Source organism: Manis javanica, chromosome 2 (genome assembly GCF_040802235.1).
Source record: "Manis javanica isolate MJ-LG chromosome 2, MJ_LKY, whole genome shotgun sequence".
Lineage (NCBI taxonomy): Eukaryota > Metazoa > Chordata > Mammalia > Pholidota > Manidae > Manis > Manis javanica.
Window position 1 is genome coordinate 69,830,123 of NC_133157.1, and position 267,718 is coordinate 70,097,840.

Sequence of the window (267,718 nt, forward strand, 5' to 3'; positions counted from 1 at the left end):
AATGCACCAATCAAAAGACACAGAGTAATAGAATGGATAAAAAAGCAAGACCCATCTATATGCTGCTTACAAGAGACTCACCTCAAACCCAAAGACATGCACAGATTAAAAGTCAAGGGATGGAAAAACATATTGCAGGTAAACAACAGAGAGAAGAAAGCAGGGGTTGCAGTACTAACATCAGACAAAATAGACTTCAAAACAAAGAAAGTAACAAGAGATAAAGAAGGACATTACATAATGATAAAGGGCTCAGTCCAACAAGAGGATATAACCATTCTAAATATATATGCACCCAACACAGGAGCACCAGCATATGTGAAACAAATACTAACAGAACTAAAAAGGGAATTAGACTTCAATGCATTCATTTTAGGAGACTTCAACACGCCACTCACCCCAAAGGATAGATCCACCGGGCCGAAAATAAGTAAAGACACACAGGCATTGAACAACACACTAGAACAGATGGACCTAACAGACATCTATAGAACTCTACATCCAAAAGCAACAGGATATACATTCTTCTCAAGTGCACATGGAACATTCTCCAGAATAGACCACATACTAGCTCAAAAAAAGAGCCTCAGTAAATTCCAAAATATTGAAATTCTACCAACCAGTTTTTCAGATCACAAAGGTCTAAAACTAGAAATAAATTCTACAAAGAAAACAAAAAGGCTCACAAACACATGGAGGCTTAACAACATGCTTCTAAATAATCAATGGATCAATGAACAAATCAAAATAGAGATCAAGGAATATATAGAAACAAATGACAACAACAACACTAAGCCCCAACTTCTGTGGGACGCAGCGAAAGCAGTCTTAAGAGGAAAGTATATAGTGATCCAGGCACACTTGAAGAAGGAAGAACAATCCCAAATGAATAGTCTAACATCACAATTATCGAAACTGGAAAAAGAAGAACAAATGAGGCCTAAAGTCAGCAGAAGGAGGGGCATAATAAAGATCAGAGAAGAAATAAACAAAATTGAGAAGAATAAAACTATAGCAAAAATCAACGAAACCAAGAGCTGGTTCTTTGAGAAAATAAACAAAATAGATAAGCCCCTAGCCAAACTTATTAAGAGAAAAAGAGAATCAACACAAATCAACAGAATCAGAAATGAGAATGGAAAAATCACAACAGACTCCACAGAAATACAAAGAATTATTAAAAACTACTATGAAAACCTATATGCCAACAAGCTGGAAAACCTAGAAGAAATGGACAACTTCCTAGAAAAATACAACCTCCCAAGACTGACCAAGGAAGAAACACAAAAGTTAAACAAACCAATTACGAGCAAAGAAATTGAAACGGTAATCAAAAAACTACCCATGAACAAAACCCCAGGGCCGGACGGATTTACCTTGGAATTTTATCAGACACACAGAGAGGACATAATACCCATTCTCCTTAATGTGTTTCAAAAAATAGAAGAGGAGGAAATTCTCCCAAACTCATTCTATGAAGCCAACATCACCCTAATACCAAAACCAGGCAAAGACCCCACCAAAAAAAGAAAATTACAGACCAATATCCCTGATGAATGTAGATGCAAAAATACTCAATAAAATCTTAGCAAACAGAATTCAACAGTATATCAAAAGGATCATACACCATGACCAAGTGGGGTTCATCCCAGGGATGCAAGGATGGTACAACATTCGAAAATTCATCAACATCATCCACCACATCAACAAAAAGAAAGACAAAAACCACATGATCATCTCCATAGATGCTGAAAAAGCATTTGACAAAATTCAACATCCATTCATGATAAAAACTCTCAGCAAAATGGGAATAGAGGGCAAGTGCCTCAATATAATAAAGGCCATATATCATAAACCCACAGCCAACATTATACTGAACAGCGAGAAGCTGAAAACATTTCCTCTCTGAGATCAGGAACTAGACAGGGATGCCCACTCTCCCCACTGTTATTTAACATAGTACTAGAGGTCCTAGCCATGGCAATCAGACAAAACAAAGAAATACAAGGAATCCAGATTGGTAAAGAAGAAGTTAAACTGTCACTATTTGCAGATGATATGATATTGTACATAAAAAACCCTAAAGACTCCACTCCAAAACTACTAGAACTGATATCGGAATATAGCAAAGTTGCAGGATACAAAATTAACACACAGAAATCTGTAGCTTTCCTATACACTAACAATGAACCAATAGAAAGAGAAATCAGGAAAACAATTCCATTCACCATTGCATCAAAAAGAATAAAACACCTAGGAATAAACCTAACCAAAGGAGTGAAAGACCTATACCCTGAAAACTACAAGTCACTCTTAAGAGAAATTAAAGGGGACACTAACAAATGGAAACTCATCCCATGCTCATGGCTAGGAAGAATTAATATCATCAAAATGGCCATCCTGCCCAAAGCAATATACAGATTTGATGCAATCCCTCTCAAATTACCAGCAACATTCTTCAATGAACTGGAGCAAATAATTCAAAAATTCATATGGAAACACCAAAGACCCCGAATAGCCAAAGCAATCCTGAGAAAGAAGAATAAAGTAGGGGGGATCTCACTCCCACTTCAAGCTCTACTACAAAGCCATAGTAATCAAGACAATTTGGTAGAGGCACAAGAACAGAGCCACAGACCAGTGGAACAGATTAGAGACTCCAGAAATTAACCCAAACATATATGGTCAATTAATATTTGATAAAGGAGCTTGGACATACAATAGCGAAATGATAGTCTCTTCAACAGATGGTGCTGGCAAAACTGGACAGCTACATGTAGGAGAATGAAACTGGACCATTGTCTAACCCCATACACAAAAGTAAATTCAAAATGGATCAAAGACCTGAATGTAAGTCATGAAACCATAAAACTCTTAGAAAAAAACATAGGCAAAAACCTTTTAGACATAAACATGAGTGACCTCCTCTTGAACATATCTCCCCGGGCAAGGAAAACAACAGCAAAAATGAACAAGTGGGACTATATTAAGCTGAAAAGCTTCTGTACAGCAAAAGACACCATCAATAGAACAAAAAGGAACCCTACAGTATGGGAGAATATATTTGTAAATGACAGATCCGATAAAGGCTTGATATCCAAAATATATAAAGAGCTCTCATGCCTCAACAAACAGAAAACAAATAATCCAATTAAAAAATGGGCAGAGGAACTGAACAGACAGTTCTCCAAAAAAGAAATACAGATGGCCAACAGACACATGAAAAGACGCTCCACATCGCTAATCGTCAGAGAAATGCAAATTAAAACTGCAATGAGGTATCACCTCACACCAGTAAGGATGGCTACCATCCAAAAGACAGACAACAACAAATGTTGGCGAGGTTGTGGAGAAAGGGGAACCCTCCTACACTGCTGGTGGGAATGTAAATTAGTTCAACCATTGTGGAAAGCAGTATGGAGGTGCATCAAAATGCTCAAAACAGACCTACCATTTGACCTAGGAATTCCACTCCTAGGAATTTACCCTAATAATGCAGCAATCAAGTTTGAGAAAGACAGATGCACCCCTATGTTTATCGCAGCACTATTTACAATAGCCAAGAATTGGAAGCAACCTAAATGTCCATCGGTAGATGAATGGATAAAGAAGATGTGGTACATATACACAATGGAATTTACTCAGCCATAAGAAGAGGGAAAATCCTACCATTTGCAGCAACATGGATGGAGCTGGAGGGTATTATGCTCAGTGAAATAAACCAAGCAGAGAAAGAGAAATACCAAATGATTTCACTCATCTGTGGAGTATAAGAACAAAGGAAAAACTGAAGGAACAAAACAGCAGCGGAATTACAGAACCCAAGAATGGACTAACAGGTACCAAAGGGAAAGGGACTGGGGAGGATGGGTGCGTAGGGAGGGATAAGGGGCGGGAAGAAGAAAGGGGGTATTATGATTAGCATGTATAGTTGGGGGAGGGAGAAAGGGGAGGGCTGTACAACACAGAGAAGACAAGTAGTGTTTCTACAACATTTTGCTATGCTGATGGACAGTGACTGTAAAGTGGTTTATAGGGGGGACCTGGTATAGGGGAGAGCCTAGTAAACATAATATTCTTCATGTAAGTGTAGATTAAAGATTAAAAAAAAAAAAAGAGCAGACCCTTTGTGGAAAGGAGATACTCAACAGAGACAGGCTGTGAAGGAAACAGCAACTGAAGAGCCTGCCAGGAGACCCCACTGTGAATAGCTAACCATTTTGGCGCCCTTGGACTGATAAAAAAAAGTCTATTTAGTATGCAGCTTTAGGTTCTTCTTTCCCTTCGTGATTCTGCCACAGACATATCCTTCAAAATGATTCCATCTACTGCTACTATTTTAGTCTAGGCACTCTCTTCTTTCCTGAGGTTACTGCTACTGAATTCTACCTGAGCTTCCAGCACAGGAAATCAATCATTTTAATCTCTTAATACTTTCCATGCCTTCTGCTTTACCCTCAGGGTCAAGTTCAAGTTCTGTAGTGTGGTGGCATAAATCCCTTTCTGATTTTCCTGCTTATTTTTCCTGCCTCAGGCCTTGTCACCCTCTCCCTCATGGAGGATGTCCCAGCCATAGTAAGTTCCTAGAAGGACTTTGTTGCTCTTTCTTCTCTGGCCTCGGGCTCTTCTCTCTGCTGTGAAATTCTCTTTCCTCTTCCCAATATGACTCCCTGTAAACTTTTCCCTGAATAGCATGTATTCATCCTTCAGATTTCAGAGAAGATTTCACTTCCCCTGGGAGCACTTCCTTGGTCCCTCTCTGCAAGTCTATGTTCCTCTTTATGTTCCCATAGCACCTTGTGATCACACTATAGTAGGATTTATCACATCTTCTTGTAATTTCCTGTTTACTTGTCTGTCTGTGTTTTCCACCAGTCTTTAAACTTTTCAGGTAAAGAGTCTTGGTTCATCGTTTTAACTTCTTTCCCAAGAACAATTTCAGATATTTGACACTCAGCAAAACCCAGTCTTTCTTACCCTTCTGTGAAAGGAATAAATGGCTTTTCAGTGCCATCCACAAAATAGCTTTCTCAATAAAGACAGCTAAGATACTCAGGCAGTAGTATCTCATTTCAAAGAATTATCCCTCTTGGTTCTTTTTTTATTAATGGAAACTTTATCCTGGGGCCCTAAAATTTGGTTGTTATCTCCTGGGACATCCTAGTCCTATATCCTGTTTTATTTCATTCATCAAATTTACACTTTGGCCAAATTTTCCTATCCATGGCCTGTGATCATTGAATTTGGAATTAAAAACCTCTAAGTAGGTGGAAGGGAAGAAGAGAGTATGGGACTCATATTGATCATTTCTTTGGAAATTTCTGGTGAAAAAGGAGTAATTCTCAGGATCTCCTGGATAAAAATTGTTTAGATGTTGTGGTCAGCAACTTTTCTCAAATTTACTGCTTCCTCCTTCACCTCTTCTCAAACCCCCAAGCTGAACTTTCCTTTCAGCACTCTCCCCTGTGCCCCACTCAATCACAGAGGTTTCCTATGGAGAAAATGTGTTCCTTGGTACAAAAGAGGTAGGAACTCCTACTCTAAATGTGTTTCTTGTATTTTTTTGTTTTGGTCTAGTTTCTCCACTTTCCAGTTAAAAAGGAAACTACATTAGAACCATATTGTAGTGGCTACAATATGGCTATGTGTCATGGCTATGATCAGAACAAAATAAAGCAAGAGGATTGCTTCAGGAACTCCTGTTAATGCTGCAGTTATTCAACCAACTATTTATTGAGCCATGCTATCAGTCAGGCACTGTGTTAGGCACTGCTTGTTCAGAGATGTAGAGGACCTGGGCTCTTCCTCAAAGAAGCCTACACTATAAGCTTCACAATTATTGTAAACAATTATTGCTTAACTGCAATATTCTCTACCTACATTCTTAAATATTTTGCATCTTTAAAATTGGTTTATTTTTCTTTATTAGGAAATGTCTGTTAACTCAGTGGATTCTAAAATGGTTCACTAGTTTTCTAATCCAAGATGGTGGACTGAGCATTTGTGTTTACTAGTTGTGCTTTCCCACACCTCCCTGAAAGAAGTGTAGATGTACAAAATGATATAAACCTATACAGCAAAGGGAAAGGAAGGAGACATTATAAGTAGATAAGAGATTCAAAAAAATTTTAGAAAATGAAAGGTGAATAGAATACGTGAATTTGGAAAACCAACAGCATGAGCAAGACAAACCAAGAAAAACAAACTGATTCTTGTGAATAATTTGAGAAATACAGAAATGAACTAAAAAGTAATCACAACCAACAATTTTATTTAGAATACTTAGAGACAACTGGGGAATCACTAAATCTATAAAATAAGAGCGGGAGGCAGTGAAAAAAGCTGGACTTCATGACCAAAGGGACATGTGTTCATGTGTGTGTGTGTGTGTATATGTACATGTTTGAGTATATGTTAGTAAGAACCAGGAAAATATTCATAAAGGAAATGCTGGGCTGAGGTTACTGGTCAAGTAGAGGTACTGCTCTCCAAGTGGAGAGGCAAGGGGCATTTTAGGCAAAAGAAGCAACATGAACAAGACACAAAGTGAAGCCCAGGGAACTACAGGTAACTGCAGAGATTGCAGAGCTGAAGTGTACGTAGGAAAGGTCAGCCTGGAGGTAAGCAGGAGCTAGCTCAAAAACGGCTCCAGATGTTTGAAGCCATGATAAAGTGTGGGCATTTTATTCTGTTGGTAATGGGAAACATGAGCACTTGATTTTCTGGAGTTGATTAATTGAGGAAGGGATTCATATGATCAAATGTGCTTCAGGTTGATTGCTCTGAGAGCTGTTTGGTAGATGGTTTCCAAGGGTTAAGCTCTGAGGCAGAAGGAATAGCCAAGTAAGGAGATGGCTTGAGCTAAGATGGTGACCCTGCTACAAGAGTCAGATTTACAAATGTTACTAAAGTGGTAGAATTGTTTGGGCTTAGTGAGCCTTGAGGCAGCATTCATCTAGACAGAGAGTAAAAACGAGGAGCAGATTTCAGAGGAACATAAAGAGCCCCTTTTTAGCTCTGTGAATGCTCAGAAATGGCAGCTGGTGTTGCCTAATTGCAAAGTTTGGTTTCGCTAGTTAGAGACAGTTATTGGATTCCAAGAGTATAAACACAGGCCTTCTTTACTCTGGCCTACTCTTTGAAAAATGACACCAAGGGGTAAGGTTCAAAGGGTGTTCTTTGAAAAAGGACCTAAAAAAACCTAAGTGTAAGTTTCTTTATACGTCTTTCTTTACCCCCTCTGCCTCTTTTCAATATTTTGCCTGGTTTGTCCCATTGCAGACATAATCCATGATCATGGTACCAGTTAAAACAAAACAAAAATACAGAGAGCAGAGAATGAAACCCTGATGTACTTTTCCCAGAGACAACCATTACTAATAGTTTGGTCTGCAGTCTTCCAGATTTTTTCAGAGTATATTCTTTTGTTTGACCACGCATTGCATTTTATGGGATCTCACTACAATACTCCTTTTTAATTAGAAAAGTTTCAGATATACAGACAATTAGAGAAAAAACACAACACCTATATACCCAGCACTTAGATGTAAGAGATATCAACATGCTGCCAAATCTCCTTTTATGTAAATAAATTTTCAGTTATAGCCAAACCACCCATTTGCTATCACTTCTCTCTCTTTCACTTTCTTCCCTCTCCTTTTCTGTATCCCAGAGGTTTGTATTATCCTGAAGTTGGTGTGAATCAGTCTTATGCATTTTTGTTTTTAAAGTATTTTCTACATGTGTATCTATTCACAAAAAATATGTGGTAGTTTCTATTATTTACCTTAAATGTTTATATTCATGATGTCATGTTGTATGTACCTTTGCTTTCTTTAAATGTGACATTACATTTTTGAGATGTATCATGTTTCATGTAGATTGTTTACTTTTTTATCCATTTATGGTACTACAATCCCACTTTTCTTAATATTATCAACAGTGCTATAAAGTATATCCTTGAACTTTGGTCCTTGTATAAATATGACTTTCATAAAAGTGGGACTGTGGGAGTCACCCATACTCACCTTCACTGCAGATTGACACATGGCTTTCCAAAGAGGTGATACCATAAGCAATTTGTACACTTTCCTGATTCTTCTCATTCCTTGTTAGCACTTGCTTTTTTCAGATTTAAAATTTTTGTCAATTATGTTGGTTATGAAATGATACCTGTGATGGTTAATTTTATGAGTCAACTTGAGTGGGCCATAGGGTGCCCAGATATTTGGTTAAGCATTATTCTCTGTGTGTCTGTGAAGGTGTTTCTGGATGAGATTAACATTTGAATTGGTAGACTGAGTAAACTGCCGCTCCCAGTGGGGGCTGGCCTCCTCCAACCCATTGAATAAAATGGAAAGGAAGGTTTAGGGAGAATTCTCTCCCTCTGAGTGGGGACATGGATCTTCTCTTTCCTTTATAGTAGGACTTGTACTGGAACTTACATCTTGGCTCTCCTGGCTCTCAGACTCTCTGCCTTGGACTGGAACTACATCATCAGTTCTTCTGGGTGTCCAGCTTGCTGGCTGCAGAGCTTGGGACTTTACGGCCCGCACAACTGCATAAGCCAATTCCTTATAATATATCTCCATCTCTATCATCTCTATATATCTGTACCTCCTATTGGTTCTGTTTCTCTGGACAACCCAGACCAATACATAATCTCCTTACTGTCTAAATAGGCATTTCACTTAGAACAGTTTTCTTTTTTAGAGGTTTATTAACTATTTGAATTTTCTCTCTTATGAATTTTCTTTTCATATACTTTTCTCACTTTGTATGTTATATACAGTTACAGCCCATCTAACTGTTCTCTCTCTCAAATACTTCATGTTAGGGGCATCCTGTCCACCTTCATTTGCCTATATTCAGAATTTTCAGTATCATATCTGTTGGAATATAAATTGAAGAAAATGATGGCTAATTCAGAGTAATGAAGGGTGATGTAGATAGATTGGCATTGTGTCCTTTTCTAAATAGACCTCTATTATTTTAGACTAAGAGGAGGTAGAGTGAATGTGCAACCTCAAATCCACCACCCACGACTGGCCTCATAGTACATGATGACATTGGCATGCTGTGCCCGCGTTTCTACCTACCACAATGACCCAGAATGAAGAATAAAAAGGGACACTATTGCTGAGCCCCATGTATGGACCTTGGAAGAGAACATACCTCACTTCAAACCATTAAGGAAGGAGCTAATAGTTTCCCAAAGTGGCTGGTCTTGTTCTCCTTTGTATGCTTTACAATGATCCTAAATAATTCTCAGAAAGAACCTCATTCATTTCATCTCCCTTTAATTAGGATTTCTATTTCTGTAACATTTTAGTTGTATTTATATCAAATATTTACTCATCAGACCTTCTGCCTTTTCTGTTTTTTGTTTTTTTTTCCCCTGTTTTCATTAGGCTCTATCCATGCTTTGTGTTCCACATAGGTGTTCCTTAGAAACAAAGCATTTTTGAGATGGCAGGATTGGAGCAAGCAAAAGAGAACAGGAAGAGGGTTTCCTCCAGTACAGACAGTTAAAGAACATAGATACAGAAATGTGTTGAGTGACCTTTATGTAATGGGGTGCTTGAGTCACTAAGTGCTCCAGTGTGAGTACCATCCTGCCTGATCCCTTGGTTCAGGAACTGCTCTGACGATATCAGAGATGCAAAGCAAATATCTGAGTATTGCTGCAGAGACTGCTCCTGTTCTTGCAGTCTCAATCAATCCAGATTAAGTTAATAATCCAATTTCTTTCTTTTTTTTCATTTTTTTTTATTAAGGTGTCATTGATACACAATCACATGAGCAACATTGTGCTTACTAGATTCCCCCCTTAATCAAGTCCCCACCACATACCCCATTACAGTCACTGTTCATTAGCATAGTAAGATGCTGTAGAGTCACTACTTGTCTTCTCTGTGCTATACTTCCATCCCGTGCCCCCCCTACATTATGTGTGCTAATCATAGTGCCCTTTAATCCCCTTATCCCTCCCTTCTCAGCCACCCTCCCCAGTTCCTTTCCCTTTGGTAACTGTTAGTCCATTCTTGGGTTCTGTGAGTCTGCTGCTGTTTTGTTCCTCAGTTTTTGCTTTGTTGTTATACTCCACAGATGAGTGAAATCATTTGGTACTTGTCTTTCTCTGCCTGGCATATTTCACTGAGCATAATCCCCTCTAGCTTCATCCATGTTGTGGCAAATGGTAGGATTTGTTTTCTTCTTATGGCTGAATAATATTCCATTGTGTATGTGTACCACATCTTCTTTACCCATTCATCTACTGATGGACTCTTAGGTTGCTTCCATTTCTCGGCTATTGTAAATAGCGCTGTGATAAACAAGGGGTACTTATGTCTTTTTGAATCTGGGCTCCTGCATCTCAGGGTAAATTCCTAGGAGTGGAATTCCTGGGTCAAATGGTATATCTACTTTTAGTATTTTAAGGAACCTCCATACTGCTTTCCACAGTGGTTGAACTACATTCCCCTGTCTCCATATCCTCACCAGCATTTGTTGTTGTTTGTCTTTTGAATCTTGGCCATCCTAACTGGTGTGAGCTGATATCTCATTGTGGCTTTAATTTGTATTTCTCTTATGATTAGTGATGTGGACCATCTTTTCATGTGCCTGTTGGCCATCTGAATTTCTTCTTTGGAGAAGTGTCTGTTCAGATCCTCTGCCAGTTTTAGTTGGATTATTTGCTTTTTGGTTATTAAGGCGCAAGAGCTCTTTACATACTTTTTATGTCAACCCCTTACCTGATATGTCATTTATGAATATATTCTCCCATACCACAGGATGACCTTTTGTTCTACTGATAGTATCCTTTGCTTTTTAGTTTGATATAGTCCCACTTGCTCATTTTTGCTCCTTGCCCAGGGAGATATGTCATGAAAAAGTTGCTCATGTTTATATTCAAGAGAGTTTTGCCTATGTTTTCTTTGAAGAGTTAAATGGTTTCATGACTTACATTCAGGTCTTTGATCCATTTTGAGTTTACTTTTGTGTATGGAGTTAGACAGTAACCCAGCCTCATTCTCTTATATGTAGCTGTCCAGTTTTGCCAACACCAGCTGTTGAAGAGGCTGTCATTTCCCCATTGTATATCCATGGCTCCTCTGTTGTATATTAATTGACCATATATGCTTGGGTTAATATCTGGACTCTCTATTCTGTTCCATTGGTCTATGGGTCTGTTCTTGTGCCAGTACCAAATTGTCTTGATTACTGTGGCTTTGTAGTAGAGCTTGAAGTTGGGGAGCATAATCCCCTCTGCTTTATTCTTCCTTCTCAGGATTGCTTTGGCTATTCAGGGTCTTTTGTGGTTCCATATGAATTTTAGGACTATTTGTTCCAGTTTGTTGAAGAATGCTGTCAGTATTTTGATAGGGATTCCATTGAATCTGCAGATTGCTTTAGGTAAGATGGCCCTTTTGACAATATTAATTCTTCCTATCCATGAGCATGAAACGTGTTTCTATTTATTGGTATCTTCTTTAATTTCTCTCATTAATGTCTTATAGTTTTCAGGGTATAGGTCTTTCACTTCCTTGGTTAGGTTTATTCCTAGGCATTTTATTCTTTTTGATGCAATTGTGAATGGAATTGTTTTCCTTATTTCTCTTTCTGCTAGTTCATCTTTAGTGTATAGGAATGCAACAGATTTCTGCATATTAATTTTATATCCTGCCACTTTGCAGAATTCAGATATTAGTTCTAGTAGTTTGGAGTGGATTCTTTAGAGTTTTTTATGTACAATATCAATATCATGTAATCTGCAAACAGTGACTGTTTAACTTCTTCCTTACCAATCTGGATGCCTTTTATTTCTTTGTGTTGTCTGATTGCCATGGCTAGGACCTCCAGAACTATGTTGAATAAAAGTGGGGAGAGTGGGCATCCTTGTCTTGTTTCCAATCTTAAAGGGAAAACTTTCAGTTTTTCACTGTTAAGTATGATATTGGCTGTGGGTTTGTTATATATGGCATTTATTACGTTGAGATACTTTCCCTCTATACACATTTTGTTGAGAGATTTTATCTTGAATGGATTTTGAATTTTATCAAATGCTTTTTCAGCATCTATGGAGATGATCATGTGATTTTTGTCCTTTTTATTGATATAGTGGATGATGATGGATTTTGGAATGTTGTACCATCCTTGCATCCTGGGATGAAACCCACTTGATCATGATGGATGATCTCTTTGATGTATTTTTCAATTCAGTTTGTTAAAATTTTGTTGAGTATTTTTGCGTCTATGTTCATCAGGGACATTGGTCTGTAGTTTTCTTTTTTTGTGCTGTCTCTGCCAGGTTTTGATATTAGTGTGATGCTGGCTTTATAGAATATGTTTGGAAGTATTCCCTCCTCTTTTATATTTTTGGAAACTTTAAGGAGAATGGGTATTATGTCTTCTTTAAATGTCTGATAAAATTCAGCGGTGAATCCATCTGGTCCAGGAATTTTGTTTTTGGGTAGTTTTTTGATTTCCCATTCAATTTCATTGCTGGTAATTGGTCTGTTCAGATTTGTTTCTTCCTGGGTCAGTCTTGGAAGGTTGTATTTTTCTAGAAAGTTGCCCATTCCTTCTAGGTTATCCAGTTTGTTAGCATACAATTTTTTGTAGTATTTTCTAATAATTCTTTGTATTTCTGTGGTGTTGTCCATAGTGGTTTTTCCTTTCTCATTTGTGATTCTGTTTATGTGTATAGATTCTCTGTTTTTCTTGTTAAGCCTCTAGGGTTTATCTATTTTGTTTATTATCTCAAAGAACCAGCTCTTAGTTTCATTAAATTTTTCTATTGTTTTATTCTTTTCAATTTTATTTATTTCTTCTCTGATCTTTATTATGTCCCTCCTTCTACTGATTTTGGGCCTCATTTGTTCTTATTATTCCAGTTTCAATCATTTTTTATGGAAATGAATTTAGACTGTTCATTTGGAATTGTTCTTCCTTCTTTAAATAGGCCTGGATTGCTATATACTTTCCTTTTAGAATTGCCTTCGCTATGTCCCACAGAAATTGGGGCATTGTGCTGTTGTTTGCATTTGTCTCCATATATTGCTTGACCTCTGTTTTAATTTGGTCATTGATCCATTGATATTTAGGTGCATGTTGTTAAGCCTCCATGTGTTTGTGAGCCTTTTTGTTTTCTTTGTACATTTTATTTCTAGTTTCATACTTTTGTGATCTGAGAAGTTGGTTGGTACAATTTCAATCTTTTTCAATTTGCTGAGGCTCTTTTTGAGGCCTAGTTTGTGGTCTATTCTGGAAAATGTTCTATGTGCACTTGAGAAGAATGTGTATCTTGCTGCTTCTGGGTTAATAATCCAATTTCAAAGAATGTCTTCTTTTATAAAAGGCATTTAATATTACTCTTACCTCAATAATCAGAATCAGTTTTGAAATTCAACTGGAAACTTTACCCAGTCACAGTGAGATTGTAAAAGACCCCCTGCTAACCATAGGAAGCCTGGAGTCATAGGGGGTGCCATGTTAATTTAGTCTGGATAACGTTATTTCCTGGTCACTTTCTATACCTATCTTTTCTTTGCAATAGGGGTCATGAGAAGGATGATGCATTCCAAAGGTGGATCTTTAAATGTCAACTCCTCTGAAAGTCATTCTCTGACCACTTATCCCTTCTATAGTCCCTACATTTTCCCCACATCTCCTTGTGTGTATATTTATAAAAGAGGAGATTTATTATAAGAATTGACTCACACAATTATGGAGGCTAAGAAGTGCCCCCATCTGTCTGCAAGCTAGAGAACCAGGAAAATTGGTGGTATAATTCAGCTGGAGTCTGAAGGCCTGAGAACCAGAGCAGCCGATGTCTGTGGACAGGAGAAGATGAATGGCAAGCTAAGAACAAATTTTCCCTTTCTCCACCTTTGTTCTACTGAGGCTCTCACCAGGTTAGATAATGCCCACTTGTACCAATGAGGGCAGTTATCTCTACTCAGTCTACTATTCAGTGCTCATCTCTTCCAGAAACACCCTCAGAGGACACACAGACATAATGTTTTACCAGCCCTCTGGGAATCTATTACCCCAGTCTAGTTGATGCACAAAATTAACTATCACATTCTTCACTTTCCATTGTTGGAAAAACTCATTCATTGTAACTGTCCACCATAAAGCTTACACTCCTAGGAAGTCAGCACCAGTGCTGACTTATCTCACTGACCTGGCATAGTGTCCCCATGTACCTGTGGGATGATTTTAGTGGCTAGAGTTGGGTGTGGTGAGAGGAATTGCTACCAACTGTCATGAAGCTCTTATACTTCGTTTAACAAGACTTTCCTCCCAGACCCCACCCAGACTGTCCTTTCATCCCATCCTACTTAATAGGACATAAATAATAAGATACTTGTACAATGAGTTTGCATATATTATCTCCTTTGTATTACTATTTCACAATAGTACATGAGGTTTAAAAACTTAGTACCATGGTTTTAAATTTACAGATCTCCAGAATGAGAATTAGGAAAACTGACAACATTCTGAACTTCCCAGAAGGTAACTGCTAGGGGGATTTTTGTGGGCAGTCTGAGAGAAGTATATGCCTAGATGGTTTGGCTTTCATTGACCCATTCTTGCTCAGAAGGCAATGCTAACTGAAACAAAAGAGCTTCATGCCAGAAGGATGTGGGGTGACAGCAGCCTTCAGGGTGGCCTTGTGTTCTTGTCCTGGTCTCTCTGTCTGACTCCTGCATTGGTCATCTTTTTAGTTCACAATCCAAGTCTTGTAACATATTTTTTCTCTAGAGTGGAAATGACAGAGCTGTAAAGCATTTGTTTCTGATTGTGTCAGTGCGCCTGGCCAGGGAGCTGGGGTGATTCAAATTGGATTCACACATATCTTCCCATCAGCTAACCAAGTGTTGGGAAGGACAGGAAGAACTTGCTAGGGCAAGGTACCCAGGAAAGTGTTCTTGGTGGTAGAGTGTGTGGAAGCAAAGCAGGTTTGCTTTGAGCCTAAAGAGATGGCACCATTTGAGTAGGAGCCCTGTGGCAGAATCTTCACTGAGATCTAACAGCAAGCTGTATGAAATCACTTCTAGAAAGTAGCTCAGGTGCAAAAACAAGTCCAATTTCATAGGACAAGAACTGGGTGAGCATGGTGAGTAAGCTCCAACAACTGTAGTGATTGGCCAAGAGGGTAAAAATACACTTGAACCCTGAGGAGCCCTGTGTCTTGGGTAATCTGTGTCATAATTTTTCCTCTCCTCTCCCTCTTTCTCCTCTATTTTTCACTCCCTTCCCTCTCTCTCTGTTTCCTGTCTTGGCTTCTTTCTCTATACCCTCTTCTTTCTCTTCTTCCTCTTCCCTCCTCTATCTGATCTTCCCTTCCTCCTCTCCTTCAAATGCTGAGTGCTCCTTTGCATCAATCAACAAACACGTACAGAACTCCCACTTGTCCCATTTACTGTGCTAACAGCTGGGGTGTCAAGATGAATCAGTTCTATTTCCTGCCCAGCACCAAGGGTCGGTGTGCTGGACTTTGTCCACCTCTCCCTGTACCCCCAACTTCTATCTCCTGGAACATGTTCTACTCACCAGTCTTTGTATTCTTATTTTGTAATATGGCATTTTTCAGTCTTTTCAAAATGATGTTCAGAAAAATTTATTTTTCATTGACCTGTAGCATGTAATCTAAGGATCAATAATATGTCTTACTGTGTAACCATCATTTCAAGTCAAGTACTGGACTCCAACTGCTCCTTTTCCAGTAACACCTCTGCCCCTTGCTCCTTCTCTTAGCAAATCTGGAGCCACCACTGTTTCTGCTCTCAGGCAGCTCACTACCCAGGGGAGGCATGTTTAGATTAATTGCTTCAAAATTCTTTAATCACTGTGGGAGTTGATATGAAAGGCTGGCACAACTGATTCAGAAACTCCTACTTAGCAGACTGTTGTGCTGGGGACCACGGGATGGGTGGAGCAAAGCAACAAGAAGCCAAAAACTCTCCGGGCACTCACTGTGATTGTAGAAAAGAAAGAAGGGTCCATCAGCACAGCTACTGGCCAAGACACTGTGTGATGCCTCCATTTCTAGTTACATCAAAAACAGTTCGGCCTATAAATAAATACTGCTTCAGTTTCTCTAGGAGCCTGACTGAGGTCAGCTAACCTTTAGGCAAAGAGCTTGACTCTTCTTGCTAAAGGTTTTGGCAAACCCTTTTCAACTTGATGCAAGGGATTAGGTTAACTCTTGCAAAACCGGTTCACCAGGAACAATGAGTACGGTGGATTTTTTTAGCATCTGGCATATTGTGTCTGAGCAGCTATAAATATAATTACAAGCTGGAATTTCAAGGGAGGAGAGTATTGGCTTGCTGGAAAACAAACTAACTGAGTTATAGACCTTCCCCCAGCCAGCATGCTGTGTTTTCATCTTCACTTCTTCTGAAATTTTTTTCCTTTTCAAGGACTTTGACCATGTCATTTTCTCTTTACCGCTAATAATTTCTCTCCTGTTGTGTGTGCATGTGTGTTCTGCTCTCCTTACAGGGGGGCAGAGAATCCCATGTAAGTATGTCTATGTTATTAAATATACAGTTTACTTATTAACCACTCCAGTGATGAAAGCAGTGTGTTATCCCCCTTTGGCAGGTGGTGAATCTCACAGCCAAGAGAAGCTTTCTTTCAAAGAGGAAGTGGGTTGGGTCTGAACAACTCTGCACTGAGACAGTGAAGCTTTTAGTTCTAGATGTTGGCCATGAGGCAGGCAGAGGGTGTGGCCACCGCAGACGCTGCCATGGGGCAGTGTTTCCTATGGTGTGTTCCCAGGAATTAGCAACAGGAGGGATGCTACAAAAGCGTTTATTGAAGTAAGGATTTCCAACAAGGGAGCTTTCTTAAAGTATTAAATATGCTGATGTGCCTTGGGCATGGTCAAGGATGAGTTGTAACACATGTCATTTTTCATACTTATCGTTAAGGCCACATCATCCTCAGCCTTTCTCTAAGCCTAGCATTCTGAGAAACACACTTCAGTGGGGCCTGAGGGCCTTGGGAAAGAACAGAATAAGTGAAGTGTCCCAGAATAGAGAATTCTCGTCATAGTTCCTGTTGATGTTGGTCGGTGGATAATTTTCCACTTTCCACCCCTGGGATAGATCTTGGGAGAGTAGACCTGAGTTGGGTACTGCTGTCTAAGGATCTAAGGCTTCTGGAATTTCCCAGTTCCTTTTCACTTCTTTGTTCTACCTTGTTCGCTTTGAAAAATCAACATAATCCACTTGATTACATAGCTATGCCTTTCTCCAGAAGGAACGACTATAATCATTTGCATATTCAGGCATTATTTGTAATCTGCTCATCTGCCTTTTTTAAAGTTCAGATTAAAGTTTGGTAACCCAAGCAGATACTCAAACTGATCCTTTTACCACCCTCCTTTCTTCTCTACAGGCTGCTTTCTTTGGTTTCTCCTAACTCTGTGACTGCCCTTGAATTTACAACGTTGTCTTCCAGTTCCCAGTGTCACCTGCTTGGTCTCTGTTGTCCGGGGCTCTGCTTTGGAAGCCGCACTTTCATTTCTGTCTGTCACTGGGCTCAGCTCTGGCTGGCCTCAGGATCACCCAGCCTCCATGCCAGTCCCATTGACTCTACTCTGTCCTTTGTCTTGAGGGTAGGATCCAAAAACCTCACTTCTACATTACAGTGATCTCCGCTTCTGTCCAGTTGATCCTGATGCCCATCCAGGATTGAGAAACCTGCTCTAGCTTCTAGGCACATAGTCCTTGTCCTTGTTGCTGGAGCCCCTCCTGGGTCATGGTTCCATTTCTCCTACTTCTGCCTTCAGATGCAATAGAAACAGATGTATCTGTAAAGTTTCTACTGTGTCTTAGGTGTTTGAAATTTTTTATTTCATTGAATCTTCACAACACTCTTATGGAGATATATAAGAGCAGGGGTTCAAACTCAGACTTGTCCCAGGCTACTTTAAAAAGTGTGGCCCCTGGACCAGCCAAATCAGCGTGACCTGCATGCATCTTGTTGAAATGTTTGTTTGGGTGGCATCTCAGACCTTCTGAATCCATTTCTTTGGGGTGGGCTCCAGAAATCTGTAGTTTATCAAGTCCCCTGTGTAATTCTGATGCACCCTAAAGTTTAAGAAGCATCAACCTAGAATACTATGTATTTTGTCACTGTATTTTCTGGTCTATTTTTCCTTATTTCTTTGCTTGGAAATTTGTCACTATCAGCAACCTACTATCAGCTCACTGGGCAGCCTCACTCATATCTTTCTCAACCAGCAGTTTTTTTTACACACACCCTTCTCGTTTCCTTAACAACATTCATTGTGACTGACCGAGCGAGCACGGGGATCCAACCTAGCTACGTGTTTTGCACCATCTGACCTTGCACTGTTTACTTCTGGTAAATCCCTGCTGGTGGTCTACTTTAAGCTTAAACTTTCAGATACAGAAATGCAAACATCTAGTGGCCTTGGAAAGTTTCACTTAACATTAAACTATATCTCTTCAAAGTGAAGCGAGGATGGGGAGATTTTTGAACATGGATCTCCTGATAACATGGCACCTCTTTAAAACTATAATCTTATTCAGGATTGGATGATATGCAAGCCAAACCAGAAATTTCAGGGTGGCAAGCATCTCTTGCTGATTCTGCCCCTTTATATACATGCAGAAAATCAGGGTTGCTGAGCAATAGTCTGATTACTCTGTACAACAATATGATCCTAACTTCAAAAGAATTTTTGTTATTTAGACTACATTTAAAGAATGGATTTATTTCAATATCTTTAGCCTCATAAATAATGCATAATAATTGGTGAGGTATTAGCATTTTGGAGTTCAAAATACATAAAGTTTCCTTGGTTGACTGATGCATCATTGTCAAATAGAAGAAAGGAAACTAGGAGGCTTACAAGGAGAACTTAACTTAGAGGTCTTCAGTTATTGGTTTTTTCCAGTTACAGTTAGCTTCCCAGATTGTTTCTTCAATGTCAACCTTCACAAGAATATTCCATGAATAAATATTAGGGTATATCCCTGGCTGTCTGTAACGGTCACATTATTCTGCCCAATGGTTGGCTCATGGGGGTGAATCCTAACTGGGACTGCGATATCCTAACTGGCATATTGAGATGCATTGGATCATTTATGCCTTTTATTCTCCTTTCTAAATGGGCTCCCACTGATTAGACCTACTAGCTTTGAGTATTCTTGGGTCTGCTGAATTACTGAAAGAGTTACAGTTTCACCATAGTGACCTTGCAATAAGTACCAGTGCAGCTCAGTTTCAAATTCTGCTCATATTTCAAATATATTCTTGATATATTTTGCTTAGCAGTCTATTTGCCTTCTCATCTCCACTCTTGCCTGAGTGACAGCAAAGAACTGTATTAATAAACTCAGTAATGGGGACTGACTCAAAAGTGCAGTTATTTTTATTAGTAAACTATTTTGGGGGAGAACAGACCACATTTTATGTTCTTATGCTCCAGAGTGGTGTAAATAAGTCTGAATCTTTTTTCACCTCAGGTTTAAGAGAATGTTTTGGGGATGATTGGCAGAAGACAGAATTAGCAAACCAGTACTATCGATTTTCATGGTGAATAACTTTAGAAGGAAATGATGGTATCTTATAGTTTAATAACGAACATACAAGAATTTGGAAAAGTTGGCAAACTCTAAGAAGAACACATTTAAAAAACTGCTATGATTTAATGTTCTGGCTATACATCTGGGTTTATGTTCTTTTTTTTCTAAATGTTTAGAACTAAATTTAAAGCACAGTTGATCTTGGCTTGGCTAGGCAGCCTGTATTTTAACTGGGGATTTAATTAATATCCAAGGGCTAATTGACTTCTGACAGTGGGACCCAAATAGCATCCGGAAGTCTTCCAAGAGGTTGACTAGTTTATTTTAATCCCTCTTTCCTCCTTCTTCTTGGCCCTTGCTCTCTCTATTTGTATGCTAACTTGCTTTATTTCTAATATTCTGGAATTGCTACCTTAATATATAGGGGGAAAATTAAATTTAATAAAACACTTGATTTTAAAAATCTTGAGTATTTCATGTTAGATTTTTGGGAGGGAAATAATTTTAATTTATTTCCATTTTAATATCTCCATGGTTTAGTGACTAAGTGTAAGTTATTCAGTACCCTTTTTCAGTATTCAACCCATTAAATCCATGCTAAACTTCATAAGTATTGAGTCAGTGTTCTACAATTTCTCATTCATAATTTCTCCATAGAGCCCAAACATAAATGTCTTCATTGTTATTACAAACAGACAAAATAACAACAAAATAATTTTACCTGCTTACTTCTAGGATGCTATGTTAAGCTTTGCACGGATTTTATTTATTAGACATGTTCTAATAATAGTTGTTATTTAAGAGCAGATAAAATAACTTCACTACTTTAAGTAACCTCTTTGGCTCTGTCTCTTGCCATATGACCCTTCATTCACAGTCCCAATAACAAAGTATGCACCAGAATTCCAACTGAGTTGATTGTTTGCCTACTCAAAATCCCCTGTGGGAAATCTTATAGAAAGTTTTTGTTTCAGAAGTAAGTGCCAGGAAAATTTTGCTTCCCCCAAGCAAGAGCATGTTTTCTCTTGGACAGTGAGAACCATGTAATTGAACATATTTTCCTTTGTGTTTGGCTGCCAGGAAGCTCAGAGCCAAACTTGTAGCCTTACTTTTGTGGCTATATAAGATACTAACTATGGCCCACATATCTGGGCTCTTTCTTCCTCCTTGATACTGATCTTCAATCCTGACTTTAGTTTACATAGTATGTTATTATAAAAAAATATAGATGTATGTATCAGCTGTCTGCAATTATAATGGAATAAAATAGGCTTGTAGCTTATAGCCTGTAAACCAATAACTCAATTGTTTGAAAAACAATGCTTTTTCTTTTTTTGCAGGGATATAACATTGTGAGTGGTCTTTAGATTCTTGATCCAACCTGCAGAAACCTATTTCATTTCAGTATACATTTCATGTGCATTTACCATGTGCCAGCCAACTTTACAAGTGGTAACATGGCTCAGTCTCTTAAAGGAGGCTTGAAGAGGAGACACAAGTAAAAATAATGCAAGACAAAATGAAATAGGTATTAAGTATCAGCAATCCAAATTTGATGTAGAGGTTTAAGGGAAGGAACAATTCATTTTTCAAGGGCTTCAAAGATAAAGAGATTTTTCAAAGGCAAAAATTTGAGGGCAGGACATTCCAAGCTAAGGAGGCTACATGAAGGAAGCGTAATGTTGCTAATTTTCCATGAGAAGTGACAAAATGATACTGCTGCAGAGCATTATTAATAAGTAATAGATTATCATTAATATTGCTCCTTGAAGAAGGCAGGTTTCTGCAAAGGTGGGTAGCATTTTTAAAAGGGACTTCTGGGAATTTCACTATACTAGTACTCATCACATGAATTTCAATGTAAACATTGTAGTTTTCATTTTTCTTGATGGAGGTGTATCATTAGGATTTTTCCAATGCCAATCAGTCATGACTGGGGCTATTTCTGAATTGACAGTCATCATGAAGAGAGGAAGCAAAAGAGGAAAAGAGAAGAAAATACAAGAAAAGGGTAGGAGAAAAATGGTAGCAAGGATTAAGTGTATTTTCCTAAGGCATGGAAGTCCTTAAGATAAAGAGTTTCTCTGTATTAGGACTGACAGAAATAGAAAAGGATGACATGGACAGGGCATATGTCAACTTCTTAGGAAAGATGTCAGTGGAGATGTTACTGGGTCATTTTGGTCTGCTCTCAGGTGGGAACACGGTGATGATTTGACAGTTTGATACAATTAAACCATAAGCATAATGATTTGTGTTGTGTAGGGATGAGGAGGCGGGTGTAGAGTGGTTGGGGGGTAGGTGGGTGGTAGAAGGAAGTCTTACATACCCTGGGGCGGCCTGTCGGTGTTGGATTCCCACTGACCATGCCACCGCCCTGAACTGTTTGACTTTGGGAGCTAATTTAGCGCACCAGGAAGGACTGCTTGAGTAGAACCAGAAGGAAGTTTCATAAACAGCAATTGCAGTGATTCCTACTGGCTGTGTGCTTTTGGAAACAATTTACACAAGGGCTGATTTCCACATGCACTAATGTATACAGTTTAACTGGCGTTTTATATGGAAACTTTAATAAACTGTTCCAATTGGTACTCAATTTGCATAGATTAGAGAGTTCCACAGGCCCATATATTAGGTCTTGGGGGTTTGGGGTCATTTAATGGAGATGTCAGTTGATAAATAACTAATTTTATTAAATTCTGCCAAAGTTTTCATGATTAAACATTCTTCCCCCTCTATTTTTTAGCGTCCCAAGTTATTTATTTAAGTAATAATTGTACTAGCAAAATCTTAGAGACAACTTAAATGCCCATCAATAAGGAACTAATTATACGTCTGTTGATAAAATAAAACCTGTGACTTTAAAACAATAAGGCATGTAATGATAAGGCAGCTGTCTACGATGTACATTTACGTTCAAAAAGAGGATGCAGAACAATGTGTAAAGTATGCTAACATTGGTGTTTTAAAAAGAAAGGGAGTCTTGTGTAATATATACATATCATTGTAAATGCATAGTGTTCCTCTGGAAGGCAGTAAAAGAAACTGACAGTGTGGCTCTGGGAAGGAAATATTAGGGATCAGGAGTAGGAAGCAGAATTAACTTTTCCTCTGTTTTCATTTCAAACTAGATAGTCTTGAGTTGCTTTTACTCACTCTTGTCTAGTGACTTGAACTAACTTTCCATCTCTTTCCAAGACTCAAGACCAAGGGAAACCCGTGTCAACATCAGGCAGGAGATCTTCGATTTCCTAGTCGTGTTCTGTGTGGATGTTTCCTAGATTCCCCCACAATCTGGGTCAGGGCAGCCTCTGGGCTTGGTATGAAGATTTTAAAAAGGTTCTTCTTCAGAAAGATGAATGAGAAAAACCTCCTTCTATGTGGAAGTAGCATAGGGAGCAGAGTGCGGTGGATGTCAGTCACCGCTTATGCCTGGGTGTATCTAACTATCCTTAGTTAGGTTCTGTTGTACAGTCTCTATTTGTGGTGGACCTTAAGTGGGTCAGCTTGCTGGGAGAGTGTGAGTTCCAGCCCCTTCACTTGGTACCTCACAAACTGAAATCTCAAGTGCTAGGTAGACGATTGCATCTGCCCTACTCTTCCACCTGCCCCCACAGTTTTCAGGGTGACCGGAGTCCAAGGGACTAACTGGAAGTCAATGTGGCAACTGATATGAGTGCTGCAGAGGAGTATCTATGAAGGCTTTCAGAGAGTGAAAAGGAAGAAACTCATTCTCCATGGTGGTGGTTGCATTAAGTGGAGTAGTTTAGATTCTCAACTGGGGTCCTCCAAGGGAACTTTGGCAAAGTATGGAGACATTTTTGATTGTCTCTTCTGGGGCTGGCAGTGCTACTGGCATCTGGGGATAGAGGCCAGGGCTGCTGCTGAGCATTCCATGATGTATGAGACAATCTGCCCCAAAAAGAATTACCTAGCCCAAAATATCAGTAGTACTTCACTGAAAAACCTGGTCACATGCTGTGGTAACAAATAATTTTTAAAAATGTCAAGGGTTTAACCCAACACATAATTATTTCTCCTTCATGCTCCAGTTGGAGTTGAGCAGGACAGCCTGGCTTCTCCCAGTGCCATCAGGGAGTCTGGCTGACGGAAGATTCATTTCCATGTGGGCTTCTGCCACCACTCTCACAGGGAAAGGGAACTTGGTGACTGCATAGAAGATTTTAAAGCTTCTGCCCAGAATTGGCACCTGTCCTTTCCAGTCACGTTCCAGTGGCCATAATCTATCATATGATCATACCTAAATTCAAAGCAGGTGGGAGGTGCATTTTTATCTTACACCCAGGAGGTGGAGAGAGTGAGAATACGTGTGAAGCATCCTCATGACTATCACACTGATGGTAGTCATGGTTCCCGCGGTGGTTGGAGGATTTAAGGAAGGCTTCTGTTCTTGTTACCTATTGCTGCATAACAAACCACCCTGAACTTAGGGGCTGAGGACAAAGCAATAACCATCTCATTTGCTCTTGAAGCTGAAATTTGAATAGGGCTGCCTGGGAACAACTAATCTCTACACCGTGTGGTGTCAGCTGGGGTAGCTCAAAACTTGGGGCCCAGAATCATCTGAAAGCTTGATCACTCGCATGTCCGGCAGTTGATGCTGGCTATAGAATGAGACCTCAGCTGTGACCGTCAGCTGGACCACCTGCACGTGGCTCCAACCTGTAGCTGTTTGGCTTCTTCCCAACATGGTGGCCGGGTTCCAAGGCAGAAGGAGATGCTGCCAGTTTCTTAAAGCCTGAATCTGGAAACTGGCACAGTGTCCCTTCTGCCATATTCTATTCATCAAGGAGTTATAAAGTTAAGGGGAGGAGACATAGACCATGTTTCAATAGGAGGAAGGTTAAAGAATCTGGGGGCCATGTTTTAAGACTGCTTTCCAGGTTGGTGATAGTATTGAAGAAACGGCAAGATTTCTGTAGGTGGAATTTGGGGGAGGAACATTGTGGACAAAATAAACAGCACGAGCCAAGGCGCATCACTAATTCATCTACATTTTCTAGCTAGTCCTGCCTCATAGTTACTCTGCTGACATAAACTTTGTAACAATGTTTTAATCCAACTACTAAATACATTGTGTTTCATGAATGTGTACTCTACTCTCCTTTATTCTGATCTAATTGTCTAAAATGATACATGATTCATTCTAATGCAACCAAAGGAAATTACTAAAAAATAAAAAAGTACTGCTACCAAATTTTTCTGCTTAATGTTTGTTTCTATAATGTAGTTTGGTTTACCTTAGTTTTGGGGTTCAGTATACTAGTGGCAATTACTCTGCTTTGGATTCATTTTACTTTGGACTTCATGGTTCAGTTTAGACTTCAAGGCAGGGTGGACTTGACCTGAAGCACTTTCTTCAGGAATCAGGTACATTAGGGGTTAAAGAGTAGCATAATGAGCCATCCTTTTTCTGACTTTGAGAAGGGAATTCCACCAGTATCCACGTGTGTTCCTATTTATCCTGAGTCCATCCCGACAGCACTGGTGGTGGGGCACAAAACCATAGAATTTTAGAGTTGAGAGCATCTTTCACGGTCCTCTAAGCTGCACGTCCTCATTTTGCATATGAGGAAAATGAGGATGGAAGAAGCAAAGTTGAAACTCCAGGAGGAAGGGCAGCTGGGACAAGTGGGGGAGACCCATTGGTGAGCTACAGGGAATCGAGTGCTTCCCCCTAATTTCGTGCCGAGGGGGAAACAGCTTCTTGGCTTCTGCTGCTCTTGCTTCTTTTGTGACTTCGTCCCAGCCCTTGGCTGCATCTACTCCATGTCCCCAGGCCTGACCATTCCATCTGGCTCTGGATTATGCTCTGACAGCTGCCTTTCCCCTCACCGTTTGTTCTCACTCTTTTAAATCCAAAGGGGAGTTGCCCCACTGATGACATTTGAATTCAGCTCATGAAAAATTCTGTAACAAGTGTACTTGATGGTTTGATCTCTGGCTTCTCCCACCCATTTGCCCTTTATACCCTGAGAGCCATAAGCTTTATTTCCTTGGAGCAGATTGCAGTTTCAATGGAAAGGAAATAATGGTGTATGTTCAAGCTGAGCTCTGTTCTAAGAAGGACCAAGCAAAACTTAATCCTGGGCTACTGTGGAAACTCAGGCAGTGGAAATCTCTCCTCAACCACAGTGTTGGTGCTTATGATGCTGGAAGATCTCTGAACCACCATTTACTAGCTTTGTGCTCTGGGCAAGATGCTTAGACTCTGTAGATTCAGTTCCCCCCTTATATAAATGGAACACTAATAAGTGCCTGCCTGAAAAAGTTGTTCAGTCCTTCTGGCATTCACCTTCTTATTTGTTAGTGGGTCCTGCGGGGTCAAAGTCTTGTAGTTTATAATCCAGGGAAGAAGATGGCCATGAATCACTAACCACAAGTACAGCTGACCCTTGAACAATGCAGGGGTTATGGATGCTGACTCCTTTCACAGTCAGAAATGCACATATTACTTTGGACTTCCCCCAAACCTAACTATGAGTAGCTCACTGTTGACTGGAAGCCTTACTGATAACATAAACAGTCAATTAATACATATTTTGTATGTTATATGTATTATATAAGGTATTCTTACAATAAAGTGAACTAGAGAAAAGAAAATGGTTTTCAAATTGTCCCATATCACCCAAATATTTTCCAATATCCTTATTGAAACAATCTGCATATAAGTGAATCTGCACATGGTGTTCCATGTTCCAAGGATCAACTGTGAATATAAAATTATAAATCCATAAATCCATAAGCCCTAAGTCTATAAATCAGGACTTCCTGGACAAACTGGGATATCTGTACCTTCCCTAGCTGCCCCAGCCACCCCAGCCTTCCCATTATAAAGAAGGTTGGGCAAGACTTCCCTGGGGAAGGGAAGATGGACTGAGATGTACAAATTAATTACTAGGCAAAAGGGGTGAGACGGAGCAACTTGGGCCAAGAGAGCAGGCGGCATGTGCAAAACTTTGAGGTCAGAGAAGCATGGAGCCTGCAATGGACTGAAGATGTCCAGTGCGGCAGAAAACCCAAGGGCTGAGGCTTTAAGTAGAGCAGCCAGTCACTTGCCTGCTTCATAGGTGTTACGAATGTGTGCTTGATCTTGGGCTAGTTTTAACTGTGAGACTTGCAAGACCAGATATGCATTAAAAAAATCAGTCTGTCTGCATAGTAGAATGGATGAGAGTTGACTAGTAGTTCTCAGTTGCTGCCTTTCAAGTGCAGCTTTCAAACAATGTCAAAGCCTGAGCCCCACCCAGAAAGATCTGCTTCAGTTGGTTTAGAGTGGAGCCCAGCAGATAATAACATATGCTGGCATTGAGATTCACCCTAGAAGGGGCTTTAGTGGAGGTGGGGAAGAGAAATTGAAAAGCTACTCTGGGTCTAGAGCAATGGCTTTCAAACTGTACAGAACTTCCTTTCCCCTGAAGGGCTTGTTAAAATGCAGATTTCTAGGCCCCCTTGATTCAGTAGGTCTGGAGTGGGACCTGAGGATTTGCATTTCTGACAAGTTCCCTGGAGATGCTAATCTTGCTAGTTTGGATACCACCCTTGGAAAATCACTGATCTAGAAAAATGCTATCAGATTTGCTAAATAAAATGAACAGAATTTGGTTATCGATTGTCTGTGCGGCTAAGTGTAAAGGAGGATTCAAAGATCCTGCAGTTTTCTGAATTTTGCAATGGTATGTATGGGTGTTCCCATTCATTGATATTTAGGGAACAGGCAACCAGAGAGGAACATGAAGTCAGTGTGGTGCATGTAGTTGAGGGTGTCTTTGAAACAACTGAGTGAATATATCAAGTAGGGATGTATATATGGAACTTGGAAGGAAAGGTGACTTGGGCATGAATTCAGGGGTCCTTGTATATATAGATGGTCATAGAAGCCAAAGACTTATCAGTGGAGTCACTCGGTTCTCCCGCTTTCTTTGCTCTTACCCTGTTCCAACGCTTTGGCTTCTCTTTTTCTTGGTCTTTCCAAAGTGCCATAATCCTTCCAACCTCAGTGCCTTCTTACCTGCTACTCTTTGTATTTGGGAGAATACTTCCTCCCCCACAACCGTAATTTAGCTGTTTTGCTCCATTGGATTCCACCCTTGGGCTTGGTCATGTGTGGCATTAGCAAGCAGGTGCCTTTGTTTCCATCTGCAGCACAAATCGGAGTGTTATTATTTGCTAAATGGCCATCTCTCCTACTAGATTTGAAGAGAGCACCATCGCATCCCGAACTCAGTATCTTACCCTTGAGAAAACCCGCTGAGACAGTTGTTAAGTGTCCAGCAGATCAGTTACAGAGATGGTAGTTGTTTAAACGGTGTCTCTGTAAGGCAGCCGCTGGTGTCATTCGGTAATAAGATTTAAGTTTTGTTGGGCTCTGGGCGTGTGAACCTGCAACTGCGCCATCTGGCGGAGAGAAATGATACAACAACTATGGTCACACGGACTATGCTCAGTGTGACTTAATGTTCCGCTGGGAGAAAAGACTCATTTCTTACACTTAAGACATAAAAGTAAAATCTGTTTGAAGAAAGATAGACCCTTTTTGAGAAGCTTAATTGGAAAAATTGGGTATTTATTGAAAATAGTGTTGCGTTTTTAAAGAAGAGAGTCACTGTTATTAAGAGAGTTTTATTGAAAGGACACATGTGGAAATAAGGAAGTTAGTGATCTCCACCCAAAGACAGCATCACAGAAAAACAGGAACAGGCTTTTAGCGGGGCTGCTCAGGCTGATTTGCATTTTGGAGCTGACTGGCTAGTGAGGATATTGCTCATTGCTCATCGCTAGCCAGCTGTCTTGTAACCCCTTAGTGACAGGCCCAAGCCTGTTACTTTGTATGCAGTTGCTCCCCCATGTGGGCCTTCCTCCTGAAGAGGCCTGGTGTTACTGACACTGTGATGGCAAGCGCTCACAATATGACGGACTGCGGCTATGAGTGGACTCACAGGTTTTCCCTGTTTCTAACTTCTGTCATAGTGGGGAAGAAATATGGCCTTTCAGTTCTGCAATAGGAAACTAATGTGACTATATCCCACACTTTATGAAATTGATTTCACAATGTGCATTTCTCCTCTGCTTCTAAATCAACCACTCTTGCAGCTACCAGTAGACTTATCGAAGGTCGTGAAGCCAAACGGGTGGATTCTGGTTGGTCACTTCCCTGGATATGGTGTCCCTATTGGATAGAGCTTTGGTATCTGGCTACTTCTCAGACTACCACTCAGCCTACATATTGTTTGTTCAAAGGTCTGATGCCCTCTTATTCCATTCAGATATGGCTACTGTTGGGGAGGGGGGCATAATCCAGAATGTGATCACTGTATCAGTTAAAGTGGCTTTGATTCAAAAGGGCTTAAATTATAAGGGAACTTTCTTATAAACCAGAAAGTCTACCATTAGAATGGCCTTCGTATGAAGGTTGATCCAGGGATTCAGTGATGTCAAAACCCTGTTTATTTTTTCCTCTTTGCTATCCACAATGTTGGCTTCATCCTAAGGTTGTCTTCCCTTATTGGTATAGCTTTTTTATCAGTCAGGATAAACTAAATTCTGTTAAGGTAATGTTATGGGCTGAAAGCTTGTGTCCCCACAAATGCATATGTTGAAACCATAATCCCTAATGTGATGGTATTAGGAGTAGAGTCTTTGGAAAGTGACTAGATTTAAATGAGATCATGAGAGTAGGGCCCCATGATGGGGTCTGTGCCCTTATAAGAAGAGGAAGAGACACCAGAGCTTCTATCTCATGAGGAAACAGTGAGAAGGTTGTTGCCAGACATCACATCTGTGTGTACTTGATCTTGTACTTAAGAGAGTTTTATTTTATTAAACCTCCAGAAGTATGAGAAAATAAATATGTGTTGTTTAAAGCACCCAGTCTATGACATCTTGTTCTGGCGGCCTGAGCTGACTAGTACAGAAATGGTATCAGAAAGTATGGTACAAATATCTAAAAATGTGGGAATGGCTTTGAAACTGAGTAATGGGGATACAAAGAAGAGTTTTGAGATATTAGAAAGGCTGAGATCACCATGAAGGGACTGTTAAAGGTAATTCTGGTGAGAAGTCAGGAAGAAAGGGTGAGAGCTGTAGAGAAAGCTCCCATTTTCTTAGAGAATACATAAATGGTTGTGAACAGAATGTTGGTAGAAATATGGATGGTAAAGGTCATTCTGATGAAGTCTCCAAAAGAAACGAAGAACATATTCACTGGGCAATAGAGAAAGGCCATCCTTGTCAAGTGGCACAGAACTTGACTCATGTTCACATTGTAGTGTTTTGCAGAAGGTGTAATTTGTGAGTAATGAAATTGGCTATTTAACTGAGGAGGTCTCTAAGCAAAATGTTGAAGGAACAGATTGGTTACTCCTTTGTTTATAGTAAAATGCAAGAAGAGATAAATGAGTTGTAGAAGGAATTGTTAACAAAAAGGAACCAGAGTTTAAAGATTCATAAAATTCTCAGTGTATCTATATTGCAGAAAGTACCAAGGGTGTGGTGGAACAATTGTTTGATAAGAGATTAGTATGGCATAAACCACAGGCATAATCAACCACCACAGAAGAAATACTGCTACTTTGAACTAAAGGGGATGACTGTCACATTTCCTAGATCAGACAGGACTGGACCATAATACTATTTGGCGGTGAAAGTCTGCTATTCTTCAAGACAAGGGGAAATAACCTCAAAGGCAATGCGGAGATCATTAGGGTCGCCTGCCTCCACAGTTCTTCTCTTCCTTCCAGGCATTATTTTTCTCTTCTCACATTATTCCTTTGAGGTTCTTCCCAGGATCTTCTGGTGAGGGTGGGATTGTCTGGTGCCACACAATTTTTGAGTCGCAGGCGTCAGGGCTCAGCCCTGTGGAGTCACTGCCCCCTACTGATGCTTTCCCTTCTGACTCCTCCCTGGAGGCCTCTTTCCTTCTCTTTGTCTAAGGACCCATCAGGTTTCCCTCCACGTCCTCTTTGATGGGCTCTAAGATACTGACAATTCATAATGAAGGCCAATGCTCATAATTGCCTCTTTGTTGAGCCCCATCATCCAGAAGCTGGGTGATAGTTTTTCCAGAGTCTAAAATATGGAGATAGTGTTCCCAGGGACAGTGTCATTGTTTTTTGGCACTTAGAAGACCAGTTAAAGAGTGGATACAGGAGTTCTCAGGGATCTCTTAAGTGGAGATGTCTAATAGGATCAGGGAGCAGATATGTGTTGCATTTCATTACTCATGCAGGTGTTTATTTATTTTGCCTACTAAATATGGTGACTTGTTTATTTTAATGCAAAATAAAGATCCTGGGAATAGCCTCAGAGGAACCATGGTTGATGCTGCTCCCAGCTGCAGAAAAAGAAAGGAAGAGGATAACTGAGTGAGCAGCGGTCAGAGCTCCCTCTCCATGTGGACCATAGTATGCAGGGAATGGGTAGATGGGCGGAGCATGAACACCTTAGTGTCATTAGTATATTGTAATGCAAAATTAGTTTATTTAATACAATATAGTATAATTGCACTGTAATGCAATTTGTTAAGTATTTTTAAGAAAATCTCATGTCACATCATTCTATTTGGATATGCATCTCTAAAAACATGGAAATTTTCTTACATAACCAAAATATCACTATTATCCATGATTAAACAATAAATCCTTGGAATCATTCAACAAACATATTTTAATGAAAGATGTTAATGGAAAATGTGGTGGGAGCTCAGAGCTTCCCTAATATCTGATCAGTCTTATTACCTTTCCTTCCTTTACCTTTTCCTCATCCCATTCTTTCCCCTTCCGTCTCCCATTTTCTGGTTATTTGCCCTCATAATGTACCGGTGACACTGGGGTTCTGTGCTGGAGGTGAGGTGCATGAAATCATTCTTGTTTGTATGCCATGGTGATTCATGATGAAGCAAGCTAGAGATCCTACAGCAACTGAATTTTGTGAGAGAGAAAACAGATATAAAAGCCTTGTTACCTATCCAAGTTGACACAATGCCTGACCCTAAAATAAAGGCCTCCTTTATTGAAAGTACCTGGTACCATACCTTCTGACAAGCAGCAGGTCCTCTTCTAAGAAGAAAGTTATCAAAGGCATATAGTGTAAATCTACACCAAGGCACATCCGATAAGGAATTGTGTGCACTGTCTCCTCTGGAAACCCAGTACACCGTGTATTTAACAGAGCTGCTTTGCACAGCTTAAAGTAGTTAAGAGTTGTATATCAGAAGGCTCCTTCCTGGAATTCAAATGTTAAAGGCTTTCATTCCACCTTGAAGAAAATGCATGAGGAATGTTGGAGAAATGACAGTTCGACAAACAGAGAAAAGAGAACAAAACAAAAAATTGCTGGAGTCTCTAGAGGGAAGGAGTGTGTGAAATGCTTGATTCTCTGTGGCTTCTAAGCATGAACCATGAAATCTCATGTTCCTACTTCATTTTGTGACAGTGTGGAAGGCACATCAGCCTCCAGGAACTCTGGTAAATATTTGAAGATTTGAGTTCCACAAATTGAAATACAGCCTGCTGAGGGCTTTGCTGCTAATGTCACAGAGCTGTGGCAACTATCTTGAAACTGCCATGTGGGAGATTTCTCAGATGACGAGATGTGGAATTTCTAATAAGAAAAGTTTATTAGAAAAGACGTTAATGCTGCCTCTTTAGAAAAAAGCACATTTCACATCTGCAATGGACCACAGTTCTAGCTGTGGAGTTTTCTTCCTGCACAGAGAGGAAAGGGTGGTGACCCAAGTGGTGTTTACGAGGCAGGAGATGTGTCCTTGCCAAGCAGGTCAGCGGGCGTGGGGGCCACATACCTCAGAGTGGTGCACAGTGGCCCAGATTTACTCAGCTCTGTGGACTTGCAGTGCTCGGTGACAGATTTCAGCTTTTGGAAAAGGGAAGAGGCACCTTGAGGACACCTGACATCTACCCTTTGTTAGATTGAGATCGGAGAACGGGAGAAGCCATTTGCAGCAACTGAGACGGGGTGATTCTGACAAACCCCACGTCAGCCCCAGGAAATGGCTGCATTTTCCAAGCTTCTCACCACATGGCCCTGAGTATGAGTAAAAGTTAGTGCTTACCTGGGGCAGATAAAGGGTTGGAAATTATACCTCTCACAAGGCGCTGGCCCAGATATGGGGAGCCGTTGGGCCGTGGATGTTATTAGGAGCTGTGTTGTGTGTGCTCTGTTTGGGTTGCCTAATGGAGAATAATAACAATAATAACAGTATTAGTAGTAAATTCCAGAGATGTCAGTGTCGACCCTCGGTTTTCTGAGAACAGAGGTGGGGGTTTATATCTTAGCAGAACACACATTTTACACGGAAATTAGAAACAAAATAAAAGAAAACAAAATAAGCCTCAGCCACGGAATTTTGCTTCTCTACTCTCTCTTCGTTCCCTCCTTTACTTCTGTAGCTTGTCCATCAGAAATGGAGACAGAGCCTATCCTCTGGCTCTGCTCCGGGCATCTTCCAGGTGTCCGAAGACAAGTGAACGTGCTCTTTGTCTGCTAGACCATCTGCTCTGGGTCTCAGGCCTCCTCGCCCACCAGTCTCTGCAGTCCAAAAGGGACAGCATAGAGATTTATTTTCCCAGTGACATGAATCATTTCCTTTCCTTCTTCTTCCAACTTGGAAGGCAGATTTATTATGGTCAGTTTTTATTACAAACAAGTGTTTTTTTCCTCCAATACTAGCATAATAATGTAACAGAGCATTGTGAGGTATTTATTGTTCTCTGCTTCATGACGTTTGTTATCTATCATTACTCATATCTCTTTCCATTCCCAGAGGTTGCTGAAGAATGTAGCAAATACAGTGGACACAGAACCCTGATAATAAAGTCACTGAATTCCTCAAGGCCGGTGGCCTGGGTTTAAGTCATGAGATTGCTAATCCTTGCTGCCTGACTGTTAGAAAGGCCAGGCTGGTCTCATAGTCTTTATCAGTGAACCATATTGAAGGGGGGACCAGGAGAGACGAAGATGATGTCCTTTGGGAGAAAGCAGAAATTGAGAGAAAGCATCATACTGTGGAAATTATTCTTCCCCACTCTTCTTCCCTTGGGGGAGGAGAGGACCTTTGGCCTTGTTCCTCTCCTTTTCCTGAACATTTGGCGATGTCAGAGCCACGGTTTCCTCCTCTCCACTTGATCAGCTGCTGACAGTGATCTCTGTCTTGAAGTTGCATCCTTATGGACCAACAGAGTGTTTGCTACTCATTGGGTATGGAGAAAGTGGTAGGAGAGACATGACTTAACTAGGAGAGGGAATACCATAGTCACCTGCATTTCCCACCATTTCATTTACAGAGGTATTTGTATTTCCCTCCATTAGGTGGATGCCACAGAAGATGAATAAGGCAAAAGCCTTCTTGCAGATACCTCCCATGGGTGTGTGGATCCCATTTTCAAAAGGTGTGTAGGTTGAATTTCCCAAAGAAAGTGCTGGGGAGATGAGTACAAGGGGGCCAAGCTGATGCAGGATTTTCAACACCAGAGCATAAGAAGGCCCAGGGGACCCTCCAGTGAGGCAGTGAGTATGCATCCAGTACTTGGACACCTGCCATGCAGAGGAGACTGGTGGGCCTGCCACGTTGGTGGTGGAGAAGCACTAGGAAGAGGTGTCAGAATTACCACCAGCAGCTCGTGGCTTCTCAAACAAGTCTGTGTTGCTCCCTCCCTCTTATCTTACTTGACATTTTGAGGGTTAGGCACAGGTTGAGAATTAGAGAGGAGAAAGGGAGAAGGCAGTCATGAGAAAGCAGACCATGCCTTCAGTGGCATACCAGACAGAGGTCATACCTGCTCATGAGACTAAGTTTACATTTTCAGGAATGCTGCCAATTGCTCACTGGTAGTTTGAGTCAGCCATGGTGGGAGTAGTGGTAGAATCCAGTACTGGAAACCAGCAAATGCTACAAATTAGGGCCTTTTGATTTTCTCTCCCCAGCAGAGCTGGCTTACTAGCATACTCCTCCCCCTCTGTGCACCAAGCAGGTGCCCTTGGGGGACAGCAAGAACCTGAGGTGGTAGCTTGTCTGTTTTAATGACCAAGGGGAAATTGAAAAATTTTAACACTAGAATGAAATGTAACTGGGGAATCCTGCTCCCTAGCAAGAAAAGAGTTCAGTGAAACAAAATTGTGCTAGTTATTAGAAAAACAAAAATACCATTTTATATTTTTACCGCAATAGATTACTATGCCATCTGTAGGGGAGGAAAAATAATTTCTTCTCTATTCTTCTGAGCTCTAGCTAAAACTCCAGTGATAAAATATGAATTAACAACAGAAAAACAAGGTTTATTAACATGTATAAAACCTCATGTATACAGGGGAGGTACCCAGGGAAAAGTGAGTAACTCCCCGAGGTGGTTTCAAATTCAGGCTTAAATAGTATCTTAACAGAGAAATGATGAGTGGGGATACAGGCCTCTTAGGAGAGAGTAAATGATTTTTAGGAAAGACGAATGGTTCCTTAGATGGGAGGTATAGTATTTTGTGATAAACTTCGCGGGTGTGACTACTTATCTCCTCCTTTGTTATAAAAATCAATCTCCCTGTGGGTGAAACTCCTGGGGAGGAGATTTATGACAATTGATTTCTTTTTGGAAGTTCTGTCTTTAGGCAGATAAGGGCAATTCAGAGAAAGCCTCTCCCTGCGTTTGCTGTTTTCCAAGTACCTGCAGCTCAAAATAATGGTATACCAAAGTGGCATATTTTGGGGTGGTATGTCTGGTATGTCCTGAATTCCTCTAGTCATATATTGTATTGGCATATTCTTCTGTCCTTCCCTTCCATTATGGATTGAACTGTGTCTCCCTGTCAAAAGACATGATGTAGTCCTAAACCCCCACTATCTCAGAATATGACCTTATTTGGAAATACAATCTTTATAGAGGTAATAAAGTTAAAATGAGCCTTTTAGCCCTAATCCAATAAGACTGGTGTTTTATAAAAAGGGGACATTTGGAAACAAAGACTGACATTCACAGAGGGAAGATTATGTGAAGACATACGGGGAGAAGATGTATGTGTGACTAGAATGATACATGTACAAGCCAAGGAACCAAGGATGACTGGCAACCACCAGAAGCTCAAAGAAACATGGAAGGAGTTTCCCTGAGAACCATCAGAGAAAGTGTGGTCCTGCCAATACCTTTATTTTGGACTTTTAACCTCCAGAACTGTGAGTCAATACATTTCTATAGTTTTAAGCCAGTGTTTGGTATTTGTTATAGCAGTCTGAGGAAACTAATACAGTCTCTAAAATCCAATGCAATAATAACTATTATTTATTGGTTATTTACCATGTATGTATCATGTGTCAATACATTGCTTTATTTCTATGGCCTGAACTAGCCCCTGTAGAAGCTCTGCAAGGATGAGAAAATTGAAGCTTCCATTGGTCATTGCAAAAGAGCATTCCAGAAGTTCCCAGGGAAGGAGGAGCCTTAGACTTCTCAGAATCAGCAACAGGGATTGTTCAAGAGATTCTCAGGGCAGACAGCAAGGAGCTGAAGTACTTGTTCCTTGGCAGGGTGTTATTGTCATTCCATACAGTCCCATCCATTGCTCCAAAAACTGGAAATGCATTTTGTGGCCTAAGAGACATGGCAATAGACTCAGAAATGACCATGAGCAACCAAACAAATAGTATATTCTCAAACAATTTGACATTAATTCAAGGTACTGTAACTCTTAAGCATGAGGTGCTCCAGGGAAGCAACTGGCTTAGAGAGTTGGCTGGCTATTCCTGCTACTCTGGGCCAAATGCTTTGGGCTGACTGATTTAGCAAGAGTAAAATACCAGGAGCATAGAGGAGAGCCAAGTGGAGACGGGAAGTGTTCTAAAATGCCAATCTGAGAGGTTGTGCAATGGTAATGAGGCTGCGAGGGAAGTCAGCTGGAGAGAGGTGGGCTTTGGATGAGCACATCGTCACCGTGATTCTGGAGCCAGGAGGATTACTCAGGATCCCCACAAATACGGGGTCAGCTGCTTTTAAACTGCTGCACCAGCTTATTTTCCAGCTTTGACTTAAGTCTTGAAGCTCTAAAGCTCATGCCTTAGAGCCCAAGATAAAAATTGAGAGTTTCAATCCAGTAACAACTAATGTGGTAACTTTGGGGGTCAGAACATCTTAGATGAAGTGAGTTTTAGTGGCTGTCAAGAGATAGTGGCAACAGATAGGATGTTCTGTCTTGTAGACTGTCTTCTAGAATGAGGATGACACTGGCACCCTGAAAATGGCAGAGCTTTTTCTCAAAATTCAATTTGGGTCCTTATGTGGGGGGAAAGAGGCTCCAGGTGATTGTTGTGTTTTCCTGGGCTGAACTCTGGCTCATGCATAGATCTCACATTTTAGACACATGGAAAGTCTTTATTTACTAAGTGTCTCTTTGTGCCAGGCTTAATGCCAGCTGCTGTGAACACACAAATGAAAATGTGCTTCTTGCTGTCAGTAAAAGTTAAGTAAAAGTCTTGTTGAGAGACAGATACTAAAACAATAGTAATGTGATGTAAAAACTACTACTGGAGGGTTTGCACACGGTGATTGGGAAGCTTAGCTTTAGAAGAGACCAACTGCCTAGTGATGGGAGGTGGCCTGTCAAGGAAGGCTCCACGGAGGAAGTGTGATCATAGGATTGGGGCCCATGTAATAGGTCAGCAGGCACCAGATTACAAGGGCTTTCATGTGCCAGGCTTAAGGGAGCCATTTAAGTCTTTTAAGCTGTATGGTGACGTGATTAAATTGTCCTTTAAGAAAATCTCTATGACAGCAGTGTGGAGGCTGAAGTGACAAAAATATACACTGTGGTTCAGTTTGTTCTACATAGCAATTTTACCTTTAACTGTGTACACACCTTATTGACTAAATTCAAGCAAAAAAACACACACTTAGAAACCATGTGTTGTGTGCCTGCACCTAGCTTTGTCACTGATTCAGTGTATGTCTGTGCTCCAATATTACAGTTGTATAGTTTTATTTATGGGAATGGTTAAGACTTATAGGCTGTGTGTCCAAATGTATAATCTCATGATTATCACCACACAGCAGGCTCTCTCTTTTAAATGAGCTTTTTTTCCCACTGTATCTTTGGTTTTACAAAATATATGAATACATTTGATAATAGATCTCTTGAAACATGTTTCTGTGGTGTGAAGTATTTATCTAGCAAAGTCAAAAATTACCTGGTAAGTTACCCTACAGGAATCCTATTGTTCTCAAGCCACTGCAAGAGTTTATTTTTTCCTAGTTTTTTTAGAAAAAAAATACAATGATTTTATTCTCCTCCATTTAAATATTCACTAAAAACCCCATACATTCTTAGTAACACATTTTATTAGAACTTATTTTCTCATTTTCTCTGTGTTCTACAAACTTGGATTCTCAAACTTCAGTACGTACCAACCCCACCTGCCGGGCTTGCGGGCCAGAGTGCTGGGTCCTGACTCCAGAGTGGCTGACTCAGCTGGTCCAGAGTGAAGCCAGAGAATTTATATTTCTGACAAGTTCCCAGGTGATCTTGCTGCTGGTGCTCCCACACACTGAGCTCTGAAGTAATACTGGCTATTTCTTACTGAGCACTTTCTGAGTTCCAACTGTGTTCTGAATTGCTTACCTGTATTAGCTTCTTGAATCCTCATGGGGGCCCTAGAATGCAGACATTTTTAGTATCACATGCATGGGGGGGCAGAATATGTCACTGCAAAACATGCCTCCTGGGCATAAGTATTATTTTGAGAACTAGCAGGCACAAGAGAAGCTCTGAAGACTGTGTAGAAGTCACCCTTTTGAAAGGGAAATTGACAGTTATAAAGAAACTTCATTGGTGAGTATGCTTCCCTCTCTGTGCCAGCGAGAGAAGGATGCCTCCAAGTCAGAAGAGAACGTCATTGGGGGGGGGGAAGGCAGGAGACCTAAATCCGTAGAAACTTACCCTTGTTTACCATGCTTTTCCCAGCAACCTCCCCATAACTGGCCTCCCACTTCTCTTTCTTTTGTCTTTAGCTGAAGATGGTATTTATGTTATAGTTCTAAGCCTCTTTGGAGAGTTACTTATTTATCTGCAGGTATCTCCATGTATAAATGAGGTATACATGTTAATAAACTTCTGTTTGTTTTCCTCTTACTAATCCACCTTTTATAGTGAGAACTCAGAAGGGCAGAGGAAAATAATTTTTCCTCCTCTGCAACATATTACAAATGAAGAGGCTTGGAAAGTAAAGTAATTCAACTCTAGGTCACTCAGCCAAGTGATGGGCTAGGATTAAACCCAGAATTATATACACTAGTGAACTGCTATAATTTTCCTGTTGGCGAATTCCTATCTTCCAAGAGTGCCACCAGTCCAGAAACTTTGGAGCCCCGAGATCTTTCTTTGGAGTGTTTTGTGACTAACAAGGCCTTGTTCTGATAGGAATGTTATTTGTGAAAACATTCATATTTTTAGATAGAAATGTGTTTCATCTCTAATGAACATTTCTGACTATCATCAAATTGCCAAACCTGCTGACTCATAACAAAAGCAAAGAACATCTACTATTTAGTTTATAGCTTGTAGTTTTTGGGAGATGGTAGGAGGAAAAATAGATTGACACCCACTGTAGGTCATTTTCATTTCATTTTATTCAATGGCATTTACAGTATTGTGTATGGAGGTGGTCTTGAGAGTTTTGTTGGTATTACTTTTTCAATAGTACAGAAGGCTCTGCTAAATATTTAAGGCATCTTGAGGAACGAGAGTATGATTCTGATACAGGGGAACTTAGTTATGTGAATCATTTTGTTTCAAGTTCTTTGGCCTTTGAGCATCTAAAATGGACACGTATTTTATTGGCTTATTAACTTATGGCTGGAATCACTGAAGGCCCAAGCTACAACTTCATGCCTGATACATACCAAAGATTTTTTTACTGCTTATTTTTCTGGCTTTTGCCTGTTCTCATCTCTCTACCCAGCACCATGTATATGTAATGTCCAGAAAACTGTCTGTCTGTCTCACAGACTGCATTTGTCATGGATATGTTAGATCAGAAAAATGTCTGCTCTGAAGCTAAGTATCAAACACCTCCTTTGACCACAGCCATGCCATGTTTGGTTTTAAAGCTGTCTTCTCAGAATAGAGTGGGAAAAACTGTCATATCACTCGGTGGTAAAGTTTCCTGTAATTATAATATCATTTTCAAGGAGAAACTACTGATGACCAATATGCTTTTAATTTTAATGCCTATTTGTTGCAATTGAAGACATTCCAAATATACACAATTCTTCTGCTGATAAGCTCTCTTTGTAATCTTGAAGCTAACTGCAAAAAGGAACTGCAGATTGAAACAAACTGTGACATTTAGCTTAAACATGAGCCACGCTGAACCAAGAATATACTCATATGCCCCTGAAAGTTTACAAGATGTATTAAAAATTAATACTGTGAAACTGTTTGCAAACAATTCAGACAACAAAAAAATTCTCTGTACCACGTGCCAAAAATAAAATGGCATTTAATCATAGCACAGATTTAGAAAGGCGAGTCATTTGTCACCATATCACAAAGAATCTAAACAATTAGGTGGTGTATTACTTACCTATTGCTGAACAACAAGTTACCCCTTAATTTAGCAGCTTGAAACAACAATCATTTATTATCTCCTAGTTTCTGTGGGTCAGGTATCCAGGAGCAGCTTTCCTGGGTGATTTGGTCTCAGGGTCTCTATGTGAGTTCATTAAAGCTGCTGTAACAAAAAGCCACAGAAGGAGGGGCTTAAACAACAGAAGTGTGTTTTCTCACAGTTCTGGGGGCTTACAGTCCAAGGACACTGCTGAGCATTCTTTGATGGAAAGAGCAGCCTCCCCCATAACAAAGGATTATTCTGCCAAAATATATCACTCCTGCTGAGGTTCAGACATGTTGGTCTTGAAGAGGTTAAGGAGATCGCCACTTTGCTTGCCAAGTCACTGTGACTTGGAAGAATAACAGAATTCGTTTTATAGCTATCAGGACTGGCAGACCTGGGTTTTTTTTTCTAGCTCTAATTTTAATGTTATTTTATAGTATGAAATGTGGGATATAATGGCTTTATTAGGATATGTGATGGTTTCTTCACCAAGTTTTTGTTCCTCAAAGCATTAGTAATATCAATCTCCCTTAACTTAGTCTTGTTGTCCCCTAAGTATCTTCTGGATGGATAGTGAAAATGTTCTTGCCTGTTTTAGCAAACTTATGAATCCTGAAGCTGTGTCTAACATTGAGAAACTGTGTCTTCTTGGATTTCCTTGGCTTACTGGTTAAGATGAAGGACTTCCTGGTGAAAGAGTTACATTTGGTTCAATGGGATAAATATGAATATAGTATAGGTGAGGATGGTAGGTCTTGCAGGTCAGGGATGGGTTGCTGAACCTGAGAAACATTAGAGTACTGAAAGAGGGTATGTCTTCTTTGTGTATATGTCAGTGGACTAATGTAGTAGATGGGGTTAATGAGGGTCTCAGGAGTTGGGAGAGACTGGTGACACTTTATTAATGAGGAGAGGGAAATAGAATGACAGCTGAGAGAATGGATGGTGAGAAAAGGTATGCTGGGGAATGTGCTCCTGAACTAGCTCTTTTGAATATAATCTTCTGGGACTTTGTATTTAAGACTGGCTACCTTAACATTTCAGGAAGGGAAAGAGGATGGATAACTCCGGCATGAGTTATTATACTGTGAGTTTTCAGTGAACCTACATATTAACCTAAAACTATTGAACCAGAGCAAAACTGTAACATTTGTATTCCCTGAACAGGACTGCTATTTCTGTTGACTACTGTCCTTGTGTAATGACAGGGGACTATGTCTCCCCTTGCCCCCATAATGTTAATTAGTGGACAAGTTGAAGTACAGGGATGCATGGAATTCTGTGTCTGGGTGACATCATAATTTTGATCAATTTAACAGCCTGGCAGTGGCCTTGAAGAGATGCTTAACTTTTGGAAATCATTTCTTTATTGCAACCAAAGCTATTAAGTTTAAAGGTCCATAAAGATGAGATAAACAGTCATAAAGCCCTTTTGAAATTCATATATAGTGTGCTAAATGAATTTCATATCTGTCAGTTAAACATGGGGAAGTTGAAGCAATGTCCATACACTGGCAAAAATCGAATCATTGCTTAATGGGGGACAAAAATTTGGAAAAGAACAGTGGATGAAAAGTTACTCATACATGATTTCTGGGTAATTTTTGCAGGGCTGTCAAGGGAATAACTTGACCTTAGTGTACTGCAGTAGAAGACAGTTCTATATCTGGACCCATCCTTAAAATTAATTTTAGAGCTCACTTTTTCTAGTGGACGCTTTAGCTACTGGACACTTCTATCATATCATTTTTTTATAGTGGACCCTTTAATCTGTAGATTGACAGTCCTTGAAAGATCATTTTAGAATAATTCTGTTCCTGAATACCAGTGAAAGAAGTGCAACTGAAATATTAAAACAAATTTAGCCAATGTTTTAAATACACAATCTAATCTTAATCCTAGCTAATAGTATATGCCAGGCATTATACAAGTTTACATAAAATAGCATGGGCTACTAGTTTAAATCTCCTGATAAACTAGAAGTATTATTGTTACCCTCATTTTACAGGTGAAGAAAACTGAGGAACAAAGAAGTTACATAATTGATTCAAAACCACGTGTTGAGCAGTGTTGTTGGAATTTGTGTCCAGGCAATTTAATTTCACAGCCTACACTTAACCATTACACTGCTTCCCTTTTCTTTTTTTCTTTTGTTTGTTTGTTTGTGTGTGTGGTGCATATGAGAAGGTAGTTTAGAAGGCATTATGGTAGGTTAGATCTTAATAACCCAGATAATAAATTTGTCTAGAATACAAACAAGCTGTGTGGTCTTGGAAAAATCACATAACTTGTATCAGTAGAACAAGGAACTATACTGAGTGATTTCTAAAATGTCTTTTCTATTCCAACATGGTGATTCCAAAATAATATATAGATTTTTTTAAAACCGTGTCCTTTCATCCTTTATAGATACTTCCCAAATTTGCAGAATAATTTTCCAGTCCTTCTTTGATCCCATTTGTTGATGCTTAGATGAAATCAGAAACTTCATAGCAAAAAGGGAGGATCTTAGTTAAGTCATTCCTTGTTCATAAAAAGGATGTTTTGCCAGCATAGAAAATTTACAGAATTTTAAAACAGAAATTTAGGACAGAATTTAGAAAGGGCAATAGCTGTGATCTAATCCAGCCCTCTCACATTACAGATGAGGAAGCTGAAATCCAGAGAGGTTCAGGGACACGTCCAAATTCATAAAGCTGATTCATTGTAGAGCTGGGCTATGACGATCTGGATTCAGATACCAGGTGCTCCCAATGAATCACAGCCACTTCTGCTTTCATCTCCCCAAGTCATAAAACCACTAGACTGTTTTAATCTGGGTGGTTTAGTGGAACAAAAAGATCTGGGTTTGAAACTCAGCTCAACTGCCTACTAGATGTGAAATGGAGAAGTTAAAGTGAAAATGGATTATGTGTGTATATTCATATATATATATTCATATATAATGTTCAGGATTTACATATAATATTCAGGATCATCAGACTGAACCTCAGAGCCTAGTACTGACATACAATGGTGTTGTGTTAGTACTAAGTGTTATTTCTACAATTGCTGAGTAAGAACATATGGACAACCTAATTTGTAATTGAGGGCAAATGATGTAATGGGGCTGGTCTGCTGCAAGTTTCACAGTCATTTGAATAGAGTCAAGGGATGTGAGAACCAAGCCATGAAAAGGGCACAGGAGGGTGGGTAAACCAGATTCCGAAAAACTCGCCCTTTTCTCCTCCGGAGTCAGTACAACGTTCACAATAAAGAGGATGGCCCCACTTAACAAACGCCACTATCATCTGCCACCTTAAATTAGTGTTGGTGAATTGAACATCATTGGCATTGTAGATCTGTTTACTTTGAGTTTGTAGGGTTGTTTATTCTTGTTATTGTATAAGTGCAATAATCATAAATATGTATCTCATTTTGTATTACATATTTAAATAACAGCATTATAATATGCAAAATTAAATAAAAAATTAGAGGATTTTTTTCTTCAAGAACTATTCATACACTTTCTTCTTGGCATGAAAAATGATTGGTAGTCCAGTATGAGGACTGCTTTTAATTGTCAGAAATTTTCTTAGACTCAGGCCTAGGAAGCTACATGTTTCAAATATGTTATTTGAGACAACACTGAATGGTAAAAGACCTCTGTGAATTCAGTAATATTTCAAAATAATTCCATTCACCACACAGGCATTTACATGCATTTTAAAAAATGGTAGTGCAGGAAAATAATTACATGCAATGCTATTCAAATGCAGTGTAATTTGTAAGAACAAAAAAGAGTAGAAACAAGTCAAACGTCTGCTGATAAGGACTGTGTGAACTCATGATATTATATTCATATGATGGGTCTCACTACACAGCTGAGAGACAGAAGGAGAATTATTTCTGTACACTGCCAGGAGTAATCTCCAGGATAGATTGCTAAGTAAAAAGCAAGACAGAAAACATGAATAGTAAACTACCGATTATCTAAGAACTGTATGTGTATGTGTGTGCATATACATGCAAACATGTGTACATAAATAAATATATATATATACACACACATGATGGTTAATGTTATGTCAGCTTGGCAAGGCTATGGGATCCAGCTATTTGGTTAAACATGGTCTAGATATTGCTGTGCAAGTATTCCTTAGAAGTGATTAACTTTAAAGTCAGCAGACTTTGAGTAAAACCGATTACCTCCACAGCATGGGTGGCCCTAGTCTCATCAGGCAAAGGCCTTAAGAAGGAATTTTGCCTCAAGACTACAACATCAACCTTTGTCTACAAATCTGTGACTTGCCAGCCTCTGCAACTGCATGGGCTGATTCCTTAAAATCCACTCCCACCCACCTCTGTGTGTGTGTGTGTGTGTGTGTGTGTGTGTGTGTGTGTGTGTGTGTATGCATACAGATAAAGAGTATGAAGACAAGGACAGAAGCAAGACTTCTCTGGGTTTAGCTTTTTAGTGCATTTGATTTTGGAACCAAATTAATGTTTTTTTATAATTATTAAAAAAGGCAAAATAAAAAGGAACGATTTCTAAAAAGAAAGTAAAAATAAACATATTAACCTAATTGTGAATTGATTTGGAGGCAAAAACTACACAAAATAAATTATTTCAAGTGAATTTAAAAGAGTAATTTGACTCTACATCACTACTGAGATATAAAAAAAGGGATAAGAACGGAAACAATTATAGTTTTCAACAATTACATCATTAATATTAATAATTTTGATATTATTTTAGCAGTACACTTTCATGAGTTAACAATCATGTTTTGCTTTACCATGAATTGTGGATGCACAGATATTAGAATGAAGAATAAATGTAATTGCATTAATATCCCTAGGAACAAAAATTTTCAGAATAAGCAAAACGAGATAAAAATATAAAATTAAAGAAATAAGGAAAAACCTTATTGTCATGAATTAGGATTTGGAACAGCACTATAAACTCATAACGCTTTTCCTCTTAAAAATAATTTTCTGGTTCAATCCCCAGAAAAGACCTCACAGTAATTGCCAAGCCAATAACAGTAGCAGTCGCTCCCCTAGGGGCCCAGGTGGTACTGTCTAAACATTATTCCCCCTGAAAGGAAAGAGGGTTCCTTGGAGAACTGACTGATTTCAGATACAGGGCACAACACATTCAAAAGCTGCCTAGGACATTGATCATACTGGAAAGCAGGGAAGCTATCAAAGACTGTAGGAGGTGTATCATAGGAACTCAGGAGCTACTGAAAAGGGGAGCCCATCATCCAGAGATATAATAATTTGAACATCAATAAAAATAACAATTCTTAATCACAATTCATTGATGTTTATAGTAGCACTGTTAAAAATAATTAAATAGCCTATTTAAATAGGCTATTTAAATTAGAAATAGCCTAAATATTCAATAAAGAGCAATATATATTACCATATAAGAATGCCATTTAAGCCTGTTGGAGAAAAAATAGTTTATGATTTAGGAAAATGTTTAAAATACATTATTAAGTAAAAAAAGCTATAAACTATCAATATATTTCAAGATGCTAAAAATACTATATATATAAATATGCAGATAAAACTGGATAAATACATAGTAAAATATGAATAGTCACTATATCTGTGTGGCAGGATCACAAGTGATTTTATCTTCTCTTAATTTCCCAGTTTTCTATTCTTAGTGTGTGTACTTTTATATTTTTTTTTTAAATATTGAACTAAAAAATTCAAAAATTTTAAGATATGATAGTATATGAATGGAAAGATGCATTATTTTCCAGACAATACGTATCTCTCATTTTCAGAGATCTCATACCCTGGGTAGGAAACCACTGGTTTAGTTTAGCTTTTTTCATTTTGAAGGTGAGCAAAGAAGATCCCCTAAGATGAGATGACTTGCCCAAGAGAAAATGGGACCAACAAAGAAAAGGGAAAAGTCAAAAATAGAAAATGGTGTAGTTTTAAAACTACATTTGTATTGTTTTTGAAAGTTACCTAGATTTTGCATCTGTGTGCTTATCTCTTAAGCTTAGAGAAAAATGGCCCAATTTGGTATAAGTGAATTTATCATAGACTGATGAATAAGTGACTAAAAAGATTGATCTCCAAGAATCTCAAGATCTGGTCAGTGTAGACTTAAAGTGATTATGTTGCACCTCAAGAGGTATTTTTGATATGTTGGTGTAACTAGCTGGCAATTCACCATTTTAGAGGAATTTGGCCTTGAGGGAGATCCTTCTCCGAAGTTCTCTGCATGGTTCCCAAGGAAACTCAAACCATCCATCAGCAATCCTGTTTCCGTCAAGGAAAGCGCTCTGGCACGAGAGGGAGTGTGCAAGTGTTTACCTCAGGCATATTAAACTCATTTTCAGCTGATTCAAAGTATAAAGCAAAAGTATTTGCAGGGGCAATAGAATATAATTGGCCACCATTTTAGGGCACAAAGAAGAGAAACACCCAATGGAGAATAGGAAGGAAACCTCAATAAGAAAATTATCTCATTGGGCTTGGATCTCCAAATGCATTGTATTTAAAAAAAAAAAAAAGAAGCAATCTGAAACATGTTAGTCTTAAAAAGAATTGAACATGAAAATTAGATATAGAATTAGTAAAATGCGTGCAAATCAGAGACTTGTCACACCTCGATTCTGTGATGTGCCGACGGGCCCTTTTGCCAGACTGAGGAAAGCCAAACGGGGCTGTCTCCGGTTTCCCGCTCCTGCTCTGCCTTTGACTCCGGAGAGCGGCACAGAGGGCTTTTTTCTGCCCTAACTCTGTGTCTGTTTTCTCACCTTCTCAGACTTGAGTTCTGCTCTAATTTTCTTTGGATGTTGGCTGAACTGAGGGTGCAAGGGAGAACAAAAATAAAGGTCTCACAAAAACCAAACTAGTGGTCTCCAGGGGCTGGGGAGTAGGCTTTAGGTGGGGGGTAGGCCCTCCTTTTGGATAGTGGCGGTGGTTGCAGAACATTGTGAGTGTACAAAATGCTACTGAATTTTTCACTTCAAAGTGGTTAAAATGGTGTATTTTATTTTATATGAGTTTTACCACCACCACAACAAAAAATAAAGGCCTTTAAATGTCTCCCTTTGGGGAGAAGGATCTGAGGGAAAATGGGGAGGTGCTGGCATCATGGAAGCCAAAGGGAGATGGAGAGACGGTGAGGGACTAAAGAGACAGAATCAGTGGGCCCTCTGGCTCAGATCTGCGTTCTGATTTTTTTTGGTTAAATCACTTTTAGTTCTTAGCAGTACAGCTTCAAATTCAGTTGACCCAAGGTTTATACTGAAGTCATAAGCAGATAGTCTTATAGTCTCATATAGCTTTTTTTCTTAGTAGTATATTTTGTTTAATCTTATAATTTTTTTTTATTTTGTGTAAATGTCTTTAGGTGGGGTATGCTTTCTCCAATCTTGTATGTCCCTCATGGGTCCCTATTATTTTAAATTATTCCTGTTTCATTAATTTATGATATATGCCTGGTCTATGAAAGCATTTGTGTTTGCAACTCCTGATTTTTAGGGAATTTATACATGCAAAGCAGAAGGCTAGGTTTAGTTTCCTCCAAATGAGCTCTTGCTTCAAGGAGTCTTCTTAGGATGAAGATGCAATATAATAGCTTAGTGCAATAAAGGCAGGATAAGTGCCCAAAGGGTAATACAAATTAAGTGTTTTGAGAACAAAGACAAATGCAAAGATCATGTAATATCTGATTCTCTTCCACTTCTTCTCATTGCATTGAGATTTTATTGCAGTGAAAGCAGTTAAAGATGACAAATGCTATTTGTTAAGATGCTGGGAAGAAATGCCATCAAATCCATAACTAAAAGTCATCAGGGCATAACATTTTATTGTAACACTTAGTTGGGGCATGAGGTGTGTGTTTGCATTCTTACTGAAAACAACTTTGGCAAAATGAAAAAAAAGAGGAAAATATATATGCTTGTATTCTCAGCAATTTAACAGCAATGCTCTCAGGAAATAAAGCTACTATTTATTGAGTCCTCCTGTGTGCCTTACATGTTATTAATAATTCTCACAACAATCTGGCAAGTTCATGTGATCAGAGAGAAGAACTTTGACATTAGAGAGGGGAGGTATTGCATATTCCCAAGTCCTCAGTTCCAAAATGTGGATATCGCTCTTGGCTTTCCTGAATCACAATTCTTTCAGAATTACTTGTGTATATCCTCATGTTTCATTAGAGACAAAATTCCCAACTATTAGAATTTTAGTTTTATTTTTGTTTTGATAACTATTTTAATAAACAAGCAAGTCAAAATCACAGAGAAAGACTCCAAAAAAGATGAGTGGAGAACAGGATCCGGCTAAGCTGGGCGGTCAGCTAAGATCACTCACTGTCTAAGGTTTATTCCAGCACATTGGCTTCCTAGAACTGCCCAAAGTATGCTTATTTGTCATTTATTCATATTCTGCTGGAGTGCACATAAGTTTGTATGGCTTTATGTATACAAATAAATCCAAAGTTTATAAAATGCTTGAATCTTTGGGCTCAGGAGTTCCCCTTCTTGGAAATTATCCTAAGAAAAATAATCATAAGATAGCCACAAAGAATTATGTGAATGTTGAGAAAAGTTTTAGTCACAACAATGAAAACTTGGAAGATGCCAGCTATTAGTTTTTGTCTCTGAGCTCCATAGTCACCCTTCTTTGCCTTGCTTTGTGTTACTGTAACTGAGCCCTATAAACATTCCTTTTGCAACCTGGTGAGATACTCAGTTCCATTAATAGAGGGCACTGCAGTGCAGTAGTTGCAAGAAAACACTTCTAAGTTCCAGTCCTCCATATATAGGCTGTGAGGGTCCAGCAACTTTAAGATAGAGTTTGAGCTGCACCCTCAGGCCATGTCCCCTTATCAGCAACCATTTCAGAGCAACTTCTTCCCCTCTGTAGCCCACCAGCAATGGGGGGCCAACTCTGGACAACAGCAAAGGGAGATCACTCCTGCAGACCAGCTCCCATCCACCCACATATACTAACAGTGAGTCCTTTGACCAGTCCAGCCTGTGCCCTCAGTTAAGTTTCTTGTCTCCTGCAGGCTGTTTGTGGTAGATACTCCCTCTTTGAAGAGGTTTGACCCTCAGTCTTGGGACCACAAAGGCTTTTTTCTCATCTTTAATTCCTTTATTATCTCTCTTCCTCAGTGTCAGATAGTCCTGCTTTTAAAATTTGTGGTATCTGGATCCTCTTTTACCTCTTTTAGTAGTTCATTATTAGGATTAAATTTTCCCTTTTCAAATAACTGTTGGGGTTTCTGTATCCCGATGGGGCCATGGCTGACAGAGAAGTTAAAAATTCAACAATGAAGGATTAGTTAAATACATGAGGATGCCCCCATATAATGTAATATTATCATTTGATTATTAATTTTTTGCTTGATGACATCACCCAGACCCTGGTTTGAAAGGGTCTTTTTCGCCTTATCATTGATGGCTTATACTTGTCGTAACACCCATTCGCTAGTATCACTGGACCTGGAAGTACCAAGTGGTGCCTCAGTATTTTAGACATGTTCTTCCTTGCTCCTAGTGTACAGCAATCCTAGATTTTCAAGGAAATTGTGATCTATGTCTTCTACCAATACATTAACTTCTTTCTTTGCTTGTTGGTCCACTGGCTTGTGGAACCTAAAGTAACGACTTGATAATTACAGCTTCAAGTTTAGTGGGAACATTAAGGTGTTCCTTGGTAGAATATCACCCTATATAGGGGCCAATCCTGTATCTACCCCTTAGATATGTATCTTGGACCAATACATTCTAGCTATTGGAGAGAAAAACATGTATCAGCTCATTAGCTTTGTGTCTATATCCCATCCTGGAGGACAATGCCCAGCTCCACAAGTTTTTGTTCCTAAGATGCTGCCTTAACTAAGTCCTTAACAGGGTATTTCAACATTCTAGTTGCTTCTGGGCTATAGGGTCAATGGTAAGACCAGTGACTTTCACAATAATGAGCAATTACTGCACTTCCTTTGTGGTAAAGTGAAATGGTAACTTGGTTTTAGGCAGTACTGGACAGGACACCATATTTATGAATCCAGTATTCTGTAACAGTGGGTACCCCTGGAGGATGGTGCTGTCAGAAGCACTGCAGGAAGAGAAGGAAAATGCATATCCAGAGTCTGTTTTGATTCTGGTAAGGACAAATTGCTATCTGCTCTAAGATAGATGGTTCTTATATAACTAGTATGCTACCAGTTGGCTTGGCTAGTTTTCCTGAGGAATGATACTGTATCAAGAGCTTGACATCAGACTCTGCTGCTGGCCCTCAGGCCATGTCTTGGCTTTCCTGAAGCTGACAGCATGTAGGTAGCTAGATTATCTTTTGTGAGATGGAACCCATATTGTTGGACCATGCACACTAAAAGGACACTGTTTATAGACTTGTTGCTTAGGCTCTGAGGTTCCTGAACAGGAGGACTAGCTAAGAGTCACAGGATAGGATAGATGTCCTGTGCCTGTGGTCATTCAGTTTTTTCTGTAGTGGATGCTCTTGGTGGGCATTAATGTGAGATCTTCTTTGTGTTCATTCCCATAGGTTCATCCATATGTCTGTTTTCCAAACTTCCTTTTCTCTGATCTTCACATCTTTTTTCTTCCAAGTTCCTGTCCAAATGGTCAAGGCATTCACTACTGCTTAAAAGCAAGTGTGTATTTGAGGATCAGGTCTTTTCTTCCATGTGAAGTGGACAACCAAGTGTATTGCTTATAGTTTTGCCCACTTGGAAGATTTCCCTTCACATTTCTTCTTTAAGGCCACCCTAGGTGGGGATGTAATGCAACAGTGGTCTATTTCTGGCTGGAGCCAATAAATTATACCAGCCCAATTGTGAACCAAGCCTGAGATGCTTCCTCCACCACTGGTTGTTTGTAGATAGCAGATGGTGCCACTGCCCACACTCGTCACTCACCTGCGGTGTATCTGACAACACCCATGTGTGGCTCAAGTGCATCTACCTTAAAGGAACAATTTGGTGAGGCATGAGATGATTGGACAGTGGTGAGGATGACCTGGAGAGGAAGTGATTAATCCTGGGGACAGGTGGGATCGAGTGAATGTTGGCAAGAGACACATAACATGGGAGTAGGTCATGAGTTCGATATTGGAAATGATGACCATTGAGTTCTTCTAGGGCATCTAAATACAGATGTTGTGGTGAAATAAAACATGTGCAAATTCTTTGACATTCCTTCCATTAAGAGATGGCGTCTTCATCTCCTGTCCTAGAATCAGGATGGGCCTTTGTGATGGTCTTGAAAAACAGAATGTGGCTGAACTGATTCTATGTGAGATACAAACTAATTTAGAAAAGCCATGCTAGTTGCTTCGGAGACACTTTTCTGGGAGTAGTCAGTGCCCTTCAACAGAAGCTAACCAGGAACACTTGTAGTTAAATAATTCGGATTGATTACTTGTAGCAAGGGAGGATGCTCATCATGGGAAACCATGGTGTGTTTCAGTGGGAAGGTGTTAGAAAGATCCTATTACTGGATTTAGGCTTTGGTTGGGTAATTTGGGGAAGGTTTAAAAAATTAGAGATTTGGTCTAGATCAGATGCTGTCAGGAAGTGGGGGTAATTTTATGGTTGGATATTTTGTGGGTGTCAGAGTGCCCTTATTTTTGCCTGTGTTTATACAGAATTATGAAGGGACCTTGTTTATTTCATGTCATCATGGTCTCAGAGGAACCTTTTCTGAGGCTTGTGTTCTAGATTATGTCCAAAAGGAGAATAACATGGTCAGCTGTGAATCACAGGTTAATTCTAAATATGACATTTTTCTGAACGTCAGTTTCTTTGCAGAGCTTTCAGCTTCTGTAAGAAGTCTGGCTGAGGCTACCACATAGAATGACCACATACATACATACATACAGAGAGATGGCCCAGAATAATTCTCCACTTATTCAAGTTTACAAGCCTGGATGATGGACATTTGAATGAAGAAGACTTTGAGATAATCTCAGCCCTGGCCATTGTCTGACCACAGCTGCTTGGGAGCCCTGCAAGCAGTGAGAACTGCCTAACTGGGCCCAGTCCACCTCCAGATTCATGAGTGAAATAAATAATTGTCATCAATTTGAGTCACTGTTTTGGGGTGGTATGTTGTGCAGTAATAGATAACTGTTACAGATATCTAGTAGGCAGTAAGCTGTATAGGTGTGGGGCTCAGGAGAGATATCTGGCCTGAGGACATAGATTAGGACATCCTTGAGCAAGTAGAAAGCACTTGAAGTCGTTGAAATGGATGAAGGCACCAGGAGATAGTGTACACAAAGAAAGGAAAAGGAAACTCCAATGACACCTTCAGTGACAACACGGAATGGATCAAGAAGAAACAAGCGCTTGCAAGGAGAATGAAAAGGAGTGGAGCAGGTTATCAGATGATATCCAAGAGAGATGATGTCAAGAATGAGAGTATGTGAACAAGGACATTTTCCACAGAGTCCAACACGATGGAGGGAGGTCAGGTAAAACAAAGGCTGACAAGTATTCTTTGGATTTAATAGCAATGAGCTCACCCTGTTGGCAGAAGTAGTTTGAGGAAAACTGGGGACTAGGCAGTGATGGGGACAGAAAGCCAGACTGCAGAGTTTGGGAGGGAAGAGAGGATGAGAAGGAGGGTACCAACACTCATGCTGTTTTATTACATCACTTTGCCCTTCTCTGTTCTATTTGTCTGTGTATAATTCTTTTTCTACAGTTCAGTAATCCAGAAAACAATCACATCGTGTCTTAACCCCTACAATTCCAAAATGGTCTGAATAGATCATATCCTGTTATATTTAGTGTTATACTTTAACCTGAACATTCCAGTTATAAATGTATGTGTGTGTGTGTCTGTCATTAGAATCACTTAATTAAATATCTTATTGTTTATTTCTCTTGCAATTAAAATAGTTTACTTAAAATAGTACCCAGTGTTCAGTGTTCATTGGTACCTTATAATTACTTCAGAAAAACAAACTCAGTTTAAAAGTTATAAACTCTTGAGGCATTTCTGCTGGAGGAGGAGCTTACTTTTGCCAGAAAAGTCTGGGGGAAAGTATTCTAGTCATAGTCTGCTAATTCATTGTCCTGGCTGTCAAAGCTCCCATTCCAGTTCACTCTCCTGTGAGGCGGGTGTGGGACTATGCTTATCTAAGTGAGGGTCAAGGCCTCCTTGGCGACAGTGAATTGAGTTGCTAGGGGGTTGTGGAGAGAAATTCTTTTCAGTGTGCATTTTAAAATGCCTGTTGCACTCCTGGGCTACACTGACTGTAGCATCTTTTCACAAATCCTATAATTATATTGAAATATCACCATAGAGTATATTGTACTTAAAAACATTCTTTTGTTCGATGTAAAAGTTTAAGAGATGCTACTATTAAAAATTGTTTTTGGCATTTCTTCACATTTTAGGATGCCAGAAATCTCTAAAATGGAAAATTCCTGGGTATTTCTCAGCATCTGTGAAGCCCTCTGTGGTACGAATTGTGGGGTGTGGAGGATGATCCCAAGTGCTCAGAGGGGTGTGGAAAGGTAGAAATGAAGTGCTAATATATGAGCATGTTTTTGCACTTAGCACTATTCTGGGGGCTTCACATTCTACAATTACTCATGTGTAATTACGTGGAATGAGGCCTGAGAACACAGTGCTGGGGGAAATGGTCTGAGCTGTCATCAGAAGGGAAACTATAGCACATGGGACATAAAAACAGCTGGCAATGGGGTTTTTGAGTAAGGGTTGAAGGGAAAAGATCTTGGCAAATTTATTCTGCACAAATACCTGTGCCATCCTCATTTATGTGGTCTTTGTGAGTTTTTCTCTGGGCTCATCTGGTTCCCAGATGTATTCCAATGCCTTTTAGCCTCAAAGAAGGCACATAGGAGGCACATATGAATTGTAGCTGTGTGGTAAAATAGAAGCCAAACTTCAGAGGGTTTCCAGTGTGTGTGTATGCACGTGTGCACACACTTTTGTCGACTGTACCGCCAGCTTAAATTGGATTTTCAACTGGGAAGATTTCACATGCTGCTTTTCTTTCACATTCTTCTACTGTGGCCCAAGTGAATGTATTTTTAGAAATGAAAAGTAGAGCATGTTCCAAAAGTTTTTTTCTTCTGCCATCAGGGATAACAAGACTGTTATTTATAGAAATTTCAGGTCCCCAAATACCTTAGCAATTTTAGTGGGGTAAACAAAAAAAATATTAAACAGTAGATGATTAGACCATGTGTTATTTTACAAAGAACTTTATTTCTCTTGTCTTTGGAAAAAATAGGCCCTTTTTTCTCAACTGTGATTAGAACTAACTCTTTTCTAAGATTAATTTAAAAGGAATAATCTTGCCTAAGCAGCAAGAATATGGACAGCAGAATTGACCTTGTCTCTTGGCCTTGATGATCCAAAGAAAAATACACACAGCAATCAGACTCTCTGAATTTGTTGATTTTTATTGTAACAGAAATATAGTAGAAATACATAGCAATAATTAGAAAAATGTCTAGTATTTACTGGGCAACTACTGTATGCAGATTCTTTGCATTAAAATAGTCCTGAATGATATATTTTATGATCACTCTTTGTTCCAATGGAGTCTCAAAAATTTTAGGTAATTATTCCAAGGACCCTGAGTTGGTTAGTGGCAGAGCTGGAAGTTTGAACCTAGGTTTAGCTGGCTCTGAAGCTTATATTCTTTCCACTCAGACTGCCCCTCAAAGTCATGTTCATTGCTGGAAATGACACTGAGCTGTTGTATTCCTAGGAAGGCAGCTATGTTTTTTACTCAGTGTTTATTATTCAGTTCTGTCCATTCAAAACTAGTCAAAGAACCATTTCCTGAGCTTCTGCTTTCTTCCAGGTATGGTGATAAATAATGTAGAATCTAGAGATCAAAGATACAGTATTCCTGCCCTCATGGAACCTGCAGGCTAGTGGGGAAAGCCTTAAAGAGTATTGATTATAATGCAGAATGTTAGGTGCTATAGGAAAGGTAACAACAATCTACTATGGAGCCTAGGAAAGGCCAAAGGCTCTGGGTGCATGTGGTGTGTGGGGGAGGGTATTGGTCTCAGGAGGAGTAAGGTAAAGGACATTCCACAAGGGAACAGCATGTGCAAACTCAAGGGACTGAGAGCACATGGCTTATATGAGAAACTGAAAATTGTTTGGTTTAACCTGAAAATAATGGTCATGGAAGGCAGAGAGATGAGAAATGAGAATAAATGGCCTTGAGAGTGATAGAATCAGAAATTCTACCTTTATAATGACCATAAACTTTCAAAATTGTTTTGATTCAAGATACTTTTCTGCCGCTTTTGGTCATCTCTCTTTTGAAGATGCACCGCAGTAGTTATAGTATTTTCCCTAAAAGGAAGTGCAATTAGTATACAAATATATGGGAAAAAATAGTCTTATTGTTAACAAAAATAAGGAAGAAATTAATCCAACCAAAGAATAAAATTAATGAAAATATCTGATATCAGTAAGCGCAAGATGAGATAAACACATTTGTGTTTTGTTGATTGGTCTATAAATTGGTTCAGTGTTTTTGTAAAGCTATGCACAATACATAGCAAGATATTTTAAATGTTTATGCCCTTTGATTCAATAGCACTAGTTTTGAAACCCTGTAATAGTGAAATTACTATGAATATTTATTGCAAGTTTCTTCAGTGGTGAATCATTAGCATTAGCCTAAGTAACTATGGTATATCATTTTGATGCTGCTTAATGTGCCATGAAAAATTATGTTTTCAAATAACATTTAAAATGTATTTAATACAATTCTAGCTGAAAAAGTAGTATACTCAAATACATATATAGATATCCCCTCCCCCCACATTCCCTTACACCCTGTGAAACTATACATCAAAAAAAGAAACTGGGAAGAAATCCACAGAATGTTAATGGTGCTGTTTGCATTTGAATAGTAGGACTATGGACAATTTTTCTTTCTACTTTTATGCATTTTCAGCATTTTCTTTAATGACTTTTTAACTTTTACAAAAAAATTACAAAATGCTTTTGTTAATGAACAATAAAAAGATGTATTACAGAGTCCAACTTTTTTTTAAGTTTTCTAATGGCTGGTAAACAATTCTCAGATATAGTCTGGGGTAATTCTTCTTAATAATTCCTAGTTTTAGCCAACTTTCTTTTGGGATAGCTTTGCTGAGCTCAAATGGGATTCCACCTCCTCACCCCCAACCCCAAGCTACTTGCCTTTTTGACTTTCTGGAAGGACAGAATTCATAAAAAAAATTATAATCTACAGTCTACAAATGATGATGCACTACAAAGTGTATTAAACTTAATTTTGTGAATTTTGTCTCCAAGGATGCAATGCCCCACAGATAGTCTTACATCAAATACATTCATTTTCTCATAGTTGCTATTTCTTTAGAAATTAAGTTGTTGGGGGAAGTTGGGATTGTAATCTGGTGGCTAAGAAAGCATCAGCCATCCACACACTCTGCCTATTTAAAAAGCACCAAATCAGAACACACATATCCCTGTGAAGAATGAACAACTGCAAAAGACATCAGTGAAGCCTATGGAAACAAGCATAAGATGCAAGAAAACATAACCTTTCTGAAACAGGAGCACAAAACCACTAACAGCGAACAACCAAGATGAAAAGATGTGAGCTTTGGGGCTGGCGTCATGTGTTTTTCTGTCCCAGATCTTCCCTGTGTTTTTAATTCCTTCACGAATACAGAGTCAAGCAATGCTCTGTGATAGAACCAAAAGCTCTGTGATGCAATGGTTTGTAGTAACATAACCCTCGAGCAGTGCTCCTCAACCAGGGATAGTTTGTCTCCTGGGGGACATTTGGTTGTCACAACTAGGGGGCTCACACAATGACACCTAGTACATAGAGGCCAGGGATGTTGCTAAATATCCTATAATCCAGAGGCCAGCATCTGACAAAAGAGGATTATGTGGCCAACATGCCAATAGGGCCAGGACTGAAAAACTCTGCTTTAAAGAAAGCCTTCTATTGAATGTCTTTCTTTTTCTTTTTCAGTCAACTAGTAGAGAAGAAATATGGGGAAGACAAGTAAAACCATAGCACTCCTCCATGGTGATTGGAGTCTCTTAGTCCTGGATGAGTTCAGACATTTGGTGCTCACCAGTGTCGGCCAATTGGTTTGTTTTCTAAAGTTCAGGGATTTCACAGGGGCGTATTATTTAAATGCCTATTGTTTTCTCTTTTCAAAAGCCTGTTTTAGCTGCCTAGTATGGAGATGTCTGACACAGAGATCTCCTTGTCCTGAGTGCCGGACCCCTTTCACTCACCCAGCCCTTCCCTGAGCAGCGCATACTCCACCCTGACGAACCCACAAGTATGAGTCTTTCCCACGGTTCTGTCCTGCCTCTGTCCCCAGCTGACAGGTTTTCATCAGGCTTTGTGTACTTTGAATGTACTGGCTCCCAATAGTTTCCTAGCTAGACCTTATTCCTCTGGGTTGTTCACTTTGTAAAATTAATCTCTGTAGTATAGGGCATCTAACTTGGAATCATTCTTCTAGTGTTGGTATAGAAGTCTGAATTCCTGCAGTAGTAGAAGGCTTATTTCCCAAAGATCTCCAAGAAAGCTTCATGGATATCCCACTGTAGGAAACACTGCTTCCTATCCAATGTCCAAGAGGTTCAGATACATATCTTGAAAATTTGCCTAGATAAGTAATTTTCTAAAGAATCCTAGAAAGTTATTGGCAAAAATCTCTTTTATGCAAAGCTGTTCAGGCCACGATCTTGGATGTAGAGGATTTTGCATAAGTATTTTCATAACTGGAAAATTACAAGAGTGAGAATTTCAGTAATAAGGTATCCCTGGAGATATTTTGTAAAATATAGTCTAGAGCAGGAATGGCTTCTTAGTAAATTTTGAAATGGAATCTGAGGGAAATTTTTTGAATTGCTGTAATTTTCATAGTTTTTTCCTGAAGTAGTGTAGTTGATCACGTCCCCTTTTCTAGAGACTTTATCTGGGTTTCAGCTTGAATGTAACTTCTCAGAAAGTCCCTTGCAGGTATCCTGTGTAAAACGTATATCTTATTTCCTCCCCCATCACCTGCCCCTATTGTCCCAATCCCCTCTATCCTATTACTCTTTCTATCTAAAAGGATCTTATTTATTTCCTTATACATTAATTATCTATCATTCCCCATAAACTCTGATGTTTGCTTTCATTCCATGAGTAACCAAAGCCCCGGAGGTCGGGAGTTACTTTTGAATCCTTCTTTTCTTCACTCTTTCCTACAACTCTTCTGCTTCATTGGCCAGTCTTGACTGCTCTAATTCCGAATATGTCTTGAACTTGTCTGTCTTTTTCAGTGCTCACTGCTGTCACTGTAGTCCAAGGCCACCATCAATGCTCACGGCACTGCAGGAGCCCCCTGCCTGTTGTCCCACTTTGCTGTATCCTCTCAGTAACCCATGTGCGCAGAGTTGCTGAAAAGAGTTAATAAAAAAACAGACTGTGTTGTTCCCTGTCTTGCTGGGACAGAGCCTGGCGTGTGTGGGTTCTCAATAGTGTTGGTTGAGTGAATTAATGAATAGACAAATAAATGAGTGGAGAGATTGAAATGACAGACAATCTCCCTCTGTGCTACCTTAGAGAAGGAGCTTGTAACACTTGGTTAAGGTCACAGAGCTACTGTATGTTAGATAAAACCCTTTTTATCTAAGAATGGCCAAGGGTTTATTTATAGAAAACATACTGCCGTATCTCCTCATTCCTTCTTACTCCCAACAGATTAATAGAATTTTATTTTACTTTATCACACATTTTTCATCTTGATTGGAAATTTAATACCTATTTACTATAAAAATTGTTAAATTACTGAAGAACATAAAGAAATTAAGGTGTAATCCATAACCCCACCATCATGTAACTTTTAGTTCCATCTTAATTCTTTTCTTCCTCATTGTTATTATTTCCTACCAGAAGTATGCATTTATTTTTTATAATCAGAAAACATACAGAGTTATATTGTTCTGTAAAGAATTTTATTCTCGGGGAAAAAAAACTGATGGTTGATATTTTAATGTAATTTATTGTAATATTTGGTGGGTTTGTTTGCAATTTGTATGATGTGAATTTCCATAATGTGTGGAAAGATGTCTTAGAGAAAGCTAACTGTAAGTTTAAGAAAGTAGACTTTATAACTTTAAACATGGTTCACACAATTAATAAATGTAAGATATCTGGCATATTCTAATCCTTTGAATTTTTATAGTGACTGTCTTTAAGAAGTGCAAATGTTCAGTTTTAGAAGGCTAAGTAGTTCGTAGAAAAGTCCTTTGAGAAAGGGAAAATAAGCTTTACAATATTTTTATTGTGCAATGATAGCAGTAGTGTAACTCCACATATATCTATCTTTATAAGCCACATTAATATCTGATATTTTCCCAAGGATTTTCTCTGCAGAAGTTGTTTTTGGATGTATGTGTAAAGCCTTGAAGTAATTTATAAATTTCCTCACTGGTCTCCATATATGTTGGCAGAGTTACTCATGTGAAATAAATGTTTGAAATTTAATTACTATAACATCTGTTATTAAGCACTCTAACCTAATACAGAGGTATAAATTTAAAAATTTGCACACCAAAGTTATCTTTTCTTAATTAAATAAAAAGGACTATATTTATTTTAAAATTACATTCACTATGCAAGCTGGCCTCAGATGAAATTTAGTTTTACATAGTCTACATTTTTAAATGGCTACTGTTTTTTCATTGTTGATCTCTCTTAATTCTTTAGGGGCTATCTATCCGTCTATTCCAACAACTCAAATTAATTGCAATTTTCATCAAAATAATTTGAAGTAGATGAAAACACCAATTTAATAGGCCATTCACAAAAACATATACATATATATATACATAGTACCCCCAAAATTTATTTCTGATGTTTTCAATCTAAAATTAAAAATAAGTAAATAAATCAAATACTTAACATAGTGCCTGGCACAGAAAAAGCATTTGATACATAATGTACAGCCACATCTTTGTGACTGTCATTTTTATGGGTGTGTATTCATATTACTGAGGGTTAATGAGATGCCTGCATTACATGTGATGATATTATAGTTAGGGTGACTGGATGTCATAGGTTGCCCAGGAGAATCATGGTTTACATCCATTGTCCCAGCGTCCTCTCCAACTTAACATTTTAGCACTGTCAAAGAATCCTGGTCTGAATGATCAGCTGTATGGTCCCTGACGAGCAGTGCAAAGGTGATGGCGAGGAGGAGGAGCAGCCACCACTCATTCTGATTTGGGCTTCCTTCCTCCAGGCCTAGTGAGTAGGTGAGTGGCCTGAATGACAGGAAGCTTTCCAAATGTGAGAAGAGGTATTTAAAGTTAATATACTCATCCAGTGCCTAGAGTCTCTTATTCATAAATTAGTAAGAATTTCAAGATGGCAGTAGCAGAACATCAAATCAAGCCTGGGACCCTTGTATTCCTTCTGTTGCACCTATGCAGTCAACCCTGCTTGGATCTTTTCATCTATTAGTCACCCTCATTTTCCTTCCAACCAACAAGTATGGACAGCTTTTTATATATGAAGCAGTATACTTGGTATTGAAATTTAAAAATATGCTTCTTTTAGATTCTAATATCCATCCTTTTAGTTTGTACTGATTAAGACTCCCAAGAGATGGATGAAATAACACACAAACTGTGGCCATATTTTTGTCTCCTTCAGGTCAAACACTCAGCTGTAATTTCCTATATGTCAGTCTTAAATTGCCAAACTCTCCTCTATGTTCTTATGATCTTTGTACTAACTAGGAAATCCCAGCTGTTCCTATCTCCCTGGATCTCTTACCATCCCACACTTTGCCTGTTCCATTACTACAGACAAATTTATTCATGACCAGGTAACAGATCATGCTAATAAAGGTGTTAGTTGAAACAGGTTTAAGGCAGGAATCTAAACTCAGATGTCTCCAGGGACTGGGCAGGTAATGTACCAAATAGTAAAACTACCAAGTAGGGATTGACCTATGACTGCAGAGAAAAGAGCTGCCTAATTAGGCACAGAGAATTATTGTCATGTAAGAATGTGGTCACATTGTTATCAAATCTTTTCAGTGAAAAATTAGAAATCAAAAAAGTTATATGAAATGTTCTTTTTCTGTTTCAATTAATTTCATTGTTAAAAAGACTCAATGTAAGCAGAGAGAAATAACTACAGCTTGAAGTTAACCCAAGAGGTATCCATTTCTAATTTTTGTTCTTGGTCAGATTTATTAAGATGTAATTCACATGTCATAAATTTATTCTTTTAAGTGTATAATTCTATGAGTTTTGACAAATATGTATGTATAATAACCACCACAGGCAAGATATAAAATAGTTTCATTATCCCAAAAAATTCCCTCATGCTTCTTTGTGGTCAATTCGTCCAGCTCCTGACAACCGCTGATATATTTTCTGTCCCTATAGCTTTGCCTTTTCCAGAATGCTGTAAATGGAATCTTACAGTATGTAGTGTTTGGAGATGGGCTTCTTCATTTAGCATAAAGCATCTGAGATTTATCCATGTTTTTGTGGGTATTTGGGTTGTTTGTATCTGATGTTCAAAGAAATGTCTTCCTTCCTTCCTCCCTCCTTTCCTTCCTCTCTCCCTTCTTTCCTACTTTTCTTCTTCCTTTTCTCCATCCTTTTTTCTTTCCCTCTCTCTTTTTGGATATCAATTGTACAAAAGTCAATTAGTTTTGATATTTGTTTCATAACACACTTTCATTATTGGCCATGCATGGCTTTTGTCTTAACATGTTCATTGAATAAAATTGATACATAATAAACTGAACAGACTCAGTTGTACAACGTGAAAACTTTAATAGATGAAAAGTATCACTATATTTTCTAGAATTTCATGTAAATTAAATAACATAGCATATGCTCTTTTCTGTCTAGCTTCTTTCACTCAGCATAATTATTTTGAGATTCATGTATGTTGTGTGTATCAATAGTTCATTCCTTATCATAAATGGCATTTGGTTGTGTGGATGCATCACAGTTTATCTATTCATTTGTTGATTCTTCCAGTTCAGATTACTGTAAGTTTTGGATTGTTCCCAGTTTAGGCTGCTAGAAAAATTCATGTAAAAGTCTTTATAGGGACATATGCTTTCATTTCTCTCAGGTAAATATTTTAGAGTGGAATAACTAGGTCATATGGTAATTGTGTTTAACATTTTAATAATTTGTCAAACTGTTTTCCAAAGTATGTACCATTTTACATTCATAACAGCAGCATATGAAAGTTCTATTTCTACTCCATCATCTCCTACACTTGGCGTAGGCAGTCTTTTTAATGTTAGCAATTTCAGTAAGTGGGTAGTGATATTTCACTGTGGTCTTAATTGCATTTCCTTAATGATGAATGATGCTGAGTATCTTTTCTTGGGCTTATTTGCCATCATTATCTTCTTTGGTGAAGTATCTGTTTAAATTTTTTACACATTTTTAATTAGGTTGTTTGTTTCTTATTAGCTTTTGAGAGTTGCTATGTATACTTTATTACATATTCTGATTATGAGTCCTTTTTCAGATATATGATTTGCAAATATTTTCTCCCAGTCTGTGATTGTCTTTTCATTGCCTTAATAGGGTCTTTAAAGAGCAGACGTTCTTAATTTTAATGAAGTCCAATTTATCAATTTTTTTCTTTTATGGATTGAACATTTGGTGTTATGTCTGAAAACAATCTCTGCCTAATTCAGTCTTCTGTGCTTTTTTCTAAACATTTTTATAATTTTAGGTTTTACACTGGGTCTACAGTCTATTTTGAATTAATTTTGGTTTATGATATAAGATGCAGATTAAAGCTCATTTTTTTAATGTATGTATGCCCAGTTATTCCAATATCATTTATTGAAAAGATTATTACGATTATTATTTCTCCACTAAATTGTCTTTGTACCTTTGTGAAAATCCTTTGACTATATATATATATATTATATATATATATATATATATAATATATAATATTTCATGAATAGTTTCCCTCTTCATGGAATTACATGAACATTTTTCTGGTCTTTCTGATCCAGTGATTCATTTGTCTCTTTGGATGCCAATACCACATTGTCTTGATTACTGTAACTTTCTAGTAATCTTGAGGTTAGGTTGTATAAATCCTCCAGCTATTTTCTTCTTTTACAAAGTTATTTCTCTAGTTCTAAGTTATTTACATTTATATATAAATTTTTGGAATCCAGTTGTCAACTTTTATTGTTCTGTAACATGGTTTATAAATATTCCTTAATTTTTATATCACATAATTTATGTATTTATATATTTTTCAATGTTTTATTATTTTTATCCTAATAAGAAGAGTACTGATGATATGAATAGAATTTGCCTCCTCACAAGCATGTGTAAGAGTTTCTTGTGTATACCCTTAGTAGTAAATTTGCTGAGTCAAAAGTTTAACAAAAATTCATTTTGCAGGATATTAATAGGTTGTTTTCATAGTGGTTGAGCCATATGTAAGCCTATAAGCCATATACAAGAGATCTTATTTATCCCAATTCTCCAACATTTGGTATTGTCAGACTTACTCATTTTGTCAAATGGGTAAAAACTGGTACCTGGTTGGAGGAGGAGGACAGACCATTGATTGGCTCATGAGCTGGAACCCCACAGTCAGAGGCTCCTTCCCTTTCCCCACAACCTCCACTTTGCTGGCACCAGATGTGATCCCAAAGACACAGCCTTAAGAAAGTAATATGGTGTTGGGAACTTCTGGATGGTATATGTGACTGAAGCCTTTTAAGGCCTCTGTATAAACTTTTAAGATTCTGTCGGGTGTGGAGAGCTACTCAGCTCTTGTAGCCGCCCAAGACAAGCCCTGTAAGTTCCCTTGCTTATTCAAACCGCCACCTACCAACCTGGAGGGACCTGCCTCTTTTCTCCGTCTCTTACCGATCTCCCTGTACCAGGGCCAGTTCACATTTTACCTGGGGAAGCTCCTGAGGTTTTGGACCAACATGCCTCTTCCTCTGCGGGGCTTGACTGTGTTTCTTACCTGAGGTTGGACTTTTCTTCCTATGCCTTTTGGCTGTGTGTTTCCCTCTTCATGAAATTACTGAACATGAAATTACTGTTCATGTTTCTGTTCAATTTTCTTTTAATTGGCCACTTTATATCTTCATGTATGAAGTATTCGTTCAAATATTTTGCCATTTTTTTTCCTTTTGGTATATTTTTCTTGTTGATAGGTAGATGTTCTGTATTTTTTATACTCTTATAAAGTGCTGTGTGAGTTTTAAATATCTTCTATTTTAGTTTCTTTGAAACATCTTTTGATGAATAGAAACTTTTATTTTACTCTAGTTGAACTCATCTATATTTTCTTTCATGGTATCTGTCTTATTTTGTTTAGTATCATTTTTATAATTTTCTCAATATAAGGTTTGCAGAACATCTTTTGTTAATTTATTCATGTTTATTGTAGTTTTTGTCAGAATAGTATTTATAGTTATTTTATTATTTATATTTAAGTTAATATTACCAAGGGGGAGGAGTTGGGGCAAGTAGGGGGAAGGGAGGGGAATAAAAGGGCACAATAATTCACAATCACAATATAAGTTGGTAACAGGAACGGTACAGCATGGAGAATATAGTCAGTGATTCTGCAACATCTTTCTATGTTGATAGATAAGAACTGCACTAGTGCAGGTGAGGATTTAATAATATGGATAACTGTTGAATCACTGTGTTGTACATTTGAAACCAATACTTCTATTTAAAAATTAATTAAATTACATATTGTTCTCACTCTAGATCATAGGTCCAATGATTTGCAGTGAAACTTCTTAATCTCTTTATAAACTCCCAAATTAAAGAACCACTCTGGGCATCTTTAAATATAGGTAATTACATCAGCTATATCCTATCTTACTGTTAGTGTGAGCATCTAGTGTCCATTTAGGGACAACTGAGGTGAACATCAGCTTACACAGTTTTTTTTCAGCCATAATTCTGAGTGTGCTACACACCACTTTGGCTAAAATCTATGTACTAGTTTTTATATTCTTGAAGGGTCAGATCTATGCACAGTTCCTTCTGTAAAGGCAAGAGCTACTCTGGTGTAAATGTGCCACCAGGCTCTATTTCAAAACACTGCTTCCTCTTGCCAAGGTCAGTGGCTATCGCCGAAGTAACCAGAGAACGCCAGTGTCCTCGCTCTGAAAGAGGCAGCCTCGTTTGCAACATTAAATTTCAGCACTTTTTGTCCCTTCCTTTCTTTTCAATGATGGACATCTTTTTAGTTTGTCATTTTCAAGCATAGATTACTACTTCCATGAGAAGTTTGGATAAGAGAAAAATTTTTAAGTTTTTCCTGGAAAATAGCCATTTTCTCTAATAGTAAGTTTTATTTTCACAGAAGTTGAGAAAATGAATACAATGGCTCCAGGTTTTCCCACGTTGGAGTTTGATTGCTAAGTTAAAGGCTGTATAGCTTTGCTGCTTAAACCCGAATTCCTGGTGGAGTATCTTCTTTATTTACTCTTTTAATGTACCAAGTATACTTGGTGGTCAGTATTTCTCACCTTTCTCAGGGTGCACTCACTCACACTGCCCTCAGTATTTGTAATTACAGTAAAGCCCTAGTAGGGAGGCATTTAAAATAAGGCAGGCAAGCATGTACAGAGTGGGGTGATGCCAGATTTGTTTTGAATAGGACTTACATGATCAGTTTAATCTTATTTCAAATGTGAGCCCCAAATACAAACCTTTTGACCTGAGTACTCCATCCCTAAATGGCAAACTAAACATTCATGAAAATTTAATGGCAAGGAAATTAGTACCTTCTTATGTTTCAGACTGTGAAATGGCACCAGGGAGCCCTTTCAGTGACAGGCAGAAGTGTGTGGATGTGCTGGACCAAACCTGAAACATTTGTCCTTCCAACCTGTCATCCTTCTCCACATTAGCCGGCAGCTGAGACCTTCTGACAGGACTCCCCCAGGATGCCTCCCAAGAAAGGTATTTCAGAATAAAGGCCTGGCTGTAGAATACTCTACCTTTTTTAGAGATTGGGTACTTTGAAAAGTTTTTTTCTAATATTTGTTCTCTCTTTGGGACTTCCCCCTGTCTCATTTTTCTGTGGTTGCAGTCCCTTTGTTTTTGATTAATTGGGAAGGGTTCAATATTTCATCAACTTCTTTTCTTTAATGGACATATGATTTCAGTAACTATCAAGTGCTAGAACTTACCTTTCTTTAAATTCAGGGAAGACAATGGGGGAAGGTGAAATAAACTGAGATTCCAGTGTAGCAACTCACACTCAGGGGTCGGCCCATGGCTGTGACCCCGTGTCAGACTGGTGTGTGGGATAGCTTTGTGAAGGAGACCTGTTCAGCTTCAGTTTGTGAATGGAGTACAGTCTACATTAAAAAAAGTTGCAAATGAAAGGAAAGTGAATTAAGGCAGAGAAAACAAAGAAAATAGACATGAAACCCTCCTGGGGATATTTATGTGAAGGCATGAACAAGTGATGAAACATAGTTTGGGTTGCTGTGTGTGACTTGTCCCAGGGGTGCATTTTCAGTGTCATGGAGATAACACGTGGTATGTTCAGCTGTCATCCTGGGATGCTTACACAGCTTACATTTGGACCTGTTTTCAGCCTCATTTCAGTATCCCAAAGAGAAACTGGTAGAATATTCAAATAGGGAAAACTTGGACAAGTATGTTTGCTTTTCAGAATAGAACCTCTAGTCCAGATGGCCTTAGTATCCATCATTCCTTTAGCTGATTAATTTAATCTTAGGGTGGAAAGTGGAGACAGAGACCTCACGTAAAGATCGTCTCTTAAAACCATCCAGCCTCAAGCCTATGTCTTGAGAATCTGACCAGTACCCTATGTGATATACTCAGTCATTCTCTTGATTTCCACCATCTGCACAGTCTTAGGAATATCATTATCAAAGAAGGTCATTGCTTTCAGAGGACAAAAACAAAATAAGCACTTGTTTTGAGGCTCTATGTACCTTTCCAAAGAAGCCATTGGAAATGGCATAATGCTGCATTTTAGCTTTTAACAGGGGGAGGTTGGTTTTACGTTGATAAAGGCAGGGCTCAAATCCTATACAAGATGTTCAATTTCAGCACCTTTAGGATATCCCATCCTGGGATCCTTAAGCTCTTTAGGCTATTTTGGTAGTTAATGTTTTCAGGCTCTTTTTCCATCTTCAACAATTCTTACAAAAACTTGCAACAAAGCTGCTCAGGCTATTTTATATGCCAACCAACTCATTAAACAAGTAAGATAGGAACTGATTATTCTTGCTATTTATTAATGTCCTTATGTATCATTTATTAACCATTTGCCTTCACAACAGACATTTTAAAGTTTACTTTATTTTGATTATGAACGGAGTACATATTATTGCAGAAAATGTGTAAATTTTAGAAAATATGCTAAATAATGACACCAAAAAACTCCACAGGGTTCCACCACAAGTTCACCATTGACATTCAGGTATCCTCTTCCAGCCTTTTGCCATGAAAGTTATATTTGGTTCCTGTTTAATAAAATGGGTACAAATGAATGCATAATGGATGTATATTTTAGGCAATATTTGGGCTTTGTAAGGAAGGAAAAGAACAACAGCACTGCTTATTTTCGTTATATAACATCATAGTATCCTAATAATAGTTTCCATTATTTAGTGCTTATTACATGGCAGACTCTGTATATTATGTAGCGATGAGTTACCATGATGGTGAGAAGTGAAGCAGTGACAAGTGATATCTTACTCTGCTGGCCACTCCTTTCAACAAGATATGAAGGGACCTGTCAGGTCAACTGGCAGGTGCACTGCTCAGCATGTTGAACTTCACCAGAGAGGGTAAAGGAAAAACTGTGTTTAGGAGTAGTCCATGAAGAGATGAAGGAAAGCAGATTTATCTGCCTGGCTCTCTCTTGTTTCCTGTGTCCTCTCTATGGAGAGGTAACAACACACACTTTGGAATTATGCTCTCTAGTCCCTTCAACAGGGCATGGCTATAAGATGCCATATCCCACACTCTGTGGTGTGTGATACTCCATCCAAGTCTGGAAATGGCAGAGACCCTACGCCTCTGGACTGGCAAGTGGTGAACCCTGCTGTGTACTTGGTACTTCAAGGCACATGACTGGCTGGGGCTGGGATGCTCTTGGAGCTGTAGGAAGGAAGGAAGCATTGGAGGGAAACGAATGATGTACGTGAGTTTTTCTGTCTGATGAAGAAAGGAAGGACTTCAAAAATATATGGAATGTAGAAATACTAGTACTTGGTGTGATTAAATGCAGGAAGATAAGGGAAAAGAAGGTGTCAAAACTGACTCCCAAGTTTCTGTCTTTGTCAACCGAGTAAAAGGAAATTCTAATAAATAAAAGACTGCAGGAAAAAAAAAGGTTTGGCTGGGGAATGGCTTGATATTCTACATGACATTTTCTGGAGCTTACAGGAGAGGTGGGTGTTAGTGACAGAGATTTTGGCATCATCTAGGAGTGGAAGTTACTAGAATCGTGTGGCTTCCTGGGAAGAGTATATAGAATGGCAAGAGAAGCGGGCCAGTAATGGCACCCTGGACAACTTCCACATTTAGTGGTAAGTGGAGGAGGGCAAGCCCAAGGGGGAAACAGGAAGGATGGGTCGAGGGGTAAGAGGAGATCCTGGAGAGAAGAGAGTCACAGAAGTTAAGGGATAGGGAATTTCCAAAAGAAAAAGGGCTGATAGTCAGCTAAGAACATCAGTATATTGCAAAGAAATCCTTTGCAATGCAGACTAGCCATTTGTAAAAAATAATTCTGGGCTGTAATTTAAAATGTAATCATGCTGAGGTCTCTTTCTCTCTCTTCTCTCTCTCATCATTGTTTGAAATAGATTGACAAAGTGTTAACTGGAAAAGCCCTTAGAAATTTTCCCTCAATGCATCGAGAGATTCTGTCATTTATAGATAGAAACTGCTTATTGGTAAAGTAGCATTCCTAAATGGCTTAAATGATGTGAGAGCCATTTGTAAACTCTGAAATGAAATACAAAGGGAAGGTGGCGATCACTGCCATGTTTCTATACTATGCTTGGCCATCTGATTTGTTTTTTAACAATGTAAAGATAAACCTCAGTCCTGCTCGTATAAATTCGGTAGTGTTTCCAACAAGAGGTAAATAATATATAGACATGTGTTGGGATTATGAATTATCATAGAAATTCATTCCGTTCATGTATTAATTTAGTCACTAGCTCATTCAACAGACAATTCATTTTATTCTTTTTATGTGCTCTGGAAAAAACACAATGTGACAGGGTCCTTCTTCTCAAAGAATATATAGATTAATATGTTTGGGGCAGTACCTCACAATTACCAAAACCCAGAATCAAAATGTTGCTCTACAAGGTAGAGAGGGCCTTTAAAAATTAGGCATATTAATGCATTTCTCTCTAATTTGGCCTGGGGTTTCAGGATTTCTCTGAGGTGAACAGCACCTCTTAGGTTTGAAATGCCCATCAGTGATATCTAAGGGATGATGTTCCTCTGGCTGATAAAACATTGACACTGTTTTATTTCTATTTTTTTCATTCTACTTTAAAAAACAGCCTTATTGAGGTATACTGCACACATTTAAAATGTACAATTTAACAAGTTTTGACAAATAAATATATGCAATAAGTGACTACTACAATCAAGACTTTCACTGCTCCCAAATGTTCCATGTACCCCTTTGGCATAAATCCATACATTCCATCCCCAACCCCATATACTCCACCCCTGGAGCCAAGCAACCCCTAATTTGCTTTTTTGTCATATATTAGTTTGCATTTTCTAGAATTTCATGTAAATGGAAACCTACAGTAAGTACTTTTTCGTGTCTGGGTTCTTATATTTAGCATAATACTTTTGAGTTTCATCCCCATTATTAGATATGTCAGTAGTTGGTTTCTTTTTCTTGCTGTGTAATAGTCCATTGGATGGGTATACCAGTTTGTTTTTTCATTCACCCATTGATAAACATTTTAATTGTTTCCAATTTGGGGCTACTGTGAACGAAGCTACTGTGAACACTTGAGTAAGTCTGTGTGTGAATAAATAGATTGGAATTGCTGGGTTGTATAGCAAGTGTGTGACTAATGATATAAGAATGCTGCCAAATTACTTTCTCAAGTGGCTGTATAATTTTATCTTTTCACCAACAGTATATGAACGTTCTATTGATCCATGTTGTCAGAAAAGGTTGATTATGCAAGTAAAGCTTTTAAATTTTAGGCTTTTGAGAAAGTATGTTGTAGTACTTCATTATGGTGTTAATTTGCATTTCCCTAATGACTAATGATGTTTAGCATGCTTCTATGCTATTTTCTTTCTTTTGTACCATCTCATCTTTGATCTTTGTTGTCTTTTTTTACCTTCTTTTAGATTAAGTGTTCTGATTCCGTTCTATTCCCACTATGGTATATTAGCTGTATCTTTCGTTGTCATTCTATTTTAGTGGGTTTACAATATACGGCTTTAACATTACAGTCTACCTTCAAATGGTGGTACACCATGTCGCACATACCTGAAGAACCTCACTACAGTATAATTTAATTTCCCCCTCCTGTATTTTGTGTTATTGTTTTTGTACATTTTACTTCGACATGTATTATAAACTCCAGAATCTATCATTATTTTTGCTTTAAGTATTCAATAACCTATAAAAAGAAAATTTGAAATATAAGAACAAATTATTTCATATTTTCCCATTTATTTACCATTTCCAGTGCTTTTTTCCTTCTGTATTTCAGATGCAGATTTCCATGTGGTATCATTTTTCTTCTGTCTGAATAATTGCCTTCTGCCTGAGTAGTTCTCATAGTACAGGTCTGTTGGCAATCAGTTCTCTCAAATTTTGTATGTCTGAAAGAGTCCCTACCTTACTTTTTAAAAGATAATTTTTTAATGGAAATAGAATTTTAGGTTGATAGCTGCTTTTTTCTTTTGGTGCTTTAAAGATTTATCTCAGAGTTTCTAATGAGAAGTCTATGATTGTTCTTATCTTTGTCACTTTTGCATGGCTGCTTTTAAGATGTTCTCATTACTACTGTTCATTTTAACAATTTGTTCACTTTGCATCTTGGTAAAATTTTATGCATCGCTTTTTCTCTTTAGAATTTGCTGAGCTTTTCCAGATCTTTGGTTTAAAGTTGCTATCAAATTTAGAACATTTTTGGTCATTGTTTCTTCCCTTCTTTCTTAATCCTCATTTTGGGACTCCAATAATAAATATTATTAGTATATAATATAATTTGTGAAAGACTCTTTAATAAATCATCCCACAGGGCAGAGATGCTCTTTGCATTTTTAAAATCTTATTTGCCATCTATGTTTCATTTTGCATAAAATCTATGCCTTCATGTTTGGCATCTTTTCTTCATCAATGTCCAATTCACTGTTTATCCCATCCGGTGTATTTTCCATTTCAAAAATTCTATTTTCATCTCTAGAGTTTGATTTGTATTCTAAAATTTTTATTTTTCTTATCATGTTCTTAAAGATATATGCTATATTTATAATAGCTGTTTCTATGGTTATTGTCTGCTAATTCTGACATCAGCGGCACTCTGGATCTGTTTCTATCGATTCATTTGATTGCTGTCTGAGTTGGGAGACATTATCTTTCCAACTTCTGTGTTTACTGGGTAGTTATTTTATTCACTGTTAAAAATGGTGAATTTTACATTTTGTGGTCCTGGATTTTTCTGTATTTTTTCAAATGTTGTTGGATTATTTTGGGGATGCAGTTAAGTTACTGCAAATTAGCTGGATGCTTTTGAGACTTGCTTTTAAACTGTCCAGGTGATTTCAGGGCACGATTAACTTGGTGGAGGCAATAATTTTCTGAAGACGGTAACCAGTGCTCCATGAATCAGGAGGTCTCTCCTCTCTCTCACGGGTAGGGAGACCTGAACTATTCCTGGTTCTTGTGAGCTCTGAAATTATCCTGTCCACTCCTTTCTGACCTTCTTTCCCTAGCCTTGGTAGTTAACACATATTGGCACACCTCAAAACTCAGCCAAAGTTTGAATGGATTTTTTTGTTGATCTCCAGACCACTTTGTCTGTGCTGTTTTCTTTCTGGTGTTTCATCGCACAAATTCTAGCTGCTTTGACTCCCTGAAAGCAGAACAATGTCACCGTAACTCAGTGAGACCACGGACCTCTGGGTTTCCCCCTTCGTGTGTGGCAGCCTGGAAGCCCTCCTCAGCCAAAATGGTCAGGAGGTGTCAAGGCTCATCTCATATGCTCCCCTTCTTTCAGGGGCCGCTGTCTTGAGCTGTCTGTTGATCAGTTTCTGAAAGGAGGTATTTCATACATTTTGCCTGGCTTTCTAGTTGCTTAAGCTAAGAGGGTTAAAGCATTCCTAGTTATTTCACTGTAAATGAAAGTAAAAATCCCAATACTGTGTTTATAGAGTGCTTTAGCTTAATTCTTCACAGATATTCCCTTTAGGTATTAAAATTTTTAGTTGATATAAGCAGTTGAATGAGAAAATCTTCAAAACATATTTTTCTACTTTGAGATAGTTCTCACAGGCCTGGTTTTTAACCAATGGTATAAAGTTTTAGTGTCTGAGTTCACATGCCAATATTCATAAATATCAGGTACATTCATCTGGCATGTTATAAGGGGGAAATGGGGATGAAATTCCACTCTTGCCTGCTGTTTTCATGGATCTTGGAGGGACCTGAAGAAGGGCCGTGAAGTCTGTAACTCTTTATTAAGCAAAACATGAAGAGGATCCAAACTCAAATTTTCTCAGACAATGAAAAATATTCCTCTGAAGAAGCTGAATCTCTAAGGCTTTCCCTCCCGTGGCACATTCTATAGCTGCTTCAATTTGACAATTTACCCCTAATACTAATCTAAATATCTAGTATTAGTAAGTGAGAATCTACCCTCTTCTGGTTATAATATGGGGAAAAGTCAGTTCCCATTAGTGCAGAGATTCCTATTTACCAGCAGTATTATTAAACTGTCCTCATGATCCCTTGTGTTTGAAGAAGCTGTGCCTTTAATTTTAATTAATTTAAGACAATATTTACTGATTATTGACTACAACAAAAAGTATAATAGATACTCCTTGACTTCAAGAAACTCATTACCTATTTGGGGAGATGAAACAAAGACACAGAAAATATTCAAAAGCAGTATAAAACCATAATGAGAAAGATGTTTGGATGCAGGATATGAATGTCAGTTGAATTGTAGTGGTAATATATACTATGTACTTTTCCTCATTTCCAACTTTTAATCTTCTTTTATGGCTCTCTACTGAACATTCTTCAATTTATCCAATCATCCCTAAGCTGCGGAGCTGAAACATTCAGCCAGATATGAATTTGATCAGTTCTGACAATGTCTGGATGATTATCTCAAAGTTCTGGCTGCCACAGCTCTGCTCGTGCATCCCAGCCTGCACTTGGCTCTTATCGCCACACCAGACCATTATTACCTGGCAGTGGGAGTCCTGGGACGAATGCTGGAGTCTCACAGACAGGTTTGAATCCTTGCTTCATTTTTTGCAGGTTTTAGATCATGAGTGGGTATATTAGTGAAGGGCGGTTTGGTTGAAAAAGGCATATTGCAGCTGAGCTCGTCTAACCTAAAGGACAGCAGGAGGTGATTCATGGGACCCAAAGGCCACAGTGAAGTTGCGTTGCATGCTCAGCTGGAACCAGAGGGTGAAGCACTGCAGCAAACCCAGGAAATCCTCTCTGCCTGCTGACTCTGCCAGTCTTCAGCATTCTTCTTTCTGGCTTTGTATGGTTTTCTCTCTTTTACAGTGGACATAACAGATAGGGTTGAGGCTATGAGTGCCCAAAACTTTCCTTTTCTCAGCTACATGGGTGAATACATGTGTGTACATTTATGTTAGAGTACAGTTCACAGAAAATATTGGAGAGGTGGTGGAAAAGGTCCCATAAAAGCAAAGTAACTGGGATAATAAAATGATGACTATTCACTAGAACTAATCATTTCCTTTCTTTCAGTCCAACTTGCTTATATATAGGAGGCCCTCCACAAATAGTAACTCTCTTCTCTCTTACACCTTTTCCAGCCATCTTTCACTCTCTGTTCTAGACAGCTTTCTGCTAACAGTATATAATAGGTGTTGCTTACAAATAGGAATATGTCTTGATAAAATAACTTACATTTTCATAATTATCAAGGCAAGGATTCATATATTCCTCCTGAGCTAAGTAGATGAGGTGGAAAATAACAGGCATTGAGTGATTTTGAGGATTCTTCACCCAAGAAGGTTTTTTGCTGTGTAGATACAGAGGCTGCCCATAGGGTGGGCTCCTGGGGCAGTGCCCATGGATGTGTTTCAAAGGCTCTCAGGAGAATGCATTGACCAAGTCAAGAAACTATAATGTGAGGGTTCCTTCAGAGCTAAAGGGATGGTTCTGAAGATCTCACAAACTTTCTCCTGCCATAGTCACAGAGAGGCTGCAACAATGCATGGTGGCCACCCAGTGTGAGCAAAGATGCTGAATGTTTTGCCCTTCTAATACTCATTCTACTCTTCAAAGCTATGTGAAAATCAGAAGCCACATAGTGAGTGGAGAAGGAGCCATAAGCCAGGAGAAATGATCAGAGGTGTGCCTCCACTTCCTTCCCCACTTAGCTTTCCATGAGGTCTTGGCATGAGTGAGGAGCGGGGAGAAGCTTTGAATAAGATGTGAGACTATGGTTTTAATTTAGACTGGACTGGATATTTTGATACCTTAATAGCCAAAAAATGAGTATGAACTATCAAAGCAAGCTGGTTCATATAAGTGTAAATGACCAGAAAACTGTAGAATATTCCTGAGATATTATCCAGTGCTAGACATGAGAAATCCATTGGGCTCTGATTTGAAGGTAGCATTTGTTTATCCTTTAAATTAATGATCTACATTTATTGACATGATCTACAGTTATAGTTAGGAGGGCACATAGTAGATCTTGATATAAGTATCTAGTTCTTTCTCTTAAGAGAATTAACTGAATCTTTAAGCAAGACAGCTAAGGAATTTCTTATAGAGTGCCATGGTTCATCCACCATTCTGTGCGCTCTGTATTGCTTCTGGTCTGATCTTAGCTGGGATTGCTATTTGTGATTCCTCCTTAATTATCCATGACCGAGAGTTCACAATCTTTGCTTTCTAGCTCCAAGAATGACTTCATGATGCTACAAGTCTTTTTCTACTCCTGAAGGTTAATGGTCTGTCTTATTTCTCATCTGTTCTTTCTCCTTGAAGGGGAGAGTTGTCTGCACACTGCGTAGATTGAAAAGGCCTTCCTACGTCCTTAATGTCAATACTGTCTTCTGCTTAAAGTCGAAACTGAAAATGGGTCCCTCATTTATGCAGCACCATGACATTTTCTGAGTAATAAATAATTAAACAGCCTTCCCACTGATTGTAGTTGGTTTTGTTTTGTTTTGTCACTCCATGGCTAATATTGTGTGCAAGTTCAATTTGCAGCTAGCCCAAGCCTTCACATATGGTGATTCTGTGAAATGGAATTCTCTACTTCAAACATATTTCTTCTTTATTGAACTTGCTGAATTACATTCAGGTCAATTATCCAGTTCTTAAACATCTGGTTTGGAGAAGCAATGACCAATAAACTAGCATCTATTCTCCCAATTCTGTCTACCTTAAATATATATTTTTGACTCAAAGAAGTAAAGTTTTCTTGCACTTCTACTTTTCTCCAATTCCCTGACACAGTTTTTCAGAGTTCCAGAGTTTCTCTGACTCCACACAGACGATTTTGTATATAAATACATATTGGCAATACTAACTTTCCACTGAATACTTAAACAATAAATGTATCCTTGTTTTTAATAACTTCATGGCAAAGCTTCTCTTATAAAAACATCTCCTGAACCCTGCTGGAGATGCTTGCAAGTTCTAGTCAAAATTGTAAAGTAGCCCAGATTTATGTTTTCAGGTGGTTTTTCCAAATTAAAACCACACCATTGTGATCTAGGATCCAGTACTCTAAAGCTATCTGTCTTTACTTTTCATTTTGGCTTGCTTTCCTGCAGAGATCTGGGTAGGAAACATCAATACATTATTTTTACACTAGAATGTAAATTATTGGTAGTTAAAAGGGTGCTTTCCAGTTTTCAGCCATGGCTCATAATTTTTCAGCCCTTGCACAATTCCTGGAGTATCATTCCATTAAGTTTCCTCATTCATCAGAAAGCTGAGATGGTTTTACACTGCTGCCATGTGATGTTTAGACTCCCTAGTCTGGTACGACATGGTCTGCTGCCATTTGAACTCAGTCCTACTTCCAGTTCATATCTAATCTGATCTACTCTCCATTCCCTGTATACCCAGCACATTTTCCAATTTCTTTATTTTATTGAAATAATCACCTTAAGCTCTTCTCAATCTCTGCTTATCCTCATTCCATCTGTCCTTCAAGGCTCCATTGATTACCACCTCCTCTGGGATGCTCTCCTGGATTTCCTCCGTAAGATATTTCTTCCTCTTTGTATTTCCTGTAGCATTAAGTATGCGTCATTTACATCACTTACACATCATTTCCAAGTGCTTTGAAGTAGAGATGTTATTTGGTTTCTTATCTGGCTAGTGACCACTGTTTCCAAATCAAATACTGACACACATGGATATGTTTTTTTCCAATTTGTGAGTTTCTTTATATATATTTTAAACAAACTTATGAAATAAATTTATATTTTGTTAGGTTGTGAGCTTGAAAAAGTCCAGGACGTGATGAGGTGGTTGTGGTCAATTGGTTAGTGCTAAACTCACTGATGGTTTGTGTCTGCTGGCTAACACACTACTGCCTTAGAAAAAATCTACATATGGGACCAGATTATAATGCAAATGTTGCTTGGAGAGCCTGTGATCACAGCCAAGATGGTTTGATAGATTTGAGGGATATTTCAGCCAAGTCTGATGGAAACAGAAAAAACACTGGAATGGCTTGGCTTCTTCAGAATCTGGATATCTTTAATTGGATAATATTAAATAAACACTAACATCAGTTCTTCAGCATCCCATTTTTTATGCCTATTTTTCTGAACACTTCCTTCCTTTTGACACCATTGTTTTTCAAATGTACCAATACTATCATTTTGGTTACTTATTCTGCTCTGGGAGACATTCTGTCTCTTTAGGAAGGCTTTACATGTGTCAGATCCATCTCTTATGTTTTGATGTTTAATAGCACTCAGAAGTTTTGTGTTGTTTTTTAATGATGAGAGAAAGTGGGCTCACTAAATAAATTATATGCTCAATAATTTGTTGCCTTTTTATATAAATAAAAATAAAATATTCTGCAACAGTGTGTTACTGCTAGCAAAATATTTTTAATCAGGATGTATTCTTATTTTCAGATTTTCCAGAAATTTCAGGATGTATCATTTTATCACTAATTACACTGGAAGATTTGGAGAAACAGGGACATGGCTAACTTTTAATGTCATATATCCCCAACTGTCACAAGAACAGTTAAGACTTAGTAAATATTCATTGAGCGAACGGTTGTCTGTATGAACAGGCAGACTGGTAATGAGTGAACCCAGGTTTTATAAGACACCTCCCAAGCCCTGCTTTCATGTGCGTATAAGAAGAGGACACTAGTCTGGAGCCTCACTGGGTGCTCTTAGGTCCTGCTTGCAAGAGATGTTAGAAAAGGAGGTTGGCATCTGCTTCTATTTTTCTTCTGGGGTTATGTGGGATCTGAGGCTGAATTTAAGAAAGTAGGTCTATTTTTAGACTTGGTGACTTATTCAGATAGGTTGCTGTACAAAATGGTGCAAAGATAATTCACAGGTAGAATGTCACATCCAGGGTGTTTTGACACTGCATGCAAGTGGCCTGGGATGGGATGTCTGAAGGCATCTGTAAACTGAAATAAAGCACACTAAGCTCTTCTTTGGAATCCACAAGTCTGTCAGCTGGTGACTCAGGCTGTGGGTCAGGGGGACTGGTGTTATGTCTGGCACCATGATGCCACCTTAGTTTATGAAATGGAGATTAACCTAACTAACAAACCAGTAGTTTGCTTCATTAAAAGAAATCTGTTTTGTTTTTTGTTCTCCTCTAAATTTCTCTTCTGTGTCTAGATGTAGGTGAGGGTGCCACATGCTTGTGAGCTCTCAGCCCCGACTCCTAGGCGGGAAACCTCTCCCGCTCCTGAGGGAGTGACATCCGCTTTCTCTCTGAGGAGCAGTGATCTGCATAACGATGTCTGGAAGTGGGAAACACAGCCAGTGGTTCCCTGCCACGGTTCTTTTCTATTCCTCTGTGGTTGCACCTCCTCTGATGGATTATGTGAGGGGCAGAGCTGCCAGACTGTATGGATGCTGTTGTGAGAATGTGGGGAATTAAAATATCAGAAATTTCAGGAGGAAAGACTTAAAATGGCTACATTAAAAAGTGCTTTGATATAGAGGGATTTGAGAGATGCAGTTAAGGAAAATGTAGGATCTTCTCTAAGGAAATTAGGGAAGGGCCCTGAGGAAGCTACCCCTGCTCTGGTCAGGTAAGTCTCTACTCCCTCCATGACCTGTGCGTCCTTCTTCCATATGACTTTGCTCGTGATCTTTCTTCCTCTTGGAAGACTTTCCTATACTAATCCAAAGGCCCCAAGACTTGAGAAAATGTGAAAAGTCTGAGACGGGAAGGAAGTTACTGTGTAATGTCCCTATTGTTCATTGATGGATTGGCCTGTGCATTCATTCACTCACTCATTCATCATGCCACAGATATTTACTGAGAGCTTACTATTTGCCAAACACTAAGGACAAATAGTTGAAGATAATCAGTAAAGGTCCTGTATTCCTGCAGTTTATTTGCTTGTGGGGAAAATATACAGTGGGTCAATTAACAACTAGATAACATAATGTCAGGTGGTGACCATATTATGAAGCAAACTAAAGCAGGGCAGAACTAGGGAACGGTGGCAGCTTGTGGTTCCTCCACCTGTCTGGCTGCTGGTGCATCCTTAGTGAGGCGGAGTGGCAAAGGGAACTTGCAGTGTTGACTTTCAGTTCGGGCAGCTTTCTGCCCACATCTCACCCTTACCCTCTCCCTCCAGCTCCTAAGAGCTGACCCCTAGGTTGTGCAGGGCCAGCCAGCTTCCTTCCTCTTGGTTGCCACCTCACTACATTCCTTTGCCTGGATAAACTAGAAACCTCTTCTCTGTTTTCTCACTTTCACAATGTTACAGAAATTTCTTCTCTGCTGATGTTCCTTCTTCCCTTCTGTCTTGTGGGTTTATACTTTCTAAAACCCCTTCACTTCCATGTGTAGTTGGATTTCGGGAAATACTGCAGACAAACACATATATACCACCTGTCATGTTAAAATGGATCTATGCACTTAATCTATCTCAAATTGAGATAACAGAGTTATTACTCAATTTCCTAAATTTTTAATTCTTGCAGTTCTTTAATTGTTTATCAGTAACATGGTCAGGTACAAACACCTATTGTTATAAATTTCACCTCCACCCCCCGACCCCCCAACCCCCACCCCGTTTTCCCCAATGGGGCGGTCATTACTTTCTACTAATTCTATTTCTTTTTAGACATGCAATGTAACTTTCAGAGTTGTCCACATGCAGCCTTCAACAATTTGTCAATTACAGGTTAGGTTTTCTTACCTGGTAACAGTTTCTGCAGAGGTTCTGTTTACCGGTTAATTGTGATCTTTTTATTGTGATCTCTGTAGCTGCTGTCTGTCTCTCCAATTTGAGGGTCAACTCTTTGCCCTGTGATTTCAATTCTCTGTTATCTCTATGAAGAGTTGTTGATTTTCAGTTTGTTTGGCTTCTTTCTTGTTGTTAGGTTGGGAGTGACAATTTGAATGGATTACAAATTGCATTGTTACAGAGCTCGAAAAAATTTATGTATGAAAGAATGGTAATAGCCTTACACTGAGTAAAATTTGTGATGTAAAAGAAAACTACATATACTTATCTCTTGAAATGTTGAAAAGAAAACAGTACCTTTTATTCTTTATCATATCATTTTGTGTAAGTATTAAATATATTCCTGCTTATCTTTTATGTTCTGTTTTGTAGCCTTAAGAAGTATTTTAAACATATCTGGTGTATAAGATAAGAGTGAATGCCCCACATGGTGTGATGATGCATTTTATATAAAACTGTGCATATATTTAAAAATTAAAAATAGGAAAAAGCTCTTACATCAAAAGACCCAGTTTAAGTCTACCTCTTTCACGCAGCTTCCTCTCATCATTTCAGCTCCCTAGGATGTCTCCTCTTTCTCAGCTCCTTTCCTTGACATTAAATACTAGGATACTGAATTATATTTCACCTTACACCAATGGTTTTCTTTGTTCATGTCTTATCTTCTAGCTAGATGGAGACCTCCTGGAATAAAAGGAAAATATCTTATTCATTTTATGGCTGTCCAGATTTCATTAGATTAATACAGATTTGAGTGCCTTCTATATGCTAGATACCGCCACATATGTTATACTTATTTAATTATCACAACACTCCTAAGAGATTATTTGTTTTCATGATTTGTTGAAATGGAAGCTGGTGCTCAGAGAGGTTAAAGAGTTGCACGTGGTCACACTTTTTGAGGTGGCAGAGCTGGATTTTGAATGCAGGTCTGTCTGATTCTAAGAATAAAGCAGTGCTTCTTCAGCTAAGCTGTACTGCCCTACTTTGTGCTTTGTTCCCATAGACATTAAGTATATTCTTGTTGATTGAGTGGATTAATGGATGAATTATCTGGACCTCCTTTCACTACTTATTCTTCTCTTTGTAAAATGAGGATCATGTCAGGAACCTGACCTAAGAATCAAGTAGTCCACTGAGGTCTCTTAATTTTGCAGCCAAGAGAAAGTAGAGTAAATTAAAATCCTCTCTCATCACTTCTCTTTAAAATTCTAAGATGTTCCAGAAACATTTTCCTGAGCTCTGTTACAAGGTTGAACATTTTAGTCACTACTGAAGAAAGCATTATTAACATTTTATGAGTTAGGTCTTCCTAACATTGTGGGAATAAAGTGTTGTTCGCTAAATTTTAGCTGCTGTATTCCTATTTCTTCACAATATTTTATAATCCAGATCTTCTTCATAGGGACGCAGGGGTATGTTTATAACCACAAGGTCAAGCAAAGAAGAGTTTACATGAGACCATAGGAGACAAATAAGGAGTAACCTATGACTTTTTGTGACTTTCCCTTAAATTTTCCCCTTACTTTTTATCTCCTTAAGTCTTATTGTTAAACATAAAAACAAAACATAACTTTACCTTTTTAAACATAATATACATCTACTATAATAATTTGGAAAAGAGAAAAAAAGTCTAAAGAAGAAGAAAATAACTTACAAATCTCATCATCCTTACAAAGTTATCCAGAAATAACATTTTGGCATATTTCATCTCAGTGTCCCCTACTCTTTTATTTTTTATAAGGCATTTATTTCAGATATCTTACTATATAACATACAGATTTTTCATAATTTTTGTATGATATGTATCATAAACATTTCTGAATGTCATTAAAATATTTATAAGCACTATTTCTATTTAATGGATACATAGTTAATTGATGTAACCATTCTCTTAAAATTGGTAGTCCATGTGGGATTACTTGGAGATGATTGGATGTGAAGCAAACAAAAAATGACGGGAGACAGCCAGAGCTCTTAATTCATGTTTTTCCCCATGTGACTAGAAAAAAACCAACTCAACTTAGAGACTTCTAGAACATTTGGCATGAATAGATGTCTCATTTAATCAAGATGGAATACAGATACTGAGTTTATTTTTCTATTTGAAACAAAACAGACAAAATACATGAAACAACAGTTTCAAGATATTGTATTTCAGACAATAAAGGATAGTGACCTCCAAGAGATGGAAAACAAATGAGGTGAATTCCACAATTGTCCCAGCTGACCATCTAGGGTCTTCACGCCACGGTTCAGGTAGGGGGGATGTAGACAGAGACGAATAAGTATTCTGACTTGAGGAGACAGAGCTAAAAGTCTGGGTAGACTAAGGCAGGTAGAATTTGCAAGGAGACTCCCTGAGGAGAAAAAGCTAAATAGAGAGAGTCAGGAGATCTGCAGAGCGTAGCTACTGATACTTCAGTTGAATAATGACCAGTGAGTGCATGTGTCTGGGAGAGAGTCATCCAGTAGGATTAGCAGGAACAATCCCTAGAGCTCACACAGATCTGGGAAGAGTTCCTCTTTCCACCAGCAGGAGTATAAAGCCTCATAGTTCATGGGACTCCAGGTAGACTACTTAGGAGAGTTTTGCCTCAGCAGTAGGAAAAAAAATTAGTCCTAGACTAAATGTGTCTCTGATCACACCTAACAATGCTTAAAAGTGAGAATGTAAAGAATAAAACTGATCCCAGGTAATGTAAATGCATACCAGAACAAAACTGAAGAACATATACATATGTATATGAATATAAAAATACCCAGCACTCATAAGGAAAAATTCATAATGCCTATCATACAATCAAATATTACTGTGAATACCCAGAAGCATGAAAATACCCATAACTAGAAGAAAAGTCAATTAAATATAAGTGGTCCATAATGTCACAGAAGATATAATTAGTAGACAAACAGTTTTTAATACTGCATTACACATATTCAAGAGACTAATGGAAAATTTGGTAGGGACATAAGAGATTTAAAAGACAAAATGAACTTCAACAGTTTAAAAAATACGTCTGAAATGAAGCATACGCTGTATGGGAGTAACATCAGATTAAATATTGCAAAAGAAAAGAATCTTGAAAACATGTGTGACAATAGCACAAAGTCTAGAGGGGAAGAAATGAAAACATATTGGTGCAGTTTTATGAGTGAAATGGTATAATACCACTTCAAGGTAGACTATGACTTAGTTATACTACTTTACCCTAAACCAACCACTTAACATAGTGCCAGAAAAAGTTACAGATAATAAGCCATAAAAGGTGATACAATAGAGTCATTGGAAAAATTGGTTCAGCCAAAAGAAGGCTGAAAAAGAGGAAAGCAGATAAAAAGAAGAGATGGGACAAACAAAATTTAAACAGCAAGAAGCTAGTATTCAACCCAACCATGTAGAGAAACACATTAAATGTGAATGGAATAAATATCAAATTAAAAGTTAGAAATTGTCAGATTATATTTGAAAAATCAGGATCCGGCTACATGTTGCTTATAACAAATTCACTTTTGGTATAAAGATATAAATAGGTTAAAGGTAAAAGGATAGAAAAAGACATACTATATTAAACTAATCGGAAGAAAGCTGGAGTGGCTATATTAATATTGAAGAAGTTTGATTTCAGAGCAAAGAATATAATCAGGAATAAAGAATATCATTTTGTAATGCTAGAGGTAAATTTATCAGAAGGAAATAACAAATTTAAACATTTATACACTAATAACAGAACTTCAAAATATGTAAAGCAAATACTGTTAGAAATTCAAGGAAAAATGATCAAATCCACTACTATAGTCAGATTTCAGCACCTTTTTTACAATAATTGATAGAACAACCAAAAAAACAAAAACTAGTAAGCAATAGAAGACTTCCACAACACTATCAACCATCTTTAACTAATTGGCATTTATTTAATTCCATCTAAGAACAGCAGAATACACATTCTCTTCAAGTACACATAGAACATTTAGAAAGATGACACCAATTCTCAATAAATTGAAAGGACTCAAATTATATAAAGTATATTCTCTAACTACAATGGAATTAAATTAGAAATCAAAAGCAAAAGATATCTGGAAAATCCCAAAGTATTTGGAAACTGACTCTCACATTTCTAAATAACTCATGCGCCAAATAAGAAATCGAAAGAAAAATTAGAAAGTGTTTTGAACTGAATTTTAATAAAGCACACAACTTTCAAAATTTTGAGATGCAGCTAGAACAATATTGAGAGGAAAATTTATAGTATTATACACCTATATTAGAAGAAAAGAAAGGTGATCTCAGTTTCTACCCTAGGAAACTAAAAAAGAAGAGTAAATAAAATCCAAAATAAGCAGAAGAGAGGAGGCAGTAAAGGCCAGAACTGAAATCATTAGAAAACAGAAAAACAATAGAGAAAATTGCACTAAAACTTGTTCTTTCATAAGATCAATAAACTTGACAAATTACTGGCCAGACTGACAAGGAATTTATCAAGAGAAAATAATTTTAAGATAAATGAGGCAGGTGACATCACTATAAATTCTAAAGGTACTAAAACAATAATAACAAGGCATTATGAACAACTCATGACAATACATTTGACAACTTAGATAAGTTATACAAATTACTTTCATGACAACCTACTAAAGCATACTCAAGAAGAAATAGATAGCCTTAGTAGCCTTACATATACTAAAGAAATTGAATTTATAGTTATGAACTGTCCCAAAAGGAATATGTCAAGATCTAATTCTTTCCCTGGATAATTCTACCAAATAATTTGTTTAGAAAGTAGTTCTGATTCTGCACAAGCTTTTCTAGAAAAATGAAGAGAAAAGAATATTTCCCAACTTTCTCTAAGATCAGCATTACTTTAATACCAAAATCAGGTAAAGATATTTCAAGAAAATAAAACCATAGACCAATGTATAAAACAACAATCAGAAACTGACACTTAAAAAATATCATTTACAACATTAGGAAAAAAATCACAAAGCACTTAAAAACAAATCTGACAAAGTCATATAGTCCTGAACACCGAAAACTGCAAAATATTGCAGAAATAAATTAAAGAGGGCCTAAATAAATGGCTATACTCATGTGTGGATTGGAAGATTCAATATTGTTAAAATATCAGTTCTCTCCAAATTTCTTTAGAGATTCAACACAGTTCCAATCAATATCTCAGTAGGCTTTAAAATCTTTTTACTTAAATGGACAAGCTGATCCTAAACTTTATATGGAAATGCAAAGGACCTAGGAAAAGCTAAACATCTTTGAAAAGGAAGAACAAAGTTGGAAGATATACACTTGCCTTCAAGGCTCATTATGAAGCTACAGTAAGCAAGGCGCAGTGAGATCGACATAGCGATAGACAATCAAAGACAATTTCTAATTTCTAGGTCATGAGAAACTTAGGCTATGGTTTCTAAAAGAAAGTGGCAGATACTTATTAGCTTTCTCTGCATCTTCAGGATGGCTTTTCGTAGTGTTTTCCAAAACATGATTTACAGAACAGTAGCATTAATATCACCTGGAAACTTTTTAGAAAAGCCAATTATTGGTACTCCAGACCTTCTAATACAGAATCTTTGTGGGTGAGGCCAGGGATCAGTGTTTTCCAAGCTTAAGCTCTCTGGGTCATTCTGATGCACCTTAAAGTTTAAGAGGCAGTGGCTAGGCATTGTCCTGCTAGAAATCCTCCAGGATTTGGGTGACAGGCAAGAGGTTTGGAGACAATAGCATAGTTCAGTGTTACAGAATGAAGAAGAAAACTGATGTTCTTTGACCATGGAATCCATTCAAATATACTCTAAGTGCTGCAAGGCTGAGATGATGAATAAAAAATAAGCTCATCTCATTTCTAGCCATCAGTCTATTGATGGTAATTGAACTTCAAGGTGAGCAAATAGCTTTACTAAGCACAGGAAATTGATAAAATGTTTGGAACTAACTTACTGTAAGTAGATGGTTGAGAAGAATCGGAGTCTGTGAGGAGAAATCCAAGATTCTGGAATATTTCCTTAAGTCTTTTAAAATTCTCTCCTTCTCTTTCTTTCTTTTCTTTCTCTCTCTCTCTCTCTCTCTCTCTCTCTCTCTCTCTCTCTCTCTCTCACACACACACACACACACACACACACACAAATATATATATATGCATATGCACACATGCATTCACAGTAAGGTTTCATGATACGTGAGCAGGATGTGGAACTGACCAGTTTGATGAATGTCTGAGTGGTAAGATCACTTTGAAGAGCCAGAGCTGAAAGCTTATTCTAGCTAAGTATAATCTAGGAATTTGTTTTTTAGGGAATAATTGATTACAGTAGGGAGACTGAATAGCTTCTGATGCTACCATCAGAATTTCAGTCCTACCTTCAAGTGTTTGAAAAAATAACTATATTGTATTAGGGCACTGGGTCTAATGTAGTCTGGTCCTACTTTTTGGAATTCGGATGTGGCTTGTCCCAGTAACCAAAGTCATTCCCTCTAATGGAAAGGAAAGGAAGAGATAATGGGGAAAAATATGATGAGCATCTAAACCTGTTGCTCCTTTAAAGATGTCAAAATTTTGTGTGCAGGTATGTGTTAAAGCATTTGAACAGCCCTTGTAGATTATTATTATAACATTTGCTGTGTGTTAGGCACTATGTTATATATATTGCATGCATTTATTATTACATTTATTCTCAAAGAAACCCTGTGTGATGATTATTGCTCCTTCCTTTCACTAGGTATAGAGAATTTACATAAATTATCCAAAGGTATAAAATGGCATAAAATAGTGGTAGAGCCAAAACTCAAATATGTGTCTGTCTGACTCAAAAACTCAAGGTCTTTCTATTGAGCCAGGTGCCAACTTGAAAGCTCTGAACTGTCTTTTCCGGTCCCATTACATGAATGAAGTAGTGTTAGGGACCCAGAATCACAGAAGCTCTTCCTTCTTATTTCTCAGTGCTAGGCTAGTAAATGAACTTTGTTCTTAGTGGCTGTGGTCTCGAAGGAATTGGGATTACTCTAAAGGAAATGAAGTGAAGGGTGCATTTATTTATATCGCTCAGTCTTCTGCCCATTTCCAGAAATATTTGAAGAAATTTAACAAAAGGCCAATCTCAAACTCCCTAATGAACATGATCTCATGCTCTCTCGTCAACTCTGGTAGATCTTTTGCTTGTATTTCTTTGATGGAACTTATCAAATTATATCTATTGTTTCCAGTATTTGCGTGATTCCATCTAGGTAATTTTGAAGGTGGGCTCTGTATTAGGGTTCTCCAAAGAAACAGAACAATAGGCTATTTATATCTCTATTGCCACCTTTCTAAATCTATCATCTGTCTATGGAGAGATTTATTCTGAGGATTTTTATTTATTTATTTATCACTTCATAGTTATTACATATTTTAAATTTCTTGTTTTAAAAATAAATTATCTTATTACTTATTATAAGGAATTATACATATATTTTTTCAGCCCTTTAGTACATAGATTAACAAATATACCACATTCTATGGGAACTATTTTAATAAAATTTCAAACCATATACAAATTACTTACAGGTTTATTCTTATTTAATACTACAAGTTGAGTGTGTAGGGAAAAAACCTTGGAATGAGTGGATGGGAGGTCAGAGTACTTACAAACCGATGAGGATACCTAGAACTCAGAATGCTTTCCCATTAACTGATGATGATGTTAATTAATATCCCTAGTTAGGTAGCAAATCTTACGAAGGATGATATTTTCCAAACAGCGAAAGAGAAGGAAAAGGAATGATTCATTTGAGTTAATGAGTTTTCTTTCCTCTTTTTTTCAGAAACTAATGAACTAAATCATTTCATCCTTCTTGGCGCTATTACTATTTTGTCAGGAAGACAGGTCTTCCAAATTTCAGGAAACTATAAATTCAAGTTTTAAACCGTCTCCAGTTCTTTTTCTCAGCCTCTGTCTTCTGTCATAATCCTCCTCACTGCTCAGTCTTGAGAACTCTACCTTGCCCTACATTGCCTCTTGTTCTTTAGCAGACACTCGTTAACATTTGCTAATATATGCTAATGGAAGTAATTAGCATCTTCTATGGGAGCAGAAGCAGTTGCTGAGAAGGAAGGGTAAAGACTACAGAGTTCAGCCAGCCTTGGTTCATGCTTCTTTTATGCTCTAGGAACAATCGTCTGCTTTCAGTTGTTCCACAATTCTTTAGTGTTTTTGTTTGTTTCATATTTATTTATCCATGAATTCTGACAAAAACATTCTTCTTCATAACTTGGAAAATTGCAGAAATGCTTTGGGGGACAGAAAGATTTCTATTCTAAGTAATCTAAGGATATAAGCATAGCTGCCAAGGGTTTTTGATTTTCATTATTATTTTCATCTGGTTGTTATTTTGGTATCCTATTACTATAAAAGATTTTAGGCCTAAAAACTCACACAAGAGAATGTATTTTCATTTCAGCACACTTATTTACAGTAGTTGCCCTTTATGCTGATAATTGCAGTGGGAGAGCACACACTCTGAATATATATTACGACAGCATGATTAAATAAGAAATGTCTCTCCCCCACAATAAATGGAAAGAAAAAGCAAGACTCATCACTCAGCTTTTTGTAGCCACAGAGAGCTCCAAATGCCTTTGTGAATAGCTATTTATTTACTGAATATGTATAGTTAAAAAAAAAAAAGCCAGTGCTCCAAACCACATAGAATAAGAGCTGTTTTGTTCTTTCTGTAGACCAGTGGTGTCATGAAATATCTAATTGCAGTTCCTCAAATGCTTTGGCATATAATTCCCTGTTTGAAAAACTAGGCTTCAGCATTACATTTGCTCTTCCAGCTCAGGGGGACAGGATTTGGGAACATAGTTGCTATTCACTTCACTTAGCCTGTGTTTAATTTTAATTTCACCTACAGTATAAACAGAAGGAAAAAAATGCAGAAAGAATTGGTGTTCATCCTCTTCCCCTTATTTTGTGTATAAAGAAGATTTATTTTCATTGTAAAAGGTTAGAAGGGGGATCTTTATGTTGGGTAGATCCTCTTTTTTTTCTCTGTTCTTCTCAGGGTTGCCATTCTCTCTGTGGGATCTTGCACTAAAATGTGTTTTTACACACAGAATTCATCATGCTGTTCCATTTGGCAATTGCAATAATTTTTATAGATATATATTTTAATAAAGCAGACATCAGCAACTATTTATTCTGTGTATCTTAAGGGCCCCAGAGCCTCAAAAAATAAATATAATCTAGAAAGAACAACACTGGAGGATGACAGCTACTTACAGCAATTTTATTTCTTGCATATTTCTCCCCTTTTGGGTGGGAGTCTTACCAAAAGCTAGAATTATTATTTTTGTAATTCTGTAACTATAGCAATTAAAACAAATATTTATTATCACCAAGATATTATAATGTTTGAAAATGTGACCAGCCTTTTGGCATTTATTATATAAATGTCTATTAGGGTAATTTTGAATGTATGTGCCCCATGGTTGGTTTTCTCAGTGGTCTTAAGAAAGATAAGAAAGATGTTGACACATGCAGAAAGAATATCAGCCTAGATTTGTCAAAGTAAATGCTTTTCCCATATACCTTGATGACACTTAAGTGTAATGATCTCATTCTGTTTTTCCACTCCTGAGGATTTTTTAAATGTCTTACAGTTTACAGGTATCAAGTTATTTGGTTGATGTAAGAACTAAATAATTCTCCTTATTCAATGACTTCCAAAATATCAGGCTTAACTCCATCACTTGAAGGATTTGGGACTATTATAAACACATGGCATAAATACATCTTTTTGTCCTTACCTAAAAATAGCAAAAAAGGAGCTGCTAAACTGAATCAGATTTAATGTCTTGGGTAGATACTATTCTCAAGAGTGAGAAAAACACTCACTGGTCCAAACTCAATAAGTGGACACAGAGACGAAGGGAACAGTAGAGCAAGGCTTTAATGATCATCTTGCAAGATCAGGTGTCTGGTGGGCAGGCACACCTGAGGCCATTGGCACCAAGTAATTTACTTCCTAGTACGTGAGTCCGTCCCCTGGTTCCTTATTGGCTGAGTATACAGGGTTCACATTCTTTCCTGGACGTCACCTAAGCCAATTATATCCACATTGGGCCTTCTCTTACAATTGTGTTAATTTCATTGGTAGGTTTAAAAAAACTCAAAGAAGTATAGCCAGGCCCTTACCAATTTTCTCCACACCCCCACTCTCAGCCTGAGCAGCTTCCTGGCATATTTTCCACTATGTGGCCCTTTGTTAATACCTTACTTTTAAAATGTTTAAACCTCCTAGTGGGAATAAATGACATTTAGGTTTTTTGCTTTTTCTAACAGTTCCCCCTTTTCTTATTTAAGAATTTCTGATTTTATTCCCAGTAATGTATTTCAACTCACTCTTGATCCTTTTTTGAATTTCTCTAATAAATTTTTACTCTCTTCTTCATAATCAAATTTACCTTCTAATAACAGAAGATTATTTTGGGTGTATGTCATAGGTATTTGTTTAGGGCTGCCTCTGTAAGTCTCTGAGTCAGGCCTCTTACACAAGGGATTATACAGCATCTTATAGCAGTTACAACTTCTGCAACTATAATAAGAGATGTTAAAACAGAGGCAACCGTACTTTTCCATTTTCCAAACCACCCTTCTAACTAGTTTGTAAAAGGGTCATTGATGCCAGAGTTTGCAGCTAATTCATTAGCTAAAGCGGTGAGTCCTTATAGGGCTTTAGTAATAGTACCCATCAGGGGCAGTATTATTTGGGATAAAAGTACAACATTTTCCTCTTGACATAGACAGATTCCTCCTTTTTTTCCTGCTAACATCACATCTAATGCTATCCTATTTTTCCTGGTCATCCTGCTGGTAGCATCTAATTGGCTAACTACTCCTTGAAGAGCATGCCTGGCATAGTTAATAATAAACCTTTGTTGATGATAGTAAATATAACTGACCCAATTTACATTTTTGTTGATGGTGGACCACCAAAATAGTGCTGATTTAAACCCTACAGCTATTTGGTTTCTAGCTTTTAAATTCATTAAGGACTCCCCTAGGGACTCCTATTGAGTCAATGTATACATTCAAATCAAAGGATCCTTTTAATGATCTGGGATTTCTATGAAAAATTTCTTTTTCATTGGGTGTGAAGAGAAATGCCAGGGTAAATGGAATAGCCAATTGTACTAAAGCACAAGTCCCAGTCCAGCTGGATGGCAATGAGTTGTGCAGGTTTTTCTTTTCACAGTAATACCGAGCATCAGCTCAGGGGATGTGTAATTTTGAGAAATTGCCCTCTTTAGATACATTTAGGATGTGGGCACAAGTCAGTAAGTTCCCCGTGGGAGTTGTGAAACCTTCCCTTTGCCTAGAGAGGCATGAGGAGTGATTCATTTTCCCTATGGAAAAAGTGGGGATTGCCCTCAGGTCTGACTTCTTTAGTGCAGGAAAGAGTACAGACAAGCTTTTTGCAAGTCTCATTTCCCCAAGCGTCCTTGTCCTGACATAAGGCCAATGTGCAGCTCATCCCAATGGTATCTGTGTCCCAGCTGAGAGGGAACAGGACCACCTGTGCCTGTGGCCTTCCAGGAACACATGCGTAACTATTACTTTTGTTCAAAGCTAGTATTGAAAATTTGACCCATTTTACCTGGGCATTGGTATCTCCATAACCTGTCTCGATTTCAAGAGTCTTTTACAGATCCTTTACCTCTATTCCAGTAACTAGTTTAGGGTCATTACAGGGAAGCTCTGGCTCATTATCTCCCTCAGGATTGGGGGTGGTCACTATGGGTAAAGTCTTGTCTTGATTAAATTAAGACCAAACCTTCCCACGGGATCTACTCCAGTAACATCTGCACCAAGTCCGTAAACATGAGGAGCAATCACAGGGTCTGAGTCTAAGTCTTGAGGATTATGTATATAGTTTCTAAGAGTGGGTTACACTGTCTGTCCTGGCAATTATTAGGAGGAATACCTTTAGCTAATTGGAGCTTTCCTTTTGAAGGTTTTCCTGCTGCATGAGGGGCTGTCCACTCTTGAAACTGGATAGTCCACTAAACACTGCTCCTCCCTAGACATGGGGGCCCATTTGCCTTTTTTATTCCATTAACATTTGTCCATTCAGGACAGAGATACTAAGTATCTCTAGAAAGCTGTCTTTGGTCATTTAGGTCACCACAAGAGAGAACCTGACAAGCATTAAACCTAATGGTTTGGGGGCTTGATGTTTCAGTAATATTGATTACCAGTTTAACAGGATAACCAGGAGTTCCTTCCCATTCTAGGGCTCCCTGTGACTTGTCTGTGAAATACAGAGTTAGAAGGATAAAAGTTAACATTTTGAGGTCCTCTTTAGTTTTAGCCTGAAGGATTGGTTAGCCACCTGGGACACCTGCCAATTCTGTTTTGTCCCCAGATCCCTCAGTCAGTTTTTTACTCTTGTGTAATGAGTCCAACCCTTTTCAGCCGTCCTCACTGCAGTCTCTGTGTTCAGGAGCACTTGGGAGGGGCCTTCCCAGCTGGGCTGGAGTCGATCTTCTTTCCAGGATTTTACTAACACCAGGTCCCCAGGCTGGAAGCAGTGAGTGAAGAACTCAAGTGGGGGAGTCTGGGTGAGGAGTTCTTTCAGCCCGAGAGAAGATAAGGTAGAAGACACAGCCAGTACATATTCCCTTAGAAATTGATTTTTTTGTTTCCATAGTGGGCAAGTCTGTTGCCTTTCCTAGCTGTGGCAGCCCATGTAATAATTCATAAGGAGAAAGTCCTAAATCCCTTTGGGGAGCAGTTCTAATCCTTAAGAGTACTACAGGAAGACATTTACTCCAAGGCAACTTGGTTTCTAGCATTAAATTGGTTAAATGCTTCTTAAGAGTCTGATTCATTTTTTCTACCTTTCCAGAGGATGGTGGATGCCAAGGAGTATGGAAATGCCACTGTACCTGGAGTACCATCATTATTCCCTGTAGTATTTTTGAAGTAAAATGACTCCCGTTATCTGAATCAACATTTTCTATTAACCCAAACCTAGGAATTACTTGCTCTAAAAGTACCTTTATCACTGATCCTGCCATTGCAGTTGTTGATGGGTGGGCCTCCACCCATCCAGTGAGATGGTCAACAATCACTAATAAATATTTAAGCGTTCCCACTTTTGGCATCTCAGTAAAATCAATCTGAATACTTTGGAATGGTCTTATTCCTGGGGGGTCTCCCTCCAGGTACTGGCTTTTTCATACACTTCTTAATTCTTTGGCACATTATGCAACTCCTACAAATCTGTTCAGCAATGGTGTAAATACTAGTACACTCATACACTCATAAACCTTTAGCAAAGCATCACACATTGCCTGGGCACCCCAGTGGCTCCCTCTGTGTAACACATTCATCAGCTCTCTCATAATAGGTTGACTGATCATTTCTCTCCCATCTGGTAAATGGTAAAGTCCACCACCCTTTCTCATTTCGAGATGCCCCCACCTTCTTAGCTTCTTAATTTCCTTTTTTAAAAGAAAACTTTGGGATAAAGGAAACTTTACAGATATTAGGAGTGAGATTTAAAAGTCTAACTTCATCTTCAGATGCAGCCTCTTTAGTGGATGCATTAGCAATTCTATTACCTGTTGCTTCATAAGAATTTCCTTTCTGTTGACCGTTCACATGCATTATAGATATTTCAGCTAGAAATAAAAGATTTTCCACAACCTCCTTGATTAATTCCCCATGAACTATTTTCTTTCCTTTACTGTTTATGAGGCCCCTTTCTGTCTACATTTTTCCAAAGGTATGGACTACTCTGAGTCTGATATTCTTTGAGGTCTATGTAACTATGGCTCAATTCTGATTGGCCTTCAGCCTTCCCTGCACATAGGAAGCTGGTCAAATTGAGACAGGTGTCTGTGGTTAAGATGAGGTCATCTTTTTCAAGTAAAATTGTTTCATATTTTAAATTTTGAGAAACTATTAGCTAGTGCCAGCCCACTGATTAAGTATGGCCCAAACCTGGTGAGGAGTACTGACCATGAGGGTTCCTCCAAAAGTTAATTTCCTGCTCTTTTTGACCAGCAAGGCTGTGGCTGTATGGCCTGAATGCATTCAGTCCATCCTTGACAGACAGGGTCCAATAGTTTAGACATAAAGGCCACCGGTTGTTTCTTTCCTCCCCAAGCTTGGGTCAAAACCCCTACAGCGGAACTTTGTTCAATAGTAACAAACTAGTGAAATGGCTTCTCTAAAGATGAGAGTGCCAGGACTGGGGTGGTGACTAAGGATTGATTTCAATTCCTCTAGAATTTGCAGTTCCCCTGGGGTCCATTGGTGAGGGTCTGGCTCTCCCTCTAACAATTTGAAATACAAGCTTCTAGCCTCTCTTTTAACAAACACTTTTTGAGCTTCTCTCAGTAATTTCTCTATAGGTTTCTCATTCCATCTGTCTAAATTCTGTAATTTCTTAGCAATATCTGGCCAACTTTTGCTTACAAAATTGACTTTTAAAAGACCCTTTCCTACCTGAACTTCTGGGTCAAGTCCTGAATACTTTCTCATCTGGTCCCTGAGTCTCTGTGAAAATGCAGTTGGGGTCCCTTCCTTTTCCTGTTGGACTTCAAATGCCTTAGTAACATTTTGAGATCTTGGGCCCGATTCCATAATTCCCTTTATAATTAGCCCTGAAGATCCTGCATTTTTGTTCTGTCCCCTAGATTATTATTATCCCATCTTGGATCTACATTTGGGAACTTTTGTTCCACTGGCTGGACACCCTGGCCCGGTGGGTGTTCTTGTTCCCAAATGACATAGCAGCTCTCCTGATCATCCCCCTCTCCTCACCAGGTAGATGGACATCAACTCAATCTGAGTATATATATTAGGTCCCAGGCATTTATCTAGTTGGTCCACTAGGTCAAGGGGATCTTCTAGCAACGCTTAAAATTTCTCACCTCTGTACCAGTGAGGGGAGCATTAACAAAGCCAATTTCCCCTTGTCCTAGTGGGACCTCTCTCAGTGGAAACATCTTGGGGTTTCTGGTAGACTCCTTAGAAGGAAGGGGGAAACTCTCTAAGTCCTTCTTACATTGTTCTAATTCCTTTCTAAGGTTAGAATAGGGGTTGTAGAAGGTCTAATAGGGGCTAAAGGTTCCTGGTTCTCAGATGAACCTGAGTCTTTTACTTGATCTTCCTGGCTTTGTTCCCCTGGAGTCCTAGCCTGTGGACTATAAGGAGGAGAGAAAAAAGAAATCGGGTCCCAATGTTAAATAGATATGAGTGGGGTGGAAAAAGGAAAAGGCCAGAAAAGTCCACTAAAAAGACCCAGAGTTAATTAATTAAAGCTCAAAAAGGCAGGAGCAAAAGATGGTAGCGTGAGAAATGAGGCAGAGGCTTCCTCCTAAAACTGCATATAATACAAAAATATAATTAATACAACTAATCCTGAGAGAGCAACAGGAAAGAGGACTGCACCAGACTGCATACACCCAGAGAAAAGAGCAGACCTCATGGAAGAGGGTAATGTACCACAGATGTGGCCCAGACCCAAGCCCTTCCCCCACCCCAGCTCACTAGCGGGAGGAGGAGAAATGGAGCAGGGAGGGAGTGGAAGCTTGGGACTGCTGAATACCTAGCTCCAGAGATCTGCTCTGGGAGGACAAACCTACATTTCATGGTGCTTTCGTGATACTCTGGTGATTACAGGGTTGGAAAGCAAAGACAGGTGGAATTCCTGGAGAGACTGAGATTCTAGTCACTTGTGGAAAGCAGGGATTCATATCTGTCTGCTCTGGGACAAAAGCTTATACCTGTGTGCTCAGCCTACTGGTTCAGGCAGTGGAGACAGGCATAGAAGCCGGAGAGCAGGAAACAGCTCTTTCCTCCCCTCAGGCACGAATCCCACTTCCCTGTGACCCCTGCCATTGCTTCAGGGGCTGAGCAGCTGCAGAGAGTAGAGCTTATGGACACTAGAGGGTGCTATACACAAATATGAAAGGCCAAAGGAACCTGGTACAGAGTAAAATTATATAACCCCTGAGAAAGATGACATGGACCTCATGACTCTTCCTGAAAGGGAGTTCAAAATAAAAATCATTAACATGCTAATGGAGGTATGGAAAGATTCAAGAACTCAGGAATGAATTCCAGTTGGAGATCCAATCGTTGAAGAGTACAATGGAGGGTATTAAAAGAAGATTGAATATGGTGGAGGAGATGATAAATGAAATAGAAACTAGAGAAGAGGAATAAAAAGAAGCTGAGGCACAGAGAGAAAAAAGGATCTCTAAGAATGAAAGACTATGGAGAGAACTGTGTGACCAAATCCAAACAGAACAATATTTGCATTATAGGGGTACCAGAAGGAGAAGAGAGAGAGAAAGGGATAGAAAGTGTCTTTGTCGAGGTAATTGCTGAAAACTTCCCCAGTCTGGGGAAGGAGACAGTCTCTCAGGCCATGGAGGTGCACAGATCTCCCAACACAATGGACCCAATGAAGACAACACCAAGACATATAGTAATTAAAGTGGCAAAGATCAAGGATAAAGATAGACTATTAAAAGAAGCCAGAGACAGAAATAAGATCACATACAAAGGAAAGCCCATCAGGCTAACATCAGACTTCTCAGCAGAAACCTTACAGGCCAGAAGGGAGTGGCATGATGTATTTAATGCAATGAAGCAGAAGGGCCTTGAACCAAGATTACTTTATCTGGCAAGATTATCATTTAAATGTGAAGGAGGGTTTAAACAATTTCCAGATAAGCAAAAGCTGAGAGAATTTACCTCCCACAAACCATCTCTGCAGTCTATTGTGGAGGGACTGCTATAGATGGAAGTGTTCCTAAGGTTTAATTGCTGTCACCAGAGGTAATAAAACTACAGTAAAGAAAGTAATACAGCTTATTACTAAGTAAATTCAAAATTAAATTAACTATCCCCAAAGTCAATCAAGGGATAGACAAAGAGTACAGAATATGATACCTAATATATAAAGAATGGAGGAGGAAGAAAAGGTGGAGAAAAAGAAAAGAACCCTTAGATTGTGTTTGTAATAGCATATTAAGTGAGTTAAGTTAGACTCTTAGATAGTAAGGAAGTTAATCTTGAACCTTTGGTAACCACGAATCTAAAGTCTGCAATGGCAATAAGTACTTACCTGTTGATAATCACCTTAATGTAAATGGACTGAATGCACCAATCAAAAGACATAGAGTCACTGAATGGATTAAAAAACAAGAGCCATCTATATGCTGCCTACAAGAGACACACTTTAAACCCAAAGACATAGACAGACTAAAAGTGAAGGAATGGAAAAAGATATTTCATGCAACCAATAGAAAAAAGCAGGAGGTGTAGTCCTTGTATCACACAAAATAGACATCTAAACAAAGAAAGCCACAAGAGGCAAAGAAGGACATTACATAGTGATAAAGGGGTCAATCCAAAAAGAAGATATAACCATTATAAATATCTATGCTCCCAACACAGGAGCACCTACATACGTGAAACAAATACTAACTGAATTAAAAGGGGAGATAGAATGCAATGCATTCATTCTAGGAGACTTCAACACTCTACTCACTCTGAATGACAGATTAACAAGGCAGAAAATAAGTAAGGCCACAGAGGCACTGAACAACACATTAGAATGGATGGACTCTAGCATTAGAGTTCTGTAGATGGACCTAACAGACATCTACAGAACTCTACACTCAAAAGCAGCAGAATACACATTCTTCTCAAGTGCACATGGGACATTTTCAAGAATAGGTCATATGCTAGGTCACAAAAAAAGCCTCAGTAAATTCAAAAAGACTGAAACAAAGGTATGAAACTAGAAATAAACTAAACAAAGAAAAAGAAAAATCCCACAAACACGTGGAGGCTTCACAACATGCTCCTAAATAACCAATGGATGAATGACCAAATAAAAACAGAGATCAAGCAATATATGGAGACAAATGACAACAATAATTCAACACTGAAAAATCTGTGGGTGGCAGCCAAGGCCATGCTAAGAGGAAAGTACATTGCAATACAGGCCTACCTCAAGAAACAAGAACAATCCCATATAAGCAGTCTAAACTCACAGTTAATGAAACTAGAAAAAGAAGAACAAATGAGGCCCAGAGTCAGTAGAAGGATGGACATAATAAACATTACAGCAGAGAAAATAAAATTGACAAGAATAAAACAATAGAAAGAATCAATGAAAGCAGAAGCTGGTTCTTTGAGAAAATAAACAAAATAGATAAGCCCCTAGCCAGACTTATCAAGAAAAAAAGAGTCTACACGCATAAATAGAATCAGAAATGAGAAAGGAAAAATAACTAAAGACATCACAGAAAAACAAAGAATTACTAGAGAATACTATGAAAAATTCTATGCTAACAAACTGGATAACCTAGAAGAAATGGACAGCTTTCTAGAAAAATACAACCTTCCAAGGCTGACCAAGGAAGAAACAGAAAATCTGAACAGATCAATTACCAGCAACAAAATTGAACTGGTAATCAAAAAATTACCTAAGAACAAAATGCCTGGACCAGAATTGGCTTCTCCACTGAATTTTATCAAACATTTAGTGAAGACCTAATACCCATCCTCCTTAAAGTTTTTCAAAGAGTAGAAGAAGAGGGAATACTTACAAACTCATTCTATGAGGCCAGCATTACTCTGATACCAAAACCAGGCACAGACACTACAAAAAAAGAAAATTACAGACCAATATCCTTGATGAACATAGATACAAAAACACTCAACAAAATATTAGCGAACTGAATTCAAAAATAAATCAAAAAGATCACCCATCATGATCAAGTAGCATTTATTCCAGTGATGCAAGGATGGTACAACATTCAAAAATCCATCATCATCCACCACATCAACAAAAAGAAGGACAAAACCACATGATCATCTCCATAGATGCTGAAAAAGCATTTGACAAAACTCAACATTGATTCATGATAAAAAATATCAATAAAATGGGTATAGAGGGCAAGTACCTCAACATAATAAGGGCCATATATGACAAACCCACAGCCAACATCATACTTAACAGTGAGAAGGTGAAAGCTTTTCCTTTAAGATCAGGAACAAGACAAGGATGCCCACTTTCCCCACTTCTATTCAACATAGTACTGGAGGTCCTAGCCATGGCAATCAGAAAATACAAAGAAATAAAAGGCATACAGATTGGCAAGGAAGAAGTTAAACTGTCCCTGTTTGCAGATGACATGATATTGTACATAAAAAATCCTAAAGAATCCACTCCCAAACTACTAGATCTAATATCTGAATTCAACAAATTTGCAGGATACAAAATTAATACACAGAAATCTGTGGCATTCCTATATACTAACAATGAACTAGCAGAAAAATAAATCAGAAAAACAATTGCATTCACAATTGCATCAAAAAGAATGAAATACCTAGGAATAATCCTAACCAAGGAAGTGAAAGACCCATACTCTGAATACTACAAGACCCTCATGAGAGAAATTAAAGAAGATACCAATAAATGGAAACACATCCCGTGCTCATGCATAGGAAGAATTAGTATTGTCAAAATGGCCATCCTGCCTAAAGCAATCTATAAATTCAATGCAATTCCTATCAAAATACCAACAGCATTCTTCAACAAACTAGAGAAAATCGTCCTAAAATTCATATGGAACCACAAAAGACCTCAAATAGCCAAAGCAATCCTGAGAAGGAAGAATAAAGCAGGAGGAATTACGCTCCCCAACTTGAAGCTCTACTACAAAGCCACAGTAATCAAGACAATTTGGTACGGGCACAAGAACAGACCCATAGACCAATGGAACAGACTAGAGAGCCCTGATATAAACTCAACCATATATGGTCAATTAATATATGATAAAGGAGCTATGGACATACAATGGGGAAATGACAGCCTCTTCAACAGCTGGTGTTGGTAAAACTGGACAGCTATATGCAAGAGAATGAAGCTGGATTATTGTTTAACCCCATACACAAAAGTAAACTCAAAATAGATTAAAGACTTGAATGTAAGCCATGAAACCATAAAACTCTTAGAAGACAACATAGGCAAACATCTCCTGAATATAAGCATGAGCAACTTCTTCCTGAACCCATCTCCTCGAGAAAAGGAAACAAAAGCAAAAATGAACTCATGGGACTACATCAAACTAAAAAGCTTTTGTATTGCAAAAGACATCATCAACAAAACAAAAAGGCATCCTACAGTATGGGAGAATATATTTGTAAATGACATATCCAACAAGGTGTTAACATCCAAAATATATAAAGAACTTACACACCTCAACACCTGAAAAGCAAATAACCCGATTAACAAATGGGCAGAGGATATGAAGAGACAGTTCTCCAAAGAAGAAATTCAGTTGTCCAACAGACACATTGGCCACATTACTAATCATCAGGGAAATGCAAATTAAAACCACAATGAGATATCACCTCACACCAGTAAGGATGGCCAGCATTGAAAAGACTAAGAACAACAAATGCTGGCGAGGATGCGGAGAAAGGGGAACCCTCCTACACTGCTGGTGGGAATGTAAGCTAGTTCAAGCATTGTGGAAGGCAATGTGGAGGTTCCTCAAAAAACTAAAAATAGGAATACTATTTGACCTGGGAATCCCACTCCTTGGAATATACCCAAAGAATACAATTTCTCAGATTCAAAAAGACATATGCACCCCTATGTTTATCACAGCACTCTTTACAATAGCCAAGATATGGAAGCAACCTAAGTGTTCATCAGTAGATGAATGGATAAAGAAGATGAGGTACGTATGCACAATGGAATACTATTTGGCCATAAGAAAGAAACAAATCCTACCATTTGCAACAACATGGATGGAGCTGGAGGACATTATGCTCAGTGAAATAAGTCAGGTGGAGAAAGACAAATGCCAAATGATTTCCTTCATTTGTGGAGTATAACAATGAAGCAAAACTGAAGGAACAATATGGTAGCAGACTCAGAGACTGCAAGAATGAACTAGTGGTTACCAAAGGGGAGGGGTGTGGTAGGGTGGGTGGGGAGGGAGGGAGAAGGGGACTGAGGGGTATTATGTTTAGTACACATGGTGTGGGGGATTGCAGGGAGAACAGTGTATCACAGAGAAGAGACATAGTGGATCTCTGGCAACTTGCTGTACTGATGGACAGTGACTGCATTGGGGTATGGGTGGGGACTTGATAATATGGGTAAATGTAGTAACCACATTGTTTTTTCATGTGAAACCTTCATAAGAGTATATCAGTCATACCTTAATACAAAATTAAAAAAAAAAAGACAGGAGCAACTTGGCTTGGAATGTTTGTATATTCTCCAGATAAAGGAGGGTACCTCAGCATAGTCTATGTTTTTATTATGTTAATCATACAGGTGCAGCTTCACAGCTTTTTTTTTTTTTTTTTACTTAACCTGTATGCTGTTTTTTATTTCTGCCTCCGGCCCCAATGAAGTAGTCTGCAACCCAGGCAATCAATTCAGCATGCAGGCCCAGCCGTAAACAACATAGCAAAAGGCAGGAAGGATTCCATCCCAAAGATTGCATTTTAATACCCAGGAAGTCAGGAAGCAAGACTCTCAACTTACTCATTATCAAACAGACAATAACTCTGCCCACCTTGGAGGAAGGGCACACAGTCCTTACATGCTCACAAACCAGGAAGCTGCTATCCTGGGAGGGGTCCAAAGCAGTACATTTCTTGTGTTAAGCTAATTTTGCATTACTACCTAGGGGACTGATAGTAAATTTAATGTCTCATCAAAGATACTTAAGATGACCTAACAAGTCTACACCCCCAGCCCCCGGCCAGACTCCTAAAGAATCCTTAAAAAGGGGAACACCCAACCCCTGGGGCACTCCTCTCTCGAAGGCTGCCCTCACCCTCAAAGTCCACAACCTTTTAACTTCAAACTTTCTTTCTCCAACCTCCCAGGGCGCCCCTCCCTGCCGAGGCGGCCTTCACTTTCTCTCTCCCTGAATAACTCTAAACAAAACTTTCACTCCGCCTCACAACTGTGTCTCCTCCCCTCAACTCTCCCCTGTGACAGGGATTACTAGGACTGAGGAAAATACACAACACTCCCCCAACACCCGGACTTGTCCTGGGAAGTCTCTTGTAGTTTCTCCTCCTTAGCGTAACCTTCTCTGGTGTTGAGGGGAAATATGGGAAGCACCCTTGGTAACCCATAGAGGGTGTAGTCCCTTTCCTTAGGTGAACTGGAGGCTTTATTACTCTCAAAAATAACTTAAACCTGGCAAAGGCAGTTTTCATCTGATCCAACTTTAATCCAGATAAAACAGCAAAATTTGATTATCTTCTGTTTGTCCTTAACCCTGGTACAGGAGGTGTACCCCCAGTACTTAACCTTCACCCCAGCAGGCTATCTGGGAGAATTTCAAGGAAGCTCATCTGGTCCCCTTTTCCTGTTTCCCTAGGCCTAGAATTTATATTTCCCATCTTTCAAGAGCTCCCTGTGTCTGAGTTCCCTGTGTGCCCAGGCCCCTGTAATGGAGGATTCTTTCACATATCCAGAGATTCACCTCGTCCATCTCCGGCCATTTCCCTTGTGGGAGAACGGAACCACAGATCCGGACTTCACACCTGCTTCATATCTAGGACACATCTCAGCCACACACACTCGACTTCTGAAAAATGCCCAAGCACCAAGGCAGTGCTTACAGCCCAATTTTCCTACCTTGGCACAAGTTTACCTGGTTGCCATGGTGCCTGTGTTTTCTCCCCTGTGTTGGTCACGCTGTCTCCTCACAACAGTCTCAGGTCTCCCCTCGGCTTCCCTGCTAAGGTGAAACACCCAGACAGAGTGGGCTGCCTAAAGCCAGGCAGGTGTGTCTTCCCACTCTGTTTGGGCCCCCACCTCCCACAGGCAAGAGGATCCCGGATAATCCCCCAAATTGTGAGAAACACACTCACTGGTCCAAACTCACTAAGTGAACATGGAGACAAAGAGAACCACAGAGTGAGACTTTAATGACGGTCTTATAAGATCGGGTATCTGGTGGGCAGGCACAGCTGAGGCCGTTGGTGCCAAGTAATTTATTCCCTGTACACAAGTTCCTCCCCTGGTTCCTCATTGGCTGAGCATACAGGGTTCACATTCTTTTCTGAACGTTGCCTAAGCCAATTATATCCACATTGGGCCTTCTCTTACATTTGTCTTAATTTCATTGGTAGGTTTAAAAAAACTAAAACAGGTATAGCCAGGCCCTTACCAATCCCCCCACTACCTCCACTCTCAGCCTCTGCAGCTTCCTGGCATATTTTCCCACCCTTTGTTAATACCTTACTGTTAAAAGTTTAAACCTCCTAGTGGGAATAAATCACATTTAAGTTTTATGCTTATTCTAACATCGAGGAAGAAAAATCACATGCCGTCACTTTTGTTGTTTCGCAGACAGTGGTTTCTGTTCCCTGTTTCACAACCTCCAGTAATAGTGTCGTCGTAAGTGAATGAAAGCAGAACATTGGGCATTCTCTACACAGGAGATGATACCTCAATATGATTTGTTTACTTGATCTAGCATCCAAGTGACTCACTGTTGGGAAATTATTCTTTATGCCTAACTTTACTCATTCCTTTTGAAATTGGACTGGTTTATATTCTGTTTGGATTTTAGAAAAGCATAGTATCTAAATGTTATTCTTGGCTGTAGGTTATATATAGCTATAAATAAATAAATAATAACACATAAACAAACATAATAAATAATAAACATATATATATATAATTTTTTTCCATATTGTAATCTGCATCACCATCATCATTATCATTGACATAGTCAAAAACTAGTAGTTTGAGCAACTACTGGATAACATTAGACCTAGAATTTTCAGAGCATAAAATTTATATAGGGCCTATTCATAAGGAATGCTACATGTAAGAAATGTTTTAAAAATCACAGCATATTTTTTATAGTTTCATTTATTTGTCTTCTCTTTCCTTTTCTCTTTTCCTGAGGAGAGAAGTTCCATATTTTTGTTAAAGAGCTCATAATTCTCCTTATAGAACAAGGCACATTTTACTTTGGAATACACTATCTTGAGAAAAAATGATACCATAATTTTGTTCCCACTTTCTGACTTCTTAACCTTTAAATTCTTGTTAAAGACATGTATTGGCAGGAGAAATAGTTGACTATGGTCTAGTTTTGTTAACTTGAGATGTTCCTAAAATATAGAATACTATTAATATGTGATTACTCTAAAATACTCTAAAAATACTCTATATTTAGAGTTCATAATATTTATTTACATAAACATAAATGTACAAATATATTTATTTGTAACATGTAGCAAAGATAGAATGCAATATTTCTGTTTTATATATATTATATTTACTTACCCCATCCTTTAGTCCCATACATTTGAGCTGCTATCCAGTGGATACTGTATAAAAGTAAGGTGTATATTAGTAAGTGGTCCAGTATGCGAGGGGACATTGTTAACATTTCCTCACACACAAAAATAGCCCTGCAAAGAAACAAACCAAAAACTTGATAAACATAAGTTTTTGCTCTAAACCAAATAAACTAGAAAAGATAGTCATACCTAATCTTGGATCTCATTGGATCTCATTATTATGAAGTCATTCTTGATAATATAGCAAGACTTCTTAAAGACAGTGGTATTTTCTTCTATAGTCTACAAACTCCCACCCCAGAGCATTTTGCTCTGTACACCCTGTTGAGTCTATAATAAATGCTAATAGAATAAATAAACTTTCAGTTTCCAGTGTAATAACTTGGTGCTATGTACATCCTTTCAAGAGCTAAATGTGGGTCAGAGGAACAGGCAATACTACTGAACTCTTCCAGCCACTTGGCCATTCTGATCCCGAAGAACCATAAGCTACTTTCTGTGCTATAGATTAAAAAGGCAAGTCTGAAACAGCATCTATTTCTCTGAACTATTCCAGTGCCTCTAAAATGTGACATTTTGCTGTTGTTTCCTCTTTACTGTTTTTAATTACTGGGTCTATTTGCATGAAATGAGGATCTGTGTTGCCTAGGAGTTCATCTGCTCCTATTGCACATTCCTCTCTTAAATAAGCATATTTCATGCAGTTTTGCTTGCTGCCTACAACATTTTGATGGGACCTACCCCTCCTCTTCTTTCACTGTCCTCCCGTCACTCCCCAGGAGAGAGGTTATTTTTGAAGTACATGATCAATAGACTTTGGGAAGCTGCCAAAGCAGGAGGGGGTCATTTGATTGGGAATAAGTTACTAGGGGTTGCTGAGAGAAGGGATGGCAACAGGCCATGCCAACAATTGTCTGAGAAGGAAAAGACAGTCTGTAGCCCCCATTTAAGTGTCCTGAGTTATTCTTTTGCACAGGCTTTTGTCTTGGAAGGGTTTCTTAGCTTGTTCCATTAGCATTGCTTTGAGTTGCAGGCGGTACAGACCAGCATTGACAGTTATTTTTCAGGCCAAGTAATCCATTAAAAGAAAGCTTGTTTTGAGGCTCTTGATGGAGTCTTAAATCTCCTGGTCATAGTGCAGCTGTTAGGTCTTGATGCTAATGATGCCTTTGCTTCGGGTTTGAGTCAAGAACAAACCAAATATTATCACAATAACTGTAAGAACGACTGCTCCATGGCTCCTCAGGAATGCTGTTGAGCAAAGAAGGCACCTATTACATCGCTTAGAAACCATCTCTCCTTTTTTCAGTTTTTAATTTGCAACCACAGGGAAGTCTTCTGTTATGATTTTCAGGTTTTAGTTAGTGGTTGTTTATGACTATCTTTCCTGTCCCTGAGAAGCTGATCCATGACTCCAGTGCTGATTTTCTATTCCTGGTCATCAGAGGAAATTGATTTGTTGTTCATCTCCTTGGCTTAGGACACTTTCTTCCACTGCTTTTATTTAATGTATGAACATTCCTGAAGATTTGCTTATATTTTTGTTTAGTATTTTTTTCCATTTCACTTAATTAACTTTAATCATGTCTAGTGAGATGATTATTACAAATCAGCATAATATTTTGTGTGAATTTTTGCTTTGGCTCTGCGTGTTGCAGATTAGGCTCTATGTCAGCCCTTGCTATTTGTCCTCAGCCCTTTTGATATTATACACACCGATCAGACTCTGCTCCAAGACTAATCTGATATCATTAAAATGCCTTCATAGGGAATTCTTCTTTGACTGAAGAAGCTTTGTGTTGGCATTAATTACAAATAAAAGACCATGACCTTTTGTTGAATGTAGATATCTTCTTAGAAGTGTCTGCCTTCACTATTGGGAACTCTCACTAGTCACATAAAGATCTTTGTCCTGTGCTGATCCAGTTATGAACCAGTGACAGAAGGCATATGTCCACTCCAAACAAAAGAACACTTATTTTCACATTCCGTGGCTGACGTTGAGTGATAACATTTTTGCATATCCTAAAAATTTTTATGCAGATGCTGTTTAAAGGCAAAAAGTGCTTTTACAATAATTTTCTTTGTGAATGGAGTTTAAACTCTTGGCATCTATAGTCTTTTAAATATGCCTTTTAAGTTCTGACTGATAACCTTTGAGAGCACTTATGAGCAGAAACAAAACCATAGATTGTTTCTTCTGTTCATAGCAACATTGTTTGTCATCACTTTTTTGGACTCATGTCCATCCACCTTAAGTAAAAAATATGATAAAATTAATACTGTGTGAGCAAGCTGCTAGACTGTGGTTTTAAAGAAATAGTCTACTCTAGTCTTTACCATGCAGAGTTGCAGGGTGTTGTTTCTGGCTGACTGACCTGTGATGAATGGATGGTCCTTGATAAGGGGAAAATCTGCCAATTAATCTATTTTCCCATAGTACTGTACCCTTAAAATTTTATAAAATCTTTACATGTCTTTATAAAAATGGAGAAAAACTAAGAACAAGATGCTGCCAAGTGTGGGGTGAGGAATAAACAGAAGATATGTTCTTTGTCTTGGAAAGAACTATAAAATCACCTGTCTCCACATTGTCAAGATAAGTCATATATTGGAAAACTGTTGGCTATTTTCATATAATACCATAGAAATGATTGAAATAGGAAATTTCAGCCTATAAGCATGTTTCTGAAAGGTTTTTTGGCCCTGAGTAGTTGGTTAGAATGAAATATTCTCTATTTTAATAAGTGCATTTGATTATAATACCCAAATTGTACATGTGAATTTGCTTTACTAACAATTTACTTCAGTTTATCATAGAATGAAATGTCCCAAAAAAACCCCCAAGTTTTCTTATTGTGATACAGAATTTATTTTGGTTGCAGTTGTTCTGAATGGAGCTGGCAGTCTTCTAATTGATATGTTTTGCACATCCTTGAAGGCATTGAGGCAGAGAGGTCTTTGCACAACACTGTACAAGATGCTTTAGCTTTATATCTTTAATCAACAATGTTCATTTTTGACAAGTTTACTGAAAAATGTTATTTTTGACTGTACAAAAAACTTTGTGATGAAAATAATAACAGCAAAAACCAGTTAGTAACAATTGTACCATCATTAAAGAATTGCTATATTTTTTCTTTGTTAAACAGTACAGATTCAAGTGGAGGAAAAAGAAGATGACACTGGGGAAAGTTCAAGTAAGTGGAATGGACCCACTTGAAATATGTTTCCTGTGGAATAATGGTGAATTTAGGGGATTCATCCTCTTATCTTGTGGGATTCTGCAAGTAAGCACAGGAGCGTGTGTGGATGACTTTTGATGGTCTCACAAAAAGAGATCAAGTCCAGCAAATATAATCCACTCTCAGTTCCATTCAGCAGGCAGACTCACATTCTACCCAACTTAGAAGTTACTCAGTATCAAGTGGATGATAGTTCAGAAAAACTGGCTTTTTAATTTCTCTACTGTTTTCTGTTAAAGTCTGTCCTAAAAGCTTTTCTCTAAGGCTGAAACTATTACAATAAAACAGATTGGCCATTTTGACTGAACTGATCATGTGGTTCAATTTAAAATGAGTAAACATGTTCTCTTGTACTGAATTTCTGGGTATTTTGGCCAGATTGCTTTGTTGTTTTTACTTGGTGTGGGTTCAGATCAAGAGCCCTTTCTGGGTATGCAGACTACTCAATATGCTGGAATAAAAGAGTGATCACTATAGAGTAAAAGATTTGGATTTACCAAAACTGACAGAAAGAGTAGCATCTCAGAGAGTTTACTTAGACCATTCATTAAAACCATCAATTCAATAATCTGGGCACAGCATGGCAGCCAGTGAATGTTCACGGTGCCAGTGTACTCACTAATTCAGTGCATTCTCTGTGAAAATAGCCCGGAGTCTCACAGAGATCCTGGACCTCATAGCTTGAATACTGGGGAGGAAAAATAAATTTCCTTCTACCCTTCTGAGTTCTTAGCTGAGACCCATGGAATATAAAAAAGTTTAACAAGAGAAAAACAAAGACAAGTTAATTAACACATATACTGTGTTACACATGGCAGATACCCAGAAAAATTGAGCAACTCTCTTAGGTAACTTAGAATTTAGACTTAAATTCCATCTTAATAGGGAAAAGGGAGGAGGATGTAGGCCTCTTATGCAGAGAATATATGATTTTAGAGAAAATGAATGGGCCCTCAAAAAAATAGATGGGATAGTTTGTGACAAAGTTTTTCCGATGTATGGACTTCTAGGCTCTTCCCTTGTGGAAAGAGTCAGTCTTCCCTGGGGATGAAACTCTTGGAGAGGGCATTTATGATAACTGAGTTCTTCTGGAGAATCTGTCTTTAGGCAGATAAGGGCAATTCAGAGAAAGCCTCTCCCTGCATTTTCAGTTTTTCATGTGCCTACAGCTCAGAACAATCAATATACCAAAGAGGCACATTTTGGGGTGGTATATTCTGAACTCTTACAGTTATATTTTGAGGTAGCATATTCTGTGCCCTTTAATACTGTATTGAGCTTAGGCTCTTCCAAAAGGTAACATTGTATGTAAATCTTCATTTAGTAAGCAACTGTAAAATGTTTATTTTTTTAAAGAATTTGAATATTTGGAAACTAGTTAAAGCACTAAAGACTGTCTTTTTGTTCCCAGGTGGTAAAAGATACATCTAATGATATACTTTCATCCATGGTAAAACTCTGCAAGTTTAATAATTTAGTCCTCATACAAAATATACTAAAATGCAGAGTACTAAGAGACAGCTTGAGTTCTTGAGTTATTTATGGGTGAAATTGTCTCTCCATCCCTCTCCAGGTGTTGTCCTTTCTATAATTAGTGACTAATAATGGCTGGTAAATTTTCAGAATGCCAGAATGGAGTTCAAATAACACTCGGTGTTTGCCACAATATTTAACAACTGGCAACTCTTGGTTTTAATGACAGTGTATAGTTTTTAAAACCTAGTTAGAAAAGTAATCCCCCTTATTCTCTTTGCTAGCCAAACTTTAATAATAGGTAATATTTAGATCTTAGATTTGAAATATTAATACAAATGATTTGATAAATAATGTTAGAGGATAATTCTTTAAAAAAAGGTAAAGTGGAGAGGCGGAGCCAGGATGGCGGCGTGAATAGAGCAGTGGAAATCTCCTCCCAAAAACACATAGAGCTATGAAAATATAACAAAGAAAAATCTTCCTAAAATAGAGACCACAGGACACAGGACAACATCCAGACCACATCCACACCTGCAAGAACCCAGCGCCTTGCGAAGGGGGTAAGATACAAGCCCCAGCCGGGCGGGACCCGAGCACCCCTCCCCCCAGCTCCCGGCAGGTGGAAAGAAACTGGAGCGGTTTTTTTTTTGGCGAGCGCTTTTTGGAAGCCTTAAAGGGATGGGCCCCTGTTGCTAGGGAGGCAGGGTGGCGGAACCGGTGAGCAGGTGCCTGGGACTGGCGCCTGAGGACAAAGAATATCCCGTGTTTTTCCCTGCGGGACGGGCAGGCGGGTGCCTGAGACCGGTGCCTGAGGACGGAGGAAATCGCGCGTTTTTCCCCCTTTTTTTTTTCTCTTTTTGGCGAGCGCTTTTTGGAAACCTTAAAGGACAGGGACCCCGGTGCTAGGGAGGCAGGGTGGCGGGACTGGTGAGCGGGTGCCTGGGACCGGCGCCTGAGGACAAAGAATATCCCATGTTTTTCCCTGCGGGACCGGTGGGCGGGTGCCTGAGACCGGCACCTGAGGACAGAGGAAATTGCGTGTTTTTCCCCCCTTTTATTTTTCTCTTTTTTGCGAGTGCTTTTTGGAAGCCTAAAAGGGACAGGGACCCCGGTGCTAGGGAGGCAGGGTGGCGGGACTGGTGAGCGGGTGCCTGGGACCGGCACCTGAGGACAAAGAGTATCCCGTGTTTTTCCCTGTGGGACCGGTGGGCGGGTGCCTGAGACCGGCACCTGAGGACGGAGGAAATCACGCGTTTTTCCCCTTTTTTTCTCTCTTTTTGGTGAGTGCTTTTTGGAAGCCTTAAAGGGACAGGGACCCCGGTGCTAGGGAGGCAGGGCGGTGGGACTGGTGAGCGGGTGCCTGGGACCAGCGCCTGAGGACAAAGAATATCGAGCGTTCTTTCCCTGCGGGACCGGTGGGTGGGTGCTTTTTGGAAGCCTTGAAAGGACAGGGACCCTGGTGCCAGGGAGACAGGGCAGCAGGACCAGTGAGCGGGTGCCTGGGACTGGCACCTGAGGACAAAAAAAAAAAAATCACGTGTTTTTTCCTTTTTTTTTCTTTCTGTTCCCTCTCTCATTGTTGCTGTTGTTGTTTTGGTTTGGAGAGTGCTTTTTGGAAGTCTTAAAGGGGCAGGACAGGTCACTTAGACCAGAGGCAGGGAATCTGGGGATCTCCGGGCACTCTAACCCCCTGGGCAGCAGGGAGGACAGAGGCCCCTTATGGAGATAAATAGCCTCCCGGCCGCTCCCCTACAAGGGGCTCCACCATTTTGGAGGAACAGCCCCAGCCAGGCCACGCCCACAGCAACAGCGGAGATAAACCCCATAGCAACTGGGCAGGAAGCAGAAGCCCTGTCTGCGCAGAGCTGCCCAGCACAAGCCACTAGAGGTTGCTATTCTCCCAGGAGAAGGCCACAAACTAACAAGAAGGGAAGCTCTTCCAGCGGTCACTTGTACCAGCTCTGCAAACTATCTCTATCACCATGAAAAGGCAAAACTACAGGCAGACAAAGATCACAGAGACAACACCTGAGAGGGAGACAGACCTAACTAGTCCTCCTGAAAAAGAATTCAAAATAAAAATCATGAACATGCTGACAGAGATGCAGAGAAAAATGCAAGAGCAGTGGGATGAGATGCAGAGAAAAATGCAAGAGCAGTGGGATGAAGTCCGGAAGGAGATCACAGATGTCAGGAAGGAGATCACAGAAGTGAAACAATCCCTGGAAGGATTTATAAGCAGAATGGATAAGATGCAAGAGGCCATTGAAGGAATAGAAGCCAGAGAACAGGAACATATAGAAGCTGACATAGAGAGAGATAAAAGGATCTCCAGGAATGAAACAACACTAAGAGAAATATGTGACCAAGCCAAAAGGAATAATATTTATATTATAGGGATACCAGAAGAAGAAGAAAGAGGAAAAGGGATAGAAAGTCTGTTTGAAGAAATAATTGCTGAAAACTTCCCCAAACTGGGGGAGGAAATAATCGAACAGACCATGGAATTACACAGAACTCCCAACAGAAAGGATCCAAGGAGGACAACACCAAGACACATAGTAATTAAAATGGCAAGGATCAAGGACAAGGAAAGAGTTTTAAAGGCAGCTAGAGAGAAAAAGGTCACCTATAAAGGAAAACCCATCAGGCTAACATCAGACTTCTCGACAGAAACCCTACAGGCCAGAAGAGAATGACATGATATACTTAATGCAATGAAACAGAAGGGCCTTGAACCAAGGATACTGTATCCAGCACGACTATCATTTAAATATGATGGCGGGATTAAACAATTCCCAGACAAGCAAAAGCTGAGGGAATTTGCTTCCCACAAACCACCTCTACAGGGCATCCTACAGGGACTGCTCTAGATGGGAGCACCCCTAAAACGAGCACAGAACAAAACACACAACATATGAAGAATGGAGGAGGAGGAATAAGAAGGGAGAGAAGAAAAGAATCTCCAGACAGTGTATATAACAGCTCAACAAGCAAGCTAAGTTAGGCAGTAAGATACTAAAGAAGCTAACCTTGAACCTTTGGTAACCACGAATCTAAAGCCTGAAATGGCAGTAAGTACATATCTCTCAATAGTCACCCTAAATGTAAATGGACTTAATGCACCAATCAAAAGACACAGAGTAATAGAATGGATAAAAAAGCAAGACCCATCTATATGCTGCTTACAAGAAACTCACCTCAAACCCAAAGACAAGCACAGTCTAAAAGTCAAGGGATGGAAAAACATATTTCAGGCAAACAACAGTGAGAAGAAAGCAGGGGTTGCAGTACTAATATCAGACAAAATAGACTTCAAAACAAAGAAAGTAACAAGAGATAAAGAAGGATACTACATAATGATAAAGGGCTCAGTCCAACAAGAGGATATAACCATTCTAAATATATATGCACCCAATACAGGAGCACCAGCATATGTGAAGCAAATACTAACAGAACTAAAGAGGGAAATAGACTGCAATGCATTCATTGTAGGAGACTTCAACACACCACTCACCCCAAAGGATAGATCCACGGGGCAGAAAATAAGTAAAGACACACAGGCACTGAACAACACACTAGAACAGATGGACCTAATAGACATCTATAGAACTCTACATCCAAAAGCAACAGGATACACATTCTTCTCAAGTGCACATGGAACATTCTCCAGAATAGACCACATACTAGCTCACAAAAAGAGCCTCAGTAAATTCCAAAATATTGAAATTCTACCAACAAATTTTTCAGACCACAAAGGTATGAAAGTAGAAATAAATACTACAAAGAAAACAAAAAGGCTCACAAACACATGGAGGCTTAACAACATGCTACTAAATAATCAATGGATCAATGAACAAATCAAAATAGAGATCAAGGAATATATAGAAACAAATGAAAACAACAACACTAAGCCCCAACTTCTGTGGGATGCAGCGAAAGCAGTCTTAAGAGGAAAGTATATAGCAATCCAGGCACACTTGAAGAAGGAAGAACAATCCCAAATGAATAGTCTAACATCACAATTATTAAAACTGGAAAAAGAAGAACAAATGAGGCCTAAAGTCAGCAGAAGGAGGGACATAATAAAGATCAGAGAAGAAATAAACAAAATTGAGAAGAATAAAACAATAGCAAAAATCAACGAAACCAAGAGCTGGTTCTTCGAGAAAATAAACAAAATAGATAAGCCTCTAGCCCAACTTATTAAGAGAAAAAGAGAGTCAACACAAATCAACATAATCAGAAATGAGAATGGAAAAATCACGACAGACTCCACAGAAATACAAAGAATTATTAAAGACTACTATGAAAACCTATATGCCAACAAGCTGGAAAACCTGGAAGAAATGGACAACTTCCTAGAAAAACACAACCTCCCAAGACTGACCAAGGAAGAAACACAAAAGTTAAACAAACCAATTACAAGCAAAGAAATTGAAACAGTAATCAAAAAACTACCCAAGAACAAAACCCTGGGGCAGGACGGATTTACCTCGGAATTTTATCAGACACACAGAGAAGACATAATACCCATTCTCCTTAAAGTGTTCCACAAAATAGAAGAAGAGGGAATACTCCCAAACTCATTCTATGAAGCCAACATCACCCTAATACCAAAACCAGGCAAAGACCCCACCAAAAAAGAAAATTACAGACCAATATCCCTGATGAATGTAGATGCAAAAATACTCAATAAAATATTAGCAAACAGAATTCAACAGTATATCAAAAGGATCATACACCATGACCAAGTGGGGTTCATCCCAGGGATGCAAGGATGGTACAATATTCGAAAATCCATCAACATCATCCACCACATCAACAAACAGAAAGACAAAAACCACATGATCATCTCCATAGATGCTGAAAAAGCATTTGACAAAATTCACCATCCATTCATGATAAAAACTCTCAGCAAAATGGGAATAGAGGGCAAGTACCTCAACATAATAAAGGCCATATATGATAAACCCACAGCCAGCATTATACTAAACAGCGAGAAGCTGAAAGCATTTTCTCTGAGATCGGGAACCAGACAGGGATGCCCACTCTCCCCACTGTTATTTAAAATAGTACTGGAGGTCCTAGCCACGGCAATCAGACAGAACAAAGAAATACAAGGAATCCAGATTGGTAAAGAAGAAGTTAAACTGTCACTATTTGCAGATGATATGATACTGTACATAAAAAACCCTAAAGACTCCATTCCAAAACTACTAGAACTGATATCAGAATACAGCAAAGTTGCAGGATACAAAATTAACACACAGAAATCTGTAGCTTTCCTATACACTAACAACGAATCAATAGAAAGAGAAATCAGGAAAACAAGTCCATTCACCATTGCATCAATAAGAATAAAATACCTAGGAATAAACCTAACCAAAGAAGTGAAAGACTTACACTCCGAAAACTACAAGTCACTCTTAAGAGAAATTAAAGGGGACACTAATAAATGGAAACTCATCCCATGCTCATGGCTAGGAAGAATTAATATCGTCAAAATGGCCATCCTGTCCAAAGCAATATACAGATTTGATGCAATCCCTCTCAAATTACCAGCAACATTCTTCAATGAATTGGAACAAATAATTCAAAAATTCATATGGAAACACCAAAGACCCCGAATAGCCAAAGCAATCCTGAAAAAGAAGAATAAAGTAGGGGGGATCTCACTCCCCAACTTCAAGCTCTACTACAAAGCCATAGTAATCAAGACAATTTGGTACTGGCACAAGAACAGAGCCACAGACCAGTGGAACAGATTAGAGACTCCAGAAATTAACCCAAACATATATGGTCAATTAATATTTGATAAAGGAGCCATGGACATACAATGGCAAAATGACAGTCTCTTCAACAGATGGTGCTGGCAAAACTGGACAGCTACATGTAGGAGAATGAAACTGGACCATTGTCTAACCCCATATACAAAGGTAAACTCATAATGGATCAAAGACCTGAATGTAAGTCATGAAACCATTAAACTCTTGGAAAAAAACATAGGCAAAAACCTCTTAGACATAAACATGAGTGACCTCTTCTTGAACATATCTCCCCGGGCAAGAAAAACAACAGCAAAAATGAGCAAGTGGGACTATATTAAGCTGAAAAGCTTCTGTACAGCAAAAGACACCATCAATAGAACAAAAAGGAACCCTGCAGTATGGGAGAATATATTTGAAAATGACAGATCCTATAAAGGCTTGATGTCCAGAATATATAAAGAGCTCACACGCCTCAACAAACAAAAAACAAATAACCCAATTAAAAAATGGGCAGAGGAACTGAACAGTTCTCCAAAAAAGAAATACAGATGGCCAAGAGACACAAGAAAAGATGCTCCACATCGCTAATTATCAGAGAAATGCAAATTAAAACTACAATGAGGTATCACCTCACACCAGTAAGGATAGCTGCCATCCAAAAGACAAACAACAACAAATGTTGGCGAGGCTGTGGAGAAAGGGGAACCCTCCTACACTGCTGGTGGGAATGTAAATTAGTTCAACCATTGTGGAAAGCAGTATGGAGGTTCATCAAAATGCTCAAAACAGACCTACCATTTGACCCAGGAATTCCACTCCTAGGAATTTACCCTAAGAACGCAGCAATCAAGTTTGAGAAAGACAGATGCACCCCTATGTTTATTGCAGCACTATTTACAATAGCCAAGAATTGGAAGCAACCTAAATGTCCATCGGTAGATGAATGGATAAAGAAGAGGTGGTACATATACACAATGGAATACAACTCAGCCATAAGAAGTGGAAAAATCCAACCATTTGAAGCAACATGGATGGAGCTGGAGAGTATTATGCTCAGTGAAATAAGCCAAGTAGAGAAAGAGAAACACCAAATGATTTCACTCATCTGAGGAGTATAGGAACAAAGGAAAAACTGAAGGAACAAAACAGCAGCAGAATTACAGAACCCAAAAATGGACTAACAGGTACCAAAGGGAAAGGAACTGGGGAGGATGGGTGGGCAGGGAGGGATAGGGTGGGGAAGAAGAAGGGGGGTATTAAGATTAGCATGCATGGGGGGGAGGGAGAAAGGGGAGGGTGGGCTGCACAACACAGAGAGGACAAGTAGGGACTCTACAACATTTTGCTAAGCTGATGGACAGTAACCGTAATGTGATTGTTAGGGGGGACCTGATATAGGGGAGAGCATAGTAAACATAGTATTCTTCATGTAAGTGTAGATTAAAAATTAAAAAAAAAATAAAAATAAAAAGCAGTTACTGTGTGCCGACCTCCAATGAGTTCTGCACAGTGGTATAGAGGGCATGTCAAAGTGTGGGCAAAGGGTCTGTTTGTTTCTATGTAGAAGATCAAGGCCTAGCTTGGATACCCAGAAAATGAACTAAGATACGATATGAGGAGGAGCTTCTGGCATCAGCACTCTCTGGAGGACTCGTGCCAGGGGATGATCATCAAAAAGCCTCCACAGGGATCCGGGCGATGCTGCGGTTGTGGCTGCATCCAACCCACCGTCTCCTGGACTTGCCATTGGAATGAGGAGGGAGATGTCTAGGCTGGCATGTGCATACAGTGAGACAACGAATTTGACCGGATCTGTACTGTTGGAACTCAACCAGGAGTTGGGAGGGGTGCAAGTTGTAGCACTCCAAAATCTTATGACTATAGACTATCTAGGGTTAAAAGAACATATGGGATGTGAACAGATCCCAGAAGTGGGCTGCTTTAATTTGTCTGATGGTTCAAGTACAGTTGGACAATATCCATCATATCATAGATAAATTTTCACAAATGCCTAGGGTGCCTAAATGGTTTTCTTGGCTTCACTGGAGATGGATGGTAATTATAGATTTGCTTTGTTTATGTCACCGTATCCCTATTATGTAAATATGTGTGTACAAATTAGTTAGTAGTTTAAAACCTATACATACTTAAGGTACTCTACAAGAAGATATGTCAAAGAAATAATCAATCCTCCCATCTTTCCTTCATATGCTACATCTATAGCTTTTCTTCTTCCTTCCTAATTACAACACTTAAATAGAATTCGTGCCTCATATCGAAATTACTGAGTATCATAATTCCTCCAGGTGGTAAAGATACCTCGAGACAAGTGCTGGGCATAGAAGCCACAGGGCATAAATCTGCAAAGAAAGTAAAAAGCTAACCTTTGCAAACAATATGGCGTCTCTCTCACTTACCAACTTTACATTTCCCTGTATGGCCCCGGAAGATGATTGGTTAGCCAGAGACGTGTAAGATTCCCCAAGGGGGGAACAACCTAAGACAGGCACAGTCGCAGGGGGCCCATCAGGTGAGAATTTGGGGATCAACAGAGGTGAGGCTCAGAACCTCATCCCCCCTGTTTTGAGAGAAATCTTCTGCATCCGTGGATGTCTTGCTGCCCTTGTCTAGCCTGGATTAATACTTAGTCCATAGGCACACACCTGATCATCTGATCATCTACATTTGCCCTCTTACAGCACTAAACTATGTTTTCTACCTTTATCTTGCATCTACCTACCACTTCAGCATTTTATTAAAAATAAAAATAATAATAATAATAGGAGAAATGTGGGATCAACATATAAATCAAGTACAAAAATCAAACGAATATTCATATTTGACCTGATTGTTTATAAGTCATAATGCATGATCAAAACCGAAAGTTTCTGTGATGAATGCCCTTGTACTGTTCACCATGTAAGAATTTATTCACTATGTAAGAATTTGTTCACCATGTAAGAACTTGTTCGTTATGCTTCAGAAGATTGGAGACTGACGAGAATTAGGCTTGAGATGGATTAATGATTGTACATTGAGCGTTGACCCCCCTATACTGAATTTTATTGTTGTTAACAACCATTTGATCAATAAATATGAGATGCCCTCTTAAAAAAAAAACAAAAAAAACCAGAGAGGAGCAAAGAAATCTTGAAAATACAGCAGTATTCAAGAAGGAAAAAAAAAAAAGGTAAAGTGATGACATACATATATGGAAAAAATTAACATATTTAACTAATTAATGAGGACTCTGGTGAGGTGTTATAACCAGCTCAAAAGAAAAACCAAAGAACAGATATGTTTGTAGGTCAGGAATATTGAAGTGATTGTGCCAATGGAGGCATAATTGTTTTGGGCTTTTTTTTGGTTTGTTTCATTTTTTTGATAGGGAAAGATCATCTCTCCATAGATAAGAGTTCATGTACATGTCTACAGTGAAGAATTATTTTGTATTGCTATTCAGTTACCTGTAACTTACAGAGTAAAATTAGCTCCCATAGAATTAGAACCAGACAACATAGAAGGGTGTGTGGCAGGCATTTCATAGTACTCCATTGAAGTACAAATTTTTCCCTCCAGTAGCTTCTATTTAAGAGGATAATGATAAGTATAAGTAATATTTTGTTTTATAATAGTTGATTCTAAATACCAGAAGAAGTTAAGAAACAACAGAAATGAAATTGAAATGGACCTGTATGTTATAAACTGTGAAGGAAGGAACTGAATTTTCCCTCCACTCTGTACCTGGAATCTTCCTAAGAAGTCATGGACACATGGATCATTAATTGTTAGTTGATGAATAAAATAATAATGTCATTTCCCTCAGTTTTACATTAAATTTCTAAGTTATCCATTTCTTTTCATAAGAATAGAATGCTTAAACAAATGTATTAACAAATTCATAAGAATAGAATGCTTAAACAAATGTATTAACAAATTAAACAAATGCTTAAACAAATTAGTTTCATTTAAGAAAGGAAAGAAATATTTGGAATCATCAATGAGGATAATCTGAATTAGGAGGAATCTCAAGGGCTGATTTAATTTCATCAACATTATTCTTGTTTGTAACATTTCCTTGTCATTCTGGTCCTTTGTTCTAAGATAGAATAGCAGTAAACACATAGTCGTTAATCACTCAACCCTTGTATGTTTGGTCAGGAACTTCTAAACGTGGTCTTAGAAGTCATGTTATGATATTAAACTCCAAGCCATTTAATTTCCCAAGTAAACAAAGACTGGAATTCTAAGGGTTATTACAATCTGAGGATGAGCCACAAAAGAAATGGCAGGCTCTGAAATACATATGGCATAGTGCATCTTGTCATGGTGTGGAGAATTGCTGGATTGTAGTCTCATATGTGTGACAATGGTAATTAAAAAGTAAGACTACACTTGGTAGGGGGAGGGGGCGCTTTCTGCTGTTGCTCACTGAAGCATTCACTGCTGTATTTAGATGAAGAAGGGGAGGAAGATAAACTACCTCGAAGGGAAAGCATGAGACCAAAGAGGAAACGGACCAGAGACGTTATCAATGAGGATGATCCAGAACCTGAACCAGAGGATGAAGAAACAAGGAAAGCCAGAGAAAAAGAGAGAAGGAGGAGGATGCGGAGAGGAGCGTGAGTTAGTTCTGATCTGTAAACTGAAATTGTGACTCGTTTAAAAGCGCCTGATGCTGGAAGATCACTCCCTTTAAGCACTCTTTGGCCTTAAGATTGGTAATTAAAACTCCTTTTAGAAGGACAGGCTTAATGAAATGCTGCCATTTTACTCCACTTAGTTAAATGGTCTTAATATTAAAACAGAATTTAGAAATGAATATATATTTAGAGTGGACTAAGAGAAATTCCCTGATGAGAAATACAAATTGAGATAGGTCATTAACATATCATCGTTAATTTAAATATTTTAAAATTACCCCATTAAGTGCATACATTGTTATCAAAGTTAAGTGGAAAACCCTAACATTAAGCCCAAATCACTCAATCTTACAGAGCAGAAGTTGGCAAACTATGGTTAATTCCAGCCCAAGAGCTAAGAATGGTTCTTATGATTTTAAAGGGTTACTTATAAAAAAAAACAAAGACAGATATGTGACTGAGCTGTATGTAGCACACAAAGCCTAAAATATTAACTATCTATCCCTTAAAAAGTAAAAAAGTATATTGGCGACTATTACAGAGGATTGGAGTGGTCATTTCCTTTTTAATACAGCCCTTCATCTTTTGGTTCCAAGAGACCAACATTTTACTGAGCTCTGACTTTGTGTAGAATAATACGTTAAATGCTGTTTAGGGAAAATCCAAGCAAATACTTTTCAAGTCTTTGCTTTCTGGAAATATGCAATGGCAGATGGATAGGAAAAGTGTGCGTGTAAAAAACATCGAATAATAGAAAACCTAGACTGCTTGGAAAGGGTTGAGAGCAGCTACTCTGCCATTCCCACAGAGTAGGGCCATGGGAATCACCATGTGGTGATGAGACATCCTTCAAAACACAACGCCTAAGACTTTTAATGATGAGAAATGTCCTCCTGAGGTGACACATTCCAGTATTCAATAACTAGCTATATTTTCCTCCTCATCAATAATTATAATTAAATACAAGTGTATGAAAATTTTGTCAGGTAAAGAAGCTCCACTTTAACTCATGAAGGTTCCCTTTAAAATAAAATAAACTTTTTGTTCTTTTGTTCTTTATTGTTTTACCTTTTGACTCTGGCATTTTTTATCTCTATCTTCAAGTATCTTTATGCTTTGTTCCTTTCAAAAACAAAATAAAACACACTTTTAAGTTCTATGTCTTCTTGAGATTGCTATTACCATTGATATGAGTACTATTTCCTGTTAGCAGAACTTAGGCTTTCTGACGGTGTCATCAATACATGTGTGCATGGTACAGCTAGTGTTCCAAAATTTGCTTTTCCTCCCTACTTGTGCTTCAGGGAAGTCCCTTTGAAAAGGTGAGTTGGGTGGGAATTCCTCTGCTCTCCTGGCCTGCTTAAGGATTTCATGTCAACTACTAGGAACAGGATCGTCAGAATCAGCTGGGTCTTTGTCCCTGAATCTTGTCCCTGTCACAGTGTCTGTCCTTAGCTAGTCCCACTTTCATCCAGATTTTGAGAAGCCCACCAGCACCCCTCTCTCTCTACCTCCCCATTCCTCCACAGAGCCAAACTTAGCTAAAATGAAATTTGTCTTCATAGGTTTTGCAAATTATATTATTACCATATAATAAATGCCATATAAAAATTGCCATAATTTGTTCAAATAATCTAGATAGTATCATAAATTATTTGTGATGATTGATAGATCTGATCTTTAGGGTCCATTTCTCTTGTTCATTTAGAAGATGAGTATTTTTTTTTTGAGAAAAATGTATTAGCAAATATATTTTGAGAAAGATTAGGCCAATCAGAGCACATTTATTTAGGTTAATTAATTCATGGTCTTTTTACATTAAAATGTTCATTTGAAATGCCTTAGGGAATTTCCTTTGCCCTGACAAACATTTGAAATCAACTAAAACCAAGGTTGTAATGCTAACTATCTTTGGAGGCAGTTAAAAAACACTGCCTTGTTAGATATTTTGAAGTGTTTCTAATAATATTACAGGCTTTTCCTGACCCAGTTTTAAGTGCATAAGAAATATGTTCATAGCAGTGAGAAATTCAGCACATTATGCCTCCTTTTTCCTAACAACTGTTGTTTAAATAAATCAAACTGAAGATAGAAAGCCATTCTTGCACAGATTAGCCCTAAATTTTAGAAGCATGAAGCATGCCTATGCTATATACTTTTCATATGATTAGCTCTTTCTTTGAGTGGTTCCTAGAAAAGCAGCTTCCCTGTAATGCTGGTGAAAGTAATATTTTAATTACCTGCATATTTGAAGATAACCTTTCTGACAAGAACTATACCTTGTGGCACAGCGTGATCCTCCTGGAACAATCAACAGTTAACACCAAAGACTTAAAAAATACAGAGTCTGGGATCCTTTAGTGTAGGAATAAATGTCTTTCTATGCCATACTAATCTCAGAAGACATTGTTACATTTTAGTGTTTTTGAGCACTGGATTCATGATGATAACTGCCATCTAGAAACGTTTTGTACATAAACATTTACTCAGTAAATATTTATCCAGTGCTACTTTTGTGGAAGATAATTTGCTAATTTGTTTGAAAGATGTAGATATGAATATGCAATTCACTGCCTTCTCTAGAAGTTCATAATATAGTAAAAGAGAGGCCACTTGGAGGCCACTTAAACTATTATGAAATAAGACAATATAAATATACTAGAGCAGAAGTACAAAGTGGTTTGGAGTCTTAGAGGAGAGAAAACTATTCTCATATGAATAGTCAGAAAAATAGGTTATGGAAGACACTTCATGATTTTTGAAGGAATCATAAAATTTAGATAGGGTAAATATATAAAGTATCTGGGCTTAAGATACCAGGAACACATGTAATTAAAGTTAGGAAGCCTTCCTTTAAGTGCTTTCCAGAAATTGGCATGTAGAGAAATAAGCTTTAGTTACATGGTAAATGCACATATTGAAGAGGTCATTCCTTTATTCTTTGATGATACTGGATTAAATGAGATACCACTTCATATATGAATATATATTTCCTAACAGAAATTCAGTAATATAAAGCTTTAAGATATATATAAATATATGTGAGTCATTTTGGAAGGATGACAAGTTATAAAGCAATTGAATTATTAATCTTAAATCTTTTTTGTTATTGTTTTCTAATTGAATTCATTCTTGATAGTTTTTTGATGTACTTTTTTTTCTTTTTGTAGTTTCCATAAAGATTTCAGTAAAACAATTATTTACATAATTTAGATTTGGTCTACATCTATACAAAACAATTTTGAGGAATTTTTAGTAAAACAATAATTTTTACTAAAACACAGTCTTCTCTCTCCTAAGACAAACCAACTCACATGTAATTGCTAATCTAATTGGCAAATTTAAAAAAGCAAACAAGCCATGAATATAGATGAGTTAAAAAAATTCTCAGTTATTTAATGTGATTGTATAGCATATTGGAATTCATGTAATAAACATCAAATAATAGGAACAGAAACAACCTAATGACAATCAAAATTCTATGCTAGTAGGACATACTTCTATAGTTTCTTGAATCAGTATTACTATTCTAAGCAAAATATCTGAATTGGTCAAAAAAACCAAACTTATCTGGAGGTTAATATGAGTTTTTTTTTTCCAGTGTCACGACATGATTAAAAACTATGGATTGGTGTGAAAGAAAGGAAATTGCAAAGTCATTTTGTTGTGTAGGCTGTAAAACTGAGGCTACATCCTCCTGCTTCTCAGCTGGAACTTTCAAAAACAGCTTTTGCCATAATCCTACTGTGTGGAGTCATGAGTTTAGTAACAACATGTTTCTGACTATCACTGAGTCTTTGTCAGTCAGGGTGTTTAGTTAGCAGAAACTTCAACAGTTAATTGAACAGAGAGCATTTGATAAGAGAACTGTTCAGCAGGTATAAAGAATTGCTAACTAGATGGAAGAGAGCATGAAGGTATCAGGATGACAGCAACTACGGGAAGCAGCCACCATCCCAAGGGTGGAGGAGCAATAGAGGTTGAAACAAAAAGTTAGAAACATAGAGGAGAGGGCCATGGAGCTGAGACCCAGACCTCTGTGGAGGGATGTGCTCGAGTGCTAGTACCTGGGGGACACGATGAAGGTAGTTCTGCTAGTGTTGGAAAAACTGGCCAACCAGATTCACCTGCAGCTGTTGGGGATGCCCTGCGGCTGCTGGGGTGAAGAGGCCCTAAGGAGAAAGTGCCACCCTGAAAGCAAACAGGAGACCCAAGGAAAGACCAAATCCCTTCTTAGGATCTACCATTGGCAGCCTAATGTTGAGCCAGATGACGAAGCAGAAATGTGCCCTTACAGAGGGTCAGCTCCAGCTTCACAATATTAAGTAGTGAAGGGTGAGATTGAAGTTCAGCTTCGATAGCTTACTAACTGAACAGTCTGTTACCCCAAAAATTGATCTCTGTAATACGGCATTACATTCCTCAACTTAAATTCATGTTGCTCATGTTTAGATTTTGATTTTTAGAGTCTGGACTATAGTATTTTTGCAATACTAGCAATATACAAAAGAGACATCTCATTTGCTCAGTGTGAAGCTAAAATTCCTTTGAAGCACTCTTCAAAGGATTCACTCTCATCAAATATAGTTCAAGTTGTTTTATCAATTGAAGTTTTGAGTTTAATTAACAATTAAGTTGCCTTTGAAAAATAGATTTTTTATTTTTCTCATTTTTTTCTTTCTCTTGAGACAAGTCTAACAAATTTTTTAAGGCCACTTTAAAGACATCTTCTATTCTAATTTACTCTCCTGACTGAAAAATACAGTTTTTTAAAAAAATATAGAATTGGTGGGGGAAAGTGTGCAAGAGAACAAAGAAGAGAAGACAATGTCTGGATGTATTGTACCTCTTCTTTCCATAGATTTTTCTGTTCTGCAAGTTTGAGGCTGTGGACATAAAACAGTTTCAGGACTTCATAATACAAACACAACTGTTTAAAGTTATAGTAATTTCAGAAATCTTGCATCAGTATTCAAGTACAAGCTCTAATGCTTATGGATCTCAGCATCCACTAGGTACAGCCACACTGATATATATCAACTGAGTATCTGATAGCATTCTTCTTTAAGTTTGGAAGTCAAGCAAAGTTTAACTTTATTAAGGGTTTTTTATTTTTCTTTTTCCTTTTAAAGGGAAGAGGAAGAAGAAATTGATGAAGAGGAATTGGAGAGACTGAAGGCAGAGTTAGATGAGAAAAGGCAAATAATTGCTACAGTCAAATGCAAGCCCTGGAAAATGGAAAAGAAAATAGAAGTTCTCAAGTATGATGTCATTTTTCGTATGTAGAAACACTTTCCCTGATTTTGATCCCCTAAATCTTCTGAGTATTAACTGCAGTTTAGAGATAATACTATATATATAATATACCACATATATGTAATACTCAGAGATAGTGCTCATAGTCCTATGTATGTACATAACATATGTATTTTGACACATCATATATATGTACATATATACAAATTCATTGTTTGGAATCTTATAATCACTGGTCACCTTTAATCATTTGTTCCTTGAACTGAGAATTTCCTTAGTTGAATACGGTCATTACTATCACTCTGAAAGAAATAATGTATTTGGATTTTACAAGTTTGTGTTTTTTGCACATTCTTGTTTCTCTGTAGGCTCCCAGTCTCAAACAATATATCCCTGCAACAGCTCCTTAAAGCACAGGAAGGGTGCTAAGCCAACAGAACAGTAAATAGGATTCCAATCAAGGGTCATACTAATAGCTATTCTGTGATAACAGGTCTGTGACACAATTTCACTGACGTGGAGTGTTGAGGAGGTTGCAAGCACACTCAGAGGCACACAGATTTATAAACTCCTATTAGGAAAAGTCCAATGATTATTCTTTTCTGGGGGATAGAAGCAGATTCATTTCTGAGAATCACACTGTATTTCCTTGCCTTGCTGGTTCGGGAGGTGGGGCATGAATAAAAGGGAACACGTCTGTGGCAATAGCCATGTTGGCACCTCTCCATTGGGCTACAGATTGCATTTTTTCACAGGACTGATTTTATAAATATTGTCTAATTTTCAAAGCTATCCCTCCACAAACTTCTTTAACTAATAATGTTAAATATTATCATGTATATATAATAACATTAAAATTATGGTCTACTATTACCATCTCTGGTGATGAAGGAAAGAACTAAAGAGGCTATCAGGATGGTTCACTTCAAAGGAGGCACGTGAGCTTGTGCACACCAGCCCTGGATGGAAGCAAAGGCAAGCAGCATCCCTGGTTCTACAGCACTGCCGACGTGTGTGCCTATGTGTGTGTGCACATCTGTGAAAATAGTTTTCATTCAGTGACGTGATAATGGTACTACTTAATAGGTTTAAAAAATATCCTCACTTGGCAAAATAGATATTAGGCAACTTTATCTTGGCTTCCCAAATATATTCCGAAATAGTACTGGCCATGAAATCCCTGGACCGGGAACCACAGGTAATTGTATGTACAAAGTTGTAAAATTGGAAAGTGATAATATTGTGAACTTTCAAAGCATGGTGTGACATTGAGTGAGAATACCAAGAAGTACATCTTTCCTTTCCACTTGAATGAAGATGTAGAAAAACCACCCACTCTCCCATGTAGGACAATGGAGTAGGACTGGGCTTCAGACTTGAGTTTGATGCTCAGATTTTCCACTTAATAGCTGTGCAAGCTTGAATGAATTACAGTCTGCTGACCTCAGGTTCCTTATGAAAATATACGAACTGCCAGAGTTATTGGAGTCATAAAGTGAAATGATTAATATAAAACACTTAGCATGGTGCTAGAACATAGAACATAGTTGCAAAGCACAAGTTGGAATCATTATTTCATCTTAGGATGGACTCAGTGTTGCCTGATTCCCTGCCGTGTGATTGGAGAGATGGAGAGGGGGACCTGGCAGACTAGATGGGAGCAGATTAGCCACAGACACCCCGGGAACCATGGGGGATGATGACACATTGGTAGCAGTCTCGGGGGACAACTGATTTTGACACTCCAACAAAGAAAATGGTACCTTAAAATTTGGCAGAATCCAGGGTTAGATCAGTCTTGGGTCATTCGCAATGTACCCTTGGGGTGGTCTTGTGGCAGATTTCAGGACCTGGGGTTTGGCAGAATCCAGGGATTGGGCTGTTTTTTTGTTTTTAGGGATTGGAGTGGAATGAAGGGCAAGACCAGGCTCTGTGACTAGGACAGAGGTTGAAAGTTGGGGAGTCTGCAGCTGAATCTAGACTATAGGTGGGTTTTATTTGGCTTTTTTTATATATGCTTTTTGTTTCTTTTTCTTTTATTTTATTGAGGCTAACTATACATAACCAATTGGTCATGTAAACCATTGTAGGGTATATTTTTAATAATCACATTGTTTTTTTGTTGTGAAACTTTTAAAAGACAGTGATTTCACATTTAAAAAAATTAATATGTCCAGCTTCTCCTGGACAAGTGGAAGATCTCATCCCCAGATTCCTACATGAAAATTACAGCTGGTGCTAAGCGGTGGCTGCCCCCAGCTGACAGGGCACTCTCTCTTCAGCGCACACAGTTCTCAAACACACCGCAGCATTTCTTCATGCTACTTGGCAGGACCTTGTGAGCACACCAGCTTATTGCTTTCCACCCAGGCAACTGGGGAGCAAGTTAGGCATGTTACCAAGACAGTAACATTCAGAATGTCAAAGATAAAGTCAGCTTGTAAAATGGAAAGCATACATAGACCCATAGGAAAAACCACTATGGCTTTTCACCTGTCAGTGATTCTGAGTGTCTTGAGATAATTCCCCATGGGCCGAAATGCTTGTTAGCTTTGTAGTTCTCTGCACAGCTGGTGCCAATGGCCATGGTCAACCGATCCCCTCAGTTTCAGTCTGTGTGATGGAGTTGTTATTCTACAGTGCTCAACCTGGACCTGACTCTCTTTGTAGGTTTTCAAATACTGTATTGAGCTTCTCCCCCATGGATGCCAATCACATTATTAGAGCAAATGATCCATGCTTCACAGTATATGGAGGTAAAGGTTTCTCTACCCCAATGTTACTGTAACATGGGAGTCAGGTAGTTTTCTTCCAACTGTTTATTTCTTTCAGAGACATCTAACTCTAAGAGAGTGTTTCTAAAGATTATGTTATCCCCTGAACTAGCCTCAAATCTTCGCTCATGGCTAAGTCTGTGAACTCCAAGGTGCTAGGCTACATATGCCTGGAGCAGATACTTGGATCACAGGTTTAGACCTGTGCTAGGGTTCCAAGGCTCCCCATTTGGCTCCAGACTCTGAAAAATTTGTGGAACTTCCAGAACATATTTTAGAGAGGGTTAGAGTTTCAAGATGTGTTTTAGAGTACAGCCTCAGGGATGGTGGCTTATGGGTATGAGGATGCTGTGGGAGACTCAGGGATGGTTCCCACATTTTGAAAGAATATCTACCACTGTCCTCAGAGGTTAGGGTCAAAGATGGTTATAATAAACAATTAATATGAAGACAAGAAATGCTAAGAATGGGTTGTAAATCCATGTGGACTCTCAAATTTGGCTTAGAAACTGGAGCTCAGCATTTTCAAAGCAGCAGAATTAGATCTTTAGATCTAAAGGGAAGCCACATCCTTTCCACCATCGCTGTGGAACATTGTTTTTAAGTGTATACTTTATTGGGTATTAATACAGTTTCACATGTTCATGTAGCCTTAAACCTATTGAATAAGAATCTCTGGGTTGAAGGGCAGATGTATCTGGCCCTAACCCTAAGATATGTTTTTATTTTTCATGCTAAAAGCTATTGATATACAGTCAGGATTGGGAGCTACTGTTTTCAACTATGAGAAACAGAAAGCTTAATTGAGCAGGACGTTCTACTATGTGGACTGTTACTTATTTAATGAATGGGCGAGAATGTGTATGTATGGGGGAAGGGAAAGGAAAATATGGTGAATTTTCCAAGTATTTGAAAGTCAATTCCTTTTTTTCATTAGTTACCTAACAAAAAAAATATCCGACAGTGGGCATTTAAGCATTATCTATTTTTAGGTTGCTAACAGGTTTAACTCAGCAGCTAATGACTAGATCTTCCCTACCTGTAAGAGGTGTCTGCACTAACCTGGTAGTGAAATAAAACACCTGGATGGAGAAGAATGGGTCAACTTTATTACTCATCTTGAAACCTAAAACCTTTAACTATACCTGGTATATTAAAAGTCCTTATGACTAACTCTAAGTAAGCGACCACTTCATTTTGTCATAGTAAGGTAAGTTTGGATTAAATATTAAGAGATGTGGACTCTAGTCTAAGCTCTGCTTCTAACTTCACCTGTCCAAGCCTTGTTTGTTTATAAAATGAAGCGATTGGATTGTGGCCCATGGTTTTCTTTTTTTTAATTTGTTTAAATTCTATTCATTCATTCATTTATTCATTCATTCATTCATTTATTTATGTTAAGGTATCATTGATACACAATCTTATGAAGGTTTCACAAGAAAAACAATGTGGCTACTACATTCACCCTTATTATCAAGTCCCCCCCATACCCCACTGCAGTCACTGTCCACCAGTATAGCAAGATGTGTGGCCCATGGTTTTCTAACTACTGCCCTTAGAGTGCACATGGTTTGGCAAAATCCCATCAGGCCTAGGGAGGCAGAGGTAAGAACGACAGCTACTCAGTTACAAAGTCAGCTTCAGGCAGAGACCTTGACTGTATAGTTGCAGTCTTCTTTATGAGGTGCGTTCATATAAAGAACTCATTTGATGAAAAATGATTCTGTGCCTATTAACATAAGAAATATTTTTAAAAACCTACTTCACTGCATATTTATAAAGAAGCTTACTTTGGAAAGGGAGCAGTTCTAACATTTCATGAGTCTATAAATTAGTGTATGGGAGTATTCCAATATATTTTACATGCAAATGGCTCTTGGGTAGAAGCCATTTTAAAATGATTTATTTTGATAACAAAAATGTTTATTTAGCTATTATACTGACTGTTTTAATTTCTGAGCTTTGTAGCACTCTACCCCATGTTTCCAGGAGTTTGTCCATTGGCTGACTAGGCTTAGTGATTTCTTAATGAAACACCCAGTAAAGTCAAGAAAGTTGATCTTAGGATTTCATTGACATTTAAACAGATGCTTGAATCTGTCAGTTAGCCATTAAGGTGATATTCTTTCATACTCATTCTTCCTTCCTCCTCCCACATTTCTGTTTTTTGTTTGTTTGTTTGTGGGAACTAATATATTTCTAGGAAAATGAGAATAGACCATAGTTAATATCCTCTGCAAGAGCCATCTGGGAAAACTATCCCTTTGACTCCCATCCTCACCTCTTTCTCTTAAGTTTCCTTGGAGCTTCAGATTTTCATAGGCAAGAATCCTGATTTATATGTTAGCTCACAAAGGCCTTTCCTTTATCTGCCATCATGAAGGAATGAGGGATTCCACAAGAGACTTAAGAGCATGTGGACATACTAACACGCACTTTGACCAGTTGGGATTCTTTTAAACCCATAACTAAACCAAAACATAGGCCTTCAGTTCTTGTACATTACAGGTACCTTGGGCATATTGATTTTCTCATTCAAAAAGTGGAAGCCCTGTAGGCAATCAGTACATCTGAATTTTGTTCATCCAAATGGTGACACTGACATCCAATTTTTCTACTTTTAATAATACATGCCTACTAGGTATCAAGCATTATGCTGTGACCTAGGGTAAGTTTCTTAACTTCTGTGTCCTTGAGTTTTCTCATCTATAATGGGGATACAAAGTACTGCTACTTCACAGAGTTATTGGGAAGATTAAATCAGTTAATAGACCTAAAGCATTTAGAATGGTACATGGCACATTATAATCATTTATGCATGTTAACTATTTACTATTTCATCATCATAGTTTCATTTATCACTCTTAACCATCCTTTAAGGTAGCAGTTATTTTGCCTTTGCATATAAGGAAACCAAAGTTCCAAGGGGATAAGTAATTGTTTCTATTCAGCATGACAGAGCCATGATGTGAACTTGTGTAGAAAATTACCTTGATGTGATGGAGGTCTTTAAGTATACCACCAGGCAAGCTCTCTGTAGGTCATGGGGCTAAAAGGTTAACAGATCAAATTAAATGTTCAAATCACATGCTTAATCAAGTCAATTTAAAGCACAATTAAAAGCAAGGGCAAAGGGATGGGATAAATTCACATGCTGGGAAAGAGGGGGAATACAGTGGTATAGTAGGCCCCAAGTTCACACTTCTTGGGTCCTGGATTTACAATGTTCATATGCCCTGTCTCTCTTGTCCTACTGATGATGTGGTTAAGAGGACTGAGGGCCAGGACCATGGAATGAAGATGACTTGGCCCAAGGATAGGCCATTTGCTTTATTGAAATGGTACAGGGCAAGTATTTCTGACCATAGCAGTACGTTGCCAATTAGCCTGTTGAAATGCCATGAGTTGTAGCTGCTTTTCTTGAGAAGAACATGTGAAGGGAACATAACTATATTGGATGACACTGATGGGTGGTCAATTTAGTGGTGACAGATATCAGTCCCAAAGTAACTTGGTCTTTCCATTCCTTTATAACAATAATATTTTTATTTGTTCCTTATATTTTCCATTTATTTTCTGTATTTCTTTGGCAGTATTAGAGGACACTAACTTACTGTCTGTACTGAACCTGTTGATTATGCCCATGCATCACATGTGTCAAGTTTAATCATTAGGTATACTTAACACAGCTTATGTACAGAACCAACAACATTATTTATAGGACCCTGGTGCAAAATGGAAATGCAAGGCCCCTTGTTAAAAAAAGAATTAAGAATTTCAATTATTAAAAATTTCAAAGTTTCCTCAAAAAACTAAAAATAGAAATACCATTTGACCCAGGAATTCCACTCATAGGAATTTACCCAAAGAATGCGGGGTCCCAGTTTCAAAAAGACATATGCACCCCTGTGTTTATCGCAGCCCTTTTTCCAATAGCCAAGAAATGGAAGCAACCTAAGTGTCCATCAGTAGATGAATGGATAAAGAAGATGTGGTACATATACACAATGGAATAGTATTCAGCCATAAGAAGACAACAAATCCAACCATTTGCAACAACGTGGATGGAGCTAGAGGTATTAATGCTCAGTGAAATAAGCCAGGTGGAGAAAGACAAGTACCAAATGATTTTACTCCTTTGTGGAGTATAACAACAAAGCAAAACTGAAGGAATAAAACAGCAGCAGACTCACAGACTCTAAGAAGGGGCTAATGGTTACCAAAGGGAAGGGGTTTGGGGACAGTGGGTGGGGAGGGAGGGAGAAGGGAATTAAGGGGCATTATAATTAGCACACACAATATAGGTAGGTCACAGGGAAGGCAGTACAGCACCGAGATGACAAGTAATGACTCTATACCATCTTACTACGCTGACGGGCAGTGCTTGCAGTGGGGTGGAGGGGACTTGATAATATGAGTGAATGTTGAAACCACAATGCTGCTCATGTGAAATCGTCACAAGATTGTATTTCAATGATACTTTAATTAAAAAAGAAAAAAGACTTTCAAGATGCCAATGGCATTAAAAAGTAAGCACTGGGCTCTTGTGAGTATGGGGCTGTGTGTGATTATATAGTCACAGGAATAGAATTTGACCCTGCTTTGAGTTTCACTCAAATATTATCAGCCAAGAGCTTTCTTATTATCTATGATCAATGCTTTTTATGAGTTCCATTCATTGCAATAGCATAATCCAATGGTCTCAGGTAATCCAATCCCACATCACAGAACTCAGGTCTGTGTGACTCCAAAGATAGTGTTCATGCGCGACAGCCAGGTTGTTTTTTAAAAAACGCCACTTTGAACATGTCATCTTTATGTTTAAAGCTTTCAATGTCACTCCAGTAATTAACAACAAAGTTATAAATTACCAGTGAGCTCCACAACTTGAATTCACACTCTGAATTCCAGCCCCTTTTCTAAATCATTAGTTATTGATGATAATGACCAAGAGGGTTTGGAGATGGACAAAACCATCTCCAAATTTTTCTGAGTGTCTGATGTGTATCAGAGTCTGTGCAAGGAGGTGTTGCACACAATAATGTATTTAATGCACATGAGAACCTTAAAAGTGGGAAGTTATCCCCATTTTACAGATGAGAAAACTAAGATTGATAAATATAAAGTCATCTCACACAATGAATAATTGTCAAGGTGAAGACTCAAATTTAGGTTTCTCTATTTCCAAAAGCTCATGTTTTTCCTATTGTGTCACACTACTTCTCATGTGAACCATGTTTTCCAGTGGAATGAGTTTAGTCTTCTCTTGCCATCTAGTAATGTTCTCTCACTTCACTCTCATCTCCACTTTTATGCTAAGTTTGTTCCTCTGCTTCCTCCGGGCCTGAGTTCAATCTCTTTCACAGATTATTATCTCTCTCTGAGGTCCTTTCTCTGCCAGCTATAGAAATACGACTCAAACAAACTCTCTGTTACTCATTTGGTTCTGTTGTTATGCTGCATTGTATTGTATTTTAAAAGTTGTATGTAAATCCCCTTTCCTTCAGAATAGCTTTTGACCCCTCAGGATGTGAAAGGGGTCTCCCAGCTCTTTATTTCTTCAGGGCCTCACTTAGTGCTCTGTACATCATAAGCATTCACTTAGTCTTTCCTGTGTGGTTGGCAGTGTTAATGGTGATTTCTTCTTTTCTTGGACACTCCATCCCAGGTCAAGAGAATCATTAACATGACAGGGGCCTTTAAGGGCCTAGATGATACGTGAGTAAAAGGCAGGAACGTGATGGTAAAAAACCTTGACTGGTAGAGTTGCCAGTTCCCATAGTGTAAATACTCCCACTATAATCTATTTTAACTTACCAACAATTTAAGAACCAGCTCACAAAATTCCTGAAAACTTAACAATCAGCTGCCAAGTCAGTTCCAGCACCTCACTGTGGGATCTAATAATGCTTATGTTAGAGGGACCTTACTCCGGAGCAACTGAGAGCAGACAGCAAAGGAAGAACTTTATTATGCTATTTTGTGTTCATTTTGCTATAACATATTTCCTTTATTTAATTAAAGCATTTTTAAGGACGTTGTTGTGTATATGACTAAAGAATGGCAAGTGAAACACTACTTTGAGGGATTTAAATAAGTGTATTGCTATAGAATAAAAATTGGTGAACCTTATTAAAATGCCTATACTGAAAGAAATGTTTGAAGAACAATATATTAGAATATCTAACAAATTAAATTAGCTGAAGAAAGGAGAATATTTCTATATATCCAATATACTGTGTCTAAGATTTCCTTCTTCAAATCTAAGAATTAGAAATTTGTAAATAATATAAATCACTTCTTTCAAATAGTCATGTTACTCATGCTTTTCTAATATATATCCATGAGTCTGCATATATCTATATCTATATCTATGTCTATGTCTATATCTATATCTATATCTGTATCTATATCTATATATCTATATCTATATATCTTTATATATAGATATATGTTGACATCTAGTTTATCTGTATATATATATATATATATATACACACACACTGTTTTATATATATAGATACACACACATATGCTATTATACGTATACATACACACTTAGATATCTACATAAAGATACTTGCTTTTTGGGTGAATTAATTATTATATTTTAGGCTTTCCAGTATTATCATGTTTCTTGACCAGTGCTTGGTCTTAGGGATCAGGAAAACTTAGAAGGGAGGTGACGGAAAGAAACCCTGAAATATTAAGATTCTAAGTCTTCTCAATAGAAAGACTAGTCCACACAGGAACACAGCCCACTTTGTGGGTGACCTCACCTGAGTTGTACGGCCAAGTGCTTAGGAGAGATGTCCAGATCTAAGCTTGTCAGATGGCAAGCAATCAAAACTTACCAGGTAGTCTTGATTATTTGCAGAACTCACCAAATTGCTATCATTTAAAATTTCTTGCTCACTCATGGATCAAAAGGCAGAACGCACTGTTTCAACAGAAAACAAAGGCACTTGTAAATACCACCATACAATATTTTGAAAGAATATCTCATAATACTTTCAAATGTTTACCATATGGTATAAACAGGTACACGCCAGTATTGTGCAAAAACGTTTTACTCCAACTTTGAAAGCAGAATGGCTCCTCTCTCTCAGAGGCAGCACCCTGTGAATCCTTCTGTTTCACAGTATTCAGAATTCATCAGACGTGTTTTAAGAACACACACGAACCCAGCAAAATGAACAGCGTGTTTACTGAGCCCTGTAAATGACCTTGTGAAGAGCTGAATGTTAGTATATCTAAGAATATGAGTTTGTATATGTGATTCATGGTGGAAATATCTCCTTTGTTAGGGAAATTCCTACAAACTGACGCCTCGAATGCCTTTCTCTGCCTACTCAAATTCTATCAGCCCTTTAATGTCTAGTTTAATTCTTATCCCTTCTACAACATCTTTGACAAGTTCTCAAGCCTCCGCTGTCTTCCCCCTTTCCACTTTAAGGCAGACTAGCACTGTTATATAATAATTTTATGAGCCTATGTCTCATTTTTCTTAGTAGAGTTTTAGCTTCAGAAAAGAGCCTATATGTTTCTTTTATTTCTTCCAAAGCCCTTTAAGGCATTGCTAAGAACATAAAACACAGTGAACACTTAGAAAAACAGCCAAGTAAAAGGGAGAATGAATGATAGAAATAAAATTAATCTGCTTATTGATATGAATTCTACATGGGTCCTTCTTGCACCTATGTACAGCAATCTGTATTTTCCGTGCTTTTTCTACATACTTCTGAGAATAATTTTCCCACTGTAAAAATGGGGAGAAGAATTGTCACCATTTTGCAAATCTTTGGTGTTGTAAATAGTTGAGGTAAGGTTTTGGATTTAGCTTTTTTTTTGTGGGGGGGCTCCTGGTCTTAAGATTCATTTGTGGCTTTAGGATACTTTCTCTCCAAATCTCATTTCTGCCGAAAAGCCGAAGCAATGCTAGTAGTCTAGGATATACTTAGATGTGTTATGGATATTGCCCATAACTCTACAGCCCACATAGCATCACTTCTACTTTTGGGTATTGGTTTTATAAATGTCATACTCAATTGATTCATTAAAACACAAGACAAAAATGAAGTAAAACAAAAAATTCTTCGATATAGAGCTTAATAAGAATATCTGGAGGTATATTTATAAAGTTACTAATATAAACTGCTTTAAACTGCAAAACAGTTCTTTAGAGCAACTTAGTTGTACATTGTCTGCTGATAAGGTTACAGTCTTAGAATTTTCTAATCTTTTCTAGGTCAGAAAACCAGTTTATGCTATGATTAATATCTAAAACTGTACCTTGTCCCTGCTATCATAATACAAAGAAATATTTTTTCAACCATAAATTGAATCTAAAATTAACCAGGTATAGAGTAGATTAGGTAAATAAAGATGAAAGATTTAATCAGTGAGTAGAAAGAAGATTCCCCTACTATACTTTTTTTTTATTAAACCATAAAGCCCAGATACATCATTTTCCCCCTAATTCATCTAAAATTACTCTGAGCTGCTTGACTGACCTCTAGGGTATGACTAAAATGTGTTTGAGTCTTTATTTGACATTTAAGCCAGCCATGAAAATCAGCATTGTTTCATAACCCCAGAGAGCAGGCAAATAATCCTGGAAAGTCTGAAGAATTTCTATGGGTACTGACTTTGAGCTTAATATAAATTCGACCTACCCAAACTTTGCTTTAGTTATTCACCAAACCAACAGTTGGCTTTGAAATATCTCCGCGAGTGTCATCAAAACCAGTGAAAAAAAATCACCTTAAGAACTCTTTGTGCATAGATTTCTCTACTGTTTATTGCTAATAAAAATTTTAGAGGTCTTGGTAAACTCTCTATCTCTCAATGTATATTTTAAATCTATGAAGTGGTGCTATCTAAAAGGAAGCACACCAAAATAAAACAAACATACAGGTTAAGTGGTTATGTGAATGCACAGGCAAATTTTTGCTCGTTGTTTATTTATTGCTTGTTTTCAGATTGTTTCCAAATTCAGTTCCCCTTTCAGGGTGTAAAATAGTGAGCTAGGGATATGCAAAGTAAAATTATTCACCAAAGGCAAGTATCAAAATATATAGAGTATTGCCCATTCAAGGGGACACCAAAACAATTACATATGATATAGTAGCTTTTTAGCCCAACTCTCCAACAACTGCTTGAGCAGTGTGAAGATCACTTAAATTTAGTAATCACAGCATATAGAATTTAATTTAGTTCCAAATTTGATCTCCAACTTGTTGCATATTGAAATCATTTAGGGAGCTTAAAAAATACTGATGCTTGCATCCCTGGTCATGCCTAGAGATTGTGGCTTAAAGGGATCTGGGAGACTTGGACTAAATATCCCTCAAGTGATTCTGAGATATAGGCAGTTTAGGAGCCACAGTTTGACTGTCTTCTAGTCTTCTTATAGGTGTTCATTCATTCAATTAGCATTTGTTGAAACTTCTGTGTCGGGTGTGATATTAAGGATTGGGAAATTAGAACAAGAGATGTGGACCTTGCCTTCAGGAAATCCCAGGGCAATGGTGAAATTGGAGCAGAAAACAGTACCTGGGATGACTATTTCATAAAGGACAGAGGTTATATCACCCTGACCTGGGTTGGAGGGGAATGCTGGAAAGAAAGAATCAGAAGCAGCCTATGGACAAGCTATCATGTTGACCTGATCTTTCAAATGAAATGAAGGAAGAAAACAGGTGGAGAAGGGGAAGGCCATTCCAGAAAGAAGAAACAACCTAGATACAGGCATTTGAAATTGAGTTGCTTCCAGCCTCACATTCCGTTTTCCCCTAATTTATTTTGGGTATCATTGCAACATTTTTCATGTAGCAGTGTACTGCACTTAATCAGTTCCCAGGTCAGAACTACTCACGAGTCCTTATAGACCTCAGAATGAATTCCGTACTGTTTAACCTAGCATTATGGCATGTCAGCCTCTCTAAAGCATTTAAATGCTTCACTGCCCACCTAAAGATGCCAGATACACGTCCATCTCTTCACCTTTGCTCAACCATTTCCCTGTGCTGAAATGTCCTTCCTATCCCTTGTAGGTGAACCCTCCCTTTGTTCAAGCTTCTTTCTAACCATCCCACTCTCTTCTCTGAGTCTACAGTACTTAACTTTTACTGCCACTCATTTGGTAGTAATTAGATGATGCCTTAAATATGATCTATATCTTGGCTTACAAATAGGATTGTAAATTCCTTGCAGAAAGGCATAAGGCCTCATTCTTTTCTCCCCCTCTTCATATGGCACAGTGCCTTGAAACAAACAAAAATCTGTATTTTTGTTACTGTGAACCAAACTGTACGACAGTATTATGTTTGGAACATAGAGGAAATAATCATTTGTAAAAATGCATAATCTTTGGCTATTGACTCACACTATCTTTACATCATTATAAAGGTGGTGTACAAACTGTTATTTATTCTGAAGTTTTACCAGGCATATCATCAACATTTCCCCAGAAAAATATTAAACGCTTTTGAATAACAATCAAAAGTACCATTTACTCTGTTGCACCAAGGATGACTTTGCTTATGTTATTTTACTTTTTATATGTCGTTATACCAATCCCACAAGGTAAACAATGGTGTTATTCTGGGAAAACTAGAGACACTGAGCTCAGATCCCAGCCAAACTGTGCCACTTATTCTTTGGGTAACTTTGGGCACTTACTTTATTTATCAAATCCTGTTTATTCATCTCTGAGATGCACAGAGGAATAGTTTCCACCTTGCTGGATTTTGTGGGGATTAAATGAGGTGATGGACTTAAGTGTAGTACCCAGGATATGGTGAGTACTCAGCATATGTTAGCTGCACTGCTGTTACTGCTGGTGATCACATTTTACAGGTGAGAAAGCTTGGGGTCAATGACATCTCCCCAAGAATATACAACTAGTGTGTGACAGAGCCAGGATTCAAACCAGTGCCTCAGTTATAAGACACCGATCACAGAATTGAAGGAAATGTAGTCTTATTCAAGGTGAGAGATCCCTTTTGCCTCTAATCACAGAGAATCCCTAGCTTCCCATGCACCTTGAGCTCTGTGCAGCAGCACAGCATGGCTGGAGCAGGACTCAGGCTGGAATCCACGGCTGCATCCCCTGGGCTGGGTCATAACTGGGGCTTCGGAATCCCAACCCCAGGACCCTCTCCTCAGGTCTCAAATGCAGGGCTGAATCTTCCCCTCATTTAGTCATAAGAACAATTCCCACTATTCCCACACCTCATTAGAGTGATAATCTGGAGGGAAATGGGCTGGCTTTCTGCCGTTTTGCCTGGAGGTATCTATTCCTTTTCCGACTTTGTAATTTGGAGATTCAGCATAAAAAATGGAATCAGTCCTATTACTATTATTGTGATTAATAATAGTTACTATTTGTGGCACTTGTACTGTTTGTTATGGACACATTATGCACATTATTATTAATACATTACATACATTATTTCCTATAAAGCATGTGACCGTGCTAGAAATTTGCTATCATGTCTCTTTTACAGATGAAGCAACTGAGCATCTTAACCATTACAACTACTGCCACCAGCATCCCCTTTATAAATATGTTTTGAGTCACCACTTCCAGTGTTAGGATGATTTTAAATGGTTCTATCAGTCTAATTATGGAGTTAGGTTATTTAGGAGCTTTATAGACCTTGTTTTCAGTCTCTGCATATTAGAGTGGCTTCTTACCTCTGCAACTTTCTTTCAATACTCAGTAATATTTTAGGGAAAGTCAGAGCTCTAAAGTTTTAGTCAGTTTAAATGGTCAGAATTTTTAAAACAACAATGCTTATTAGGAAAGACTTCTCATTCTTTGTATCCCTTTACTGGTAAGTGTTCATGAGTATGAATTTTGGTTACAGTTGCTGTTTTTCATTTAAATGTTTTTCATTTACTTAAGCAATAAATTGGTTGCTCAATCATACTATCAAACTGAAAACAAGAGGAAAGAAAAGTCAACTTAGCTAACCTAACCCAAATAGGAAACATGTTTCCTGGGATAAGAATATGTCAAAGGCAGCACAGCATGTCCTAACTCCCCTGTGTAATCAGCGTTGTATCATGCGTTATGGGTAAATTATCTATTTTTTAAGTTAGGCCTAAGTGTGCTCCTCCAACTAACTGTGAAAGCATTCTTGAAAGTCCATGAAGCCGTATTATTCTAATTACCAGCACAAGGGGTTGATAAATGAATTATGAGACCAGGTATTATTGTCATTAAATAGACCTCACTCAATTATTTATCCCTGGTTCTGGGATTTCAGCTTAGAGAGCTGTGCATATTGTACCAGGCCTTGCTTGAGCTCTGAGATGTGGAGACCAGATTACAGTCTTAGCAGGTGGCTTTTGTTGAATATACTTCAAGGGGATGACACACATTTTTCAGTCAGACATTTGGAAGGTTTGAGGCCAATAGATATTAAAAGTTCATCCACAAAAGCCAATTTCATTTTAGCCACATAGAAAAATCCCTTCAAATTATCCAGATAAACACAAATGGGTAAGGAGATAGATTAACTCTAGGAAGAACATAAAGAAGTTATTTTGCCTTTTGTATTCCAAAGATTCTGCTCTTTATTTTCTTACATTCTGATATCTGTGATGAGTAACAGTCAGGGTTTATCTCCATACTGGATATTTTCTTTTTGTATCTGGTTTCTAATAGCACAATGAAAGAGGTTGTTGGCTGGTTAAGAAATGTCTTATCAGGGAGGATGGGATTGGGTGATACTAGTTTTCTTCCTTCTGAAATTATGCCAGCTCATTACAAAGGTTAGCCCTGAAAACAGTGTTAAGGCATGTTCTTCCACTGAGTCATGAGCCTTGTCCCAATTCCAGTCCAGTGTCCCTTCTTTGAGGCCTGACAGCCGCAAGAGTGCTTCCTGATAACCCAGGAGCTTCCTGTCGGGGGAATCAAGAACGCGTTCTTGCTAAACAGTTATTCTCTGCCCGTCATGTGGCTCCTGGCTTTGTTTTAAAGTCACGCCAGATTTCAGAGGCATTGAGTTTAGTAGTAATTTTGGTCAGGGAGGGCATGAGGACCAGGAGGAGCTATAATGGCCGTTCAGGGATCCCTTTGGCATGAAACCTGGGGGAAGTCTCTTGGAGGATGGAGAAGGGGTAGGACATTAGGGAGGAGAAAAAATTCACACTTGAGGTTATGTGGCGGAGAGTCAAGTCCAGACCTTTATCTGAACACCAAAGTCTTAGGGTAAGTACGTTAAGATGGAGTGGGTGGTAAATGAGAGGGAAATAAGAAACTACGCATGTCAGGGAAAAACTTGACAATGGAAGAGACAAACAATAAAACCTCATTTAGATTGTTCGGAGGAAAATTGCATTTATAATAATTGCCAAAAAAACGTATGAATGCCATGTAAATAGGCTTCTGTATTGTTAAATGAGTTCATAATCAATTTTGTGGTGATTTTAATTGGGTTATAACCCTAAATTGCCTCTTTCTTAAAGCTTTCTAGTGTAATATTCCTGAAACGTATTCATCAGCCCACAAAATTGAGTCTTGTCAGGATAGCTGTTTCTTTATACTTGACTGCTTAGAGCAGTCCTGTGTTGTAATTGGTCACTCATCTAGAAAGTGATATAACTCTTACTAGGCCAAACTGAGAGCCTTTGAAATTATCTGCTAAGCATCTAGAGCGGTGAATATGCCCATAGAGTAAGCATTTTACATTTGAGAAACAAATTTTGATTTTACATACTAAGAAGAATTTTTGATTCTCTATTTATATGAGTTTATTATAATAATGTGATAATTCCTATGTATATTTGTTTCTATGAAATTCAAAATTCTTGATGCCAAGTAACTGAATTATAGCCAGTTCTGCTATAAAGCAGTGTACGGGTTTCTAAAAATAACCCATACTATGCAAAATTGGGCAATGTAAATGACAGGACTTGCAGGAAAAATGGGAATAGGGGCCCAATGTTCAGAAACATCATCAGTGACATGTTAAAAAAATAGGTATCAAAGGGTATAATAGGTATAAAAATAGATATAAATGTATAAACATTTTATACATGCTAAATGGTTTAGCAGTAAGTAAATAATACAACAAACATGGCAGCTTATCTTGAAAAAGACCTGCTGTTTGCTTGTGGGAGGGGCCTTCAGCAGGTTTGTAATTTGTGTGTATGGTCGAGTGTGTGAAAGGGAAATCATTGTAACACCAGCTGTGAGTGGAGGTGGCTGGTCACTGAGTGGTGCAGTGAGGTAGCTGATGGATGATGTGTGTGCATTTGGGGTACTCACTGCTAGATTTAGATGGATGTGGTTCGCTGCAGTCACCTAGTGTTTCTTATAGATAAAATCACACATATGCAAACACAAAATTTGTGTTATGCCTAAATTGTTCTGTGATCTATCAATCATGTTAGAAAAAATTTACAGTTTCAAAACAAGTTGTCCTGACCTGCAGGACTATCAACGGGGGTCGACGACCTAGAGGAGAGAATTGAAAAAAAAAAAAAAAAAGAGAGAGGCAAGGGACACAAAGAACGACCAGCAAGACAGGATGTCTGATCAAGCTGGCACAGTTTATTGTTTGCAGGCTCAATTTATACAGGTTAGCAAGTAAGGGGTGGGTCAGGAGATAATTGGACCTTAGGTGGCACGGGCGGGGAGGTGTAGAGGGGTGATTGGGTCTTGGTTGGCGCCGGCGGGAACGGAGGACCCGGAAGAGAAGCGGGGAGTTCGCCAGTTTGGGGGTGGGGGCCCTTGGGAGGGAGGTTTTAAGGGAGGGGCTTTCCCCTGGGGTAGAGGGTGTTTCTTGATTAACAAAGGACAGAAAAAGCACATGTTGCGAGGTAGCCTAACCACTAGCTCTAACCTAGAAAAGCACATGTTGCGAGGTAACCTAACCACTAGCTCTAACCTAGGAGTTCACTAAATGCATTTCTTGGTAATAGGGGAAAACTTGTTTCTAACTCGTGGATGGATTCATTGTTGCTTACTTTACAGGAAAGACTTTACTCAAACGTTGCTGTTGTCTTAAGGCTTTTGTGACTGAGTCTGCCTAAAGGCCCACAGGTTTGCTCCCAACAAGAAGTATTATAGGGGAATTGACTGTGTCATAATCTCTTCAGCACTTTTACATTTATTATCTCATCTTGTTCTTGCTGCCATCCTGGCAAGTAGGGAAACAACTGCCTGCTCATTTGTTTGCTAGGAAATCTTGATCTGGTAAAGTCCACACAGTAACCGAGTGGATCCATGCCGGAACTTGTTCAGGTGTGTGTGAGCTCTGGGCAAGTGTGCTTTCCTCTGAGAAGCAGGACACTCCTGAGTGCGTGTACAGATGGTGTGAAAAATGGCAGCAAGTTCTCAAAGACAAATCGCAGAGACTGGGTTAGAACTCAGTTTACCTGGTTTTTAGTTTAGATCAGTTCAGCATTGCATAAATATCTGCTTGGTGCTCTGCTCACTCCTGTCTTACCATCTCTGTAATACATAATTAATGCTTAAATGGAATGTGTTTTTGTGATTGCATGGATCTAAAAACCCAGCCATGAGAATTCAGTTTATACTTTTTGATATTGGCTTTATTGAACAGTTTAGAGTTTAGAATGTGTAGAATATTTTAGAAACTCTTTTTCAATTAATCTTCACAGCCTAGAAGACATGTGAAATGTCAGGGCATTTGAGAAAAAGGCCAGTCTAAGAAGTCTTCTCCATTTCCAGGAGTTTGCCCTTCTGAGTATCTAAGAAGACTCATGAAGAAGGGTATAATCCCAAAGTCTAGGAATACTTTGCTTTTCAGCATGAATTGATGTGGGAAATACAATTATTAGACGCTCCCTTGTTTATATCTACCCTAAGTATTGGCATTCAGTTCTATTTCCAGAAGGACTAGGTTTATTAAATACCTGCAGTAGTCAAAGTAGTGGTCATGCTGTGGGAGATACACAAGGACAGCATATCATCCCTGCCATCAAGGAACTGATTTAGGGGACCTGCTTGATGGCTTGAAGAGGTACTTCTCCATTTTGCTTGTATTTTTATGGTGGACTTAGTGTGGGTGCACATGCCCAGTGAGTAGTGAAGCCCCACTGTTTAGTTATCGGTTAAGTCAGCAGGTGTGTTTTGATCACTATGTATTGTAAAATAATGACTTTGGCACTGATACTATGGAACACTTTACAAAAAAATCCTTTGATAGCTTTTCATTTTTAAGATTTACTTTGTTTGTTAATATAGTCATGTGTTGAAGGATCTTGTCTGTAAAATTGTACATTCCAGGGGGCATCCAACTGATGACAGCATTGTGCCTGTAGAACTGTGGTCCAGGGTTGGGTTATCTCTTGGTTTATACCCTCTACAACCCCTGAGAGGTCAGGACAAGCTTGGGATGCCTCTACTTCTAAAATTCTTTCCATGTATCAACCAAACAACAATAGCAGAAGTGACCAAACAAGGTTACAGAAATTGTGGTATATTTAACATGTTCATGTTATTCATTTTGATGAATTAATGCTTTTTAACACACAGAAAAAGATATCAATCTATATAAATATTTATACTATAAATGTATAAATATTTGGGAATAATGTTAAGGTTTACATTTGAAGCCCTTTGTGATGCAAGGCCAAAAACTATTCCTTTTTGGTTTTCTTTTCCCTCATCCCTGAACCCCATTTGCTTTATACAGTATGATTTTTCTGTTTTAAGTCATAATAGTTTTTATGAAATTAAATACCAGGTCAGTATATGTGTTCTATGTCAGTTTGTCCTAAACTCTCTGCCCTATTTTTTAAAAAAAGTAATCCTTAAAAAAGAAGGGAAGATTTTAAAATAAACATTCTGACTGCCAGAATCTGAAGTAAACTTCAGATTCAGTTTTATATGTGGTAGAAATGAGAAGAACTAGGGTTCTTTATTTTGACACTCAGCATGAATTTCTTGCTTTTTGATGACTCCAGTTGATTAATAAGTGAGACTAGAATATCTTATTTTTCCCAGCCAAAAATAAAAATCCTAAACGTCCATTACAATCCCTAGATTATGAAATGTGGCTTAGATTCACTTGGTAAGGGTCTAGAAGGGTCTGCAAGAAATAAGCCTGCAAACCTAATAAAAGTAAATGTCCATTACCTCTATAGTCTATTAATCTCAACTTAATACCCACCTACCCCTTATTGTGTTTTCTTTTCTCAGGGAAGCAAAAAAGTTTGTGAATGAAAATGAGGGAGCTCTTGGGAAAGGAAAAGGAAAACGGTGGTTTGCATTTAAGATGATGATGGCCAAGGTAAGTATTTTCATGACTCAGTTTGATTGATGCCATATATTCCCAATGAAGGCCATGCTGACTCCAAGGGGGAAAACTTGGTCCTCTTCTGAGAGAGAGAAAAAAATATTATACTTTATATGTACAAAGCACATATACACATACAGTACATTCACAGTCTATGGTACTAAAATTTGGGGTGGGGGGTGATTCAGAAAAAAAGACAAAGTTCAAAAAGACTCTTCATAGGAGTTTCAGTGAAAAAGCAGTTGATAAGCATTGATTTATAACAAAAGACTTACTTATGTGTGATTTTATCACTCCTAAATGTAAAAGATTGTACCCCTTTCATTTTTATTCCTTACTAGTTAATGGGTCCTGGGTCAAAGTTTTTTTCTCAAAATGTCTATAAGTGCCATATGCCTCTCCTGTATCAGGAACATCAACTATAAATTGGATAGAAAATAAGGCAAAACAAATGATATACCAATATAAGTACAGATTTTTAGAAAAGATAGAAAAGAAACTAGCATTTATTTAGTATTTATTGTATGCCAATTGCTGTACTGAATCCTTTTATAAAGTTATTATATTCATTATATTTACTTATATTTAATTCTCACAGCAATGTAGGTATATAGATATTTTTGTCCCTTCTTTACAAATGTTATACCATGTGTAAGCTAAATGTATTCCCATAAAGATGGAGGTTGTGAATAAAATTCATATATCTTAAATATAAAATAGATGATAGATTGATGGATTTATGATATATATAAAAATAGATAATAGATTGGTTTTGTGTTTTTATAACTTAAAAATGCAATAATATAGTATTAATGTTTTTATCTCTGGTTGTTTTGATGCAATATTATGTCCATGTTTGGGAGTTATAGTTCATTGTAAGTATGTATTGTACTCCATTGTATGAAGATACCACAGTCTATTTATCCATTCTTTTGTAGATGGACATTTGGATTGTTTCTGGTTGGGTAATATTTTGAACTTCAGACTTGTCTCCTACCGTTATTTAGGCTCTGTGTGCCTGTCCAGCTCATGTACACACATGCACAGTTATCTTCCCTTTCCCCATTCTTCCTAGTGGGCCTCCTGACCAGGGATGATCCAACACTGTGGAGTAAAATGGAAGGAAGAACTTGTATAAAAACCAATTTATGACAATTTTTCTTCCTGCCTTTTCCATAATGCTATGCCTTTCCATTAAGCTGATGCTCTACCTCTACCAGAATGAAAAGTGCCCTGTCACAGCACTGACCATCCTCTTGGTACATTACTCTGGTGATGGAACATAGACTCCAGTAGACCTAGATGACCTGTTTATGTGCAGTCTACTCTAGAAGACCCAGAAGCCGTTCAAGGCAGGAGCTGTGTCTTATTCACATTTCATTCATTTCTTCATGCAATGAATATCCAAGGAAACACATACCATTTCCTTTCACCTTATTGCATCCTAACAGTCCCTGCTATTTTATTGTCTGGTATCATACACAGATCTTTCACGGCATATTTTCTGTAGAACAGCGGATCTGTAAAAACTTTTGAATTATATTGGTCTGGGGGTGGGTTGGGAACAGGGAGGCAAGTAAAGCCTACTGCTTTTCCTTTTTACAAAAAGCAGTATGTGGCTTCAGGAAGATCTTCCCAAGCTCATTGTCGTGTGATATTTTGGGATGGTGAGCTGGGGGAATAAACATCATAACAAACAAGAGATTGAGTTTTACTGTTGTATTTGGCTTCCTTTTCAGAAATGGGTAAAATTTCTTCGTGATTTTGAGAACTTCAAAGCTGCTTGTGTCCCATGGGAAAATAAAATCAAGGCAATTGAAAGTAAGTGCCCATCAGATCTCATTATATAGGAAAATTGTCCTAAATAAATGTCTCATAAGCTTATCAGGTGCCTTTCTCAGTTTCTGTACTATTAGAAAGATGAAAAATGAGAAAACAAACAAAACCGTATTTAAAGTCCTCAGCTCACTGTGAAGATTTGCTAGCATTTACCTATCACAGCACTGGAGACTCCCTTCCTACATTAGACCAAAATATTCTCATTTTGAACTTTTTTTCTCTCTTACATAGGGAAGTCAGTATTTTGCACAATGACAGAGAGTCATCATTAGGAAGGCAGAGATTTTATTTTGGCAATAACATGACACTGAAAATACATATTCTTGTGAGTATTACAACATAATCAAAATGAACAATATCTGAAAGAATGAAGAATCTTCATATCAAGCCTCTGAAATAGAATATGCAATAATCATTCAGGAATTTGCTATCTGAATATCTTATTGTGCCTTCATTTTATACAGTATTCACTGTGTACAGAGAAGGCAAGAGAATATACTTCATCAACTTAGAACAGTGTTTATATAGAACAATGTATTTTAGGCTTAGAATAAAGCAGGCGAAATTTTAAAACAATGTAAATATAATAAATAATTTAAAAAATTAATAAAGAAAAGAGGGTAATATTTAAAACATTTCTGAGCACAACCTTCCCATATTCTGGCTTCTGAGGGTTTTGACTAAGGTCTGATTTTCCTCCTTGTCACCGCAGATCATGAGGCAGATTTTCCTGCTGCTTAAATGTGCTGTTGCATAATTAAAATGGAGGCTCCACAGGGAGATAACACAGTTGATGGATATTTCACTGATATGATCGGGCATGTTTTCAGAATGACTATCCCTCAGTCCACTTTTCTCATTATTGAAAGCCATGAATTAAAAAGCATCAGCTTATTAATTGTGCTTCCTGTCACATATTCCTGTACCATTCCTTTCTTACTTTATTTTCCTCCTTAATAACTATCACTATTGACAATACTGCATTTTTCATTGAATTTTTTTATTAAGGTATTGATATACAATCACATGAGCAACATTGTGGTTACTAGATTCCCCCCATTGTCAAGTCCCCACCACATACCCCATTACAGTCAGGGTCCATCAGCATAGTAAGAGGCTATAGATTCACTACTTGTCTTCTCTGTGCTGTGCTATACTGCCTTCCCCATGCCCCCTTGCCCACATTATGTGTGCTAATCATAATGCCCCCTTTTCCCCCTTATCCCTCCCTTCCCACCCACCCTCCCCAGTCCCTTTCCCTTTGGTAACTGTTAGTCCATTCTTGGGTTCTGTGAGTCTGCTCTGTTTGGTTTCTTCAGTTTTTGCTTTGTTGTTATACTCCACAGATGAGTAAAATCATTTGGTACTTATTGTTCTCCACATGGCTTATTTCACTGAGCAAAATACCCTCTAGCTCAATCCATGTTGTTGCAAATGGTAGGATTTGTTTTTTTCTAATGGCTGCATAATATCCCATTGTGTATATGTACCACATCTTTATCCATTCATCTACTGATGGACACTTAGGTTGCTTCCAATGCTTGGTTATTGTAAATAATGCTGCAATAAACATAGGGGTGCATATGTCTTTTTGAAACTGGGCTCCTGCATTCTTAGGGTAAATTCCTAAGAGTGGAATTCCTGGGTCAAATGGTATTTGTACTTTTAGTTTTTTGAGGAACCTCCATACTGCTTTCCACAATGGTTGAACTAATTTACATTCCCACCAGCAGTGTAGGAGGGTTCCCCTTTCTCCATATCCTCACCAGCATTTGTTGTTGTTTGTCTTTTGGATGTTGGCCATCCTAACTGGTGTAAGGTGATATTTCATTGTGGTTTTAATTTGCATTTCTCTGATGACTAATGATGTGGAGCATCTTTTCATGTGCCTGTTGACCATCTGAATTTCTTCTTTGGAAAAGTGTCTGTTCAGATCCTCTTCCCATTTTTTGATCAGGTTATTTGCTTTTTGGTTGTTGAGGAGTGTGAGCTCTTTAAATATTTTGGATGTCAACCCATTATCAGATATGTCATTTATGAACATATCTCCCATACTATAAGATATCTTTTCATTCCACTGATGGTGTCCTTTGCTGTACAGAAGGTTTTTAGTTTGATATAGTCCCACTTGTTCATTTTTGCTTTTGTTTCCTTTGCCCAGGGAAATATGTTCATGAAAAAATTGTTCATGTTTATGTCCAAGAGATTTTTGCCTATGTTTTCCTCTAAGAGTTTTATGGTTTCATGACTTACATTCAGGTCTCTGATGCATTTTGAGATTACTTTTGTGTATGGAGTTAAACAGTAATCCAGTTTCATTCTCCTTTATGTAGCTGTCCAGTTTTGCCAACACCAGTTGTTGAAGAGGCTGTCATTACCCCATTGTATATCTATGGTTCTTTATCAGATATTAATTGACAATATATGGTTGGGTTTATATCTGAGCTCTCTAGTCTGTTCCATTGGTCTGTGGGTCTGTTCTTGTGCCAGTACCAAATTGTCTTGATTACTGTGGCTTTGTAGTAGAGCTTGAAGTTGGGGAGCATAATCCCCCCAGCTTTATTCTTCCTTCTCAGGATTTTTTTGGCTATTCAGGGTCTTTTGTAGTTCCATATGAATTTTAGAACTACTTGTTGTAGTTCATTTAAGAATGCTGTTGGTGTTTTGATAGGGATTGCATTAAATCTGTAAATTGATTGCTTTAGGCAGAATGGCCATTTTGACAATATTAAGTCTTCCTACCCAAGAACATGCGATGAATTTACATTTATTACTGTCCTCTTTAATTTCTCTTAGTTGTGTCTTGTAGTTTTCAGGATATAGGTCTTTCACTTCCTTGGTTAGGTTTATTCCTAGGTATTTGATTCTTTTTGATTCAATTGTTAATGAAATTGCTTTCCTGATTTCACTTTCTGCAAGTTCATCATTAGTGTATAGGAATGCAACAGATTTCTGTGTATTAATTTTGTACCCTGCAGCTTTGCTGAATTCAGATATAAATTCTAGTAGCTTGAAGTGGATTCTGTAGGGTATTTTATGTATAATATCATGTCATCTGCAAACAGCAACAGTTTAACTTCTTCCTTACCAACCTGGATGCCTTTTATTTCTTTCTGTTGTCTGTTGTCTGATTGCTGTGACTAGGACCTCCAGTCCTATGTTGAATAAAAGTGGGGAGAGAGGGTATCCTTGTCTTGTTCCCGATCTTAGAGGAAAAGCTTTGAGCTTTTCACTGTTAAGTATGATGTTGATTGTGGGTTTGTCATATATGGCCTTTATTATGTTGATGTGCTTGCCCTCTATACCCATTTTGTTAAGAGTTTTTATCATGAATGGATGTTGAATTTTTTCAAATGCTTCCTGAGCATCTATGGAGATGATCAAGTGATTTTTGTCCTTCTTTTTATTGATATAGTGGATTATGTTGATGGATTTTGGAATGTTGTTCCATCCTTGCATCCCTGGGATGAACCCCACTTGATCATGGTGTATGATTCTCTTGTATTTTTGAATTGGGTTTGCTTATATTTTGTTGAATACTTTTGCATCTATGTTCATCAGGGATATTGGTCTTTAGTTTTCTTGTTTTATGGGATCTTTCCCTTGTTTTGGTATTACAGTGATGCGATCTTCATAGAATGAGTTTGGATGTATTCCCTCCTCTTCTATTTTTTGGAAAACTTTAAGGAGAGTGGGTATTATGTCTTTCTAAATGTCTGATTAAATTCAGCAGTGAATCCATGTGGTATAGGGGTTTTGTTCTTGGGTAGTTTTTTGATTATCAATTAAATTTCATTGCTGGTAATGGGTCTGTTTAGATTTTCTCTTTCTTCCTGGGTCAGTCTTGGAAGGCTGTATTTTTCTAGAAAGTTGTCCATTTCTTCTAGGTTATCCAGTTTGTTAACATATAATTTTTCATAGTATTTTCTAATAATTCTTTGTATTTCTGTGGTCTCTGTCATGATTTTTCCTTTCTCATTTCTGATTCTGTTTATGTGTGTAGATTCTCTTTCTTTCTTTCTTGTAAGTCTGGCTAGGGTTTTATCTATTTTGTTTATTTCCTCAAAGAACCAGCCCTTGGTTTCATTGATTTTTTCTATTGTTTTATTCTTCTCAATTTTATTTCTTTCTTCTCTGATCTTTATTATGTCCTTCCTTCTGCTGACTTTGGGCCTCATTTGTTTTTCTTTTTACAGTTTCAATAATTGCAAATTTAGGCTATTCATTTGGGATTGTTCTTCTTTCTTTAAATAGGCCTGGATTGCTATATACTTTCCTCTTAGAACTGCCTTTGCTGCATCCCACAGAAGTAGGAGCATTGCACTGTTGTTTTCATTTGTCTCCATATATTGCTTGATCACTGTTTTAATTTGGTCATTGATCCACAGATTATTTAGGAGCATGTTGTGAAGCTTCCATGTATTTTTGAGCCTTTTTGTTTACTTTGTACAATTTAATTCTAGTTTCATACCTTTGTGACCTGAGAAGTTGGTCGGGACAATTTCAATCTTTTTTAATTTGCTGAGGTTCTATTTATGGCCTAGTATGTAGTCTATTCTGGAGAATGTTCCATGTGTACTTGAGAAGAATGTGTATCCTGCTGCTTTTGGGTAGAGTGTTCTATACATGTCTGTTAGGTCCATCTGTTCTAATATGTTGTTCAGTGCCTCTGTCTCCTTACTTATTTTCTGTCTGGTTGATCTATCCTTTGGAGTGAGTGTTGTGTTAAAGGCCTAAAAGGAATGCATTGCATTCTATTTCCCTCTTTTATTCTGTTAGTATTTGTTTCACATATGTAAGTGATCTTGTGTTGCGTGTATAGATATTTATAATGGTTATATCTTGTTGGATTGTCCCCTTTATCATTATGTAATGTCCTTCTTTGTCTCTTGTGACTTTCTTTGTTTTGAAGTCTATTTTGTCTGGTACAAGTACTATAACTCCTACTTTTTCTTCCCTATTAGTTGCATTAAATATATTTTTCCATCCTTTACTTTCAGTCTGTGTATGTCTTTGGGTTTGAAGTGAGTCTCTTATAAGCAGCATATAGATGGGTCTTGTCTTTTTCTCCATTAGGTGACTCTATGTTTTTTTGATTGGTGCATTCAGACCATTTCCATTTAGGGTGATTATCGATAGGTATGTACTTATTGCCATTGCAGGCTTTCGATTTGTGGTTACCAAAGATTCAAGGGTATTCTCTTACTGTCTAAACATTCCAGTTTAATTCACTTAGTATGCTATTGCAAACACAACCTAAAGGTGCTTTTTATTTTTTCCTCCTTTTTCTTCCTCCTCCATTCTTTATATGTTAGGTATCATATTCTGTTCTCTTTGTGCATCCCTTGACTGACTTGGTAGATAGCTGATTTAATTTTGCATTTGGTTAGTATTTAGTTGGTCTGCTTCCTTTGGTATTGTTTTATTTTCTCTAGTGAAAGCTATTTAGTCTTAGGCACACTTCCATCTATAGCAGTCCCTTTTAAATACACTGTAGAGATGGTTTGTGGGAGGTAAATTCTCTCAGTTTTTCCTTATTTGGGAATTGCTTAATCCCTCCTTCAAATTTAAATGATAGTCTTGCCAGATAGCGTATTCTTTTTCCGAGGCCCTTCTGTTTCATTGCATTGAATATATCATGCCACTCCCTTTTGGACTGTAAGGTTTCTGGTGAGAAGTCTGATGATAGCCTGATGGGCTTTCCTTTGTAGGTGATCTTTTTTCTCTCTCTGGATGCTTTTAATACTCTGTCCTTGTTCTTGACCTTGCCATTTTAATTTTTATATGTTTTGGTGTTGTTCTCCTTGGGTCCCCTGTGTTGGGAGATCTGTAGATTTCAATGGCCTGAGAGACTATTTTCTTTCCCTGATTAGGAAAGTTTTCATCAATTATTTCTTCAAAGACACTTTCTATCCCTTTTCCTGTCTCTTCTTCTTCTGGTACTCCTCTAATGCAAATATTGTTCCATTTGGATTGGTCACACAGGTCTCTTAATATTCTTTCATTCCTAGAGATCTTTTTTTATCTCTTTCTGCCTCAGCTTCTCTGTATTTCTATTCTCTGATTTCTGTTCCATTCACTGCCTCTACCTCACCTAATCTGCTTTTAAATCCCTCCATTGTTTGTTTTATTTCAGTTATGTCCCTCCTGAATTCATCCCTTAGTCTTGAATATTTTTCTGTAGCTCCATTAGTATGCTTATGACTTTTATTTGGAATTCTTTCTCAGGAAGATTGGTGATTCCAGTCTCACCAAGCCCTCTTTCTGGTGTTTGAGGGATTTTGGATTGAACAAGGTTCTTCTGGAACATAGTCCTGGAGTGATGGGAGTGGCTGCCGGCGAGTGGCATGGGTGTCAGCTGGGAGGGCAAAGTCCCTTCCTGCTTGCCAGTCACCATGCCTATTTCCACTGTCTGTGCCAGTTAACCTTGCACAGAGAGTGGTCTCTGGGTTAATTTCCTAAACTGCCATGGGTGGGATGGCTCTCGGGATGTCCTATGGTGGTGGCCGGGGTCACAGGCAAGCCATGAGGGTTGCGCCATCATCACAAAGCCCCTTTGTGGCTCCTGGTCTCATAATGGAAGGCCATATGGAACATTAAGATCCTAATACAATCTATGTGGAAAGAACTGCATTTGGTTCTTTCTCTGCCACAGATTAGCCATTGACTCTGAGCCAATCATTTAACCACTCTGGGCCTCAGTCTGTTCATTTACAAAAATGATAGGTTTGAATCTTAATCAGTTATGAAGTATATCTCAAGAAATGTATAACTAACAATAGTTAAAATATAAACATTTGCAACTTATTTGTTTTTAAGTTACATTACAACAGGTTCCAGCCTAACTGAAGAAAAAAGTCATGCTCACTTGTGTTGCAATAGCCTATCTTAAGAGGGATAGAAACAGATGAAATTATTTTATTACCAGAAATTGCACACACAGGAATGAGATACACCTATGAGCACCATTTATCCTTTGTGTCACAGTGGGAAAGACAGATTGAGAGTTACTCAATAATACTCTCAGGTATATTCCCCCTTTTTTCTTCCCCCAGAAAATTTGGGACAGTCAAGCTGAATAATTCATGCAAATGTGGATTATTGTCCCTTTTATATGAAAATATGATTTGACTAGGTAGTCCTGATTTCTTCACCTTTAACAGTGCTTTTCCTCACTGTATTTAATTTAGAATTAACCCTTATTTTGCATTCTATGAACAGTTCCCACAACCATCATTTATAGAATATCACCACTAGTAAGACACTCTACACATATCATCTCATTTAATCTTTAATGTGCCTGCAAGGTACATATTAACCTTCCTGTTTTAGAGTTCTGTTAAATAATTGTCTCAATGTTAGTTATTAGGGGAGCTGAGATATAAGGTGGAGTCTGTCTGAGCCCAAAGACATGCTTTTCCCAATGTGGCCTAATGATTTTTACTTTGAGGAAGATTTTATAAACCTTTTCTTTTACACCAACTCTGAGAGAGAATTCTACCAAGACAATGGCAGGATGAGTAGTTGTACATTTCCTTGATAGTTATCCTATTTGGAGAATGTTTCTCATTTTCTCATGTATTTATTTTTGAATGAGTTACTTATTTAATTAAATATTTCATAGTATAAAGATTCTTAAAGTACTAAGATTTTAATGTTAGTCATAAGCAGATCATATGCTTTTGTATTAGTTAAGAGATCTGAAACCTTTCTAGGAATGTATTAGCAGAGTCACTGAGTTGGACTATCCATCTCATAGAAAGTACCCTACCAGAGATAGGGAAAGCATAGATTTGTGGTGGTGTTTGAAGCTAAGTTGAATGGAAGATGGAGAGAATAAGACCTGGGATTGGTATTTTAAAAATTGAGGTCCTTTTGCTCCTTACTGGTTCTATGGCTTGGGAAATCTTTTACATCTCTGGCCCTCTGTTTCCACATTTGGAATTTCCACAAAATTCAGAGTTTACTAGTTACTATGCAAGGCCATTTCCAGCCCAACATTCTATGATTTCTGTTATGATCAGGTTTAGATGTATATGTAAGTATGTGATGTTCTTTATCCTTTTGAGTAATAAATTATTGAAACTGTTAAATGGAAAACATATTTATATTAAGTGAAGCCTAAATAATTTACCTTTTCTGCAAATTCTTTTTTTAGAATGCAAATAGGTTAAATATGTACTCTATTTATAAAATGTATATTTTTGTAAGATTAATATGAATGCTTTTCTCTTACCATTTGACCTTACAAAAGTTTCAAAAATATTATGTTACTTTTGAAAGTCAGAGTCATCTAACATATAATATCTCATGTAATCTTCAGAATAAGCTTGACTCAATTGATTAGTTGAGCAAATACTTACTGAGTGCCTACCATTTATCAAGCATGTTTCTAGTTACTGGGGATATGATGCTGACAAAGACAGGCAAGGGTTGATCTTAATCCAAATACGTTCATGTGTATGTGTGTGTGGGTGGGGAAGACAGATCATAAAATATGAGCAATTAAATAATAAAGATGATTATGGATATGGTAAGTGACATGTTCAAAAGAGAAACAGTTGAGCTCCACTCCCAGCAGACTTTCTAATCCACCTTGCCCTTGAGACTCTCTCTCAATCTCTAAATAAATACTGAACAATGTGTAGTTTTAAAGGAATCTCTAATTACTACCCTTTACTGAGTTTCTAAGCTCTGTCATTTATTAGCTGTGTCACCTATGGGCCTATGTCTCTGAAAATGGGCGTATAATAGTCCCCTACTTGAAGGGATTTGATGATGGTTACAAAAATTATGTTAAAACAATAAACGTTTTAGACTGGGTGTGACTTCTTTTGATTCTAAAACTCATGCTGTTTCCATCCTGATTCCAGAAAGACCTGGATCTCTTGACTAGTCTAGACCAGGTCCTTACCCGAATACTCCCAATTTTTTTCATGTAGAAAATAGATTGGATAATTCCTGCTGCAAAGGGATGGTGAAAAGTTCTACATCACAGGGGGATGCTGTCGAGTTTTGCTGTCATGCCAGCCTTGTAAAGGGGCCATGGGGAAAACCCCAGGCTTACTGCAGGGGTATACTTTATTAACCACAATTCATTGCATATTTTGCTAAAGAAGCTATCTATTTGTACTCCTATAAAATATAATTTATACCCATTGTGATTCCAGCATTGTATTAAACCGATGGACTAAATCATTGAATGGCTTTTAAACTGGGATTACAAGTCTTTCTCAGAAATGAAATCCTACTTCTTCCTAAAGGTAAATTGTAGCACCACGATTAAGGTGTGATAGACCTATTTTTTAGACTGGAAATAGCCTCAGATAAACAAGTCTAAGCACAGAGTTTAAGCCTCATAGTTCTCTCTTGGCCTAAGAACTCTAGAAAGTACAAATTAGATCTGGCACATTCAATTCCCTATTCCTAGACCAATTTGAAAGAAACTGTGCTTTATATCCTAACCTAACTAGATGGTATTTATATTGTACTCATACAGCAGGTGATTTAATTGGTCTTTTCCCATTAAAAATGCTTATATTTATCTGTTGTCTCATTACCCATCTGTTCAAGAGGAAATTATGACAGAGTTATAAATTACTTTGCCTTAGTGATAAATAATCAGAGGGAGAGGTGGAGCTTTAACCCTAATTTAAAAGCACAAGAAAATACAGGAATAAAAACACTGCATAAACTTTAAGTTCTTACTTTGATACATGCCAAAGACTCTGTTTTAGCATATTAATATTTCATTATGGAAATAGCATTTATTAGGTAGATTAAAGAAAAAAGAATTGGTCATTTATAGGCCCCATCTGTATTTGTGAATTTGATCACCCTTAGATGATTGATGGATATTGCCTGTGTCTATTCTTACAGACACTCACATTCTTGGCATATTTATTCTGTATGTCAGAAATTTTCAAATTAATTTAATTATGATTCCACTTGAGGAACAATATAGCACTGTAGTTAAAAGATATCTAGATTTAGAGTTAAACACATCTAGATCAGGACTGCCTAGCGTAGAAGTCTGTCTCCATCATTTACTACCTATGTAACTACTTGTGTAACCCCTGCTCCATTATTTGTTAGTTCTGTCACTTATGGGCCTATGTCTCTGAAATGTGGGAGTATAATAGTTCCCTTCTTGAAGGGATTTGATGATGATTAAATGAATTATGTATCAGAGGTCAAATCGATGTCTGAAACAAAGATTCATAAAAGTTAGCTCTTACTATTATTAATCAACTCTTGGTACAGTCAACTGCTATGTTTAAGTTTTTGATACCCTATCCCCACAGTGGGACTAGTAGTACTTAACCTAACCAGGTTCTGGAGGTAGGAAAATGAACTGCTGCACGTAAAGATTTAGCATATATAACTGACCATCAAGATATTTCAGCTATTATTATTATTATTATTATCATTACCCATTGTCCTTTACAAGAATAAATCAGTTTATGTAAGAGACTAAAAAGATATGTAAATGCCTGTTTCGGTTAACCTGAAAGGATAGTACTGCTAGGGTAAATAGAGGTGAAGAGGGAAGATTTCATCTTTTTCATTTTTGTGTTGAGACAGGGAAAGGTCCCTAGGGAGCTTTTATGTCAGCCAGTTGATTTTTTTTTCTCCTTTATGATCTTTGTTTTTGTCTTCCTCCTCTACCATTGGTAGGTGTCATGTAGAAGAAACATTGTCTTTTGGATTCCTTGGTCTCTTTGACCTGCGTTTGGGTCTTTCCTATAATTGCTGTACTTTTAATGAAGTGTGTTTTCCCGTAATTCATTTTCTTTACACTTAGGATTCTGTAAAGAAAAGGCTTAGCTGTCACATCTCTACCTCCAAATAACATGGTTCTGAAAACTAGAGTTTGGAAGACTTGGATTCTAGAAGATGCTTTATCCACAGTGAATATGGATTATGTATGGGGAAGGGGATACTTACTGAAACATTTTAATTTGCTCCCTTTCTTTTGCCTTTAGGGATATTTATGCTCTGTACTCAATTTAAGAAATAATGTGCCAGTGGTTGTGAATTTGCTGCTGGGAAAGTGTGGGCTGCGGTGTTATTCAGAACAGCAAAAGTATGAAAAGCCAGGAAAGAAGGAAGGAAGGAAAGAAGAAAGGAAGGAAGGGAAGATGGACAAAGGGAGGGAGGGAGGGAAGGATGAGTCAATATTCTGTGCTTGGGGCTCTATACCAGAGGGTCTCATGTGTGTTTCCAGGGAAAAGCTTATCCCAGATACTTAGAGATGAAGGGTCACCTCCAGTTAATAACTAGCTATAATAACTAATGAGCTGGAAGTCCACTGTCTTCAATAAAACATGGTGAGTGAACCCGGCTGAGGCAGTCCTCGGGTAGTTGTTACCAGAGAACATAGATAACAGCCATGAAATGATATGAAATCACTGGGATCAGGTGGGTGATCAGATGTCCTCAGAGGGGCAGATCTGCTTAAGTCTTTCTGCAGATGGACCAGTGCATTTGGTTACAGCACCTGGGGGTGTGTTTGTCAAAACCACATGCTTTCAGAAATCTTGTAGAACTCTGCATCTCTTTACAAAGCAAAATGAATACAAATAGTCAGACTTGAAAATAATTGATTTCTTCCAAAATGCTTGTTTAGATATTGACTTCCTTTTAACTTTCTGTAAAGACTGCCACCATGTTATGGGAATGAGTGAGATGGTACCCTGTTAAAGAAAACACTAAGTTCCAGAAATATGACTTTCATGTGAGCTCAACCTCATCTTGGCAAGCAGGGGTTGAAATTTGCCCCACACGAAACTCTCTCCACCTGTAATAATGTTTCAGAGCCAGAGAGCCTAAGAAAACTGTTGATCACTGGATGTGTTTTGGTGAGTGAGTCAGGAAAAAGGGTGGTGGAGGGTGTTCACTACTTTTTCTTGGGCAATTGAAAATGAGAATTGGGAAGACTAGGGAAGCTAGCAATTTCATTTTGAAACTTATGTAATAATCAAAGAAATGTGGCTTGTGTAAATCTATGAAATCTCAACCTGAGCTTTCAAATTTCAAAATCAAAAGATACTTCTATTCTTTAAGAGAATGCTTTTATTGTTTTTCTGAGTCAGTAAGCACTGGACAGTTCACTTGGCTTTTCACTGGAGTGAGTACAAGTGGACAGCATTTCCTTGCCTGTCCCCTCCCAGTTCCTTCTGCAGAATTGAAGGGATTTTTCAAAGATTGTGACTTCCCATCCTACTCCTACTGCTTAACACTTGTTGATGACCTTACCACATTAAAAAAAAAATCCTCACTCTTTACCTCCCTCACAAGGCTTTATGTGTGTGGTTTGGCTTCTCTTTTCATCCTTGTCTTTCATCGCTTCCCCTTCATTGTGCTCCAGCCACACAGTCTTATGTTGTTGCTCAGTTGCCCCAGGCTCCCTTGTCTCCCTCAAGGAGTGTGTTCTGGCTCTTTCCTCTGTTTGTGCTGCTCTTCCCGAGCTCTGGCATTGCTGCTTCCTCCAACATCTCCATTCAAATGTTAGCTTCTCTGCTATACCTTCCTGCATAAACCATCTGCAGCAGCCCATCTCAGAGTTTTCCTTTCCTCCCTCTAGGACCTATCTGGCTACAATTATTTTATATATAATTTTAATAATAACATAATTATAGGTAACATTTTGTATCATATACATATATAATATACATGTATACTATATAACATAACAAACATACATATATGTGATATGTAATATTACATATACTATCATAATGTATGATATATATATACAATATACAATATATACTATGATAAATACATTTTTCAATTTCTTTTTTATTTTTAAATTCCTACATTTTTGTTGTTTCTACACCTCTCTGAAATGTAAGCTGTTAGTACAGCAACCCTGTCTGTGACATTGTGTATCACATCTAAGATAATTCCTGACAAAAGATACTTCAAATATGTGAAGAGTGAAGGAATGACCTTTGGCTTCTATCCTGTACCTCTAAAATATCACTTATGCAGGAAAACGGCACAGGATGGTCTGTAGGTTCACCATCCACAAAGGATGTGGTAAACTTTTTTGAGAAGAGCAGTGTTGTAAGGAAGAAGTAATTATAATTATGATAACTAACTACTGTACTGGACAGGCCCTGCAGTAACCACTTTACATCTATTTGCTCATTGAACTGTATTAACTCAAGGAATAAAATGGGCTCTTCAAGTAGCAATCCTAGGTGCTAAGCAAAAGGCAGCTTTCTCTTGGGTGGACTCTAAAAGGGTAGGTCACAGTCCTCCTCGATGACATCTGCACCATGCACACCACCATGATTCCTGGCTGGAAAAAGGAGAATGCTTGAAACTGTGACTGTGAAAACAGCCAGTGCATTCCATGAACACGTTTCTTTTGGGAGGCACCAAGACTTGGTTTTGTTTTGACCTCCCTTTCAACCTTTTTATTTTTTTAATAGGTCAGTTTGGCTCTTCGGTGGCCTCATATTTCCTCTTCTTGAGATGGATGTATGGAGTAAATATGGTTCTTTTTATCCTGACATTCAGCCTCATCATGTTGCCAGAGGTACAAGCCTGACTTTCGGTTTATAAAACATGCGGAAACAAGTTTCTCATGCGTTAACTCTCCTAGAAAAGCTTGTTTCTCTTCTAAGAGTAGAATGACTAACTGGTTGCATCCACTCTAGAGTCATAGATTTTGTAACAAGATTAATCTGTAAAATGGTGCCTGTGGGCTAACGGTCCTAATCCTTGCTCTGAAGGTATGTGAGTCTCCTGAAATCATATCTAAAGTATCGTGTATATGTTTAAATGTACATTTTATGTGTAAAAGTTCATGGCTTCTACCAGATTCCCAAGGTGATGCCTGCATCTGAATGTTAATTGCTCAACAGGAAGGCTTTGACACCTTGTGAATTGTTTTTATTTATTCTGACCACAACTCAAGGCATCCAGTGTTTCTATCTGAAGAAGCACAAAGTGAGCAAATTTTTTCCAGATGTAAAGTAAAATAACTCCCTCCCCTCCCCACCCCCAACACACAGAGTTGGGTGGCTTGGAATCTCTTAGGACCAAAGTCAGAAAGGCAAATACAATAGGTAGTAAGTCCAGATTGAAGAAGAAGGCAAAGCCCTGAGCTGATATGTCAAAAAGAGTCAATCAACTAAGGCCGAGAAGCAAGACAGAGGTTGGGTTGTCACCCATGATAAGTAAATGACTCTGACCTTTCTGGTTGCTTACCATCCAAAAGCTGGCTTAGGCTTTTGTGAACCTACACAGGGTCTTTTCAAGGTACCAGTATTCAAAGCCAGTTTGTTCAGTGTAGCATTGGCAACAGCTGAAACTAAGTGTTTGAGTGACTTGTTATCTCCTGGTTTTGAATCAGTGCTAGTTTCTGTATCAAGTCTCCCCACCAGCTTAAGAACGAGTAGCGCCTTCCATTCATAAAGAATTTTAGCTTTTCACAGTGCAAAGCAGTTTTGCTTCTTTTACTTACTGAGCCCCGCCATGAATTCATGAGGTAGACGATAGAAAAGTATTTCTTCCCCTGTTTTAAAATTGGGGAAACTGAGTCACATACTGTTTATTGGACTTAGCTAACATCTCAGAGTGAGTTTTGTTTTGTTAAAACTGATCTGGATCTCAGACCCATGATTCTATCTTTTGTTCTAAGATTTTGCACTCTAATCTACTAGTTGTATAATTATTCCAGGAGTTCTATGGCTATCTGCCTCATAGACGACAGTGAATGTAGATCGGAAGTCCTGTATAATCCATCTCCTAAGTGAAAATTTTCAGGCAATGCAGCAGAGATATGCATTTCATGTTTCAAACTAACCCCTGTTTTACTTTTGCTCATCTTTCTAAGGAAACCTGAAACTCCATCACTGGCTATTCTGACACTCCTTAGCTTCAGACTCAGGGTATACTTAGAGTTTTACCAGCTGCGTTTCCTCCTTCTGCCCGCTCCATGCTGCCTCCATGGAAATGAAAGGTTGCAGCTATATGAAAGCTTTATGAAAGGTTCCCACTATATAAAAGGACAGAGCCTAGCATGCAGTGGAGGGAGGTAAAATGTATTCCACTGAATGTATTCCTAGAACTAGGAAGCTTATTAGCCTTGGACGCCTTTTTTACTGGTTTGTGTTAGTTGCTGGGGTCACCCTGTTTTCTGGGCAATGATTACCAACTCCAGTAAAAGAACAAAAGAGGATGGGCACCCTGTGTGAGGCCAGAGCCCAGGGCTGGGCCCCTCCTGGCAACAAGGCTATATTTTTCAGCAGCCTCCACCCAGCAGCCTTGCTCAACTTTCCTCTGATGCATATGCCCTTTTGTTCAAGGTTCCTGTGTCCCTGGGCAAGCCTGAGACACTGATCTCCTCTGTCCTTTGTGGCCCCCAATTTTGGAGCCAGATAGCACAGCTAGAACCTACTCTCTGTTCTGTTCAGTCCTGGGAGGCCAGGAAGCTGCTGTGGAAGCTGTGAGACTGTGTGGAGGAGAGAGGAAGGGCTGACTTTGGCTCTTGCTGGTTAAGTTCTGCACCCAAACAGCATTCCACATTCATCCTCCACCTGCCAGCCCCAGCGAAGGGAAGGTTCCCCCTCACATGAGAAGCAGTATCTGCTTGGCAAGCAATGTGCCTGCCCTGGGGTACTTTTTGCAGTTCTCACCAAGGCACCTGGAATACACTAGTCTTGCCCACTCACTGACTGGCTCTGCCCTTAATAACTTCTTCTAGTCTGGTAGTGTTAGGTTAGGGCAGTAAACCTGAAGTGGTGATGAAACACATATCATAACCAGCACGCAGTCCTCTCTCCTAGGTGATACCCTGAATCGTATGAGTGATTCTACTGAGTCCTCTCTTCCTTAACCCGAGGGATAGAATCTCCCTGTACCCCTGTGCCTAAGGGGTATTCCCATAGGTAGACATGGGTAGTATGGTTTTTTCCAACCCTATAGTCTCCCCAAAGGCCACTTTCCTCCTTTTCAGACTTCCTGTAAAGCAGACCAGTTTGGAGGTGGTAGTGGGTGGTAGGGCCTCTCAGCAAGCCTTCTGGGCAGTGTGGTTGGCCTGCTGCTGGTGGTCCACTGAACTGGGAATACAGGGTCCTTAGCATCTCCTTTGTTCTTAGCTCTGGATTTAGTTCTCAATTCCCAGAACATGAGACCCCACATGGAGACCCACAGGGTATCCACGAAAAGTTTCACAAGTGCTTCTAAACAAAACCATTTGTAATCACATGTGTGGCTCAGGTGTTGTTTCCAATTGTTAACTGCTTTCTTTCTTTCTTCATGTAGTACCTCTGGGGTCTGCCATATGGAAGTTTACCTAGGAAAACAGTTCCCAGAGCTGAAGAGGCATCTGCAGCAAACTTTGGTGTGTTGTATGACTTCAATGTAAGTGTCTTCACACAGCTGTGCCGATAGGAGCACATATTTTTTCTTATTCTATGAAACCCTATGGCTCCCTCTTCTGGGGCTGGATGAAGGTCTAAGAGAGATGTCCCTGCCTCTGTTAAAAAATAAAAATAAAAAAGTGAAAGAGAGAAAGAGAGAGAGAAAGGGAAGGAGGAAAGGAAGGAAGGAAAGAAGAAAAGGGAGGAAGGAGGGAAGGAAGGGAGGGAGGGAAAAAAGTGAATAGGGTTTAGGAATATGACAATATGATTAAATAGGAATATAGACTACTAAATGAAGGAGAGCTAAGAGTTCAAAGACTTGAAGCAAATATTCTTACCTGCGCTTTGGAAGAGAGCCAAGGAATAGTTTGCAAATGTGTTTTTTGGAAATGTGTTGGAATCTTAGGGAATTCAAGCTTTGACATTTCATATTAACTTCTTCACTTCCAAAAAGAGTCAGTTAGTATTGCTGAATAGTTAATACCAAATAAACTAAACAATATTACATTCTAACTTTTAAATTACACTGAAATGAGTATCCCTCCATTGTGGTACCCAAATGAGTACTACTCCATTGTGGAACTAAAATAAGTCTTACTCTTTGAGCTGCCCTGGTGGGAATTACTGTTATGGCAGAGACTCATTCTTGCCCACTAAAAAAGCAATTTGGAGTGTGATTCAAGTCTGTGACAACCATTCAATTCCACACATTCTTTTTAAAATGATGACCAGATTAAAGATGTTCAAAAAGTGTAGAGGGTGAGAAAGTAGCAACGTAAAGGTTGGGAAATTTTTAAAGAGTAGAAAATGAGAGTAAGATTTTTTGTAGACCATAGGAGAGAGAGAAAACCGATCAACAGTCTTCATGTTCATGGTGTTCATAGGTGTATTTCACAGATGTTTTGAATTCTATGCTCAACTCCCCTAAGTTGTGAGCTTCCTCAAGAGGAGATCACATAGGCCACGTCTTCTTTGATGTGTTTAAAATAATATTCAACCAACAGAGACTTGGTGAATCTTGTTGACTGGTAATCCTGAGTAAGGGGAGGACTTGCAGACCCCTGAGGCAAGAATTGTAGAAATTAATTTATGTGAGCAGTACCATAAAATATACACTTTAAGAAAGATTTCCAGTCTCTAAGTAAAAAGGCAAGGTATAGAATATATATAAGGCGTGGTGGCAGCACCTCCTTTGGGCAATTTGTAATCTTCAATCATCCTTGTTAATTGGACTTTTCATTTCAGTTTGGCATTTGTTTATTGAATATAAACATGCACTAGTTTTACAAAGATGAATGTGACATGATTCATGACCTGAAGGTACTCATGACAGTAGAAAAAAGATACATAGGCAACTAGTATACAATATGTTATGTATTTTGTTAGCAAAATGATAAGAAAAAAGATCCTGGGCAGCCTGAGAAAGTGTTCATAATTCTGTTTGGGAAAGCCTGGGTTTCACAGTGGAGATGGCCTCTCAGTTAGATTTTATTTCTCTTTCTTATTACCTTCTTCTGTTTTCCTCTCCCCCTCCGCCCCATCTCATCTTTAAATTTTAAAGAATTTATTACTATACCCCCCAAAACTGTTTTTATTCATTGTTCTCTTCTTCTGATTACCAAGATAGTAAACTTCCAGTCTGGTTAATAAGAACAAGAACTAATAATATTATTGGCATTTTCTGATGTTTTAGTCATATCAGAGATATGGACAAAAGATCTTTTGATTTCTAGACATGTATTTTTGAAGTTTAACCACTTGTACATTCATCAACTCACTGAAATAAAAAGTTTTGGGAAAAATGTCCATTTGAGATTTGAAAGAAACTCATCAATTGAGGAAGACAAGAAGGTGGCTCTGAGAGAGCTACTGAGGGGTTGGGTAGACGGTCTAGGAGGTGAATACAGAAGAAAGTTAGGGGAGAGGGCGTGGGCCCCAAGTGGACTCACTGGGATTTTATTACTGTCCTCGAGAGCTCTCTCATACCCAGTTTGGTGAAATACTATTTATAGGTGGATAGAGGCAGAAGGAAACTAGAGTATCCTATGATATGCACTTTCCCATTGTAATTCTAGGCCTGCCTGAAAAATGATTACCAGGCAATGAGAGAATATTACAAGGTCAAGAAAAAATAAGGAAGTTACTGAAGTGATATTACTCACTTGCAGGCTTTCTTAATTTCTCATACTGTAACCATCGATTATTTGACATGTATCACAAAATAAGAGATTTTTAGAGATAGAAATGCCCTGAGAGGTCTTCCATCTCATGTCCTGCATTATAAAGTTAGGAAAACTTGGAGTTGCAGAGCATGTCTAGGGTCTTACAGCTAATGAATAGCTCCTACTCTAGTGCTCTTCTTATGTCCTGTATCCCATCAGTAATTTTCTGCACTGATTTCTAACAGCATCTTCGCTGACTGTTTCTGACACACAGATGACTCCATTTAATGTTGTATCTTTTTCACAAAGGGAGAAGGAATTGAAATAGTTGGATCCCATTTTCACCTGTCCTAAGAAACATACAATTCCCAAATTAGCTTCTCAAATATAATGACAAGTTCAGTATTTACTCTTGCCTGAGTTCTTCACCTGATCTGCTGAATAAGTACTTCATAGAGGTGCCCACTCTGTAGTATAAGATAATATACATGGACAGCCTAGTATTGCCTCTGTCATGGTAGTACCAGGGAGGCACCCATTGACCAAATATCCTTCAGATCCCTGAAAACCCAGAATTCTGTACTTCCAAAGAACCCAGAGATGCCTGGAGGAAAAGACATGTTTCAGGCCCAGGGCAGAGATGACTGGTGCCTGAACAGTCTAATTGGGCCAAGGATTAATTTGTTGTATCTGCTTAGCTAAGCAATTCCAGATAGATGCCAGGGACAAGAAGCAGGAAAAGAATTTTAGAACACTGTAAAAGAGATGTAAGCATGACCTCTGGTGGTAGGGAGTCTATAGGAGGGAAGGGTCAGGAAACCTTTGAGAGGAGGTGGGGGAAGTTGTGAGGAGCTGTGAATTTCATGTTGGAATCTTGGAATTTCCTTCTGAATCCCCTGGAAGAATCCCTCTAGGGCTCAGTGCTCTGTCACTTACAAGCATGTATCATAACTCATTCAAATTCCTTTAATTCATAGTAGACAAATACCATTTGATATATGCAAGATCAGCCAGTCTTAGGACTTCTCAGTCTCCATTTGCAAAGCACCATATTTTGATCCTTTTATTGAGGATCCAGTAAGGGTCTTAACTGAACAAGGGGAAAATATATTTTATTCATATAGGGAGAAATTGGGAGATTGTCTAATATGTATGCTATGAATCAAATAGGCAGGAATGATATTATCTGAAGCAGTAGAATTAGAAGAACGAGTTTAAGTCAGTAAGAAGAGGACATCTTTGTTGGTGTACCTGGAGACACAGGAATGACGTAGAAATGAAGAGGAAGAGCCTGGACAGTTTAGGTGCTCTGGTAAGGGAGAGAGGGAAGAACTGAGGTGGGATTTGAAAGGAGCTTGAGCTGATATCGGATGGTGAGATCATATGGGTAAAGATTTGAGCTGTGAATAAAGGGAAATGCATTTAGCTTTCCAGCTTGAAGGCACCGCATATGGATAAATGGTGAGTCAACTCTGCTTCCCTTTTTCTGCTGATCATCATGGATGTGGGAGGTGTGGGAAGCCCTAGGAGGGGCAGGAGAGGAGAGTTAACACCTATTATGTGCTACGCAGGCACACACATTGAAGTTTATCTTCATAACAGCCCTTCAGGATGAAGATAAATAATCTTTTTATAGTTGAGGGAGTTGGGACTCAAGGAAGTTAGTTTGGAGGTTGGTTAGTTAGTTAGAAGACAGTGCAGATGATTAAAGGAGGCACTGAAATGTGGCTGGCTTTAATGTCAAATCATTTGTGTCACTCTGTCTTACCCCAAGCCTATTCCTTCTGCCCTGCCCACTTTTGTCATATCTCAACCTTGAGGTCTGTCTTCGAAGGGAGACTGTTAACAGACATTCTGAAGGTTAACAAATAGCTCAGTTCCTTATTTACCAGCATCAACGGTTCTTTTAGGTAATGATTATCCAAAGTGAAAATGTCTCTCTCAGACACTTCTCAGTTTTCTAAAGTCCCTTCACTTCTTACTGTCCTGGACACATTTAGGAGACATATTTTTGTGATTCACATACGGGATACATCTTTTCTTTTAGGAAAATTTCAGTAGTTCAAATGCATTTTTATTTTTAGGGAGCCCCTTTTAAAAAATGAGATATAATTGACATACAACATTATATTAATTTCAAGTGTTCAACATAATGGTTTGATATTTGTATATGTCGTGAAGTGATCACCACAGTAAATCTGGCTAACACTCATCACCATACATAGTTACAGATATTTCTTTTTCTTGTGATGACAATTTCTAAGAAGTGCTCTCTTAGCAACTTTCAAATATGTAAAACAATATTATTGACTATAGTCGCCATGCTGTACATTACATCCCATGACTTACTTATTTTGTAACTGGAAGTTTGTACACTTTGACTCCCTTCCTCTATTTTGTGCACCTCTACCCCCACTGATGTTTGTTCTCTCTGTCCATAAGCTTTTTTTATTTCAGATTCCACATATAAGTGAGATCATATGGTATTTGTCTTTCTCTATCTTATTTCATTTAGCATACAGCCTAAGGCCCATCTAAGTTGCTGCAGTTTCTTTACCCGTTCTTCCATTGATGGACGCTTAGGTTATTTCCTTATCTTGGCTATTGTAAATAATGCTGCATTGAACATGGGAGTACATGTATCTTTTTTAATTAGTGTTTTCATTTTCTTCAGATAAATACCCATAAGTGGAAATTGCTGGATTATATGATAGTTCTATTTTTACTTTTTTTGGGGATTCCTCCATACTGTTTTCCATAGCGGCTGCACCAATTACAGTCCCACCAGCAGTGCACAAGGGTTCTTCAGGGAGCCCTTTTGAGAGAGTGAATTATTTTAGGTCTCTTTTTCTTGTTTTTTCATAGGTTCCTTAACCTGCCACTCCTGGACTTGTTTATGGCACATCTATGGCTTGTGATAGGAGAGAACCCTGGGTCTGCTTTTAGCTTTCTAGGTACTCTTTTGTTCTCCTAAGCTTGGAAACTGATTCCTCAGGGTCTGCATTTCTATCAGTGCTTTCTTCACTTCAGCAACAACTTCTAGTTTTCAGTATCTTCCTCAAGCTGCCCCTTGCCGAACCAAAGATGAGCTTTCTTTACACAAAAATTTGGCATGCCTATGATCCTGATACCATGCTTAGAACATGAAAAAAGCATCCCTTTCTGGAATGTGATCACAGAAACAAGTTTTCTTTTGATGAATTCAATAAACTTGTATGGAGCACTGGCCAGGTGCCAAGTAGTGTACCAGGCCACAAGCAAAGGTTAAAAAAAAATGAAACAAAAAAGTCTCCACCCTAGGAATCAAATAATCACAATATACATGTAGTTGCAACCATGCCAAATGTGATGAAAGAAAGCTAAACAGTATTAAGAGATCATATGGCAGGGGACCTGACCTGGCGTAGGGCCTAAGAAAGGGAGGTAGATAATTAATGTTTTTCTGAGAAAGTAGTAGTAGAATTGTGCTCTGAAGAGTCAGCACAGCTCCCAGTTGGAGAAAAGGAGAGGCATTCTAGGTAGTGAGAGCAGCATGGCAAAGGCCCTGTGGTGGGACAGGATTGCCTCACTCAAGGGACCAAATGGAGGCTAGTGGAACCAGAGCTCAGAGCATGAAGGGGCATCAGGGCAGATGGCATGGAGACAAGGAATGGCATCAAAACATGCAGGACCACCTAGTATCTAGGCCCGATAATTCATGTTTCTTAGAGCAATTGAAGGTAATTTGAGTGGCAAGCGAATAGCAGTATTACTGAACTTGGATTTTATAAAGGTCAACAGATCATAGAAGGCCAAGATGACTGTGAGGAGGCCATGGAAGAGTCTATCAATATATTCAGGTGAGAGATTAAGATTGTTTGGAAGAGCTCAGTTTATCTGGTAGGATTTGCTGACGTCTAACTATTGGCTGCCAACCTAATAGATTAAAGGCTGAGCAACTGAGTTAGATTAGAACCTCACAACCTATTGAATTATTTTCTGTAGTACAAATTGCATCAAATTATGAGATTAATACATCTATTGTGGCAGATTATTTAAATTTACAAGCATTTAAACAATTCAGTAAATGCTGTAGCCTATGTTCCAGTATCGTATCTGTCCAATAGATATTATCTGCTCATAAATTGTACTTGATATTAATTATGCTCATTAATCTTAAATATTTGAAATAAAGTATATGCTGCTCATATGGGGCTGAAATTTTCTCAGCTCAATTCATTTTTCCCAAGTAGTTTCCATATTTTATCTACATTAAAAATTTTTTATTTGTTCAAAAACTCTTTTTTAAATAGGTGATATTAAGATAATACCCAGTACAAACTGGGTGTGGATAACCACATACATCTCTTTTCATGTATGAATTTATAGCATTTCATTTTGCATGACTTTAAGGAACTAGTAGGCAGATTTACAAGTCCAGAAGTCAATTGAACAGCAAAACCCCATACTATCGTGTTGTTAAATCTCCACATTGTGAAACAAAAGACCACTTTTTAAATGTGAGAAGAAATCATACATAGCAGTTTATTTTATAGCACTGAGATTGCCTCATTTTGAAAGAGTTTTCGGCAATTACACAGTAGAAAAAATTGAAGTTTGACAGCTTTAGTTTCTCTCAGGTATTTTCTTGGTATTTTGATTCATTAAATCCCAATGTAAGATTGTTATTGTCATGTCACTGTCTTGAATGATTTACTCTATTTTATTAAAATGGGTAGTAGAGAGCAGGAAAGTAGAAAAGGGTGGCTTAGATTGATAGTTTGAAGGAGCTTAATCTGATTGAGGATTGCTGACAACCAGAAGCAATTTCTCTCTTTGTTTAGTCATTCCACAAACATAAATTGAATGTGAGATGCTGGAAATACAAAGATAACTGATATATATTCCCTGCCCACAGGGACCTCATAGTCTAATTGGATATACAAATAAAGAATTGCCATACAATGTGAATCTGAGGCTAACAGATACATGTCCTAGGTGCATGGAGGCATGATGGAGGGGGTTCAGTGTTGGAGTTTATTGGAGTCACTCTATTTGAATTCTGAATAATTTTTGAAAAGAGAGGCAGCTGGGTGCCAAAAGTCCAATTCATTACTAATAGAGGCCAAATTAGAGGACAAATCTGGGATTCTTAGTAAAATGGCCTTCCTAGCATGCTCCAAATTAGTCCAACTTACACTGGATCAGCTTATTTCCTAAAGGAAGACAGTTAGTTATATGTGGGCTAGGCAAGCCCAGTTCATCCCAGCTTCACTGGTCCAGGAAGTCGCTGTACCTCCTCTGAGATGCAGTGAGTAGAGGGATGGAGGAGGCTGGGGAGTAAGTAGTCCTTCCAGTGGAATTCTGCACACCTGAAGAAAGGATCATTTGCTTCCCCATAACAACTGGTTCTAGTCTAGGGGTCAGCAAAGGCTTCACAGAGTTATTTAGCACTGGTTTTAAAGGAAGAGTAGGAATAGACTAGGCTCTCAGATGGGGAGGATAACTGGAAACAGAATTCCAAGCAGATGGATCAGTATGCACACAAACATGGAGGCACTAAATGGTGCTATGCACTCAATACCCATGAAGATTCAGCAAAGCTGGTATTTAGGGAGAGAGCCAAGTAGTAAAAGATGAGTATGCCAAACAAAAAGGGCCTCATCAGTGAAGACAGTTTCCTTCATTATGCTAAAGATACAGGTTTTATCCTGCAGGCAATGGAGAGCACAAAGAGTTTCAAAACAGGATGAAAACATGGCCTGTTACTCTTTAGAAGATTCTGTGTGAATATGGTATATGGGCTTGGTTGGATTTAGTGTGAGCTAGAGGTGGAGAGGCCTCTAAATGGCAGTGGTGTACAGAGAAGGGACCAGTCTTGCATGTGATGATGAGGCAGAGACTACGGACCTTAAGAAGGACTGCATGTGGCTTATGGGTGAAAATTGGAAGATAATGAATCTGGCTGGGGTGACAAGGTAGGTTGGTGGTGTCATTCCTTGTGATAAGAGGTAAACGCTGGTTTGAGGGAACTTGTTAAATGTAATGAGTTCAAGGTTCCTGTGGGACGTCCAAGTGGACTGAGATGTGTAACAGGCATTGGGTGTAAGATCTAGAATTCACACCCCTAGAGTCCGTTGTGGACCATGATACAAAAGACAAATGGAAGTGCTTTTTACAGAAGTCAGCACAGTTAAAAATGCAGTGTAGCCTAATGAAAAGAACTTAGCAATGGCATTTAGACAGACCTGGGTTTGAATCCTGCCACATGCTACCTGTGAGATATTAGACACCACTCTGAACCTCTTAATCGTCAGGTGTAAAATAGCATTCATACCTACCTAGCAGCCTGGTAAAATAAAAAATATAAGTGAGACTGTGTGCATAAAGTGTTAGCACAATGCCTGGCACATCATAGATCTTTAATAAATGTTTCTTTAAATGCCTACTCTGGGTACTTCACTCATGAAAATGCCCATTCTTGGAGGGACAATAAAACAGGAAGAGGGCACCCTGATGAGGGCATGGTATCCAGCAACCAGAAAGGGGCATGGAACACCAGCATGCCAACTGTGTGGGAAGGAGGCAGAGGCACAAAGACACTGACGTATGGGTGGGCATCAAAAGAAACTGTTCACTTACAGCTCTTTGGGGGCCAGAGCTCACTGTCTCTGCTCCTGTAGATAGGCAGAAGTTCATTCCCACTACTGAAAATTAGAACTGCTAAGGCTCAGTCCTGCTTTCTCTTTGTAATCTATATGCTTTCTAGCTAAGAGCCATATAGTGTCAGTCTTCTAACTCAAATCTGGGCTGTAGAAAGAGGAAAGGAAACTCAGAAGTAAGCAGAGCATTAGGCAGGAGCTTGGCCAGGCTGGAGAGGAGGGTGGCCCTGGGCTGGGTCTCAGCAGCTACCCCTTAAGTGTCAGACTGGCTGCTGTTCTTGTGAACTTGGTTGAGGTTTGTTTTGGGTGTTTTTAGAATTCTCACACATTGCTTCTCTCCTGTGTTCTACTCTATCACATACAAAATGATGTCATTGCCTATCTTTCATCCCCACTTGAAGCTTTCTTTAACACTAAGGTATAAATGACTGATAACAGCTCAGAGAAAAGTAGAAATATACCTCTGCTGGTGTGGTGCACTTCCCCTTCACATACTTTCAGGAGGTCTGGTTCAGAAATTATATCTTCCTTTCCCACCAGTTTTGACTTCATGATTTTTCCCCCCAAAATAATGATCTGACAGTTACTACAAATTAAACAGTTGCTAAGGGTGATGAAATTCATTTACCATCCTCGGGATAGATGTGTCTTTCACGGTGAGTATTTATTTGTAGTCATGGTAAACACCAAGGGGATGGAGTTCTAGTATAATTTCAGGTGACAGATACTTATGAAAGGGACATTTTGTGTGCATAACTTTTTTAGGGGTCACTGTAATCCAGTCTCCTACTCCATCTATATATAGTATATAGCAAATAGTAAGTTCTCAGTAAAAGTTAAGTAACACATGTTGATTTCTAGCAACATCAGTGACACATTCTCTTTCTTGTGGAAGTGTATCAGTGACTGTGGACTAGACCAGCTGCAGCATTTGAACAGAAATTAGTCTTAATAGACAATGCACGAGCTTGGAGTCCAGAGCTGGACAGCAATTTTCCGTGCTCATTTGAAACTTGGCTCTGACTGTGGCTTCTCTGTCACAGATTTTGGGGTGGGAGAGCGCTCCCACAGGGAAAGCCGTGCATGCTGACATGGAAACCAAATAGAACCTTGGCCAGACTTGGAGTCATTACTATTTTAGTCACTTCCAGATGTCTGCCGTTGGAGTTTTAAGGGGAAGGGAAAGATGTGTGGAGTATGGTGGGCCCACTGGATGGAAGAGGAGGGGTGTTTAAAGCCACCCTTCAATATGCTACTGAGATGGATTGGATAAAGCTTTTTAAAATTATGGTCTTCAATAGTACCTCTTTCATTTACATGCTTGATGGCATACAGAATGATAGGGATACTGAAAAAAACACTTGTGAAATAATCAGGATTCCAAAATAAGGACCCTTACCTGCTTTGGTCATGATCTAATATTTATGCAGTGCCAGTCATTGAACATGTGTTGAGTGGTACGTACACCAGATGAGCTAGCTGTGCCAGTCGCTATTGTACTGACCTAACAAGCTCACCAGGTGCTTGTTGTAGATCTGCTTTCTCCTTTCATGTTATTTTGGAGGTGTCTTTTAATTCCAATATTGCCATTACTAATTAGAAAAAGATATCAGGTTGTAATGTTTATGTCTATGGAGATGAGGCCCTTTTGAAATCTTTTCAAAAGGGGTGGCTAGGTCTTTTCCAAAAGGTCCTGGCACCACAGTGGACCAATCCATGACCTACAAACAATCCGGCGTAGGTCAAAAGGCCCTGCTGGGTTGGCAGGGTCCCTGGTGTCTTTGTTTTACCAGGAAGGTATGGTATTAGCATGATACAAGGCCTGGTAGGCAAAGAAAGTATTCCAAGAAATAGTACTGCACAGTAGTTAAGTATATGGATTTAAATTGGAGAGACCCAGTTTAAGCTCAGACTCTGTCACTTACTAGCTATGTAAATGTGGGCAACTTACCTAACCTCTTTAAAGCTCAGAGATACAGGGCTAATAGCTACTCAGTCTTTATTGGGCTGGGGTGGGGATCATGGTATATAATACCCCCTACCTTGTCTAATCAGGTTGTGAGATAACTAGAAATAAGACAAAGGGCTGGACAGATGGAGGTCAACATGTCACCTTTAATGCTGTTAAAGATGATATTAAAGAATGTGGCATCTTTTTATGGGCAAGTTTCTACCCAGCAGCCCTAAACCAGGACTGGGATCCCCTTGCAGGGGTGGGGCACAATGTGTTCTCTCTCAGGAAGAGGAATTGAGGTGGCCACATGGTTCCTATTTCTTCATCCATGCTGGACTGTCGATTAGTTTCTCCCCACTTGGCCAGTAGGAGGCAGTGGACAGCATCTGGGAATGTTCCATTTTTGAGTCTTTTGCTCATTGAAGGTGACATCAAGAGTGAGGGAAAACAATTGTTACAACAGTATCAACTTCCTGTGAGAATCCTGTGAAAGGAAGTAAGATGTTCCATAAATACTAAATGCTCAATAAAATTTATGTTTGACATTTTTATTGCAACTATTATTACCAAGTGTCAGGACGGTGGCAAAGACACGAGGTAAGGATAGGTTGCAGGAAAATACAGGAGTTTGGAGAATGACAACTGTTGTGGGGGAAAAAAAAAAAACAGTTCAGGAAATCTTTGAACCACAGAAGGGGCCTGTACTTACCAGGTTCTATTTTTATTATTGCCAGGACAGGAAGGCCAGTCTGAAGGTTGGTAGAAGGAGATTGGATTTAAAATAGCTGAGAGGAAGCAGAGACCTTAACTGGATGAATGTGAAACAAGAAGATGTCATTGAACTGGGTTCAGGGAAATCCTGCCAATGATTATTCTCCTGGGGTGATTTCTGGGTCTTGGGCAGTTGGCCAGTCCATCCACTTGGTTTCTTTTCTTGGACATGAGGTATCCCACTTGCTTCCTCTATTTGAGGTTTCTGCTAGTTGTTTAGACATTGATTTTCTTGTGGGTTGGCTTTTTTTTTTATTCTTGAGCTAAAAAATACAGATACAGGCAGGTGTGGTACAGGGAAGCACTTTGGCTTTTACCTCTCCCCCTCCCATCCCATTCTGAACCTGCTTAAGTCTGTGAGTTCTTCAGAGGTTTTCCAGAGACTTTTTTCCTGGTAATTCTTGCACAGTATTAGAACATAAATTTGCTGAAATTTTTAAAGCAGTAGTTTTTTTTACCTATCTGTTGACCTCTGATTTGAGCTACGCACAATCTTTGTTTCAGGCAATTTCCTAAATTACTTCCCTTAATTCCGCCTCTTGGAATTAGCATCCAGGGTATTTTTTCCTGTTTCTCTTCCACCCTTCACTCCCTCCTACTTTTTCTCCTGCCTTCTTTAGTAGTGGGCTTCAAAGTCCCTGGCTCAGTGTAAATGATGTTAAGCACAGCCAGTTGGATTTTCTAAGGTTCAAGAGTGACTCACCTGATCTCAAGAGGAAACCTCATGTTGACAAGTTACTGTCCTTTTCCTTCCCAAAGCATAGTCATTTTAAGTTATTGCTGGAGAGATGAAGTCAGAGAGGAGCTGGGGATGTGGATAATACAGAAACAAGGCTTCACAATTGACAGTGAAAACAGTGAGCTGGAGAAAGAGAGAAAAATGAAGACCGTTATTAAGGATGCAGAATATGCCAATGTTCTGTATATAAAGAAGGGTTACCCAGGTGACTTTGGAAGATGGTGATTCCAACCCTGGCAGATCATTTTTAGGAAAAAGCACTTAATTACACAAATAAACATACTCCTTGCTTTTGCTAAGTGTGAGCTGAGACACGGCCTCTGTGGCTTAAGGAGAACCTATCTCATTGTGGCTCAGGTGTCTGGAAATGGAAACCTGCCATAACACTTTGAGGAAGCACATTTCAGATCCTCCCCCCAATACTAAGCCAGCCCTTAAAATGATCAATTTAATGGCACAATGAATTGTGTTTTGATGTTTCAGTCAATGGGCATTTTACAGTAATGGTTGCACAGCTGAGCAGGCCTGGATTTGGGTAAAAATTTGGTCTGTTTAGAAGTCCCTGAATTTCGAGTAAACTGAGAGGCTGCCAATCAATGTGGCAGCTGAAACGTTCACTCCATAAAGCCAAACAATAGAGCTCATGTCAGAGCCATCTCCCAAGTCTGAAAATTAATGTCATTTTGTCGTTCCTCTTAAGAGTTGATTTTTTTTTTTTTGAGTTGCTCCTCACAGCATCTGCTAAGTGGCTTTGTTGTCGGATTTTAGGGCTTGGCGCAATACTCGGTCCTCTTTTATGGCTATTACGACAATAAACGAACAATTGGATGGATGAATTTCAGGCTGCCGCTCTCCTATTTTCTAGTGGGGATCATGTGCATTGGATACAGCTTTCTGGTTGTCCTTAAAGCGTAAGTTTCACTTGTTTCTTGGGAAGCAAGCAATGATTTCTGGAATCAGATAGACTTAATTTGAGAGTTGGATGTATATATATATATATATATATTCTGTTTCTAGAGGTTGCAGAGTCCATAAGACATAAAATGTAGTTTTGATAGTGACACTCATGTCAGACTATGACATTCCCCAAACCGAAGGGCTGAATGCAAGGGCAGGCCTTAGGGTCATCTCACTGGGCGGCACTGGCAGTTGCATGCCTATTCTGTATTTAAGCATTTGTTTTTAAAATGTGCCTTCTTGTACACTGAAGTGTGAATCAGTGTTACAAACAAGGCAGGGAAACAGCTGCTGACCCCTCTTTTTGCATGCAGAGAGGTTTGTGACTTGCAGAATCAGCTCAATAGGCAGAATCTGTTGTTCTCTGTTCATTTAACAGAACAACAGAAGAGTCACTCATCCAAAAATTTTCAGCTGTTAAAACAGCAAAAACGACTGACCCCAGTGAGATTGTCACAATAAACTGTATGATGATGTTCTGTCTTAAAAAGGCATTTGTTAGTGCATGGAGAAGAATTTCATTGGGAAACGGATGAAATAGCAGTTCCTATTCCCCCTGCCTGAAATGTATTTGTAAAACCTGATTAAAGATACTTCAGAAACCTGGCACAATCACTTGGCACTGTGAATAATCTACCTGTTAGCCAATTCTCTGAACTAGTTTAAGAGGAGTTGCAACACCTCAATTAACGTTCTAACCCTTTTATTTGGCAATACACAAGGTGAAGTCGCCTTCTGCCTCATTTCAGGGAAGGACCTCTGCCTGAAGGCCCACATCACCCGGAGCTGTAGCTCTCAGGAACCATCTGTGGCATGTTTTTTTTTTTTTTTGAGAGGGCATCTCTCATATTTATTGATCAAATGGTTGTTAACAACAATAAAATCCAGTATAGGGGGGTCAATGCTCAATGCGCAATCGTTAATCCATCTCAAGCCTAGTTCTCGTCAGTCTCCAATCTTCTGAAGCATAACGAACAAGTTCTTACATGGTGAATGAATTCTTACATAGTGAATAAGTTCTTACATGGTGAACAGTACAAGGACAGTCATCACAGAAACTTTCGGTTCTGATCACGCATTATGAACTATAAACAATCAGGTCAAATATGAATATTCGTTTGATTTTTATACTTGATTTATATGTGGATCCCACATTTTTCCCTTTATTATTATTATTATTTTTATTTTTATTTTTATTTTATTTTATTTTATTTTTTGAGAGGGTATCTCTCATATTTATTGATCAAATGGTTGTTAACAACAATAAAATTCTGTATAGGGGGGTTATGCTCAATGTACAATCATTAATCCATCTCAAGCCTAATTCTCGTCAGTCTCCAATCTTCTGAAGCATAACAAACAAGTTTTTACATGGAGAACAAATTCTTACATAGTGAATAAATTCTTACATGGTGAACAGTACAAGGGCATTCATCACAGAAACTTTCAGTTTTGATCACGCATTATGAACTATAAACAATCAGGTCAAATATGAATATTCATTTGGTTTTTATACTTGATTTATATGTGGATCCCACATTTCTCCCTTTATTATTATTATTATTTTTATTTTTAATAAAATGCTGAAGTGGTAGGTAGATGCAAGATAAAGGTAGAAAACAGTTTAGTGCTATAAGAGGACAAATGTAGATGATCAGGTGTGTGCCTATGGACTAAGTATTAATCCAAGCTAGACAAGGGCAGAAAAACATCCACGGATGCAGAAGATTTCTCTCAAAGCAGGGGGGTGACGTTCTGAGCCTCACCTGTGTTGATCCCCAATTTCTCACCTGATGGCCCCCCTGCGACTGTGCCTGTCTTAGGTTGTTCCTCCCTTGAAGAATCTTACCCGTCTCTGGCTAACCAGTCATCTTCCGGGGCCATACAGGGAAATGTAAAGTTGGTAAGTGAGAGAGAAGCCATATTGTTTGAAAAGGTTAGCTTTTTACTTCTTTGCAGATTTATGCCCTGTTGCTTCTATGCCCAGCACTTGTCTCGAGGTATCTTTACCACCTGGAGGAATTATGATACTCGGTAAATTCAATATGAGGCACGAATTCTATTTAAGGGTTGTAATTAGGAAGGAAGAAGAAAAGCTATAGAGGTAGCATATGGAAGAAAACATGGGAGGATTGATTATTTCTTTGACATATCTTCTTGTAGAGTACCTTAAGCATGTATAGATTTTAAACTACCAGCTAATTTGCGCTCACATATAATTGCGCTCACATAAACAAAGCAAATCTATAATTACCATCCATCTCCAGTGAAGCCAAGAAAACCATTTAGGTACCCTAGGCATTTGTGAAAATTAGTCTATGATATGATGGATATTGTCCAACTGTACTTGAACAGTCTGAGAGAAATCAGACAAAGTAAAGCAGCCCATTTCTGGGATCTGTTCACATCCCATATGTTCTTTTAACCATAGATAGTCTATAGTCATAAGATTTGGAGTGCTACAACTTGCACCCCTCCCAACTCCTGGTTGAGTTCCAACAGTACAGATCTGGTCAAATTCGTTGTCTCACTGTATGCACATGCCAGCCTAGACATCTCCCTCCTCATTCCTATGGCAAGTCCAGGCGACGGTGGGCTGGATGCAGCCACAACCGCAGCATCGCCCAGATCCCTGTGGAGGCTTTTTGATGATCATCCCCCCGCACGAGTCCTCCAGAGAGTGCTGATGCCAGAAGCTCCTCCTCATATCGTATCTTAGTTCATTTTCATCCAAGCTAGGCCTTGATCTTCTGCATAGAAACAAACAGACCCTTTGCCCACACTTTGACATGCCCTCTATACCACTGTGCAGAACTCATTGGAGGTCAGCACACAGGAACTGCTTTTTTTTTTTTTTTTTATTAAGAGAAAGGAATATTATCAGAAAAGAGTACCTCCATAGCTGATCATCTGACACCCTTTAAGTGATCAACATTAAGGATATTTAAAGCATGCGTTGATCTTTGATTTACCAATAGTTTTATCCTATCAAGGAGTAATCCCCTTTTCTTTCTTTCTTTCTTTTTTTTTTTAATCTTTAATCTACACTTATATGAATACTATGTTTACTATGCTCTCCCCTATATCAGGTCCCCCCTAACAACCACATTACGGTTACTGTCCGTCAGCTTAGCAAAATGTTGTAGAATCACTACTTGTCCTCTCTGTGTTGTATAGCCCTCCCTCCCCTTTCTCCCTCCCCCCCATGCATGCTAATCTTAATACCCCTCTTCTTCTTCCCCCTCCTTATCCCTCCCTGCCCACCCATCCTCCCCAGTTCCTTTCCCTTTGGTACCTGTTGGTCCATTTTTGGGTTCTGTAACTCCGCTGCTGTTTTGTCCCTTCAGTTTTTCCTTTGTTCTTATACTCCTCAGATGAGTGAAATCATTTGGTGTTTCTCTTTCTCCACTTGGCTTATTTCACTGAGCATAATACTCTCCAGCTCCATCCATGTTGCTGCAAATGGTTGGATTTTTCCACTTCTTATGGCTGAGTAGTATTCCATTGTGTATATGTACCACATCTTCTTTATCCATTCATCTATCGATGGACATTTAGGTTGCTTCCAATTCTTGGGTATTGTAAATAGTGCTGCGATAAACATAGGGGTGCCTCTGTCTTTCTCAAACTTGATTGCTGCGTTCTTAGGGTAAATTCCTAGGAGTGGAATTCCTGGGTCAAATGGAAGGTCTGTTTTAAACATCTTGATGAACCTCCATACTGCTTTCCACAATGGTTGAACTAATTTACATTCCCACCAGCAGTGTAGGAGGATTTCCCTTTCTCCACAGCCTCGCCAACATTTGTTGTTGTTTGTCTTTTGGATGGCAGCTATCCTTACTGGTGTGAGGTGATACCTCATTGTAGTTTAAATTTGCATTTCTCTGATAATTAGTGATGTGGAGCATCTTTTCATGTGTCTCTTGGCCATCTGTATTTCTTTTTTGGAGAACTGTCTGTTCAGTTCCTCTGCCTATTTTTTAATTGGGTTATTTGTTTTTTGTTTGTTGAGGCATGTGAGCTCTTTATATATTCTGGACGTCAAGCCTTTATCGGATCTGTCATTTTTAAATATATTCTCCCATACTGTAAGGTTCCTTTTTGTTCTATTGATGGTGTCCTTCACTGTACAGAAGCTTTTCAGCTTAATGTAGTCCCACTTGCTCATTTTTGCTGTTGTTTTCCTTGCCCGGGGAGATATGTTCAAGAAGAGGTCACTCCTGTTTATGTCTAAAAAGTTTTTGCCTATTTTTTTTCTAAGAGTTTTATGGTTTCATGACTTACATTCAGGTCTTTGATCCATTTTGAATTTACTTTTGTGTATGGGGTTAGACAATGGTCCAGTTTCATTCTCCTACATGTAGCTGTCCAGTTTTGCCAGCACCATCTGTTGAAGAGACTGTCATTTTGCCATTGTATGTCCATGGCTCCTTTATCAAATATTAATTGACCATATATGTTTGGGTTAATTTCTGGAGTCTCTAATCTGTTCCACTGGTCTGTGGCTCTGTTCTTGTGCCAGTACCAAATTGTCTTGATTACTATGGCTTTGTAGTAGAGCTTGAAGTTGGGGAGTGAGATCCCCCCTACTTTATTCTTCTTTTTCAGGATTGCTTTGGCTATTCAGGGTCTTTGGTGTTTCCATATGAATTTTTGAATTATTTGTTCCAATTCATTGAAGAATGTTGCTCGTAGTTTGAGAGGGATTGCATCAAATCTGTATATTGCTTTGGGCAGGATGGCCATTTTGACGATATTAATTCTTCCTAGCCATGAGCATGGGATGAGTTGAGTTTCCATTTATTAGTGTCCCCTTTAATTTCTCTTAAGAGTGACTTGTACTTTTCAGAGTATAAGTCTTTCATTTCTTTGGTTAGGTTTATTCTGAGGTATTTTACTCTTTTTGATGCAATGGTGAATGGAATTGTTTTCCTGATTTCTCTTTCTATTGATTCATTGTTAGTGTATAGGAAAGCTACAGATTTCTGTGTGTTAATTTTGTATCCTGCAACTTTGCTGTATTCCGATATCAGTTCTAGTAGTTTTGGAGTGGAGTCTTTAGAGTTTTTTATGTACAATAGCATATCATCTGCAAATAGTGACAGTTTAACTTCTTCTTTACCAATCTGGATTCCTTGTATTTCTTTGTTTTGTCTGATTGCCGTGGCTAGGACCTCCAGTACTATGTTAAATAACAGTGGGGAGAGTGGGCATCCCTGTCTGGTTCCCGATCTCAGAGGAAATGCTTTCAGCTTCTCGCTGTTCAGTATAATGCTGGCTGTGGGTTTATCATATATGGCCTTTATTATGTTGAGGTACTTGCCCTCTATTCCCATTTTGCTGAGAGTTTTTATCATGAATGGATGGTGAATTTTGTCAAATGCTTTTTCAGCATCTATGGAGATGATCATGTGGTTTTTGTCTTTCTTTTTGTTGATGTGGTGGATGATGTTGATGGATATTCGAATATTGTACCATCCTTGCATCCCTGGGATGAATCCCACTTGGTCATGGTATATGATCCTTTTGATATACTGTTGAATTCTGTTTGCTAATATTTTATTGAGTATTTTTGCATCTACATTCATCAGGGATATTGGTCTGTAATTTTCTTTTTTGGTGGGGTCTTTGCCTGGTTTTGGTATTAGGGTGATGTTGGCTTCATAGAATGAGATTGGGAGTATTCCCTCTTCTTCTATTTTTTGGAACACTTTAAGGAGAATGGGTATTATGTCTTCTCTGTGTGTCTGATAAAATTCCGAGGTAAATCCGTCCGGCCTGGGGGTTTTGTTCTTGGGTAGTTTTTTGATTACCGTTTCAATTTCTTTGCTCGTAATTGGTTTGTTTAACTTTTGTGTTTCTTCCTTGGTCAGTCTTGGGAGGTTGTATTTTTCTAGGAAGTTGTCCATTTCTTCTAGGTTTTCCAGCTTGTTGGCATATAGGTTTTCATAGTAGTCTTTAATAATTCTTTGTATTTCTATGGAGTCTGTCATGATTTTTCCATTCTCATATCTGATTCTGATGATTTGTGTTGATTGTCTTTTTCTCTTAATAAGTTTGGCTAGAGGCTTATCTATTTTGTTTATTTTCTCAAAGAACCAGCTCTTGGTTTCATTGATTTTTGCTATTGTTTTATTCTTTTCAATTTTGTTTATTTCTTCTCTAATCTTTATTATGTCCCTCCTTCTGCTGACTTTAGGCCTCATTTGTTCTTCTTTTTCCAGTTTCGATAATTGTGATGTTAGACTATTCATTTGGGATTGTTCTTCCTTCTTCAAGTGTGCCTGGATTGCTATATACTTTCCTCTTAAGACTGCTTTCGCTGCGTCCCACAGAAGTTGGGGCTTAGTGTTGTTGTTGTCATTTGTTTCTATATATTCCTTGATCTCTATTTTGATTTGTTCATTCATCCATTGATTATTTAGAAGCATGTTGTTAAACCTCCATGTGTTTGTGAGCCTTTTTGTTTTCTTTGTAGAATTTATTTCTACTTTTATACCTTTGTGGTCTGAAAAATTGGTTGGTAGAATTTCAATATTTTGGAATTTACTGAGACACTTTTGTGAGCTAGTATATGGTCTATTCTGGAGAATGTTCCATGTGCACTTGAGAGGAATGTATATCCTGTTGCTTTTGGATGTAGAGTTCTATAGATGTCTATTAGGTCCATCTGTTCTAGGGTTTTGTTCAGTGCCTCTGTGTCCTTACTTATTTTCTGCCCAGTGGATCTATCCTTTGGGGTGAGTGGTGTGTTGAAGTCTCCTAAAATGAATGCATTGCCATCTATCTCCCTCTTTAGTTCTGTTAGTATTTGTTTCACATATGCTGGTGCTCCTGTATTGGGTGCATATATATTTAGAATGGTTATATCCTCTTGTTGGACTGAGCCCTTTATCATTATGTAGTATCCTTCTTTATCTCTTGTTACTTTCTTTGTTTTGAAGTCTATTTTGTCTGATACTAGTACTGCAACCCCTGCTTTCTTCTCACTGTTGTTTGCCTGCACTATGTTTTTCCATCCCTTGACTTTTAGACTGTGCTTGTCTTTGGGTTTGAGGTGAGTTTCTTGTAAGCAGCATATAGATGGGTCTTGCTTTTTTATCCATTCTATTACTCTGTGTCTTTTGATTGGTGCATTAAGTCCATTTACATTTAGGGTGACTATTGAGAGATATGTACTTATTGCCATTGCAGGCTTTAGATTCGTGGTTACCAAAGGTTCAAGGTTAGCTTCTTTAGTATCTTACTGCCTAACTTAGCTTGCTTATTGAGCTGTTATATACACTGTCTGGAGATTCTTTTCTTCTCTCCCTTCTTATTCCTCCTCCTCCATTCTTCATATGTTGTGTGTTTTGTTCTGTGCTCTTTTTAGGGGTGCTCCCATCTAGAGCAGTCCCTGTAGGATGCCCTGTAGAGGTGGTTTGTGGGAAGCAAATTCCCTCAGCTTTTGCTTGTCTGGGAATTGTTTAATTCCGCCATCATATTTAAATGATAGTCGTGCTGGATACAGTATCCTTGGTTCAAGGCCCTTCTGTTTCATTGCATTAAGTATATCATGTCATTCTCTTCTGGCATGTAGGGTTTCTGTCGAGAAGTCTTATGTTAGCCTGATGGGTTTTCCTTTATAGGTGACCTTTTTCTCTCTAGCTGCCTTTAAAACTCTTTCCTTGTCCTTGATCCTTGCCATTTTAATTACTATGTGTCTTGGTGTTGTCCTCCTTGGATCCTTTCTGTTGGGGGTTCTGTGTATTTCCATGGTCTGTTAGATTATTTCCTCCCCCAGTTTGGGGAAGTTTTCAGGAATTATTTCTTCAAAGAGACTTTCTATCCCTTTTCCTCTTTCTTCTTCTTCTGGTACCCCTATAATACGAATATTATTCCTTTTGGATTGGTCACATAGTTCTCTTAGTGTTGTTTCATTCCTGGAGATCCTTTTATCTCTCTCTATGTCAGCTTCTATACGTTCCTGTTCTCTGGCTTCTATTCCTTCAATGGCCTCTTGCATCTTATCCATTCTGCTTATAAATCCTTCCAGGGATTGTTTCACTTCTGTGATCTCCTTCCTGACATCTGTGATCTCCTTCCGGACTTCATCCCACTGCTCTTGCATTTTTCTCTGCATCTCATCCCACTGCTCTTGCATTTTTCTCTGCATCTCATCCCATTGCTCTTGCATTTTTCTCTGCATCTCTGTCAGCATGTTCATGATTTTTATTTTGAATTCTTTTTCAGGAGGACTGGTTAGGTCTGTCTCCTTCTCAGGTGTCTCTGTGATCTTTGTCTGCCTGTAGTTTTGCCTTTTCATGGTGATAGAGATAGTTTGCAGAGCTGGTATGAGTGACCACTGGAAGAGCTTCCCTTCTTGTTGGTTTGTGGCCTTCCTCTCCTGGGAGAATAGTGACCTCTAGTGGCTTATGCTTGTCAGCTGTGTGCAGACAGGGCTTCTGCTACCTGCCAATTTGCTATGGAGTTTATCTCCGCTGTTGCTGTGGGCGTGGCCTGGCTGGGGCTACTCCCCCAAAGTGGTGGAGCCCCGTTGGAGGGGGAGCGGCCGGGAGGCTATTTATCTCCATAAGGGGCCTCTGTGCTCCCTGTTGCCCAGGGGGTTAGAGTGCCCAGAGATCCCCAGATTCCCTGCCTCTGGTCTAAATGTCCTGTCTTGCCCCTTTAAGTCTTCCAGAAAGCACTCTCCAAACCAAAACAACAACAGCAACAATGAGAGAGAAACAGAAAAAAAAAAAAAAAAAAAAAGGTAAAAACACGCGATTTTTTTTGTCCTCAGGTGCCGGTCCCAGGCACCCGCTCACTAGTCCTGCTGCCCTGCCTCCCTAGCACTGGGGTCCCTGTCCCTTCAAGGGTGCTTCCAAAAAGCACCCGCCAAAAAAGAAAAAAAAAAAAGGGAAAAACGTGTGATATTGTTTGTCCTCAGGCGCTGGTCCCAGGCACCCGCCCACCGGTCCCGCCGCCCTGCCTCCCTAGCACTGGGGTCCCTGTCCCTTTAAGGCTTCCAAAAAGCACTCGTCAAAAAAAAAAAAAAACCACTCCGGTTTCTTTCCACCCGCCGGGAGCCGGGGGGAGGGGCGCTCAGGTCCCGCCAGGCCGGGGCTTGTATCTTACCGCCTTCACAAGGCGCTGGGTTCTTGCAGGTGTGGATGTGGTCTGGATGTTGTCCTGTGTCCTCTGGTCTCTATTTTAGGAAGAGTTTTCTTTGTTATATTTTCATAGATCTATGTGTTTTGGGGAGGAGATTTCCACTGCTCTACTCACGCCGCCATCCTATTATTTTTATTTTGAATAAACTGCTGAAGTGGTAGGTAGATGCAAGATAAAGGTAGAAAACATAGTTTAGTGTTGTAAGAGAGCAATTGTAGATGATCAGGTGTGTGCCTGTAGACTATGTGCTAATCCGAGCTAGACAAGAGCAATAAAACATCCATGGATGCAGAAGCTTTCTCTCAACACAGGGGGGAGTGAGGTTCTAAGCTTCACCACTGTTGTTCCCCAATTTCTCACCTGATGGCCCCCCTGCGACTGTGCCTGTCTTAGGTTGTTCCTCCCTTGAGGAATCTTACCCGTCTCTGGCTAACCAGTCATCTTCCGGGGCCATACAGGGAAATGTAAAGTTGGTAAGTGAGAGAGAAGCCATATTGTTTGAAAAGGTTAGCTTTTTACTTCTTTGCAGATTTATGCCCTGTGGCTTCTATGCCCAGCACTTGTCTCGAGGTATCTTTACCACCTGGAGGAATTATGATACTCGGTAAATTCAATATGAGGCACGAATTCTATTTAAGGGTTGTAATTAGGAAGGAAGAAGAAAAGCTATAGAGGTAGCATATGGAAGAAAACATGGGAGGATTGATTATTTCTTTGACATATCTTCTTGTAGAATACCTTAAGTATGTATAGGTTTTAAACTACTAACTAACTTGCACAAACAAGTTAACATAATAGGAATACGGTGACATAAACAAAGCAAATCTATAATTACCATCCATCTCCAGTGAAGCCAAGAAAACCATTTAGGCACCCTAGGCATTTGCAAAAATTAGTCTATGATATGATGGATATTGTCCAACTGTACTTGAACAGTCTGAGAGAAATCAGACAAATTAAAGCAACCCATTTCTGGGATCTGTTCACATCCCATATGTTCTTTTAACCATAGATAGTCTATAGTCATAAGATTTTGGAGTGCTACAACTTGCACCCCTCCCAACTCCTGACTGAGTTCCAACAGTATAGATCCAGTCAAATTCGTTGTCTCACTGTATGCACATGCCAGCCTAGACATCTCCCTCCTCATTCCAATGGCAAGGCCAGGAAATGGTGGGGTGGACGCAGCCCCATCTGTGGCATGTTTTATGTCTTCCCCTACTGAACTTACTGGGTTGGCCAGAGAACATTATCAAATTTAGTTTTCAAGTCCTCTCAGGACTTGACAAAAGTCCTTAATGGAGATTGCACATCCAAAACATCGATCTACTTGTCCAAATGTAATCAGAGATCCTAAATATAAGGTATCTGTCTACTTTATAAATTACTACCATGTTCCAAACTCTACAATATTTCTAGTCTTTTAGTCAGTTTGACTCAGCAAGACTGAAGTCACAACAGCCAGCTGCATTCCAGAGGCCACATGGGCATTGCTTCCTGTTGGTCCTTCTGTCTCTGTAGTGCCTGGGGAAGCATGCTGCTGTGTGTGTAGTTCCTCAGCTTTTCTCAGAGGCTCTTTGGAGTCTGTGTGCCCTGGCAGTCTGCAAGGATTCAAATCCCAACTCTACCACTTGCTGAAAGATCTCTGGCAAATTTCACAAGTGCTCTGTTCTCCTGTTTCCCTCTCTCTAGAGTTGTAATAACATGTTGGTCTTAGGATGGTCATGAGGACTAAAGGAATTAATACAAACAAAGATTTAGAACATGCCTAGCATGTGGTAAGTGACTGACAGATGTTAATCATTTTATTAGGATTATAATCCATAGGTTTAGTGAAGAATCAAACAAAGCCAGCCTGGGAAGAATTGAGGTCACCTAATAAACCCAATGAAAAGGCAGTCACATATGGTCAGGCAGTTGTACATTAATAGACTTGTGTGTTTATTATAATTTTCAGGCAGATAAATTTAAAGTATCTATAGCCACATTGTGTGAAGAAATGCAAGGTAAACCATATGTCTAATTTAAAAATTTTTAGTAGCCATATTAAATCTGTAGGTAAAATCAATTTTAGTATGTTTTATTTAACTCACTATATCAAAAGCATTATATTAATATATAATCAAAATAAAACTGACAGATAAAATCTTTATTATACATAATAAGTTTATATAAAATATTGAAATACCATAATTTTTTTTTTTTTGGTACTAACTCTTTGAATTTTTGTATGTATTTTATGGTAGTCACATAGTGCTCAGTGACCACATGTTGCTGTTGGTGACCATATTGGTTAATGCAGCTATAGAGATAATGCCAACTTTTTAAAATTAGGTCAAAGATTCCATTTAGGACAGTTACAGAGCACCACTTTCACATTCTCCCCAAAGTCACCCACATTATGTCAACCAAACCAGCCTGGCTTTCATCCCTCCCTGGCATGGACCCCAGGACTCCCACCCCACTCCTAGCCCTGGGGACAAGGCTTAGTAGAAAAAGAATTGGTGGACTATAAATGTACAGAATCATTTAAATCTACTCCCCCTGTCCCCATCGAAAATATTGTTGGAATAAACATGAATGGCTTTGGAGATACATTACTCAAATCATGTAGCAGAAGCCTGAGCTCTAAAATCAGTTAGGCTACTGATGGGTTTTGTCATTTTGCCCATACTGTTTGTCCCCCGCATCCTCAACCACTCTGTGGTGACACACACCTGTTTTTAACTCCTAATAGGGAAATTGGAAGGTAGGGTGACTAACTTTGTTTACCTAGGACTCCAATAGATTTAGCAATAAAGGTCTCAGGTCCTGGAAACCAACTCAGTCCCTGGCAAACCAAGATGGTCGGTCATCCTAGTTTCAGGGCCTTCCTTCCTCCTTTCCTGCCTCCCCTCCCTCCCTCCATCTTTCTTTCCTTCCTTTTTTCCTTCCAGAGCAGTGTACATTACCAACCACAACAGAAGCTTGGAGATCTTCACAGTAAATAGTTACATAAGTATTAAAAGCGAATTCATACAGTACAGTGTCAAGTTACATAACATGAAACCATCAGCCCTTTCGTACGTCGTTGTCCTCATCAGTTTGAAGTTTTGCAGCCCAAAGTAAAGGTGTTCCTTGACTGTTGCCAAATTCCTTTGAAGTTATATGGACTTCATGTAACTCCTGTGGTCAAAAGTTTTGTAAAAACAGAACAAAACAAAATGAAATTAACCTTATCAAAACTATGTTTTTACCTTATAAGATAATTCACATTGAAATCCTAACCAACCTCACATAATATTTCTAAATAAGTGAAATGCATCTTCTCCCTTCTACCTAGATTACCAGTGCTCTGTCCACTTTTTTCATTTATTTTGTATCTGCTTACCCAGACACTATTCTTTTTCTTATACCCTTAATAAAAGTCCTCCATGTCTTTTGATATTCTTGCACAGATCTTAGCCTCAGAATTATTTCTCCTACCTTCTCCTAATTAAATTTTCTTTACCACAGGAATCTCTCTTAGCTAGCTGTCTCAGAGAAAAGCAATCCAACCCCTCATAGGTTCCAGTTTAATATATTACTTCTCAGATATATTTTTGCTGGAGATAACAAGGTTGAAGTCTCTAACAATGGGTTTCAGACTCTACAGCAGGCTCTGGAAGCATGAGGGGGTTGGTCTACAGGACAGGAAGTCCTGGAAAATCAAAGCATATGATTGTCTTCTCTTCCTCAGCTTGTTTCAAAACGTAAGGATTTTCTGCTTCAAGCAGAAAGTGGTGAAGTATGAGAAACTTAAATTGACCATGTTCCTTTTCATATTATTGCTTAATGAGCTACCTCTAAGATTATGAAATGCAACATGAAATTCACCTCTTGTAAGCATAGACTAAGGGTAGTAGCAATCCAGGATGAATAGCAAATGTTTACAAAGTGAGGTGAAATTATCAAACCTGTCATGTCGACAAGGATAGAACTGAACAGCAACAGCGTAAAGGGCGTATGGTATGTATTGTACCATGTGAAACCCATTTTTGCTATATGTGTTTATATGAATGAGACTCTTCGAAGTGCTAAGTTTACTTCCAGAATCACAACCCATATATTTGTTCATTGATTTTAAAACTCTTTATTGAGTGATTACTCTGGGCAGTTGGTGGAGGTGAGGGGCCTGTTGCTGGTGTTTGAAGATTTAATGTTGAACAAAATAAATCCCTGCCCTCATAGTATGCAGTACAGTATACTGTGAATTTACACGAACACACACACACATAAGTATATATATATATGTTTTCCTTTGCAGTCAAATGTTTACTGTAGTTTCTTTGTTCTCAAGAATGTAATGTAGTATATGCTGTTTACTATAGTCCCCGCTATAATTTTTCTTCCTTATGTGGTGTTCTTATCCTGTGAGCTTCTAGAGAATTGCTTCCTACCTCCCTCTTAACCCTTTTCCTCTTCCTGACTCTCATTTTAGCAGAGGCTACATTGTAATGACCCAGCTGGCTTAGGCTTTATGGAGGCATCTATTTGATTTATTAAAACCCACATATGCATCCACAAAATGATCAGGTAATTCCAGTGCGTAGGTGGAGATAGGACCTTGCAGTTCAGTGTGAGAAGTTCAGTATAAAACCCTAGGCAAAGGGGTAAGTGCAGCAGTTCCTTTCTACAGCCTCCCAGCAAAGCAAATTATATGTTGAGATTGCTACTCATAGATACAGTAACTCAACGGTTAGCCTCTTTGAGAAGGAAAAAATTTTCATAATTATGTATACTTTTTCCTCTCTAGGCAAGGGGTAGAGCTGCCATGGGGCATTTCATAGCTATCAGGACCATCTCTCAGCAAAAATGTGTTGTGAGCAGTTTGTCCCTGATATCCTTCCCCTCCTTTCCACATTCCATTCCCTTTTTACTTTCCATTCCCGCATGCTGGACCTTCCCAGTTGGCTTTCCAGTGTGAGCTCCCTTCTCTGGGACACTGTCTACCACGACATCATTTTGCCAGTGGTAAAATTCCATTCAAAACTCATCAGTCAAGCATGCATTTTTATTTGAGACCTTGTGCTTTGCTCAGTGACAGCATAAAAATGGGTGGTGGTATATTAATCAAATAAATAATTTTCTCCCCAGGTTAAACCACTGAAAGTGTTTGATTTCAACCCTTTTCAGCCTACAAAAAGGCTTTTATATTGCTCAGCATATCTCGTGGTGTCTTAGCTTGGGCACCAGAACGAAGTCAGAAAACCTAAGGCCTTGCTTGCCTCTGTAGTTTTCTGCTAGACAGTGTCCAGCAAATCACTTTGTGATGTTAACCCTTATCTTCCCCATCTATCAAAGGAGAATACTGTTAACTACCTTGACCTTTTCTAGGCTTTTAGGAAAGACAAATATGATGATACTCATAGACACCTATTGCAAAAGGTTAAATGGTAGACTGATGTATGGAATACTTATTTTTGGTTATTTTTTGTAATGAGTCCATTTAAAATACATAAACCTCTGTAAGGAGTGGGACCTACAGTGGGGGATTTAAATGCCTGCCAGCCTGTGGTGTCAGCTTTATGCTCTTATTCCCCTTTCTTTTTCAGTCCCTATCACTCTACTATTTAAAAAACCAAAACCTCATGGGACCATTTTATAATATGTGCCATATGAAATTTTAATTCTGCTATTTACAGGGTTAGGGAAAGAAAGGAAGTGGAGTAAGTAGAATATAGATCTCTCTCACCACTGAAATAAACCTGTAAGTAAATGGATTTTAAATTTTCTAAGTAAAAACCCCCCACTGATTAGGTATATATAAGCACATGACATGAGGTAGGATAAAAATCTTGATACTTGGTCAAGAGTTGCAGAGTATAGAGAAATTTCATGCCTTCGGTCACTTGGGAGGAGATTCTCAGTGGGATTGAAATCTATGTAGAAATTTCCTTATTGGACTGGGGTTAGTTCATCCCTAAGCTTCAGGGGGTCTGGAAACCAGCAAACATTGTGTAGAATAGTTTAAGAGTCTGTACATATTTTTTTCCTGGGAAGGGACCCCATGGTTTTCACCAGATTTCTAAAGAGATTTTTATCCCACAAAAGGTTAAGAACCAAGTCTACAGCACTAAGGAAACAACTTAGGGATAAAAAAAAACATCTATTTTTATATAACCTGTTTAATTATTAAAATCACCAATGCTTGCTAGTCTTTTAAACTTAAAGGTGTGGAAAATGAACAGTTAAAAAAATTAAAACAAAAACAAAGTTTAAAAATAAACTTTGATTTTCTGGTTATCAAAAACATCCATCTTTCAGATATTGCTTCTCCAGTTTACCTATAATTATGCTGTTTTTGCCACTCCCTGTTCCCCCTGCCTCCCTCTTTTGGTATTCTGGTTCCTTAATTAAACTCCCTGTTTTACAGGATGACCAAAAATATTGGTGATGATGGGGGTGGTGATGATAATACTTTCAACTTTAGCTGGAAGGTGTTCACGAGCTGGGACTACCTGATTGGCAATCCTGAAACAGCAGATAACAAATTCAATTCTATCGCAATGAACTTTAAGGTAAAGATGCCAACTCCAAGAGCCTTTACTTTGTATTTCTAAGAGTAAAATTGGAGCTATTCCATATGGTCTAGCTAGCAAAGTATCTTGACAATTAAAAGACAGATTAACTCATCATGTCTGCATCGGTTCTGGGCAGGGTTCTGATTATGACTGGAAAATATCTGATGACCCATGACGGCATTATTTCTTCTCTGGATTTGGTAATAAAACAATGCCATTGGCTTGAAACAGGAAACCATTAGTAATTTGAATCAGATATTTTAAATAATAGAACAATGTTCACTAATTATTTACAGGAATGTTAGCTCAATATTTAAAATGACTACCATATTATTTTGCAGTTTTTGAAAAAACTGTACTTAAAGAGAATTTAGAATGAAAGCTTATCTGAGTATTAGATCAATCAAAGTTGGTTTGTAAAAATTCTTCCTTCTTTCTCTTACTTGTTCCACTGGCTGGCAATCCTTACCTGGTTTGTGGAATCCCAGATTTAGACTACCTTTTCATTCCTCACATTCTAAAGTTTGCAAAAATAATTCCTGATACATTTTGAAGCTCAGATACCCACCCCCTTTCTTTTTCTGTTTTGCCTGGGTACAGGAAGCTATAATAGAAGAACGAGCAGCCCAAGTAGAAGAAAATGTCCACTTGATCAGATTCCTGAGATTTCTTGCTAACTTCTTCGTGTTTCTAACACTTGGTGGGAGTGGATACCTCATCTTTTGGGCTGTGAAGCGATCCCAGGAATTTGCGCAGCAAGATCCTGACACCCTTGGGTGGTGGGAAAAAAATGAAGTTCGTCTCTGCATGCTTTTTATGTGCTTAGAATCTGACACTTGCGATTTTGTGGGTTATGCTTCTGTGATGGAACATTAAATATGGCCCTGAGAGTTAACCAACTCTGTTGCATGTTTTTCCACTCTGTTCCAGTCCTATTTCCAAATGTGTCTACTGTCTGTTTTTCATTTTGTGACATTATGGAAAATTAGAGTTGGAAGAGATATTAGAACATGTATATTCCAACCAGTACATTTTACAGATGGGGCTAATGAATCTCAGGACATTAGGTGATGTGTTCATGATCACAGAACCATGGAGAAGAGTGAGGTAAAACCTAGGAATCTTGATTTCAGGCCCAACACTTTTTCCATGGCCCTGTATTGCTTTCTCTGTAGATCCTGCAGCTGTCATTCAAAGATCCAACTGTTGCCCTAGTTCTTTGAAGCAGTGATAATAAGGCCCTTGGTTCCTATGTTTACCTCACTGGAAACATTCAGATTGCCTCCCCTACACTGGGCAAATCTGGGCTTCTGTCTGTCTTTCACTAGCAGCCCAACTGCATGCCTCCACCTTTTCTTCCCCCTGACTTATTTCCTCCCCCTCCAAATGCTATTTAAATGAGGAAGGCCAGCGATTGGCCAGGAATGAAATATTATGATTGTGATTTGTCTCAGTGTATATGCCATTTAGCAGGTCAGAGTAAGGAGGTCAGTGGTAGATATTTAGAATCAGGAAATAATTGATCATGTGTTGTGCTGTCTCCTTTCATAGAATGTTCCAGCATATGATGTGGTACCATTCTGAACTTGAGCATTTTCAAAGTATTTGTAGATTTAGATTGTCTGAAGTATAGACTTCCACACTAAAAGTTCTGCAGAGCCATATAGACCAAAAAAATTAAGGAGGTCTTCATAAGCATGAAATTTCCTAGAAAAATCTTGCACAGAAAATGATATAGTCTACTTATACAACAGAAGACTCCAAACAAAAATACTCCAAGCATATCGGAAGTGATAGCTCTGGAGATGGGAGACCATACATTTAAGAGACTGTAACAACACAGACATTTCATGGAATCCTATAGAGAGGCATTAGGTAGAATGATTTTTAAAAATTTAAAACAGAGGAGAACCTCAAAACATTTACTAAGTTTGTTGTCAAAATTCTCTCTCTTATAGTTGTGATAGTAATTTTAAGCAAAATCATCATGCCATTTGGTTCACGGTTTATGTGGATGTTAATTTTGTACAAATGAACCATAGTAAAGGATGGATAGTTGATTATTATTACAAAGGTCACTTGTTGTAAGAACCTGTTTAACATCCATTTTCGGGGACCCCTGAATCCTAGAGGCCAAACAAAGGTAATAATGGGGATTTATAAATAACTACAAATTTGATGAAAGGACTTAAGTTTACCTTACATAAGAATGCAAACAATCTGCCAACTTTTTACTTTCTGCTGAGTTATTATTCATGCTGGTTTTATATTATGTCATGCTGATTTTTAGCTCCTGTTGGTCATGCTTATATAATGTTCTTAATAAAAATGGGAAAAACCTATTGACAATTATTTTCTAAATATAATCTGGTAGTTCTAACCATTTAAAACATGGAGTCCACTGGGGGAAATAGGAAAAGTTTAGTGGTGATTGTCTGAGCCAGGTATTTAGGAAAGACAGTTGTCAGAGTTACTTGAAATCCTTTTTCATATAAATGAATCTATTCCCCATCATAAAAGTAATATATGGACCTGATTCTTCTCTTTGATTTAATTTAGACTAATAATATAATGTAGTGGTAAGGGTGCCAGACAGTTAGGAGATGTTCCCCACTTTTCCTATTTCTGTTCCCACTCTCTTTCTCATTATTCTTTTGTCTTTGACATTTTAAACCAGTTCTTTGCTAAAATCCCATTCCTGATTTTTTTTTTGCCCCTAACAGTTTGCATTCCCCAGAATTCAGTATTTGGTCCCATCTCAGGGAGGTCAGCCTTTCTGACTGATTAAACTAGCACATATGCTGTTAACTGCGAAAGAGTTTGGACCTCATTCCTCCAGAAGATCATTTTCCATTTCCGTTGGAAGCTCTGTTGAGAAGTATACCACCAAATAAGAATCAGTCACTCTGCAGAACAGTTGTGTGTTTCTTTTGGTAGAGAGTGACATAAATTACATCCCTCCTTCTGTCAGGAAACAGACTATTTTTACCTGCACATACATAAGCACACCTTGAAAATGTGACTTGAATACTGTCTTTGTTATTTTATTATGATCAAATTTTTAAAATGCATGAAATCTTTTCTCTTGTAAAAGATTAAAAGTAGCTAGCTGGAATCTTGCAAAATTCTGGAGGAAAGGAATAATCATTTATAAACACTATTAATTTAGTTCATCTCTTGTGTCTTCTTGTAGATGAACATGGTCATGTCCCTCTTAGGGATGTTCTGTCCAACCTTGTTTGACTTATTTGCTGAATTGGAAGACTACCATCCCCTCATTGCTCTGAAATGGCTGCTGGGGCGCATTTTTGCTCTTCTCTTAGGCAACTTGTATGTATTTATTCTTGCCTTGATGGATGAGATTAACAACAAGGTAAGTCTTGTGTCTGGATTGTTCTTACCATCGGTGTGTTCTTACATCCCCAATCTCTAGAGTGCTAGAAATGCCTGTAAAATCTGTGTTATCTTCATTTTTATTTCCATCACTTTGCTTTCTAGATTGAAGAGGAGAAGCTAGTAAAGGCCAATATCACCCTATGGGAAGCCAACATGATCAAGGCCTACAATGCATCACTCACTGGAAATAGCACTGGGCCCCCCTTTTTTGTGCACCCTGCAGATGTGCCTCGAGGACCCTGCTGGGAAACAATGGTGGGACAGGTAATGTCACAAACAGAAGGTGAGACATGTAATGTCACAAGCAATTTAATTAATGGATTAAGAAAGAGCAGGTTATATTTCTCCTCTAAGTGTGGGCTATTTTTAAAAATTTCTTACTAATAAAGAATAGCTAAGATTTTTTGAATGCTTACCATGTGCTGGCTCTGAATTTCATATATATTATCTCATGCATTGCCATGTCCATCTGTTGAGGTAAGTACTACTTTTATGCTACTTTTATAGTTGTGGGTAAAGAAATGATATATTTTAATGGTGTGAGGAGATATTCACTATCTGTTTATGTTAAAATGAAGAACCTAGTTAAGTTGGAGTGATATGCTAAGGAGGACAAGCTAAGGAATGCAGGCAGCCTCTAGAAATGGAGAAAAGCAAGTACACAGAATCCCCCCCTGCTGCCTGCACCAGGGATTTTAAAGTAAGTTTTAGACTTCTGATCTCAAGAACTCTAAGAAAATAAATTAGTATTGCTATAAGGCACTAAGTCTGTGGTAATTTGTCACAGCAGGCATAGGAGGTCAATGCACAGGAGTACATAAGTTTCGGTGTTTCAAAGCTTCTTGAAGCCACGTCTGGTCATGGTGCTCCCTAAATCTTCCGCAAAAAATTGAAAGAAATGAAAAATTAGGATGCATAGTTTTCACAAACTCAAAGTTTGAAGTGTTTTCTTCTGTATATCCTAGAAAGCAGAATGGCATGTGAGCCAAGAAACCTACCCTTTAACAGGCAAAGCTCTATTAGTAGGATTAAAAGTACTAACACTGAAGAATACCATTGAGGCAGCCTGCCTCTAGGGAAGAGGAAGCAATTCATTCGACGTGAATGCCACTGCAGCCTAGGAACACACTGGTGTTTCTGATTATACAGAAGCGTCTGTGATAATCCCATGCATGCTGACTTAAAATAAAGGAAAAGTCACTTCCTTAATTCTCTTTGGGAGTCCCTGGACTATGCTGTCTGGCTTGTCCTTTATAAAAAAAATCCTGTCTGTAAGGCTTTTCTTTGCTTCCTCATCTTTCCTTGTTGCCATTTGTAGTTGCCTTCCTCCCTTGTCTTTCACCTTCCCTTCTCTAAAGGAGCGCTCAGCTCTTATGGCAGGTCTGCAGAAGCTGACTCGAGGGAAGGGGTTGTGGTTCTGCATGGAATGTGGATGAGGAAGGTGGAATCCTTGGGCACAGAAAGAACACTGGGCACAAAAACCCTGATATATATGATATATCAATATCTGTATCCATGCACCTGGAAAGATTTCTTTTAGCCACTTAAAAAAGTAAGTGACTCCAGGAGAAATAGTTAAGGCAGCCGCTTTACCTGTAATGTTGGGAGTGCATCCCAAAGGTTCGCTCTTTGTTCTCTGAGGACATTCCAGATGTTTGCTCTTCTCCTACATGGATGCCCTCTGCTTTGTTTCCTCAAGGATGCTGTAGGACTCAAAACTGTGAGTTTGAATATAAGATACTTTGGCAGCTCCTTTATCTCTCCAGGAAATCTCAAGATGTAGCCAGAGGCATTTGATAGGTAGGCAGCAGGTTGTTCTTGGGACCTGAGGTCTGCATTTTGGGGAAGGAAAGAAAACAGCCAACAGCTTAAGAGAATGACCAAAATGGCTAATATTATTTGAGTGCCTCTAATATACCAAACACTACCTCCTTGAATTCTCATATCACCTCTTTGGTAAGTTATATATCTCAAGCTATATACCACTTCCTCCTATGTTATGTGCATAAATAGTTTTACATTTTAATCAAATATCTGAATTCTCTCCTGCTATTTATGTGGCAGTTAGAACACTGCTTAGGAAAATTTAAGTATTTCCAGCATTTTAGTTAACTGGGTATTTTCTTCTGAGAGTTTATTTGTGCCATTTGTCAATTCTTTTTCTTTATTGGATTGCCCATCTATTGTCATATGGATTTGTAAACCTTTAAATGTACTAGAGAAACTAATCCTTTACCATGTGTGCTGCAAATACTTTTTGCAAGATATTCTTTTCACTACAAATATTGCTATTTACCAGCTTAAAGTTTTAAACTTCTGTGTGGTTAATATTTTCCTATTTTTGGTTCTTGTGTTATGCTTATAAAACTTCCTCAGTAAGAAAGAAGCTTTTGCTACTGTGATTTTGGAATGCCTACTGTTGGCCTGAAACCTTATTGGTAACATAAACAGTTTATTAACACATGTTTTTGTATGCTATATGTATTATATACTATATTCTTGCAGTAAAGTAACCTAGAGAGAAGAAAAAGTATTTTCAAATTGTCACAAGTCTCCAAAGCTATTTTTTTTTTTTTAAAGCCACATATAAGGACCTAGGCAGTTCAAACCCATGCTGTTCAAGGATCAACTGTAATTATTTTTAGGCTAATGAAATAGGGGTGAAACTTTCTTCGCCTGCTAGATATGCCTACTAGTTTCTTTACCACGAATTGCAGTTTTCAAGCAATGTTATTGGGAAGCACGGCAATATTAATGCCACGGTAGGATCATTTTAAGGGAGAAATGCTCTTCGTAATACAGATAATATCTCAACAGGAATTTGTGCGGCTGACTGTTTCTGATGTTCTGACCACCTATGTCACAATCCTCATTGGGGACTTTCTCCGGGCATGTTTTGTGAGGTTTTGCAATTACTGCTGGTGCTGGGATTTGGAATATGGCTATGTAAGTATGATATTCATTGTTCTCTTGTCAAATTATTCCTTTGTGGTTTGTCATTTATACACACTGCACCAGAAGATGAATTTAGAAGGTACCTTTTAGATGTCAGTACATGAAATCCCATGAATATAGTTTTAATTCACAAGGGCATCAGCCTTGAGTATCATGGCTCACAATATTCCAGTAAAATTATCACAGGACAACTAGAGCAGTGGCCCTCAACCTGCCTGTTAAAATGGTGAACTCAGATCTTGGACCCAGCGTCCACCTCTGCCCCGTGAAGCTTGCTGGCATTTTTGGCAGGGCAAGGTGGGTAGTATCAACTGCACATTCTGTTAATTCCTTTGAATTCTACTAAAAAAGTCCCAGACACTTGCATGTGCCAGTCACTGTGCAGTTCACTGGGGATAGAAGGATTCAGTGAATATGGGACTTGCTTCATAAAGCTCACAGTTGTGTAAGAGTTGAGCAGAACACAAGCAGGGGGCTGTGCAGTTTCAAGGAAGACCCAGGGCTCTGGCAGGTGGTGGAGAGGATTCTGGCCATGACTTCCTTTCCCACAACAGCACAGGTTTCTCTGCACCCCACAGGTATTGACTCATCATCAGCTCATCCTCTATGATCAAGTTAAGTCCCCCCCACAAAACTTAGGGCAGCAGCAAAGCACATACCACCCCACAGTCTAACATACTGACAAGCGTCCACTGTCCCTATTCTGCAAATGAAATAGTCATCTTTGGAAACATGAGCTGGGGGGTTCATAGTACTCATTTGCTTAAAATCCTCCAGTGGCTCGTAAGTACTTAGAATGAATCCTGAACCCTTGTTTAGGGCTTTCAATACCCTATCTAGTCTGTTTCTTTTCCTTCTATCTGAGCTGTTCTCTTACCTCTTCTCCTCTTGCTTTGGAAAGTTCTCAAACATTGGAATTCTTTCTTAGGCTCAAACACAAGACAGTCCTTACGTCTGTGCTACCTGCTCCTCCCTTGTCATTCAGGCCTCAGCTAATATGTCAACTCTTTGGAGCACCTCTCTGGCTGTGCAATCTCACATACCTACCACACATTCTCTGTTTTAACACACTTTTATTTTCCTCATATTGTGCATAATTATTCACCATTTCCTTTTTAAAATTTTCTATTATTTTATTGAAGAATAGTTGACATACAATATCACATTAGTTTCAGGTGTACAACATAGTGATTTGATGATTTTATACATTACAAAATGCTCACCAAGACAAGTATAGTTACCATCTGAAACCATACAGAATTATTAGAATATTATTGTCTATATTTTCTATGCTGTACTTTATATCCTTGTGACTTAGTTTATAATTGGAAGTTTGTATCTCTTAACCCCCTTTACCTATTTCACACATTCCCTCAGCCTTCTCCCCCAAGGAACCACCATTTTGTTCTCTGTTCTCTGTATTTGCAAGTCTATTTTTGGTTTGTTTGTTCATGTGTTCTATTTTATAAGTTTTACATTACATGTGAAAACATATGGTATTTGTCTTTCTCTGTCTGACTTATTTCACTTAGGTTAATACCCTCTAAGTCCACCCATATGGTCATGAATGGACAGATGTCATTCTTTTTTTATGACTGAGTAATATCCCATTGTGTGTATGTCCTACCTCTTCTTTATCCATTCATCTATTGATGGATACTTAGGTTGCTTCCAAATCTTGGCTATTGTAAATAAGACTGTGATAAACATTGAGCTGCATGTATCTTTTTGAATTAGTGTTTTTGTTTTCTTTAGATAAATACCTAGAAATGGAATTATTGGGTCATACAGTCATTCTAGTTTTAGTTTTTTGAGGACCCTCTATACTGCTTTCCACAGTGGCTGCACCAATTGACATTCCCACTAGCAGTGTTAGGAGGGTTCCCTTTTCTGCACATCCTCACCCATACTTGTGATTTCTTGTCTTTTTGATAAAAGCCATTCTAACAGATGTGAGGTGATATCTCATAGTGGTTTTGATTTGCACTTCCTTGATGAATGATGTTGAACATCTTTCCATGTGTCTGTTGGCCACCTGTATGTTATTTCTGGAAAAATATTTATTGACATATCATTTTTGAACACATTTTAATTCTGTCTCTGTTAGAATGAAAGCTCTGTGAAAACAGAGGCTGTGACCTCTTGCTTAGAACTATATTTGTCACATGGCAGCATTTTGTGTTGACTGGTTTAGTGTGGAACCTCTACATCCCAGTACCATCAAGGCAATACCACCTTTTGACAGAATTCTGCCTACTTTCAGGGATGTGCCCATGGAGTCAAGTCTACCTTAGTATTCTTGAGCCAATAATGTTTCTCTCCTCACTAGGGAGGGGCTATCCTTCACTTCTGATCTCCATCCTGTCTCATGTCCTCTAGTCTCCAGTAAGGTCCTACATGCAGAACTGTTTTCAAATCTCCAGGCTAAATCCTCTGCCTGGCTATCTGACTTTAAGGTCATCTCTAGCATCCTTACTGAAAGTGCCTCTCAGATAAGCCAAAAGCAGTTAGGTAATGTTCTCTGGTCAATGGCCGTGAGGTAATGCTATAGATCCAGGATGCTATTGCGTTGCTTTCCCACGCCCTGCTATGAGGTATTCAGTTGGCTTGATTTCATTTCTATTTTGCTTGCCTGATTCAGCTCTCCTGAGGTAGATATAAAAATTGCCATTTCTTTCTTAGACCATTGCCTGGCGTCTGCTTGCCTTGGATCCCTTACTGCTGTCTTCTTAAGTGCTAGAAAATTCTGCCTCAAATATGAAGTCAATAAAACATGACCTGGATGCATAAAAGCTATAATTAAATGACTATAATTTATTATTTATTGAGTGCTGACAGTGCTCTTGGGTTAGTACAAAGTACAGGAAAAAAGACCAGTTACTGTTTTAGGTCATAGAGAAAGAATTTTCTTCCATGTTACCTTTGAAAGTCTCTTCAGCATCAAAACAAGTTTTCAAACATTAAGGTTGGATGATGGATCTTTGATGTGGTCTTATTACTACTGGCCCACCAACTGGATAGTTTATGCAGTTCAGTGCCTCCTTGGTGCAAACCATTATGAGCAAACCTCTGTGCTGGTGACAAAGGATAGACAGGGAAAGGATGTAAGACTAAGGAGAGGTTGCAGACTTGGGCCTGCAAGGCTAAATTCAGCACACAGATTTTTTTTCCTTCATTTTGAAGAGTGTTTCTTATTTGTTTAATGAACTACTACTATTTAAAAACTAGGGGTTTTACACTTAAAAAAATATAGATTTCTTGCTTTTCTTGACATATTGCAAAGCCTGACAACATATCCCTCTAAAAGGAAGGTGGCTGGAGCTGAGAAACCATTGTCCTCTTCAGATGGAATATTCATTCATCAGTTCTCACATTCTTTAATACTTTTCAACCTTGCAAGCGCCCACTGTCACTAAAAAGCAGAACACGTAAATGCCCTAAATGCCATAAATACCATAGGAGAAACCAGTTGCTTCATGACTTTGAGGGCGGGGGTTTGGGCAGAGAGAAAGGGAATGAGGGAGAGATTAGAAATGCAGACATGTTGGAGGAAGAGACATTTGAACTGAGTCTTGAAGTAAGATCAGAAATTTCAAGATATGGAGATGGAAGATGGTAGAAGGACAGCTTAAGGCAGGGGCAGCAGATGGAAAATGTGGGCAATGCAGGCAGAGATACACAAACCTGAAGTGGGACTGTTTTGAAGGGAAGAGGCTGATGGGAATGTTTCTCTGATACTCTGCTGACTTCCTGACTATATGAGTCCAGAAAGTACCTGTCATGAAGGGAAGGAGAACCTGAGATGAATGGAGAAGATATTTTTGAGATTCCTTTCAGGAATCAAAGAGAAAAATGTGTCCATTTCCACCACTACTAAAAAGATATTTTTTGAAGTCCAAAAATAATACCAGCTCATTAAGTCTGGAAAATCCAGTATAAATTAAATATGAAAATAAAAAATCACAGGTAATCCCACCACTCATGGCATTACTTATTTGAGTTATTTGAATTGTATAGAACTAATACTTATTTATATGTAAATAAATGTAGATATATGTAGATAAATAAGTGCTAAAGTGTATACGTATATAGTATCTATACATAGTATTATAGATTTTCATAAACACATGTTATATACATTTAAAATATATATATATATAATATATTTTTATAAAAATACATATTTAATGACTACCTACTTTTTTACCTATCTATTTCTGTATGTTGGTAATTGTTCTTCCCTGACATGGGTTTAAATGACTGTGTGATATTCTCTTTGTGAACATACCGTAGTTAATTAGTTTTTTAATTTGTTGTCAGTTAAGCTATACCAAATACTTTATTAAAATAAATGTGATTACAGTTATTTATATCCACATAGAGAAATATCTTCATAGATAAATCATAGTGGCATGCACAAATTATTTCCTTATGAGAAATATCTCGAAGTAAAATTGCTAAGTCATAGAGAAGGTACCTTTAAAATCCCATTCACTTTTATTACAACAAACTCTGTGAAAGCTAAACTCTGCAGACTCTAGTATGAGATTCAGAGATCCAAAGAATATTAATGTCAGGTAGAATATTGACAAAATCTATCCTAATGCCTTTATTTTGCATATGAAAAATTGAGAATCTGAATTAAAGTGAAAAGCCTAAATTTATGTTGTTAGGGAATAAATAAGGGTAATGAAGTATCCTTCTGGAAAAAGCCATTATGCTAAATATATTGAATTATATACTGGTTTTATCTGAGTAAACTGGGTCAAAAATGATGCTGTATATTTTTCCAGTTATATATGTATAAGTGATGAAGATGAAATGACCTGGGAAAATCACTGGCTAGGAGTATACTGTTAGACCATGTGATGTAAAGTAATAGTCTTCTTTCCTAAGACTTCTCCAAACATAGCTGGCAGTTCTCAGTGCTTCTAAAGAGTTCACTGACTCTTCAGGAGTGGAACAGCTTGCTCTCAGGAGGTATTTTAACCCCTGGATTTAGCACAACTCCCCTGAGGCATATTGTAAACTGTGGGTTTCCTGCAAGAGTTCAATATGCAGTGCCTTTCCGTTTAATTTGCTTTAAAACTACCTTTGCTATTTATCAATAAAATAGCTAACACGTATCTAAGAAAAAAATAGAACTGAGTACATGGCATGGAATTAGAACATGTTCAAACAAATTAAAATCTCAGTGTCTTGTTTAAAGTTAAATTCTTAAGGTGGACCTTGTTAAATTTTTATAAATGGAAAATCTGTGAGGTTTCCCTGAGATCTAATGAAGGGACTCAAGATGATTCATAAAGAAATGGCATATAATTGACAGACCATCAGAGTAGATTCCTAATTATATTCTATTGTATTATGTTTTTAGATAGTGCTTATCATATGTCAGTGTCTACAAAATACATTACACATATTATTCTGTGTGGTCATACCAGTAATGCTGTGAGGTAGATATTATTTTTCCTACTTAACAGTAAACTGAGGCTTAGAGGATGTTTAATAATTTGCTCAAAAATACATAGCTTAGTGAGTGGTGGAGCTAGGACTCAAATTCATGTCAATTGGACCTCAAAACCATCAACCAGATTTCCATCATGTTAAATGCTTAACTCTAGAGATTTCAAGGATTTTGCCAAATCATGACTAATTCATGCCCTGATATATGATGTTTATAACCCAGGTTTAGAGATGTCACTTGCAGTGGGATGGAGTTAGCAGGAGGGACTGGGAAGTAGCATTAGAAGATGAACTGGTATTCTTAGCTGGAATAAGATATTATCTAGCAGTTCAGAAAGGCAGTGTGATAAAGAGTCAATGAGAAGTCACGAAGGGGTAGAAGTGTGAAAAGGAGTGATACAGCCTGGGTTTGGTATTCTGCTTGGATGTTGGTCTGAATCTGTCTGCTGGCAACTAGGGTTGAAGTAAGAAGCCCCGAGGTGCTGTGTCATCCTGGTAGGTGAGGCTAGGATTTGTCCTAGATGAGCTTCTCAAGTCTGAGCTTACATCACACTCTCCTGGAGGCATGTGAGAACCAGCGGTTCTGAGTCAGTGGATCTGGGGCAGATCCTGAGAGTTTATTTTGCTAACAGGTTCTCTGGTGCTACTGCTCTGGGGACCACACTTGGGAATCACAGCCCTAGAGCCACAGGCCAGGCCAGGCTGCAACTCTGAGCAGAGTGATTTCAACTGTGGGAAATGAGATTTGTGTGAAGAAAGTCAGACTGGTCATTGCAATGACAGAAGTGTCTCTGAGGTGCTGAATTGCATTTTACGATATCCACAGATGAAATGATCTGCCCCAAGTAACTAAACGTGCAGAGATGGGTTTTCCCAGGCTCTTTAGTCCAAAGAGCACCATCTTTCTTGCTTCTGGGTAGATGGCTGGTAGATGACTGACTCTCACTCACCAAAACCAAAGGTCCCAAAATAAAAATCATTTCTAATCCCTTCACTGTTACGGACCCAATTCACTCCAAATGGGCTTCTCTGTTGCCAGCCCCTAAAAATATCATTAAGGATGAGTGGTCCTTAGTGACTTTATTATACTTAGCCCATCTGAATAATTTTATTATTTCAGGTTGCAAGAAAAGCTGTTTTTCCCAAGTATCACTTACCTTTACTCTTATTATTTTAGTGGCAATTAAACATATTACAAATTGTCTTACACTTATTAAAATATTGCTTTAAAAACTTTTTAAATATAATATATATTTTTTAATCCACTGCTAAAAGAATGAGCTTTGAATTTTATACTGTTTATATGTATATATGTATTGGCCTTCTTATATTTGTTTCATTTTTAGAGCAGGAATTTCTGAGTTTAATGCATACAGGATTAAATTGCATTTCTAAGGTGTTTACAGAGAAATAATTCTTTAGTAACAGGGTCTAATTTTCAACCTATTACAGATTTTAGATTAGAAAGGGATTTTAGAAATTTTCTAGTTCAGAAGTCATCAAACTTTCTCTGTGAAGAGCTGGACAGTAAGTGTTTTCACTTCTGCAAGTGAGATGGTGATAATAATAAGAAATGTGTATTTTGGTCTTTATTCCTGGCTCCTGGACAGAGCTCCTAAAACCTTTGTAATTCCCTAAAAGATAAACAGTGGAAGAACATATTTTGTTCTAATATTTAGTCTTTGACCCTGGTTCCTGAAATAGAACTCCTAAATTTTTGGAATTTCTTGAGGTACAGGAATATTTTTTGTCTTAAAGAGGCAAATCCTGGTAGACTTGTGGATAGCTTCAGGATGGGGGATGGTCACCAGAAAAGACCAAGCCATGATTAGAAACTTGAAACTGTCAACGCTACCCTCCATCCTCCGGAGAAGGGAGTAGAGCTGAAGACTGAGTTCCTAATGATGGTGCCTACTGATAAAGTCTCCATGAAGACTGTGGGCTATGGAATTTGGAGAGCTGCTGGGTTGCTGAACATTGAGGTTCTGGGTGGGTGGTGTGCATAACAGGTGAGGTCATGGAAGCTCCGTGCTCCTCCCCCACCCTGTGCCAGATGAATCTTTTCCATTTGTCTTTTCCTTCTGTGCCTGATCTGTATCCTTTCATAATAAACTAGTAACCTAGTAAATAAACTGTTTCCCTGAGTTCTGTGAGCTGTTCTAGCAAATTATGAAACCTGAGAAGGGAGTCATGAGAATGACTGATTAATAGCTAGTCAGTCAGCATAAGCGACAGCCTGAACTCGCCATGGCATCTGAAGTGGGGCAGTCTGTGGGACTGAGCCCTTAACCTGTAGGGGCTGCACTAATTCTAGACAGTTAGTGGCAGAACTGAGTTCAATTGTAGGACATCTAGTGTACATCCACAGAAAATTGGGAAATTGCTTGGTATGGGTGAAAAACCCACACATTTGTGTCAGAAGAATTTTGAGTAGAGTGGAGAGGAAAACAAGGGGTTTTCCTTTCAGCAGGTCATATGGTCTCTGCTGCAACTGCTAAGCTCTCCTTTGCTAGTCCCGAATGGCCATAGACAATAGAAAGGAATGTAGCTGTGGTCTAATAAAATTTTATTTGCAAAAATGGATGGTGGTCCGGATTTGGCTCATGGGCCACAGTGTGTCAACCCCTGACTTCACTCATTTCATTAGTTTATCTGTGAGGAAACTGAGGCCCGAGGAGAGAAGTGACTAGCGCAGCTCACCCAGCTGGGAAGTGCAGGGCCAAGTCAGACACTCAGGTCAGCGTCCCAGGCAAGTGTCCGAACCACAAGACCACTTGGTACAACAGGGCTGCCTGCACCCTTTCTCTGCATCAGGACAATTTATGCCCTCAGAGGTTTTGTTCCTCCTTACAGCTTTTATGCTGTAAACACAGTATGAGGTCAGGGATTCCCAAGGTGTCCTTTGTGCTTTACGAGTTACCTGGTTGTAAAAATATCTCATTTCGAATGGTCTTTAAGAGGTTTCCGTGCTTGTGAGAGGAAAGGAAATATATTTCTAAAAGGGTGAATTTTTTTTTCCCCATAGTTTAGTGGGTTAACTCATGACACTCTTCTAAAGAGGCCAAAGTTGAAGATTTGATGCTTTAATTGACACAGAGAACTGCTGGTCCAAGACCACAGATGGCTCAGGCTTCCCACCTGAGCATTTGTCAGATGTGTTCTGTGACCTCATAGGGCTCCAGGAAAAAGGAATAGATGACCAGAGCACAGTGCTCCCATGGAAGGGGAGAGACTCAACATTAACATTTCTTGAGATTAGAAGCAGTTCACTGTTCTCTATGAAGAACAGATTTTTTTCATTGTTGACTTCAGAATGAAAACTATCACCCCAACCTCTTTGCATCTTGTGAATGTTATGCTTGTAGATAATTTGTAAACCAATGAGACATTTTGGGTATCCTTTAGCAGCATCTTGAGTGAATATATGTTGACCTCAGGTCATCTTTGTCCTGCCTGATGAAACAGGGCCATATATTATGTCACTATGTTTCATCTTACTGGACCATTCCTGTTACACCATTCTTGCTGTTTACTGACTGAATCTGTTACAAGGCACACGGCCCATACCTTCCCACTGACTAGGAGAGTCCTGCTGCCTTTTGGGAAAGTGATGAAGTTGAGGCCAGGGTTCAAGAATTCTTGAGGCAGAGCATTAGAAAATTGGGATAGTTTTGTGGGGCTTTCAAATCACAGACTGGTGATACCTTTCCTACAAATACGTTTTGGGGTTCTTGGGCTTGAGAAGCAAAGAGAAACCCTCAGGTCATCTTGCTGTGTGTGCGCAGTGTGTGCCCGTGAGTGTGGGGAGGGAGTTATGAAGGATAACATGGGGGCCGAGTCACACCTGCTCACTTGAGCATCCGGGGCAGAGATAGGGACCTGCCACTCCTTTGGTCTGTCTTTTATGGTTTTCTCTGTCCTCTCACTTTCTACTTTTTGCTGTCCTCTCCTTCTTTTGTTACCAATTAGCTGGTTTCCTGATTGATTATTCTCTATCTCAGCTTAAATAGGAGCCAGTTTTCCTGCCTTTGCTAATTAGCTCCTCCCATTAATAGAAGCTTTCCTTTTAGGATGCCTAATGTGCCACCAGGTACCTTTGGATAGGCGGCGCTAGGGCAGATGCCCTGCTCAGGTCCTTTTCGGGTCACATCTGTAGCCTGGTGGTGCTGTCCCAGATAGGGTGGTATTTTCTAGGAGACAAACAATGGACATTGAGTTGAATAACTTCTTAAACGTTTGTTGTATTTCCATTTTACTGTAAATGAAATTCACTTTTTCTTGTTGTAAAGTATTTTAAAATATGCCGGACTTAAAGAAGAAATTAAAAGCCATATTCCATCATGCACAAAGAACAACTATAAATTTCTCTGATTACTTTCAAGTCTTTTCTTTACACATAATTTCACGTTGAATCGATAAAAATAATGAATATATGATTTTACATATATTTGTTTAAAATTAAGAGCCTAATTTTCTATTGCAGATGTAGATATTCTTTCAAAAGTGATTGTAATTAGCTACAATGCATATTATAGTATAGATATACTCTATTTACTTGCTAAATGATGGCTTTGTTTCTGTGTTAAAATTTGTCAGCATTTAAGATTACTTTGCCAAGACAGATTCCTAGAAATAGAATGAGGTTTTTATGCTTTTAATATGTATTTTTGAATACTTTTCTACAAAGTTGCTCTGATTTTTACATCCACCAGCAGCATAGGACAGCCTATTTTGTCACACCAGTGCAGCATGGAATAACAGCATTTTAAAATGAGTCTTACTGTGTCAAAACGGGTGCTTTATTATTTTACTCACTGCTAATTATTTATTATATCAATTATTCTGCTATTACTGCTGTAAGAAAGTCGTGAGAGCCCAGCCATACCTGTGCAGAAGCATGAGGCCCTTGCCTTTCAGTTTGCATCACTTGAGATGCTAATCCAGTGACTGTCTGTGTCTCCAGCCTTCATACACTGAATTTGACATCAGCGGCAATGTCCTCGCTCTGATCTTCAACCAAGGCATGATCTGGTAAGCCTGCCATTGGACAATTATCACATGTAGAGAAGCCTCATTACTGCATAAAATACTGCAACCTGGTGTCAAAGGAGACCATGATCTGTGTCTAAGTCAACGTTTGCCTTTGCAAAGTGTATGACTATGAAGAGCTTATACAGATATTTTTTTCATATCTTAAATCTTGGTCCTCAAAGACATCTGCCTTGGGTTGCAGAGTACTCTTTCATCAAACACAGGGGGTCTATATTCTGGTTCATAAATGATTTGAGGAGTTTTTATATTTTTATATCCTATGACACTGGGTTCTAGCTGTGAACCATTAATGGTCTCATTATCACATGCGAAGTATGAAATAAATTAATGTAAGTCCTTTCTGAGAAACTGATTTTATTTTGTTATCTCTCCTGAATATATTTAATATATAACTTACAGCTACTTTTAAAAATAGTATCTGACCAAATCCAATAGTTCATTGAGATGAATCACATGTTTCAGAAAGGTCAAGTTAAAAACATGGTCTTTAATTTCTACCTTGTTTCACAGGGCCATTTGCACATCAGCATTATTTCTTTGGATGTACAAAGGCTTGTCATATCTATTATTAAATGAAAGCATTCTCATTGTAAACCTTGACAGGTTAAGATGGGTTGATAAAGTAGAAACTGTTTTTGAGTTTAAAAATTGAATCACAGCGTGCGATTCATCTGGGGACCATGTGTCTTGGAAATCTGCCACTCTTAACTAAGAGCTCCCAACCCACAAGCAGTTACAACTGAGTTTCTTTATCCTATTGACACATCCGATGTAACACTGTGCTACTGACCACAGCATTGTCCTTCCTACAAGTGCCAGTAACTAGGGTCAGTTTCTGTACAAGCTGCACATATTACTCAAAGCCTTCAACCATAGCTGGTCTGAATTATTAAACCCTTGTGAGACTGGACCTGTCTGCAACTGCTAAAATTATCTTGCTTCAGTAATATAAAGACCATAGTCAAGGGCTCCATCATTCCTCCATGAAGCCTGTCAAATTCCTATGTCTCACTAGGCTAATCAGGCTGGAGAAAAGACTACAGAACAATTATATTTTCCATTGTCAGGTATGTTTAAAATGTAACTCTTGTGCTCTAAATTCTGCAAGTTATGGTATATGTGTCCATTGAGTTTTTAAGGAGTGGAGTGCATCCCTTCTTTATTCTTGAAGCAGGGAGGAAAGTCAAAGCGACCCAACGTGGCACTCCTAACAGAGATAGGAAAGAGAGCCCCTTCTCTGGCTTCTGTACGTCTCATGTCCTAGAGGGGATCCTCCTTTCATGGCAGGAAATGGCTAACATTGCTCTGAAGGAATGAGAAACCACTGCCTGTACCAATTTAAAAGCTCCCTGGCTCTTCCACTGAATGCCATAAATCCCTCAGGCCTGGGCTGCCATTTGGGCAGACATATGCTGTGTGTCTATTTCTTGTTCTTTCAGAGTTAAGACAACAGATTGGCCTCGAAATTCGTTTTCATTATCAGAAAGGCTGTTGTAATTGCTGTCCTTTTGTTTGTCTTCACTTATAATTTTGCAATGATTCAGTCCACTATTGTTCATATTAAAATTCCTCCTCAGTTTTCTCAAGGGCAGACCCAGTATCAAAATCTCTCCACTGTTATTGGACTACCACATTCTTCAGTTATTGGTCAAGTCTTGGTTCCAGTTAATCTGAAGAGGACTTCAGAAAGTGTGATTTTTGAGTGTACAAAGATATTCATGCACTTAACAGAGTTTAAGAAGCAAAAGAACTGTTATTCACCGTCAGGTCAATGCTTTGTGGGAATGGTCTTTCCCTACTCCCAGGAGATTGGTGGAGGAGTGGGGCTGTGGTGTGCTGGGGGAGGAGTGAGAGGTGCAGTCTAGGGGGTTCCCCTGTTCAGGGCGCTCACATGTGTTAATCCACGATCTTTTGGGGCATGAGGATCTGATTGGCTATTTTCTACAGAAACAGTCAAGAGTACAGGGATTTTGTATTCAGTTCTATTGGTTTGTGACTAGAGAAATTCAATTCCTGCTTTAGGAGTTTCTAAATAGTGGAGGTTATTATTTATGCTGATGTTATTAAAGCCAACATTCATAGATAATATCCATTTTGTTATGAATTGGCTGAAATGATCAGTAAACCTTTATATTACATACTTAATTTTAAAATAGGCAGCAGAGGTTTTGTAATCATATTTTTAAATGGTGAACACACGTCATATCCCTACTCTATGATAGCAGGATACAGAGGCAGAAAAGAACATCCAGGGAGAGAGAGAGGGGTTTGGACGCTGCTCCAACACTGTCTCATGCACCTTCCCTCTGGTCTTGTCACCTCCTGCTGCCTCATTTTCTCAGTTAATCAAATGTGAATAATTTTCCTGACATGTACCATGTTACTGGAGTAATAAGGAGAGCTAAAAAGAAGTTTTCACTTGCTTTGATCTTCCTGGAAGAAAAGCATTTTAGAAGGCTGTGGTGTTATGATGATCTTTAACTGACAGATGATGGAATCAAGTCTGGGTAAGGGACTTAGTGAGCTAAGCTGATTAGTAAGTCAGGTGCAAAGATAAGGTGAACATTAAGGTTCAGATATCACCTGCCAAGACCTGTTTTTCTAGGTTATGATTCTTGAGTCACTTCTTCATAATGCTTGTGTGACAAATATTGTGCAGATTTGAAGTTTATTTATTGATAGATGCATGCATTTATAATACATGTGTGCATACATACACACACACACAGACAAATGATGTACGTATATGCATAGGTATATATGGCTTTAGGCAAATCTAGGTCTTGAATTAGTTACAAAATTGTGTCTTAGGGTAAACTAGGTTGTGCAGGATTGAAACACTGCCCCCAATCTTAGTGGCTACAAAAGGATTTCTTGTTTGCATGTCCAGTATAAGTTGGTAGAGGGGTCTGCTCTTGTAAGTTACGCTCTCTATGGAATCCTAGACTGACAGAATAGGATCCATCTGGAACATCACCAGTCAGATTCACAGAGTGAAAGAGAACCAAACCCACACAAGGCTCTTAAAGTTCCCACTCAGTAGTCAAACACCTCATTTTTATTTCTGTTTTATTGGTCAAAACAAATCACATGGCCCAAGCCTGAGTTTTAAAAGGGGACAAGTGTGATCACCCGCAAGGATATTGTATTACTAATATTGGCCTTTGAGAATACAAGGTAGTGCTTTGTAATTCTGGCCCCTCAGCTGGAACTGTTACTCACTTGCTTACATTTTTAAGGTTCCAGATCCTCTCTTTGCTATCCTGGAACAAAAATACACTTGTTGTTCCCAAGTCTGTCCTCTTATTTATTTTAACTAATAAATCTTATATTTTAGGGCAGTTTTAGGTTCCCAGCAATATTGAGTGGCAAGTACAGAGGGCTCTCACACACCCCCTACCCCTAGACATGTACTGCCTCCCTTACTGTCGATATCCCACACCGCATGCTATATTGTTACAATAGATAACCCTGCATGGATACATTATTATCACTCGAAGTCCATACCATTGAAAAAAAAGTTTAACTTCCTATTGAATCTCTGGTCTATTCAGAATGTTAAAATATGATTCAGGTCTGCTGTGTGAAACCTATCGAGACAATCCAAGTTGTGGCAAATTCTGCTTTTCAAGGAAATGGTTTAATGTTGGGTTGCACAAGTTCGGTTACAGCAGAAACTGATTTCTTCATCTAAATCAACTCTTCCTGCCACGTAATATACCAGTTTATATTGGATTGGTTAAAACAGCTACTCTACATATGCAGGAAATATAAAATGCTAACCCCAACTAGAATTGCTAAGGGCTTTATTATACTTGGGACAGTTTAAAAAATAGGACACTGCTTATTCTTCTAAAATAAATGTCCATATATCCTCTTTTTGTTTTGGACTAATAAATTGCTATTAATGTGGCTGTATGGTACTAATGGATTTTCTCATCAGAGATAATTGAAATTTATTTTGTTGCGATAACCAGTGGAGCTATAAAGTAAAAGTGACCTCACCTAAGTGCTTCCTGTTTAAAAGTGGCTTTTAAAAATACTTTAAAAAATCAGATGTACAAAGTAGTGGATTTCTAGGACAACCCAAAGTAAGAAAGTAAATAGATGAGCTAAATTAAATGTCTGTGTTGAACTTTCATCTCAAACATACAAAGCTTGCTGTAGATTATCAACAAAACACATTATATTACTAGGCATCAATATGTCATTTCCATCAGCTCTAAAATGCTGTAGCAGTCACAAATAGAAAAGAGCATCAGAAAAAAAACCTTATTTAATTTTTTCTCTTTCATTAAGCAAAAATAAATTAGCCATGACAAAAGTAATTAGTCCAACTGTGTGGTTTATTTTAATAAAATGAGTGGTTTTAAGGGTCATTTATTTTTAAAAAGTTAAATTTTTAGATAGACTAAATTAATATAATTAAGTTTATTTTAGAAGTAGAAGAGAGATGTAAATAAGTAATATATTGTTTACTCTGGTGTTTAGATTTACTAATGATAGCAGTTACATTAGTGAGAAGCATAATTGCTGTGAAAGAATCAGGGATAGAATTACCTGCACTGATGGGGGAGATGGTAAAACGTGTATAGAAAATGGAAATTGATTAGTCACATCTGTAAAAAGGGTTTGTGTGGTGGAAAGTGGCAATCCATTTTCTGTCTTTGGTCTATAAGCATGATGTGAAATGAAAAGGTGCTGTTGACTTTCAAGAAGACTTGAACTGAGCAAGAGCGGTGTTTTTCTTTCTAGGATGGGCTCCTTCTTCGCTCCCAGCCTCCCAGGCATCAACATCCTGAGACTCCACACATCCATGTACTTCCAGTGCTGGGCCGTGATGTGTTGCAATGTTCCTGAGGCCAGGGTCTTCAAAGCTTCCAGATCGAATAATTTCTACCTCAGCATGCTATTGCTCATCCTCTTCCTGTCCACCATGCCCGTCCTGTACATGATCGTATCCCTCCCACCTTCTTTTGATTGTGGCCCCTTCAGGTTCTTGCTTTTGACATTTCATTTGGACATAGTGTTCCTTCAGGTGTGGAGATAGGAATGACCACTCATTGTAGGAGCTTCCCCCACCCCCCAAAGAGTGGCATTTCGGTTTGTGGAAATGATATCCTTTGGGTGTTCAGGCTCATTATATGATGTGGAGATTCTTATGCAAGTTCCATCTATTTTCTCATTTGGGAATCAGCAAAGGGGAAAACAGCAAAGTACTCCAGGCTCTGCCAGGACAAGCTGAAGTGAGAAAGTAAACAGATAACCTGGGTAAAATGTGGATGATGAGTCTGAGCTATTTCCTGTAAGGAGATAGCAAGAGCAGGGCTTGGTGACATTAGCACATTCAGACATTGAGAGCTGTTGCTTCATCTCACATGGACCACCACATTGAGAAGGAAGGAAGGAAGGAGGGAGGAGGGAAAGGAGGGAGGGGGGAAAAGATCATTCCACAGACTACCTAGGAAATGGTATCATTATTAGACAATTATGAATATAAAAAGGGTCACACAATTTATAATCCAAAATGCTACATGCTAGTAAAACCATTAATGATGTTCCTCTTACATATTCTCCCCAAATAACAATGATAAATCGCTCATGGCAGTAATAAAGAGTTAAGAAGTCCTTTGATCCAAGTTAAAGTATACTTTTCTACAGCTCTCTGTGGCAGAGTTCTCCCTATGACAATTACCAGGAAATCAAAGTCCTTGGGACCTGGAGGATTGAGGTTGCATCCCCTGAAGTGCCGTAGAAACAAATCCTCCCAGCATCTCTACATGTTGAATCACTGGTCAGCATGCATTTGAGTTATTTCTCCTTCTAGTGAAGGAAATGGGAATGTGAAAAGCCATGTGAATGACAAGCACAAGGCAGGGCCACACATAATTTCCCCATCATGCTGTTGGACCCAAGTTATTAAAGTCAAAAGATTCATTGCCCACAGACTAACATAAAAAAGAGACATTTTCCCTCTAATAATAGTATGAATTATTATGGCTTTACCAGGGAAGAAAGAAAGAAAGAAAGAAAGAAAATATCAGGCCAGCTGATACGGCAGAAACAGCTGGAGTTCAGTCATATTCAGGAAGCTGATGTGGACAAGTTCCATTCCAGCACGCACACCCGCCCCTCCTCCTGCTCCCACGGGCTGAAATAAATAATGGAGACAGTGACCTCTGGAGACTAAATAAGAAATTGCAGTCTTGAGGGAGAGATTGGTCTCAATAAATCCTCAGTATGTGTCTCAGGGCACAAAGGTCAGCAGATGAGCCTTTCAAAGACTTTAGTTAATTGCAAATCCCCCGCCCCCACCCCCGCACAACTAAATATCCAGAACACGTTCTAGATGATCTTTTAACTTTTTAACTGGAAGTTGATCCTTCTCAGAAAAACGTATCAAAGGAACTTAGCTTTGTACAAGGGAAACCCCACAATGTCAGCATGCAGCTAGGTGGTGGCTAAACAGGGGCATGCTTATTAAAAATGCCGTTGAGCTGGACATGCACAATGACAGCACAAGTTTAACTTTTTGAGCCTAAACTCCCCTGTCTTATATCACACTGAGTTACTATGATTTTAATGAAAAAAAATTAGTCTGTATCTAAGGCATAATATCTGATTGTGACCAAGTGTTTCCTAATTAGCAAACTTAGGCAAATTACTGAATATATATTACTATTTTGAGGTCCAAGAAACTTAAATATTTTCAGTAGAGTATCATGAAAGGGAGATCTCTCTCCTATTGAGATATCCTATTTTTCCTGTCAGTTTCCTCATTTTGAAGCAAAAGAACATATGCTTTATTATTTGTTGGGACTTAATAGTTTAGAAGAGTTGTTCTGCCCTAGAAATGAAAGGAAAGAGCATGTTTTAGTAGGAGCCTCAGGGCTGGCCCTTCTTAGGGACCCTGAGCTTGAGGTCATTTGCTCAAGTTGCATGGTGAAAGGTGTCTGACTCGACTTGGCACCCGAGTGAGCAGCAAATTGGCAAATTGCTTTTGAGGCAGGTTAACAGAGATACCATAGCGATGGCCAATCATTCCCATGGGCAGGTAATTTTTTCAGATAAAGTAGCTACAATACCTTAGAAGACCTATTCTACAAAGCAATTTGATTAGATATTCTAACTTGTTTTGCTTTCTTAAGACCTGGCTAGGGAGGGTGAATTTTCCAGAAAATTATTCCAAAAGGCTATTAAGTGGATTTACCTTAAACAGTTGGACAATTTAATAACTATTTTTATAAGGTCCAGATGCAGAAAATTGTTCTAATTTCTTCCCCCACATTTCCTGATGGTTGATTATTCTTCCCCATCCCCTCACTAATAATTCTTAACAATTCATAGTTCTCTATGTCCTCACACACCTCCCTGCTAACATTTTTGTAATTATATTTTTATGTATTTTCATCTTACTGCAAAGGTAAGATGGATTTGTCCTAGAAAATCTGGAAATTGTAAAAAATATTTTCACATGAAAATAAACAATACCCATAACCCCAAAGATCTGAAATAACAAGTTTCAACATTTTGGCATTTTTTATTCTACTTTTCTTTTTATGCAGATTTTCTAAGTAACTGAGACTCTACAGTGTGTACATTTTTATATTATATAGTGATACTGCCCTTATATTACTCATTTGAAATTATACTTTATCTGTCTGCTATTCTTAATAGTGTAGCTGACTTTGAGAGGTTGTGGGCAGAGTATTTTCATCTCTGTGAGTACAGACACCGTAGAGTGTTGGCCAGTATTTGGATTAATGAATATGTGCCCTGAACACTAGAGGAGACAGAGGAGTTAAATTGGGCATAGGATCTGGTCCTGGGGAGGTTTCAGTTCACTGGGAAGACAGGCCTGCTCAGAGACTGCTCTAATCTAGGAGATGGATAGAGTTACTCCCACAGAAGAGCTATACGTTAAGGGCAGCACCATTTCACTTGACTGTATAGTCACAGCAGATTGGAGCGGACTTCTGGGAATACTGTGAAGTTGTATGCTTTGGCTAACATGTCAGAAGAAGGGATTGCCAGGGATTTGTAGATGCTCCTATCGTTTGTGTTTAATTAAGAAACCTAGACTCCTGGTATGAGACGTGACCTGGGAAAGGCACCTGAGAATCCCCAGAGATGCCAGTGATTGCATTTGGGACACACTGGCTGTGTAGAAATCTTCCATGGGTAGGGATTACTTTGTAAAATTCCAGTGCCCCATTCTAACCACATTTATCAGCCACAGCCCAAGATGCTGGAGAAAGGAAAGTGGATTGCCCTATCTTCTTTTGTTCCCCTTGCCCACCTTGTCACACTAGCTGTATTCCATATGGCAGGGGGAACACACAGTCAGTCAGAATGGGTAAGGAAGAAGAAACCTTACTGGAATAACCTGATATAATCTTAAATCTACAAACTTCATTCTCCCTCGTGTAGTATAGGTCTTGCTAATTAGTGTGTAGATCTGTAATTTGTGAAGCAAAACTTATACCTCTGTAGTCCAGAAACTCCTGACAAGATACTTGGAGAAACTGTAGGTCTACTGAAATATTTTATTAGTTAGACCAGAAGGAAAAAAAATCTAATCTGGAATATATAGGTCACATTCATTTAGTACTTGAGAATGTATAGAGATCAGAAACAAAAGTGAAGCCAAAATATTTTATTAAGTGTTATGCCAACCTTTATTCTGGGGATACATACTACTTGGTTATAAACTACCTAGTATCTTTTCTGAAAATTACATCTGTTCATAGGGAATCAATATGTATATACAGAAAAATAACTATGTGGTGGATATTTATAATTCTAAATAATATAAACCAAGTTAAGACCACTCCTGTTCTCCTTTTTCTACCTTATAGAGGCTGATTCTTACTTAATAGGTTGAGGACAAATTCATTAAGGACCTTTGTTTTTTGGGCATATTTTCCTCGTCTTCCCAGTTTCTGTTCTTAGCAGTGGAACTGAGCTGTTACCATTAGGGCCTGTTTAGAAGACAGAGAGAGAGAGAGGAGTCAGCATTCAGTGGAAATGCGATAGAAGTTATTGCATGGGAAGAGATATTGGATTATTTGTGGATTTTAAACTATTCTTGATGCTCATTTCCAAGGCTAATTAAAAAATCAAGTACACTACTTATTCTGCCCAAAGAGAGTGTTCTCCTACAAGGACAGCTAGCAGAGAGGTAGACTTGTGAGCTATTTCAAAATATATTTCAATCAAAATCTTGGAAATACAGCTTTAAAAATCTCCTAATGCCGTGGTTAATTTCGTAACTGCTTTAACTATGTGTTTATGTTAGGATGACATTTCTCATATCTTACCCATATGTTGACAATAGGAGGTCAAAGTATTAGCAGTTGTAACTAAACATCAGATTCCTGATCTGAAAGAGTACTTAGGCAGTGTTTGAGAAAGATTTCTAGTTTTCCTGCTGTAACTGTGGTTTTTACATATGTTTTAAATAAATTTCTCTCCCATTTTTTTTTTTTTTGCAGTGGTAAAAATAGGATGTTCGAAGTCATTGGAGAAACCCTGGAGCATGATTTCCCAAGCTGGATGGCAAAGATCTTGAGACAGCTTTCGAACCCCGGACTGGTCATCGCTGTCATTTTGGTGATGGTGTATGTGCTTTTCCTCCTCACAGAAGCAGCCTTTGTAATGTTCTTCCTGGCTTCTTTTAAGTTTCAGCTTTTCAGCTGTCTCACACTCTCTGGGGGTTGTGCTGTAACCTAACCAAACTCAGCACTGATTACATGGTAGTGAGAGGCTGAAATTCATGAGCCGTGTTCTGATACTATTGGTTGTAATTTGCAGCCATCTGCATCTGTCTTTGCCTGCCTAGGATTATAAGATTGGTTCCCAAGTAACAAAATAATTATTAGTAAACATCTAAGACTAGGGAAACATAAATGCTAAATGCTTAATCTAATCAGCACATTGAGCTCCCCCCATTCTCTGGCCCCCACTGCTTGTTCCATAAAGCAGATGGCTGCGAACACACAGAAATGATGAGTTTCGAAGTTAATATTCCCCCTGGAGGCCCTCTAGGCTATATTTTAGGGCAAAGGGCTTAAGAGGTCTTAAAAATCACCCTGTCCTTGTTCCTAGAAGGTCATCAATAACTGTGTCCGTGATAATAGAAACAGAGAACCGGAAGGGTCTTGGAAAGGTCAGTTGATCTATCTCTTCAAAGTCAGAGGTGATAGCCAACGGGGAACTTGGGGGGGAGTTTTTGTTTCATGTCACTTTCATTAGTTTCTGACTCAGCCACCACAGATAAAACTTCCATTGTAAGGAAAGATATGTGCCTGCTTTGGAGGAGTTAAGAAAGCAGCCTCTCTCTTCCTTCAACCCTCAAGACTCTCCTAAATAAAAATTCTGAAACCACCATTGCTCTCAGTTACGGAGGGCAAGTATGAACCCACCCTAGAGACACTTTAGAAATAAAACTGATTTGTTTAAACAAAGGTTAAACTGGGAAATCTCAGGGAGAGAATGCCCAGTGATTTGAAGTAAATGAAATGGGTTGTGAGCCAGTTCTGTCATCATCTTTTCCACGGTCATGGTCATGAGCCACATCAGGGAAGCAGGTGTCATCTTCTTAAATTTTATTAATTAAACTGACTTTGTGGCCTGAAATGATTTTCCCTTGGTGAGAATGTAGCAAAATGGAAATAGTAGGACTTTGACAGTAAATCCAATATCTACTCTTTTACACCGCGACACCATCTTTGAGGGAGAGCTAATAGCCTGTAGGTATAATAAAACAGTAAAACAGATTACTATTATATATTACAGAACCTTGATCTGGAATGGCACTTAGAATCTGATAGTAAATCTCTGGGGCAGATATGTTAGAAAATGACCTGCTGGGTACAGCAGGTTTCACCAGATGGCCCGTGAAGTGATTTTTTCCTTCTCCATGTTTTCATGATACAGCTGTTTCTGAGAGCATAAGTATCCTATGGTTTTTCAGAGTCAAGGCCCTTAGTGGGCTAAATGAGATCTTGTTTTGAAAAAGAGAAAAAGAAAAATATAAAACTTAATGTCAGATTTTATAACTATAGCCTTAACTTATTAAGAGACAGATTTATTTTTAAGCAAAAGAGCAACATTGTTCTAATGCCACTAATTAAAGAGTAATAAATTGTCTCAGGAGTGTGGAAGAGGAGACACCACTGCCTTTGTTCCATATATTAACTCATTTAATTTCCACAGTAACTTGAAGAAGTTGGCCTCACTAATCATATTACTGATATGATCTGGAAGATCAGCCCCAAATCAAATGGCTTAATAAGTAGACTCACACCTGGGTCTCCTGTTTTCCACCTCTTCTCCCCCCACTCATTTGCGGCACCAAACACTGAGTTCAGGATGAACGGGAATGTTCAGGAGGGCAGAAGCCACGTGTTAGGAATGGTCTGCACTAGAGGAGGCATACTTTTCTTTAAAGGGCCATATAGGAGATATTTTAGGCTTTGTTGGTCAAGAGGCAAAATCGAGGATATTATGCAAATACTTACATAACAGTTTAAAAATGGAAAAACCATTGTTAGTTCATGAGTCATATGAAACAGGCTGGGAGTCAGATTTGCCCTGGAGACCACAGTTTGACAAACCCTGATATAGACCATCTAGAGGCAAGCTGGCAGGACATAAGATCAAATAGATGGTTTACAAGGTTGATTGTAGTTCTGAGGTTCTGATTTAAAACCCAAATTTCAGTTTATTACTGATTTGATTTTTCAGATCCTGAGTTCTCATCCCCCACTTTATGAGCCCCATACAATTGGCTTGGCTCTTTATTGCCTTTAATGAGAGAATGTTACATGCTACAAGCATTTCAAATTTCCCCGATGGATCATATTAAATCAGCTCGAATGGCTTTTGGGTAACTGGGTAAAATTCAACTCAGTTCTCTGCCGGCAGTTTCTTTCCTTTGGAGACTAGAAAATGATTTGTGAAGAAGACTTATTTAAGTCGCACCCTGAGGCAGAAGAAAATAATGAATAGAGAATTCAGAACTGAAAATGACTCGTGAGGTGTTTGAGTTCATCCTCCAAATCCAGGCATTTTTCTAAGAACATCCTTATAACACACACACACACAGACACACACACACACACACACACACACACACACACACACACGCACACACACAATTGAGCTTGTACTTCAGAACAGATATTACACCAGATGCTTTCATATATGTAATTTCATTCAAACTCCCATCTCTCATATAAGAGATAGACAAACCCAGCTAAACCATATCAATAATTGTGTTGCTAGCACCAGATGGTTCATAAAGGATATAATCTGGCATGGTGGTGAGTAGAGGAAATGTGTTCAGTATCTAGTTATTTGCAACAAAGAGCAATGCCCATTACCTTTTTTTACTGCACTTTTCTTTGTTTGTTGTGCTTTAAATGAAGATGAACATACTTATTTTTGTACAAATGTTTGGCTGGAACTTGCTTTTTCTAGAAATGTAAATGTCACTTAAAAGCCAAGAACATTCCTTTATAAAACATGTTATTTTTGAAGGAAAGGGAAAATGCAGTCAGTACAGCCTATGGAAAAAAAAAATCCATGTTAATCAACTCTGACTATAAGGATTATATTCTTAGTTGTAAAAGCAAAAGGAGGGAATTTAAGGCAGAAAAGTAGTTTCCTTTTTATTTGACACCTTCCCGGGGCTGGGGGTGGTGGTGGAGGGGGGCTTCACTAGATTTTTTTATTCTGTTATGGCATCAGGTTAAAATGTTACTTTTCATTATACTTTAAACTGATGGTAATACATTTTCAAGAAGAAGCTAAAATGAGGCAGCCAGGTATAACAGAGCTCTGGGCCCTGGGGGAGGAGACGTGGAGCCCAATATCCAAGGCCTGGCTAATTCTGAGTGTGCTTCGTCACCACTCTGTACCTCTGTCTTTTATCTACAAAATTATAGGTTTAAAGTAGAAACTATCTTATCCTCTGATTTAGGTAATGTAGGTTTTAAAAGAATCTTGAGAACCTGAAAAATACCATAAATTATATTTTTTAAATGTAGTTTGGCCATCTATTATCTCAATGCTACTGCAAAGGGCCAGAAGGCAGCGAATCTGGATTTAATAAAGAAGATGAAACAGGTAGGATACAATTTATCTCATAACAGTATTGTCTTTACTAATGTTGAGTAGTAGAAAACACCAGGAAATTTCATGTTCTTCTGTCCTTTTCTTAATTGTGTAGCAAGCTTTGGAGAACAAAATGCGAAACAAGAAAATGGCAGCTGCACGAGCAGGTTGGAGACATACTTTTGTTTGCAATTTTTTTCCCCCTTCAAACAGATTACGCTCCCTCTTTTTTTCTCTCCAAATGGGACATTTGTTGCAGAGTGGCATTATCATTGTAAGCAAGTCAGTCCACAGGTGTTACTGTCCACCTTGTTACATAGTCTCAGGCATCATATCTCGGGGCTTGGTTGTTTTCCAGTGGGAGAAAACAACAGAGAAAAATTCAGAAATGTAAACTTAGCCCTAATGATAGAAAGGCGACTTTGCAAATCATCAGAAGATGAAGAATACATCCATATTGTCATATACAAATAGCAGATACAAATGCAGAATCTTGCCTGCCCGTTTTGTTCTTTTTTGTACATAGAACACATTGGGAAGACACCAAGGAATGAGCACATTGGGAATGAGCTCACCACCATTGATTTCCCAAAGCCTTTTCTAATTCATTAACCTGTCTTTCTTTTCGACCTCCTTAATTTTTAAAATATTAGAATAAGGCATACTCTTAGTGGTTTTACATTCCACATGGAAAAGTGATGCCTAAGAATTTCAGTGAAAATCTTTTCCAACTTTTCCTCATTTTTAACTTAAAAACCCATTCTGTTAGTGGGGCTTCCCTCCACTCACCATAAGTAATAAAAATAAATAATCCAAATTGGTTTACGTGGAAAGAAAAGACATTTATTTGGCCACACAAATGAGTAGGAGAGTGGAATGCATGGATTCAGGACACATTTTACCCTAAGTTTAGGAGCTATCAGGGCTCAGCCTCACTTCTCTGTGGTTCTTTCCAAATGACCCACCTTGCACGTTGGCTGTCCTCAATGGCAGCGGGAATGGATGCAGCAACTTCTGATGCCATGTTCTCAGAGCACATCTGTCTTAGATTTTTTTCGTCATTAAACTATTTCCTTCTTAATTGCATGTAAAATATTTTTTCAGTTTTATTGGGATATAATTGACAAAATTATATATAAGGCATACATGGGATGATTTGATCTGCATATGCATTATGAAAGGATTCCCACCACTGGGTTAATTGACACATCTATCTCCTCATAGAGTTCCCTTTTTTTTTCAGTGAGAACACTCAAGTTCTACTCTCTTGGCAAATTTCAGTTATACAATACAGTGCTACCCACTGTAGTCACCATGTTATCCATTATGGCCTTGGACTTACTCATCTTACAGCTAAAGTTTGTACCTTTTACCAGGCTCTCCATATTTCCCCCCAGCCCTCATTCTACACTCTTTTTTCTGCAAGTTCAACTTCTTCTTTTCCTTTGATTCCATACATAAATACCACGCAGTGTTTATCTTTCTCTGTCTAGCTTATTTCGTTTAGTATAATGCCCACCAGGCTCATTTATACTGTTGCCAAAGGCAGGATTTCCTTCTTTATAAAACTAAATATTTCTGTGTGTGTGTGTGTGTGTGTGTGTGTGTGTGTGTGTGTGTGTGTGTATAGTATATTCATGGTGATTTGCCAAAAATTAATTGACCGTATGTGCGTGGGTTTATTTCTGGGCTCTCTGTTCTGGCTCTCTATTGGTCATTTTGTTTGTTTTTGTGCCAATACTATATACTGTTTTGATTGCTACAGCTTTGTAATTTAGTTTGAAATCAAGAAGTGTGATGCCTCCAGCTTTGTTCTTTCTTAAGATTGCTTTGGCTATTTGAGGTCTTTTGCAGTTCCATAGAATTTTAGATTTTTTTTTCTATTTCTGTGAAAAGTGCCATTGAAATTTTGATAGGGATTGCAATGAATCTACAGATGGCTTTGGGTAACCTTTTCACAATAGTAATTCTTCCAGTCCATTAACATGGAGTATCTTACCATTTATGTCTTCTTCAGTCATTGCATAATGACCTTCTTTGTCTCTTGTTACAGTTTTTGGCTTACAATGTGTTTTGTCTGATATCAATATGGCTACCCCTGCTTTTGGTTTCCATTTACATGGGATATCTTTTTCCATCCCTCTACTTTCAGTCTCCATGTGTTCCTTAAAGCTGAAGTGAGCCTCTTGTAGCCATAATGCAGTTGGAATTATGTATGTCATGTATATCGGCAGTATTTTTGTTTTTGCTCTAGATTGTGAATGGAATAACTTACCATTATCAAAGTAATATTTAGAATGGTGAGTGAAAAGTTCCAACTTCTAAGATCTGAATTCTAGTGAAGACTTATTGTTATCTTTATTGTTTCAAATAATGGTATAATGCTATAGCATGCTCTTTTTCTGATATTTTCCCATAATTTATACTTAAAAATGTATATAGCTTTGTGAAGGCAAAGACTGGATCTTATTTATAGCTGTTTTCTCAGGACTTAATACAGAATTTTTTACTTAGCAGTCATTCAGTAAGTATCTACTGAGTATCTACTGGACAGTGAGGAATTCTTTTATTACAAAAATTTGAAAGGAAGAAATTTCTATATTAACTACATAAGCAGTAATGAATAAATATTATAAAAAGAGCAGGACTTTCATTCTCCCATCTTTGAATTTGTGAGGATTTTGTAAAATAATAAACTTAGAACTATTTTCAATATAAAAATCCTAAATATTATAGCAACATGAAGCACATTTGGAAGATACAGATTTCAGACTGCCTTGTTAAGAACCATTAAGCACGCTGAAAACTAAAATTTTAATTTCCTTCTTCTTTGTCTTCTCTCTCTCTATTTTTTTTTTTAAATAGCTGCAGCTGCTGGTGGCCAGTAAGCTTTCATAAAACTGCTAAGGGCCCTTGCTGTTTAAAAGCAATGACTTATGTGAAGGCCAAGAGAACAAGCACTGTGGAGCTGCTGTTCCGTGTTCTAACCCCGATGGATTATCAGCATCATGCTGTTCAATCAAGGCATCACTAGTTCTAGTTTGGCAAGAAGGATTTCCACTTTATTCCAAATTAAGGATTTGTTCCTGCACTGTCACTTTCTCCGCTGATCATTTCCTGATATTTTCCTTGACAGACTGAGTTTAGAAGTGATTAAGTAACAAACCAACAAAGTTACTGGTTTACTCTTTGGGTTAAATTTAAAAACTTTTTGCTCACATAAGCTTTCTTTCTATACATTTCTTCTGCCTTAGTTTTCTTGGCCTGAGAACAGGAATATTGCACCTTCTTTTTTCCTTTGAATTCAGAAATATCTCCATAAAGTATTGTAATCATTCATTAACTCACTTTTTTGAAACAAGTGTCTTGTTTCCTGTCTCCCCATCCATGGTCCCCACAACTATATACCCAAGACCTTTTTATTTGCTGCTAGATTCAGTATGAAAGGGAGTGGGCTTTTTATAAGACACAAATCTAGTGGATCAGGGGTCTGATAAGCCCTGGGGCTGAAGGTCTTTCACTTTGTGAAAGTACATGGTTCTTAGACAACCAACTCTTCAGCAGTTAAAAGAAAAAAAAAAAAAGACCGTAAGTGGTTGCTATTCCATCACAGTCTGATCAGGACCTCTAAGGATGATATCTCCTGAGTTTAGATTCTAATATTTTACAATTTTTCTCTGCTTTTTTTGTTGTTAGGAAAATACACACTTTTACAAGGGCTTTAGTTTATAGATCTGTTTAAGTATTATTATTTATTTAAAGTTTGAATTGACTTTGAATAGTAAACAGTCGATGCCCTCAGGCAGCCTTGTTATGTAACTGCAGTCACATCTCTTAAATCAGTGTCTTTTTCCAGAGCTAAGCCATTTTGCCTGCCATTCCCTGCAGTTGACTTGCCGATTTTTGTTACCTTGTCTTTGGGTTTTTCCTTATTTTGGCCACAGAATGATTTCACTAATCCTCTGCCAGTCCATGGGCTCATCATGTCCATTATACAGATTCCAGACTTACTTCCTTTGTTCAAGTTTTCTAGATTAGCCTCCACTCCCAACTGTATCACTCTCTAGAGTAGGTTTCCTTGGACTCTTAATGTCTTTAATTCAGAATCTATTATTTATATAGATTTTCCTGTGATGTGTAATGGCTCTTTATTGTTTCTTCTATGCATGGATCATCTTTTCTACCCAGAGTGTCAGCTCCCTATGAGCAGGGACCACATCTTATAAGTCTTTTGTATGCCTAGTACAGTGCTGTGCACAGGTAGGCACCGAGTAAATGCTTGTTAATTACATTGAATCAATTTAACTTACAGCAGTTGCATTATGAAACAAAAACTTCTGTTATCTGTATGAAAAATGTTACTGTGATGTAAGAAATTGAATTATCTGCTGATATGCTTAGTTTATTATCTAATGAGATTACAACACAGATGACTAAATAAAGCTAGTGCTTATTTCTACTTGGATCATTTTTGTACTGTGTAGTAATAAGATTAGAGAATTGGTTTATATGTGTTGCCAAATTTACAGTGTGGATGACACTTTCTTGCTCTTGATCTCCTCCATAAGGAAGACGATGAGCGATGACCAACTGTCCCCCAAGGACTTATCTGCTAGTTACCATCTGTCAGCACACAAAGCTATTACAGTATTATTGACTATATTCCCTATGCTGTACATTATATCCCATGACTTATTTATTTTATAATTGGAAGTCTGTACCTCTTAAAGCAATGTGCTCTTCGAACAAATGCTCATGGTATAAGAATTCAGACATGATTTACTATAAATTAAAAAATAACTTGGATTTTTATAGCACCTGAATACCCACCTGATTTAAGCTAAGCATTTTTTAGAAACTTTAAACCTTTCAGTTTCCAGAAAGCTACTGAAAATATTTCTACACTTCTACATGAACAACCATCTGAAACAGCAAATGTAATTTCCAGAGCAGTTTGACGACTATTCAGAGAATAGCCTTTCACTGGAAGGGTTCTGATTGCTCTAATTTATTTCTATATCTCTATTTCTACATATGATGATCAAAGCCATAGTAAAAATTTAGAAACTAGGCTACATCTTTTAGTCTAAGAGGAGTACATGCCAAATACATAAAATAACTAAGTTAACCTATCTAAAGAGTTTTATTATTTATTTGAAAACTGAAAAAGAAATGCATTTCAACATATTTTTTTTTTAATTACCTTCTTTGGCTTCTTAGAGGAGCACTTAGCTGAAACCGTATCAAGAGATTCATATTAACAAACTTATGATCTGAACTATGTTTTCTTATACTGATTCATCTCTACAAGTACCAGCGCCAAAGCCTATCCTGGCCATGTCTGGAAATGTGCTGGTGACCCAGGTATTACTGTGTGCTGAGGTACAGTGCCCCTAGCTGCAGCGGGCGGTCAGCCTTCACGCTTGAGGGGATAAGGAGATAAGTAGATGTGTTGCATCACATTCCATGCCTGGTACTCCAGGGTCCCTTGTGTTCTGGAGCTCTGCCTTCCACGAGTTGACTTGACTGGAACTTGCAGTATTTCCCTTTGCTTTACCAGCTCCTTCCCAGAAGAGTATGTGTAGATTGGGTAGGTGGGCTTGTAATAAACACTGGGACCATACTGAGTACATATGCACCAGGAACCGCTCTGAGACCAGTACACCTTTATTCATTTGATAAACATTTATCAAACACTATGTGTCAAACATTTATCAAACATTATGTATCCCAAGCATCACTTGCTCTTTAGATTTTCTCCCACTGTTTTACACCACCTATCATATTGATCTTGGTTTCCAGCATCTTCCAGAATGATACAAGAACTTGAAAGCTGTTTTAGGACTGAACAAATGGTACCTCCTTACTCAGGGCAAGACTGTCCCTTTCTTCACAATGGCTCAGACATTACAGTGCACTATCAGATAGAAACTAGAAAAAAGATTTGTTCTCTTGTTCTCTACCAAGTACAATGTCAAGCAAAATTGAGACATTATCCTCACCTTTTCTGGCCTTCCTCCAAAGTTAGTATTTTTTGATGGACAAATAACCCTGGACCTCAGAATGGGCATCACATGCTTAGTGAATGGAATCTAAACAAAGGAGTTTGGTCTGCGATGGAGAATCAAGCTCTTTTGGGGAAAACCAAGGAAGTGTTTCAGCAGAGAGAAACTGATGAGATGAGGACAAACTGGGAGTCTGATGACTTGTTTAGCTTCCTTGAGTTAAAAATATGAACCTGGATAACATATGGTTATAACTTTCTTTTGCCTTATTTGGTTTACAAAGGTAAAATTGTCTCCACAGTTTATTTGTAAAGAAATATATACCAAAGCATACAGAAATGGGCCTCGAAACAGGAGAGTTAAGAATGGGATTGGCAGGTGTTCTCAGTCTTGATATATTTTTTTGGAAATATTTTTGGAAGAGACATTGAGACCTAAGTATTTTTTTTAACAAATTATAGTCATAGACTACTTTTTTGCATCGACTTCCTGCAAGAAAGAAATGCCATTCTGTGATGGTGGTAAGAGTCCTCAAACCTGTATCCGAGATTTCTCTTTCTCGAAGTTCCCTTGTAATGGATTGTCTTGACACTCGGTCTTGGAGAGTCTAGCTGCCTTTCTCAGGATGTCTTGATGACTAACGAGTTATGAGTAATGGAAAATTTATGCATGAAATACTTGATCTCTTCTGGGAACTTAGCTATTACATAAAACATCTTTGTAAACACTGAGAAGTTTTCATATAAATCCTATGGTTATTTAAAAACATATAATAATGGCACTTTTTCATTGCAGCAAATTTAGAAATTTTTAATAAGGGTAAAAAATAAAAGAACCCCATAACTCCACTCCCAGAATAACTTCTGTTAACATTCTGATGCATCTTTTTTTCTTGCAGATTCATGAACATACACACAGACTCAATAAAATATCTTGGATCATATGACATATTTAATTTTTACCCTACTTTCTTATTTAACACTTTGCCTGTCATAAAACTCAGGAAATTTTTTAATGACTATAAAAGATTATCTCATATTAATAAAACATTGCTAGTTTAACTATCTTACTAATGTGCATTTAGAGTATTTAAAGGTTGAATATTAACTTTAAATTTGGATCCCATTAAAACACATTTTTGTGCAAACACATTAATTTGTTAGATAGACTTACATATATATGTATATATACATACAGATACATATTTGAAGACAGTTTTGGTCAACTTACTGATAGAATTATAATTCTATACATAAAAATGTACTTCCTATTAGCTTTAAATGTTGCTAAATTTCTTTCTTGATATTGTTTTACTTGTAGTTAAATACAAGCTCTTTTTAGGAAATATTCTTTTTAGGGAGTTTGAAGGTTAAGAAAAATATTTAAAGTAATTTATTTTGGGAAGATGGCAGTGTGAGAGGTGAGACAGAGGCTTCCTCCTAAAACAGCATATAATACAAAATTATAATTAATACAACTAATCCTGAAAGAGCAACAGAGAAGAGGGCTGCACCAAACTGCATATACCTGGAGAAAAGAATAAACCTCATGAAACAGGATAACGTACCAAAGCCATGGCCTGGCTGGGCCTAAGCCCTTCCCCCACCCCAGCTCACCAGTGGGAGGAAGAGAAACAGAGCAGGGAGGGAGTGGAGGCCTGGGACTGCTGAACACCTAACTCCAGAGATCTGCTCTGGGAGAACAAATCTACATTTCATGGTGCTTTCATGATACTCTCATGATTAGGGGGTTGGAAAGCTAAGACAGGTAGAATACCTGGAAAGACTGAGATTCCAGCCACTTGAGGAAAACAGGGATCCATATCCAGCTGCTCTGGGACAGAAGGAAGGTGGATAGTCTGAGAGACCAGCCAGAGGGAAGACCTGTCTACAGCAACTACAGACACAAAGAATAGAGGCTTATACATGCCCGGCCCACTGGTTCAGGCAGTGGAGATAGGCATAGAGGCTGGGAAGCAGGAAACAGCTCTTTCCTCCCCTCAGGCATGAATACCATTCCCCTATCACCCCCAACATTGCTTCAGGGTCTGAGCAGCTCCAGAGAGTAGAGCTTCTGGACACTGGAGGGTGCCATGTACAAATATGAAACACCGAAGGAACATAGTTCAAAGTAAAATTAATGTAACTCCTGAGAAAGATGACATGGGCCTCATGAATCTTCCTGAAAGGGAGTTCAAAATAAAAATCACTAACATGCTCCTGGAGGTATGAAAAGATATTTAAGAACTCAAGAATGAATTCTGGTCAAAGATCCAATCATTGAAGAGCACAATGGAGGGTATTAAAAGCAGATTAGATACGGTGGAGGAGATGATAAATGAAATAGCAACTAGAGAAGAGGAATAAAAAAAGCTGAGGAACAGAGAGAAAAAAAGATCTCTAAGAATGAAAGAATATTGAGGGAACTGTGTGACCAATCCAAACAGAACAATATTCACATTATAGGGGTACCAGAAGAAGAAGAGAGGGAAAAAGGGATAGAAAGTATCTTTGAGGATGTAATTGCTGAAAACTTCCCTGATCTGGGGAAAGAGATAGTCTCTCAGGCCATGGAGATCCACAGCCTCCCAACAGAAGGGACACAAGGAAGACAACATCAAGACATATAGTTAAAATTGCACATTAAAATGGCAAAGATCAAGGATAAGGACAGACTACTAAAAGCAGCCAGAGACAGATATGAGATCACATACAAAGGAAAGCCCATCAGGCTATCATCACACCTCTCAGCAGAAACCTTACAGGCCAGAAGGGAGTAGCATGATGTATTTAATGCAATGAAGCAGAAGGGCCTCAAACCAAGATTACTTTATCCGGCAAGATTATCATTTAAATGTGAAGGAGGGATTAAACAATTTCTAGATAAGCAAAAGCTGAGAAAATTTACTTCCCACAAACCATCTCTACAGTGTATTTTGGAGGGACTACTATGGATGCAAGTGTTCCTAAGATTTAATAGCTGTCACTAGAGGTAAGAAAACCACAGCAAAGAAAGTATAACAGCTAATTACTAAGCAAATAGAAAATTAAAATAACTATCCCCAAAGTCAGTCAAGGGATTGACAGAGTACAGGATATGATACCTAAAGATAAGGAATGGAAGAGGATATAAAGAAAAGAAATATATAGAAATATATTTTGAGTAAGGAGTAAGGAGACAGAGTCACTGAACAACACATTTGAACAGATGGACCTAACAGAAAATATAAAGAAAAGAAAATATAAAGAAAAGAAAAAGGAGGAGAAAAAGAAAACAACCTTTAGATTGTGTTTGTAATAGCATATTAAGTGAGTTAAGTTCAGACTATTAGATAGTAAAGAAGTTAACCTTGAACCTTTGGTAACCAGGCATCTAAAGTCTGCAATGGCAATAAGTACATACCTATCGATAATCACCCTAAATGTGAATGGACTGAATGCACCAATCAAAAGACTTAGAGTCACTGAATGGATAAAAAAACAAGAGCCATCTTTATGCTGCCTACAAGAGTCTCACTTTAAACCCAAGGGCATACACACACTAAAAGTGAAGGAATGGAAAATGATATTTCATGCCACTAAAAGAGAGAAAAAAGCAGGAGTTGCAGTACTTGTATAAGAGAAAATAGACTTCAAAATAAAGAAAGTCAAGAGACAAAGAAGGACCCTTACATAATGATAATGGGGTCAATCCAACAACAAGATATAACCATTATAAATATCTATGCTTCCAACACAGGAGCACCTACATATATGAAACAAACACTAATAAATTTAAAAGGGGAAATAGAATGCAATGCATTCATTCCAGGAGACATCAATACTACACTCACTCCAAAGGACAGATCAACCAGACAGAAAATGAGTAAGGAGACAGTCACTGAACAACACATTAGAACGGATGGACCTAACAGACATCTACAGAACTCTACACCCAAAAGCAGCAGAATACACATTCTTCTCAAGTGCACATGGAACATTTTCAAGAATAGATCACATATTAGGCCACAAAAAGAGCCTCAGAAAATTAAAAAATATTGAAATTCTACCAACCAGTTTCTCAGACCACAAAGGTATGAAACTAGAAATAAATAACACGAAGAAAAAGAAAAATCCCACAAACACATAGAGGCTTCACAACATGATCCTAAATAACCAATGGATCAATGACCAAATAAAAACAGAGATAAAGCAATATATGGAGAAAAATGACAACAATAATTCAACAATGCAAAATTTGTGGGACGCATACAAGGCTGTGATAAGAGGAAAGTATATTGCAATACAGGCCTAGCTCAGGAAAGAAGGACAATCCTATACGAACACTCTAAATTCTCAATTAACAAAACTAGAAAGAGAAGAAAAAATGAGGCCCAAAGTCAGTAGAAGGAGGGACATAATAAAGATTAGAGAAATAAATAAAATTGAGAAGAATAAAACAATAGAAATAATCAATGAAAACAAGAACTGGTTCTTTGAGAAAATAAACAAAATAGACAAGACCCTAGTCAGACTTATCAAGAACAAAAGAGAGTCTACACACATAAACAGAAACAGAAATGAGAAAGGAAAAATCACTATGGACACCACAGAAATACAAAGAATTGTTAGAGAATACTGTGAAAAATTCTGTGCTAACAAACTGGATAACCTAGAAGAAATGCACAACTTTCTAGAAAAATACAACCTTCCAAGGCTGACCCAGAAAGAAACAGAAAATCTGAACAGAACAATTAACAGCAACAAAATTGACCTGGTAATCAAAAAACTACTTAAGAACAAAACACCTGGACCAGATGGCTTCACTACTGAATTTTATCAAACATTTAGTGAAGATCTAATATCCATTCTCCTTAAAGTTTTCCAAAGGGTAGAAGAGGTGGGAATACTTCCAAACTCATTCTATGAGGCCAGCATCATGCTAATACCAAAGCCAGGCAGACACCACAAAAAAAGAAAATTACAGACCAATATCACTGATGAACATAGATGCAAAAATACTCAACAAAATATTAGCAAACTGAATTCAAAAATACATCAAAAAGATCATCCATCATGATCAAGAAGGATTTATTCCAGGGATACAAGGATGGTACAACATTCGAAAATCCATCAACATCATCCACCACATCAACAAAAAGAAGCACAAAAACCACATGATCATCTCCATAGATGCTAAAAAAGCTTTTGACAAAATTCAACATCCATTCATGATAAAAACTCTCAACAAAATGAGTATAGAGGGCAGGTACCTCAACATAATAAAGGCTATATATGAAAAACCCACAGCCAACATTATACTTAACAGCGATAAGATGAAAGCTTTTCCTTTAAGATTGGGAACAAGACAAGGATGCTCACTCTCCCCACTTGTATTCAACATAGTACTGGAGGTCCTAGCCATGGCAATCAGACAACACAAAGAAATATAAGGTATCCAGATTGGCAAGGAAGAAGTCAAACTGTCCCTGTTTGCATATGACATGATACTGTACATAAAAAACCCTAATGAATCCACTCCAATACTAGTAAATCTAATATCTGAATTCAGCAAACTTGTGGGATACAAAATTAATACACAGAAATCTGTGGCATTCCTATACACTAATGATGAACTAGCAGAAAGAGAAATCAGGAAAACAATTCCATTCCAAGTTGCATCAAAAAGAATAAAATACCTTGGAATAAACCTGACCAAGGAAATGACAGACCTATACTCTGAAAACTACAAGACACACATGAGAGAAATTAAGGAAGATACCAATAAATGGAAACACATTCCATGCTCATGGATAGGAAGAATTAATATTGTCAAAATGGCCACCCTGCCTAAAGCAATCTACAGATTCAATGCAATTCCTATCAAAATACCAGCAGCATTCTTCAATGAAAAACAGCAAATTGTTCTAAAATTCATACGGAACCCTAAGACCCCAAACAATCTTGAGAAGGAGGAATAAAGCTGGGGAGATATACTCTACTCTACTATAAAGCCACAGTAATGAAGACAATTTGGTACTGGCACAAAAACAGACCCATAGACCAATGGAACAGACTAGGGAGCCCTGATATAAACCCAACCATATGGTCAATTAATATATGATAAGGGATCCATAGACATATAGTGGAGAAATGACAGCCTCTTCAACAGCTGGTGTTGGCAGAACTGGACAGCTACATGCAAGAGAATGAAACTGGATTATTGTTTAACCCCATACACAAAAGTAAACTTGAAATGGATCAAAGACCTGAATCTAAGTCCTGAAACTATAAAACTCTTAGAAGACAACATAGGCAAAAATCTCCTGAATATGAGCATGAACAACTTTGTCCTGAACGCATCTCCTTGAGCAAGGGAAACAAAAGGAAAAATGAACTCATGGGACTATATCAAACTAAAATGTTTCTGTACGGCAAAGGACACCATCAACAGAACAAAGAGGCATCCTACAGTATGGGAAAGTATATTTGTAAATGACATATCTGATAAGGGGTTATCATCCAAAATATATAAAGAGCTCACATGCCTCAACACTCAAAAAGCAAATAACCCGATTAACAAATGAGCAGAGGATATGAAGAGACAGTTCTCCAAAGAGGAAATTCAGATGGCCAACAGACACATGAAAAGATGCTCCACATCACTAGTCATCAGGGAAATGCAAATTAAAACCACAATGAGGTATCACCTCACACCAGTAAGGATGGCCAGCATCGAAAAGACTAAGAACAACAAATGCTGGCGAGGATGCGAGGAAAGGGGAACCCTCCTACACTGCTGGTGGGAATGTAAGCTAGATCAACCATTGTGGAAAGCAATATGGAGGTTCCTCAAGAAACTAAAAATAGAAATACCATTTGACCTGGGAATCCCACTCCTTGGAATTTACCCAAAGAATACAAGTTCTCAGACTCAAAAAGACAAATGCACCCCTATGCTTATTGCAGCACTATTTACAATAGCCAAGATATGGTAGCAACCTAAGTGTCCATCAGTAGATTAATCGATAAAGAAGAGATGGTACATATATACAATGGAATACTATTCAGCCTTAAGAAAGAAACAAATCCTACCATTTACAACAACATGGATGGAGCTGGAGGACATTGTGCTCAGTGAAATAAACCAGGTGGAGAAAGACACGTGTGAAATGATTTCCCTTATTTGTGGGGTACAACAACGAAGCAAAACTGAAGGAACAAAACAGCAGCAGACTCACAAACTCTGAGAGGGACTAGTGGTTACCAAAGGGGAGGGGTGTGGGAGGGCAGGTGGGGAGGGAGGGGGGGAGTAGGGGACTGAGGGGTATTATGTTTAGTACACATAGTGTGGGGGGTCACGGGGAAAACAGCATAGCACAGAGAAGGCAAGTAGTGAATCTGTGGCATCTTACTACACTGATGGACAGTGACTGCATTGGGGTATGGGTGGGGACTGGATAATATGGGTAAATGTAGTAACCACATTGTTTTTTCATGTGAAACCTTCATAAGAGTGGATGTCAAGAGTATCTTAATAAAAAATTAAAACTAAATAAGTAAAATAAAATAAAATAATTGATTTTAGAAGCCAAATCTCACATGCTGCATCAAATTAAGTATCACCTATATTTGATAATCTAAAGTGCCATCTGGGAAATAGGCATTTTTTCCTATATTATTTGATTTTATATTGAATTTATGTTTTTACCTTGTTTTTAAAAGTAACTAGTCCAAAATTATTTCTCCTTATCAGAAAAGACAGGTAGAATCCCTGATATTTTGAAGTTAATTTTATGTTGCTGTTGATGAGGGCATGTTTCCCAGGTCATCATTGTTATTCAAAAGAAGAGTCTGGGATGACTGCCCTTGGCGTCTTAGCCATTGCTGGTAGGGTACCAGTCAGAGTCCTTCTGGGTCACTCACTTTTCATCATATATAAACTAATAGAAATTCCCAAAAAGTCCAAATGAAGTCATAGAGTATTTCATAATATAGCAAATTAGTAATTGTTCATGTCAAGTGAATAATGATATAATCCCAATAGACCCAGTTTGAATTCAGAGGGTGATTTAGGTCTGAAGCCCTGACTGACCATCTGAAGACTTTGCCAAGAATTTTAGGGGAATAATACCAACTTAAAAGTGAATCAGAATACCTATGCCCCCATAAACCTCTAAAATTGTAACCCTCTGTAAATCACCTTAGAATAACTGATTAGATTCATTGATGATACTTCATCATCACCATAGCCAGTATTATGAGCAAGCTTTTACCTGTGGGTAAAAGTGGATTAAAAAGGTCTAGCTAATATAACACCCCATTATTACAGTCCATCTTCTGAGTTAGTTTTCTTTTGTAAACAAAAATATTCTGCAGCAGTCAACATATTATGATTAAATGAGTCATGAGAAAGAACTGGAAATACATTAAGAGATAATTTAGTGCTTCAAATAGAAAAACACATTCACCAATTTGCCAGGTAATTGTTAGTAGCTATTATGGATACCTTGATCTTCAAAGGGAAAGCAAAATTCTATCTGAATGATCTCCGTTGGGGTAGAGTATAATTGTGCTCTTTTTATATAGAAAGTAGTGGAGGCAGGCACAAAGGTGGTGACCTACCCATTGCAGGAGGTGGAAACACCAGGGATCAGAATCGGAGGGTCCTAGTAGAGTTCCTTTAAGCTCAGGTCCTAGAGGGGAGGATGTGACTGTTGTCAGCAGAGCACTGGACCAAGGAAAGAACTTCCCAGATTTATTCTCTGTGCTGTATTATTTCTACTGAAAACAGCAACATGATATTTACAACTCTAGGAGAGACTTGGTTAATGTAATTGCTGAGATCTTTGAACAACTGTTGGATCTTTTGGAGCTAGGTCCTCTGTAAAGATAGGTGGTGTCCCCTCGCTTCCTATTGACTTGTAACTTTGTATGTGACTGGCCTAGTTAGGCTTGGAACTCCATGCTGGCTTGCAATGTTAGTGAGAGTGTATCCAAATAGAACACAGAAGGTATCTGTTACTTTTCTTCAGTATTGCAGGTTGGGAGGCACCAACGTGTCATTCATTTTGTTATTAATTTGTTCTTCTTTTTATTGGGCTGTTATGCTTCAGTTTTTTTGTGTATCAGTCAACCAAACATTCCCAAATATGCTCATTTAAAACTGAAAAAAAATTAACATATGTCATGTGACTTTTAATAACTTGTTCAACCTCTCAAAGCTCATGTTTATCATCTCTAGAAATGGGAATACTAAGAGCCCTATTTCAAAAGTTTTCTACTTGGGATTAAAAGATATAAAGCCTTTAAAGAATACAGCACTGTGCCTGGCATGTAGTTAGTGCTCAATGATAGCCCTGGTTGTTTACCTTGTTTTTATGGAGTTCTAAATATTTGTAGTTGTGGTATAATTAATTTTTCTCCTTGACCATACTTACAAACTTTGTGAAGCAGTTGAGAACACCTTGGGATGAGTATTAGCCAGAGCCTGATTTTTGTGGGAATGGAACACTGGAAATATCATGGTGATCCCCAATATCTAATTTTATATAAAAAACAGTATTAGTCTTTACTGACTAAACTTATACTCATGCTGAAGTCAGATGCTTCTTTTTTTTAAAAGAAATTCCAGCTTCATTGTTTCTCTAAATATCTGCTTACTTACTCTGTTATGTAATCCAGCTATGACAATCTGTAATGTTGATGTAATTATTAGGGTGTAAGCCCTTATAGACACGGTTAGTATTTGTCAGGAATTTTGCAAATGGGCTTAAATACAGGTCAGCGACTCAACAGGACCAGAGAGTGTGACTTAATTGAATGCTAAAATCCTAAAATGATTTTCCTTTTCTTTTGGGATCAAACTTTTTTCACACATGAATATAGCTCAGAATCAATCATAGAAGTAAATGGGTTCAGCACACATTTTCAGAAACGATCCTGCAGGTTCAGGTCAAACTAAATGGCATTAATTAAGAGAACCTGTATGTGAATGTGGTATTGTTATGCATGATGTGAAGATGATCCTGATAAAGACAGCAGGAAGATGAACAGGTCTGAGGGGCAAGGTGGTTAGGTCACTGACCTCAAAATTGATAAATACATTTGTAATAGAATTCACAATTGCATAAATGGCTGTGCAAGAGCCCATCTACAGATGAAAATTAGCTGTCAAAGGAGCCATGAGCTGGAATTACAATTGATCTCAGTGGAACATGGACTAAGATGGTTCCATGGGAAATGTATGTCCCTAGTGAAGCACTAGATAAGACACAGTTATCTAGTCTTATAGGAAATACTATAGTATTACATACTATAGTATCCTATATACATCATATATATATATATATATATGTGTATATATATATATATATACACACACACACATACATATGGCATTCTGTATATATACTATATATACTATAGTATTCTAGGAAATACTCAGCCTTTTGGACTTGATTTGCAGATAAGCCTCCATGTATCTCAGCTCAACAGATGACTAGGTATGTGGGGACTAAGAGGTGAAATGAAAGAGCCCTAGCTAGGGAGTCAGGGCTAAGGTTTGAGTTCAAGTTCTGTTCCTGACTAAAATCATTACTCACTGGCCATGTGCTTTTTCAGCTATTGTTATTTGTTTCTTGGCTTGGGCTAGTTACTCACTTCACCAGGCTTCAATGACTTATCTTTAAATGGATTATAATCGTTTCTACTCGAATTGCTGCAGGGATTACAGGAGATGATGCTGAAAACTGCTGAGCACTGTTTAGAATGTAGCACAGCTCTGCATATAGTTAAGAGCTGGATAAATACTACCCATGGCTCTCCTTTTTTGTCAGTCAAATAATTTTATCTGAAAAATTTAGTCATGTTCTAAGTTAAAAGTTAGGTTGATTTTAACTGACCTAGTTTAGAAAGCGTTTAATCAAAAGTCAATTGCAAGGAAGGTTTTACTCAACTGGAAACATTATCTTTTCCAATCAAATCAACGGTCCAGATTATTTGGGCACATTCTTAGTTATATTTTAGATGTGAAAGTTTCAGTAGTTGAGTGGTTTAACACATTTAAGATAAGCCACATTAAAAGAACAAAAATGCACATGACTGAGCACTGAGTGCCAGAGTTTGAGTCCCATCTCTGCAACTGATTAGCTGTTTGACTTGTAGGAAATTATGTAATCTCTCTAAGCCTCACTGGCAAGATAAGGGGGTTGAGCAATGTCATTTCTAAAATTCTTTCCTATGCTCTAAATCTGAGCTGCTGAATGTGATAGCTACTAGCCACACATGACTATCGAGCAGTTGCAATGTGGCTGGAAACTGAGATGTACAACAAATAGAAAATACACACTGATTTGAAGACCATATGAAAAAATGAATGAAAATATCTCAATTATTGTTTTCATTTTGACTGAGTAATAGAAATATTATTTTGCATATATTTCATTAAATAAAATAAATTACTACAATCACTTTCACTTGTTGCTCTTCCCTTCCTTTAATGTGGCTGCTAGGAAATTTTAAGTGACATGTGGCTTGCATTTGTGGCAGTGTGCCATTTCTGTTGGATGGTGCTGCTGTAAAGATTCTCTGAGCTTATGAAATAAACTTCAGTGGCTTCAATCAAGTTGTACACAGAACTGGTTTACAGATCTGCCAGGAAATTTTTGATAACCTGATGGAGCTGGAGGCTCCTGCCCGTCCGGTACAGCAGTTTGTTTGTACTGGGGATGGTGGTGCTGCCTTGAGGAGTGAGGGGAAAGGAATGTGAATGGATTAGAGTCCAGGGGAGACAGACAGAGGCTGCAGACAGATTCTGATGAGGCAGGTTAGTGGAGGGGGATTTCTGGGACAGTAGGTACATGTGATTTCCCTCTGGTGGTCAGGAATAAGGCCCAGCATATAGAAAGAGAGTCATTCCGCTCACCTGTGAATGGAGCATGACACCACGTGGCACTAGCATCCATCGGTAGTTTGGGGAACATGGCAGATGCCCACCTGAAAGGATTCTGGTGTCCTCATGGCAGGCGGCCACCACAGGCACTTCTCAGGCATTCGTTTGAAAGGCTGGAATAAGAACACAGACCAAGTTTCATGGTGAACCAGGCTGATATATCAATTCATAAATATGGACCGACAAACATAACAAGGTGACATTTTGCAGTGTCTTTCTGTTTATATCCCAAGATGTGGGTGCCGTAACATTTGGGATCTTAATGTTAATAAATGCTTCCTTTGAACCTGAGGCTGGTAAGGTTTAGGGAAGTTTTTTTAATTAAGCAGCAATAAGAAGCTTTAAAGGGCCACGTTTCTTGAAAGTAACGACAAGTGAGGTCAAAGAGAAGTCAGTGTGCTTGCGGAGGTTGGCCGGGGTGTGCGGGGAATGGGGATGGAGGAAGGAAGGGCTGATAGACATACACTTTGCCAGTTTTGTGATTCCTTTTCTATTACTTTGTAGCCAGTGGAGTATAAAGGGGCGCCACAGAGCTTCTTTTCAGGGACACGGGGAGAATATTCTAGAGGCAATGGCAAGATTGAATGCTAAGTCATACCATGTCCCAAGCATGTAGGTAAAAAATAATTCAAATTATGACTTTGTGACAGCACTCATGCTTAGTTTTTCTTAAACATGTCTAACATATGCCTATTGGTTGTCTTTTTGTTGTTCATGTCTATGCTGATCTGATAAGCTGTAACATATTAATTAAAGAGCTCTGACCCTAGGGATGAAGCCACATGCTTTCTTCCCAAGTTCCCAAGTTATTTAATTCTGAAACCCATTTTAGAGTTCAGAAGTGGATCAAAAAATTATGAAAAGCAAATCTCCCAAATCTGTGAATCACAAGTGATACCAAGTTTCCTGGATGAATCCAGTAAGCCCTTCGGAGAGAATTCTTGGAGTCGTGTTCAGGGTCAGGCTGACGGCTGAGAAGTGCTTCCCACCTACTTGTGCACATCCAGCAAAGTCTATTGGTGCCTCCTTGATTGTGAGTTCTCGCTTTGTCCTCCTTGGGCACATCAGCCGGATTTCATGACAGTCACTCATTCTGCCTTTTCTATTCTCCCTGGTGATAACCCGTGAGAATATAGAGAACCAGCCATCTTCAGTGTCGTTTGGGAAACAATACCCTATGAGGCACCTGGATATTGGTGGGGCAGTTAGTGTTGGGCACTGTGCTAGGCTCCTCAGCCCTGAATATAACAGGTCTCTTCCCATAAGGAGGGCACAGACAATAAATCATTATAAAAATAATCAGTAAATTGAATAAATGCATGAGATTTTATACAATAAAGCAACTTGTGCTACTGATAATGTCCAAGAAAAGGCAATATGCGGTAAATATGATTAAGACTGGCTGGAAAGGCTGCTCTACCCTACCAAGGCGATGATGGGCTTAACGATAGGGTGTTTTTGCCCAAGGTGACAGGGTGGGAAGTGGCAAAGCTGGGAACCAGGAGGCTCCTTTATCCCATGTTTTGTGCTCTTCCAACAACCTTGGAGCCTTTTTGCTCTGCATTTCCTGCTTTGATAGCGATCACACATCCAGATACAGCAGCCAAGAAAGTAACACAATGGGTGAACTTTTGTACTGGGACTGTGATGAACTTAACAGTCCTATTCTTAGGGAGCATTAAGTAGTCAGTTCTAACTGATTCCAAATCTTCTGATTTTTAAAGAGAAGCTGGAAACCTGAATTGTTATGACACATACCAAAATATTTTATATGCTAATAACTAACACAGATTATTACAGATATACACTATTAGCAGGGTGCTGTGCCAAGGCATTAATGTACATTCTGATATTTCCAATATTAGAGGTAAACAGCCCTCTTTGGTGCATTCTAAAACCGCTTGTCAGAGCTTTCTTGGTCTTTTATTCATTTAAAAAATACAGTTTCTCTCCTGGCACACTGAGATATATTCACGGTTTTCCTGCGGAAACAATCTCAAAACTTCTACCACAAGGGGGAGCTCAAACTTTTTTTTTCAAAGTTTTACGTGACGTTAACACTAAGGCAGTAACCCAAACTATTACCCTATGACATTTTAGGTTACCTCTGCCTGCTGAGATTGCCTGTGTGGCTTGATTTTGTAATGAACCGTTTCATTAACTGTAAAAACAGATGCCAAACAAACCCCCATAAAATCCAGCATAATGGCCTATCATGGTAATTTCAGTTTAATTTATTTATTGTTTTTATTTTATGTATAGTATGTGTCCAATTTTATATGCAGACAAGCAGGTAAAGTTACAATGAGAAAACAAACAGTTAACCTTGACCTGTTTTTCTTATATCTGATGAATATCTCTGAGTCTCCTATTAACTTCTGCTAAAATAATTCTTAACAATATGCCTGAAGAAATATTAAGGTATCTATTAAAGCTGATCCTTCAGTCTCCAACTGGATGAAGTTTAAGAAGATAAAAATTGTGTGTAGTTATTTTATAAAAGGTTATATAACAGGGTTATGACATAGAATCTAATCTTCAATTACAGCACTTTCTTTATATGAAATTTAATTGAGTTCACATAATTTTGACTTAGAGGAAAGTGGTCAGTCTCAAGTAAAAGCATAAAAGCATTTTCTGTACCTTTGTGAATTGTCATCCATTAATTTATTTAACTTATATTTACTGAGTGTTTATTACGTGACAGACCCTGTTCTAATTACTAGCATGCTTCCCAATTTAAAAACAAGAGACCACAATACTTATATTTTCTTGCTAAACAGTCAAAATCAAGTGAAAAGATGAATAACCAGAATAGGTAAATTAAGGCAGTTCACAGCTTTAATATCTTATTAGTTTTTAAAGAAACTGAGGAGAGTTAGTCTGAGAGGTCTCTGTGAGTCCTCTTGACTTTGCCCAGCCTCGGACCTGAACGCTTATACTCACTACTGCCTCCTCGTGGCGACCGGCCGTCTCCTCAGACACTGTCTTTCGGAGAAGGTGGGAGCACAAGGGCGAAGTGTAGGCACGTTGCCTTGCGCCCCATCTGCCCCTGACTTCCACCACTTCTGGGTTTAGGTTATTATAGGGTTTCCAAATTCCCAAAAGCTATTAATCTTTGATATTTGGGAACGAAGGATCAGAATGACCAGGAATTCTCACGAATTCCTGAAATGATGTTATTCATTACTTAAAAAATATATTTTATTTACATATTGTTAATTAGTAGTGAGAGTCTGTAATAATAAACAAATCATTTTCTCACAAAAGGTTTTACTAAAAGTTCAGAAATGTATTTATTACTAATTGGTATATGGAAACAAAATTATATATTTCAATTAATTAAGTGATCTCTACTTGATATTGATATAAAAGAAAACATTGAAAAAAGGGAACATGAAAACAAAATAAATGTCAAATTAAAATTTTTAAAAGTGTAAAGATTATACCATATGTATGTAATGTTTAAAAGTTTATATTCTTGAATTTTAAAATATGCAAAGTGTTAGTTACTGTGATGGTGTTGATATGTGTTTCATGGCAAAAATTGCTTTTATTCTGCACTGACATTTGTTCACTCATGCAAAACCACATCTAAGTTGGGTATTAGGATATATATTGTTTCATATACGCTTATTTCCTTTTTAAACATTTTTTGCTGTTTTTGTTGACATCCATATTGCTTTTGCTCATTCAGATTTAAGATCAATTTCTGATTTCCCAAGGGACTATCCTTCAATAATATTCACATGTTCTCCTTACATGTCCTCTCTAAAGGTATTTACAAAGAACTATAGCCTAGAGCAAGCATTCAGACCCTGGATAATGCCAGAATATACTGTTGGTCAATACCTGAGTGATGTAATGTTAAAACAAGTCTGTGAACCTTGGTTCACAGTACTGCACAGAAGCACTTGACGTTGAAGTTGCTAATTTAGGCACTTATTTTGCTTTCCACGCTTGTTATTGCCTGGCATACCATTCATTGAATTTATTTAAAATATACAATTAAGACAAACTTTTTGATATTTATTTTATTTTCAAGAATAACTTACTCTTAGTAGCTGACAGGGCCCTGAACACCCTTATGACATGGTGTCTAATACAGTATGGCTGGATTAGAGCATTTCTGCTTCTCTACTCCATGTTCCTGTCCAGGTTCCTGGAAATGTGAATGTTAAACATCAGGCCCCAAATGTCTTGTTTTGTAGTAGATATCACTGAATTCCTTGGAACCAGGATTGCCTTATGTTGACTATTACACTTGCAGGAAAATAAGTTTTTCCCTTTTCTTTAATTTCTCAACTGATTTTTCATGAACTTCCAAGAAATGTAAATTTCCAACAACATACCAGGAAAGAGTTTTCACTTTGAAAGTCCAGTGTAGAATACCCTGAAAGCGGTCCCCACTTTTTCTGCGGGAACTCCCTTGCATTTTTCTTGTGCTCTGAGTTCCCTTATAAAACCAACCTATTGCACTGTGTACTTCCAGGATTTCTCATAGTTTTGTTATCTAATGTATTTCTCCTTTGTGTTTTCAGCCTGCTGAATATCCTTTAAAATATATTTCCTGTTATTTGCAGGGTTTGGTGTGAGAGGGAAAGAGTGTGTACTTTATACTATCCTGAATGAATGTTTAACATTTCCATTTTCAGATTTCATTACTGCAGTAAAGAGATAAGCAGATTCCCTTTATAAATATAGTGTTAGAAATGAAGGAGACACAGGATTTCCACCTGCCTTAGAGATAAATGGTGCTATATTGAGCTATTCCTGTCGACTGTGCCTGCAAGGTAAGTAATTTGATCAGCCGTGGTTTGACTCTTATTTTTTTATCTTTATTAACATGAACCATTTTCACTACAATAATTGCTTTAATATATTAATCAGTACTTTCTGATTAAATGCTATATTCCATTATACTGTGCCATTGAAATGACAGGCTGATGATTAGAGACACCTTTCTTATTAATGAGAAAATCAGGCTTCACATCTGTTGACTGCTCACACCTGCCCTCCCCATGACCGGGACCACTCCAATTAACAGGTGATTGTTAAAATAGTTAACTTTAACTTCAATCCTAGTGCTCTTTATGATGCCCATTTCTTTCTTATTCTGTTCTTTATTTGTAAAATGAAAGCTGTTTTGGTCAAGGAACACCATTAGTAAGAGAGAGAAAAGAGTCTCCCTCCATGCCTGCCCCTTCCTCTGGCAGTGCCACCAGCCTTGGTTGATAGCAGAAGGATGAATGGATTCTCTCCCTCATGAGAAAGGACCTGCAGCACCAGAAGTCCTTGGCTTGAGCACGTCTGTAGTGGATTTTCATATGGTTGAAAAATGAGCTTTGCAAGCCATCAATTGGTAACATCTGCAACCTAGCATTTTAATATGATCCAGACAATATATATATATACAATGAGGATCAAACAATTAAATATAACCATGGCATTTTAATCTTATTTTATGAGTAAGTTACAAATTGGGAAATTGAAAAGGAATGAGTAACAATGCAACTGAGATAACAATGGAGTTCTTTAAAGATCCTTAAATGATAAATCCCAATCTATTTATGACCCTTCAATGAGGTATGTGATTGAGAAGGAAAAGGACAAATTTAAGAATGTGTTCAAAATGATGGAAAACTGTGTTGTAGTGGATGTTTGTAGCTTTTTGACTGACTGCTTGGTATCCAAGCTCCCTACCTATATTAATCAGGGTTCTCCAGAGAAACAGAACTGCCAGGATATAAATATATATATATTTGGAATGTATATATATTTGGAATTGGCTCACATGATTTTATAGACTAACAAGTTTCACGATGTGCAATCAGCAAGCTGGAGAGCCAATGGTACAGCTCCAGGCTGAGATGAAAGGTCTGAGACCCAGAAGAGTCAGTGGTGTTCTCCTGTCCTAAAGCTGGTGGGCTCAAGACCCAGGAAGAGCCGATGTTTCAGTTGTAGTCTGAAAGCAGAAAAACTGATATCCCAGCTCAAGACAGTCAGGTGGAAGGTGGTTCCCATTACTGTGGGAGGGTCAGGATTTTTGTTCAATTCAGGCCTTCAACTGATTGGATGAGATCCACTCATATTAGGGAGGGCAATCTGCTTTCTTAGTCTACAGTTTAAATGTAAATCTCATTGAGAAACACCCATCACAGACATGTCCAGAGTACCCTGGGCCTGGTCAAGTTGACACATAAAAGTAGCCATCACAGTGCCCTTGGGGAGACTGGCTTCTAAGTGCAGATTTAGTGGGAAGTAGTTTCTTCCCTGTGGATGCCAAAGGGGCCACATCTTTCTGTCTCTACTTTAATGCAGCCACAGGGTGGACATGTGACTTGAGATCAGCCTGTCAGAAACTCTCTTTGACTTCACATGGGTGATACACTAAGATGTGTCACCCATTGGCGATCCATTGCATGGAAAAATAGTAAAGGTATCCACTGTCTCTGAATATTTTTATACTATTTTATCTTTTTGGGAGTAAAATTTCTCTTACAACAGATGCACTCAACAGTATTACGCATCATACAAGTAGTATTCTATACATAAGCAGAAGATTGACTGTATTTCAAGAAAAGAACCAGCCAAAGGCCCCAGGCTGCAACACCCTGGAATTTCCTTGGAGGAGATTCTCAGTGCAGATTAAGAAGAAGGAATAAAAGGAAAAAGACACTGTGGGGTTTTCCTTACTTGTAAATGAGAGAGAATATACAGGCCTCATGAGATTGTGAAGATAAAATGACATCTGTAGCACCTAAAAGAATATCTGTCCCACAGGGCGTGCTTAACAAATACTTGATTTTGGTGATGAGAATGATAGAGATAATAATGATGATTGTAATAACATGTGGTGATACCCTTAATTTCAGGGCTCATCTAAGAGCAGAGGTGAATAAGAGCCAAAAAAGTAGGTGGTGAGAAGGAGCATTTGACCCTGGAACAACAGTACTAAGGGTATCAGCACTGCCTACAGGTGGTCATATTTATTTGAAGTGGTTGCCATTGATTGAAAGCTCAGCAGATTAAAAGGCAATAAAAAGAAAGAAAATGAGCATAAACAATGGTGGCATATGGAGTGCGAACATCTTTTCTTCTCTAGAGCAGCATCCACTTAAAATGAAGCCCAGAATTCAAATGAATCCACTCATACAGCTGAGATGTTGAGTTTATTTTGAACCCTGACTAATCACTACTCTAGTGTGTCTGACACAGTGGTAAACAAATAGGTTATCCTATACTTCCTCAAGAGGAAGTGACATTTCTCATAAAGAGTGCCAGAGTCAGTATACAATCCCAAAGCTCTAATGACGAAGTCGGGATGCTGCTGAACGGACCTCAAAGCTGCCGCAGGGAAGTCTGAGGACACCCGTCTGAGGACACCCAGTCCAGTCCAATCAACTCGGGGTGAGTTTAGGGGCGGCCTAGGGATTGGGAGCATTTTCACGACTGACACTTAGCCTGAAACTTTTCTAGAAGTATTTAGGACACCATTTCTCGACAAACAGGCCACCTCTCATCGTCATAAGATTCACTAGTAGGGATGGGAATGGTCATTACAAATGCTCAGTGAATACCAAATTTCTGACCTTTACCTTTTTATCTTTTTAACCATAATCTCTGCTAAGTGGGGCCCTAAAACCTGTATTTTTAACAAACTTTCTAGGTGTACTTATGCAAAGTAACATTCAATTACCTCTGTCTATTCAGACTAACAGGGATCCTGGGTGTAACTAGGTCTCTGGAAAAGATGTATTCTCCACCCACCCATTCCAAAAAGAGATGGAGTTAGAGGGAGTTCTCTGTGTTACTGACCTTGGCTTAATAACCTTAGAATCGCCAGTACTATTGAGGCTGTCCCAGATTATCTCCATCATCAAGGTTATAAAAGAACATTTATGATTTCGGACCATTGTAAGTACTGTCCTCCAGAAAAACTAGCAGGAACTAGCTAAGAACTAGCAGTCATTGGCTGGGATGGTTAATAACATTTTAAGGTTTATCTGAGCCTTATCTCATTATAATTTCCACTCAGTATTTCATTTCTTTCTCATTTTTCCAAAGGCTATTTCAACATTTACTTACATTACCATGTGAGTAAAACTTGTAAATATATAGCATATCAAAAGTAATAGAGTTCCTAAAGCTGGCTCTTGCTATTAGCTAAAAGCTGTAAGTAGAATTTGTTCTTCGATTACACTACATTTTCCAAAATGAATGCTCTGTTTGATGCCTTCAACTAAATATGCAGTTGGAGGAAATAAAATTTTAAAAAACTACATCTAATCTGATGTGGATTTAAGAACAGAAGGCAAAGCAATTTACAAAACCATATTTTATATAATTTGAGAAATGGAAGGGGCATGGAGTTAACGCTGCTACAATTTTGATGTTATTTTCTTCCAGTTTTTCAGCCATGTGTTTCATAATGTTGTCATAACTGTTCTAAATGCTGTCTGTAAAATAAGCTTATGCCACAAATTTTTTTCGTATTGCTATATCATATTCAAAGCATATTATTAGTGGAGGGTTAATTTTCCATCTGATGCGTGAACTGTAATGTATTTAAACTATTCCCCAGGGTGGACATGCAGTTTGTTTCCAATTTTTTTTCATTTTCTTTTGCTTCTTTTTCATTATTACCTAAGGCCAGATTAGTATAATTAACATATTATACATAATTATATACACTGACTCTAAGGGCAGTCAAAGCTTATGAACATGTTTATAAGACATTGGTCAGTTGAGTCCCAAAGAGTTGCAGCAATTTATTTTTCAATAGAGCAGTATTTTCTGCCTTTCCTTTCCAGAATTTCCAGCTATGCACAAAATGTTACTCTCTCAGTAATTTCTTCAAAAACATTTATTGAAAATAAATAAATAAATAAATAAATAAATAAATAAATAAATAAAATATTTATTGAACACTTTACGGTGTGTGAGAGCCTGGATACTCAAAGAAGAATGAAGACTAAAGGAATCTGTGATTAAGTAGGAAGTAATAGAGATTCAAAAAACATGTATTTTCAGTTTAATCTTAAAAGTCCTATAAGAAAGATTTTCAGTTAAGATGATACTAGGTAGCCATAACTAAAATGCCCCATCTGCTTCGAATATGTAACAATGATAAGTAAAATATAAATTGTAAAAGGTACGGCTGTATTTAAAGCCAAGGGCAGCTGAAGTCACAGACCTGCTAGGCTCCTGGTGCCTGGTAATTAAGTAACCATGGCCCTGGTGCAGGGAGAGACTAGCAGGTTGACAAGTCCTTCCCCTATCCCAGGGAATAATACATACTTTTATCAGTGTACGGCATTTTACAAAGAAAGTCAAAGGTGTTGATCTTTTCGCTCCACAATGGAAAATGCAAACTTCTCCTAGTACTTTAATGCTTAATTCATTAAGCTTAGAACCTATTTGATATTAACATTCACTTAAACATTGAACAATCAGATTTCCAAATATTTTTTATACTTATGGGGCTAATCCATCAAAACTTATGGAGTTAAAATATCTCAAATATTTAAATGATTATGAACATTCAGTTTTACTCATCGAAATACTTAACAGCAAAATATAAGATATGAAATTCTCTTAAATTCTTTAAGCAACTTACAGTGCAGGAAAACACACAAAATACCATACCAGCTACAAAATTACAGTAAAATTTAAATAGTTGTAAAGGTAATTATAAAAACATTTAACTACATTAACTTAGGATTTCATTATATACATATGTTCTTATTTTTGCTTTTATGCTTTTATCTTCCCAAAATGCAGTAATTTTACCAGATGCTGATGCTTATGCTTTTTTAAAGGTTGAAATAGTCTTTCCAAACCCCACACTAAAAGAGTGCTCTCTCAGATTTGCCAAGGTCCAGGTTTTGCATTCTTCATCAGCTGATTCTTAGTTGAGCTGCAGAACCCAACCCATTCAAAGTGAAGCCAAACTGAGCCACTTCTTTAGAAAGGATTCTTCCTAATAATGAATTTCCTTTTTTAAGGATATTAAGTCCATGAGAGCTTAAGTCCATGTATTTTATTAAATTTTATGTTTTTGAAACTTGATACTTCTCCAGGAGTAATGTACACTTTAAAATGAACAACAATACTAATTCATTATCCTGAAAAAAATGTTGGTATCACTGGAAATTGACACATGGTTTCGTAAGTGTTTTGTTATTACTAGTAGAGACATCAGGGGTGTCAGCTTCTATAATGAAATAAATGAAGCAATATGAAAGGAACAAAACTTGGTGAGAAGCACTTTTTAAAAACTTCAAATTCATTATATGGAGTAGATTTTTGGCAAAAACAGTATAATCCAGACCCACACAGACTTTGGTTTTCTTTCTTTATTCCTGGAAAAGCTACCCTCCAAGGGGCACTGCCCTCTTTCAGTCCAGTACAGTATTGCAAGCTGGATACAGCTAAGTGGTGGGGTTAGGAAAACAGATTAACTTAACCCCTTGGTTAAGTTAATTTCCAAATATTTTATTCTTTTTGATGCTATTGTGAATTGAATTGTTTTCTTAGTTTCCTTTTTGGATCATTCATGAGTTGTATAGAAATTCAACTCATTTTTGCATGTTGATTTTATATCCTGCAATTGTGCTGCATTCATTTATTAGTTCTAACAGGTTTTTTTGTGTGTGTGTGGAATTTTAATTTTTAAATGTAAAATCAAGCTTTCTGTGGACACAGATAATTTCAATTCTTCCTTTTCAATTTAGATGCCTTTTTTTCTTTTTCTTCTCTAATTGCTCTGATTAAATCTTCTAGTACAATATTGAATAGAAATAGTGGAGGTGGGCATCTCCATCCTTTGCCTAATCTTAGAGGAAGATTTTTGGTCTTTTACCATTCAATATGATGTTAGCTGTGGGTTTTTCAGATATGGCCCTTATTATATTGAGGTAATTTTCTTTTATCCCATTTTATTGAGTGTTTTTATCATGAAAGGCTGTTAAATTTTGTCAACTGCTTTTGCTGAATCAATTGGGGTTATTGTGGGGTTTTGTCCTTATTCTGTTAATGAGGTATATTACAATGATTTATTTAGTGTGTAGAACTGTCCTTACATTCTAGGAGTAAATCCCATTGGTCATGGCATATAACACATTTATCATGCTGCTGAATTCAGTCTGCTAGTATTTTCTTGAGGATTTTTGCATCAGTATTCATCAGGGGTATTGGTCTGTAGTTTTCTTTTCTTGTCATGTCTTTTTCTGGTCCTGGTAATAGGTAATGCTGGCCTTACAGAATGAGTTTGAAAGTCTTCCTCCTCTTCAGTATTTTTGGAAGAGTTTTAGGAATATTGGTATTCGTTTTTCTTATAAATGTTTGGTGGGAATCACTAGTGAAGCCAACTGGTCCTGGAGTTATATTTGTTGGGAGGCTTTTGATTACTGATTCAATCTCCTTACTAGTTATAGGTCTATTCAGATTTTCTATTTCTCTATGATTCAGTTTTGATTGTTGGTGTGTCTCTAGAAATTTATCTGTTCCATCTAGGTTACTTGATTTGTTTGCATATAAGTTCATAGTACTCTTATAGTCCTTTTTATTTCTGTACATCATTAGTAATATCCCCTCTTATCTTCCTTACTTTAACTATTTGAGTCTTGTCTCTTTTTTCTTCCACCAATCTAACTAAAGGTTTGTTATTCAAAAAAAGCTTTTCAAATAACTAACCCATGGTTTCATTGTTTTTTTTTCTATATTGTTTTTTACTCTTTGTTTTGTTATTCAGCATATTGTTTTTTAACCGGCTGTAATTGGGTAACCACAGGATTACCAGGAAAGATTGCCCTGAAGACCATTTTAAGCTGACTCCAGAAAAGGAAGAGCCAGCAGATAACTACTACTGCTTTAATATGCATTTCTTTGATTAGTTCTGAAGTTAACTCCTTTTTAAATCTCTTTGTCAACCAGTAGTTCAAAGAAGGGAGTGATAGAATTTATTTGCTTTTTAGATATATAACATGGACAGAAGTGTGCAGAATGGTTTAGAAAGAGATTTAGAAAAAGACTCAAAGCACAGAGAGCAGTTTGGAGCACCTTGTCATAATGCAACTGATAAATGCTTGAACTAAGATAGTGACTACAAATATTTTTCTAATTTGAGGTTCGCTTTTTCATTTTTTTAATTGAAAATTTTAATCTAAATGTCTGTGTATGCAAACATCAGTCTTTTGCTATAATGTAATTTGTAATCTCTAAAGTTAAAAAGATCACTTCTAGTTTCTTATATTTTCTCCTATGGTTTTCTAAATTAATAATAATAATAATAATAATAACTTTTTATTTATCAGGTCATTTTGCTTTATCTTCTGAAATTGATCTGAATTAGCATATTCAGGTCTTGAGGCAGAAGTGAGTCAAAAAGCATTCTAGGTTTTTTAAACAGAGGAATCAAATATAGGAAATTGGTTATACTCAGCTGACTGTATGTTCAGTAGCTGCTGGGACCAGCAACGACCTTTCTGACTGAAGGATAAATGGAAGCAATGGGGTCACCAAGCCTAAGGTCACAGAGAAGGGGCCTATGCCTGGCCAGTGCTGAAACCACAGTAAAGCACCACCTAACGCAGGGGCCAGGACTGCAGAGGCGTCTCTATTAAGCAGGTGACAGGAACCTGCTGCATAAGCCAGAAGTGTCATAAGACAGTGAAGGCGTTAAATACCCCTTGCTACTGGAAAATACCGAGAGAACCTAGAACAGGAAGCAGATCCCTTTTCCTGACTTCTGCTTTCCAAACTTCTGTCAGTACTTTCCATTGGTAGAAACTAACCAGAAGCTTGCTGGCAAGTAACTGGGAAAATGAAATATGCAGGTCCCCAGACTCTTAAAATACGTGGCAGATCACAGATGGGCAGAAATGGGAGCCAAGAGCCACGGGTAAATAATGGTTCTGACCTGTTTCTTCTCAGGGACTCTGAGCGGGTAGAACACATCCCAGAAGGTCATCTCTTTGACTTTTGAGGGTGTCTTTTTCTACATCATTTGGAATGGTTTACTTCCACAGGTTTCTGTATCATCCACCAGATGGAGTCAGAGGCCATTTATTAAAGGGTTAAATTCAGGAAGTCAGCGTGGTGGAGGGTTACAGTTTCAGACTGGATGAAGCGAAGATAAACAGTAGGAGGGGACTACTTGTTTCCCCTGGTGTTTCCTGCTAGGACGTTACCTTGTTGTTATTACATTCCCTTTGGCTGTTAGGTCAATGTGCCCCTTCACTGGCAATGAGTTCGGAGAATTCAGTTACAAGGAACAGACTCATTCCAGCTGGCTCAAGATAAAAGAGTTCTATTATAAATATACAAGAAGGACTATCATAGACATTTTTGGAAGAGAAACAAAATACAGCAAAGGCTTACCAGGAGCAGGGGCTTCTTATTGCTTTTCTCAGGGAACACAGTCACTCTCGTTTCTGCTTCTCATGTATTTATTATTCATTCATTGAATATGCACTGAGTCTCCACTTTGGTGCTGGGGACTTAAGATACAGGGTTACAAAAGGCTTTACGTTGGAAGAGCAGCATTAAACAAATAAATGCACACACATAAAATCAGAAACTGCTATAAATACTATGCATGAAATGTGCAGCTTCACATGGGGATTTAATTGCAATTAGGAGATCAGGGGGAAAATATTTTAAGTGGCATCAAGTATAGACCTAAAAAGACAACTAGGAGTTGGCCCAATTAGAGTGGGGCAAGAAGTTTGCTCAGTTATAAGGGATTTGACCAAAGAGGTGTTTAACCATTTCTGTGTGTATATAATAAGCACGAGGCTTATTATTTGAACAATTATTATTTTAATATGGGGTAAGCATAGTTATGGTAAATGGAGGAAATCCTGTCGGAATTAGAGAAAACCCTTCATTGTGGAAATCTGTGAAGTATACATAGTTCTATTGCATTCAGATTGGTTCTTCATTTTATATTTGCTTAATGTGTAATTGAAGGTAGCAATCATAAATTTGTTGTCAGCACCATGTTCCCCAGCCCTTGTTCCTAATGTAATTTTCAAGTGCATGAAAGTAACTTGCCTTGCATTTTCGGTTGGTCAAACTCCCTGCTTCTTGGGGGAAGTTTATTACATTAACTAGGTCTGCTTCTCTTTTTCGCCACTGAAATGGCACAAAGGCAAACTGGAGCCATGTGTGTAAATAATGTCCTACCTGCAGGTGATTTTTCTTTTAAATCAAGTCCTTGAAAGTCTCAAGATACCACTTGGCATGAATCTGATGGCACTGTGCTCACTCTATAGATGTGACTGTCAGAGGTGATGCCGTGTTCTTATTCTCCCTGACCCCCTCATGAGCACCAGGATAATTATGAATTAGAGTTGGCCACTGAGTCAGAATGTTACTGGTGGAATTTTTTCCTGTAGGTCCTGATTTCATAGACAACAATCCACAGTTAAATTCATTGATTTAATAAAGCTTCAGTGACAATTCTGATCCCTATGTTGATGTTCCTGCACTTACTGGATTTGGGATAGTGTACTAAAAAGCCATAGATTTTTAAAAAATTGAGTAACAAGGAGCAGGTCCTAATTGTCTACTGAAGTAAAAGAGTGAATATGAAATGATCACTATTCTCTCCTAGCTACCTAACCCTAGCAAAAGGACTGTTGAGAAACCCTGTCTAAAAAGGCAATATTCCACTTGGAATTTTCTGAGGAATACCTAGAAAGTATGTTGAATGCAAAGGTATCTGCATTGATGACATGATAGAACTGGCAATTTAAATGAAAACTTTCTAGTACCCCTGAAAATCCCTTGCAGGTATTTTTTTAAAGAAGAAGCTTCTAGGTCTGTGCTTTTTGCCTGTTAAGTCATTCCAATAAAAATACCTGGGTGTATTTAATCACAGTCAATAACATCTTATTATCTTTAGGGATCTTTCTGGCCTCTGCACAGTTAGTGGTTCAACTGCCAGAAGATACACTAAGATGTAAAACTTACTGTATTCTTCAGAACTACAAATTATTTGCCCTAGATAAATGGGCATGACTCCCAATACTGAATCAACCCAAATAAACTAGATTAATTAGGCACAGGATAGATAAGAAAGAATATCCACAAAAAGATTACATTTACTTATTTTATTATATATAATATATAATTATATTATATATAATATTATTATAAACTTGTAAATATTCATTCTCTTATGATGATAATTTTATATTTAGTCTGTGGACAGTAAAGAAAGTGAGTGAGCCTAGCAAGACTTTTAAAGCAATATTCATGTCTCAGTGCATTAGTTAAGATGACAGGCCAGGATTCAAATCCCAGCTCTGCTTGTTACTAACATGCAGCTTTGGGTCAATTCCTTGTTTTTCATGCCTCAGTCCTAGCCTATGAAGTGGACATCACCATGATTTGTACATATCATAAGGTTATTTTGAGAATGGAGGGAGATCAGGTTTCTAAGGTAGCTGCGTTTAATAAGCCCTCATTTAAAAATCAGCATGACGAACAGCCCTCAGTTTTATTTGTTTCATTGCCTATTTCTGCCACAGTGATCTAGGGCAGTGATCTTTGACTGGGGGCTACCCTGCCTTCTGTCCCCAAGGGACTTTGCAATGTCTAGAGACATTTTTGATTGTCACATCTGAGGAAGGAGGTTGTTACTGGCATTTAATGGGTAGAATTCAGAGATGCTGCTAAATATCCCCACAGTGTCCAGGGCAGCCGCTGCAGCAGACTCATCCATGTCAACAGTGCCAAGTTTTCAGAACTCTGCCTGAAGGGTCAGTGGGCCTCTGTGTTGCTGTGTGCTGTGTCGGTGTGTGACTTGTGTTTTTTCTCTAATTTAGTCTTTTCCCTTGCCCCACCCCCACCCCCACCCCCCTCTCCTAGACCATAAGCTCCTGGGGATCAGCTTCTGGGTCATCCTGATCACGGCCAATGCCTGCAGTGAAGCCCCAGGCCCGGCCTAGAGGCCACCTCAGGAAATGCTTGCTGAGGGCTGTTTAAAAAATGCTTTTCAGGAAGTCCATAGTAAAGGGCTAAATCTCTCACTGTGGGGCTATGCATGGTGACCATATATTTCGAACTAAAACTCAGGACATTTTTTCAGCCAGTGTATGAGGATATTTGTGGTGCAGTAGTCAGAGCACATGTTTTGGAGTTACAAAGTACTAGATTTGAACTCTCTCCTGAATATAACACTCAGCACATTAGTCTGAGAAGGTATAAAAATGTTGATAACCATGCATTGATTCTTGGGTTGAAGTTTTCACAAAATAGTCAGTGTGAAGTACCTAGTTCAGGCCAGTGGTTCCTAGCATTTGGGGCATCCTATGACTCTAGGGAAATTCCCATCCCCCTGAAGCCCCAGGACCAGTCTTCAATTGTAAAATAGAGAAAAGAGCTTCCTAGGAGGTGCTAAACCATGTGTGGAATTTGCAAAGAGTTAACTAAAAATAAATTACACAGTGTGTGCTTCACATCAACTCCTTTTGGGTTCCTAGATCTGGTTCCAACGTGTGTGTGTTGGTGGGGGAGGAGAGGGGTCTTCCCACACACCACACCAAAAGTTCTCAAGCACCAACAGGTTGTCTGAGAACTCAGTTCTGATGCTACTTGTGCAGAGACAGCACCAGATTCCCCAGGTTAAGGGTTCCATCCTACAAGACTGACCTCCATTCCCCACTCCAGATACCAGCCACAAGCACCAGGCTGTTCCCTATGCTCCTGACCAACTGGTTAAAGATTAGAGACTCCAAAGACTTCCCCCTTAGATTCGATTAACTTGCTAGAGCAGCTCACAGAATTCAGGAAAACACTTACGTTTACCAGTTTAGTGCCGCAAAAGATACAAGTTAACAGCCAGATGAAGAGAGACAGAGGGCAAGGTCCCAAGTAAAGGAGCTTCTATCTCCCTGGAGTTTGGGGTGGGGCCTGGCCTGGCGGCACGTGGAAGCCTTCCAGTTCCCCAAGCATGGAAGTTCTCTTCAACAGGGAAGCAGGATGCAGAAAGGGAGAAACATTCTTCTCGTGGGTTTTTGTGAGGGCTTCATTGCATAGCCATGACTGACTAAATCATTGGCCACTGACTGACTCTACCTCCAGGCCCCGCCTTGGGTGGGGTCCAAAAGTCTCTCATTAACATGACAAGACACCCATTTCTCCTTTAAGGCTCTGAAATGCTTTCAGGATGAAGACCAGATATACCCGAGAAATACATTTTTGGTCATCTGAATGACCAAATATAAATTTCTTATGACTCATTTTATCACACAGTGATAGAAATCTCTCACCTTCATCCAAAAAAAAAAGGTGGCTTGTATAATATTAAGGAGGAACTGGAGAACAACATCTTTGGAGAAAACTGTTTTTGAGAAGGTATGTGTGGGGGTTTTAAAGGGAGAAGGTATGAGTGGGGTTTTTAAAGGAATCACTCTGACAGCTTGAAGTGCACCCTTTGCAGTCAGTTTCCCCTGCAATCTGACTCTTCTCAGAAGCCTAGAGGATGAGAGAAAAGTTGACAGGCTTCCCTAGAAGAAGAGTAGAGAATCGCTGTATATTAGCTTTGTACTTCCAAAGTCTGACAGCAGAATGACACATAGGTGTTTCCTCTGGACAGTGTATTAATTTGTGAAGGCCATAGCTTAACAGTAGAGACTGACTTTCTCAGCATTCTGGAGGAGGCTGGAATCCACAATCAAGAAGTCAACGAGTGTGGTCTCTTCTCCAGATGCCTCTCCCTTGGCTGCAGACAGCTCTGCCTTCTTACTTCATTCTCCATGGTCGTTCCTCTGTGTGTCCCTCGGCACCCAGATCTCTTACTGTAAGGTCACAAGTCATCGTGGCTACCGTAATGATCTGATTTTAACTTAGTTAAAGCCCCTTCCTCCAAATACAGTCACCCTTTGAGGTACTGGAGGTACTGGGGATTAGGACTTCAACATGAATTTGGAAGGGGTGTAGGGACCCAATTCGGAAAAGTGACAGGAAGCTGAACACTGGGAAATGTCCTAGTCAACAAGCCGGCAATCCTGGATGCTAGCCCCGATGCTGCCTCTCACTTGCTGCACGATAGCAACCATCCACGTGACCTCTCCTAGCCTCTGTATCTTCATCTATATAAAAACAGGTCTGGACTAAAATGTATACTTGATCTCTTCCTACTTATAACCCTGTGGCAGCTGTAGAAGGACTTTGTTTCTAGAGGGAGGACATTAACTTTGCAGTCTGACTTCCTCTTCAAATCTATAGCAAACAATCTATCACAACCAAAAAAAGCCCTGGAAAGGCTTGCAACATGGCTAAGTTACAGACATGTAATTTCAGGGCTTCCCTCGTACCTGTTGGGTATATCATGTCATAGCTGCCCACATATTTTTGCTTTTAAAAAAGCTTATAAACCAGCAGAAGATTAGATGAGACTTTTATAAGCCCAGCAAAACCACTCTCTTTCTTTAAATTGCACCCACCTGCCTTATGGGAAAATCCTTCCTAGTTTTTCCCTTCCAGAAGGTGACTCAAAATAACTGGAGAAAAAAAATGATAATGCAACAATGGAGAATATCCTGCAATCCTTTAATATCCTATGCATAGTCATTTTCTGCCGATTCTTGCAGTTTGAGATCACAGGATTCTTGACACCCTAATAGCACTTCATGCCAATAAAGTCGAGACTGCCTTTTTGTTTGATGTTGTTCGGAACATGCAATTATGCCAGGGCAGGTTGGAGCTAAACATTTTCGTCTACCCCAGCTTTTTCTGCCTGGAGAGAGCCTGTGACAGATCTCTCGGTTTCAGTTATGCAAAGGTCTGGGATTTGCAAGGTTCAGAGCTTTTACCTTTCAGAATGCTTGATGCTGTGAATCCCCTGTGGGGAGGTTTTCTGGTTCTTAAATAATGGTCACTGCTTCCAATATTTGGATGAAAGGCCCAAAAATTTCCATAGTGTCCCACTTCCATCACCATTCAGACCTTCTCGGGAAGCTTCTGTCCATCTTTGAGATATGAAGGGGTTGGCGATCAGATTCTCAGGCCCAAAATGTAGAGCACCCCATGGGAACCTGCAACTTCCATTCTTACGCAGATCCCATCTCCGCTGACCTAGGCTCATCTTACTTTTAGAAACGGGAAGCAAAAGTAAGAGCTAAGGGGGTCAGGCTTTTGAAGGGAAACAGAGCATCCCTTAGGGAGTGATGTTATTGGGTTGCCGGTCCGGGCGTGTTGAGACCTGTATCCTTACCTTCCATGCAGAACCAACCCCACGCAGCTCTCCCTGGGCATTACGGGCAGCGTCAAGGAGGAATGGCGCTCTGCCTCCGTGCGTAAGAACCACCTCCCTTCCGCCTGTCCTCCCGTTCCCGGCAGGGAGCTCCTGCTCCTTGCCAGAGCTGTTTCACTTTCAAAGCTCAGTGAGAGGAAAAGCCATTGCTGACAAGGGCGCTGTCAAGGAGCCTGGGGTAATAAAATCAGAAGATTCAGCATAATCTTTGTGCCATCACACCTTAACCTGTGTGAACTTGAACAAGTTAAGGTTTCTTATTTATCCGGCTGGATAACAATACCTTCCCAGCTCACCTCATGAGATCCTACAAGAGTCAAATACAGTAAGTAACATGTGTGAAAGTGCTGTATGAAATGCAGCAGAAACGTTAGCTGGCATGAATAATGGTTTTACAGCTGACTTCATGAATCACAGACTATGGGCCCAAAACAATGGTAAGTTATACGAGCATGGCTTAATTGTCACGGCCTTCTGAAGTTTTCACCATCACCTACCCGTTTCACTGAGGAGCTGAAGTAAGTGAAATCTCTAGCAGTTATTCTACCCCAAGTGGCACCATTATTCACATGAATTAGGAGCTGGCTCTTTGAAGGAAGTCTGTGTGAGGCAAAAGTTAGCTGGCTTGTGCAAAATCTGTACAGTATTTCTTGTGAGGATCAATGTGTCCTGCCTGGGTTAAGGAAGGTGTATTTCTGATCTGCTTTGCATTTTCTCCACCTGCATCTTGAGCAATGATGAGCCACTCCGGCCCGCGCTTAGCCTCCACTCCCCCTCTTCACTGGTGTTCATCGCCCCCAGATTTAGAGCACTGGGAAGAACAAATGGCAAAAGCCAAAGTTGTAGAAAATCCAACAAACACATGTAGCACATAAAACATATTTTTGGAAGTGAACTAGAGCTGGTAAAAGACCATCATGTTGAGTGAAAATTCATTCTCTAAGTATCATTTGAGCTCCTAATAAGCGCTAAGCACTCTATCGGATCTAGGAGTGTGAAATAAAAACATGGCATCAACTTCAGATTGTCCTTTCTCAGTCTAGTATGGGAGGCAAGCAAGTAGAGGGTTACAGTTGCAAACAATAACTTCTAGATAAGAGATTAACCAACTTTGCTGTGGGCCATAGAAGATGCAGCCAACTAGAAAACTAGAAGAGAGTTAGGGAGAAGGGTCAGGTAGGGAGGCTTCTGGATTAGGTGACCACTAACTTAAGTCATGAAGAAACATCACCACAGTTAATTAACACTGCAGTAGAATATACTTCCTCCCTGTCTGCGTCTGTACCTACAATCGCTCCGTGTTTTCATTCCTTATTCTCCAAATCTTACCCTGATTCTTCCCTTAGCCATATTTAACTATAAAAAAAACCCCTCAAGTTTAAATACCCTTTCCCTTAAGACTTGATTTGCCTAAAAATAGTCACTCCTTTGTTGTTGGAGATGAGCCCTAACAAAATTCTTTTATCTTCGAAAATCAGCCAAGAGTAGCTTACAAGTCTTGCAATGTTATAGAAGCACAGTAATCACTTTACTAGACCAGATAAGACCTTGGATAACTACAGTGGGAACCGCTATTTTGAACATGACTGGGCAGAGGAATATTTAAGTAAATTTTTGGCAGATGGGACAAACTAATGAGAAAGCTGAAGCTTTGCTCATGTGCCCCTTTGTGAAAAACGGGCACTGAGGAGACGCAGAAGGAACTCTCCCTCAGCTGTGTCACCTGGGGTTGCCTGCCATCAAGATCACCAGCCCGTGGATTCCTGCCAGCAGAGGTCAATAACAATATAACAAACTTGTCTGAGTGGTCTGGACTTAAATATTAAAAAGAGGAGGACAAAAATTGTACATTTGAAATCTGAAAAAACCTGAATGACTTTTTATGTAAATTTCATGCAAAAGAAAAAAATGTAAGGTTTGTTAATGATTTCCTGTAGTTTATGATTGCTCAATTGGGCCTAGTGCCCAGATATTATGGTTAATTGGTTAAGAATATGGGGGCTTCCGTAGTTGGACTGCCTAGCTTTGAAGCTTGCACTGCTAGCTGCTAGCTGTGCAATTTTGTCAAGTCAGTTAAATTTTCTGAGCCTTAGTTTCCTCAACTACAGGATAAGGAAAATAGTACCTGTCTCATGGCTGTTGAGAAGAGGAAATGAAGTAACTCACTGAGTGCATCTAGAATAGCACCTGGAGTGCACTGAGAAAGGGGTACAGCTGTCTGGTGGTGTTCCAGGGGTCTGGTGGTGTTCCGTGGGGTCTGGTGGTGTTCCAGGGGCCCAGTGGTGTTCCAGGGGTCCGGTGGTGTTGTGTGGCGTCTGGTGGTATTCTGTGGCAGCTGCACCTTTCACTCTCTAGAGAGGGTCAGAGAGTAGGTGGGCACTGTGGCAGTCTTAGCCTGATGCAGCAGTTGGAGGAATAGGGAAAGAGCCAGGTGCATGTAGGGGCAACCTGAGTTCTTCCAGATATGGGGAGAAAGTGGTAGAAACCAGTTTGTTAGGCAGAGGGAGGAGGTTTGTCAAAAGGTTGTGAGGGAAAAACCACATGCTTTTTACTACCTCAGGCATTCTGGGGGGGACTCATGAATAGAGATGGATGAAGACACACATGGGCTTTAAAGTCTCTTGACCTGTGTGTGCTTATCTGGGAACATTAGGTGCATTTTCTCCCATGGTGCCCTGCGCTGTACCCATTAAGAACTTGTTGTTCTTAATATGGAGGCTGGAAAAATCGTCCCTTCTATTTTTTTCAGATCTAACTTAGAATTCAGAGGAGATTCAGTTACAACTCCAAAAGAAGAGAAATGGAACATTCTGTGTTTGTGCCGACAAATCCTTCTTCTTACTCCCCTCTTCAGTGTTATTCTATCCTCATACTTGGCTAGGGCACAATAAGAACACTTCAACTCTATTTAAAAGTTATTAAAGAAAAAAAATAAATAAACTTCTTTCCAAAGACATCTACCTTAGGATCTGTCAAGACAATTCCCGTTACGAGTGATAAAGTGCAATCATGTATTTTACACATACATTTACACATATTATGATTCCACGCATGCAATAACTTGTATAAATTTTCAGAGAATTATACTGAATAGGAAAAAAAATTGCCAAAGATTACATATTATGTCCATATTCTTGCAATGACAAAATAATAGAAATAGAGGACAGATGGTTGGAAGTTAAGGAAGGAGTGGAGACAGGAGAGACATGGGTGTGACAGAGCCACCTGAGTGACCCATGTGGTGGTGGAAATGTTCTGTGTCTCAGTGTAACAACATGAGTGCTCTGGTGGTGACAGTCTATTAGAGTTTTGCAAGATATTACCGCTATAGAAACTAGGTAAGAGGTACATGGGATCTCTTTGTATTATTTTTTACAGCTACATACAAGTGTATAATTGTTTAAAAATTAAGTGTGATTGAAAAAAATTCCAACCCCCATGAATTTATCATTCATTTTAAGATTTTTCTTTGTATGTATTTCTTTATTATGTTTTGATTGAGGTGCATATGATACAATGCACAAATTTTAGGGTACAGTTTGATGAACTTGGATTTCTCTTTTAAGGTTTTGTGGCTTAACATGGAATTCAAGTTCTCTCTGATCTTGCCCCAAATTGTCCATCCAATTTATCTTCCAACCAAGCAGGACCTTCACTGTCACCATATAAACATTATAAGCCACCCTATGAAGTGGCTTTCTTCTGTTCACTCCTTTTTCTAGGTCGCAGCATGCTTCCTGCCTTATTACTTGTACATGGTCAGGTCTGACTCCATGTCAAGGCTGGGCCAAATGCTGCCTACTGCATGAAAGCCACCCCATGGAGAAACCATTTTCCTTCCTCCAAACGATAGTAGTTTTTGTTGCTATCACTCTTACCATACTCTGTACATTCTTTTATTTCCATGACTTTGTTCATATTTCTCATCTCCTCTATTAAAGTATTGTGATTGCAGGATCTTTCACTTTTATATGAAGAAAATAACCTCTGTAAGGCACCTAGAACTCTGTTTACACAGAACAAGGACTTGATACTCATCATTTCCTTTTCAGTCCACAGTATTTTGTACAAAGTAGACTTCTAATAACTGTTAGGTAAATCAATATAATGGATTTTTATTTTTGTAGCTAAATCAAAGCATTCCTTTTCGCGAGTGATTGAAACTAATTTGCATTATTTAGGCTTATAAAAAACTATCACTTGGGATTTTTTCCTTTTTTTAGACAAAAGGAATAAGTCCAATAAATAAAATATATTCAAAACAAAGCATAAGAATGGGTGCTACATAACTTTCTTTTTTTAGACATAAAGGAATAAAATATAATACATAAAATACAATGATGGGTGTTATATATTTAATCAAGTGTCAATTAAATATGATGCCACAATGGACAGGCAGTATTATAGAACCAGGAGTTAGAATACAGAGGGTATTAGCTAAACTATGCCGCTCAAAGTTTAATGACCTTTCAGGTCCATGTGTCTGTGAAATGAAGTTATTGGGCAAAGAAGAACACTAGGTTCTTTTCTAGCTCTGACATTTTGTGGTTACATGAATGTGGAATGACTGAACATTGAACACAAAGGCTAAGCCATGTGCTTTTAAGTCCCCTAATCCTTCTCATCGAATGCGTGGGGGCTGAGTCTGAATCAATCACCCGGGGACCAATGGCATTGCCAGCTCCTCTGCTGCATTTGCAACTGGCCTCTTCTGTTTGTCCCTCGCTTAGTCCCGCTGTCCCTGAGTATTAGTTTAGGGATTTATCATGATGACTGGCAACTCAGGGGTGAAAGGCAGTTGAGTTCATTTAATTAGAGCTAACCTCTCTTTGTTATTAAATGTATTTAGATTTCTAATCTCAACTCTTAGCCAAGGTTTTTTGCTCACATTTCTTCTCCACCCTGTTCATTCTTTGATGGTGAATTTGAATCTTTAGCTAAGGTAATGATTGAAAAAAAAAAGGATGGAAGCATTGGGCAATGCACAGTTAGGGGTTCTACCTGTGATTAGCCCGATGGTTAGGACACAGGAAGACTGAGAGAAAGCATGTAGAAGACACAAAGCCAAGGGAAAGGGAAAGATACTTTTTTTGGTGTCTAAAGAAACTTTATTATTTTAGTTGATACTGTTATTATTAATTTCAGGACATTCATCAGCAGAACAGTAATATGCATTGGGTACTTGTTCTATACTAGGAACACTGCAAAGCATTTTACAAACAGTATTTCTTTTAATAAAATAACCCAATTAGATAAGCACCATTATTAATAATGCCTCCTTACAGATAAAGCAACTAGAATTTAGAAAGATTGGTTATCTTGTCCCAAATAACAAGGCTAGGGATTTGAAGCCAGATTACAGGGCCCCAGGGGCCCACGTGATTATGTAGAACATTGTATCGCTTCCCTGCAGAAATAGCAACCATTATATATTGAATGTTTGCTGCAAGAGGAAGTTTTAATAATTGACCTGAGATAATATCACTAGCAAGTGCTGGCATCAGACTTTAGCCTCTCTTTGATGCCGAAGGGCAAGATTTTTTGGCCACAACTGTACTTCGAAAAGAAAGTCATTGTGAATGTTTCTAGGTAGCTAAGGAATTTGTAACTAATTACAATTAAGGTACTGCTTGTGAGTTATATTGCCATTATTATAAGGAAGGAGACAAAAATGAACCATGACAACGAAATGCAATCCATGATCCCGGATTAAGTTTGGGACCATGGGGAAAAAAATGTCATGAAGGACATTGGACAATTAGAAAAAATTATATGTGGATTGTGTATTAGGAGTCAGTATTTTGTCAATAGTAAATTTCCTGAATTATAGCAGTAAACTAGTTTTGTGAAATAATTACCATGTTTCTAGGAAAGATACTGAAGTATTTTGTGGTAAAGGGACAGGATACCCAATAGTTATTTCCAAACGTTAGTCTCAAGAAAAAAAACAATCTGTATAGAGAATGAGGATGATAAAGTCAGGGAGCAAAAATATGAAAAATTAGTGAATGATAAAAAAGAATTATTTGAGCTCCTCCAAAGGTTTGAAATTATTTAAAAATAAAGAGTAAAAAACAAAATCAATTACCAGCCAAAATCAGTTTTGTGTTCTCATGTTTGGTACATTTTTCTAGACCTGCTGAAACTATAAGTGGCTTGACAAAAAGTAAACAAGCTAAAATCTTAACATCTGGTGAAATCATTTCAGGATAGAACCATGGTAGCCTCCTATGAATATATTTATAAACCTCAGAGATGTCCTTTTGAAACACAACAAAACTAAACTAAATGCTTGTGAAGCTAGTCAGCACATAGCACAGAATGGGCAAAAAAGCTTTGCTTTATCTTTGCCGTAGATATTTCCTGAGGCAATAAACTTGACTTTCTAGGGATTTTTGAATTATCCTTAGTGTTCATAAACCATTTTAGTTGTTCCTATGTTTCTCTGGGATAAACAAACCACCCAGGACCTGAGGACCAATTTAGAGAAAGGCTGTTCCTGCCCTTTCACAGAGTGTGCTAATTGAGTTAATTGAGCTCTTTCCCCCTCTTTTGTGTCTTGACTCAGGACACAACCTTCCAGAACGCTGCAGTCCCAGTGTGCTGCAAGAGTTGGGCTTTTATGCCCCCTTGATAGTCACTGAATTTTCGCATCCAGGGAGTCTGACCATCATCTCCAATTCTCCTCCCAATATATTTTTTCACCATCTAAATGGGAGGCTCAAATGCATCTCTAAAGAATGTAAAAATAAAAATCCCAAGGTAAAACAGCAAATGAAGTTTGAATTGAGAACTCTGTGATTCATGTGAACACAAAACCTGGTTATCTGATATACTCTGAAAGAACCATCAAAAGATAAGAGTTTAGCTGATGGTATATGTGCACTTCTAAAGGTCCAAATGAAAAGAGAAACTAAAAAATTACATGTGTTGCCCGGAGAAAGGGGTCTTTTGAGTTTATGACTCCCTCCCCAGTTATGTGAAGAAATGGTTAAAATTTCCGACTTTGAGTTAATTCTATTTTCAGTTGGCCAGAAGATTTTAAGAAAAATATTTCTCCTTATTTCTCCTTGGCTATTTCAAAAGAAACCCAGAAGCATATAGCTTGAAAAATGAGAAAGAAAAGAAGAGAAAAGGGAAAGGACACTAAACATTTGAGAATCTGTATCTGAGTTCTGACATTATCTGTCTGAACATTGATTCCAACTTCTATGACTTAGTTCAGTATTTCTGGACATGAAAATATTTTCTACCATGTGGATGTTGAGGACAATGAGATCACATTTATGATTGCAGAACTGAATTCTTTGTGATAAAATTCCTCATTGTATTTCCTGAAGCTTATGGGCTAATAAGGTACCATTAACTTTTCAAGGTTTTAAGAATTACTGTCAGTATGGCTTTATAAACTGAAGGAAAAAGGATATAAGTAATGTCTTCAGGCTCAGGACGAGCCAATATAAAACAGATATTTTCTGTTTAATCCTGTAATGTCTTATTTATACAACGAAGATTCAATTTTCAAATATTTAAACTTGCTTCTGGTTTTTATCTTGTTCTGTGTTCAACCCTCTTTGTTTTACATTTAAAGAATGTTCTGGTGAGATGACATTATAATATTAACTTGTCTACCTATTAATTTACTTATGTGTGATTTTAAACACATCTTTTAAAAAGGTAGACACTCTCTGGTTTTCAGAAAACACAACCCTTCTCTGTATTTAGCTATTTTCCCTTCTCCATGCCCAGAGAAAGTGCTTTCAGTTTTCCCTAATACTTTGATCCCGCCAGCTTTCAGAATGGGAATTATGTCCAAAATTTTACAAGACAGTCCAGATTGCAAATCTCCTAGGACCACATAATTCTGAGAAACTTTTGCAATTGGAGTTGAAATTATTTCAGGTCTAAGAAGCTACTGATTTTCATTTGCTTACACATCATTGCTCTCTACTATGATCGCTTTATATGTCCTAGTAGCCATGTCACTGAGGTATCTATTAATGTAAAGTGGTATACTTCATTATTTATATAAAATCTGAGTCTGAAGAAATGTTATCCTAAGGATTACTAGACTTAAAAATTTTAAGGTGTTGAACTTAAGAACATTTTAGCATATGTACAGTTAACACACAAGCAATATTCATTTTATTTTATTTCCTATATAGGAGCACAGCAGAAGCTCTTTCTGTGAGGGCATAAATATGTAAGTATGGTCCAGATCATTTTACGTAGAGGACACGGTTCCGGCTGTCCACCCTTGATTCTCACATCTTTTTTCCCCAACGCTGAGAGCTAACTTGCTGCATAGAACCGCATCTTCTGACGGGGAGCTTCTTAATGTTATTTGTTGTTAAATGAGGATGGGAGGAGGGCAAAGTCTCAGATTAAATAAATTTAGAAAAAAAAATGTATGTATATTAAACTGACCTAACAGGTTGTAAGACTTCTCAGAAACTAGAATATGCCAAAATGCAATTTGAAACTCCAAGAGGGGAAAATATTATATAGAATTTTTCCAATGGAACATATCCTAAGAGCCTATGTTGTAGAATCTCTTTTCTCCTTAATAAATCTGCTCCTCATTAAGGTTCATATCCAGTCAAATTTCTTTCATGAGGTTATTCCCAAGGGCCTCAGTTAAAGGTCATTA

The 267,718-nt window shown here is 38.4% G+C and overlaps 1 protein-coding gene across 4 annotated transcripts; it reads left to right on the plus strand.

The window, feature by feature from the left end:
• The first annotated feature begins 107,455 nt into the window (after nucleotides 1-107,455).
• TMC1 (transmembrane channel like 1) lies at nucleotides 107,456-226,323 on the plus strand. Of its 4 annotated transcripts, XM_073228654.1 has the most exons (19): nucleotides 107,456-107,499; nucleotides 119,248-119,413; nucleotides 124,567-124,695; nucleotides 144,647-144,737; nucleotides 146,483-146,564; nucleotides 160,025-160,131; nucleotides 162,864-162,962; nucleotides 175,997-176,139; nucleotides 191,733-191,877; nucleotides 192,481-192,675; nucleotides 195,074-195,253; nucleotides 195,379-195,540; nucleotides 198,094-198,222; nucleotides 208,658-208,725; nucleotides 213,502-213,741; nucleotides 218,241-218,366; nucleotides 221,799-221,877; nucleotides 221,981-222,032; nucleotides 224,731-224,893. In XM_073228654.1, exons 2-19 carry the CDS (start codon nucleotides 119,289-119,291, stop codon nucleotides 224,751-224,753), a joined length of 2,175 nt encoding a protein of 724 aa, XP_073084755.1. In that variant the 5' UTR covers nucleotides 107,456-107,499; nucleotides 119,248-119,288; the 3' UTR covers nucleotides 224,754-224,893. The 4 variants fall into 4 exon arrangements, with proteins under 4 accessions (XP_073084755.1, XP_073084753.1, XP_073084754.1 ...); XM_073228652.1 differs by lacking the exons at nucleotides 107,456-107,499; nucleotides 119,248-119,413; nucleotides 124,567-124,695 and adding exons at nucleotides 140,375-140,686; nucleotides 218,854-218,914 and having other exon boundaries at nucleotides 224,731-226,323; XM_073228653.1 differs by lacking the exons at nucleotides 107,456-107,499; nucleotides 119,248-119,413; nucleotides 124,567-124,695; nucleotides 192,481-192,675 and adding exons at nucleotides 140,375-140,686; nucleotides 218,854-218,914 and having other exon boundaries at nucleotides 224,731-226,323.
• The last annotated feature ends 41,395 nt before the right edge of the window (nucleotides 226,324-267,718 follow it).

What these genes read in the sequence shown, in the direction of transcription:
- TMC1 (XM_073228652.1), top strand. Translation starts at nt 140,532, where the DNA reads ATGGCCGTTCAGGGATCCCTTTGGCATGAAACCTGGGGGAAGTCTCTT. An exon ending in GGTGGTGGGAAAAAAATGAA is followed by an intron (nt 192,676 to 195,073) that starts GTTCGTCTCTGC and finishes GTCTTCTTGTAG; the next exon opens with ATGAACATGGTCATGTCCCT. An exon ending in AATGGCAGCTGCACGAGCAG is followed by an intron (nt 222,033 to 224,730) that starts GTTGGAGACATA and finishes TTTTTTAAATAG; the next exon opens with CTGCAGCTGCTGGTGGCCAG.